Here is a 208,486-nt window from a genome sequence, read left to right as displayed (position 1 = left end):
AAGGCTGGAGTGACACGTGACAAACAGAAATCTGGGAATGGACTACGAGTACTGTTAGCTGTGGTGACAAAAATTAATTGTACTAATATTCTGTATAGTGTATATATTGTATAGAAGTATTATGTATATTAAATTTGTGGTTCACATGACATGACAGGATATGAGCAGAGATGTATTACAGTAAGTATTTCAGGAGACTAATTCACAGATAATTCAAATAATAAGTATCATCTTTCTATATCAAAAACTGTTTTATTCTAATGTGGAAGGTTAAACCAACCAACCAACAAACAAAACACATTATGAAAGTGAAAATATAAGAGCAGCTTAAACTAAAAAGCAAAAAGGATATCAAATATCTGTAGTCAAAACCAACAAAAGGAATAAAAACACAAAACACACACATCAGATTACACCATTTGCCCACACACTACTTAAGTCAATGTTACTTTATATTCCTTTCAATTTCTTCCTGAGAAAATGTCCTCCTAATATTACTCATAAAATGTAGTTTACAATCCTAATGACTTTTTTAAAAAAGATATCAATATGTGCATTTTTCTTTTCTGTGAATAATGTACTTTGTCTCAGATTAGTTGATACTATAAAAAACATGTATGGCTGTGGCTGTGCAGATTAAAGATGTGTTAATAAGTAGGGTACATAAGTGTAAAGTTTTTTTGGTGCAGGCAGAGCATAGCGGCATTCATACAGATGACTGTGTACATATGGATTATATATTCTGCATGTTTGTGGGGCATCTAATAGTCTGAGGCACTCCAGTTGTCTGTAGTTACGCTTTAACTGGAACCATGTGTCTCTTCATGCCCCCTGAACCCTCCTCAGTCATGCTGTCTTACACCAATTTCTCACTTTTTCTTATTTTCACAGTTATTTAAGCCAAGCTGCCTCCATGTGTCTTATTCTGTCACTGGCCTCCTCCCTCCTTTCATCCCTCTGTCTTTCCTTACCCACCTCTTAAAACCAAGCAGATGCTCCCAAGGAGGGGGTGTAGACCCTCAAATCCTCCCCCTTCCCCCTTGTTTTTCCCTTTACCCCTCTGCAGTGTTTGTCCTGCCCTCTCCCCTTTTTGAAATGTTCTGCTACCTCCCCTTCTTTTGTCTTCACATTTACCTTATGTTTTCTGTTCTCTCTACATCTCCATTTTTCATTTCTCTTTCACCCCCTCTCCTATTATTCGACACTTTGTCCCTTGTCTCACTCCTGTTCACTTCACTGGGCACCAAGACAGCCATCATCTTCTCCTGCACTGCCATCTAGTGTTCACTGAGAATCATGACAGATATTTAACTTATTGCTTCTGAGACCTCATTGCTGTGAGATGAAAAACACTGCAGATACTTCTCATGCATTACACTTTAGACTTGCCTTGAAAAAGGCTGTGACATCTAGACAGATTTTTGCCCATTTGTATGTATGAATATAGAGGTGTGTATGGTGATTATCCAGCTGCCTAATGCTGCTTTATGAGTGTAGAATAAGGGAGGAGGAAGGGCGGAGGATTTGCTAAATAAAGCCTAATGCCCTATAAGCTCTGTTTTGGAGCTGCAGGAGTGAAGTAGCCAGAATTAAATCACACACTTGTGTCATTTACTATGGAGTTGAAGAGGCAATCACATCTACCATCTATGCAACTGTCTATCATTTTCAGTTCAACATACAAAATACAGGTGTAATTTCATTATTGATGAGCAGTTTTGCCTATTGGAACCTGGAGGAATGATACGGCATGGTCCAGGTAAGAAACCATTACATTTTGAAGCTGATCCACATCTATCTTGTTTGACAAAATTGCCCAAGGCAGAGTTTTTTTATAGGATTTGGTTTGATAGGAGTTTTTGTTTTAAGTCAAATCAAGGTGTGGCAGAACCATGTATGTTTGACTCCATAAGTTTTTATCTTTTCATTAACATTATAAATATAACATACGTATATATATAATTATAATAAGTAAAACATCCACAGAAAATGCACAACCATTAGGTGAATGTAAGAATTTTTTTGGAATATTTCCACTGACAGTGCCTATGATATTGTCTGCTTTAGGCAATACTGACTTCTAGGTCAGTTGGATATTAGCGTCATTGGTTTTAGCACATTCTATGGTGATAGGTATCAGCAATCAACTGGTTCAATTCAGTATGAAAAATTAAAGTTAAATGTGTCCCACTATATTCCTGTAATTTTAAGATATTAATTCAACTTGCATTAAAACACTGCAGTCGCAGCTAAAACTCATTAATGTCTATTCCTATGCACTTTAACATGTCATGTGACAGACACGTCATGTGGCACTTGACACAAAAATTTAACAACTAATAAATATGTTTCTATCATCTGAGAGACATGGAGACAAACTAAAACTGATTGGACAGGAGAGGCAATCAAGAGAGGGTAGACACGGTGTGCTACTTTCCTGAAGTGAATGATGAGCATGAGAATGACATGGAAATAAATCCATCTTCTCATTTTATTTTTAGCTTTCTAACTTGTTTCTCTTCTTTGACCACCTCTGTCTGTCCACAGTGTTTCTGGATGTGGCTTCTGAGAAGACACACTGACTGCACGGTGAAGATATGCAGGCATGTATATACATAAAAATGTACATACTGTAAGCACGTAAACCTCCATATCCTCATGTTATGACAACAACATTCAAGTAAGGTCAAAAGGAAAAGGCTGAATGGCTGCACACAGCCTCAAGCACATATTCTTACTCTACAGTTAAACTTCATACACACACACACACACACACGAGACACACAAACCATTTCATCAGAGATCCGATAATCTAAAATATCCTCAGGAAATAAACAAAAACGTAGAGAGAAAGTGAAAAATGACCTATATTCCCTCTTTTGAGACATGTTGACCCTCCAAATCTCACTGCTGACAAGGTGATATACTGATTTAAAGGAAAGGTGTTTTACCTACTGTACCTGCAATGATGCGAAACCAGCCGGTGCACAGTTCCTCAGCCATTTACAGCTGTCTCCATGGACCCCCCCGCTCTCTCCGCGGCCAGACCGAAAAGGAGAAAAGCAAATGGATGACAAAGACGGTCTGCTGGAAAAGAGAAGAAGGAGATGAGGATGAGTTGTTGTAACCAAGGATGCTGCCTGGCCGACAGAGCTGAGCTGCTCAGAGGACATGCACGTACACTGATGCAGACACTGGCGCATAAATTAACAACTGCAAGTGCACAGGGAAATGCAGACACACAACTTCTGGAGAATAGTAATGGGGCACAGTGAGACATGTCGGGCAGTGAAGGTCAACATGTCCTTTTTATAGTTCGGACAGACACACACTTAAGCACATTGCACTGTTTTTTTTACATGATCATGTAAAAAATACTGCAGTAGTGACAGAAGACAGATATCCAAGACTGCACATCCACTTATTGGTGGTGGTCAACAATCTCAAAGTTTTGCATAGTCTAAAAATCCTCACAAATTCAGTTCCTGCCATTTTTGGAGGCTGATGAAAAACAAAATAGTTTTGAACTGTTAGTCTGTATTTATGCACGTTTGCAAAATAAATCTAAGGACTCACACAAATGATAATAACACAGAAAAGAGATAGCCATAAATTATATTTGGACAAATATGTATTACTTGCATACTTCCCAACAAAAACCCCAAGGTAACACATGCTGTTGGTGCCACCTGCTGTTCACTTAGACACACTGCGTTTCCTGCCACACACTGGGCCTCACCGACTCCGACATCTCTGATCTACTTCCACAGCTGCTCTAAATTGGCTCTTTTGAGAATAATAGTACACAGACATGAAAATATAGATAGCATCTCAAGAACATATATTACACACAGTGAAAAAAAAATCCAGGTTTATTTTCAAGCATCTAGAATGCACATCAAATTCAGACTACCGGTAGTTTACATCAATACCAATACCAGTGTTAGCTATGGTGGTGCATGTTGAGTGAAATAATTCAGCGTTAAACTATGAACTTGATACCTGCAGCAATAATGACATTTCAATTTCACATTCAGGCAGTGCTACATGTTCCCCGGTCCCCAGAGAAGAGAGGTCTCCTTGGTACTTAGACAGACAGTATTAACTATTCAGAAATAGAATATGGGCTTGGGCTATGATGCTCTGTTTTCTGGCACATGTTAAATTCCCAGATGGGAGAAATGTGTGTTAGGTTAACCTGTTTATTTCAAAGGCGAAGGATTAAAAAAAAAAAGAGCAACTCTCTCTCTATCCTCCCCACATATTCCTCCCTTTTTCCCTCTCTACCACTCGCTACCTTGCTTGCATCCGTCTCTATTCACCCTCCACCTGTACAACCACCCACATGCACCCTGCACCCCCCACCCCCCACCCCAACCACCACCTTCCTCTCTCTGACCTACTTACTCTCCACCTTTGTTCATGCCTCTCGCCTGGTGGGTGCAGTATAGCTCTAATCTGGCTCTTTTTTTCAGTGACAATTTTTCTACATCTGTTCCAAAACTGCTTTCACATGCCAGAGACAGAACAAACCAAAAAGAACAAAATCAAATGAACTCTACAGTATTAGTGTATGAATACAATTAGAAGTTGCAGATGGTGACGGATATTATGATCAGGTGCAGAACTGCTGGGAGATAGGGATGAAGTATGGTGACATCACTACAAGTCCCTGAGTTGCAGATCATTTATCCAAGGTGCTCTAGATCCATCCAGAATTTCCCAGTAAAACAAAAATAGCAGCATTGCGCAAATCAGGCTCTTCCCTTTGGACCAGCAGCTGTTAGTGCTGACAATGAAAAAATAAATCTGTAGCCATTGTGATAGGCTACCTGATCACTTCAAGTGAGAATACCAAACCAATCCTGGGTAGAAATGTCTCCTGTCATGATAATCATTGACCTTATGACTTTGGGACAGAATGAACAATCTAACGGTTCAAGCTGGCTTCCAGGAACCCAGGATGGGCGTTTGTATTTACTGACAGCTTCAAGACTGAAAAATCTATCATCAGAATAATTCAAAGATTAGTCATTTTACCCTTGTGTGGGTCATCAGCTAATGGCTCATGAGGAAGACGGCCTGGCTGCAGGCCTCAACAGGACAGGTTAAACAACAGAGCAAGTGATACCCTAGAGTACGTCTGGATGTGAAGCTCAGTGAGTCAGACTTTTAACTTCAAAAACCACCGAAATTTGTATACAGCGGGGAAAATAAGTATTGAACACGTCACCACTTTTCTCAGAAAACATATTTCTAATAGAGCTATTGACATGAAATTTTCACCAGAAGTCGGCATCAACCCAAGTAATGCACATATACAAAGAAATCCGAACATTAATGTCCATAAATTAAGTTATTTGTAATAAAGTGAAATGACACAGGGAATAAGTATTGAACACATGAAGAAAAGGAGGGGCAAAAAGGTATGGAAAGCCAAGAAAGCAGCTGGAGTTTGTCAGTATTTAGAATGTAATCCTGTCTCCTATCAGTGCAAAGTAATATCTGCTGGTTTAGTCCTGATTGATGCCTTTTAAAAAGGTTTCTCACCACCAAGGTGTCAGACAATAAGTATTGCATGGTGGGCAATGGCAAAGAGCTGTCTAAGAGCTGTCTAAAGACCTACGCAACCAAAGATTTCAGACAGAAGAGTCAAAACAATAATCAGAAGGGTTCCCTAACAGTCCAGGACACTGGTGGAGAGCTTCAGACAGACCTGGAATCAGCAGGTACAGTTGTTTCATAGAAAACAATAAGTAATGCACTCAACCGCCATGGCCTCCATGCACACACACCATGCAAGACATGGAGGCCATGGCAGTTGAGTGCATTACTTATTGTTTTCTATGAAACAACTGTACCTGCTGATTCCAGGTATGTCTGAAGCTCTCCACCAGTGTCCTGGACTGTTAGGGAACCCTTCTGATTATTGTTTTGACTCCTGTTTTGCAATAGTAAGGTTGTGTAGGTCTTTAGACAGCTCTTAGACAGCTCTTTGCCATTGCCCACCATGCAATTCTTATTGTCTGACACCTTGGTGGTGAGAAACCTTTTTAAAAGGCATCAATCAGGACTAAACCAGCAGATATTACTTTGCACTGATAGGAGACATGATTACATTCTAAATACTGACAAACTCCAGCTGCTTTCTTGGCTTTCCATACCTTTTTGCCCCTCCTTCTCTTCATGTGTTCAATACTTCTTCCCTGTGTCATTTCACTTTATTACACATAACTTAATTTATGGACATTAATGTTCGGATTTCTTTGTATGTGTGCATTACTTGGGTTGATGCCGACATCTGGTGAAAATTTCATGTCAATAGCTCTATTAGAAATATATTTTCTGAGAAAAATGTTGACGTGTTCAATACTTATTTTCCCCGCTGTATATAAAAAAAAAAAAAACCTGAAGCCAATCCAAAAAGATCCTATCTCTTCCCACATGTAATGAGGCGGGCAGGACGATGATCCTAATTCAGTGCTACAGGAGCCAGGCACTGTGGCGCAGGGAAAGTCCAGTGGCAGATTACCGAGAAGAAAGCATGAAGGCCGACTTCTCCTCTATCAAATCATCAGATTCATCAACAACTAGCCAACGCTGACGTACTGTCTAACACGAAATATGTATTCATCTGAGCTCTTTTTTATGTTTTTCCCCCTTTCTCTTTACATGATACAGTCTCACAGTTGAAACAACTACTTTAGTTGATTAATCGATTTTGATTATGTCAACAGTTTTATTGTTTCATTGATTTTAGTTTCTTCTCGTCTTTTTAACATTCAAACCAAATAACTAGAAAACAATCATCAGACTCATTTCATAATGAACATCATGGGCAAAATATATTTTTAGATTACGGAAAGAGATACTGAATGTTGGTTTTGATTCATTTTTGATTTACTTCTGTCTGCCCAACCCCCCTATGAAACACTAGAGAGAGATGTTAAGAACTTCATGCAGTTATAATCTTTACTGAAAGATGACAACTCCCTATGCAATATGACACAGGTCAAGTAGGTAGAGGATGTCCCCACAGCTGTGATTTTAACTACACTCACCTGCCTTCAGGAGGTTGTATGTTCGTTTGTATGCTACTTCCTTTGCGTGTTTTGAAAGAATGTGCATTGATGTTGTGCCAATCAGAAATTCACAAATCAACTAAAAATAATGTTAGACAAGATGTAACTGTTCATATGATTATGAAAGAAGTGTTTGTTTACCTCCATAGACAGAGGCAGTTACACTGGCACCCGTGTAACCTTTTACCTACCTGGAGTACATTTCATACATAGAGATGGACTTGAACAGATATGATGCCTCTAAGTGAACGTCATACTTATACTGGGACTTCCCTCATGTTGCAACTGTCACGTCTCATGTCCCAAGGCCTTGGACCATTTCCTGCATGCTGCTGAATCAACATCCCCGCAAACCTCCACCTCCACTTCATCTATCCCCACCCCCAAAGTGCCCTGATGAGGGACGATGATTAGGCAGCCGTCATTAAATGAGCGCAGACAAACACCCACCCACCGATTAGGCTGCAGTGAGTGCAGTCAAACCAAAACAACATTCCTCTCAGCGGCCGGGGAAGGCATGCAGGGCGATAAGGCGGGGCAATGGCAGGTTGCCATGTCAAGTGCCTACGTGCCATCCAGCCAGTCATGATGCTCTCTCTGACAGTACTGCCAGGTGGACACACAGTGCTCGGCCATTACCCCACTCGCTGTCCTGCCCAGGAGGCCACACACACACACACACAGAAACACATACACAATAAATAAAGCAGCCATGTTTTCCGTGTAATTAGCACTCACTTCCTAAACACTTGATGATGCTGAGGAGGCCGACTGCCAGTTCATAGGTGGATTTGGTTTGTTTAGTCTGATGTCACTGGCATATTTTTTGATTTCCGCTTTGAGTATGTCCTGATAGCGAGAGATGGGAGTTAGCCTGCCCTGGAATGAACTGTTGTCTGTGTCTTGTGGAGATCATCAATCAGTGAGTTTTTAGTTTTATAAGTTCTGCAGGTGTTACTGTCTCTCCATTTGGAAGATAATGAGTCTAAATTGTACTAAAGGCCCAGTTATAAGTGGCCAGTTAAGCACAAAATGAATTTCAAATCGATTTATCGAGATTTGAAAATTCAAATTACAATCTGGTTTGACTTCATTTCCCACTGCCTCACTGTCATGGAGTAAATGTATTCACAAAAACTGTCAGCCTGATAAATTGTGTCTATTCTCTTGACTGCTCTCAGTTCAGATTCAGCCCCCCGTTACTAGCCCCCCTCTGAAACCCCAGTCCTCCACGTCCAGCCTCAAAACAGTGGGTGGAAAAAATGAGCTCATCTCTCTGATACTGTGCTGGTCTGGTTTGTGGTCTCCCTAATGGTCTCAGGATGTCAACACCAGTCCAATATGTCCTTCTTACTCACACCAATTACCATTTCCACACGGGGTCCAAGTCTAAATAAACAGAGCCCAAACTTGCTATACAATCAGCTTATATCTATAAACAGTGGAGCAGTTTAAATTAGGCCACTCCCAAGAGCACCGGTCTTTGCTCGGACAGCCAGGCTGAGATGACAGAATGGAGCCAGATGAACTCACTGCGGGGAGTTTCAAAGGAGTATTTTAAAGACAACAGGAATAGCACAGCCGCATAATGCCTATGCATAATTCAGCCAGAAAATTGTTTAACTATATTTCTATGTTTATATTAATATGGTATGGGGCAATTTGGAACTGTTAAAGTGTAAAGAAGAGGACATTCACAAATAATGACTCCTCTTGTGAAAGTTAAGGGTCAGAACAGGAAATCACAAAAAGTTGTGTAGGCAACTCACGCAGGAAAAACCCCAAAGCCCACTGCTGAGTTAGAAGCGAAAGAAGAAAGAACTTGCCTACGCGTCCGCACTGGCTCACTCTAGTTTGGCTGGACACCCACAAGATGATTGCTAATATGGGTTGTGTGTACGTGTGTGTGTGTGTTGTGACGTGCTGGTAGGAGCCTGGATAGGACTTGTAATGACGCATTTAATACTGGGCCGACGATTACTAGGGCATCTTAAAATAGGAGTGCAGATTTTCAAGATTCGGTATCTGACAGATCTTCAGAGTAGCAAGAACAATGAACCAGCTTCTCAAGAAAACTATAATAGGTCATGCGGCAGACTCATGATGTGTGAACTATAAGGCTCAGTATCACTCATGATCATGATGGTACTGCTGTTCTCACACTATTTGCAGGTGTCTTAACCCACTGTGGGCCATGAACCCGAGTAGGACTAAGCACAACCCACAGCTTCACCACACTTGTTGAGTCAGAGGGGGGTGAGGAGAGAGGCTCACTAATACATTGTCTATCTACCTATTAGCCTTCGTTGTTTGTGTGGTTTTGAGTCAATTATTTTAGCTTCAGTGGTACTGTAATTTCATTAGATGGGTAAGACTGGATGGACTGGCTGAGTGAAACCAAAGCTGAGTTCAATTCGTCACTGCTGGTTTTGAAAAGGCATGGCCCTGTAACAATTGATACCTGTACTGTAGATTACTGCCATTCAGAGTTACTCCAATGATGAATTTACTGTTTGTTTTCCCTATTAAATTGCTTATTTTTGCTTTTTTTATTGACTTTATTGACCACACACACGCACATGCATGTGCAAGTACATCAAAGGCCACCATGCTGGGGTTGACTCCTCTTTGCCAGAATGCAGCAGATACTATTCACATCAAAACACTCACACTCCGGGGCGGTGCGTGGCGCAGTGGTTAAAGCAGCCGCCCCATGTAGAGGCTACAGTCCTCAACGCAGGCAATCCCGGTTCGAGTCCCGCGTCGGGCAGACCTTTCCTGCATGTCATTCCCCCTCTCTCTGCCTCCCCCTTTCCTGTCTATCTATACTGTGCTATCAAATAAAAGGCGAAAAAGCCCCAAAAAAAAAAAAAAAAAAAAACACACACACTCCTCTAACACACAGCTACATAAATATAAAAACAAACACAGAAGGCACAGCATGCCTTGGTCTTTCTTTATTACTCATCGCTGACTTGTACCACACCGACTCCTGAGTGTCAAATAATAAAGCATATGTCGTCCTCTTTTCCTTACAGAAAAGCCTCTGCTCACCCACACACACGCAGCTCACAAATCCCTCACTCACACACACACACACACAGGCACACAGGCACTGCACGCTTCCGGTGAACTCTGTGCCTTAAAATGGGCAGCCCCCATGATGCTCACAGACGCACAACTGAACTGCACAACCCCTGATGCAACATTTTGATCTGGAAAAGAAAAAAGGCATTCTTCAGCGATGTCAGCTGATCAAGGAATTTGTATCCTCATGTTCTACCTCCGTCTTTCGGGGTTTTGTTGCCAGTTTACCTTTTCATAGGACACAATCCACAATCTGCTAGACAATTTTTTTTTTTTCAAACAATCAGACCAAATAGCTAAATGACTATAACTGATCAATGTAAGAAATAGACAGAAGAGCTCTGACATAACTGGTGGGTTGGTTGGTGATATGCTCGGTGTTTTCCCAGCACGCACGTCGGTTTGAATGACTGATACTGAGGAAATACTTTGCTCCTCCGCACTTGTACATACGGCTTCCCCCATGAACAATCTATGGCAAACACAGCATTAATGACTCACTGCTTCTCCAACAGCAACAACAACACTTTCTGTATTTATTATTAGTCTGGTTAAGGATACATCCTCACTTCTATATTTAGCTCTGTTTGGTCAGATATGCAAAGGAGATCCAGGCCATGTGGAGATGGATAAAAATGTATCACGTCTCTCTGCAATTCACAGTCAGTTAGTTGGCATGAGTGTTGGTAATTTATCATCACACATCTCACTTTGGTAAGAAGTTTACTAATTCAACCCATTTTTTTTAACCATTTCAGTAGGTCTTCGCTGGCTACATGTCTCTAACACTTGAATATGCTAATATACTAAAAAGTTAAATGCAGAATATAGCCTACTAGAATTACTTGCATTAAACATTTTCTTGGCACCTGAGGGTTTTTTAGTTTATTAGAGACTATTTTCTAACACTTTCCTGCTGCAGTGGGATATAGGTACACAGTACTGTCTCCATGTGCCGAGTCCAGAATCAGATTCCTGATAATGCTGCATTTGTGGGTTTTCACAGCTCAACACAGGGAACAAAGATCAGAAATTTTCCCAGGCTGAATTCCCAGGCAAAGTCCAACCAAAACTGAAACCCATTTTCTCACTCACCACCCTCAAGCTCGGCAATCCCTTCTCTCCCCCACAGCTTTTCCCACATGGAACTAACCCACACTTGAACTCGCTTGACTTCAACTCTCACACTTGCAGTAGGCCACTGGGACTTTATAGCTGTCCCAACATAATACACCCAAGCCCAGAGGTGCATCTAATATCTGTACTCTGTAGTATTTGTTTAAAGGCATCTGGTTCATTTCTATCAAGTGTTGATTTTCTAATGACACTTTCAATAAATATAAAGTATCATCAAATCTTTCACAAGAGGATTTTACTTAATCAACACATGTTTTTAAGCAAGCTAAAAAGTGTTGTCAAAGAGTGAACACGTCTTGTGAAAATGACTCAGACTGCAGCTGGATGCAGGTGCTGGAACGGGAGCCAGACTCAGACCTCAGGTGTAGCGCCATGTGAAGTATCACATGCCACAAAACCTGCCCAATTAAACAAACAAAATCAAAGACTACACACCAAAATATTCTGCACGTTCATTGGACACAAATATCATCACATGCTGGGTAGTCTAGCCTCTGGTATTTTGATTCGACCTTCCCTAAACATCAATGCCGCAGCTCTTAGGAAATACAATCAGCGTTAAGTAATCAGACAGAACATTAATTTCCCAAACAAACTGCAAATTTATGTTTTGTTTGTGCCGCGCCTCAGCGATGGAAGTCAGCTAAGCTAATCGATCTGAATGGATCGACTGGAGTACGCTCACATGAAACATAATTACTCAGCCATTTCAGATGACAAAAACAAATCACTTGTGTCCTGTCCTCCACTCACTACTCATCAGCCAAGCACTTGCTGTCACATGCTGGATTATGACAACTATCTGCTAGATTGTCTCTATTGTGTTTGTGTTTTATAATTATTTCAAATGCCCCAGGTGACTACGTCAGGGCCTGACTGAGTTCAAGACCACAGTAACTTGTATCTCTAAAAAGGAACTTCCTTAGCGTTCACAAAAACTCTGCAGACTGACCGGAAACTAGTGTTGAAACTCATGGTTTGAGATTAATAAATGATGACCAATGACCAAATGTGTCCCATCAGCAGGTGTCATAATCTCATACAGACGTCGGTGACATATGAAGACTTTGCAAATTTCTAATCTTCCTGTTTCGATAAACAATGTGATTTAATTTCCTGAGCAGCACTACCACCTAGCATGCACAAAATCCCCAAGAGACAAACTATGAATAACTGTTTTCAACTACAGGAATAATGTGTCAAAAACTGTTGTGGGATAACAGTGTTTCAACATTTAACATTTCCACAACTCTCACAGGACACTCTCTTGGCAAGAAATTATGGGAAACTACAACAAGCGCCTGCATTAAAGCTCATATGGCATCTGTGTCAGCTCTTACTCATGACTTCAGACAGAGTGGGAACAGCCGTGCATCATGTAGCACAGTTTTCAGAGTTTGCCACCTTTTTCAGCCCCATTAGTCAGACAAGCATGATGCAACATGATTCCCCAATCCCCTTACATGAAAAATACCAGTTTCCTGTTTCAGTTCTGTGATGTAAGCTGTACAGGGGTCTTATAGTTATAGGCCAGCTGTGCAGGAAGTTGAAGAGTACAACATACTGTGGATACATTTCCAGTAAATGCCATTATTTACTATCATATCCCACAAAGTTTCACTTTCAATGCACACTCATTCATTATGATAATAATAGAGTTAAAGCAAATTCTACTACAACAACAAATCAACTCTGATTCACATAAAGTTTTATACAGTATTGGGGGGGGGGGGGCTTTATGTGAAAAGCATGGATGAATCCACCACTTAGGTCAAATGTTTCCCGACAAACAATTTAGCTTCTTTCAACCTTCAAATGTTACAACAGTGGATAGCTGGCGAGCTTTTACATAAAAATAGCTATCTTACTGTACACCTGCCAGTTATCCGAGCCAGTAAAAAAGTATTTCCTTCATTTGTTCGGGCTCAGGGTGTCTGCAATTAGCTAACGCTAATAGTTAGCCTAGTTAGCCTAGCTTAAGTTTGCATTGATGTTAATTTCAGTTAGAGCGGTTTAGCCCAAGTCGACTGTTTTTTCTCACTTACCACCAGATTTTATCGACTCTTGTGTATCTTTCTGTGTGCTGTTATGGCGAATCCAAAACTCCTCTGTCTGCTGGAAAATTAGAAGAAATGTAATTTGCTTTCCAAACTTCTTCTTGTTTTCCTACGTCAATCAAAAATGGGGGCCGGAAGTGACATAGGCTACCTTAGTATCTTTGCCTAAACGAATCGAGAGGGAAAATTGTTTTACTATATTTGTATCAATATTAATCAACTTTTTTTTTTAATCGTACGTAATATTTTTTTAATTAATTATGTCTACCGCGGTTTGACAAAATGAGCAAACAAAATGTCACTTCCGGCTTCTGTCAACTGTCGAAAATGTTCATGACGTCAGACTACCTGTTAAACACGACATCATAGACACGACATGGCTTGAACGGTAACAAACAAACAAATCACAAAGCCAGCGAGATCTAATCAGCTCCTAAGGAGTTACATAACTACTTTTTGCAGGTGATTAATTAGATTATTCATTTATTCACACCCACGGTGAAGCAGAGCAGTGAATTGGGATTCAAAATAACACGTGTAGGTAAATGTCTGTAGGTCGGTTCTCTGTGATTGGGCTGATTCATTCATACACCTGACTCTGACTGTCTGCGCAGCCCAGTCCTCCGCTCACCCAACGTCTTGGTTAATAATTCAACAAAACCCGTCCGGGGAAGTCATTTCCTCCGGCAAAAAGCACAATATGTTGACGACGTGCAGTCCAGCCCTGTTGCGCAACGTGGACGCCTCAGCCTCTCCCTGGTTCACCCGCATTTGATTTTTCTCCCCACCCCAAAATGTTTGTCAAAGCATGTGACATCAAAGTTAGTTCGAGAGCATGCACACTGTACCTGTATTGATCCTCTTCTTTTCTCTTCAGAATGTGGAGAAGTTATTTTGTTAGAGATAGAGCATATAAGCTGCACTGTAGCCTTTTTTTTTATTTTATTTTTATGAATGGTGCATGTGTGTCTGAATGAAGGCTTCTGTCATGGTAGGCAGGCACGCATGGCATGCACGTTGGACTACGCCTAGAGGGTGTTTGTGTATAAGCACAGGTAGGGGGGCCTGCTGGGACCATCTGCCTCTGCGCCTCTAGAAATGTTACAAGATCAAGAAAAATATACATTCAGATTTTACTCATTAGAAGTACACTCAGATGTTTGTTTGTTTTTATTATTATTATTTGGGAGGATGTTGTCTATTTTATGTTACCCCATAATACAGAACACTTTGTTATTTAGCACAAAAAATCTACAAGTTATATATATTTTTATATATGTTCCACAAAATGTCAGAAATAGGGTATGCCATCACAATTTTATAACCTGGTAAGACTTACTTGATGTGTCAAACCAACTGTCCCAAAGGCTACTGAAAGATATACAACTTAGCTATATATTATATCTGTAATCTATCTCATATCAGTTTAATCATTGCTTTCGAAGCTTGAAGTTAAGTGAAGTTATGGCTGATTTCTTTAATATTTCAACTTTAAATTGATTTTGCAATAGTGTTATAATAATGCATTCAATTTTTATCATATCATCAGGGCCACTGCTAGACAAACTGGGCTCCTCAACTGTTAGGCCTAGTCCATATAGGTAATGTCAGATCCCTGGCATTTTCACTGGCTCTGGCTATAACCTGGTGCAAGATTAAGTGTACTTCTACATAAGCAGCATGTGTGTGGAGTTTGTCTGTGTTGTGTACCTGCTGTATGAGACATTGCCCGCATGTGACTGTGGAGATGTTATCCCACATAGTGTCTAGAGAACGTGTCTCAGTATTCATCTCTTGCACAGTTGCCATGGCAACCCGATCGACAAAAAGAACCTGGTCGTCCCTGTGATACGATGAGGGAGGGGAAAAAAGAAAGGAGGAGAAAAAAAGGCCCCTGTCAAAATCCCAGTTCACTGCATCTCCTGTCTGACTGGTTGTCGTTCTCTCTCTCTCTCTCCCTCTGTTGTAGTCTCTCTCTCTGCACGTGTACTCATTCACTTACACACACTTGGCCACACACATGAACACGGCCAAATCAACGTGTTGAAGGAACACTGCCTATCTACCAGGGCACCTTAACTGCACAAAGGTAGTTTGACCTAAATACTTTTTTTTATCTTTATAATGAGGAATAAATCTACTATGCTATCCTTTTTTTTTTCAATGTAGGACCTCTGCCAAGGAGGTCAAGTTGTCATCCTTCTCTATTTGTTGGTTGGTTTGTTCTTTAGGCAGGATTATGTTGCACTAAATTCAGTTAGGGCATCGCAGTGAACAACCTATAAGATTAAAAAAAAAAATGCTATCTCAGGAAATAATGTAAGCTACACATTTATGATGTTGAGATGTAAGACTTTAGTGCATGTAGGATTATTTGGCCTTGGCAGAGATATATCTGCTGGGTGCAATTTTCTTTCTTTATTTTTTATTTTTTGCTCTACAGTATTTCTATTTTGATAATAACAGAAGTTTTATTGGCCTGCATCTGCTGCTGTAGACTTAGCAGTCAAACAGTACCACCCTTCTCTTTTCTTTGCTTTTACAGGACTGTTGCTGGATAAAGCCAATGAAACCCATCGCCTCCTGTTCACCAGAGGTCCTCTCCTGTTAGGACTGACCCACATGTTCAAAATGGAGTCTTCAACCACAACTTTTACAAGGTTTGTGGAAAACATTAGCTTTTTCTCTCTTCTCCCACTGTAAGCACGCAGTATTTCCCCTATGGAGATTTCATAGTGGTGCAAAATGCCACTAGTTTATTGTTGCATAATGTAATTCAGTGTCTCTACTTTTTCATGCACCCTTTGCACTCTATGACATCCATCACATGTTTTTCTGTTATGAAAGAAGGAACACTCCCGATGTTTTTCCTAAGTTTAGGGTGATGTTGTTGCGGTATAGATCGTAAAGTCCTTTGGGCCAAATTTATGGGTCATAAAAATACATTTGACCTGACAGGAGCGACCCTCCAGGGGAATGCTGTAGTAGCCAACTCCAGACTTTTTTTTTTTTTTTTATAAAAATGTGATTAATATCTTTGATACCCATAAAATATATCATTTGTGATGTCCGGGTTGCCTAGTGGTCAGAGAATGAGTTCTTAAACAACATGACCCTGGTTCAAGTCCTGTAGCTAATCCGTGTGTGCCTGCCATTAACTATAAATGCTCTGAAGTACAGAAGATTACTGGAAGGAATGGCATTACGGGAGAACAATGAGCGAAAGACAGGCACACACACACACACACACACACACACACACAAACGCGTGTCATCACAGAAGTTCTCACGCAAGCCAAAGAATTGTTCCCATGTGCTGCAGACCTCTATGATTTGGGAAGGGTGCGTGAGAGCAACGAATGATTTATAAAGTTTAGAGTAATATAACCAAAGGGCTCGGTGACACAGCTGTGGAAGAACCAGAGAGAAGGGAAACAGAAACGACTGTGAAATTGGTCACGCTATGGAACAACACACAGTCCTCATTCTAGCTCTCAGCGAGAGTTTGTATTTGTTTTTCTCTCCTAATTTTTCTATGGAGTTAACAATTGAGGTGATTACTCACTTTTTTCAGCAGACTGATGCGGGGCAGGCAGGTCACACCTCAGCCCTTCACTTCTCCAGGTGACTGAGTTGAAGTCAGTCTGCATCTACTGTATGTCTTTGATCAGACGAAGTAGTTTGTACCTGCGACTGACTGCACAATCTCAACAAAAGTTGACATTAATCTATGTTTTGGAGGCAGTTAAAACCTGACACAAGGGTATCAGCTCAGGTTCAGTTTTCTGAACCATCGTCTTTGTCTGAGCAGGAAAATATATTTCTAATTATAGCTGCTGCGCAGCGATGGGTCGGGTCCGGGCTACTTTTGGGCAAATTTAGGCAATTCTGAGCAACAAACAGGAGAATATGAAGACAAGACAGTTGTCCTTATAATGTCCAATTGGGACCAGTTGAGGATTGAACCCACAACCTCGGGAACCAAAGACCATTGTCTATCGCACTGAGCTAATTGACAAGTGGCAGTGCAACAGTGGCTTCACAAATTGAGTAAGCCATTCACTGTCGTGTAGGCAGATTTGAAACCACAGTAAAAAGAAAAATCAGTTTTTGAGGTAATGATATGTATTTGTCAAACATCTACTGTGACTCTAAGATGTTAGGAGCCTTCGCACATGGTCCAGTCCAAGCTATTTGGATTTTTAAATTTAGAGGCTTGCTGTGATGCCACCATTAGGACAATTGTCTTGTGTTTCGTGTTGAGGACAACTGACATTTTGATCTGTCATCATCATCATCATCACCCTTGCTGGGACTCGAACCCACAACCTCTGACACCAAGAACCAGCTCCTAACTCGCTGAGCTAATTGGCTGGTAGTGAGACCTGCTGTGTAGCTTCATTTATCCACTCAGGGAGTCAGTGCCCGGGCAGCTGTTGTGATGAAATGGTCAAAATTTCAGAAATTCAGTCATCTGAACAAAAATCTGATAATACATAAATTGCATCTTGACAGCATGGAAATGTTGGTGATTTGTTTTTAATGATAAGTGATTTGCTTCATATGAGAAAATATGATGTTTATAAATTCCACACTCGCATTGACTGCAGTTGTTCCCATGAGAGCAGAATTCAAAATGTTCTCAAAAATTCAGTTTTTGAGATAAAATTCTGATATTTGCTAAACTTCATCAACCATGACTCCAGAATATTGTCATTTTTTTTCAGGAAGATTGAAAATGTATTTATCAAGAATTTGATGGTATATGTTTACAGTAGTGTTTACAGTCAAACGTTTTCATGCACTGTAGGCTCAATTTTTGCTTAATCAAAAATCCGAGAAACAAGTTTTGTGGAGGACGGTCTGGAGATGCTCTGTAGCAAGTTTGGTGTCAATTGAGCAAAAATTGTGGGAGGAGATACATTTTAAAAGTTTTACAGTTATTGAAAAAAACAGAGTGATGGACTTCATAATTTGTAATAAGTTTAAGTGGACAAAAGTTTCAGCAGTATTGAGGCTACATTGTGGTGAAGTTTCAACACTGTAGCATCTACCGTTGGTATGGTAGGAATTTTTAAAGTTTTTAAATTTAAACGCTTATTGTGCCCCCCCTAGGAGGGGGGGGCACATGTCCTTGGAGTTGAGTGAATCTGGCATGGGGTTGGATGTTTCTGTGAAGTTTGGTGAGTTTTCGCCCATGGGAAGTATGACTTCCTTGGAAGAAGAAGAAAGAAAGAAAGAAGAAGAAGAAGAAGAAGAATTCCTAGGAATACAATAGTGTCCCGGCAGCTTAGCTGCCCGGACCCTAATAAAGACCTACATGATACTTAAAACTATAAAATCTTATGCTGCAGTAAACCTAAGATGACCACCCTACCATGCTGTTGTGTGCAAACTGTACCTGCACCCGATAATAATAGTAATAAAGGTGACCACCAACACCTTATCAGCCAACTTCATATAAAAAGCAGTTTTCAAGAAGAGAGCATGTCTCTCTCGGGAACCAGGTGTGGAGCTCTGAGCTTCAACCTCCATCACCCAGCTGCTCTTCCTATAAGCTGCTCCTCATGTTGTCACCTCATTCTAACCAGTGCCATCTTGGATGTTAGACTCTCTACATATATACATAGTATATCCCGCCCAAATGCTGCCAGCCACGTCCACCTGTTCTCTCATCACTTCAGCGAGCACAATGAGGACTCAGTGAGGTCCTCTAAAGAGGCTGTCTGTGGTGTTTCTCTGCACCCTCAGCCACTTCATCATCTCTCCTCTAATTGGCCCAGGGGATAGCCACATGTATCCATCGTGAGGCTGATACTTGCTTCACTTACAAGGTTAATGCAGCCTCGGGGGACCCGAGAGGGGCATCGTGTTGCCTTTTTTTCCTGGACGCTACATATCAACAACTGCTGAGTTTATGTCTTGTCGTTTCTGTTTTCACAACTCGGTTATGGGAACTGGCTAAGTGACACAACCATGAGACAAACTTTCTGGGAATAATATCAATTAGAAATGTTCCCCTTTCTTTCCCCTATTCTCCAATATCTTTCTCTTGTATTTCATTTAAATCAGTGTAATTAAAGAAAAGAAAAATATTTTCTTCTTAACCAAATGAACTCCATGAGATAAAAATTAAAATCAGTTGCCAGGCTTGTCACTTCTAACAGTGTATTCCTCTTAGCAGCAGTAGCAGTATTTGACCCAGCTGGCCTTACAGTCGGCTATAAAACCACAATGACGCAAAAGCAGGGGCCACATAATTTGCATTAAAAGAGAAGATAGTTAACCCTACATGGTCACAATAAGTGAGGGCTGTTACATTACAACACCCAGTAGACACCATGTGATATCTCAACTCAAGTTCACATAGTTTTCCCTCAATTTAGCTTCTCTGTGCCAAGTTATAGACGTGAATTCCTGACAATTAACAGTCCCAGACAGCAGGAAGCTGTCCTTGTCTTAGCTGGTCACTAACCCTGATAAACATGCACTTCTGCTCCACATCCTTATGATTTCACAAAAAAAAAGACTTTATTTTTCAACTGGGCTGCTACTTAACTCTATTGTTGCCCCACACTCATAGATACACTGTACTTACAAGTGCAGTGGCTTCAGAAAGTATTGTTTCTCATGCATTATGCACACTTTACTGCATTGAAGATTAAATCATCAATGGATAAATCTCAATATAAATCTACCTATAATGGAAAAGTGAAAATATGTGTTATACCATTTTTGCAAATGTATTAAATATAAGAAAAAACTTTGATCTTTCAAGTTGCATTAATCAGACCTTTAATTCTGTACTTGGTAGAAACTCATTTTGGCAGCAGTTGCAGCTTCCAGTCATCTTGGCTTTGTGTGTACAAGCTTTGCACATCTGGATTGAGGCAGGTTATCCTATTCTTCCTGGCAGATTCTCTCAAACTTCATCAGATCGGACGGGAAATGTCTTTGAACTCCCATCCTCAGGTCTCTCCACAGATGTTCTGTGAGGTCTAAGTCTGGTTTTTGACTGGGCCGCTCCAGGACGGCCAGAATGAGTCACTCCAGTGTTGTCTTGACTGTATGTTTCAGATCATTGTGATGCTGACAGGTGAACCCTAGTCTGGCCTAGTCTCGGGCCATGTGTCACCATTAAGGATGGTATTATCAAGGTGATGAACAGCACCTGGAGTTCACCAGACATGGTGGTTGGAGTTTTGCCGAAAGAGTTCAGTTTTCATCTGTCAGGCCAGAAAATCTTTTTTTCTCAGGCTCTTCAGAGATCTTTAAAGCGGGCCGTCATACGTCTTATATTCAAAGTGGTTTCTGTCTTTCCACTCTTCCATAAAGACCTGATTGAGGGAGTGCTGCTCGGATGGTTGCCCTTCTGGCAGGTTCCTCCGGTCTCTGCAGAGGATCATCTGAAACTTTGTTAAAGTGACTGCTGGGTTCTTGGTCACTTCCCTGATCAAAGTCCTTCCTGCCTGGCTAGACAGCCACCTTTTTACAATTTCTCCTATTTCACAAGTATTAGGGCCACTGTGGCCCTGGGAACTTATTTTTATATTTTATCACTTTACCTCTTTGCCACATTGCTGTCTGCAAACCATAAACACTGCACAGTTCGTGTCAATTTATTTTGAAAGAGCAAAGGCTAATGGCTTAACCTTCTCAGTCATGTGATGTGGCCTTGGGCAGACCAGTGGTGGAGCTACGTATGATCACTCAGCTCTCTCAGTCAGTCACAGACATTCATGATAAAGGGGCCATCTCCCTGTTAATGTGGCCCAATTAGTGATTGTAAGTGTGTTACTAAGTGTGGACTGATGGGCAAAAAAATTGCATTCTTAGACATTTAAAATAAAAAGTACAACACAATGAAGTGTGCAAAAAAAACAAAACAGATCTGAATCTGAATACCTTAATAAACGGGTGCCCATAAAGTTGGAATGATTCTGTTTTCAGACACATTCCTCTTTTTATTCCTATAATAACCATATAAAGGTTAACTGTGGTTCAATTTTCACAGTTACATGTTTGGAAGAGATTGATCATAAAGTTTTGAGAAGATACACTTTATCTATCAGGAATAAATCATATTGTCACAATTATTTTCTGACTTTATGGGCAACCGTGTGCATGCTGTGTTTACTGCCAGGCCTTTGTACTGTATCATGATGAGCTGTGCCTCTGCAGACAGCTGCAGCTACAAAAGGCTAGAAAATCAACATCTGGGAAAAATTAAGCCTTGTTCAAGTGACGCACATACTCTTATGTAATGACGCTTATGTTGACACCCAAGTTTGCATCTTATTTTAGGGGCTGGCTTGAAGCTTTTAAGTACCAGAAACAGTTTGACATTCAAAATAACTGTCTTTGTCTTGAGATAATGGAGAGTTTCACTTTTGTTCAAGCAACGACTGTGAAAGTCCCACCACAGTTCCACATAGATTTACGGAAGAGAGAGACTGTAAGAAATCCACATTTGTCACTGCACTATTGTGAAATAACAATGCGGGGGCTTGGGAACCTTAAATTTAATTACCCGACATCTCATTGAGGCCTTCGTCTATTCAGCTTATAGTTACATCAGCTGCTCTCTTTCTCTCCATCTCCTGTGTGAGTGTGTGCACCTTTGCCCTCTTATGAAACTCATCCAAACAAGTTTTTTTTTTTTTCACTTGAGCAGCATACAGTATGAGAACAAGTTTCTTTTTTTTAAAGAGATTTTTCAAGTGGAGCCCAGTTTATCTAATTTCTGAAATTTAGAAGAAATTATGTTAAACTATAGAAAAACAAAGGTTTGTCTTGGAGGTCAAATATCCTCTCTGCACTTCATTGACAGAATTTGTGGCTCATCTTTAAATGAGAGGTCTTAGTCACTGGTTAAGATGAGATTTTTTCAAGTGCGCACACCTACGCTCTCCTTGTCCTTCTCTCTCTTTTGTGCCTCATTCATTCACATGCAGAAGACACAATAGGGGATTCTAAAGCCTGTAGCAAATTCCCTATTATCTCCCAATCTAACCATTTCCTTTTCTGGCCTGAAAATATCCCTCATCTTTTTTTCCCCTTTTGCCACACAGGGGAGCAGTTAAGTGGTGTCATTTACGTAGACTGGTGGGAAATGGTTTGCTCTGTTTTTAGCATTATTAGATAAGTTGGGACATCCACGTGGTTGCTCGGTGCCTTTGAAGACGAGTGACAGGGGAGGTCTCCTGTCCCATATATTCCAGTCAGTCTTTTCTTTCGTCACATGTACGCAAGTAGTTTCATCAACTCAAATCTCTGGCTTCTACTGGGTTATGTCACAGACGAGTTGTGGGGGAGATTTCAACAGTGGGAGAGAGAGGTGGCACAGCGAGAGAGAGAGAGGTGGAAGAAATCAGAGGAGATTGGAATATGTTCAAGGAGAGGAGGGACATATGAGAACATTCAATGATAAGAGGCAAAAAATGAAAAGAGCAAATGAGAGAAGCACACAGACCCTGGTGATATAATTCACTCATGATTGTCTTTGAAAGTAAGGTTGGAGTGGATACAAGGGCACACAGCCTCAGAGCTCTTATCGTGGATCACTATGAGATTGGATATGGAGGGGTCATGCGTAGAAATTACACAAGCCTCTTACTCTTGTCGTGAATTTTTTTTTTTTTTTTTTAGGTTTGAACGATTCCTCACCAGTCTGTGGTCCAAAAATAGCCAGTAATGATTTTTTGAGAGGGGACCAAGCAAAACTGATCAGTGCCCAGATTGTTGTGAGAGTTTTGTCTCCTGTTTTGGACATGGTAGATATAGAAAGACCATGTTTAGAATATTTTCATTTTCTTTCACTTTTGCTTAGCCCTTAAAGCAGAAGTGAGTGATATATTTGTGTTAATATAAGTCTTAAATAGTTATATCTTCCGACAGCAATCACTTACATAGAGTGTTTGGACTGAAACACGGGTCTCTCAGTCCCTCTGCTCTGCTCTGAGCCGAAGAGAAAACATTTATCGTATCCTACAGTTTTTATCCAATGAGGAGAGAGAACGGCATGCAGGGCTGTGTGTGCAGCCAAGGAACGCCGTGAATGTGGTGACGTAGGGACGAGGACTGTTATGGTGCGTTCAAGGAAACTCGTATTTTTCCGACCGTGAAGTCGTACAGTTCGATCTGGTACGAGTTCACCGGTCGGAAGTTACGAGTGGCCGTTATAGTGACTTTCACCGGTAAAACAGGTCGGAAAAACACGAGTGGGTTGCCTGAAACGCTACAAAGTCGTAAGTTGTGACTTGAAGCTGTAATTTACGATTTCAAAAGCCTGCCTGGAACGCAGCATTAGCGAAAACGACCGGACCACTCACTTCTGCTTTAAGCCTCAGGAGATGCACTGATGTAAGATGGTCATACCTTTGATCGAGACTGGCCTTGTTATGTTCTGAAAGACACAAACTATTGCAGCAAATACTGTAAATTGACTGCTTGCACAATGTTGCTTTCCATGGGGTGTTCCTGAAAGTGTATTAGTCCATAGACCCTCCAGTCTAACTAGTCATTTGTGGAAAATTAGTCACAAACAGAACATTCCTGGAAACATTGCTTCATCAAACATTTAAAACTTATTCTCACCCTGCCTGTTTATAAGAGCCCACATATTAAATAAAACAGCTTAACAACTCAACATCCACAACATCCTTCAGTGGGCCGTCACCGCAGAAGGCACAGAGAAAACCATGATGTTCAGAGTAGAAATGTCCAATGAGGATGCAGGATCCCACAAAGGTTTTCTTTTTTATTTAAAATGTTTCAAAACTTCTTGTTTGGTCTTGGATCATCAGCATCAGAGTACAAAATATGGCAGAATGGATTTTTGAATGTCTAAATCCCCTACAGAAAGCAGAGCTACTTGTATTAAAGCAGAAGTAAGCGATCCGGTCGTTTTGGCTAATGCTGCGTTCCAGGCAGGCTTTTGAAACCGTAAATTACAGCTTCAAGTCACAACTTACGACTTTGTAGCGTTTCAGGCAACCCACTTGTGTTTCTCCGACCTGTTTTACCTGTGAAAGTCACTATAACGGCCACTCGTAACTTCCGACCCGTGAACTCGTACCAGATCGAACTGGTACGACTTCACAGGTCGGAAAAACACAAGTTACGGGCTGCCTTGAACGCACCATAACAGTCCTCGTCCCTACGTCACCACATTCACGGCGTCCCTTGGCTGCACACACAGCCCTGCATGCCGTTCTCTCTCCTCATTGGATAAAAACTGTAGGATACGATAAATGTTTTCTCCTCGGCTCAGAGCAGAGCAGAGTGACTGACAGACCCGTGTTTCGGTCCAAACACTCTATGTAAGTGATTGCTGTCGGAAGATATAACTATTTAAGACTTATATTAACACAAATATATCACTTACTTCTGCTTTAAATCAATTTGTGTAAAAAGTGACAGTTTACTGTATGAGACAGAAAATGGCAGGGGATAGGATATATTGTATCTTAAAGCAAGAAAAGGGAGTAAGGAGCTGAAAATGTGAAGAGCCTTGTGAATGACTGCACCACAATCAAAACTCTTCCTCCTTGGCTTGTGTTCAAAGTTCTAACCGAATTTTGCCAAAATTGGACATAGATTTTGAGTTACTGCGCTAATTAACAACCAAAAATAGCAGACAGAAAGCACTCTGCGCTACGCTCAGCTCAGGTAATAACTGTTTGTGTCCTCTGTGGGGAAAACACGCTGTATAAAAACAAAAGACATCTCCGTCATGAAGGGAGACGGTCTCCTGCAGTTAGCTCACAGCCGTACAGCAAAATGGTCCAATTTTTGTTGGATGACGTTTGTACCATGACTGATGTCGTCTGCAGTATGTGTTGGGAGGAAGGTGTCTGTGTGCGTACATCTCAACACATGCAAATGATAACTGCTTGTGTTTGTGTTTACATACAATGTGTGTGTGTGTGTGTGTGTGTGTGTGTGTGTTAGTCCAGAGGGTGTGTGTGTGTGTGTGTGTGTTAGGGCCTTATGTCACATCAGGACAGGCCTGTCAGACTGCGTGTGTGGGGACCATAGTAATATAGTGCTGACTGCATGTCACACAGTGTTCCCGTCTCCGCACATTAGAGCCAGACGTCTGTGATGATGATGCAGCAAACACGGTGACATCAAAGAGAATGAAGAGTAACATAGTACAGATGTATAAACACACAACTAAAGTATCACCTCAATTATATTTCACTCTATACAACCGCTGTCCTCGGGTCTGAGGTTGATGCTGGTTTTTCACCGAGTCGACCTTTAGTGGCTTTATGATCATTTTTTAAATTTAGATTGAGGTTGAGTGACTGTGGGAACTTAAAGACAGGACCACACTGTCAGACCATCGTTTAGTATTCCTCTATTTGTCGAAGGGCAAAGTCAGATATCAATCTAAGAGAGCACAAGCTTGCCCATTAGGAAGGTGAAGAAACGCTACTGTGATGAAACAATCAATCAATTGACAATTGTGGATTGACAGAAAATTGACATGTTCCTATATTGTTATATGCTCTATTTCATATTATCTATAGCTCAACTTTTTTTAAATTATTATTTCTAAAGCATTTTGAGCTGAATTTCTTGCTTTTCTATCATCCTGGTAAGAACTTCAGAGTCAGACTAAACAAGTAATGACATAAAATACAGATTAATTGAAAATGAATAACGATCTGCAGTTGTCAGCCTAAATATGCACGTTTGTATGTTAGATTGATCTGATTTAAAATGTTGTTTTGCAGTGTATTATCATCTCCAGATGTGATATTTGCATGTTTTGGGGGGTGGCAGTCTTCTTTGGACTGTAAATTGGTTCACAGCTCTGTGGACTGTTTGGGTGACAGGAGCTGCCCAGGCCTCTCTGTGTTGAAACTGTTTTACATACTAGAGGCTGTTTTGTTTTTTTCAGTCCAGGACCCAGGTGCTCAGTTTTGTATCGGTACACAGCCTAATGAAACATGACAAACATGTGGGAACCCACCAGAAGCGTGACTGTGACCTAATTTGTCGTTCACACCCATAGTAAAAGAAAACTGGGCTATGAGGAGGAAAAAAACGTCAGAAACAGATAACGTATATTCATGCTTTGCTTTTAATCACTTCATAGAAAAAGTATTTCAGATTTATTTTTGAACACAATATACAATATAATACCATACATTGTGTGAAACATTTAATAACCCACCTGCAATAACTGGCGGACTTGAACATATTGACAATTAGAAAAACCCATCTCTCATGCAGATAGTGCTAAGTCTGGCTAACCATTTGGACACAACTAGGACCAAAAAAAGCTTGAACATAGATAAACAATGTTAATACTGACAAATTTGAATTTCAAAACTGCTAACAAGTTTGGTCAGAAAGAGTTCACACATTAGCACAACCAGTTACATAAGATCATATTTTGTTGTTAATTCAGTACGATTCACGTCAGTGCCGGGCGTATTGTAGCATGCTACCAATACCGTCCCCGTCTTATCTACTTTTACATGAAGTGCGTTAAGTGTAAAAGGAGACAATCGCGTTGTGTTTGTCAGTCGAACCTGTATCTGGCCTCATATATCAGCAATCTGCATTCAAATGCTGGATGGAGAAGCTTCGGTTGTGACAAGCCGCTGAGAGAAAATAAGCTGTTTGTATACGTTGATACCAAGCAATGACTACGCTTCAGTGTTCCTTAGCTAGCTCGTATGTATCCTATATCCAAGCCTATGCAGTTTAACATGTCCTCTATGTCACCTCTGGGTTACCAAATCACTGCTGTCAGATGAAAACCATGTAGCTTCAAAAACTCAATTGGTCCAAAATAGTTTTCCATCCGAAACTATAAGCTTAAATTTAACCAAATAACAAAATATGAAAGAATATAATATAGACTCAATTTCAAAATGATGCCAAAGTGAGAACATTTTTGGTTTTAATATTCATGCATAATGTAAAATGGTAAATTTTCTCGTCTGTGACATCACATTAAAGACGATTTGAAATTTAATGTAAAAATAAAAAGGGCTTTCTAAGTTACAAGGTTCTCATCTGACGACAACAATATGTCTCTTTAGCTGCTGCTCTGCTGGGCACTCAAAACATTGTGCGAATATATACTTAGATATATTTATATATATATATATGTATATATATATATAAAAACAATATATAATACATATATAAAAAGACTCTAGTCCAGAGTCTTCTACACATTAGACACCACCACTTCCAGGTAATGCAAGTGCATATAAATTAAAATAGATTTTACACTGAACCAGTATTTCTTATTTACAAGCTTAAAGTATAGAATAAATACACACTGTTATAAACAGCAAAAAGGACCAACTTGAGCTCCTAGCGACAAACAGTAGCGACAAAGGTGTGGAGTGATAGGGGGTAAGGCCTGATGACAAAGTCAGCACATTCAGACACACACATACAGAAAAACACACACGCATACAAAACCTTCCGTACATACAAACGGCACACAAACGATTGCCACTTAAGCATGCTGGAGTGAAAACAGATGAAGTACCTTTTGAGTATAACAGTAAACCAATATGAAACTGGAGAGACGTGACTATGGATGTAACTAGGACATCCTGAAGAGTCAGTCCTGGAAGCCACAGGAGTAGAAATGTGAGGTCTGCAAACCATTTTCAACCCATCTTCCCCAGTGCATCAGTGGAGAAACAAAAAGAGACGTATTTTGGTTTGTTTTTTAAAACTAGAACACCTAATTATTCCTCTTTTTTTCCAAAGGGGACAGCCTGCCATGCTGATTCCAGCAATTCCATCTGTGCCAAATTCTAATAACCCGACCGTCCTGGAAACCTGATACAGTGGAAGGGGGGGGAGGGGAAAAATTCAATTGACGTCAATGAGCAGAAGCAGCACTTGAGGGATTTTTATCACAAGGAAGAAATAGCCGGCCTGATTGTTTTGGGGTCGTGTCCGTGGAGCCCAGAGGGGTTTGTAAACCATGTGAATAGTGGCGTTGATGAGGGTCTGAGAGCGCCTTTCAGACAGGCAGCTGTAAGAGCACCTTTAATCATCTGGTCTGGGCCTGATTGCAGAGGGGCAGGGGGGCGTTACATCAGACGGGTCCGGGGTCAGGCCCCGTTCCAACTAACAGGATTATTAAGACTGCAGCATACCTGTGGGCTGAAAATAGACTCATTGCTGTTGTGCATTTTGTCCTTGGCGGACTTCATTTGTGATCTAAGGAGCTTGTTGTTTGTTCTTAGTCCTGTTTATGTTTCTGCTCACTTCATCTGGTGATAGATTTGAACTGGGCTAACCTCAATGTCACACCAATACCACAACAACTGCAATTATGAAAAGACGGTCGTCAGTAATTTTACAGTGACATTTTTTTTAGCAGGAATGCCTGATTACGTAGTTGCTATGGAAGGATTTTATATCCTCACTGAGTATTTCTTGCCTTTAAAAGCTTAGAAGTCAAGTTTTGGTGTGAAAAGGTTGGAAGCCCCCAATGGTCTGCAGACTGGCATATGAAGAAGATGTAGCATGAAAATAGATGTGATATTTCACTGTGACATTCATTGACTGACATCCAATATAGTAACAACAAACTAATTGTTAACATGAACCATGAGTGAACAAATAAATGTTGTGCTCAGATTGAAAAACGAATGTGATAATACAAATGTGCGCAGAATGTGTGTGTTCAATGTTCATGTTTCCCTATTTTGATGAGTTTGTCCAAAAAGTTGTTTGTCGACATTTGTTTGTATTTCTCTATTGCCCAATACATGGAAGACTGTTCTCTTTTAACATACAAAAAAGATTTTGCTCTTTCAGATAAGAAAAAAAGACATTTCACAGACATACTAGAGTGTTCAATAAATAAAAAACTATTATAAAGACAATAGTAAAAAAGGCACACAAAAGTCCTTTGACAAATGGTACAGGAAAAAAGTAAACACTTTCTCTTGCTATACAAATGTGTCTCCATCAGTAGATCTTACTCTATGCTACTTCTAGATCATATCATATCTGTAAAAAAGTCTTAAGGTACAAAACTTCTCTCAGTAGTGTCAGTGTCCATTTAATGCCAGTCCAGAAAAGAAAAGTAACCGTTTCCCAAACTGGCCGAAATCCTTCAAGTTCCACCCTCAGTCTCGTCTGTCCACCAAGACTAAAATGTTCGCAGTAATTATTTCCTGAGAACTCTGAAGCCGCTTCAACTGAAACTGTCCGTCCGTGTCTGGCTTCAAACACCCAAGTGCAAGACGCCCCTGTGCAGGCCAAAACTAAGCCTTTGCTTCTGTGGGCTTATTAAAAAGCACAGCTGCAAGAGGATTTCCCCTCTTTTTTTCCAAAAACTTTCAAATCACCATGTGAGCCTGATGATGTCAGCCCTATGTATCTGTGGGCGACGCCTCGTGTGTCACGATCTCTATCGACGACGTGGGCTCCACCATGCTGCCCTCCTCGTTCTCCGGACCGTCCAAATAGGCCAGGGGAGGAGATCGAGAATCTCCTAGACTGTCCTCTTCCTCCTCCTCCTCCTCCTCCTCTTCTTCCAATTCTTCTTCTTCCTCCTCCTCCTCCTCCTCCTCCCCTTCGCCATCTTTCTCTATTCCATCTAAGTCCTCCTCCTCCAAGGTCAGCTCAAACTGAAACTTCTCCCCGCCTCCCTGCCCTCCAGTGCCGCCGCCGTGTCCGTGCGGGCCCTGGTCGTAGAACGGAGGGGAGGGGCTCTGGGGGATCATGCTCTGGTACCAGTTCCTGTTGTCCTCCAGCGTGTCCAGGATGTCCTGAGCGTCCGGGTGCACCAGATCGGCCCAAGTCTCCCAAAGAGGGTGCACGATGTAGTCGATGAAACCCACCTGAAGGAGACAAACCAGAGTTATGACCGAGTCTCTTTTAAGGCTTTGATGCACCTCCTGTTATATGAGTAACACATGCTTTATTGCTTACCTGGCTCTTTTCCACTGAGGCTGTATGTTTATCACACATGGGGCTGATCTCCATCCCCCTCTCCCTCTCTCTGTCTCCCTGGTGGAAGAACTCCTCCATTATCCGATCGGTCCACTGACGATACAGCTCCAAGGACTTTGTGGGGTTGCTCAGGTCAGCACAGTGCACCATGTTACGCAGCACCTATGAAAAATACAGAATATCAATTTAGTTAAAAAAAAAAAAAAATCCACATTCTGCATGGTTGTACAACCCCCGCTCTCAAAAATTTGCTGGATTACTACATTAGATTCCTGCAGAAAAGACATTAAAAGCAAATTATCTAATGACTTTTGTTATAAAAGGAGGTCCGTCGACACAACAGTCTAATAGAGGAAACTGTAGGACCATCACAGCGAAGGTGTAAAGGGAGCACTTAAAGGCAGAAAGAAGATGGATGGACTGAGGAACGGAGTGACAGTGGGAGCAGAGGTCAGTTATGTAGGAGGCCGGCTAATGATCATTGGCTGAGTAACCTCTTCCAACGCTGGCTATCGATTAGAGCTATTAAAAGCAGGTAAAAGAGAAGTGCAGGGGCTTCCAGTATGTTGAGTCACACATACACCGTCCACATGATGAGCACTTACATAATAAGAAAACTGTTTCACAAGAACAAGCGGCTACCTGTATTCTGTCGGTGTAATTGTCCAGCAGCAGCACCCCTGAGCTCGTCACCTTCTTCGTCTCCACCATCGTCTTCAGGTCGGCCAGCAGGCTCATGTGTTTGGACATGTCAGTGGCCAAAACCTGGATAAAGCAGAAAGAAAAAAAAATCTGTCAGCATCAGGATTTCAGACAGATTGTGATTTGAAATCAAGGATGGCAGAAGAGAATATGAATCATGATGCATTACCATGTCGATGACCATCTTGCGTAGGGACTGTCTCTGCTTCTTAGTGAGGTTCTGGAAGATATCACAGTTGTCTTCCTGTAGCAGCTTGAATCCCACAGCCAAGTGATGGTTCTCCAGCACAGACTCATCGTTGTACATCAACGCCAGCTCAGAGTCTGGACAGAGGTTAAAGCAGGATTTTAATTATTTTAGTCTTCGTCACGACTACTGATATTTGGCTACTCAAAGCATCTATTTATATGCTTTTAAAGAGAGAGGGATATTTTCACTTACTGGTGTTGATTAGGAATTGGTTCGATACTCCAGGATGATCAACATCATGGATAGCTGCAGCAAAGATGGCTGCTAGGATCTCAAGGTCTGTGAAGACGGCCTGGGAGGAGGAGAAAGGATGTTTAATTGAATTATTCATGGAGGTTAAAAAAAATAGCAGCACAAAAACAGAGCAGTTAATCTGTGCCTCACAAACTATTGATTCACAGATGATTGTGTAAGGGAGAGACAACAGACGAAGGGTCATACTGTACATGAAAACCTTAAAGTTCAAATATCAGGTTTTCAACCTTAATTTGATTGGAAATGCAAAAGTTTCTGTCATGTTCCGCCTTGAAGGAAAACAGCAGAGGGAGAAATGTTCCTCAACTAAACCCAACCCAACGTATCAACGAGTGCCGAAGTAAAGAGGGGGAATTTCTCTTAGTTAACTGGAGGGGAAAAGATGATTCAATGGAACGATGCTGAGCTCTTCAAAGCGAGTGTGGCACTCCAGGAAAGTGGCATGTTAAGTTACGTAAGAGCTCACTCCTCTTTTAGTTTTTCCCCTTCTTTTCAGTGGATGTGCTCTGCTCAGAGCAAAGGGAGGGGGAGGGGAGGGGAGGGGAGGGGGGCTTTTCAACCTCCGGGGTTGAATGATGGATGAGGATGAGATAATGTAAGAAGATCCGGACGTGAGGCATGAGAATATGACACAATCTATTATAACTTACATCCAGGGCCGGAGTTGAGAGGAGGATGTGTGTGGACTGGGCTACGTCAGCAGCATGCAGGCTGTTATGGTAGGCCACATCTGAATGGTAGTGGTCTTCCAACGTCATCATGTAAGCCACGAACGTATCCATGGGGATCTTAAATGTCTTTAGCAGATCTCGCTCCTGAAAGAACATGCAAAATACAATCAGAACTGAAGCATCGATCATTTTAACGCTGCATAATTGAAAAAAAAAGAAAAGAAAGAATTTTCTGACACTGACTGATTCTGGTCCGTACCTGGAAGATGGCGTACATGATGCAGGTAAGAGGTCGGTTGTGGGAGTACTCTGAAACGGTGAAGATGTTCAGGCCCCACTTGTTCAGATCCTCAAGCTCCTTGGACAGCAGCTCCTCCTTGTCGGTCTTGACGCCGAAGCGAGAGATGCTGCTGCCGGAGAGCGAGGGCCCGTGGGAGACCTTCTTGACGCCGCTGATCTGTGTCATCAGCTGCTGCTTCTGCTGCTTCTTCTTCTCTCGCGTCTTGGACGTCGGCGACGGGATCTCCACCTCATTCTGTTTGTCTGCAGGGGGGGAAATAGACCATTTCCGTTTTTAGAAAAGCACGGACATTGTTCCTTTCAACCTTGTGCAGCATGAGTCTGTGTAATGTGGCTCTGAATCACGGCCTCGAGGACCCAGGTGTACTATAACAACACCTGCAGCAGTTTAGTTCCTGAGGGATTTATGGACTCATTCATTCATTCATCATCATCTGTCCTTCCATTCATTTGTTCATTCATGCTCCCTTCCCCGCCACCTGCAGTCTCGGTCTGAACTCCCGCTGCTCATCTGTCTCCCTCCCTCCCCCTCCCCCGCTCTCAGCAGGTGGCTAACGTCTCATCTTCTGTTCTTTTCACTCTCATAGGTCAGACCATCGACAGACTGAGAGCCGCGGCGTCTACACGGTTAACGCGCTCCCATAAAGTCAAGTCATTCAATAAGATGCCACATCTTTCACAGCGTTATCAAATCACCGAGTACAGAGTGAGATTTTTTATGCTTGGTTCATTTCATTTGTGAGTCTGAGTCTGTTCATCTCTATCTGGTGTGGCCGCAAATCAAGTGAACAACAAGTCCACCCCTTAAAAAAAATAAAATATTCAATAAAATAATCACAAATAAAAGACATTATCCAGAAAACCCTGTTTGGTGCAACAACAGGAAAGCCTGCAGAGATCGGCTATTGGCATGTGTGTGAGCTGCGCACTCATCTATCAAGCCTGGTCTCATCGCTGGCCTATCAGGCTTCCTCTGTGGAGGGTTATTCAATTACCAGCTGTAATTCAAATAATCACTTTCACTCTCATGCTCTCCCTCTATCTCTCTCCCTCCCTCTCTCTCTCTCTCTCTCTCTCACTGTTCCCTCTGCCTGTCTCCGTCTCTCTCTCTCTCTCCAGTGGTAATTGAGAATGGGCAATTAAGCGCTCTCAGACATGTGCTGCGTGGGAAACAAGGGGAAGAGCAATATATTGCCCTCTAGTTTATTACAAGCCATCATTATCACCACCGCCGCCGTCGTGTGGTATTTTGTGTGTGTGGCCCGTCTGTGTGCGGGAGAATGGACTGGGAGACAGGTTCACAGTCTTCATTCTTATCATCCATTTCTACATAAGTAAGTGCCCCGTGTACAGTGAAGGCTGTGCACTCTGTTGACTTGATGAAACTGATAAACTGCTGCTCTGGAGGTTTGTAGCTCAGTTATCAGGATCCTGGTTTCTGTAATCTGTCAGATTAAGACTATGTTGCAGTCTGGCTTCCAGTATTTTCTCCCATGGCTCTCTCTGTTTCTCCCTCTGTTTGTTCTCTCAAGCAAAAAAAACAAAATAAAGCAGATGAAGTGAATATCTGCTTTATGCTCTGTTCTGCCTCTCCTATTCTTGCTTCCCTCCGTCACCTCCCACGTTTATTTCGATTTCATCCAAGTCCTTTTCATCCTCCTCCATATGCTCTGTAACTGTGAGCGACGCAGATGCGGTACAACGGGTGGGGAGGGTTATTTTATTTTTTTATTTTTTAACGGGGGAATTTTCCCCTCCCCGGTATATTCCCTAAGCTAGGTGTGTTCTGCTGTTGTTGATCAAAGGGAATTATGCTGCGAGAACAGCTGTGGCGGGGGAAAGGCACACACACGTGACTGGCCGGCGTGCTGTCGGCCAACAATCCATAATGGAAAGCCCAAAATCCTGGTTTGAAATTGCCCTAGATGAGAAACCCGGGGATCTTTATTTATCTGGGGAATTATCCAGGTTCCATGAGCGCTGTTTTACCAGTCAACAATCTGCCTCAGCATCAGCTAGGGATTTGTGGTGAATCGAAGAACGCCCTCTACAGAACCAGACATATGGCAGGGAAATGTCATTTCTATCGTTCCTGAATGGATGCTGCTTTTATAGAAAATAATATAGAAATAAAGTGCATTACTGATGCGATGCTAATCTTTATGGATGAAGGGATTAAACGGTCCTGCTGGTCAGATGAGGCCAAACCAGGCCAACTGTGCAGCTTCAGCCATTTTTTTTTTTTCACTCCTCATTAATGTTAACCTGCTCTTTCTTTCTTTCTCTCTCCTCCTCCTCCAGCAGCAGCAGCAGCAGCAGCAGGGTAATCCTGATTTCTTTATCAAAGTGATAGTCATCTCTGTCTGGTTTCTCAGGGGCAGTGGGAGAGGGAGGGAGGGAGGGAGGGAAGAGAGGTGGAGGTACAACAAGGTGTCCCTGCTGACAAAGATGCATTAAGACAGGAATGAGTCACCCAATCTGCCGAGCTCATCTCCCTGCCAGCAAAGGGGGTTCCTCTGAACCTCTATATTCTCCCTCACTGCAGTCAGCCCCCTCCTTTCCCAGTTTGCTTCCTCTCTGTCTCTCTCCTCACCCGTCCTCTCCCTCTGTAGGATCCGGAGGTGGGGGATCTGCCAACAACACTACACCGGATCAACCCTAACCCTGACGCCAATCGAACGGAAGCACGGTGTCTATAAATATTATATATCCCTGGTTATTCTGACGACCCAGCATGTTTTCTAAATGGCGTCATATTTATTCTCTCATCTATATTACCTCAAAGTCCTCTCATTTGTCTGTTCCATTGATCCTGTAGCAACTCTCACACTAATGTGGAAACCTCACATTTATCAAAAAGCCAACTTTTACATTTAAAAAAAAAATCTGGAAAATCGATTTTCTCATGAGTGCTACTTACACAGTTTTTTTTCCACCAGTGACTTAACAGCGTAGTTTGGTCCAAGAATCATAAAACATTTTCAACATAACAGCCAGAAACAACGACTCTATATACATAGGTACACATTTAGCGATCTACTTTCAGATCTCAAACCTGCAACCCACCCTGACAGCATCCAGTTCAAATCCACTTATTCAGTTTCTGCCTAACAAACTCACATGTCAATCAAATGCCACTTTTTTTTTTTTTTTTTTTTTTTTTACAGTAGCCAGCCACATTTCTACCTTTTTTCATCTCTGTAAATACTTTTGAGAAATATATCTGTGTCTATATATTTTTTAAACTTGAGCTTTAATGGCCATTTTGAGCCCAATGCCATAAACATCTAGACAAAGCTTAATGGCGCAGTGTTTTATGGTACGCCCCCACAGAAAAGCCTTCCAGAGCAACTTGCACGGCTTAACATCATACGAAAGACTGAACCTGCAGAAAAACATTGCGGCAAAGCAGAAGTGGATATTTGTGCGAGCCACTGTGAATGTTTGTGTTTTTCTACACATTGTGAATGTACAGGCCGTGATTATTGTAGAGACTGAGGGTTGATTATGGAGTTCAGAATCGGTGAAATTTGTCAGTGTGATTTTTCAGTGTGTGTACACAAGGTCTTCATTTACCTAGGAAGGTGTTGGAGATGAATTCGGACACCTGGTTCCCAGACCGACTCATCTCAGATAGGTGCGTCAACTCCCGATTCAACATTCTCTTGAACTGCGAGAGAGAAGGAGAAAAAGGGGGGAGAGGAGGTGGGAGAGAGAGGGGGAGAGAGAGAAAAAAATGTCGTCAGTTTCCACTGAGGGAAAACCTGAGATAAAGTATGGTATAGGATACCATGGAGGGCCCCGTTTTCCTCCACCAGCTCGAGGATATTATTTTATTACAGCGTACAATCAGTGGGGGGGGACACATCTTATTTTCCCCTCCATTTTCCCTTAAATTAATTAGAGCACAAATCATTATGTATGTTACCAGTGGAGAGGCCATTACCTTTTAATACCCCTCAATTCACCCCCTGCAACCAATTTACAGTTTTATTACACTGAATCACATTTTTAGGGTTCTGTTGAGCTGTTTTACTTGCGTCAGTGTGCAAGAATCTCAATGATGTCAAGAGGAAAATCTGCACACTGCTCCCTACATTCCTCCCCGTTCCAACATTTTGGTCTTTTTTTTTTTTTTGTAGGGTTCAGGGTTGACAGTATTAGCAAAATAAGGGGATGCATGCATTTGACAGAACACAGAGATCCAGGCACTGCAGTAGCAGCTGTTTATGACAGACTGATGCATGCGCGTGCACGCACACACACATTAATACACACAAACACCAGACACACAGCTCTGCAGAGGGCTCAAGATGGAGCCTGAGCCACTGAACACCATTCTGTCAGACTCCCCTGATGGAAATATCTACTGGTGCAATTAGGTAAAGTCTTCTGAAAAGCTCCACAATAAATGCTGATATTATAAAAACACTACATTTCTTTTTGAAATACATCTCTAATACAACAGCAACACAGCTCTAGACAGGTACAATAAAATGAGTGCGGTATCCCAACCAGCTACGTAGATAAGCGCCACACACCTTAATGTAACCCCAAGACACCGACAGCAAGTAATTGGCTTCAGGCATTTTGGACCCCGTTTTCTCGTTCCTACACAAAGCCAGAACTGTAATCCAATGGAAAAAAATAGAGGCAGATGAACAGGACTCTTTCCACGCCAAAAAAAAGAAGACAACCCAGAAAAAAAGAATCCCCTCTTCTCTCCTTCTAGTGTTTCTTCTCAACAGCTAAGAGAGCAGCTTGATGATGGCTCACTCTCTCTCTCAGCAGCAGCAAAGGGCCAGCTCCGACTCTCCATGTCCAGGGATGGAGGGAAAGATAGATATAGGGGGCGAGAGTGCGGGCGATGTAGCCAGGCTCGGCGAGGAGGAGATCCAGCGGGCTCGGCGGATTGGCTGGAGCAGCAGCAGCTGGAGCCGTGAGCAGGGGACTCTCAGCGCAATGATGAATAATGGACAAGAAGCAAGGAAGGGAGGAGGGGAAAAAAACAGCAATGGAGACGGGAGGAGGAGGAGAAGGAGGAGGAGGGAGTGAGCAGCGATGTTCATCTGACTGGAGGGGGGGTTCCTCCACTGGATTTGTCTTGCTTCACTGCTCTCACTGCTGTAACACTCGCTCCCCCCTCCTACCCTGCTTCTCTCTCTCCCCATGTTCCTCCCTTTTTTACTCCCTCCCTCTTCTCCTCTTTTTTTTCTCCCCCTGCTGTAGTCTGCCAGCCCCAGCAACACTATTCAGAACACATGATTTGACAGAAAGTGGGGAGAAGGGGGGAGCCCTAATTACAGCTTGGCATTGGTGTATATATGAACTTCTAAGAGGGGAGGGGGGGTGTTTGAGTGATTGATGTTTAATATCCAGACATGGATTCCAGATGTAACTTTTCCTCTTTTTGCTTCTCTTTTTTTCCCCTCCAGCTGTACGCTGCAGATAAATCCCATCATCTTCAATTTCCAGCCCCTGTAATTCCCTCTTAGAGCTTTTTATTTTTTTTATTTTTTATGAAGTCAGCCATTGTGAAGGAATGTCATTGAGCCGTACAGCGATTCCTCCCCTCCTCGGTGAAACAATAAGGGGCTGGGGAAGGGGACGGAGCACGTTCTGAGGAATGTGAATGCACAGTGACAGTATTTTTATCGCCATTATCTCTATTATCATCCGGCTCCTCTCCCCTCTCCCTTTTTTTTTTTTTAGGCTTCTGTTGTTTCCTGACATCCCCCGAGCACGGCGGCCATTGTGGAGAACTCATAAGCCTGTTCATTATCTGCATCCCATAATAATATTAGATGCTGTCAGGGGTGTCTGTGGAGGGCTATTTTTAACAGCCAAGAGACAACCAGAGAGAGGGGAAGAAAGAAAGAAGGAGGGGGGGGGGGGGCGGGAAGATAATTGCATCCTTCACCAATTTAGGTGACATCAGCCCACGGTTTCTCTTGCTGCCTGTGAGTAAATGTGTGTGCACGCCAATTACCAGAACACCCCAACGCCATGGCAACAGCATCAGTCGGCCGGTGTGCGGGCTGTTTTGAGAGCATGAGGAGAGGAGAGAGAGAGAGAGGGAGGAGGAGGAGGAGGAGGAGGAGAGACGAGAGGTTTCCCCTGTTCCTTCCCAGGCAGACATGTGATGTAGCTGCTGAGCTGTCACAAGGACACACCACACACTTCGCTTTCACTCGCATCCACCAATGTGCAGACTGGAAGTCGCTCCCCCTCCTCCTCCTCCTCCTCCTCCTCCTCCTCCTCCCCCCACCCCGCTCTCTCCATCCCTCCCTCTCCTCCATCTCTCCCTCACTCTCCACCACTTACATGTCAATTTCTCTCCGGGCTGCCACTTGCCAACACAGTCATCAATCTCTCTGTCTCTCTGTCTGTCTGCCTGGCTGGCAGAATCAATGGGCTGTCCTTGGAGCAGGTGTTGATGCTGCCGCAGTGTACAAGGCTATAGGGCCACCTGACTGAAACCAGTAGTACCACCGCTGGCCAATTTCAAGGCGAGGTTGCGCGGTTTGGTCAGTTTTTTTGTCACGACCCTTGGAGGTGAAGCTGCGATGCTTCACCGATCAGAAAACATCCATATACAGTCGCTGTTGTTGTTTTTTTACTTCAGAGCCATGAAGCCAATCCATGGGAAAGTGTAAACAGCAGCTCCCAGAGAACCTTTCAGACCAATATTTGTGTGTTTTGTGTGTGTACGAGTTGGGGAAGATGTGTGTGTGCGGGGGGGGGGTGGGAGATCAAAGCTTCCCCGAGAGGATTCCGGATTATCCTCCCACCGAGGGAAAGAACCAGAAGGAGGGAGGCAGGACGCAAGAAAAGAGAGAAGAAAAAAAAAAAAAAGAGAAAGCGCAAGAGGAGGCAGCTCTTTATATAATAGCTAACTGCATAATATATAAAGAAACCAGAAATAACAGCGGGGGATGTCTCTCTGCAATGTGTTGAAGAGCTATGCTTCCCCAGAGGCTGAAAGAAATGCCTCAATGCGCACAAACGCAGCAGCAGCAGCCCATAAACGCTATAATCTGCAGTTTAAGTGCAGTGGATGGTGACATGCCACATGCATTTTTTCACATACACATGCACACACATGTCCATATGTTTCTGTGCAGCTCTTGGCAGTGTGTGCTTTGCCATATTTTTTTATTGTTAAAGAAGGGAAGCCTCTTTGCCTCCTACTGACATCATGACACTGGAGGAAGATTAACGTGTTAAAGCTCTGTGGGTATCTTTCCTTCACATATACCCACACTATATTTTCATTCTATTATTTTACCCATTCACAAGCTCAGCCGTCGTTCCTATTCTCCTGTCTGTCACTTGCTGGTTCTACCCCCCTCCTTTTTTTCGACCCTCTATATTTTCTCTCTCTCATTCTCTTTCTCCATTTTCATTCACTCATGCTGCTGTTGTCTCATTCTCTCTCCGTTAGCTCCCTCTCTGAACCATTTTCTCTCACATTCACATTCCCCCATTCCTCTGTCTTCCTCTCCGTGCTCGCGGGGGGTCGGGTTGATTCAGCTGAGAGCTGCTGTGACAGAGGCAGAGAAGGTGAATGGAGCCTGTGGCATTTCATTGTGAGAGCGGAGCAGAGGGCGGAAAAGGAAAAAAAAAAAAAACATAACTCTCTGAGCCTCCTCCATTCAGACGTGATCCCATCAGACAGCTCACTGTGGAGGGCAGTGAGGCGGACAGGTAGGCAAGAAGGCAGACACAGAGTCCTCCTCCGACACGAGACTCTGATCTTATGCCCTCACAGCAACGTGCCTCCATTATCTGACCAGGCAGCGCCACACATCAGACTGAACTCGGTCTCTTTTTTCTGCACAGATGATTGTAAACATGATAACAACTAGTACATTTTCTAACAAAATGACACAACTTTAACGTCAATCTTTCAATGTTTTATTCAATGTTTTTTCTCAAATTCAAATAGCCTAAAATGTCATGCTGCTGTGTTCACCTGGGGTGAAGGTTGAAGTTGTGCCTCTGGGCCACTAGTGGGCACACTATGCTCAGTGTGCTGTGGCGCAGCCTGCTCTGCGTTCAGAGCACTGACTCCGTAACTCTGCAGTGCAACAACTCACACCTTGGTCAGGAGTTTGACCCTTATAAACCCTCTTTGTGTGCCAAACATGCAAACAAATAAGATCAGTACATCTTTTTATCTCATTTAAACTGAGGGTGAGGTTGGGGTGTTAAATGATGAAATGTCTGGATTTCAATTTGTCGTACATCAAAACGATCTCATCATCCCTTCAGCTGTAAATCTGTAGCAGTTGTGGTTTATCTCACAGCTCTCTTTAAAAGGATGCTTTGTTGACGTGGGGTTGTGTGAGGTAGTTAGTGTGTCCCTTGGTACCACATATGCACAGGTGCACCTCCATCACTATTACACCGCAGCCAGAGGTCAGCTGGGTGAACTGCTTTTGTTTGGCACCTTTTAAATGTGCTGCTGCTGCTCCCTGCTGCCTCTTGTAACAGCGCGCCGATCCGGATATATTCCGCAGGTAACACACTGACTAAGAATGGTTACCTCACATAACCCCATGTCAAATAACCCCAACTCTCCCTTTAAGTAACAAATGACGCAGTGTGGTAACATCGTTATGGCAAAGTCTCGCAGTGACATAACTCTGTAAAGATCAGTGAACCTACCTACGTATGAACACAAATGCACAAACAACTCTGAGCTACGTCCTGACTACCTCTCACTTCCTCTGACTCATACGCGTCTGCACGAGAAAGCGTGTATTCCTGTATATGCGCCATGGAACTAATATGTATTCAAAAACACCAGTCGGCTGTATGAACAGGACGCAAAAACCGAAGATAAAAGTGAGAAATTTCTCAGCCGAGTGAATCATTCCCATCACTCCCGGCTGTTCGGGGCCTCGGCAGAGTCAGATGTGGTCTGCAGCACCATTTTTGGCTGGAGGAGAGCAGCTAACAGGCTGCACCGCCACGCTCGCCCAGGCTCTCTGGTTACTTCGAAAGCAGAAAGCATCCCAAAGTAAAATACCACACAGGCAGTATTACACCAAGACATTTCTTTGAAAGCCCAAGACACGGACCGAGAATTCTTGAATTACAGAAAGTGCGTCTAGAAAATACAACTCTTAAATGCACGCTCAAATCAGACGGACAGCACAGCAGTGTTTGTACCATATCATTTTAACAGGCGTAAAGGCATGTGTCTTCGCTCTCTCCATCCCCAGTTTGAACAAACAGGCCATTGAGCAGCACCTAAACACATTACCACTACGTCCCGCTTTCACCTCAGATGACCTGAGTCTAGTTCGTCTCTCAGCATTGATACAGTACAAGGCTCACAAACACCACTTATCACCTGGCTGTTCTTCCACTGACTTAAATCCAGTGTTTTTGCAAATTAACTCACCCTCATCCAGATGTTTCAACATGACCAGACTACTTCTACAGACTTTGCCACTTTGCAGTTACTCTAAGTACTGGTTTGTGTTAGGGAACGCTTTGATGGGGAGAATAAAACAGCATGTGTAAAGTAATGGTCTCAAGAATGCCTATTACTCTTTACTCACAGAGTGAAGAGTCTAATAACAAGATATATCTGCTTATGCTGTAAAGGCAACATAAAAACCCAGAGACAGATCTTCCAGCTGTGATCAGCGAGTGTAACTTATATGTTTTTAGCTTCAACGCAACTAAACTCAGCGTTACATGAAAGGATGCACACGCAGAATGCAGAAACAGAACTGTCTTCTCCTGCATGAGAAGTAAAATAATGTAGAAAATGATCATTAAAGTGCACATTTTGATTATATTCAGCTAGAGGAACTAAACATTACATGCTGTGAAAAGGCTGGAAACTCCAAAGGCGCACATTCAGCATCCGCTTCAGTGAAATGTGCTTAAAGTCCTTAAACAACACCGAAGGCTCAAAGAGCAAAAAGCATAAACTGAAAATTTGTTTTAAAAGGCTGTTTCGTTACTAAAGCATGTATATTCACAATACAAACAACAGATGATCATACAGTCCAATTAATATAACAAAAAAAGTAAAACACTTTATAAAATCCATGTATTTCATATGAAAAATGACAGGAAAACTCACCTTTCTCCAACCATTTAGCTTCCCTAATTTCCTCTCTTTCTTGTCAAAGCAGCAAGCTCCCATGTTTCTGTGTGTAGAGTGCAGAGCAGAGTGGGACTGCTGTCCGTTAAAGTGTCTGTCTTAGTCTGTCTCAGTCTGACTACTGCATGAGTAAAAGGACCAAAGCCTCGGCTCTCTGACGCTGGGAAACGCCACAGCTCTAGTGACTCACTTTGGGCTGCGAGGTCTGACTAGGCTTTACCTCACACCCTGTGTATGTGGAGCAATAGCTGAGTGTGTGTGTGTGTGTGTTTGCGTGCGTGTGCGCCAGAGAGAGACCTCTGCTTCATACACACTCCCTCATGGGGGTAGTCCCGCCTCTCGTCTCTTGCTCTTCTTACTCCTGCAGCTGGCAGTCACAGCTCTGTGGTTTACACTGTCAATATCACACTGATCGTTCTGATGACTACAGCGCTTCCTGTTTTAATGAGTGGATTTCCTTGAACGTTAGTTACACAGATTCTTGGTAGATAAAAGAGATTCAGGTTAAAATGCAATGGCAAGAAGAGGAGGAGTTTGAGTTTGTAGTTCTGTGGTATTATTGAAATAAAATCACTAGGCTGCTTCTGCACAGTTGTGTTGTGAATTGTGCAGAAGCAGCCTAGTGATTGTATTTGCAAATTGAGCTTCAATTAACATCTCTTTTCATTATTGATGAATCAACTGATTATTTTCATGATTGGCTGCGTTAATGCCTTGGATATAAAATGTCAGCAAAAGTGGAAAACACTGTCCCACACTCTCAGGGAATGTCTTCAAATGTCTTGAGAGCTAATCAATGAAAACATTATGAATCTTTGATAACTTATTCATTGTTGAGGTGATTTTTAGGCTTTATTATGAGATTTTGCCACTTTTTTTTTTACTTGCATTCAGGTAGTTTCACCTGTGTTTTACACCTCTCCCTTATGGCATCAGATATAGACAGATAACTTTAAAAAATGGTTTTATTCCACCTGCCATAAATGCTCTGAACGACTTGAGTGTTGCGTCAGGGTGTGTTTTTTCTGTGTTGTATGTTTACTGTACATGTGTGTTGAATGATTACCTTTTGAATGTAATAAGGGCTGTGAAAACAAATTTCCCCCAGGGGATAATAAAGAATTAATCTGAATCTGAAACTGAACCTAGTTTCCTTTGACTGTGAAGGGGACTATTTGTGATGGAAAATCTTTCTGTTTTATAGATTTATATAAACCCAAAGCAAAACATTCTCAAAAAATGGGAGCTGATCACCACATTAAAAAAATTTGAAAATAAATATACTGATTGTTCTCCAGTTTCCTAGGTCCTGGATGATGTTTTCAGATTGATAGCTCTGTCTACTGAACAGCCCTAAAAAGATCTACAGTCTTAAAACAGGAGAATATTTCAACTCATAATGGGCCTTGACCCATCGACGTCAGCTCTACATAACAGAGAGGACAGTCACGTAGTGTCTGAGTCCTCGGCAGCGACAGCCCCCAGCACTTCACCTTGGGAGGTGCGGCGGCAGCTTCTCGCATTTCGCCTCCCTCACGCTCATGTTTCATACTCTGACACAGCTTGAATAACAGTTTTTCCATCCTAAATAACAACAGGTAGTCAGCAGCAGGTCTTATCAGCTGATTGGCTGGTTCTTGTTCTGTAAAAACCAGGTCGAAGGTAACGGCTCGCACGACAAAGGCAGTTGTGTAATAATGATTTGGTTTACGGTGAAAACAACGCAGCGTGTAAAACAGATCAGACAGCAGCGGGATTAGCCCACTGTCAATACGGACACACGGCCACATAAACACACTGACTGCAGAGACAGAAGGCAGACAGTGTTTGATGGGGGATTCCTTATCAGTCTCTGATGGCTACGTGCCAGGACACACTCCTGACACACCTGTCTAAGTCACATCAATGACAGAGGGTCAGGAGACACAGTAAACACACTGTGCCACCTGATATGCTACAGTGTAGGTCAGTCATATCCGACCAAGGCTGAAAATGTGAATCCCCCAGTAATAATGCATCACAGAGGAACTTAACATTAAAGTAATCAGTAAGAGATACAGTACAAGAGAATCAGAATTGATTTATACCTTATTATGTAACTGTTTGTATCTGCTGAAGTGAAACTACTGCCCGGTGTTTTTTCCTCTGCAGGTGAAATGTTTCAGTCTGACATAGTATTTTGTGGAAAAAGGGCAAAATGAAACTGTCTTTTAATTATTCCAAAGTTGGGATATTTGGGAGTTTCTCAAAGCCGGAGGCTCCTGAAATCAATCACCACCTGTGGACAACTTTTGGCTCAATCCTGACAGTTTTTTTCTGTGATTGTGAAAGTGCTGAAATTACTCAGTCTCGCTCCGGTACGATAGGAGTAATTCATCCAGTGGGCCGACAGCTGAGGGTGGATACAGACCAGCAGCTCAGAAAGTGTTGTGACATTTTATACTTTTAGGGAAAATGCTAGCCTCATCCTGCTGTAATGAACACATCGATATAGTAAATTGCGTCTTCTATTTTCTCTCTGTCTCTTCTGTGTCGTGTCTGTTGTCCTGAAAGCCTTCTGTCCATGTCTAAGTGGCTGTTTGTTTAAATGGTTGGCGGTATTTACTCTGTGATTCACTCATCCTCATATGTCTTTACTGAAGCCGGTCCAGCTGACTGTCAGTGTTGGATCTGTACCCACATGACGACAGCAAAGGGATAAATAAACACGACCATTAACCATCCAAACGGGTATGATGGGATGTCTATTGTCGTCTGGAGAGAGAGCAGGGGATCAGGAAGGAGACAGGAAGAGAGAGTCACTCTGCCCAGGGGTCTGCGTAGATCTCACACACACATGGACACACACACACACAAAAAAAAAATGTTCTCTCTCTTCCTCTCTAGTTTATTGTGTTTGACCCACTGCAGGATCCCTCGCATCCTGTTGTCCAGTTTTATGAGAAATAACAAGCTTTTCCCCTCTGCTCACTTGACAAACTGTTTTCAGGCTCTCTTACACACAGCTGCCGCTCTGCCCATACAGAAGCAGCGTTATGGATTTTCACCCCCACAAGAAAAGCTCTCCAAAAACTTTACTACAGAGTCAAGAGAAATAAGTGAAGTCCGTAACTTCCTCTATATCAGAGGACAGATTTTACTAAGGTTAAATCTACAACAAAATAGCCTGGCGTCCAGTGTATAGATTAAAACGGCTCCTCACCTAAAACACTACTTAGCCTTGCTGCCTATTTCTCCCTGTGGTCACTTATGTAATTGCAACATTGCTGCTTCAAAAAGTTTGGCATAGAGACTGCCATTGTGAATTAGTTTAATTTTCTCGATGCCAAGACAAATTAGTTTAAATCTATAGGTGAGGAAGTGGCAATTTGAGCCAAAACAAATGTTTTTTTTTTTTAATACGTTTGCCCCAGTGGCCAAAAAGTGATGCTACTGGAACAAATATCCCCTGCAGCCTGAAAAGTATTTCACCACTGTAGAAGCAGGAAACACTGCGTTGATGCACATGATATCATAGCAATGGTTTACTGGCTGAGAGAGGAGACAAGCCGTTGGCCAATTATGACGCAATATGCTGCTCATGTGCAGTGTGAACCAAGTGGACCAAAACAAATCAAGCACTGGATGAGCTACTGTACTTCGACTGGAATCAGGGGACGCTACCACTTTTAATATAATAAGACACCTATGCTTAGGGGTGCTCACCCTGTAGAGTGTAAACCATGTAGGCTTAGTCCCAACCACAGCAGCCCAGGTTCGAGTCCTACCCTTTGCTGCATGACAGCCCCCCTCCCTCCCCTGATTTCCTGTTTCTATATTAAAGGAGACATATTATGCCAAATTACAATAGTTCCCAGGTGTCTTAAAAACATGTCTGTGACATGCTTTGGTCAAAATACCCCAAGGATCAAACATCACAGCTCTTTTCATCCTCTCAAAACAGTAGGATGGCTGGTTTCAGTGCCTGACCCTTTAAATGCAAATGAGCCACTGCTTGCCCCGCCCCTTCTACTGGTCCCAGGTAGGGGTGGTATTATGCAAATTCGAATCCTAGTTACACGCTGGAAGACAACTGAGGGAACAGCTCGTAAAACTACATGGATTTCAACCTAGGGAGCCTGCACATTACAGATGTTTTTGTCACATTTTGGGGGCGGGAAGGCAAGACAAACACCTAAATATATGTTAAAGAGCCTTCAAAAAGTGATATTTCCATAATATGTCCCCTTTAATAAAGCCATGAAACACTACAAAGAAGTCTTAAAAAAAGAAAGATACGTGTGATCTAACCACACTGCGAGCACAGCGTTAACACACAGTTCCAACAAATCTTAGATACATGAACAGAAAAGTTGCAGGACAAAGAAGTAATCAATTAAACAAAGACAAAGTTAAATAATCCTCAGTGCTCTGCTCCGTCAGTAAGTTTACACAGGTACAGTAAGAGTTGATTTAGTTAGATTTAGTTATCACTTTTACTGGTGGTGTTTGGAGAACCGGGAACCTCTGTGCACACATGGCTCACACTGGATGACGCAGTGGAAGGAGAACAAGCAGTGGACAGTGAAAGGCTGTTTGACAGGAGGGATGAGACAAGGACCACAGAGGGCCGAGAGACAAAAACACTCCACGCTTCCTTTTGTCGGAGCGACTTTGCACAAAGAGAGAAGACAAACACAGAAGCAGAGGAGCTTCGTGTTGGTTCAGGCACAAATCAGCTGGTGAGTAACACCCACTCATAACCATCATACACATGTACCGGCAGCCTCTATAAGCAGTGAGCGCTCATGCACACACTGCTGACGGCTGGCGGCTCCAAAACCACTCTGCCATCCCAGACTCCTCCTCCCTACTGTACATGTTGGGACCTATCAGACTGTTGACTCTGCTTGGGTCATGCCAAGTTCATCTGAAGTATCTCTGGATTCTCTATACTGGCATTAGTGTGTTTATTATGCTGGGGGATTAGTTCTCCAAGCAGCTGCTCAGACTCTTTGACAGCTCCCTCAGAGCACATCCTTTTCTGTATCAACACATACAGGGGGGAAAAAAACAAGAGGCCAATTTCTTGACCAAAGTTTCTCAGAAGTGAAATAAAGGCATCATCATCATCAGGCGTTGCGCTCGTTCATTTTTTCCACACAGAGACGCAGCCTGTCCTACCTTGTTGGAGGCCATGTCGCTGACAGAGCGGTAGGTCTGGATGGTCTCCAGCTGGTCCAGACACCAGTCCAACTCCTCCATCGTCTCCATGGCCAGCTTCTGGTACGCCTCATCTGTCAACAAGCAGCCGGCACACAGAGACACACAGTCAGAACAGACGGCGCACATGGAGCCCGAACGCTGCTGCTGCTCAGCCACTCCCAGGCCACATCCACCCACGGGTCCCACTCGGGGCGCCTGCTGCTGCTGCTGCTGAGGAGGAGGAGGAGGAGGAGGAGGAGGAGGAGGAGGAGGAGGGGGGGAGGAGGGGGGGTGGCTTGAGGTGGCACCCAGCTGCAGCGCTCCTTCATCATTAGGAGACGTATCTGTGGCGAGCTGATGAGACTCGCAGCTGTCAGCGGAGAGGGGAGGAAAGCTGGGACCTGAGCTCACTCACTCTGTCACACACTCAACTTTCCTCTCCGTGCATAATGCATATGCATGTGTGTGTGTGTTTGTGTGTGTGTGTGTGTGTGTGTGTGTGCCCCCCCTACACTCCACCCAATCTGAGGCCCTCAGCTGATTTACATTAAATCTAACCCCTAGAGCAGGAAACCAGACCCCCTCCCCCCCACCACCACCCACACAGACAAATTTTACCCCACTTCACAGGAAGCAAACACACACTTGCGTAAACACATACATCAAATCAAACATTTGAGGCCAACACACCTGAATATTCTGGTTTCACTGACGCACATACACACACACACACACACACACACACACACACACATGCATATACACATAGACAAATCACACTGATTGGGTAACAGTATTTAATCAGTGTAATCTCAACCTTTTCTTGGCTAAAGATAAAAGCACTCAACAAGTAGTGACACTGTTTGTTTAAAGGCCGGGACGCTGACTTGGTGATGGGCCCGTCTGTCTCCAGCGCCCTCACACAGACACACAGGATGCTTTTACGAGTCTGTTTGTGGTGGTTGTTTCTCAGCTCAGTGTTGTCTATAATAGTCTAAGGGACTAACCACAGTCAGCGCACACACAATTACAGGAACTGGTTTAGATATTAATTTTACGAGAACCTCACGATGTTCAGTCGGAGTGACGATCTGGTTTTATGACCATCGTCTGAGTGGCTCTTTGTTGGATTGGCTCATGAGTGGAGTGATAATGTGTTTTTTCAGTGTGTAATCGCACACCCATGAGCTCTAACATATTAGAAACTCCAATAACTGTTATTACAACTGCTATGAATTTCATTATCACTTAAACTGATGATTATTTTTTTTAAATAAAATGTTAGAAAATAGTGAAAATTTCCTGAAATCTTATTTCATTCAGAATCCAAAAACACAAAACAAGCAAAAATCAAATCAAATCTCAACTTATTTGGCAAATGTTTTCATTTCAATACATAAAAGAATTGATTTGTTTCAGATATTTAAACTATTAAATATTAATTGGTTCCTTATTATGTTGCACCTTTCACTCAAGAAGATGCAGCATACAGTGTTTGTGGAGCACCAAAGGAAACGTGGTATTGTTGGATGAAATCAAGTGTGTGTGCAGCTCTGTTGTACCTTGTGCTAAACAAAGAGCACATTTACACTAAGGTTTAACATATTCAAGTCAGCAGTTAGAAAGTAAATAAAGGCCGACCGGAGTAAACAAACATCAACAAAGCGTCTTAATATCTGTGAGGAACAAGATCCACTATTTTATTTTCCACCGGTCTGAACCTCCTCTGTTGAGACGAGCCCGATTATCAATTTTGGTGTGGAGGGACTTTTCCCTTTAAATTTAAATAATTGTTTACACTGCAGAGCGCCGATGACCCGATACGAAGAAAAACAAGAGCGGGAGTGTGTTTTCTAACCACTACTGAAATATTCTTGCATGAACTCAGAGCCAGTATTCCAACCAACCCTGTTCCTGTGGTTTGACTCTGTTTTTCAGACAACTACAACCGTACGTCAAGGTTGGAGTGACTCTACGTGTTGGAAAGTGGAGGGGAGGGGGGGGTGTGGATTCAAACACACACAGACACACACTCACTCACATGCATACACGCGCACGTCTGCTACCCCTGCATTGTGTATACCCTGGGTCTCCTAGCTGCAGAGCACAACATGGCAGCAGGGTGTGCACTGCGGCGACCTTAGCGTGGCCACGTAGAATGTGTCCCCGGCTCTGATCTCCTCGCCATCAAAGACACGAGCCTGTTTGCTCTCCCAAACACGAGAGGCACCTGGCGCTCTGCCCACTGCCTGCCCTCACTCTGAGGGGACGGAGTGTCTGATGTTGAAACGCCTTGCACTTATTTGAGATTTTTCTTTCCAGTATTCCCAACACTTTTGAGGTGGTTTGCATTTTTGAGGAGCATAGAAACATCCTTGTCCCTGTGACAGTTTTCTTCTCATTTGAACTTTTAAACTTTTAAACTCTGCTGTGTATCAAGCTTTACTTTGTTGACTATGGCAATTTTGTCTTTCTCTGCAAAAACAGACTAATATAACTCATTTTTGGTCCGTGCCATAATTGTAAAAAAGTAACTATAGCAGCACTTTTAATGGTGTGTAACTTCTGGATGAGTGGATGGTGAGGTTATTGTGACACACATAATATAAAGTTTTTTGTAGAAAGTTCAGCAGTTCAATAAGTGGTAGAACATAAGAGCAATTTTATATATAAAAAAAGGAATTTTGGACAAAAGGGAAGAATATATGACCCTGTAAATAGAAAAATAAGAAAGCATTTCAGTAAGAAACAAAGCTAAAATTCAGCACTGCTTACAGCGAGCGGAAGCTGAAGATTAAGCTTTGTAAAAGCCGGATAAGTTTGAATTAGTTTGTGTTTAGACTCCTGAGCAAAGTTAGATAAGTTCAGCAGCGGCGGCACAGTGATGTCGCATTTGCTCTTTGCAACAGTTGAAGGTGCTCGACTGTGGAGGGTTTGACCTCCAGTGGTGTCGTAGGGGAGTTTTTGGATGAGTGGGTCTTTGTTTCGTTTCTCTCATGCAGTGCGCACATGCAAACAGAATATGTGATAATGCATGTTTCACATTATCCCACTGATTCTCAAGTGTTTGTTTGTTATGGACTGAGAAATGCAGCAATGCACCAATAAAGGCAAATAAATAAAAATACAACTGCAAACCAACATGTAGGATTTGGAAGAAAAAGCTCCAAATTGCCATAGTAACAGTCACAACCTGCGATGGGTACTGTAGTATTTAGACAAAAGTCAAAATGAGCTGTAACACATGTGTGTGTGTGTGTGTTTGTGTGTGTGGTAAAGAAGCTGTATCAGGGGAAAACTGAATTGCTAGATTGATGGTTTGAGCCCTCAACCACTTTCATGACTTTGATTTCCAAACACACAGAAATGGGCACAAAACTTTAAAATCTGGTTTAGTGAGTCAGGACCCAAAACTGGTCACGAGGCCAACTTCTTGTGGGTTCCCCACATACTAAATCCAATCTCTAGCTAAGGTGCCAGAGCCACTTAACTATAACGCTTGTATAACAGTTTTACTCTGATCCCTGCCCTGCTGGCGAGCAGAACCAGTACCACCAGTGTTTACTCCAGATCTGGACCCAGTTTACCAGCAGTCAAATAAAAAACAAAGAATTAAGCGGTTAAGCATTGAAGTATTGCATACCGACTCAGTATATTACAATAGTTGCAGCCATTACAGTATCAAAGCCAGTGTTTTGAATACACTTCAGGAAAAAAAGGAATGTAAATGAGCATAAAGTAAACACACAGATAAAAGACAAAGCAGTCAACCAGAATCAATGCGACATGAGCTGTTCCTGAGTTAAACTTAATTCAATCAGGGCGCAGCAGTCACATGACATGTCATGTCATGGCCTCTTAAGTCATGACATGACAAAAAGAGGATAAAACATTTATAGACGCATAGAACAGGTGACAACAGTAGATTTATTCATGAAAAGGAGGCAAAAGATCAGTTCAGGGGGCTGAAGAGAAAAACTAACCCGCATCAATAAAGTTGTTCTTTTTATTAAAACAAGAAAAAAAAAGCCTGCACAGACTGAGTCTCTGAATGTTGTGGTTGTGAGCATTTTTAGCTTTGTTTGTTTGGTTTTGAGTTACTCTTTCCCCCCACAAAAACACAGAATGACTTCATTTCATTTTTCATGTTTAAAAAATTGATATTTTCATATTCCAGAGGCTTTTGAAGTTTTTGTGCATTTTCTCCTTATTAATGACATAAATGATGATGCTGAACCTAAAAAATACACACTCTTACTGTATATTCTCATTTGTTAAAAGAGAAGAAGCATGGACATTTGTTGCAAACCACCACTTACTATGCCAATTACTGTAACTACAGCAGCTTGTACTGTGTACTGTCATGACCTCATATGGACCACAGGAAACTGCATTCAAAGCCAAACATCTACTAACACACACACACACACACACACACACACACACACACACACACACACACACACACACACACACACACACACACACACACACACACAGTTCACTAACATCACGATGTAAGAGGGGATTTCCACCGCCTCCACCCCGACACAAGGACCTTTCTGATCAGCGCTCGAGCTGACCCACAGAAACACATGTACAACACACAGACATACACACACAAACACACAAAACCTAAATGTACATATGCATCGATTGTAATTTATCATTACTGTGCTTACGCACAAACACACAAACAAAGTACTTTCCAGCCGAGTGAGGGAGAGCCAACAGGCTGCAGAGGCAGGGAGGACTAGGAGGGATATGAGGTCAGCTCCCTCTGTTTCTCTTTCAGTTCAATATTCAGCTCAGTTCAGTTCAGTTCAGCTTCACAAAGATACAGTGTTTCCTGCACTGACAAAGTTAGCGCTTCCACCATTCACAGCCAAACATAAAGCACACCAAACACAAACACACTGAGAACACGACAGGCAAACCAGCTGCATAAAAAACATTCAGTTATATTAATGAATGAAATGTGTCGACTCGACTGTCAGCAAATTAAATGTAGAGTAATAACAGAAGCTAAGCTAAATATGTACTGTAGGTGGTGAAATGAAGAACACTATAACAATGAGCCGTATGAGCAGTGTTCCTCTTATTGAGGCCATGAACCATTCAGCAGGAGGGTGATATTCACAATTTAACATCTCCATACAGTCCACTTAAAATATTATGACATATGATGATATCATGTTTATTTTTTTGTCTCTCAGGCTTATATATGTGTAATAACAATTTTTTGTGGAATTACACAGAATGGAATTCATGTCTATAGCTCATAACATCTTTGAGTTATTCACATTTCCAGTGGTTTACAATGGCATACATGGAGTTTCTGTTAAAAGGAGAAATAATCTCTTTTAAAGTAAACAAACTGTTTTAGTTTTATGTCTTCATTTTTTTTGTATATAGAGATGGCGAAACTATTTTTTTGTAACATTTGAAGTGATTGTAACTTGAGTTTTTAAACATTTACATGTGTTTTTGTCTATTATAGGTTCCTGGAGTGCTCATGTTTGTTAAATTGAAAATAATACAAAAAAAAGATGAATCAAACTTTTACTGAGTTTGTGCTGGAATAAAAGAAATATATATTCACTTTCTTTTCCTCTAAAAAAAAAGTAGATTTTTTGACACAGGATTTTATAGGAGATGACGACTTCTTTTTAGCAGGTGCACACACACCCACAGCCTTATATTGTACATATGGAGCACAACTGCACAGCAACTGGTGCTGACAGGTTGTTTAAGGAGAATTGAGCTCACAGGACATCAGAGCAGAAGAGCTGACGATGTGTGTGTTTGACCGTGAGTGCGTGTGTGTGTCTGTGTGTGCACATCAGCTGCATCTGTCATCCTCTCATGGGGATAGAGTCAGTTTCCTGTGATGTGATGGTAGATACAACACAGCGGCGGGGTGAAGGGGGGTAGGGAGGGGGGGGGGGGGGTAGCATGTTGTCAGCAGCCCAAATCTATATGACAATCCTGCAGGTAGTGACACACACAGACACACACACACTCACTCAAGGATGAGAGGTCAACAGCGGGCAATCTCTTTTTTTTTTCCTATTTCTGCTTCCTATTTAATAATGAGAAGTGTTCGTCATTCAAACATCTAGGTAATGAGGGATGACGTGCCACATTTCCATTTAACCAACGTAATAAAAACACACACAAATACAGAAAGAGAAACCAAACTTTAAAAGGGTCCGACTGGAAGCAGCGCTAGGTTTCCCGAATGAACGAGAGAAGGAGGAGGGCTTGTTCTCTCGTGGCATCTCCTGCTTTACAAGAAACAGAGATGAGTTGATCAGAAACCCTCTGTGCGGTTACACAACACTTCCTAACAAAGACCAGAGATGGTATGGTGAGGCGGTGGGCTGCTGCGGCAATGCACTTCTTCTTCTTCTTCTTCACAAGCTGAATTATGACTTCACATGCAAAATATTGCAAAATCTATCAACTGGTAGTGATTATGAAAAGAGGGAAGAAGGGTGGTGGTGGAGTTCGTGGTTTTTACGAGCGTGTTATGTGGTGCTTCAGAGTTTTGTTGATTGAAACGTTCCCGCGCGCCAAGTTCTGAGAAGCGACAGGATGATGTCATGAGTCTGTGTTTTGTTAAGAGGTCATTAATCTGATTTACACGGAAGCAGAATACAACTAACATCTCAATAGATGGTTATCAGGGCTTTGTGTTAGCCCGTGGTTGTGAATTATAAACAGAAGGGAACGACAAAAATGAATGGAAGTTCAGCTGCAGTGGATGGTTTACACTTCAAACGTGACTTTATCACTCTGAGAACCAGTATCTGTAAAATATACTGCTGCTTTTTTCATGTGGCGAGTGGTGGTGACCCCTCCAGCAGCAGCAGCAGCAGCAGCAGCATCACTGTGAAACCCTGCAAGCTCACTGGTGTCCTGTTGTTGTGTTGTAATGTGGCAATTAGACTAAAGCAGAACTGCTCAGAGTACACAACTTCTCACACTTGATCGTGTTGTGTCAGATCTAGAAGTTTACACATTTGCCACCCGTCCCTGTTGCATGAACACACTTGAAACAGTTCAGTTAAACTTAAATCAAGGAAGCTGTAGTCTAAAATTAGGATACTAACTGGAAACTGTGAATTTGTCACATTCTCATACAGTCGAGCAGTTAAAATATGGGATGGCACACTGGGAGAGGTGACCAACCAATTACGACTTAAAACACACAAGGTTCGGATTAATAAATGTCAAGTAAAATCAGAAAATATGTTATGTAATCATCAAGTTAATTAAGTTCACTCATTCACTTGATTTTTCCATCTTGGTCTGGTCTCCCTTTGCAGAGGAAGAAGTCGTCTCCAGATGTATCGGGTTAGAGGAGTATTTAAAAGGAATCCCTTTGGGAAATTTGCATTCTTGCCAAGAGTTAGTTGGGAATATCAATACCATTCCTGTGGCGCAAGAGCCAGGATGTGATTAGTTTAGCCAACGCTCACGCATTAACATGTTACATCGAAGCTGTTTCAGGTTGAGGGTTGAGAGGAGCACGAGAGGAATATCATTCTTTAACAAGCAAGCAAATAAACAAACTTCCCAAAACATGAAGTTAAAATAACTCTTTAGAGACTTAAGAGGAAATTAATTAAAATTATAATGGCAAAATGTGTGTTTTTATTTGCACCTCGAGGGGAAATGTTTGTTTTGCACTTTACAGGTGAGCATATGGTCTTAATGTTGTTAAACTTGATACTCAGTGTGTAGTAACAACAGGAGGGTGTGTGACTGTAGCACACTGCATTATAGCTAACTAGAATAACATGTAGATTCATGCTAGTCTGACTTCTTTTCTCTCCTGCTTGTATCTACATGTATACTGAAATAAAATCCTGACTGCAAAAAACACTGTGGAAAAATGCTTTGAATGGGTCATATGTAACCACCATGCATGTGTGTGTGTGCGCGTGCATGCGTGTGTGTTTGCGTGTGTTGGACCCCCTATGAGCCTTGCTTACTCTTTCTCCTTGGACACAGTGTTCCCTGTCCTCCCCATGACACACACATGAACACATTCCTGTCTGATTTACTATAGAACGCAGTGGGAAAGCTACAGGGAGAGCTATAAATCCGAGCAGCGCACAAAGACTCCCAAAGGTCGCACAGCGATACCAGTGCCCCCTTACAGCATCGTAGGAATAATGGCAGAAAAAAACAAACAAGCTTTGCTCAAACTGTGCTTAAAATCCAGGTGAAAGGAGACAATAGAGAGGTTTTAAGGCTAATAATGTAAACCCACATCATTTTGGATGCAAGTCATAAGCCCCATTTTTTCCTCCCGTAGTTTTAAATTCTGCTCCAAATACCTACTGTATTTTGGCACTCTTGCCGGTCCTGCATTAATCCCATTAACACAGAAGCTTTATGTTTTCTGTTTTTTGTATTTTCTTAATCAAGTGATTTTCCGTTTGGTCAGAAAATAATTAAATGTGTCACCATGTCCCATAGTCCAACAGTCCAAAAACTATTCAGTGACAATGGTAGGAAACACAGACTGAAAAGTTAGAACCAAACAAATAATCCACCATCAAAACAGGTTTCTAAATTTGATTAAATTAAAAATTGTGTCCGTAAAAAGTGGTCCGGTCGTTTTCGCTAATGCTGCGTTCCAGGCAGGCTTTTGAAATCGTAAATTACAGCTTCAAGTCACAACTTACGACTTTGTAGCGTTCCAAGCAACCCACTCGTGTTTTTCCGACCTGTTTTACCGGTGAAAGTCACTATAACGGCCACTCGTAACTTCCGACCGGTGAACTCGTACCAGATCGAACTAGTACGACTTCACGGTCGGAAAAATAGCGTTTCCTTGAACGCACCATAACAGTCCTCGTCCCTACGTCGCCACATTCACGGCGTTCCTTGGCTGCACACACAGCCCTGCATGCCGTTCTCTCTCCTCATTGGATAAAAACTGTAGGATACGATAAATGTTTTCTCCTCGGCTCAGAGCAGAGCAGAGTGACTGACAGACCCGTGATTCAGACCAAACACTCTATGTAAGTGATTGCTGTCGTAGGATATAACTATTTAAGACTTATATTAACACAAATATATCACTTACTTCTGCTTTAAGTTAATAAAAATGTGATAACATTTTTCTTGGAAAACCATGTGATCCTGTAAATTTTCAGCTTTGTGTAACTTACTGTAGCAACAACTGCAACACAATATCATTCATGATGATGTGTTTATTTATGGAACTTCTTCCAACTGACACAAACCATGATGTACGTATTTGAAGTTGCTTAACTGCTCTGTGGATGCTTCTTTCACACCAACACAAATGATTCACACACATGCAGGTGCACACACACACACACACACACACACACACAGGAAGATACAGAGTGATTTACGCATGTGGGAGGCGACTGTGAGGAGTGAACCGAGCTCTGAGATGCTCTGACATCACGCGGCTCACCGAGACCTGAGGAGTCTCACATCGTGTATCTGACGGCCTGTGATGTTTTGGTGTAAAAACCCTGGCATGTTTTGTTTCTGCATCTCTCTCTCTCACTCTGATAAACCTCTCAGACGTCAGTGAGGCTGATTGTCGGCCCTACAGTATCAGCGACTCTGCTCAGAGGAGCTGCTCCCGTCCTTGAGCTGCTCTCTCTCTCCATCTGTTTTAGCTCCTTCTATATCTCGCAACTCTCACATATTCTTTTCCTCCGTTTCACTAACTCTCGCTCACTTCTCTCAGCTTCTATACACTCAAACCTGTACACACACACACACAAACATGTAACACACAACCACACAGCAAACAGACCGGGCTTTGTCTGTGTTACCTGAGGTGAACTCCCACTTCGGGAGCACCAGTCTTGACTGGACTGAAAAGACCTTGTTGTCACGCTGACTGGCATTTGGCCCCTCTGGTTGATTAGCATGGATCAGAGGAGCCATGGACCCCGGTTCGCCAAACTTCTGTCGTTGCTGATGCAGCCATTTCTTTAGCTTTCAAAGCAAAGTCTAGAGTTTCAATTACAGAGGTTTTCTGTCAGTGCAGGGGCAGATCTGATGTCAGGCATGATGAGAGATTTCTACAGGAAAAACGTCTGCATGATCACAACGAGCCAGTTGTGCAGCTGCTGCTGGATCCAGCTCAGCCTCTCTATGAAGTCAGAGGGAAGAAGTGATTTGTCCGACTTTGATTTCTTGTCTTGACCTTCCCGGCATATACATTTTAAGGCATTTAGCCCCATGCGCTGCTTCTTCCATGGTGACCTTAATGGTAGGTTAAGCCAAATGATCTCAAACCACTCCAATGCCATGCAAACAGATTTAAATGTGAATTTGTTTGGAGTGGTCACAACATCAGTGACTGTTCACTAAAGGAATGGGCTTTTCAAAAACCTCAAAGTGAAGTCTAGGATTATCTCCAGTAAAAAATTGAATGTTACTATTGACTTACTTCACTTAAAGTTTTAAATGTGTTGAGCCCAAGAAGCAGAGTATACCACTGACCTTCGTCATAATGAAGAGCTGGAACAGACCCTTTAAATGAACAGTACTGTACATTAATAGAAATGTTTGTTTTAGTTCCAAGTTAAGACAAGAGATCAAAAACTCTCTCATATTTGTTCAATATTATAATTCTAACTTTTTATACATCACATTTTAACAAAATTACAAAGCACTTCACATAAAAATAGAACTAGATAAAGCTACAAAACTACAATAGAAAAGTTTCTGGAGCCAGGGAGAACGAGGGACATGAAAAAAAAGAGTTGCCGTGTATATCAGTGAACCTCAGAGGTACTGATGGGTGGATTTTGTTCCCTTTGGACAGAGCCAGGCTAGCTGTTTCCCCTCGTTTCCAGTCTTTATGCTAAGCTAAGCTAACTAGCTGTTAGCTTCACAATTAGGAGTGAATTTCCAAGAATGGCTAACTATTCCTTTTAAATAGCAACACCTACAGGCAAATAAATGGAAAATGGGAAGTGATTCTGTTATTAAATGATGACTTAAGAAACATTTGAAGATTAGGAGAGTTGGGAGTAATGAGTCAGTGCAGTACAGTGTTGAAGGAGCTTTTAATGTTTTGTACAAGGAGGGACTTTTTATGATCAAACCAGGCCCCGTGTGGATACAGACATCTGTCATCCTATGTAGTAATACTATTACATTTTCTGTTAATTTGAAAGAAATTTGAGGAAATTGCACAGGGTCCTGGCGGTGTTGTTACAAGTGAAACAAATCCACTTTAAGGCTGTTAAGTGCGGTTCTACTTCAGTTATTTTACACCCAAAAAATATGGAAGGTGTGGCAGCTCCCATGAGTCCTCTAAAACCAGGGTCCACATCACTTTTGCAGGTTTTTATTTCAAATAATGAGGAAGTAAACAACCTCAGTGGGCTGATGTGTAACTAGACAAGACGGGCCCAGTTCACGTGTCGTGCCTTTTCTGTTTTTTTGGCTTTGATGTTCGATAATAACATTACATCCACGCCAAGCAAGAAATCATTTTTGGTCCCGATGCTTTTCCAGCTGTTGTTGAACTGTTGTCAAGAAAAACATGACTGTCTTATTAACATTATCTTGACCATATTTAGCGTGCAGGCCTTGAAACGGGGCCAAGCCCGACGAGTCCAGGTTGGGACGGAGCAGACTTGATGAGCGGGGAGGGGGGTGGAGGGAGGGGGGGGTGGAGGAAAGACACCAGAGGGGTTCAATGATGAAGGGGTTTGCGTGCAACGACGGATCAGTGTCTCTCCAGTAACATATGAGGACCAGCTGAGACAAACCTCAAATGACCTCAAACGGCATGCCTCCTTACGCCGGGTGAGCATGGTGTGTGTGCGTGGCTGTGTGTGTGTGTGTGTGTGTGTGCGTGTGTGTCAGTCCAAGTCAGAGTGACTGCATGCATGAGCGTGTGTTTATGTGTGCAGCCCAGACCACATACAAAAATCAAATTGAGCCAATAAAGACTATTGGCACTGGCGAGAATGCAGAACAAGATTGATTGTGTTTGTCCATATTGGCTAAATGAAACTTCCTGATTGAATCAAGATTAAATACAAGCCCCCCACCACCACCCCTCTGCCCCCCAGCCCCCCTCCCAGTAACAACTAAATAGGCATGTGGCATTCATGGCTTTAATGCAGTTTCAGAAAAAAACAAACATACAAAACAAAGATATCTAGATCCTAACTGTGCCAAACAATCAGCCCCGTTACCACAGCGTAATGATAACCAAACCATGATCTGGCTGTTTTGTTTCCTTGGTGATAATAAACAGGGGGGGTTTTAATTGAAGTGGGCTATTTTATCGTTGATGAAAAAGCTGCTTTCTCTCCTGCTCCACAAAGAGGGCACGGTAGTGCGGTGGTGGTGTTTTTTGGCGGGGGGAGTCTAAATGCTTCCCAAATACCCAAACAAAAGGGCCTGTCTGTGAGGCAGAGAGCGTTTGAATCCATCTGCGCTGAGCTGAACAGGCCTTCTGGCAAGGGAATACTTCAGGGGAAGGGCAGCAGTCTACTTTATGACTGTGCTGACGTCAATGGCATAATTCAAATACTTGCAGAGTGCATGCTTCCAGCTTTCTGAACCTGCTCTCTCTCTCTGTGGCAGGCTGCAGCTAAAACGCGGCACGGAGCCGGACTCCATGAAGACAAAGTGGCAAAACAACAACTGGAGTGGAGTGGTGTCAGGCCGAAAAAGTACAAAACCACATGTTATTTATTCGATCGCTCCTTCAATTGAGACAAAGCCGAGTGACAGGATGACACATCTCTGGAAATTCTCTGTGTGTTTACTTAAAGGGAGTGAAATATTACTTTGGTGCAGACCTCTGTAACTTTGACTGGTCTGAGGGACAAAAAGTCTCTTTACCAAGAAGTGTAAACGTGTTTATACTTTTTATACGTGAAAGGGGAAGTAGGAAACCAAAGTGAAATCAGGTAAACCCTTTTCTATGAAGAGCCATTCTCTTTTACTGAAACAGGGAAGTGACACTGAATTTGCGTAAAGTGGGTTGTGTTTTTGTTGCATTTAAGTAGGAATGCATTTCATACAGTAGTTATTGAAATGTCGGCTGATGAATCAATAACACAATCAAAAGGGACATTGATGGGCAAATTATATTGATAACTGAATGACCTGAATGATGAATTTCCAAGCAAAAAACGTGAATGTGAAACAAAGAGAAAGACATGATCATTTAAAGAAATAGCCTTGTTATTGAGCCTTGGTTGAACAAAACAAGAGATTTCTGAGCTTTTGGAAATCAATCATTTTTCTCATTTTTGAGACAAAAACGATTAATTCAGAAAATGATTGGTAGTTTAATTGATCGGGAAAAAAATCTCTTCTGTTGGGTTGTCAATTTTAGGCATAATCTCTGCTCTGTGAAGCGGGTAGAGACTCAGACCGTTTGCTCTCGCCACCAGATGTGAATGGATTGTTTTCCAGAGTTTAAATGACATCATGACTTACATTATGGTACAAGTGAGGATGACATAATTGGCCGGAGCTGTGGATGACCACAGACAGAATGACAAACTGGCCAAATCTTGGTTTGCTTTCACAAGGGTGAGAGAAATTGAACTGAACTGGAAAACATACTGTATAACTGTGACAAGAGTGTTTTTTTTTTTTCTTTTTTGCAAAACAGCTAACAAATCAATCACAATCAAGCATTTGCAGCAGCCTCACGATGACTCCTCAGTTGTAACAGTGTAAAGGGAAGATTTCAACTCAAGTGCAGTCTCTGTTTAACATGTAGCTTATTTCACTGGCTTGTGGTGCAGGCACAAACTGAGGCAGGAAGTTGGGCCTAATCACCAGCTGTTCTGAGATCTGGTTTGTATAAAAGTCCCGACCTGCACTGACATTTGTGGTCTTTCTGTTTCTCGTTGGCCTTGAGCTTAGTCCAACCAGCCTCACTCTGAGGAGGCAGAGATACTTTAGGGTTTGTTTGCAGGCCGGAAAACACTGCAGACCTGCTGTCTCAGGGCCAAGGCCATGTTGGAAAAAGGTTTGAAACACGTTTTCTCATTTCAAATAAGCTTTATCATCCTCCTCATACCAGCAAATTAATATTTATGCTTCACTCACGGTTTTGAGCCTCCAGCTGTACTATCATCATCTGAGTAAGTAGTAGTAGAACTGATACGGAACTGATGAGCAGAGTCACATTTACTGCAAAATATCTGATATCATATCATATAAAGACTAAACCAACTCTTTCACCAGGCACTTTACACACACATAGACAGACACCGACACAGACTCAAACAAGTGGGTCTTTTCCCAAAACTTAGCTTTGGATCTCCCTTGGCTGGGAGCTGCAGAGTCTGTGCCAGCGGGTATAGAGAGCTTTGAGTAGGGTAAATACTTGGCACTGCAGCTTGTTTATGACACTGGACACTTGTAAGGCCCGGGCCATGTCTGTCGGTTCTGGCCACAATTCAACTCTGGGATTTCTTTCTATTAAAGCATGAACTCGTCACCACCACAATACAAGCTTGTGTAGGGACTTCGTGGGGGAAAATCTTTTCCAACGGAGAGATACAAACTTCCAATTTTTGGAAGTAAATCCTTTCTTTTTCAAACAACATATAGATCAGACAGCTGTGCAACTTATTCTGAGTTGTCAGTTACTCTGAGTGGAAACCTCAAACCCTGTTTTACCCTCATAGGACACCTGACTGACACTCAAGAGTGGAGGAGGGCAGGGCTATGGAGAAATATGACCTAATAGTGGCAATCATCTGGCACGCTCCTATACATAATCTGAGTGGACACAACTGTTGACACACACAAATACAATCCTGTTTGTAGCAACATGCAACACACATTTAGATACTGTATATAATGTGTGTTTTAAAGGAAAGCTTCAGTTCATGACATGTTGTTGTTGTTTCTATTTTACAAAGTTTGACTAACTTTGTGCTCCAGTTAGAATTTTAAAACTGACTGAAATAATGACCAGAACTATAGAAGCTGAAACACAGGCTGTTATCCTTTAATCCTTTAATATGTCACTAGATACTGTATGTTGTGGTGGTTGTAGTGGTACAGTAGCACCAAGGCACCGCACACTTACTGTCAAACTAAAGTGAAAGATGTAACATGGAATATGGAATATGGTCGATACATCTAGACTGACCTACAATAAACCTGCATACATACTGTACAAATCCTTATGTCAATAATAAAAAAACAACTCTGTCTTGTAACGTTCTGTTATCATCTCATAACGTGGTGAATGTGCAGGTCACAACTTGTCACCGAGAACGTTTTGGAGTTGTTGGATTGTGTATTTGATGAGTTTGATGAGGGAAACCAAGAAATCCCATTAGCCTCCGTAGCGTAGCTCTGAGCAGCTCGCGGCTCTGCTCCGCCGTTCTAAGAATAGCTTGCATCAACAATTAAAGGTAACAAACCTACTCCTAAGACTATAGGTATTATGGCAATGGGCCAATTTGCCAAAATGTTGAACTATCCCTTTAAGAACAGATTACAGTTTACTCTCAAAAACTTTTTCAAAAGACTCATTGCTCAGTTTCATGTAGCATTCAGGTCTTTAAACTGTTTTTAAGTTATGTCATAGCTCGTGATGCTACATAACTTCCTGTTTAAACTGCTCGATCCTGATTTGCTCGTGCCAAGGATGTTTCTTAGCGACCAAATTACACATTAGCCCCGGGCCTAGACATTTCTTAACTTTGACCAGCGTGAACTGCTTTGGTAAATCACTAGAGGGAATCTACGTGGTCATATGAGGAAGGACTTTAAACACACTGGTGCAAGTGCATCCAGCCGTCAAGCTTATGTAACATCAGGCTAATGTCATACAGTCGAACATCAGAAGATTTCACACAGTTAAAAACCTTGGTCACACGTTTAGTTCGATCAGCTTGTTGGCATCAAAACTAAAACTAATAAGAGCAACGGTGATGTTCAAACTAAGGATAAAGGGAGTATAGCGAGGACATTGACATATACGTGTGTTTCCATCACCATGTGGTAATGAGCTAAGCTCTTATGCAACACATTTCCAGTGTACAAATAGGCATACACATCCCTCCCTACCTTTCTTTCCCTCCCTCACCCCATCTCTCCCTCTCTCTCTCTCTCTCTCTCTCTCTCTTTCTTTCTCTGAGGGTCTGAGCAGCAGCCAACTCATCAATCACCAGCTACACAGAAAAGACAAAGAGCCACATTCCTGGAAAAAGGAGCAAAGGGCAGAGGAGAGCATCGTTTTTAAGACACTTGAGTAACCCTTTCAGGTGAATATCAGGGCTAGGAAGTCACAGTGGAGGAACAGCGTGAATATAAATGAACGTCTGGAATTAATAAACAATCAGGGAAGTTATACACATCATGTATCTGTATATGCTTTAACCCAGATGCATTAACCTGAAATGGCAAAAAATAGAAATTATCGTTTTTGTTGTTGTATCTAGGTGCAGCTGCTGTTTCTGTTTTGGATGGAGACCATTTCTCTGTGTTTTGCCGTTCACCAAACAGATGAAGCTGCTGGTCTCCATCACCTCTGGATGGGTCTCCCTCTTTCTTTCTGCCTCCAGCACTGATATTCTAATCAACATTGTACACATTGAAACAGAAACTTCAATCAGCAACTAGGCTGATTATTACTGATATGTCTTTGTTGTTGTCTCACTTTACAAACTCTAATCACAGCTGCATTCATGTGAACTGTTAACTGTTCATTTAAATCCCGTCCAGAGCAGTATCCTTGCCAGCTCTTGTGTTTTTTGCCACTTTTCCAATTTTTAAAAAAAATATCTTTGTGCCAAATTCTACTTGTGTGAAAATGATCTATGATTTAAGCAGCAACATTTTGGAGAATCACAACAGCCTGGTTTGAACACACAGGCCCCCCCCCCCGATTCTCATTCATCAATAAAAAGCATAAAAAAATATATATATATCTTTAAAAAAAAAAAAAAAATCGGGAAAATTAAAACTCAGTAAAAGTTCATCTGTTATAATATCAGCTGCAGGTTTGTGCTTGTATAGTGTTTTGGCCAGACCTGCAGATTGTCTATTTCTATTACACACCACATCCTGTAGAGTCCTGACGGTTAAAACACCATCTGGAACAACAAGTTAAGTTACTGAGGAACACAATGAATAATTTATTCCTCACTTCCCCGGTAATTTTAATCCCATCTGTATGGAGTTTTAGACAGCTGTAGAGTTTTAGCCCAGTCTCTATCACTGTACTAAACATGCATACGTTTATATGTTCTATTGTAATTAATTAAACAATTACTCAAAAATTAATGATAAAAAATGAATATTTGTTGGTACACTGTCTGTGTTTATAGCACAGAGAAGACTACAACTGGATTTTTTTTTTATTGAATACTGAGAATTAAGCTTTACACTGAAACTGCTTCTGTTGTTTCCAGCAACTGGAGAGATTTCTCAGAGTTTTTTTTTTCTATTCACCTTTCCCTCTGCCGAAATAAAAAGTTTGGAAAATATTTTTTTATGCTTTTACTTGCACAGCTCGGGAAAGTATGGGAGACAATCAAGTTAGAGACAGTTGAATATGATGAAAAACAAATGGGAATGCGTCAAACTGACGTACGATCGAGCCGTGACCACAACCTCACCAGAACCACTTGATCTTAGTTTTTAAAAGACACCTACACTTTTTTTTACTCCGGTCCCGTCTCCACAACAAATTAAAAACAAGTTTTTTCAAATCTTTACTGACAGACTGGTGATATGTCAGAAAGTCGTGAGTAACGGCACAGATATTGCGGTGACCTTACACTGTTACGCATTCGCGGACCAATGCTTACTGTGGCTCCGTATGATACAGAAGCTGCGGTAGAAAATATTATTGATGACGTCACCTTGTCTCCAAGAGTCGGATTATATAAACAACGGTTAGATCTGAGATGAGCGGGACAGCAGGCGGTTTAGAGGAGGGCCGTGATATTCCTCACCTCCTCTCCGAGACCAAACATACAGCTACCCACATCTGTCACAAAGTGCACACACACACACACACACAAACACACACAGACAGATGGCAGGTCTCACTTACATACAGCACACACACACACAGGTAGACTACACCTGATGATGCAAGGTGCTGTTTAGGGAGAAATGAAGTCGGCAAATAAACACACACTTGTGGACGTGAACACACAGTGGGACGTGCATTTGTCAAAAGCAGCCAGGGTCGTATATACACACACACACATACACACACATTTCCAAATAGCGAATCAGTGTTACTGGCAGGGAAGAGTCAACACTGAGAGAAAGAGAACGAGAGGGGGCCGGCTGACGAGTGCTGCGGTTATTTCCTGGGCCCTGGTTCCCGCTCTTCCTCTGAACTGTGGTTATGTTTCCTAGGTTCCCCTCTGTGTGACACATAGTGGAGATGATGATGATGATGATAATAATGATTGGAGATGATGATAATAATGTTTGGACATGGTGCGCGGCAGGTGGGCCCCCCCGGGAAGGATTTACGATCAACGGAGATAAAGCGGAAGCTGCCAACTCTCTCGTCATCTCTTGGTTTTTTTTATCAGGTGTGTGCCACAGTCCGCTGCAAATGTATTTTATCAGTGAAGTCATAGTTGAAAAGAGAGAAAAAAAAAAAGACGACGTCCTCCAAACTAAATGACAAAACAGGTGATTGTTATTTCCTTTCAGTGCAGTGATCGTGTTGCGCATCAGCAGGACGTCATTGATCGTCACTACATTCCAAAACACTTACAAATGAGGGGAAATGATTCATATAAATGTTTGTTTGTTTGCTTGGTCAGCCATAGCAATAGCTAAGGTTGTTAGATAAAGAGTAATTGGGAAAAATGAGGAAAACATGATTTTGGTTATGAGTTAACGTCAATTAAGGTTAAAAAGTGTTGTTTTTCAGAGCATCCCCCTCCATACATAATAAGAAAACATGTTTATATCGTCATTGACACTGTTGTTGTGTTATCTGCGTATCATTTACTGTCAGTTTAGTTCCTGGCAAACAACTTGACAAACTGTAAATGATCATTGTGAAGGTAAAAATGAAACCAATATAGATGACTGGCAGGAAACAGTGCGCCAGCAGTGGTCTACCAAGTCAAAGTCACAAATGTGGTTGACCCAAATTTCAACATTATCTACCTCTCTTTTTTAGCTATATGCCTCAAATGTCACAAGTTGACCTCTCTTCTTTCCTGGGAAAACGAAAATCGAAAAAAGAAGAAGAAGAAGAAGAAGAAGAAAACAACTGTATAATCATAACACTATCAATTTATGACTTTTGTAGCTGTGCTTTATCCAGATTTCACACATGAACAATAAATCAAGACCTGCCACTGCTGCAGCTCCGGCCAAACTGGAGACATTATCTAACAAAAATAAGCTGCTGTCACAGACATTAAGCCCCGCTCTGTTGCAGGCTGAGCATTTTCCTGGATTATTCAAAAAAAGATTAATGTAAGATTCCACAATCTAATCAATATTAATTACAGTTTACTGTAATTGAAACCTTGAGATATTGGGGGGAAAAAATACACCTTACACAGTTTGGGAATTTACCACATTCCAGTTTGGCATGACAGCTTCCTGCTTTTATCTGAAGGTCAACTGGTGGAAGCCTGTGGCAGACGGATAACGTGTTCTTCAAGACCAAAACACAAAATGAGTCTCAGTTTTACTAGACAACAGAGTTTAAAAGAAGCAGCACTTCACTTTTCCAGTACAGTGCAGAGTACAACAAAATCTGTAACCAGGATTTATTGAACCCGTGTCCTCTCTTTTTTTTCTTTTTAAGTATTTTCTTTTGGGCTTTTATGCCTTTAATGGACAGGACAGTTGGAGAGAGACAGGAAATGGAGGGGGATTGACATGCAGCAAAGGGCCCCCGGGTGGAATCAAACCGAGGCCGCTGCAGTGAGCTATATGACGCCCCTACCAATGTCCTCTTATGAAAAAATCTAGGTACTGTAGTATCAGACCCAAATAATCATCTATAGTGATCTATAATAATGGTGAATTATAAATGGAGAGAGGAGTTTATTCTTCATTGGAGATGTTTCATCTTTTTTTGGCAACAGAGCAAATTTTGTGATTTCTTCAGGAATAAAATAAGCAGCAGCATCTTGGCTCAGTTCAAACATGGATGATGTGAGACTTGGATGATATGACTTGTCTGGATTTCCTGAGATTGTTGACTGTTCTGCAGTCTGCGGGGATAATGTGCAGAAAAGACTGTGAGCCTGCATCAGATCCTTTTGGAGCAAAGAGCAATCCATTATTCAGCTATAAAAAAAAAACTGTATCTTGGCAAGGTCCAAAGATGGACTGTTACATGGTGACGCTCACCGCTCTCACACAGTGCAGCTTCAATTTGCTGCAGTCCAATTAGTCCTGCTCTTTGCAGCACAGTGCCACAGCACACAGTCATCTGAGGATACGGCGATGAGTGGATCATTGTCCTGAATCGACCCTGTAATCTATGGGCAGACACATAAAGCACAAAGTGTCCATTTTGAATATAAACGCACATTATAGCAAGGGTGTGAGAAAGAGAGAAGAGCATTCAATAGAGAGCAGGAGAGGATAATACATGACCCCAGGTCAAGAACCTCAGAAACAACCACCGTCCTCATAATGAGCTCGACATTGTGCCTATCCTGAAAGAGAGGCAACGTTCGCCATAGAGAAGCTGGCAAAACAGACACCTACTTCTTAATTAAATGATAACAAGCCGCGCGCAAACTGTCTGGGGAGGGGAACAAAGAAAAGGACAAAAAAAAGCACTTTTTCCACTTTACTCTGACAACATGTGGCCATTCACGTAGTTTTGGTTAAGTTAGCTCAGATTTTTTTTATATGTGTGATCAAAATTGCGAGAATTTAAGGAGAATCATTTCAGGAGTTTCCCTTTTCTTTGGTAGTAAGAAGTTCCACAAACAGTTTAACTAGAAAAAATGTCATTATTCCACCAAAGACATGCAGCGATTGGCAAATCAATCACCACCACAATCACCACAAGGTCTGTTCTGCCGTTTTGTAGCTTTTGATCGCATTCCTCTGCAGCCATCCATCCATTTCTAACTTTTTTTTTCCTGCTGCTGTTGTTGAATATTATTTAATCAATCCCAGAAGGCAGAATTCTTAGACATGAATCTCAATATCTGAACAAATAAAAAACACTACCTGAATCTTTAGACAGCACTGGAAGTGAATGTCTATTATGACCTGGTTCCTAAGGAGCCTTTGGCTTTACCATGATTGCTGCACAAACACACAAATAATAAATAATAACCTTGTGCATTGTTATTGAACAGAGTCAGAGCCACTCAAACTGCTTGGACTGATTGACTTGACTGGGTAAAACCACCTTTAGTGACAACAACCTCCAATAGCTGATCTTAACAATGTTCCTTTCTCCTACAGAAGTGCTTCAGCTCAGTGATATTCTCAAGGTGTCTGGTGTGAACAGCTCTCTTCAGCTCACTCAGTTCAGTTCAGTTCAGTTCAGTTTTATTAATATCCCGAGGGAAATTGGATTTGCGGCAGGCATTACAGACACAAGACAAAAAACAGCATCCAAGACATCAACACGTCAGTAATACATTAAAAAACAGCACGAGTAATAGAAACATACTACTAATAAATTACTGTTGATAATATAATAGTAATAATAGCATACATAATACATAATGCATAATGCTCTGCGCAAGTAAGAATGCAAACAGTCTATACAGTGCATCAAAGTGCATAGTGCTGCAAGAATTGGAAATAAAAATAAAAATAAAATAAGATAAACAACATTTAATACCCAAGTGCATTTAAGTGCAGAGGCCTGAGAGAATAACCAAGCCTAGCCCAAGAGATTAAGCCTGTCTATAGCAGCAGGAATAAAGGAGACCCTGGCACGCCGCGTTCTGGTCCTGGGCATCCTAAAACGGCGTCCAGATGGAAGGAGGTCAAACTCCTTATAAAGCGGGTGAACAGGACAGTCAATAATAAGTTTAGCTTTGGTCCATATTCGCTTGAGATAGATGTCCTGAAGCTGGGCTTGCTGCACCCCGATCACCTTGCTTGCCACTTTGGTAAGCCTTGCTAGCCTGTTTTTGTTGGACAGGGTGAGGAATCCAAACCAGGCTACACAGCAATAAGTAAGAACAGACTCGATAAAACATTGATAGAATAAGGTCATTAAGATATTGCAGACTTTGAATGAATTCAATTTTCTTAAAAAGAACAGGCGCTGCTGAACCTTTTTACATACTACATCTGTATTTGCTTCAAAACTCAGCTTATTGTCGATGAGAGTCCCTAAATATTTATATTCTGATACAATCTCAACCTCCTTGTCCTGAATGACTGTCCGAGGAGTGATAGGTTGGGATTTTCGGAAATCAATAAGCATGTCTTTTGTTTTTAGCACATTGATTGACAAGAAGAAATCATTGCACCATGTTATAAAATCATCTACCACAGTACCATGCTCAGTTTCACTGTCCTTTAAAAGACTTATTATGACAGAGTCATCAGCGAACTTCAGGATATGCCTGTTCTCATATGTACTCCTACAGGAGTTTGTGTACAGAATAAAAAGCAGTGAGGACAGGACACAGCCCTGTGGGGAACCCGTTGAAGACAATAACTTAGATGATAACACACTATTGACTCTCACACATTGTGATCGATCTAACAAAAAGTCCAGTAACCAGCCAACAAGATTTGGGTTCAGATTAAAATGCAAAGTAAGTTTCTCTGCAAGAAGATAGGGCTGGATGGTATTGAATGCCGACGAAAAGTCGACAAACAAAAGCCTTGCATGTGTCTTAGGGGCCTCCAGATGTTTAACTAAGACATTTATTAAAAACAGAGTTGCATCTTCCACACCCCTACCTGCCTGGTAGGCAAACTGCAGAGGATCTAGGAGGCCATTGACCTGCTTCAGTACTTCCTTCTTAACTAGCTTTTCAAAGACCTTCATCACCAAAGAGGTGAGGGCTATTGGTCGGAAGTCATTTAAGACTTTGGGGCTTTTTATTTTAGCCACGGGGACAATAGTTGCATGTTTCCACACCTTAGGAACGGTCTGCAGCTGGAGAGACTGAGTGAAGATGACTTTTAAAATTCCACTAAGTTGCGAGGCACAGGACTTGAGCACTCTGCCACTAATATTGTCTGGCCCCGGGCTCTTATTTACTTTAGTTTGTTTAAGAAGGTTGGTGACATAGGACAGGTCAATGTCAGGGGCAGAAGTGTCTCTGACAAGCTCTCTCATGTTACTTATCTTATCATTAAAAACATCTACATTAAATCTCAAATAAAATTTATTTAGCTCGTCTGCAAGCTGCATGTTGGAAGTAAAGCCATTCAAAGAGACAGAATTATTATTACATTTCTGTAGGCCTGTCATCAATTTCATGCCATTCCACACAGACTTGAGATCAGAATCATACAGTTTGGATTCAATTTTTTCTTTATAGGCACTTTTCGCCTTTATGATCTCGGCTCTAACAACTTTTCTAATTTGTGCATATGCGGCCTTGTCACCACTCTTGAAGACAGTCTTTTTTTCTCTAAGTAGGCTTTTTAGTTCCTTCGTTATCCATGGTTTGCTGTTCGGATAGGAAAAAACCTTTTTATGTGGGATCACGCTGTCAGTGCAAAAGGATATGTAGCTGCACACTACATCTGCCAGTTCATCAATGCTGTTGGATGATTCCTCAAACACAGACCAAGTGGTGCAGTCAAAACACCCCTGTAGTGCCAAAGTGCTCTCCTCATTCCACACCTGTACATCATGTGTCTGCACACTCAGCAGCATCTCTGCTCCGGTTCAAGTCTGGTTGCACAGCTTCAAACGGCAGGTTCGCCTCTTGACACACATATCAGAGTGCACACTGTAGAAAATGCATTATTGTGCCGGTTCTCAACTTAAAGTTAACAAACACAAAGTGTTGTTTGAACAGGCTGATGGCCTCATTATGCCATTATATCACCCTTTACACACACATAAATGCACACACAAACTAACTATAAACAGAACCGAGACAAAAGCAAACAGCTTTGTGGGGATATGTCTGTAGAGAGGAGCATTAGAGTGTCACTGATGAGCATCTAGACACACAGGCAGACATTAGGAACTGGTTCATGGGAACAATATACACATTCCAGTGTCGAGCAAACACTGGAGGTCTATCTTTTTCTCAGAGAGAGAGACTGAGGGTAAACAGTCTTATCTGCGATCGCCAAGAACAGACTCTTCTCTCTACACTGATTTCTCAGTCGATACACTGTACAAAAAGCAGTTTCTACAGTATGTGACCTGCAGAGCACCTTGCACAACCTGACACAAGATACAACAGCAAGTGCTTCAGCTGTTTAAACTGTGGCGCTCAAGTGTTTACATAGCGATGAAAAAGTCACTGTTACTGTGTGCTAGGTCAACACACAATGAACATTTTGTACTGTACTCTATGTGCCGATTTGTACAATGGTTTTGACTGACAATGAATCATAAGAAAGAAACGTGACAGGTATTTACACTACTTTCCATCTTTCCTCGATACATGTAATTACACTGCTGATGTATCATCTAAATATTTATCATCCCGTCCGTCAGATACGGTAGATTGCTCTCTAAATATTGGATATTTGAAAGACACTCAAAGCACCGGGATGTTATCGTCCACACCTTATGAATGGTTTGACAGATGTTTAAAGTAAACCTGAAACTGGGTCATGGGGTGTGTCAAGAAAAAGAATGGAAACTTCAATTAACACCAAAAAAAGATGCATCAGAATTGGTGGTTTCACTACCCTGATGAAACCCTGTATGATGTTTTCATTGAAAAAAGGAAGTAAAACCTAAATACTCGCAGATTTAGCGGTTTTCCCCCGATAATGAGAGTGAACCTTAACAATCTAGGAATTGATTTTAGGCTAGAATTTTTTTTTCTTTGTCTGTGCAACATTATCTTCATTGAAATCTTTCATGAATAAGAAAAAGATTCCACATCGATGTTAGCAGCTCTGTTATGCTGTTTCTCTGAGCATTTGGCTCAGGCACAGTCAAGCTTACTGACACATTTCACCATAACATTGCCTATAAGATGAGCTGATGTCCATGTTGAGTGATCTTGAACAGAGAGAGAGACGCAACTGATGTGTGAAACTGGACGGCAAAGTCATGGATGAGTTGTGAATGGACTAATGACGGTGTTTTAATGCTGAGGTTTGTGACGCAGGTCAGGCCCTGTCTGCTCTTTGTCCCCCTGTCACGTCAAAGGAACTTATTTGTCCTATGGAGAAAGATGGATGAGCTGTTGTAGAAACAAGCCGGTGGGGGGTGGGGAAGGGTGGGGGGGTCTAAACACCTGTGCTAGAGAGTGTTTTTACTGTGTCAGTGTGTGAGAGGAAGTCGCTGTCGTCCCACTGGCCTGTTTCCTCATTAGTGTCATAATCCTGCCCAGCGTGCACTTCCTTCCCCGGACAGAAAGGTGTCTGGGACAAACACACACACACAGTCACTTGATCCATACATATTCACATAATGCTCAACACACATGCATTCACGGGGTTCTGTTATGTCATCTGTTCACATCTGCACACATGCATACACAATGCACCTGCCAACTTTTGAACAAATCTGCCTCTGGTAGAAGTCCCCCATCCTGCCTCTCATTCAAAACAGGGGCATCCTGGGATGTCAGCACGTATACAAACAAAGGCCTTCAGGGGGTTTTTGGTGAAGTGCATCTCATTATAAGCCTGACACCTTCCTGTTTTACTCTTGTAAATCACAGTCGTCAGTCTGGTGAAGGCTTTAACCTGTGCTCTCCCTTTTGATCATGTGGCACTTGTGCACTGTAACATTCTTCTTTGAGGGATATATAAAGAAACTTCATGCACTGGAAAAAAACCTAAAGTATCACTTTGTCTTTTCAATATGATTAAAGGGACTACGAGGAGTTTCTGAAAGCAAAGTGTTTTCACACGACATTTCCCATGAGCCTCCGCGTGCACGGTGAAATTCTTGGACCGGCGCAAGACGGACGAAAGCGAAAACATTTGCCAAGAATGTTTTCATTAATCAAAAATGAAAGTCAGAGGTTCGAAGACGATCAGATACTGTCGTAGTTCCGACCATAAATGATGCCAACTAGCGATCGGGCGGCGTTATTCCCATGACCCGCCCGCCGGGCAGCATCCGGGAAACCGAAAGTAGGAAATGCTGGGCGAGTCGACCACTAAAAATAATATCAAAATAACCATAAAGACAAAACGATATTTATCGAAAATGAACCCATTAACAAGAGTGGGTAACGTAGATTCATCCACATTAATATGAAACTCTTTTATAACCAAAAGCAAACTCCTCGGGGTCTCTTTAAGTATGGGAACTAATGGGGCATGAGGGCTCAAATAAGAAGAAGAGGGGAGGAAGAAGAGTATTATTATTTTTCTTTTGGCTCATGGGAGGGTATGCTGGCTAGTTGGCGAGAGCAGGATGTGACTTTAGTTTTTTTTATTTATCTATTTAATTCCTTTTATCTTCTGACACTGTAAAGCCCTTGGCCTGTAATCACATAATTGACTGTATTTGAGAAGTAGATAAGATTAATGAATGACTTCTGCTGCTGAACTCACAGCATTTCTTTTTGACTGTAAAGTTAACAGCTGTCAATGCGGATGTAATACTTACAAATAGCTCCTTTAAATCAGGCATAAATCATACACACAAGATCGAATTGGATCAGTCGGAGCAATAATACAGAGCGTACCCAAAATAATTTGATTCCAGTCGCTGTGTGAAATAATTGAAAAAGGATGCCCTATCATTAGTGAATTGATAACACTGACTGTAAACTGAATATGACCCTTGTTTTACATAAGCAGGCCGGAGCTTCACAGGCTGTTGCCATCCTCCAATCTGCTATTGTCAGTGAGCTGGTGCTAACCTGCAGCTGCTGGAGATGTGCCACCACTGCCAGGAACATCTATCAAACCTGCCAATGTCCAGTCATCTTTAGTTTCCAATAAACAAATGTACCTGCCTACTATGGAGGACAGCTTACAAGACCTTGTCAAACTCCCCACATGTAATTACACAATCAGTTGTCAGATGTCTGGTTATTATTATAGGAGATATTTGTCCTCATAACTCCCTCAAGCACTGAACAAATAAAAACCCACTGACTGGCACATGTACCCTCACCTGCGCTCTGTGTATTTACCCAGAAAGAGTAGCTGCTGTAAATAAGAAGGGGAAATTATTCTCCAGATATCTTTCCAGTAAGGTGTCATAACAGTTCCCGCCAGAGAAAACAAAAACCCTCTCACCATCACTGAAGGTTTCACTTACTGGTAACTGCACAACCTCTGCCTGGATACTAGAAGCAGCCTGAGTGGTCTTGAGAAATGTTGGGGAGAAAAAAACCCACTTCCATTGAATTTAGTCTTCATTTAGTGGAATTTAATACAATTATGTCCTAATGATTTTGGCTTCAATGATCTGGCCTCAGATCCTTCATGCATGACGCAGGATGAGGCCGTGATGTTTGCGTATAACGTAATATTTTTGGGGTCTGCACAGGAGCCAGAATGTTTTGCCTGTATACTGAGAGCCCCTCAGAGGCCGTTAAAGCAGCCAGGAGCGGGAAGTAGTAAAAAGGGCAGGTAACACAAGACACCCAGGGACAGAAATACTCAGACCTATTAGCTGCCAACATACAGGGAGAGAGTATGGTGGCCCTAAGAGCTCAAACACATGCAAATAACCAAACATGCTGTTAATTCAGTCCTGCAACACGACAGCGTTTCTAATGGACACAACGGTGGATGGGGATGGGCCGGGGGTGTCCCATGTGGCCTTTTGCAGCATATCATCCTCTCTCCTGTTGACTTTCTTTTCTTTCTCTCTCACTATGGGAATTAAGGCAAAAAAGACACTTGTTATTCAACCTTAAAAGTCGAACAACAAGTCCCATCGAGGCTAATCACTGTTTAAAGGGATAGTTCACCCAAAATTCAAATTTCACTCATTATCTACTCACCCTCAAGTCAACTAAGAGCTGTGAGAATTTTCAGAGTCCTCTGTGCCTTCTCTGAGTTACGGGGGGGGTCCGCGCAGCAGTATTTGTCCATATAATGGTTGTGAATGGATGCCACTTTTCTTCGTCCAAAAAGACACACCAAAAAACATCCAAATACCTCCATAGTGCTCGTCTGTAATGTCCCTCTTGTATTGAAGCCCCGACATGAGAAATTGTTCCGAAAAAAATTAAATAAATATATATTTTAAGCTTGTTTGTAGCTGAAGCTCCCAGTGTCTCCGTTAACTGCTCTTCCTGTGTCAGTGCAAAAAACTGAAAATTCTCCCAGCTCTTAGTCGACATGAGGGTGAGTAGATAATGAGTGAAATTTGAATTTTGGGTGAACTATCCCTTTAATGTCATCTGGAAACAATTGTATTGTGTACAGTATGTGTTCTAAAATTGATGAAAATCTTTTCTAAATTTGAAGTGAATTGTATTTGCTTGTATTTTGTCCTACGTTGCAGCGTATTGGCCTCTGTGGGCCACCGTAACAGGAGCCCAGGATTATTTGTTTCTCTAAAAAAATTATGGACACCTGAGAAAAGAGGAGAAGAAAGAAAGAGAAAGGGAGAAGGAGATGGAGGGGAGGTGGGGGCTCTGACCAGAATAGAGCGAGGGATAGAGGACAGGGAGGGAGCTGCTGCTGCCATGGCAACTGCTCCTGTTGGCATTTTGGAGACGTGCACAGCCGAGTGTGAGGTGAGAGACAGAGTGATAGTTTGGCAGATACTGTATCTATGACATTTAGACATTGCTAGCCCTGCCCCAGTATCCCTTATTGAACTGATGCCACATCGAGACCACGAGGCTGGCGCCGGTCCAGCATTACCTCACCAGCCAAAGATGGTGCGTAGCCACGGAGGGAGGGTCTACAGCATGATGCTGCCTCTGATATAAAAATAAATAAATAAAAAAACAAGTCCAAAAGAGAGCGATAGTAAATTCCTATGAATCCTATCCAAGAAAATCGATTTATTTAGCTTCCAGATGGCAGGTCCACAGTGTCCAACGTTTGCTTCATTTCCACAGCAACTTCTCTCATCTAAGTGTTTTAGTTTTGACTGATGCTATTAAGTAGTCCTAGCCAATGTGTGCGCCATATTTATAAACAACATATAGTTACACCTCTCCTGTAAGTATTTATAGGACACGCAAGACAGGCTCCAACCAACATGCATCTTGATCATCAATCAATCAGATCTCAAGTAGTCTTGGAAATAATCGTTAATCCAATAAATAAACTCATCACCCCAAATCCTAACAAGGTGGTGTCACCTTTCACCTCACTGTGCATGCAGACACATGCACAGTGTGGCAGATATCCATCTCTCTATTTGGAGTCGGGGGCTGCGTCAGTGAGAAGCCCCAGACAGGTGCACTGCTGTGGAGGAGTTACTGCTACTGGAGCCGCTGGATTTAGTCGAGGGTGTCCCATGACAACCTATTATGAGATTGGTGGTGGTGGTGGTGGTGGTGGGGTGGGGGCTGCATACATACTGTATTGGTTCTGTGTGTTTATGTGTGTATGTGTGTATTTTGGTGACAAATTTCACACTATGGACCGGTTGATTGGAGACAGTTCATCCCACAGGACAAAAGCCGTGTCCCCAAGAGGAAAAACTAAAAAAAGGTTTTTGATTATGATGATTTTAGGCGTCTGTGTGTCTTTGTAAAATTGCTCTGTAACAAGCAGCCGTGGGTTCTTTTAAAAGTAAAACCACCACTATGTACCTACCTCTGCATTCACACTTGCCAACTCCCAACAAAACTGTTGTTCATAAGTTAAAGGGACAACGAGGAGTTTTGGAAAAGCGAAGCGTTTTCACACTACATTTATGAGCCTCCGCGCGCACCGTACATTTCTTTGACCCGGCGCAAGACAGACTCATGTTTTCATTCATCAAAAATTAAAGTCAGAGGTTCAAAGAGGTTCACATACCATCGTAGTTCCGACCATAAACGGCGATTCTGCGGCGTTATTCTCATAACTCGCCATGAAGGAAACACTGGTCGGCTCGACCAGCATTTCCGCCACCACTAATAATAACAAAATAACGATAGAGACAGATCGATATATTTAGCGAAAATGGAGCCATTAACAAGTGTGAGTAGCGGAGATTCATCCACATTAACGTGAGACTTTTTTATAACCGTATAGAAACTCCTCGTTGTCCCTTTAACACACCAAACAATTTTCACTGTGTGGACTGTTCAGGACAAAGCCTCTTTTATTCAGTTTCCAAAAGCCACTGCACCAAAGTCTGTTCAGAAATATTCCAGTTTAAGTCTGAATCGCTCCTAGCCACAAAGGAAAATAAAACATTAGAAAACCAAACAGTTGTTGTTATTCAGAAAATGCACTTTTTAAAAATAGAAAAAGCTTTCCCACCCTGATCGGTGGCTGTCTCCTCCAGTGGGGACACTACACACTGGACATTGTGACGAGGACACACAGAGCCAGTTTATGGCTACAGTAAATGTAGTTTCACAGGCAGACTCTTTGTTTTAGCTTTTTCACTGTTTTGGTCGCTTTTCTTTCTCTATGGAGCTCCCCCTACAGTTTCAGAGTGCATGTTTTCACTGTTGAGGCGCTGATCTTGCAAGGTTGGTGACAGAGAGCCTCCATTCTCCCCGTAGCAAGTCATTCAACCATTACTCCAAAGCTGTTTAATCAAGGTCAAAATCTTGCATAGTTCCTCTTTAATGTGTTGTTTTATTTAGTAAATATGATTCACGTAGGTGAAAGCTAGGTGAATCGATAAACTGAACACTAAAAGTTTTAAATATCAATTAACTTGTCTGTTTTCTCCCTTCCTTTTCCTGTTTGGCCTGTATCGTATCTCCTCTGATGCTTATTCTCCGTCCCTTCCACAAGCAACGTTTATCTCTCCTGCCCTCTCACTTCATCGCTTCTCATCTCCTCCCTTTCATCCCTCCTCTCTTGTCCTCCGCTCTGTGACCTCCTCAGTACATTCCTGCACGCACTGGGCCACTGTTTGGAGGGGGAGTGCAGGGTCGTCTGAGGCTTTTATTAAATAACGTCCATGCAGAGATTGACGAGCAGCTCTTCATTGGTTGCCCTTTGCTCTGATCTCCGAGTCCCTGCTGACACAGAGACCAGCTGGGATGAAAAGACATCTTATATACATGTTGCCGTGACTTGATGAAATTATGGAGTATCGGTTTTCCGGCTCTGCAAGAAACTGCAATCCAGACCAATGAGCAGAAATTACTTTTTTTTTCAAAGTTGGTGTTATGCAACAGAGAATGGGCAACAGAGGCACATGACAGAGTCTTATACCTTCAAAGGTTGAGGCCAACAGTTGGATCAATGCACTTACAGTAAAAAGGCAAGACTCAAAACACTGGGTTTGCATGTCATGAGAAGTTAAACCACTTGTGTTTTCATTTAAGAGCTGGTTCTTTACAGATCAAAACAGATCCTACAGGATTACTTGAGGATCCACTTGGGTAAATGATGAAGAATCTTGTTGAGGTCGTGAACTTTGGGGTCATGAGATGAGATCGGGACAGATTTCACCTCCAAATGTATCGAAAGTGACACAGTAAAGTCTTTAAATATGATACGAATCATAATTTGATTAAATTAAAACAACGATTTTCAGCAGTAAAGTAAAACTCCTGTGTACGCTTTCAAAGATTTCATTACCAAATATGAGAGCGGCACTATCTTCATCCACGAATCTGTTGATACAACAGAGCTTTTACAGTACCTAAGACCGAGTTAACTCTGTGTGACTTTCCTGCTCAGGCTAAGACAAACAGAGGGAAGATGGAAAGACTGTACTGTCAAGCAGATTAAACTTTGTGCCAACGTGTGCACCAGACCATATTCAGCAAATGTAAGTGCAGTGTTGTTTTACCCTATTGCATAACAGCTCCCCATCATCCAGACACCTTTCACCTATACAGTTTAACACACACTTATTGTTTAGTGTTGACCAAACACCAGCTCCCAGCTTTGAAATAACATGTACTGTAGGACTTCATGTTGGGAAAATGTCATGGGGGGCCTGCTTGCCTCATACAAAAACACCTACACAATGGAAAGGCACAATGGGATTTAGAAAGCCAACTCGTTGACACCTTTCCACACAACCGCGGGAGCCTGACGATGTACGCAAGTGCACGCAGTGTGTATGTGGAGAGGGTCGGGACAGTTCGAGAGCCCTTTGCCTCATATATATCCTGTATGACAGCATTTCATCACAGAGGTCGACTCCACCAGGAAGCGGGGTCATACCTTTTGTGGGGTTCTCACAGTCGAATGCCGCAGAGATGGGGGCAGAATATTTCCTGGCTGCCGTTATGACACCGCAACACAAAACAGCTGCTTCGGTTCAGTGGCTCTTCATGATGTTTGTGGAAATGTTTCGACACATGTGCGAGCGGACCTCACTAACCTGTTTGTGACGATGAAAACAATGAGGCCCCTTTATTAGTTTTCATTATTACGTTTAATATCTGCAGTGGTGAAAGACGACAAAATCTGACGACCACATGGTAATAATAAAGCCTGAACGACGTGCACGGCGCTGCCGCTGTCTGTGTGGTTTTCTTACAGGATACTCTGATATATTTTCAACTGATCTATAGCTTTATCTGATCGAGATCATCTCCGCCATCTCCAACTTTATCTCGCGTAGCAACAAAACAACAAAGTGTCAAACAGTAGTTTTCCTACCCAGCATGCCAGAGGGCTTCTGTACACTGTGGCACCGGACACAACAAGTGGAGCATGATGCCAACACTTAAGAATGAGGACAAACCCGAGACAACATGACAGTGTGTCCTCTGTGACAGTGAAACATAAGAGCATGAGGTGCTGGCAGACGTATAATTAAGAGCATGCACAGCTCTGTGGATATTTCCAGTCACCGCTGAATAGATAAAGCTAATGGGCGGGACCTAGCACACTGATAGAATTGATACAGGTTACATAACATACCTCAATGCACACAGGCATGCACAGACGCACGCACACTTTCTCACACACATACACACAATATGCTGAGTTAGTGGCCTTTGGAAGTTTTGCTGCAATTTCCCAGCACATTTTCCCTTTTTTTATTTTAGATTTTACTGTAATACAACACAACACAAAACAACAAAACACAACAGTTTGCAAGAACGACATGCAACATACACTAGCCGAACAAAGTGGTGCACTCCTTAAAAGGGCACATCGTTAACACTCTTCTCTGTCAGTGAAAATTAACTTTTATGCCTTTTCCCATTATCAACCATGCGTGCATTCTCAAATTCAAACTTCTCACTCAAATTCAAACACAACACTCGTCTCCCAGACGTTTGTCATTATAAATCCCCATCTAAGCCTTTTTCATGTTCCAGTTATTTGGGGGGAATCTGGTGTTGCTAAACCCCAATGTTACAAAAAGCCTGTTTGTAATTTCTCTTCTCATGCGATACAGTACATACTTTTCCTATTTGAATTCTGGATTAAATTTGATTTTGCTATCAAAAAGTGACAAGTTCTTCCTCTGCCAAACCAATCATTCAGCTTCAAATGATCTCTTGATTTGTTCCCTTGGGGCAATAGGTTGCATGGTAGTGAAACACGAGATAACATCTCAAAATACCTTAATGCATCGTGGAAACACAGAACAGAAAAAAAAACTGAGTTCACAAATGTATACAATTTTAAATAGGTTGAATCATATACATGTGTATGTATTCATGCTACCGAGTTACTGTAAGTTAATAAATGTCAAAGTAGACGTTCATGTGCTGGTATGATACAATGGAACAAACCTATAACCACCAACTTGGTGCATAAAAAAACACCTTCTGATTGGCAGCTCCTGTGTGACACTTCTTGCTACATTTTTACAGTCACACTATCATGTGTAACATACAACTCTCTAATTACTGCCAACATTTGTACATATATAAAAAACATTAATGTGATTATCATCTTCCGTATAAAATCTAAAGAAATAAAAAACAACAACAATTACATTCAATTTTATTAATAGACCAATTTTCTATTTACTGTGACATATTACAAGGAAACGCATCATAAACCGCAAATTTTAGAAACAGAAACCAGTGAGTAGTTTTCGTTTGAAATATGACACATGTTTGTTTGATTGTATTATTATCAAAATGACTGCAGACTAATTGACTGTAGATCACCCGATTGATTAAATATTTATTTGCTGCAACTTTTACTGAGTGACTGATGCACTGCAAAGGCATTTAAAAATGTAAGAAGCAGCTACAGTAGGTAGGCATGTACATTAATCAATCTATATTACATGCAATATAAATCTAACATCTTATATGTGTCATAATATGATCCAAACTTGTAAAATGGTGCCAGACAACTGACAGAGTGTGTTGTGCCTTCGTGCACATTTGCACAGAGGACGTGCACCTGTCTTTGACATTACATCCATTTGATTTATTGCATGAATGTCATTTACAGCATGAAAGATATGCAGCCTTGGATTTACATCATCTATCTGTCTGTCTGTGCAAAGAATAAGCAGAATTAATAAGTGAACCCTGAGAGGAGGGTGAAACAGGTTCACCTGTGTGTAACGCAGAGTGATTGTTCAGTGCTGTAGGTATTTACGTATTATATCATTGTGTCAGCATGTGCATGTTTGTGCAGTGAGTGGGCACAGACAATAGGCCTTTGTCTCTCTGCATCCTATTTTTCTCTTGTGGGCTGACACAGACATTCATACACACCGACACACACACACACACTCATGCACACACACACACACCTCATCTACACACACAGTTCCTCCTGGCTTCCGTCAAGTTACAACAGTTTAGAGACAGCAAAACAGGAACAATCTGATCTTCTCTTCCTGCCTCACACTTCCTGCCCTCCCCCTCTGCTGCTTTGATAGAGTGACAGAGACAGAAAGAGAGAGAGACAGATGAATTAAAGGGGGGAAAAAAGTCTTTGGATGGATGAAACGAAAACTACGCAGAGGCTGACATGAGAATACGAGGGTGGGGGTGGCAGAGGCAGATGTGGATTGTACAGTAAGCATGTGCATGTGTGTGTGTGTGTGTGTGTGTGTGTGTGTGTAGTGAGGGTCGTGCAATGAGGATGTGGCCTGAGATCATGGGAAACAGTGGAGATCTGAGCTGAGAGGTGCAGCGGGCAGGTGTCAACAAGTGAAATCTTTTGTAGTTACACTTGTGAGCAAGTTTGCAACAAGACATCCTGCATTGTTATAAAAAGTTTATTGTGTCCGTTACTTCTTTCATGAGAACCTTTGTATTGAAATTTGTTAATTTATTATATTATTAATTAGCGTTGACCGATGAAAAACATTATTATTAAGGCACTTTAAAAAATTCACAATATAACTTCATTATCATAATAATCAAGAAAACCTAGAGAGACCAAAGTCAGTAACATCCTATAATAATATATAATAATAATCATCCTTCTATTTGCTTTGCTATGCTATAATAAATCAAATGTTGCACAAAAATATCATGTGCATATATACATGTGGAATATGTTTATGCTGTAAATTAACACATTATACATTATAAAAAGGTTTAAATTGGAGTTGAATCTGCTGTTTGTTTAACTGATGAATAACTGCTTGTTTTGTCAGAACACAGCAAAAACTAATCAAATTATTTATCCAACCTGAACCAATAATCCAAAACACAAATATGTTCCATTTAAATTCATGTAATACGAATCCAAAAACAGTCCGGTTTTTACATGTGTTTTGAAAAGTAATGTGGCTATGAAACACAGTTCTCTTGAAGAGGATAAAGTTTTTGTCATCTGTTTTTTTTTCCAAGAATTTATTGATAATAACAAAAGATAAAATGATAATCTTCTCCTTTAAGAAGCATGTAAACCTCAAACACACTAAACTCATGCCAATCCTTTAACAAGTTTCTGCCTTGCAGTGATTAAAAACATGATCAGTGCAGGTTCGATGTGCACATGAGGAGAAATGTTTGCATGTCAATGCACAGCGGTCTGCAGAATCTCTGGGCTCAATATTAACTTAAACTCGCTATCAAAATTAGAGCTGATGGGAACATGTAATTTAGTGACGACCTCAGTTGCACTTATACTGAAAGGTCACGTTGCACGTTATGAGGCTGGTTTACGAGATACACACACACACTTATTCTCCCAAAGTCTTTAACACACACACACACACACACACACACACACACACACAAACACACAAACTCGGAGCACCTGATGTGCTGCGGTTGAGAAGAAGGAAGTGAAAACTCAGTCCATCTGCTCTGACAGGAAGTCAACAGAAGCCACATACAGGCATGCTGACGTCAATCAGAGCCACAGGAACACCTCCCCGCAGCACACACTCACACACACACACACACACACTCATACACACACTTAAATTACTCATACTGATGCATATACGCCATGATAAACACTCACTCTAACCAGACACCTTCTATCCGCTATTGCAAAACTGCACAAAGCAGATTAAAAACACATGACACACTGAGAGGTTTGACACATTATTGTGTTTACTAATGTTTATACAAACTCATACGTGCATGAGCGTGCATGTACACACACACACACACGCATACAGTATAAAGCCAGAATATCACAGAAGTAATGTGATCCAAAGGAGTTTCTATATGATACCTGTGATAAGTGAAGCTTGTGTGAGACACATAACCAAGTAATAAAATTACTCCATGTGCTTCTGAGAGAAAAACATACAACAGTTTTTTTCTTTTTTTTAACAGAAACGAGAACAGTACTGAACTGACTGAGCATCATTTTCACTTGTTCTTTGATGTCATATCTTGATATGTAATTGACTTCATGTTGGTTAGTGGATGGTTAACTACGCTCTCTGTTCTCAGTTTCACTGCTGCTCGTCTTTTTCTTCTCTTTACACAACAACACATGCCTAGAGAGTGTGGGAACATCTACCCACAGATGTGAAGTTAAAGCTCTGACAAAACACCTAAAATAATATTTTTTTCCTTTCTTTTACTTTTGGATCTGCTTGTTTGATTTGTTCCATAATATGTTTTTCTTTTCTTTCTTTTTTTTTAGTGGTCACACATTTAACATTGTGCTCAAAAATATAGGAAAATGTGGGGTTAGCTTTTGATTTTTATTCTCATCTTATTCTTAACTTAAGGATAATTTTACAGTGAAACACGCACACAATTCTGTTCTGTTCAGCTTGTTTCTTGTTGTAAGACATTGTACTAGACTTTTTGTCTTTTTTTTTTTTTTTTTTTTTTACTTTTTTGCACCGTGAGAAGTTGGTACCATCAGATTACAGTAACTAGCAGTGGCTGATATAATTCAAGGTGACCAAGGACAGAATTATTAACATACATGAGCTGCACATCAGCACTAGAATAAAATAAATAGCTTAATGCAATACATTAACAAAAGTATTAAGTAATATAAGTATAAAGGATAAACTGTTGTGCAAGTGTCACCACAGTTTTGTTGTGGCTTTATTCTCTCTAACTCTAGTTGAGTTGATGTTGCATTAGTACCTCACAACAAACACATATCCACACATATTAATGTTGTGCATAAATGCACATATTGTCTTGGCTTGGACACACTCAAATCCCCTGTAAAGTAATAATACAGTTTAATCTATGGTTGCACACACATACGCACATGCGGTTTCGAACTGGTCGAATGTGTAAATGTACACACACATACACACACTGCTGCAGGGAGGTTTGAGTGTGAGTGAGTCTGCATGTGCCTGAGTGCTTGTCTGAACTACCACTTTGATTGTGTTTGACCAAGGTTAATGAGCTTGATGACAAAATAGTCTGGACTACAATATTAGAGCTGGAGACAGATGGCGTAAAACAGTGAAAGTCGTCACGTAGGCCAGTTCATGAGCAAAGGACGAGACGGTGCAGAGAGGCAGGGAGGAGAGAATAATGAGAGCAAGGGAAAACTGGAAGAATGTTTCAGCCAGATATAAACCAGATAGGTGGAAAAAAAAAACAAGATGTGTTCTTCACGCAGTTTTACAAAAGTCAGACACGTAGCAGAACATTCCTGTAAGCCTCTTACCTGGGAGACAAACTCTGGTGATTGGAGGCTGAGTTGCTGCAGGAGACCTTCTGCAAGAAGGAAGGAAAGAAAGACAGAGAAAAAAAGGACAAATGTTACTCATTTGTGTATAGTTGATGCAAATTACAAAAACATTTTTCACTTGCTGACTCCTGACTGAGCTAATTGCTTAAAGGCCATGTGAATAGTTTAACATTCAGGGAAATATACAGATGTGCTCTCTAACAGAGGAGTAAAGATGAAGACAATGATACCACTCTGACTTCTGTCCATAAATCAAGAAGCTACAGGCAGCAACAGATCGACTCCTCTCACCCTCTGCAGAGGAGTTAATAAGTGGATTTCCCAAAAAAAGACAAAAATAGAGGATTCTCTAAAATGGATCATGAGCGGCATCTTTTAACTCACGTTCAGAGTATTTCTACAGACGATATCGTACAGTTGATGCAGCGATATAGTGCTATAGTGCTATTTGGCCTTTCCTAGCTGCACTGTTACATACTGTATACCTTTCCATATTACACTAAGCATACTACATATACTACAACGTAGATCTGCATCCTCGCTGCTTTCCATCCAACTCCTCAGCTTTCTATTTGAATTTGCATTTAATTGTATATGACTGTTTTCTTTACATATTAGGTCTTGATGTTTGTGTATCTGCAGCTCTGATCAGTCTGCGTGAAGATGGGGCCCAGAGCACCACATGAGCCGAGCTGATTTAACTAAAATGTGTGTCAAAGTTGTGATAAATTATTAAAAACTTCAACGTCTGCGCCTTCTTGACTGAAATAAATTGCTGTCACTTGCGCAGTGCCTGTAAACAACCCCTCCTCTTAGCATCTTTGGAATCTGACGCACTCACACATACACACACATAGAGCCTTCACTGTGAATAACAGGGGGAAAGGTGACCTGAATACGAATTGCCGGCAAATCTGCACCTGTAGTGTCTAACTTCCACTGGGTGGTACAATCTTGAAGGTGACAGCTGCAGCAGTGGCCAGTATTTATTTTCTGTAGAACTATAAACCACACTGAGGTAAAAAAAAGAAAAAAAAAAAAAGAGCTCTACTCTGGAAGTGCCTTTACTATGAAAACCACTGATACACACAAACATACATGCACTGACGCATGGAGAAGGCAAAAAAGTAGCAAGTATACCAACGATACTGTGTGCATTTTGTGTGTGTGTGTGTGTGTGTGTGTGTGTGTGTGTGTGTGTGTGTGTGTGTGTGTGTGTGTGTGTGTGTGTGTGTGTGTGTGTGTGTGTGTGTCAACGTGCATCTGCACAAGGCATCTGGAGGCATCTGCTGTGTTGGTGGTTTGTTTGCTGGACGACTTCAGCCACTCATCATCAGTGTGTGTGTGGTGGAAAACAGCAGTGGTTTCAGTCTGTTTAAAGCTCAATACCTCCACCTTGTGGCGAAACGATGCAACAAAACCTGACCTGACCAGAGATCACTCAGCCACTACCATTGACTTTTTGGTTTATTTTTTAAAAGCCACGTAAAGCAGACTATCAAGCTGAGGAGTTTTCTCCCCTTCCCCTCCCATTACAACATCATATCATCTGTTGTTTTGCGCTCTGCCTCAAAGGAATCACAATATATTAATCATTATCCTAGTGTCTTAAGTGTTCTCCAACTTGACTTGGCTTGTGATCAAATATAAAACTCATAATTAATTATCAACTGGCTCATCTGAATCTGCCTGAAGGCATTTCCTAATGAGTCTGTAAACTTGCCAATGGCATCCAAACTCAAAGTAGATCACTGACTGTTTAAGGAAATAAAGCCCCATCAAAAAGATTTGTTTGCTGGTCTCGACTCAGTGGCACTTACTTGCTGGAGGCACACTGGACATTGGTCAGCACAGTGAAGTTATTCCTTACACTTCGAAGGCTTGCCAGAACCTAGAAAGGCAGGGAAACAGATCATCAGGATCCTTTTTAACCACATTTCTTTGTCATTTCTCTTAAAAATGTAATTTGAATGCATTTTGCTTGGTTGTAGCACTGTTATCATACATGAAACATATATCAAAATAGTGGTTATATCAGACTAATTTGGGATTACAGACATAAAGATTATTACCTGAGCGAAAGGCGTTACGATCAGGTCATCACCATGTCTGAAAACACACAAGAAGGGGACAAATATCATGTTGTGCTGCTGCATGAATCTTAAATGCTGAGTGCTTTTTGCCAGGATGGTAAACAGGAAAAATGTTAGGTAACAACAATAAGCAAAGAGGGCTTTGACCTGGCCGCTCTCATTACTATAATTAACTGAGGGAGAGGAGTATGGGAGGATGGTCTTAGGTCAAAAACAGGAGTCTCCTGTTCCAGTGGGATGTAACCTTATAAGGCACTTAGCTCCAAGGGTAAACCTATTTTTGGAAACTGTGACAGGACAAAATGCTAAATTGCTCTGCTGTGGGTTTCAAATCATTATTATGTTAGGCAAGATCTGGAGTCTTAGTCTTATGGTCACAGAGGGACTCCTTTTAGCCAACCCCCAATATAGAGCGGTTACCACCGGTTGCCACTAGGGGGCAGAACAGTAATGCAGGAACAGAGCCTCTATGGCAGATTGCTGTACATCGTGTGATGCACTTTGATGGTAAATAAAACCGTTACAAGTCTTTGCAAACAGCCACCAATAAGAGTAAGAAGCTAGTATGCTGATGGAGGTATTACTTTGAATTATAGCTTTCTTCAACTTGAACTTTAATTTAATTTAAATTATAGCAGTGTCTAGTTCATTGTACCTGTTCGCATCTTTTTCATTTCACACTTCTTTATTTATTACACATTAATGTAGTAATCGTACCTGAGGGAAAAGTGATATCATACCATTGAAATACACTCATGCATTTCTTTAAACTCCCAAGAAAACTACAAATAAACGTCCTATCAGAGTGCATGGAGACTGGATGAGGAGGTGCACCAAAAGTGCACAGCAAAACACATTAGGGTTTTAGGAAAGGTGGTGTTCTCTGAAAAAAGAGGAGCGACGCCTCAAACTCGTTCCAACACGAAGAGAGCGGCCTGGACTCAGATTGGCCTGGATGCAGGGAAAGCAATGCCAGCCGACATTCATTTGAGGAACACAGTGGTCAAGAAGAAGCATGAAGCTGGAGAGTCATTCGATGGGTGCAGACTCGGGCTAATGTATATGTATAATTGACATTCCCACTCCCAACATACTGTACTGCAGCAATAACCAGGAGAAGGAGGCATCTTAACCTACTGTGAGCAGAATATCTTTCTGTTTAGATATAACTCCTATTACTCTCTCTCTGGTATTAGGGTAGGTGGGCCAAATGTGCAGCGGGCGAATAAGAAACTACTTGTAGGTGAGTTGACAACATGTAAATGTACATTTACATGCATGAAGACAGGAATTTGCATTAAAAATGTGGTAAAAGATAATAGATAATAATTGGCCTCCTGCCAGGGCATGTGCAGTCATTCTGTACCCGTCAACCGCTGCATGTACATACTTGTGATCAAAGTGTGCTTGCTGCGCTGATTTTCATGTCTCTACTTACAGTTCAGAGGCGATGGAGGAGTTTCGTGACATGGACTTGGGTGACAGGTCATAGTCACTGTCGGAGCGGTAGAGGAAGGACTCTCTGCGCTGGTTATGACCGGGAAAGTTAGTGTGGAGGACCAGACCAGAGCCTGGGGAGGCCTGAGGGTCCAGAGGGCTGCAGCTGGCGGATGGGCCATTCTCCACATCAAAACTGAAAAACACAAAAACATATGTTGTCTTAAGATTTCTGTCACTGCGGCTTCGTTACAGAAACATTGAGAAACAGACCAGAGAGGAAAGAAAGACAGTGGACGGCAAACAACTGCAGGTTTTCTGCCTTGCAGATGAATCTCCATTACTACTTTTATCTTTCCCGTAATTTCAGCAGGAATTTTTGCCAGTAAACTCCCCGCCTCTGATCTTTAAAAAATATATAAACAAAATGATATTTGACTCATTATTGTGACAACATTTTTGGGAAATGTTGTCAATGTTGTGTCAGTATCAAAATCCCCTTCAGAGATAAGCAGCAGCCACATGTAGCTGCACCTAATTATGGCATGACTATGTACAGCTCATTTACGTACAGTAATACCAGTTTTAAAAAATACACAAAATAAAAAGGGTAAAACGAACAAACTAGAGACAAAACGTGATCCTAATAAGACAAGGTCTTGAGGTATGGCTCAAAGTTAATCAGCAATATACGAGTCCTAGACCTTCCAGCATTCTGCTCTTATTTTGGGCAACATACAGTAGCGACTAAAGGAAGTTTAACTGTGTTTATTTTTAACTTTGGAAACAGCTGACGATCCAAAACCAGCCAACCCGATACTGGTTCTCTATTATACTGGTACCATACAGGTATTTTGGACTCTGTGTTCTGTGCAATGATTTACAGACCAGTCGTACTGTATGTAGGCAGTGGTAAATATTCACAGTAGCTTCACGCACACACACTCTCCCCCGCAAACATACAGGAATTGAGTTGACATGACCCGGCATGAAAGGACAGAGTGACATGGTAAAGTGTACAGTCTATAATCAGTCTGGAGATCAGTGAGACAGAGGGAGGATCTCATTAAATCATCATAAAGGAGGAGAATGGAGGAGGGAGATCATCGTGACGATGGTTTCCATTTTTCTGGTCCTGGTGAATCATCCCAGATGCCAATTTCTGAACAAGCGGGGTGTGTGTGTGTATGTGTGTGTGTGTGACTTTTATTTATTTTTTGTCCATTTTCCACTGAAGTTTGGTTTCTTTCATCGCTTTGTTCCGCCATCATTCAGCTGAACTGTATAGTAAACACACACCAGCAGACGGAGCGCTGGTTACACTACAAACTTCAGCAAGAAACAAACACATAATATTAACTGAAAAACTCCAAAAGCTGCACAATCAGCTATTAATATCTCGTGTCACTGTTCCCTCTTCCGTTTATCGAAATGAAACCTAAAATGGAAAAAACGCATCAGTTCATCTACACAATAGGAAGTACAGACCCACAATGTGGACAAGTTCTCTTGAACTGGCTGCAGCTGCAAAACTATTCTCACATTATGACCATGATGATGAATTAGGTTTTTACTTTGATTAAGAATTCAAGTCGATTTATGTTCATACATTTCACTGCATTAAAAGTCCACATCTGCACATTAATTATAGTGACTCAACGATTTGTGACATTGATGACTGAATTGGGACTTAATTTGCATGATTTTTTCCTTTTATGGCAAGTGAAATGGGAATCTAAATTATTTTTTATAATAGATATAGATATAAACATCTTTACAGAAGGTAAACTAAATAGCCTCAAAAGTGGACAAACCACAGTAATGAAATACAAAGGAAACATGTAAACAGTACAACAGTTTTAAGAGGATTTTTAACTATTGCTCTGAATCTCAAAAACTCTGGCCAGAGGACAGAGAGCAAAACGACCAAGACATACCGTCTATGTCTAAAGTTAAACTTTTATCAGTTAGTTCTGGAGAGAGGCTAAAATCGATGATGTTTGGTCCGAGTCTTGAGTCTGTTAAAGTCTATCTGCAGAGTCCTGGACCAGTGAAGACTGGGAAGCTGTAAAATGACATTCCAGCTAAGACACGACTTAAATTCAAACCTACTTGTTTATTTAAGTATCTCCACTGAAAGCCAACCTTGTCTGAGACCTTTATTTGGTGTGACACATTGAAATAAGCCATGATTATGCTCAACTACGATGTGGAATCTATGGAAAACAGTGTAAAAGGGGGGTGGAGTGGGGAGGGGAAGGCTGAATAAATGGGTCAATACAATACACAGCAAAAAAAGAGAGAAAATTTAATACACCAATTTGAGCACATATACCTACTCAGTGAGATGACAGAAATGACAAGGATCTGTAGCTGCTTTTGCTGCCTGATGAAGAAGAACCAGACAGATTCTTTTGAGAATTATGACGTGGCACTAAAATTCACTTTAAACATCTTCTCTGCTTAATTTCCTCTCCATGTGTTCCATTTCTAAACATGCCACAGAGACACACGGAAGTAATAATTAATAAATAAATAAAAGGAAAGACAGTGTGTGTACACTTCATATACAGTATACAGTACATGCACATGCATGCCTGCACTATGCACCATGCATTAAATGCTTGAGTACTTCTGCCCTCAGGTCGATCTAGTGCTTTGTGTGTTCTGATCACGTGTAGGAGCGACTAATTCTGGAGCCAGTGCAGGCGAGTCGAGTCAACCACAACGCACAACTGTCTCACAACTGTCAGCTCGTCCTCTTAAATGACGTTCGTAGAAAATAGCTGACATTTTCACAGGGTCAGAGAAAGAAGCATCTATCCAATAAACACAACAATGACCCAGTCAGTCTGTGTTTATTGCCATGGCTGCCAAAAAACAAACAAAAAAAAACAATCAGATGCAGTGGGAATAGACCCGTAAGATGGAGGAGAGAAATTGTGTAATATCATACTGTGTTTACAAGTGAGGTTCAAACTCACAGTCATACGCACATGGTGTGATTTTAGCTACATTGCTGATCCGTCATGTGCTCAACTGCTGCTAAATCAACGCCTCAGCTCCTCCCTGACCATGAGCTGAGTCACATCCTCAGGAGAGCGTCTTCACAGTCATGCGAGTCACGTAAGAAGGTAACAGCTGTGGTTCAGGTGTTATGATGACGCAGCTTGGTGCCGTTACCAGAAGCTGAGCGGGAGAGGAGGAAAAAACAGCTACGTCACAGCCCTCCACCCTCAGCACAGAGGGTTAGGGGTTGACGGCTAATGTGTTACGCAAGATCTGCACACACGTTAATGTTGAAGCTGAGAAACCAGACTACATATTATCTTCACACATGCACAATGACAGCATTTTTGAGTTTGAATTATATTTGTGATCAGTTACTTTAGCTAATTTTATTTCAATGAAGTGATACAGTAACTAAAGATGCATGTATACAGTAGGTGTATTCTTTCACATACAGTACAAACAGACCTGCACGGCTATAGATTCACAGATACAAGGGCTTAGACCACTGATCATAATGACAATTGATAAATCTGTTGATTTTTTTTTTCAAACTGGTTAAATGTTAAAAAATAAATAAGTTTTAAAGGGATAGTTCAACATTTTGGCAAATTGGCCCATTGCCATAATCCCTTTAGTCATAGCAGTAGGTACGTTACCTTTAATTGTCGGTGCAAGCTATTTTTAGAATGGTGGAGCAGAGCCGTGAGCTGCTCAGAGCTACGCTACGGAGGCTGGGATTTCTTGGTTTCCCTCATCAAAACTCATCAAATACACAATCCAACAACTCCAAAACGCTTTCGTGGACAAGTTGTGACCTGCACATTCACCACGCTATGAGATTATAACAGAACGTTACGAGACAGAGTTGTTTTAGAGGCAAATGCAGAGACTGCTTGCTGAAAAACTGCCCCCAACGGGCACGCACATCACCGGTTTTGCATGAATTAACCTCTAAAACAACTCCGTCTCATAACGTTCCGTTGTTTTTTCATAGCGTGGTGAATGTGCAGGTCACAACTTGTCCACAAGAGCGTTTTGGAGTTGTTGGATTGTGTATTTGAGCCTCCGTAGCGTAGCTCTGAGCAGCTCGCGGCTCTGCTCCGCCGTTCTAAAAATAGCTTGCACCGACAATTAAAGGTAACGAACCTACTGCTAAAACTATAGGGATTATGGCAATGGGCCAATTTGCCAAAAATGTTGAACTATCCCTTTAAGATGCCTTAAGGTAACCACCTTTAAATAACTAAAATAAGTTTAGGTTACTGTATATGATGCAGAATTAAAAAGGAAAGCAAAAGCTGGTTCAGGCTAAAGATTGGAAAGCATGCCGCTTATGATAAATGATTCTACCAGTTAATAAAACAGAAACTGATGGATAAACCAGAAACAGCAAGAAGTTTACTATGGAAGTGGTTTCCAAAGTGTGTGCCCTCAACTACGGGCCAGAGGCACCACAAGAGTGATTTCCCTTATTTTTTCGTCATAAGCAACGTCTCATCAAAGAAGTTGCACTGACAACAAAAGTGGAGCATAAACATCAAAACTCTGCAGAGCGCAGTTAAATAAATATGTCTACGCTCCAGTGAATGCAGAGAAGCCATGGGAAAAAACGGTTTGAAAACACTTAAACAGTACAAGGATATTCTTCTCACAAATGATTCCTCATGCAAAAAAACAAAGTCGGCATGTGATCCAAATTGTTATAACACTCTAAGAGCAAGCAAGAGCTCCACTGACTGATCCATCAGTAAATCCTGACAGGAAAGTCTCTAAACTCAAGCAACAACATGTAAAGATCTTACCAAAGAAATAAGGTTTGAACAGAGAACAGCCCGAAGGCTCTTTTGTGACTGTCTGGGGGATCGATGGATGCCAACGTTTAGTCCCCGGATAGTCTGAAATAACTGTGTAACCACGTCTAACTACTTGACCTTAGCAGTTAATTCTCAACCTTTAAGAGAAACGTACTGTGTGTAACAGAATAATCTCAGCTCCAGAGTCCAAGTACTGACTTGGTTACACTGTCAAATGCGTCTCTCGCTCTCTCTACAGCTCCACTGGCTGAATGAACACTTGTGAGCTGTGGTTGTAAGTTGTGAAAACACTCAGAGCTTCATTCATCATTTTGCTATAATGTGTTCAACTTTGGACAAAAAAACACACACACACACACACACACAAAACAGGCTTATCTAACTGCTTTGTAATTGTTTTCTCCTGTAATTACTGAAAGGCAAGAAAAAAAACAAGCACATCTATTTTACGGCTGTGTTTTGACACTGGTCTGCTTAACAGGACAAAGAAGGGATATCCAAGAATTTACCCTTCAAATAACAACACAGAGACAGACCTTGGGAACAAAGACCCCCCCAGTATGAAACGGGGTGTCCTGGTGGTTTAGTGGATTAGTGCCTTTGTCTGGGAAACCATTCTCACTCATGTCATTTTCTCATGCTTTCTCTTTGCTCCGGCATCCCTCTCTCTTTCTCTACACATTAACACATACAGATGTAAAAAAAAAAAAAAAAAAAAAAGAATGCAAACCTCCAATTCCTTTTTATGTAAAGCAGACACAGAGCTTTGTCCTCAGAGGCAGGATGAGACTCTGTGTCTATAAACTACTGAGGGATCAAAACAAACATGGGCCAAAAACTGTATTGCAATCATGAGCCTCCGTGGTAGAGGGGGAATAATCAGTCAAACTAGTTTGACTTGAGGGAATCTGACAAAGTGTAAATGAGGGTTGAAAAGGATCAAAGCGTCACCAGGTTGTATGACGCACATTTGTATCTATCATTTGTTACGTCATGGCAGTAAGTCATCTTTGAAACCCGAGGGGACACCGATTCCTTAGAAATTGGCAACGGCCAAGTTAGCCCAGCCAACTGCGATCATAATTACGCAGCCACGTTCGTTAGTGTTATGTTTCGCTACACAGCAATCAGGAAGTGCACGCTCTGACCTCAGAATCATCGCCAGGGTGACACGACATTCCTTTCCCATGATCCAGCTGCGACTGTCTGGCTGATGAGCAGACCGGCTGATTGATGGATACGCAGGAAGGACGACGAACTGACTGACAGAGTGAAGAGCAGCCCTCTCCCTCTTTACGTGGTTATTGTATTGGTGTCTGCATGGTTGCTACAGCGGTGGCTTAATAAATGACAGCGATGCAACAAAGTCTGTTAGTGTTGGGTTTTTTATTGTGATTTTGTTATTTGTTTAACTGATTATCATATATTATTGTTACAGTAAATGTCAGAACGACAGAGAAAGAAAACACAAAGTAGGCTAACCATTGTAACCACCGGTATTGATAAATCATTTTTACTAATGACCCTCAGCATCAGTCATGAACTGTTGATGAGAACAGTGAATAATTGTCTCATTTAATGAGAACAACCGGCTGTGAAAATGAAAAACAGCGTCTGCTGCCATCTTTTCTCAGTTTTTTTGTAATCATAACAACGTTTGTTATCTAACATTACATCAGACTGGAGGGGCCGATCTTATCACAGCCTTTTAAATCATCTATAAAGCATTAGCAAATAACTTGATGGTAATAATTTGGTGTTAACTGGTACACACAGAGAAACTAATCCTGGGCGTGAGAAAACAGAGACGTTCTCAGTTTATGTTTTTTAGGACAGGAATATCAAGAAAAGCTCCCCCTTCCTGATCATACTCTAGATAGAGATAGAAAAATACTACTACCGTACTAACTACTACTACTATACTAAATATAACTGATTATTTGAGAGGTCTGATTTGTCTGTAGTGAATGATGAGGTCAGGTTTGAAGATTATAAATACCTAATGTTGCAGTTTTCAAGTTGCTAAAAAGTTAAAGAAATTGGTTTAAAAAAAAAAAGTGTGCTACCTACTGTGGAGTTTAATAAGTGATATTTTAGGTGTTATCAGATGTAATGCAGGGCAGTAATGTATGTGATTTGTATATCATTGCTGGATGATGTTGAGCCAAATACTGACTATCAGGGACATAAACTGCACTTTAGATTTGTAGTTATGTCTAAACCGAAAGTAGGCTACTATGCATGCAGCTAAATTCTGTGTAAATGGGGAGTCTTCAATAGAAATTCAGTGGAAACCAGGCACAGACGACGTGTTAAAACAGTCAAGAATAACAAAAACAGTAGACAACGCCATAAATGAAGATGGTGAAGACGGATGGAAAACGGTACGACAAATGTTTAATGCCTTTTTCCTCGGAAATGACTCCACTTCCCAGCTCTGAGACAATGGTGTTGTTGACAGACACCACTTGCCTACTCATTTACCGGTACAGTGGCACAAGTGCGGGACAGTATCCTGTCAGATGATTTGAGCGTACAGGGAGAAGACGCTCAGACACAATGAGGGAAGGGACTGGTGCATAAGTCCCATTTTAAGCCTCAATTGAGAGTCAGGTCCTTGAGGGTGAGTCCAGGTCAGGTCATCACAAGTTAACTGTTTTTCCTCTCTGTCAATTGCTGTGAAAAGCTTTAATATTGTTTTTACACACCCGAGACCAAGCATCTGCAAAGCATATCCCTACTATAAGCTAAGAAAAACATGAGACTTGATTTTCAAGTCTTTATGAACTTGTAAGTTTTGCTATTGCTGCGTATAGCCAATGTTGGCTCTAACAGCTGCTCACTTACTGTACCAGTCTTAACATGAGCTTCAGAAATGGTTGCATGTACAAGACCAGATATCATATTATAATACCACACCTGAGTGTGCTACTTCTTTAGGGAAGACTGGAAGACTGGACACCACAGTGACTTGGTATCGGAAAGTGATGAAAACGGGCTGGACACAGAAGAAGGTGATACAGAAGCTGGTTGCTTGTTTTCCACCACTGGCGGCAGCTCTTGACAAGTGGTGGAATAAAGTCTGATGCTGAACTCGCATTGTTTGCCCAAGACTGGCAAGTCAGAAACTGCTCATGGTTAACATTAGCTGTGTAGCAAAAGCAAAACTAACAAAGATCTCCTTTAAAGGAAGAAAAGTGAGGAATGTCAAAAGAGTGTATTTACATGGAAAAAGCATCATACAATTAGTGTGGGTGTATTTTGATCAACCAAATCGGTTCATTCATCATCCATCCATTCATTCATGCTTACTGGAATTTCTTCCTCTTACTATCACTGCTAAATCATCCTACTGTACACTTTAAATGCCGGTTACCTGGCTCCGTACAAAGCTGGAACACAAATAGGTCTGTTAAGAAGAAACAGACGCTTGTGCTTTCTGAATGAGAGAGCGGCCGAGTGTCGCAGACAGGGGAGAGAAAGCATTCTTATACTTTGAATTAATCTCTTCCTTCCTGTGTGTTATGGTGAGGCGGAATCCGGTGACCATTTGTCTGTCAGCTTGTGCAAACAGAGGTGCCATGGTAACACCTCCTGTTTGTCCTAGTGTTCGCCAAGGTTTTTAAACATTATATCTTTGACGCACACTTGGATTGGATTTTGTCCCTTTACTAAATGCACAACTCTACTAATGTTCACAATATTGTTGCATGAACAATGATAAATAAAGAACATCTGTTCCACAGTTTTGTGAGTGTACTGTTCTTGTTTAAAATGTATTACACACAACATGTTGCTGTCCAACAATCCTTACAAATGTCTGAAGACGAAACCACAGATGCCTTGGCCAGACAGTGGATCTTAAAAAGAAGCCTCTGTCAAAACCATCCAGCTCGGTGAGATGTGCCAGAGCTCTGAAATGCCCCACAAGGACTGATGAACTGATTGTGCGATCCCATCAGACTGGACATAAATAGAAGTCGATTTGATTTTCCAAAGATTGCAATAAGAAAAAAATCCCTACATGAATCTGCAGCTGAAACGTCTTAAAATAGTTTTGATTACCCAGCTAACGTAAACACACACATTCTGAAGTTTACATGTAGATATTCGAACTTGTAAAAACGGGAGATCGAAAAATTCTGAAAGTCAATCATGTCATCGTCGTAAACTGGTCTCGTCTGCAGCACATCTGTTTGTCTTTGTGACTAACTTGTTTAAAAAGGTGCACAACTCCTGCTTTAGGCTACTTCAGATGAAGCGTGCAATGATGTCAACAGTAAAACTCAAGTTGCCACACCATCCAAATACATCACTCTGGAAACGGACTGCGTCAGTATGAAATTACCAACGCCAGAAATTCGCTTTCATTTATTTATTTGTTCACCAAAGCAACCATTTGCTACCCTCAGCGATCAGCTACAGTACAGCGCAGCTTTTGATCAATAGCCTCAGCGTTGGATTTCACTCATTGATAGCAACACTAGACAGACATGCTGCATCACACACGATCAGATATTGTTTTGCTCTAATCGCTATAGATCATCAGTTACTGGGTTTTACATGCACTTCATTCACATGGTGGTGGAGTATAAGTTACATCCACGTTACTACTGCATTTACTTTGATCCATTCACTCAGAGGGGGAGGATTTGCAGTGAATGTCACTTGAACTGACAAAACTAGAGATGGCTGGGTCTTTCTTCAACATATCGTTGTCTTTTAAGGTCAACAATCTCTACCGGCATCAGAGAAAACACAGGAAGCGCGAGCCGACCACAGCTGATCACAGGTCTTGCTGTTCCCATGTGGTATTTCTGCAGCCCTGATGTGTGCTTACAGCTTTAAGATGGAAGCTGTGCCCCAAAGCTACACCATGACTCCTCTAGGATCACCGCCAAATATATATTAAATTATTCTGCTTGTTATAATAACTACGATAACCGACAAGACAGTTCAATTATGCAGTTAAAACTTCCTAAAACAGCATCAACCTCAGTTTAAAATCCAGAACGTGTGCAGATAGTGTGTATGAATGTAAGACTGATTACTGAACTGAAACTGAAAAGTCAGTTCCCAGTGTATGTGCATCACAGTTCCAAGTTATATAGAGGAGGAAACACTAACTCATACTCTTAGTTAAACAGAAACAGTGTAACACTGTCTAATGTTAAACCCTGCACATGCACAAGTGAAGCTCAAACGTCCAAGTGAATCAGTAACAAGCAAAACACATTTTAAAGTGGAACGCTCGAGTACATACAAGTTGAAAAATGAAAATGACGCTTGAAATACTCCAAAATTAATATATTTATTGTTACAATCATTGTATCCATAAGCCACTGTTCATCAAAAACAGTTCACTTATAGACAAGTGTTATAATAAGACAAAAACATCCTGAGAATAAAATACGTACGTCCTGTGACCCTATGCATGTTTCCAAAATTAAAAGAAATCTCCCACTGGATGTAGCACATATTAATAGTAATTAGGCCACTAACACAATCAGGTCTTGTGCCAAGTCATTATGCATGCACATTTAGAGACAAAGTCATCTAACAGATGCTCTCATTGCCATGTACAGTCTAAATACACAGCCCTCACATGTCACATGAGGAAACACAAAGCAGAACTGGCCAAAGGTGTGATGACAATGGTTATTATTAAGGAACAGGAGCTATGGGCTATGGGTGTGTGTGTGTGTGTGTGGGTGAAGAGAGAGGTTGCATAGAGCCGAGGCCGACAAAATGATGGGCACTTGTTAGAGCTAAAACACAGGAACTGATAATGACTTTTAACTCGGAGGAGAACGGAGAAGAAACATGAAAAAGACGGAGAAACTTAACAAGACATTGCTTTTAAAATAATTCCTGGGCTTGTAAATTGCCGTGTAGCATCTGTTTTCCATTACAGTCCCTGCTCTGTACAGTCTGGCTACTCGCAGTCACAGTCTGTGGTTTCTCCATATTGAACTGTGTGTGCAGGGACTACAACTCTATCATACAGTACACACAGCCCTCTATTCAGCAGAGAAAGTTATGAATGAATGTAGTGCATATATGTCAGACACAGGAGCATTTTTTAGATTGAGAAATTAAATGCTGCTTTTAATATTTTAGATACACTTTGCTGCTGCTGCCTCTGTACTTTTACTTGAATGCAGGATACTTCCTTTGATATTTTGTTAAAAATCCTGTATAAAGGGTTTGAGCATCTCTTCCAACACTGCAGATTCATTTTTTCTTTCATGCTTGGCACTATCATCTTAAACCATAGTATCATTGCCATAATCTTCTGTACCCACCAGTATCCTTGTTATAACCTTAACTGAGATAATCACCATTATCATCGTAAAACACTCTTCCAAGCAGCGGCGGCGGTTAATTTCGACATTGCTGAGTCATCCACAAATCAAAGGCCCAAACCACACAGCCATGACTGGCAGACTGACGGATCCTCACCACATTTTTGTGTATATCCATCTCCATAACAACATACTACACTGTACATAAAGAGCGCTGCAAATAAAATACTACAGAACCGCAGACTCTACAACGCGGCGCAGAGCCCCTCCCATGGGCGAGAACGCGGTTATTCTAGGTCCTGGAAATGGGTCACCGAAGTGAAATAAAACCTGGTGTCAAACCCTGACAGCTATTTAACATGAAGCAACATATAAAGTGAAGCCTCGGAGTCTGTTTTCCTCAGTTAAATTTTACATAGTGTCGGATTACAAAGGGTTGCAGCCTCAAACAAACATGGAGGACACTCTGAGGCAAGTTATTTAGGGTCATTTTGCCAACAGTGACGACTGAAAATCTCTATTTACGTCACATTGTTTTTGGTCTAGTGACCAATTACAATCATGTTACAAGCATCACTGCTCTTCTCTCTGAAAATCCCCCTGAAATGTTCTATTATGCTCTATATAATTCATGGTATGTGAATATAGTCAAGATTTGTTGCAAATGCTGTTTGGCTGATGTAGAAAATGAGTTTAATTTTGTTTTCCACTCACCTTTTTAAGTGGAACTGCACAGGGTTTTGTCAAAGTCATATAAAAGTAGATATTGATTTATTACATATGGATGGTACGCAAAGAGTACTTTGGCTATTTACATATAAAAAAGACAAGATTATTACCTGGAGAACATACAATCAATTTGACATATCTTTTCTTTTATTATCTTCTTATAGGAATAATGCATAATTTGTAGCTTAATCCATATACTTTTGTATCAAAACTATAATAATGTATGTAATGTATGTATACACATTTACATACATTATATACATGTATACACTCAGATACATGCACATATATGGAAACAACAAAAAGGATCAAGCGGGCAGGACAAGATAAAAAAGATGCTGTGATCTTTGTTATTGTGCCATAGGAATCCGGGTCACTGTCCAAATATTTGGATAAGCCCATCTCTCCGGGAGATTATCTGTTCTAGCAGGACATGTGAGAAACAATCCCTGCATGGGACACACGCCTACAGTACAGTATATGGGCTAATTCATGCACACCAACATACCATAACTGGCACAAGGCAGCTGCTCGTGTGTAATTATGTTGTTGGCTATGTACAAACAAAAGCAAAAAATAAATAAATAAATAAAATCGTATTCACATGCCAGTGTGAGGAAGAGGTCAGGAAGTAATTATCCGCCGGTGCTCACGTGGCTCCTGTCTACCTGTCTAATGGCACAAACATGCAGCTCAGCACAGTGTGCCATCTGTGTACTTCTCCTTTCTTCGGTATAGTCGTGTACTTTCCACAGGAAACCCTCAGTCTCAGAGGTGGAGCCCACCCAACCAGAGGTGGATTGCCTGACGACGTCTCCACAACTCAACATCCTTAAACTTCCATGACTTCAAACTGGATCGTGGTGGCATTTTTCTTATGAAGGATAAAAAGAAGTGGACATGACGACGAGAAAACTAGCAGTAGTGACACCACATTTCTCAGTTAACCATGGCATGCTGGACTTTGTTGTATGCATTAGAAATGAGGTCTGCATCTCAAACGTGCAGCAGTCCAAGGTAACAATCTGGTGTCTCTCAAGCTGAGCCAGAATACCCACAATCCTCCTGGGGTGGGGATGTCGCCATGTAGGTTTTCACACTGGTCTATTTCTTCGCTGATTCAAACACTCAAGAAAAAAAAAAAGACTGATATCAACATCAGCATCAAGGCAAGCTTATTTGTACAGCCCATTTTTACAAACAGTTTGTCTCAAAGGGCTTTATACAGCATCATAACAACATCCTTTGCTCTTAGACCCTCATAACAACTGAGGAAAACAACCTCCTAAGAAAACACGGGAGAAACCGCAGGGTGAGCGACAGAGGAGGGATCCCTCACCCAGGACGGACAGACGTACAATCGATGTTGTGTACAGACAAGAAAACAGTTCACAACAATAGAGTAACATCAGTGTTAGTCATTTCATATTTATCTGCTGCTAATTCTCACTCTGCACCAAGGACACACAAGGTGTTGAGCAAACAAATTCTCACCTCGGTGCAGACACTTCACAGGTGTAGACAGCCGTCAATAGAGCCACTGCACCCTGCACTGCAATCTACATCAGCAGCGATAAGGGATGGCTGTGTGTCGTAATGCTTATACTGTCCTGTGTAGCTACTGTATGTCTTATCACAACCGGTCAAATAGGAAAATAAACTGTCGGCGTGATAAGACACATTATACTGTACTGCCTCAGAACTCGTTTCTTACCTCAGGCATTAAACAAATAGCTAGAGGTTGAGTTTGGTTTTCATGTGTAAACATCGCTCTGGAGGAGTTAGTTTCCCATTAATGGCTCAAATCATTGCACAAAATCATGAATTAAGTGTAATTAAGGTGAGAAAACGTTGTTAATTTGTAGAAAACATCCATACTTTCTCAGTACTAAAGTTAACTCCTATAGTTTCTGTCTTTGCCGATGTGGATGTTTGTTGTTTCTCCTGCTTCTCTTGCTCTTTTTAGGTAAATAAACTCAGTGTCAACAGGGTATAGGTCCTGTTGGCTCTTAAATAAAGCAACTACGTGGAAGCCTGGATTTTTCTTAAATGGCTCGAGTCCAGATGAGAAATTCTTTTTATCATCTGTTCTGCATCTCTGGTCCCATCCAGTCGACTCAAACTCTCGCTCTTTTCCCACCTCAGTCAGCCGCTCTTTTGATGTCAGGCCTCCAGTGATGAGTTGTACAGTACGCTGCTTTAAAGATGATAACAGGAAAACTATTTTTCTTAAAGGAAAACAGCAACTGAGTAGCATTTTTGAAGTGTTGGGTTGACCGAAATTAGAGGGGAAAAAACACGCAGTTTTGATTTGGTCTGGAAATGTTTCAACGCTTCGGGTGGAGGCGGGAAATTGTATTGTCTTGTTTTGTTGTTTTTTGGAGGGGTTGGTTTAAAAGGGCACTACAAAACATTTCACTCACAGCTTTCTTTTTAACCTTTTTGGCTTTTGCCTCCTTAAATTAAACCATTCCCACTGAAGACCCCTCATCACACACTCCACATTGTATGTGTGAAGGGCGAAGCTCCTTTCTCAGACTTTTTCAGTTTAATAGATTTTACAGTCTCCAGTACTTAACAAGAAAAAAAGGCAAAGATTAATAAAAAAAAAATGCTGTCTTTTTACTTTCCTAGCTTATTCATTATTTTGCATCTCTTCTGCCTTTTTGATTGGTTTTAGGTAAACATGTTGTCCTCTGTGAGCCATTCCCTTTCAAGTTTATAAAAAGGAATTACTGGAGGTTCAGAGGCACAACTAATATGGTCAAGGATAAGAAATCCTGCTCGGCAACAGGGTCAGATTTATCATAGGGAGTTGCTAAAGGCTAAGACACTTGCAGACCAATGTCATGGTGATTTTTTTTTTTTTTTGACATATCCCAGAGCGGTTCTGACATATCCTTCGGGTTGTCTGCTTGTCACTGTCTCGACTAAATGCACGCTATGATCAAAATAAGTCCCGATATACAAATTCAGACTATTACTTTCTGTCTGCTTTGCATGGCAAACAACTGACCTCTCTCACGCAACGTATTCAGAATGTTTCTCTGTAAAAACACTTACACACACCCCAAAACCTTTTAATTAACAGAAGTTAGGATATTTTCACCCAGACATGTGATAGTGCACGTAACCACATTCCAGCCAGGGATTAGTATAATGATGGGAAACACATGAGAAGATTGCTTAATGTATGGGAAATAGGAAGTAAGAATACACATAAAACCAGACTCGTATGCGGCACAGGGAGGAGTTTAGAGATTCTGAGAAAAACTACAAGGCTAGTGAGGACTGAGTTGAAGTAAGTCAAGTTGAAATAGAAGAAAGCTACTTGCTATTCATTTTTGTCATTAGTCCTTTTTGTCAGGGATTACTTTTCTCATCTTTTGTAAAAAACATGGAAACATAATTGTCGACTGTTAATTTCTCTGCTATGTGATCAGTTTCCCAATAAACATATTTGAAACAACGAAATAGAAGAAAGCTGTTAAATAACAACATGAAACCAGCTAAAACTAAAAAAAAAGTAGAAGGAATCTATTTGTGTTAAAGTGTGAAACAGAGTGACAGCTTGACATGTGTGTGTTTGTGTGTGTGTGGCTGCGTGTGTGTCCTAACCTGTGAGTGTGGCCATGGTTGGCGGCGTGGAGTTTCCTGATGACTTCCTCACTGAAGTCAAAGTGAACCCTTCCTCTGGCACAAGGTGAACGCCGGTACATGGCCCCGCGACGCACGCATGCACTCATGCACACACTACCCAGCAGCACATAACCATCACACACGCATCGCCACAAACGCACGCATCCACTGGAACACACCCATGGTAGTGTCACTGTCAAAAAGTGTAGTATTTCACACGCAAAACACACAGACCGAACACATTAACACCCTGCACGTCGGCAGCATGAGTGACAGCTGCACTGTAGCATGCAACTCACACACTATGTCACACAGACTAGCACCTTGAAACGAGAGCCGACAAATGTGTGTTACAAGTCCTACAAAACAAGCTCCACGACACACACACACACTCACTCGGCAAACATAAACAGCGATGCATCACTCATTCACAGTCTTCACAGTCACACATTGACCTGACTCAAACCTCTCGTCAGGTAAAAGTTACTGGGCAGGTTATCCATCAGACATCCATCCCCTCCTCGGCACAAGTGAAAGCAGCAAAAAAAACAGGTATCCAAACACCTTGATCTACACACAAACACAAACACACAACTCTCACATCACACGCAACAACAACACAAGCAGCGCTCCATACGTCACATCGAGGAACTCGTCAAACCCCTGTTCACACTCTGACTCTCCGCACGCTCAACTCTCCCTCCCTCTCTCTCTCTCTCGTCCGCTCTCTGATCGCTTTGCGGACTCTTCTCTTCGTCACAGGCTTTACTTCCTCCCACCGTGGTGGGTGGGTGGGTGTGTGCATTTGTGTGTGTGTGTGTGTATGTATTACTATGTGTGTGTTTGGAGCTCTGTTCCTCTCAGCCAGCCCGGCAGAGTAAAGAGGAGCATCCAAAGTTGTGGAGTGGAGTTGCTGGAGTGGAGTCGTAACTTATACATTCTTTACAGCCGGGTTAGCTTCATAAATCTGTCTTTCTATGGGAAATACACTGAGGCATGGGAGCTACACACACTGTTGCTGTAAAGATAAACTGACCATATGAGGAAGCAACTGCACAAATGTTATTTTTCCATAAAATCACTCAATGAAAATTTTAATGATTGTTTAATTGCTTTTCGGCATCTTTAACGTTTATACAGTGTCTTAATGGCCTGGAGAATATTGGTGACTAACTGACTGATTAACTACAGTGCACTGCAATGAGACTTTGTTGTTGACTTGTACCAATTTATAATTGTAATACAGGCTGCGCTGCGCGGTTGTTTGCATGAAAACAATCATTTCACTGAAAAACAGTACATGAACATTCACTTAATTGTTAATAACAACACATTATAATGTAAAAAAAAAAAATCTTTATGGGAGTGGTTATGATGTCTGAAAAAACTGTATATAATAAACCTATTCATAATAAATCTATTAAACATAGGTGTACTGCTCATAAATGATCAAAATCAAAGCCTTCATAAAACAAAGAACAAAACAAAACAATATATTAAACAACATATTCAATCTGGATTTGCGGTTATTCTGGCAACCTGGTCTACCTTAACTGTTTGTGTGTGTCTGTGTGAGAAAGAGGTGCCATCTGGCTCCACCACAGGGGCCAACAAAGCCTCATGACACGGTACAGTACAGATACCCAGCCCTCATATCACAATAACTGTGATGGCAGCTTTGTAATAAATGGCAGCAGAAATGGCAGCAGAAACAATAAGTGAAGCTAAGTGAACTAATAAACTGGTAAATGAGTGTATATGAGATGGACAAAATGGTTGGGTCAATAAAATGCATTGATATTTAGTGAAAACAAAAAACTACTGGCAATAGGTGACAAATAATCTTGTTTGTTGCTGATGGATATTGAACTTACAACATCTACAATAAAATTAGTCATTAGTCATTATGTGAAAATGCCCAGGAGACACTTCATCAGCATTAAGACATGATAAATTAAACCAGTAGAAAAATATAGAACATAAAGAAAGACCATTATTTTATTCAGCTCCATTTTTGAAGCAGATTGTGTCAATATTTTGTTTAGCATTAATAATAATAATAATAATAATAATCTTTTTTTCTCCTATATATCCCTCTTATTTCTCTCTATTACGTTTTACATTACACTTACAGTAACAGTGAGCACACCTTTGATTCATCTTTGATTGCAGAAAATAGATCATTTTACACCATTCAGGCTGTTTTCCGGTTGTTTTCTGGAAATGAACAATATTTCCTTTGATCTCTTGAACTGAACTGAGTGAGTAAACATTGGACGTAAATATGAACCTGATCGGAAGAAAAGGTGACACCGGCTCTGTGAGTAACTACGTCCTGTTTGTTCATGACTTCCTTCAGTAGTCATCGTGAAACGTGAAAAGGGAAAAACTTCCTTGAAAGACAAAGGGAGGAGTTTCTTCCGACTCCTGTCGAGACAGGTCAAGTGAGGTTCCTTGTCATTTATTTGGAACCGATACAGAAAGATGACACATGACTCAAACACTTAAAAACAAACCGGGGGAGGAGCACGATGACGGAAAGGGAAAAAAAGGTGAACCACTACTACGTTCCCACACTATAGCTCGTCACACCGCTTCACAACACACACAAAAAGAAGAGAAACAGGAGAAGTGGACGATGCGGTAGCCACAGGGCTGTGTGTGTCCCGCGCAACAACGGCCATGGCTTTCTTCCTTAATGACCTCCTGAGGGTCGACCATAGAAGAGGGGATATAGAAACAGCCTCTGCTTGCACTACAGTGATATTCATGTATGGTCCATTGCTGCAGATCCTGGAAACTGACTTTGAATTAACCGTTGTTGTAAATGTGTGTGTTTCAGGAGATAAATATAGTTAGAATATTTACATATGTACAGTATGTATGAAATGTAAAGGAGAACTTTCCTTTTTTTTTTTTTTTGAAAAAAAAGGTAAAATTGCCTCTTGTTATTTAAACTACTGTAATTGTCTTGTTACAAATTGTCTTTTGTAGTCATTTTAAGTTGACTGTCCAATTCTGCCTAAAAATTAAAACCCTCTCTATTTAATCTAATTCTGTGGTCTTACATAATTTAGTGGCATCATGCAGTCAAATCCCTCTACACCTTTCAGCTCATGACTCATGAATTTGTAAAACTCAACACAAATAATCGTCTTTACAATAAGCCCTACAATTATTAACACAATCAAGTGCTCATTTATAGTTAAAGTCCTCAGTTACATGTAAACGGTGCTGATGGTGTAGGATTTGGCAGGACGAACCGGTGGAGTCTCAGTGGAGACTAAACAGCTGAATAAACAGTGAACGTCACTGTACACAGGCGAAGAAGACTGACTGTGTTTATAAGATCCGGTCCTGCAGGGTTTCATTGGCCATGCCTTAAAATGAACCAGATGTAAAAACAAACATCATGCCAAGACGTATACTGGCATTGAATAAACAAAACCTTGACGACACAACAAATACTGATAGTCTACGTAAATATAGCAGCAGTTATGATTATCTATTATAGTGTGTTGAGAGGAATGCATTGCTGTAAAACCTGTTGATCAAACCACAACCACCCAGTGAAACTACAGTATTCCTTGAGAGCAACCTCTTACAACTCTCACGTTACATTAAAAGATGATTCTGTGTTAGGACATACTGGTTCTATTCGCCCCCCAAAAGATAATACAGCTAATCTCAGATTTGATGTTTAAATAGGAACTATGCAATGTTTCCGCTGTTTTGCTAACCCTCCTCCCAACCATGTGCATTTGTTTACAACAAAGCTGGCCAGAAATCAATCAATAGAGCGGTGCATAATGTCATATATCATATACGATGTTACGACTTGTATGTTTTTGTAGTTTAAACAAGAGATTATGGATTACAGGGCTTGTTTGTGTCGCAGTGCCCAGACACGAGAGCTGGGACACCAGGGCGCTGGCCCCGATCTTGCAAGGTTGGTTTTCAGCAAAGACACACTAAGTGACACGAACATAGAAGGCAGAGAGCCTTCATTCTCCCTGTAACAAGTTAAGCCATTTATTAAACCATCACAATTACTCCAAAGCTATTTACTGTAATTAAGGTAAAAATGTAGCATAGTTAAGATACAAATCCTGCATAGTTTAAACCAGTCTGAAAGCATGAAACATGCAGACCTGCTCTATGAACACCAGAGGGCACTATTTCATTACATAGAAAAACATAAAACTAGTCTCTCAGGCTCACATCCACAAGATGGCAGTGTGTACATGTGTAATTCACCAGCTGCACTCAGAGCAGCAGAGGAACTCACACCGACAGGATGCAGTGTGTGAGACGTGGCACCAGAGCAGCAATGCCCAATGGGAAACACCTTTAGCTGGCATCACACAGGACGTGAACATTGTTCTTGTCAATGTAATTACATGTTGGATAACAGAGCCACGATGGCTCTGTGACAGAGTGATGTAGGACGGCTCTGATTCGAATATCAAGATAAGAGGATGCTGGGAAAGTCAATAGATCTGTGCAAACTCTTAATTACACGACAGCGACCTCCTCTATGCTGAAATCTTGGGCGGGGCATTTGAACTCGCCTGTGTGGATGGAGGCTGATAAAATTTGCCGCAGCTCCATGCAGTGATCATTTAAGCTCATCGTTGAACATTGTTTTGGAGGAACAATGCATGGTTGTAATTTTAGGGCATGAAATTAAAGCACTTATCACTTAACATTTTTTGATGTGTAGCTTCATCAGGGTTTCACACAGAGGCAGAGAACCATAATTAAACATCGATCAGACATCCAAGTTGACGGCTTGAGAGCAGCTTGTCAAATTGTCGCTGGCAGACCGCTCCTCTGTCTCTGTCCTCGTGATTTGAATCAATATCACGCTGCAGATAAGGGAAACCGGGAAAAAAAAAGAAAAAGAAAAAAAAGGGCCTGGATGTGCTGAAAACAAAAGATTGCGAAAGAATCTCAGATGCATTTGACAGAGGCTGACAGGCACAACATCACCTCTCACATGAAATCTGTCTCCCTTACACCAACACACACTATCACGTTAAATCAGGATCAAACAACAGGCCCTTAAGAGCTATTTTGAATATAAACCCCAAAAAGAGAGAAAGAGGGGGCGAAAGTTCAGAGGAGCAGGTGGATGGAAAGAAATGTATCAAAAATAGTCACAGACAAAAGGAAGGGAAGATATGAACGACAGGAGCAGGGGGATAAAAAATAGATCTTTATGAAAAATCGAGATCATCGTCCTCCGAGGGTCTGTGTTGACACAAATTCCACCAATCTACATATGATCCCCTCATTAAAACTGTTGTGTGTGCACTAAAATGGAAAATACAAGACGGCGCTGCAGATGCACGGTGGAGTCAAGTGTAAAGCCAAAGAAGATGAAAAGGAAGGAGGACAGAAAGATTAATTCAACCAGTCTGATGATCAGTGCGAGTCTGTTTCCTCTCATCCCAACGATACGTCCTCTGAACCTCGGCGAAGGTGCTGAACGACCCATGGACACCGACGCCCGGGGCTCTCATCAGTCTGCGCGGTCTTGGGTGAGTGGCAAAATGGCTTTCAGAGCAAAAACAGCAACACCAGTGTCTAATGCATTTATACTGTTCTTAAAAAACGGCCTGGGGCGGGGGGGGGGGGGGGGGGGGGGGGGGGGTGACAAACAGACGCTGTCGGGGAATGTTTTGGACTGAATTTCAGTCGAACCGCTTCACCTTCAAGTACTGAATGTGGACTCCCTGAACTCCCCGGCACTTAATGTGCTTTGAAGCTGACAGGCAATGCTCTGCTATCCCCGAACACAGACAAGCTCCATTGTTGTACTTTCTTCAAACATTCTTCTCCTTTAGGGCCGAGAACATTTTTGCTGTATTTTCCTCATACTCTCCTTTCATTCAGTTTAGTTTAAAGCCTTTATTGGGCACACGTTTAAAGTACTTGGAAATTCAAAATCTCAATCCTGGACCGCTACTTTTTTTTTTTTTTTCCTGCAAATCAAGGTCAGTGAAGTTACCATATATCTTCACCCTTCAAAAGGTAATAACTTTTCCAAAGATACATATTTAAAAACACAGATAAAGTTAAAGGGCCAAGGATATACAAAAATACTTCTAATCTAAACTTAACCTTACCCTAAACTTAAATAACTTATTTTATTTGTCACAAATAAGTTACTGAATGTGGTTACTTGCCCAATAAAGGGTTGAACAAAACGACTACATTTACAGTAGGCCTGTGAAATAACCACAGAGGAATAATATCACTTATCATTTAAGGGCTAAAAACATATGTTGCAGTGACAGTCGTTTTCTTTTACAGGGTTACCACTCAAAAACGCTGAGAGCCATTAGCACAACCGTGGAAACAGCAATTGACACAACGGATTATCGAATAAAGTCCATCATTTGTGAGCCGTGCATGGTGATCGTTGCTTCCCCACAGTTTGAGCATATATTTATAAGACCCTTCCGCTTAGTAAGGAGTGTCCTCCAAAGACGCGAGTGTGACTTCATGTGGAGTGACACTCAGTCAGTAGTGTAGTGGCACTGAGGACTGGACGACCCTGCTCAGGAGAACTCCCCCTGCCTCCGCTCCTTGTGACTTCCACAGGGACGTTAGCACAGTGCTGAAATGACTGCGGGGATATTCTTCACTCAAAGCCTTACATTACCCTACACAGTTTGACTTAGTCCATGTCAGTAATGTAGTGTTTTAACCAACAAGATGTTTCCTGAACTGGGAAGAAGAAGGAGAGAGAAAGAAAGGTGCCAAGTATGAAAAGTAAGGCATAAACAACAAGCCTGTATCTGAAAGCTGCTACTTTGTATTTTCAGATAAAGCGGGAATTTTAAGATCAACTGGTGTGTGTGAGAGTGTGAGAGTGGCAACACAACTTAGCTTTCTCCATCTCTTTCTCACTCCCTCTGTGTAAATCTAATTCCCCTCGCTGAAAAACAGGGCACTGCAGTCAGTCCCCCCCCCCCCCTGTGATTAACCTAATCCCCTAGTCGCAGAGTAGCTCTCTTTTCAGTGCCAACATCATGCCGTATTTGACGTCAGCACAGCAGCGCTCACGCCGTGATAACCGGGGGCAATGCACTGAATATATGTGTGAATTTTAAGCAGCGAGGAATGTTACTCCGATACCAAACACGTTCCACAAACAGCACAACCCAAAGAGCTGGAAAAAGAGCTGCGGTACAACAGCTTGACTATAGAAAAACACTGACACTTATGGAGTTATTACAGCACAACTATTAATACTATCATCCAGTTGAAATATTGTGGCTGATGAGTGGATGCGAGTACATGGAATTTAAAAAGCAGCATCCCTAAACTGGACTGGGCAGAGCATGAAACTAATAATTTTTGCTTTTGAACAGCGTAATCACTTTAAACAATGATGAAGTAATGAATAATGAGTAACTGCTGATGGCATCGCTTTGTCATCTGGCTATGAAAATGTTTTGACTTTGTTTATGTGTCACGCGTTCTCTCGATTTGATGATCTACTGCCTGCGCTGATGATGTCAGTACATGTAACAGCTGGTCCTGCTCTGTCAAAATAAAAGCACCAGCCACTCACACAAAGCAGTTTGCTTCACGTACTCAACGGTCAACCTGAATTATTTAAAGCTGCTACGTAAACGCTGCAAAGAAAACCCAGAGCACGCGTCACCGTCGCATTTCAATGCCACATTATGTTATGGTCTATCGTTTGTGAGTGTCAATGCCTGTTGACTGACATAAGGTCAATGGTGACTTGTGTCTCTGTGTGTCATGGCGAGCACATTCAAGGTTCAGAACATGCCAGATGACTCGTGTTTAGGGTTAGAGGGCTTGATCCTGACATCAGAACAGGGAATCAGGTAACAAAGCTTACAAAGTTTTCTCTCTCTCGCCGGCTCTTTCCTTTCTTCTTGTTAAACGTAGCACCTTTTTTTTTTATCTCGTCCATCTCCACCTGTCAGGCTACAGGATCTGTAGGAGTGTAATCCGCAAAGTGGTTCAAAACAATGATTCACTTCGGGGTTCGCAGATCAAGGAGAGTGAACGAGGGAATGTTCACCAAATTATACTAAACCACCCGCCGTGAGCGCACTTAATTTGTTCCCAACACCTATAACAGCTTCTTTTTTGAGTCACAACATAAACTAAGCGCGGTGCTAATGTAGATTTATGAACTAAAGTACATTTTAGTGACTTGCTGCTATAATACTCCTAATCCTGCTTTAGGTTAATTAACAAAATCATGTTAATTCTGTATGATGAGCCTTTAGAAAATTAGACAAAATTAGATTGGGGTGTCGCTGAAATCCCCTCAGAGGAAAACGTTTCTCTTCTCTTCGATGAAACCCTATAATATCACATTTCACTTTGACAACATGAGAGGAGCAGGAACCCACTTACTGCAGGGGTTAGACGAGCTCACAGTATATCCAGACTAGCAGAGCACTCTTTAAAGAGGTGTACTGTATGTATATATCCCCATTAAACACTGTATAAACAAGTATGGGGAGAAAAGGATGTGTTTAAGTACAGATGTGCACAGACACTGGTAAAAAGGTGTCGCTGATGAGAAGAAGGAGAAAGGAGACAGAGGGAAATAAACAGGGCGATCTCTGCGTCGTACACCGTGGCTCTCCTCCTATTCACTGAGGTGTTTTTTTTTCTTGCAGCTCAAAGTGTTATCAGCAATTTCCAGCAGTGATCTACACAGAGAACAACACCGAGCTACCACTACAAAGGACTGAGTTTAATGAGAATAACACAGCGTCTCCTCACAGCAATTATATTCATATGCAAAAGTGCACAAACAAACACACACACACACACACATCGGCATAGACTGAATAGACTACAGCAACAACCCTTTGTCCTTCAAATTACATTTACATACAACAAAATTTCAACTCTGTTTACACTGAATTCTGCTCTGATTATATTTTTTTAATTATTATCATCACTACAGGTAATTAGGAAATGTTGTTAACATTATTGCACAGATGGGTAACAAATCTAAAATAAATAAATAAATAGGCTAATAATAATACAAATTCCAATGTGTTGGCTCACCATGTGTTGCCAGAACAGCTCCAATACTCCTTGACATTGATTTTTATAAATCTCTGAAGTCTACTGGAGGGATAAGGATCTGTTGTTGTCTGATGTTTTGATCTTGGCGGGCAGCAGTGCCAAACACATCAGCCTGAAATCTCCCACGGGCATTCAACTGGATTGAGATTTGGAAGGTCATAGCATAAGATTTGCATCATTTTCAAGTAATTAAATCACTCAGTGACCCCTCGTGCCATGTGTTGCTAGACCTTTTCATGGTTATGTTCAGAGACTCACAGCTCTTTGGCCAAGATCACTGTCTGGTTTGAGAGAAATAAATCCACAGCTTTGAGACAAAGTGTTTGTTTGACTATATTTTTCCTACTAATTACGTTTGTCACCACAATAGAAACGAGAAAATAGTGATATATAGATGTAATTTCAAAGACCCAGGGTTGAAACTTTTCCTTTTTTCTTCACATACCAAACCCAGGAGTGACGACGATAGCAGAAAGGGCTGCCGGGAACTTCCAGCCTGGATGACATCGCTGTCATCGTCTTGATTACTATTTGTTTCTTGTTTTTACTTATTGTTCTCTAAAAGTCTCAACTCAATAACTTACTTGATTTGATTCATCGATGGTGAAAAGTGTAAAACTGGAACTAGCAAACCAATCTTCTTAAGAAACAGACAAAACACTGACGTAGCATCCTGGAATTCCACTGTGGACCGCCACGGGACCGGTTTCAGAAATTAGTCGGGATAATCTCAGCATCTGTCAGTTTCAGTGAAGCAGCAGGTGGTTTCGAGCTCGGACTGGCAACATGAAAATCACCCTGCCACGTCTTTTCCAATCAGTACGTCAGCAGTTTACAGCAGATGAGATGAGAGAGAAAGTGGGTTTAAGCCAATTTAAAACCAAATCCTCATTTTGTCGTTCATGAAACGGCTGAATATTTGTCTTTCCAAGTCCTTGCAATTAGAGGCTAAAACCAAGACCAGACAAAATACGGCAATCAGCCAAAACTGATAATAAATAAAAAATATGTTCCCCCGTCGGAAAACGGTCATAATCCTCCAACACAGAGTCGATCACGGCGTCCCCGTTCCAGTTTTCCTTTCCAGAGCCATATTTCACGTCTCTGTCGGCCCCTGTTCCACTGAAAATTGACGCTGTTCCTCTCATCTGGTCTCTGCCTCAGTTCAGGTCTACTGGGCCACGTACAGGTCACATTTCATGAACGATCTTGGATCCCCCAGCCCCAAGTAACCAAGGTATATATTTGCATGGGCAACCATAACAACTGCTAAACAACCCTGCCTTCTTGGCAACAAGGACGTCCTTTCATTTACCAGATTTCTCCATCTGAAGATTTTTTGATTGAGTTATAAAAATTTGATTTTTAAATTAAGCTAACAGTCGCAAACACTGTGTCTGCAAAACCTCAGCCAGTGAATACGAACGGGCTGTTATTTACCCATCTTTCTTATTTTCTCCACTCAAACTACAAGTAAGTCTGAGGTAAACAACACTTTTAATCTAACACACACACACAGACACATGAGATGGTTCAGTTGATTACAGCATAGTCAAGCGTCAGTGTTGTGACATGCTGCTGTTCTAAGACATTTCTTATCCGTTTTTATGAAAGAGCAAGAATACGTCATCAATTTTTAAGAGGCTGCAACTACGTGGGCCTTTTAACTACAGCAGCTATCACACCTTAGCCTCCTGTAAAATGAACCGACCATCAGCAGCCACACAGCAGTTTAAAATGCTTACAGCATCAGTTGTGGTCTTTCTATTCAAATAAAAGCTCAACAATGAAGTAATCGGCTCCTTTGGGAGCAACATGTAAAAGGAATCACATTCTTATTGGTTTCACTTCTCGTATTACCCGACCACTTCCTTCGCTGCACTGTATGTGTGTCACGTCTGTCTCACTGTACGTGCTGATTGTACCTACATGGGCTCAAATTACGCAGGGCAGCGGCGCACGGTACGAAGCGATAAGCTCTACAGCAACAACTCCGGCCCGCATGGAGACACACAATCCTCGCTCCTGAAAGCAGCACACACATCTGAGAAGTGCGTGTTTGAAAAAAGCCGGCACCACTCACTGATGTGCGGCTTGACATTTGAGACTGCGTGTATCAAATAGCATTCAGCATCAGCAAACAACTGTAGCTGAATACAAAATCTGTTTTTTTGTGTGTGTGTGTGTGCTGGTGCCCACTTTGCTTCCCCATTCAAAGTGCCTCCATTAAACTGCCTAGCAACAAGTGGGTTCGAAAGCACTTGACTCGTGGCTCTGTGTGGTCGGCCATTGTTTGCTTTGAAACGCGCTACTTTTTCACAGCGTTCAGCGTGTGGTGGGCTCAGGAAATAATTCTGTACAGAATTGGAAAAGCTTTTTTGTTAGATGAACCGCCAAGATGGTTTGAGATCGTTTGTCTCATAAATCTTCCAGTCATCAGTTATTTATTAATCTAATGTCAGTCAAGAGTGTGTGGACTTGTTTTCAGAGTAAGCAGTGTTGCGTCACTTTAACGTCCTGAATTTGAATAAATTAGCAAGGGGATTGACTTCATTAATTGGCATTAATCGCACACTGAGAGAAATGTGAAATGTTTTATTATACAATGTGGACAAATACTTTACATCCTCACAGGGTTGTTTTAAATCTGCGAAACAAATTGTGTTTATTTAAAGTAAGCATGGAGTATTTAATATTGTGGAATTGGTCAAATCTGATAAACAGGACGTGTCTTCCTAATTAAATGCCCACCAAACAACACATTTGATATTAACATTGGCTCCTCACTACTCTTGCAAATCCCACTGAGATTCCCACTTTATTCCCATTACTTGGATGCAACCACAGACTGTGCGGTTCTGTCTTACAGTGTGCACCTACCTGAAAATTAAACTTCATCCCGCTGTTTCACTGACAAACTGTGACCATGCACTGGCATGCTCAGCAAATAGCAAGAGAAAGCTGAAGTAAACAAGTGGCTGATGAAGTAATTTGAAATTCTACCATCGTCAGACCCAGATATCTTTCCCAGCAGTAATTGGAGACTAAACCAAAGCCCAAAACAAGCCCGTGTAACTAAGAGAACAAGTTAGACTGTGGACGCAAAGCTGTAGACTAGATTAAACTGAGCTGTGGTGCATTTTATTGGCTATGAATTACACTTCATTTGTAAGAGTAATGATGTGCTACTTCTGCCTTAAACTCACATTTAGTCTGCCTTTAAAACGTGTAATGTGTAGACTTGATCAGGTGGCAAAAAAACACTTAAGTGAAATGATAATGTTGTGCTATATCTGCAGGATGCATGAGTATTAAGCAATTGCTTTGTAACACTGAAGCTATATACGAATATATCAGGGCTGTGTTATTTGAATTTGTTTCAGAGACTTCTTTAATCCAACAAATTGCATTACATGTGAATCTCCTGAGTCCCATTCAAATGATCATTTCCATTAGCCAGACTTTGAGTGACAGCATGATTGCCGAGCACCTGTTTTATAAGATATTTTGGTTTAAACTCCGACCCAGTAACCGGTTAACATTTGATTTTTACTTCAGAGGTTTGAGGTTTCGTATTAAATTTCAAACTGACATGAAAACAGCCACCAGACCACCGAAATTATAAACCAAATGCTTTATTTCTTCACCCCTCCTTGTGGCTTTGAGCTGAACCTCCTGCTTAGTAGCGAGGAAAACAAAAAACCTCACAGATGGAGTGTGATTCAAAGTTCAGCTAACTCATATGCACACATGTAGTCACAGAGAAACACACACACACACACACACTCTCTCTCTTAGAGCCAGGCGACAACTCATCTTGAAACGAAGACAGGCAATGATGGAATATATTACTCAGCCAGAATGAACAGTACACACCCAAAAACACACACACACACACACACAGGTTGACTTTAAAAACAGCCGTCAGCTGGGAAATTCTTCTGACACACCGACATGACAGAGGGAGAGGGTGGTGTGGGGTTGGAGGGGTTGGGGGGGGTGGCAAAAAAAAATGAAGACAAAAGCACTGAGGTGAGACGTTTCTATGGTGACCGCATTCGTAAGCCCCGACATCACCAATGAGCTGTGACCTTATAGTAAGCCCGAGGATTCATAATAAACCTGAGGCAATGACTTGACAGCATGTAACCTGCATGATTTGCTTTGAGGGTAATGCAGCTTTAAACTAATAGTTTTCTTGACAACACTTGTCTGAGCCAACACGACAGTATGAGCACAAATAATACATCTGATGGTGTATTTGTATTTATAAAAAAAGAAAGAAAATGACTTCACTAATGATAAAATGGAATAAATACAATCGCTTGAACACACCCATTCTGCCTCAGGCACAAAATTCAGCCTCCTCCACTATGGCTTACTGTAAGAAAACTAGGGTGGATATAGTATATCAAATGCACTGTATGACCCATTACAATTCATGCAGAACAATGTAGGAACGGCTGAAGTCAATGATCCACGGTGAATTAAGGTGGTTTAGGGACACACAAAGCAGCTGGAGTACTTGACTTAAATGAAGCCATATTTTTGGGAGTGTGTGTTGGCCAGCCATGAGAAAGGCAAAGTGGAGAGGATTTAGTCTGGTAGAAGACAAATCCAGACAGCGTGTTGTGATGAGGGATTAGATGGTAGAGAGCTGTGGATGGAAATGATGATTGGCGTGAATGACTAATTGGCTGCAGGGTGAACAAAGCAGACGAGAACAGAAAAACAATAACAGGGTAAAAAATCGGTTCAGTAGGATGACCGCCATTTGTCTGCTTTTGTTATGTTAGGGCTGGCTCCGTCCACCCTGACGTGACTCCCACAAAATTTGTTTTTTCCATGACTGGTATTACAGATATGATTATAGTTTTTATTTTTAATCTATCCTCTATTACATAAGACCGATGAAATAGACATTCCTAGTCTTTAATGCATTTCGTATACGGTAATGCTTTGTTTAATATGATCCATATAATACCCTATGTTCCTCAGGATTTCAAAAAAAAGGAGCTTTCCCTTGTAAATAAGCACCAAAATACATGGTACTGTGCCTGTGTTCAACCCTGTTTTCAGACTATTTAAGGATTTCAAAGAGATTAGAGGAATCTCTATGAACCAGCACATAATAATGGAAGCGGGTCATGATCAGATGGCACTGGCAGTATTTATTAAATGAGCATTTTTGGTTCAAAACAAAAAGAAAATCTCATGTGAGATCTTTAATGCACAATTTAGGCCAGATATGGTTTACAGTTTTATTTCTATCCTTATAAATATTTTATTAAGCTTCAGTGGCCACTAAAAACTTATGCACACCTACAAAGGCAGACAGGTGCGTAGGAGAAGACCAGCGCAGTCAAACAATAAGATCAAAGGAGGCTCCTGCACACTCTCTTAACCTGCATTGCCGTTTTAATGAAAGCACAATGTTTCGGTCCCTTGGACCTTCGTCGGGTTATGCTCTGATGAACCTGACGAATTAAGCTTCAGTGGGAAATGTAAGGGTGGTCATTCTTTGAATATCCGTGCAAACAGCAAAGTGAATCAAATGAGTGCATTTAAAAAACTGTTTTGCTACATATTAATGTGGATATTAGCTGCTTTCCCAGTTAAGGTATTATTTATGATATGAGCGCCCCTTCATATTACTGCTGTCAGATCAAATAGTGAAAGGAAAAAGGAAAAGGGGGAAAAAAAGAAAGAGAAAGAGATGCTGCTCAGCTTGCTGCCGCCACCGCTGCTGTGGCTGCCAATGCATGTCACGGCTCACCACCACCCCAGCATCGACCTGTGGGCTCTGTTTCTTCATGGTTCCCAACAGGGGGGCTGCATTGATCTCACTCCACTCTCACTTTCGCAGGCTTTAAATTATGCTTGGCAGAGAGCGACACGAAACCTTTAGCCTCAACACCAAACAAAAATCCATACTCTCACTCCTTCCAAATTAAAACACTCGTAGTCGATATATAAAACGCTCAAGTGAATGTGAAAGATATTAAGTAAACATATGGGCATAAAGGAGTGTCTGTCTCATATTGGCTTTTCGTGTTTTTCCCTTTTGAAGAAAATGCAGAAAGAGAAAGCGTGTAGTTAGAGATGGATTTAGCTTTAGATCAATATCAGGAATATGTCTAATTATTAGTATAGACATAAAATATCATAAATTGTCAGAGACATGGTCGGCTCCTCCTATTACAATGAAGCCTTGAGGCGTTCTGCCCCTTACTTACAGAACAAACCAGACATAAAGTGCACACTCATGCACAACACAACTGCCACAAAGGTCTCCACTGTTATCCCCACAACTCACATAACAATGTACGATGTAATTATCATTGTCTGCGGCCCCGTATGGGTCAATGCTCGTCTCACCTAACATATACTATCTCTGCAAATATGTGTGTGTGTGTGTGTGTGTGTGTGCAGGTCTTTACACATGTTAGATACCAAGTGTGTGCATTTGTGCGTCTGTCCATCTGTGCCGATGTGGGTCCGTGGACACTCAGACGTGTGCGCATGTATCAGTGTGTGGCAGCGTGACGCACATAGTTACCAGCAAACATTACCGCCCGGTTGCCATGGCCGACGGGTTCCAACAAAGCAAAGCTTCAAATAGCTTCCTGTATCTCCTTCCCATCTCTGTTTCCCCCCCTTTTCTTCTTAAAGTCATTATTTTTTTTCATCACCCCCTTTTTTCTCCTCTGTTATTGCTTTCCCTCTTTTTTTCTTTTCTTTTTTTTTGCTGTGAAATAGAGACGAGTCCTTTCATTTTTATTGGTCTGAACTCTACCCTTCCTCTCTTCTGTTTTCCATTTGCCTTTCATTTGTCAGCCTTCCATTTTTGCCCTCGTGTAAAATCTTGTTTATCCCCAGTTTTCCTGCTGTTTTGAAACCCTCCATTTTTCACAGGTTATCATGCCATGCCTATTATTTCATTTCCCTATCATTATCTCTACGACTAGTATTAGTTTAAGCATTGTGTGCACCTCCGCTATCTTTGTCTCTGAAATGAACACTGTATGATGTGATGGCTTCCAACCAGGGCTCCTCACCTATTTTTGTCTCGTCTGAGTTTGTATCCCATAAATAAACAACTAAATGGGCCACATGGGATTTTGCTTCTTCTTCCTCCTGCCTTCTTTCTTTGAGATGTTGTTTGTTCTGTCTGAGGTGAGGAGAGAAAGATAACCTAGTATCTCTCTTTTTCTCTCTCCATAAATATATATACTTTAAATCACAAAATTGACCATTTCACATATCAGGACTTTCCTGTCTTGTTTTAATTGCTCTCTTTCATTTATGCCTCTCTATCCACATCCATCCATCCATCCATCCATCCATTCATCCATCCATCCATCCATCCATCGTGTGCAAAGTTTTCAGGGAGGCTGGAGTCAATCCCAGCATGTCGTTTTACCGGGCTAACACACAAACAACACATTCACACTCTCGTTCACATCAGCAGGCAATCTAGAGGTTTGACAGCCAGCTGGAGTCTCCACTCCAGCACCCTGCTTTAGGCTTTCCCATGGAGACTGAGCAGTGTGATACCCTGATAATTGGAACACACCTTCCAATCCTCTTTTCAAAATCGGGAACCACTGGGATAGTAAATCCACCTCCTCCCTCGTGTCACCTTTTCAGTGCGGCACAAGAAAGAAAACCACCTATCACAAAAGCAAAAGAAAGTCTGCTATCACTTACTTTGCACAAAACCTTTCACCCTTTTCAGGACTCTGTATTTATATAATCAGCATCTCTGAGCTCTTATCAACCTTGTTGCTGAGCTTTTGGACTACTTCAGAGACTTCCATTACAGAAATGGGCAGGTCTCACCTGAGACTGCGTCCTCTCAGAGGAGTGAGTCTATAACAGTCAGATTCAGGCATTCCTCCTAAAGTGCTGCTTGACTGACTCTATTCAAGGTCGACAGTATCTGCTGACAGCAGCCGCAAAGCTGCAGCACTGTCCTCCTGAAATCTGTCTTCTGATGCAGACGAGGTCCCCTGAGCTCCTTCAACTTGACATCTGCTTTCTTGAGTTCTCAAGTTGCCACCACAACGGGAACCAATTATCTCCTAGCCACAACTCCCAACAGCAACATCCTCAACAGGGGCTTTGAACATGGCCTACACAGGTTCAACATCCCAAACCAAAAAAAAAAAAAAAAACCCTCCTCCTGAACTGGGATTTGAAGATCTTACCTTTTCATTATATTATCATTTAATTTATTGAGTTGGGACAATGCACATTCATCAACATTGATGCGTTAAGCATCAGTGTAAATGCGCCAGACTTAGCATAACTGCTAAATTTCAGCCGTATAGTCCCAAGGCAGGTTCCTATAGACAACATAGACACAGAAGACTTTAAAGCAGAAGTAAGCGATCCGGTTGTTTTGGCTATCTTCTTGTCAGCCGATGGAGTTAGCAGCCCCCGCCCTCGTCATGGATCTATTGGTCCTCGTCCCTATGTCACCACATTCACGCGCATCCCTTGGCTGCACACACAGCCCTTCATGCTGTTCTCTCTCCTCATTGGATAAAGGTTGTAGGATACAAGGAAGTATACAATTAATTTTTCTCCACGGCTTACAGCAGAGCAGAGTGACTGACAGACCCGTGTTTCGGACCAAACACTCTATGTAAGTGACTGCCGTCGGAAGATATAACTATTTAAGACTTACGTATATTAACACAAATATTCCGCTTACTTCTGCTTTAAAACCTCACGACGACAAATCGTCACAGACAGACAAAATAAAAACAGACAATTTTAACCCACAGTTACAAAACAATATACCAAAAGTATTTAAGCTATACATGTCTGATTTGTTTTTAACCAATGTTTGAGTTTTTTTTTTTTTTTAAGTGAGTAGTTGTTGTCGCAGTTTCTTATGTGTGATGGTAACTTGTTCCAGGACTGTGTTCCTCTTACAGAAACGACCATTTGACAAAATTTTGGTCTACGCCTCGGTACATGTACCTGTTCTCTCCGAGATAATTGTCCCAGTTCGACTTCACAGCAGGTTGGATTTTAGTCTTTCTCTCAAAGATCTCTCTGATCTACATCACCATGATACAGTAAGTCTAGGTTTTCTGATATGAAGTCCACAACCTAAACTATCTACTGTTTCAACGGAGGCCATGATGTGAAGTCAGAGTAGGAGGAAATATCACTCTGGTTCACACAACTGCAGTTTGGCACATGGGCATAAACAATGCAGCTAAGGGTCAGATTAAAGAAACACAAAGTTACTATTTAGCTCAGCTACAGTCAACACATTACCAAACAGGTTTGCACAATGCTGATTAAGCTCCGGCAGCAGGCAAATCTCTCAGCTCTAAATCTGTTATACTCAAAGCTTGTGGTTTGCGTCGTTACTCCAACTGCCAAAAGGGGGAGTAACATGAAGTTTCACGCTGCAGGTGCAACCACGATATGGAGCTGTGGGCTACAGTATACTGTATGGCCTGGCTCCAACTCAGGCTCCCCTGGAGGTGCCAGGTTATCCTGTGTCACGGGCCGGTGACATCACTGCTGACACCAATGTAAAAGGACCTGTGTGTGTTTGTGAGTATACTTCCTGTGTGACGGAGGTGGTGGTGGTGGTGGGGGGGGGGGCTCCTCTTTCGACATGAGCCATTGTGTAGATTGGTCCCGCAGAGCCTTAAGGGTATGAAGGGAGACTCACTTCACCCCATGTATGTACACACACACACACACTGTAATGTCTGCAACCTGAGTCTAGGAATCAGATTTCCAACCTCTCTCCTACACACACACTCAATGTACCTAGGCACTCTATCACACACACACACAAACCCACAACACTCACAGGGGCCTCGGCTTCACAATGGGCCTGAGAAGCACTGACAGAGAGCCATATAATTCATATGACACCAGCACCACATGGGAGCAGATTTGAAGGAAACCTACGTCATCGTGGTTTACAAATGACAAAGAACAGCCAGTCTTTTAGCAGCATCAGCAGACTGGAGAACAGACCTCTTTTCTCTTCTCTTGCCCCCCCAATCCCCCCCCCACCTCACCACCTCACCACCTCCTCCTCCTCTGCTCCACTCATCCTCCACCTCTCCATTTCTCATACTCATCCTGCACTCTCATCCGTTCTTCTCCTGGCTTCTTCTCATTCATCTGCTCTGTCCGCTCTCGCCTTACCCTACAGGATTTCTCCTGCTGGATTATTTAATAGGGGAGAGTGCTTTGTGCAACTTTTCAATGACTGTGCATTACAGTTGGACAGAGCACGACGTGTGCCACTCACGGCCCAAACGTTGGCGGCGGCTACAGATGCTGTGGTGAACTCTCACCACGCAGTGCTGGCGGAGAAGCCTTGATCAAGCGATGCACTTCACCACGGTTGGCTCGCACACTAAGACTCGCATCACCCAACCATATGGCAATTCAGCATTCACATTCACACCTAGGCATCTTGCAGACATGAAGGTAGAAGAACTCCATGTAGGCGGAAGAGGATTGTTTCAATCCCTTGCTGCTGCTTGTAAATCTGTACACTTTGCACCGGCATCCATACAGCTCTCTGACAAAACACAGCTTGCATCAAAGTCTTAAGCCCGATGTGGCGAGGCATCTGTAGCCTGATGGGATGAGGGCAAAGAGAAAGGATGGAGAAAGAAGAACGGGAGGGATATACTGTAGAGAGAAATGGAAAGATGTGAAAGGTGAGACAAAGGGAGGATGAACACAGGGAGATGAAATGAGATAGTAAGAAGGAGAAAAAAAAGAGAGACAAGCAGAGAGAGTGAAAGGATTCAGAATAAACTAAAAGGCATGTGGCAGATCAAAAAGAGGTGGAGAGGGGGGGAAAAAAACAGGAATGCTCTTTGCCGTCTTCCTTAAGCCGGTCCAGCTGAGTCACTCACTGCAGAGCGACCGCAGAGCTGAACCACCTCTGGTCTGCCCTGCCTTCATTTCACAGCACAGGCCCTGATAAATTATCAACAAGCACAGTCACAGTCACTACGGCAGCTGTGAGACTGGCACTGACACCACCTAACAAGCCAAAATTGATACAGTTGCAGGCGCATGCAAATGCAAATGCAAATTGCGACGTATGTACTGCATCAGCATGTCGCAGAGCTGACTGCTGCAGATTTCCAGGCTCCGTCCTTAAGGCTGTACAGTATACAAACTTTGAGGGGTTTTATTTTTGGTTTTAATCCTTTTGGAGGTATCAGTTTGAAAAACTCCAACAGTGAGCATCTCGCTTCCTGTGAGAAAGCAACATGTAAAAGCTGTCAGGGGCCGACAAGCTGCATATTTCGCCTGGTGCTTTTTGTTTTGATCCATACTGAAATAGTTTTTCAAACGCTGGCTCTTTGTGTGTGATGAGTCCGAAGCCGTTTTCAAAGCAGATGGACTGTAGTAGAAGATTAAAAGATCCCTATCACTCATAATCTACTTATACCACACTATGTCCACATGCTAATAGACACACAGCTTTGAGGCATGACAGACACAAATTATTTGCGACCGTCTCTCTCCATTTGATGATGCCATGGGCTCTGATGAGTTATCCGATACACAACCACGCTCGGTGACTGTACGCAACCCAGGGCAGCACTTAGCAGAGCGTAAAAAAACGGCTGCATAACAAGGTGAAAGGTGCCACTTGTCCCCTAAAATACTTGGAGCAGAGCAAAGGGGTAGACAGGGCAGGTCTCAGGGAGAACCCATCAAACGAAAAGCAATTTAAATGGCAGTGACAGGGAGCCTCTGTAGCCTCTGAGCTGGAATGAGCCACATAGATAAAGTAGATCTAGATTAACAACCCAAACTGCTGAACTCCTGCCATGAGGATCGTGGTGTGTAAAGACATTCAATGCTGCTCATTAATAACCACATGACTCCAGTGGCACTATACCTTCTAGGCCACAACACTACAAATCTTCTCGTCTGGTTTGCTCCACTTAAAGGGATAGTTCAAAATTTTGGCAAATTGGCTCATTGCTATAATCCCTATAGTTTTAGGAGTACGTTCGTTACCTTTATTTGTCGGTGCAAGCTGTTTTTAGAACGGCGGAGCAGAGCCGCGAGCTGCTCAGAGCTACGCTACGGAGGCTAATGGGATTTCTTGGTTTCCCTCATCAAACTCATCAAATACACAATCCAACAACTCCAAAACGCTCTTGTGGACAAGTTGTGACCTGCACATTCACCACGCTATGAAATAATAACGGGTTACGGCAGGTCACAACTTGTCCACGAGAGCGTTTTGGAGTAGTTGGATTGTGTATTTGATGAGGGAAACCAAGAAATACCATTAGCCTCCGTAACGTAGATCTGAGCAGCTCGCGGCTCTGCTCCGCCGTTCTAAAAATAGCTTGCACCAACAAATAAAGGTAACGAACCTACTGCTATGACTATAGGGATTATGGCAATGGGCTAATTTGCCAAAATGTCCCTTTAAGAGGAGGAAGAAAGTGCAGCCACAGAATAAAATGACACCTGTGCAGATCAACAAAGACCAAGAACATGTTTCATATCTCTTAAAAAAATCTTTATAAGTGCTAAAATTTCTACCAGGTTTGGCTGAGATGACTTTTGTACCAAGTTTGTAAAGATAATTTATCCAAGTGGCAGACGCAGTCCTTCACTCCCTCTCTGCATCACCGGCGTCATCTGTCCATGACATCAGGGGGTAAATAGAAAAATGACCAGCGGTTGAAAAAGGCCTCATTGCTTCATTTGCTACGGGGGTGTTGGAATTAATCATCTGAATGTGGACCTGTGAGAGGCTGCTTTTTTACAAGGCCCTGCAGCAGCAACACATGTAATAACAGACATAACATTAGGCTGCGGCTGTCTTGATGGACAAGAGCTGGAGTAAATCAATGATTCAGTGACTGTGCAGACACGGAATACTTTTGTTTTTACAACTTTGGTCTTATTTTAATAGCTTTTATCATAATTCATCTGCCCAAATATGCCAATTTATTGTGCTAAAGTGCTACCACAAAATGATCCTCTTGTTCTCAATGAAACTGAAACAACCCTTCTTCTTTACACGTATTACAGAGTAAGGGTCAGGTTATGCTTGAAAAGAAGGAGGCTACTTTTATGTTGTCTGACAATGTGAGAAATTACATCTTACAAAAGCCCAGAGGTAAAAAGATGTCTGTCACAGAGAGGGAAGAAACATGGTCATCGAAAATGTGAAAATAGAGAAGTTCAAAACTGGCTCATTTTCTCATCATTTCGTGACCAAATGTGAAAATGAGTTGTATTAAGCTAGAATTATGCATTAGTGCGTAAATGTGTGCAAAATTAGAAGTGTTAAACCATGTTGAAGCCACGTTGGACCTTGTGAGATGAATATCAAGACATTCAAAAGCAGCATAGATTCAATTAGAACGTATTTATAGGCAGCATATCGTGCCTTCGTATGACATGTCTGTCATATCAAGAATACATTGCGTGAGTCATTGCTACTGCAGGTGATTGGCAGGCGTCATGGCGCCCATGTAAATCAGATGAGACAGAAACTTGGTCGTGAGATGCCTCATGCTGGCAGTGGAGCATAAGGAACATGAGCACCAGCACAGACGGTCTTTACTGTCTGCCGTCTTCTCTGCTCACTGTAGATCCTGTTATATATTTGTCATTTTCTTTTATAAAAGCAGAAATTTCTCCGCATCAACATGGACTCAAAGACATGAGCCAGAGGCGAGTGGATATCGTAGCGTCTGCTGCTCCACCGAAAGCAGCGCACCACGGCGCCCGCCTGAGTGGTTTGTGATGACAGATGAAGTCAGAGAGAGAGAGACACTGGTGAGAGGCAGATAACCCCTCTGGGACATATTTAGGTGATAAAAATGACAACAGTAAACAACTAAGTAATTAAAAGCTCGTCTCTTTTTGTCTCCCCGGTGGCAGGAAGTGGATTGTTTTCTCCACAAGTCAGGATGATTTAACCCCGAAGAGCTTCAGAGCCACTAACCTTTCCAGCTCCTCATGGCTGATGAGAGGAAGTCTTTGTTTGTTATTACATCAGCCAATATACTAATAATTTCTGTGCTGCACATTCAGATCGATATCTGATAAGTTTTTGTCGTCTTTTAACATCATGTGATTAGTTTGACCTCAGAGAGAGAGAGAGAGGGAATTTGAAATGAAGCCTTTTTTTTTTTGCTGTGGCTAAATGACAACATGACTAATCTAATTGCTCGTCATCATCCTCACTATTATGACCATCTTCAGTGACCTCAAATAATCACTGTCATTGTCATTATTAACCATCATTAGTCCATCATGGCTGTTCAGAGTCACTGGCATTTATCATCATCAGTCTCCTCTCCGGTTCCATCACCCCAGCAGTCGCTGCATGTTGATGAGCAAGACGTGTGACGAGAGTCAGTGAGATGAACATGTTCGTGGGAACCAGCACGTCCATGTGTGTGAGACTATGTTCCAAAGGGGTCTGTTGTTTTTTTTGTGTTTTTTTTTGCTCGACAGCCTCCGCCTGGACTCCTCACAAGGAGGGCTGCAAGGACGTTGGCAGATGGCGAGTTCTGGCAGGGGCTCGGGCCCCCGGTGCCGTACACCAGCTGCCAGCAGGCAGAGCAGCACTGAGCCACAGGGCGGCTTTTTAGGCCACACACACTTGACATAAGGTCCTGGCAGACAGGTCAGCCTTCGACACACTGCAGAGGCACTTACAAACGCACGCAGAAACACACCGATTAGTGCACACGTAGCCATTGGCAGGCCAGATTGTGAGGGGGGCCAAGACTTGCAGTGTTATAATTCATTTTGGGTCTGGTGACTTTTCTAGGCCAGGAGTTGTGGAGTCTCGGATTCCTCAGGGCTGAATGAAGGGAGAAACTAAGGCGCTCCAACAAAAACGAGGAATTCTCCAGTTACTTTGGGTTAATTAATCAGAAATAATCCCAAGTTAAGACAAAACTGTAAGTGTATGGTGGAATCTTTCCCCACCAGTAACTCACAAGCCCAAAACAAATCCCTGCTTGAGGGTCAAAAATGTGAACATGACATCCTGTCCTGATTGTTTAGAGTTCCTCAAAATTATGTTTGTTCATGATTCAAGTGGAACAGAATGGGAATATAAACAACTGATATCTTGGGAAATATCCCCGGCGATCCATGAGTAATTAGTGTATTTTCCAGGGGCTGAAAAAGGGACTAATGCTACGCCCAAAGGTTTTCATTTTAAAATGCATCTATTTTGCTACATTTTCACAAATCACCAAAAACAGACTTTTGAAAACGCTGCCGGCCCGGTTTAAAAACGTTTGAAGACAACAGGATTGTGTTGAAACGGGATAAAACAGAAACTTTTGTAATTGGTGACATAGGCACCCACAGTCAGTCCCTGATTGGTTCCCATCTTAACCTAATTTACACAGGGAAGTTTTCACAAGTTATCAGTATAATGTGTTTCAGTGTCAAAAAAGTGCTCACTATGCTGAATGACATTATAATCGTGATTTTAATCAGTATTAATTGTGTACCTTGAGCTATAATGTTGTATCTGTATTGTATCAGACAATCTGTTTTGTGTCATCAATAATCGTTTGCAGACTAATTAGTGACTATAGCTGAGTAAGAAGAACAGTATTTTCCCTTGGACACGTACAAAGGGCTTAAATATAATGACCTTCCATCCAGGCAAAACTTCAATCGCAACTAATCATAATTTATTGAGGCGAATCACAATTTATCCAGATGTGCAAAATTATACACAATTCCCTGTAGATTTAACTTAAGAACACCCGATTGTGACGTGCAGTCAATCACTGTGTTGCTTTGGAAACAGTAACCAGGGCCCTTTTGTTTGGACGCGAGAAACAAGGGCCAAACAACCAAGAGCCAATTCAATTTCCTCTGATGATCTAAGAGTCAGAGGATTGCTATAGAGGGGAGGCAGGAAATTACGCTCGTGTGTGTGTGTGTGCTTGTGCGTGTGTGACCATGTGGCTTTGTCAAGAAAATTAATAACTTTGCAGGCAGACACGGGTCTGTGTTTGGATTACGTCCAATTAATTTTCAATTAGCCGCCTGGATTTGTATCAGCAAGTTTGTAAATACATTTTCCTCTTGATTGACAGTGTGGCTGACCACCGTGTTTGTTGTTAAATCATGCTGCTAATGCTTATTCACTTTTCCTGAAGTGACATCATACTTCCACACACAAACGAGTGAACTTAAAGGAAATAAAATATAAAGTCAATAAAACGAAGACCTGTTTTTAACTGAGTAGTTTCCTACGGTGTGATACACAAAGCACTGACAAAGGAAACTGAGAGAAATGATTCGGATGATTGATTGGTCGTAGCCTGAGAGAAAATACTGTACAGCAGCTGAGTGTTTATTGTACAAACCGAGGTTCAACGCTGCACTTTGGAGACTTGTTGGGAGTTAGGTTGAAATCTGTTGGATTTGTTGTTCAAACTCTGAAGCATCTTCACTTCAACTTTAATCGATTCGGAGAGGAGCCACAGGCAAGAGAGGAGCCTATGGCAGCTGTACCTGGAGACCAAGTGATGAATTCTCAGAAAGATTAACTTTGATCTTCAGGGGTGACTTTATGGATTAACATAATGAAAACAAATTAAGTTACATAATCATCATTAAGTAAAATTATGAGCCTAGTTGTTTTTAATGATATCATTGATATGGAAGAATGGACCTCAGTGAACCTTACTGACTGTAACAACGCAGGCTTGGTCAGATTGATGTCATTTGAGGGATGTAACCTACGACGTCACATTTTGCTTTTCCATGATGCATACCAGAGTTGTCATTAAACAAGTTATATGAAAATGTTGCTTTTGCTACATAGACAACATTAGCATTTACTCAGTATCGGAAAATGTGGCTAGCTTAATATGCTAACTTCAGTAGGGGAAAATAAGATTAAATGGAGGAAAATCGATAGATAATATAATAGAATACAGTATAATGTAATGTAATGTAATATAGTATAATATAATATGTACACAGCATGACCTGGAAACTGGGAGACGATACACCTGACCACCTGTTATCATGACACTTCGGCTGCTAACCCCCATCCGTTCCAACCCCATCACCCCACATACACAGACACTAAAACCCACGGTTCCTGCTCTCTCTTCGTTACCATGGAGACTGAGCAGTAGCCGTAGCCGTCTCCGTGGACAGAATTTGAAAAAAGACAGTCCCACCCTTGGCATTGCACCATCACACACACACACACACACAGATAACACAAACACAGTTATATCAGATGTCTGGACAAACACGAAACCACTCCCTCGCCCCTCACATGCACATGCACACACACATGGACGCTGTTCTGTGATTAATCCCTGAGGGGCTAAAAGGTCACAAGGATGGCAGTGAACAGAGCTGAAACTATCAGTCCCATCACCTTCACCCTCGTTATGCCCCGCCCCAATCCCCCCGGGCAACACGCGGTGACAGAGTGTTTAGTGTTTGAACAGTCCACAGGCCTTGTGTGTTGCAGCCAAGCCACCATACATGACCACTCAGCACCAGCCATGTCTGATTTCACACCTCATTACCCCTTCACTCACTCATACACACTGTACACAATACTATATTATGTTCAAATATACCGGCGACTGAATACAGATGGAGGGAAACACAGTCCAGACATTATGCATTACACATGCATCAATTCTCAAAGTGAAGATGTTCTATCACTACTGTCGCTTTTAGGGGTAATGCAATTTTGAGAAAATTTATTAAATGATATTTCTATTTCATAGTGTAGTGAGATGGTTTAATCATTGTAATCACATCACAGCAAACATGTAACTGACAATTTAGTGAAGTAATTTGATCCATTAAATGAATAATTGTTGTAAGATGTATGAAAATTTAACAATTCAGCTGATAATTAGTAACATCAACACTACCGTGTTCCACCAGTATATATTTCATAGGACTGAACTCTTTATGAACATAAAACAAAAAGTCAGTCAATAATTATTTGTTTTGTTTGTTACAACTCTCTCCTAATCAATAATATGGAAAACAGAAATTAGCATAAATAGATGAAAAAATATAAAAAGAAAAGGTCATACTGCGGAAAAATTGATCATAGAGCTACAGTCAGTGTAAATGACAACAAAACCCTCCAATAAGATCAATAATGAAGCAGCTAAAGACCCAGTGGATCAACTGAATAAGGAGGAAATATGTAAACATACAGGCAGGCATATTTGCTATTAGTATATTTTTTGTATAGTGTGTAATAGAGCATTATTAATCCATGTGTGAAATGAAGTATAATCCTTGTTATTTATGTTTATGTTAATGTAACCATTTAAATTGTGCATCATTTTGGAAACCAGACAGTCTGAAACATATCGCCCTACGATGTGAGGGGAATGGCAAATCAGAAGGCTGAGTTGTCAGTCACTCACTCTCTCACACACACACACACACACACACACACACACACACACACACACACACACACACACACACACACACACACACACACACACACACACCTGAATGTAATATACACACAGTGACACAAGTAATTACAGGAAATATGGAAATGCACAAGCGTCTTGTCACAAACACAGACAAACAAATAATCCTATTAAACTAAACGTGTGCACGTGAGGGTGTGAAGCAGCACAAACACACACACACACACACCTCTCCTGCTGGTAATAATAACGCCCCACCCCACGACGACTTTACATCAACCAAATCCCAGTGACTTCCTGCGTCACTGCTGACAAAAGATGCAAATTCACTTGACGTGATGCAAAAAGACATGCAGAGAGAGGGAGAGAGACAAGAGAGACAGACTGGGAGTGTCCTGGTGGACTTATCTCCACAGTATATTTGAAACTCCCCCATAACAACCCCAAAAAGAACTGGGCCAGACAGACAAGAGAGGAGGAGGTGGGGGAGCTTAGTTGTCAGAGATGAATAGCCGGACTTGAAATGTGTGCGTCCGTGCCACTGTGAATTAAACGCAGATTTATGCAGTGAATACGATAATAGCAGGCAACTGTCACATAACACACCCGTCTAATCTGCACTGCAACCATAGTGTTTCTGTAGTAAAACATTGAACTGTATGATTTCCATTCATTATGTAAACAGGACACTGACCTTTTAGCAGCAGGCAGATGTGCTCTCTGCATACATTAAGCTTATACAATCACGCACACTTGTCATTTGTTTAGAAAAAAGCTGCACCCACTTCATCTAAATAAACATCAATATTTTGAGATACGAGTTTAAAGACAGCAAATCTCAATGAATTTGAAATCCATTCATTTATGATTAGATCTTTAACAGTAATTTACAATTGATAGAAATTGTGAATGACTGGGAATGTTGCTGTTAGACATAGAGGTTAATGTAATTTTTCCTGTTCTGAGCTAGACTTCTGATCTTGCCCTAAAATAAAATAAAAAATAAAACGAGAAAAAAATAATCTCATTTGCAAATTCAAAGTACATATTTTTAGAAACTGTGCAGTGAGTTCAAATGTTTTTTAAAGGCGCCTGCTGTCTTGCTGCCAACAAAGTGGGTGGTGTAAACTCTTAATTTAAGCAGCACATTAAATGCACAACCAAAACAGAAAGATGCAACTGCATGTTTGAGAGGTAAGAGCTGCATAATTAGGAGAAACATATTGAGACTCCAGAATCGTGTAATTACTGATGGACTCAAGGTCGGATGTTTGATTTTGAAGGGAAATCTCTAACTGCACTGAGAGCTTCTTCTACCTTTAATCTGTTAGATCTGCATTACACAGGGCTGAGACCGCTGGTTGAAGTTTTCCTGAGGCCATCACAGTTTATTAAATGCTTTTTAAATTTGCATCTCTGTTTCTAAGTCCGTGTCGATAATGCAAGGAAGAGAAATCCCATCATCATCACCGTCATTATTACCTACCAGGAAGGGATTATACACTTCATTTCACACATGTCAATTGGGTTCCTTCCTGTAATGATCCAGATTAATAAGACTCTACTACACACACATACAATACACTTTACGATTTGAGTGCTGCGGCTCTGCAGAGGGTCTGGAACTGGAACAAGGTGTTTTTTTTTTTTAATTCAGTGCTGGCTTGCTTTGCCGGTCCTCTTATCGTCTCTCTGCTTGCCTTCCAGATGCTTCCAGCTTTCTGCCAGGGCACCGCCATCCTGCACAATCATTAACACCTCCTATAGAGCAGCGGGCACTCGATGACTCTGCAGTGTCCTACACACAACCTTCACACGTCCTCTCTGTTTAACTTGCAGGTTTGTCTCCACAAGGAAGGTTTTCATTTGTTTGACGTCATTCTGCTTCAGTAAATCTTCCACAAGCTGACCCTATTTACAAACTAGGCTGTTGACATTTCAGTTTAGCTTGAATTGACTGAAGAGACATAAAGGATTTTTTTCTTTTTTTAAATCATTCAATATCCCCCCAGAATTAGAACAACAACCTTTGTTATATGTCATCATCCTTCCTGTCTGTCTCTAATGTCAACTACAAAATTCAGACTAAAGCAAGTAACAAGCACAAAGGAGCTTTAAGCGAGGTAGAATTTTTTGGATTAGCATTACAATTATTGGTGTTTTTTCCAAGATGGATTTATCTTCGGGGCATATCACTCACTGGGAGATAGGCGAGCACGAAGGAAACAGCGAAGCAGCAGGAAATACAGAAGCCGCCGCCGTTGCTGCCACCACCCAGTCCCTCCTGGCCATGGTCAATTCTATATCCCTCCATTGATTTCAATTAAGATAACGGTTATTAGGCAGCATGCACGACATGAAGTCGATGAACAGTTCGAGCAGATGTAGTGCACTGATGGATCGGAGTGAAAAGCAGTGGAGTGAAGGGAGCGGCCCATTGTGGCTGAGAGGGCTGGAGGTGGAAATGGAAGGAAACAGAGTGAGAAAGAGGGAGATTACAGGAAATATCCTCTTAGCTCCACTGCAAAGTAGCAGCAGGTAATATGTTTGAGAGTGGCAATCAGTTTCAGAAACTCTCCAGCAGTCTGAGTGAAGTCTTGGAGCCAAGTGGAGAACGAGACAAGAGTTTTACCCATAAATCCCCTCACTTAGTCACTCTATAGTCTCTTGTTCAAGGACATTAAGAGGATGTATGTTATTTGTGCGTGCAATTTTGTTTATTTTGCATAACCCTAAAACTAATTTCAGGTGAAACTTAAAGCAGATATCAGCTTCACGGCCGTTTCGGCTAATGCTGCGTTCAAGGCAGGCTTTTGAAACCGTAAGTTATAGCTTCAAGTCACAACTACGACTTGGTAGTGTTCCAGGTAACCCGTAGCTCGTGTTTTTACCATCCTGTTGTCTGTGAAAGTTCCCTATAACGGCCACTCGTAACTTCCGACCCGTGAACTCGTACCAGATCGAACTGGTATGACTTCACAGGAAGGAAAAACACAAAGTACGAGTTTCTTTGAACGCACCATGAGTTAGCAGCCCCCGCCCTTGTCAGGCATCAATTGGTCCTCGTGCTACGTCACCACATTCACGCGCATCCCTTGGCTGCACACACAGCCCTTCATGCCGTTCTCTCTCCTCATTGGATAACACTTGTATCCCACAAGGAAAATTTTCTCCTCGGGTTACAGCAGAGCAGAGTGACGGAGAGACTCGTGTTTAGGCTGAAATACTTCATGTAAGTGATTGCTGACGGAAAATAGGACTATTTAGGACTTATATTAACAAAAACATTCCACTGATATCTGCTTTAAAACGAAAATGTTGGTTAGATGAGAAAGTCCTGGAAACTTTATAGCTATGGGCATTTATTCGCTTATAAACTTTAAAATACACAATTTAAAGGGGAACTATGCAAGTTAGTCACTTTTTAGCTCCCCCCTACAGTTGTAAAAATTCACAGTTAACCCTCCTTCCTCCCCATGTGCATTTGTTTTCAACAAAGCCGGCGAAAAGGCAACCTGCAAAGCGATGTCAAGGCGTGTTTGTGTCATAGTGTCATAAAGCGGTCAATGTTTCTCGCGAGACGAGATCTGGGACACCGCGTCGCAGCCGCTGATCTTGCAAGGTTGGTTTTCGGCCAAGAGACCCTATGGAAGGCTGAGAGCCTCCATTTTCCCTGTAATAAGTTATTTAACCATCACAGTTACTGAAAAGCTGTTTAATTGAGATAAAAAATCTTGCATAGTTCCTCTTTAAGTCTTTACATTTGGATGTTTCTTCCTGTTCATCGTGTGTTTGTGCTGGCAATTAGAGATATCTTTGTGATGGTGTGTGAATAATGGATGCATCATGCATTAGGGGGAGAGGAGGGGCATGTTTCTTTTGAATTAGTCATGACTACAATGCAGACTGCACTCTGCTGCCACTGACACATGAACAGCAGAGGAATAAGAAGGGAGTCGACCGCAAGAAAGCACGGGGGTGAGAAGGAAAACGGAGTAACGAGCATAATGTGGACAGACAGAAGCGGAGGAGGAGTGTCATGAGGAGTGAGCAGAAAGCAGAGGAGAAGGAGACTGAAAGGATTTAATTACCCCAATCAGTCGTGGCAGAGTAAACACACACAGGGCGCGGGCCAAACAGGTCTGGATCAACGATACTTAACAAGTGACAGATTAATAGCAGTTGATAAATATCTACAGTAAGTGTTAAAAAAAATCCAACAATCACCATCATTGCCAATATAATAAAAGAATACAAGACAGGGTTCACAAAACGGGAGGAAAAGTTGTTGTGACATTTGGGAAATCTGCTTTTAGGGATAGTTGAACATTTTGGCAAATTGCCCCATTGCCATAATCGCTATAGTCATCATAGCAGTAGGTTTGTTACCTTTAATTGTCAGTGCAAGCTATTTTTAGATCGGTGGAGCAGAGCCGCGAGCTGCTCAGAGCTACGCTACGGAAGCTAATGGGATTTCTTGGTCTCCCTCATCAAACTCATCAAATACACAATCCAACAACTCCAAAACGCTCTCGTGGACAAGTTGTGACCTGCACATTCACCACGCTATGAGATAAACAGAACGTTAGTTAATTGTTTTCGAGGCAAATGCAGAGACTGCTTGCCAAAAAACTGCCCCAGACAGGAACGCACATCAGTGGTTTTGCATGAATTTACCTCAAAAACAACTCCGCTTGCACCGACAATTAAAGGTAACGGACCTACTCCTAGGACTATTGGGATTATGGCAATGGGCCAATTTTCCAAAATGTTGAACTATCCCTTTAACTTGTGTTTCTTGTCTTTTTTGTAAGAGAAAAAACTGTGATTTTTTAATGCAACAATATAAAGATATAGAGGGAAGAAGAGGAGGGATGTGTGAAGTCACAGGAACGCTGACCTTTGGCATGCCAGCGTTCAAGTTCATGTGATATGTTACATCAACTCTTTTCAATACATGATGAATAATACAGATAAAGGTTTGATGCAGCTGTTAGACTGTACACTTGGTATTAGGCGGTATTTCTCTATCGCTGATCACACTGAGGCTGTAAATGATCATAGTATGACAAATCTTTTCATTAACTTGCTAGTCACGAGGCATGAAAGACTGAATACAAATTTGTCTTTCAGTGTCTGAGGCTGAAGATAATTAGACTACCCAAAAGGAGTTTTAAAACAGGACTTAACAACGTGGAGAGGAAACTTTCTCTGCTCTCCGTTGTTTTCATGTTAACGAGTGTCCTGGGTGTACACGACAGTGTTTGCATTCATTTCTATTGTCCACTGCTTTGTCGTCCGATCGGTGGTTCACAGCTCTGCACAGCTGACCTTCAAATGCCAGGCTCATTGGCTCAAAGCTCAGTGCCTCCTGGAATAATCTGAAAGGTTACATATGAGAGTGGAAACAAAGACTGGGAGGACTCCTGGAAGATGTGCAGTCAATAAGCTAATGGGGACACTAACAAGGAAAGAAGACTGAGATAAAAAACAAAACACATAAAGAGTTGCACAAAGAAAAGTTTAAAGGGCCCTAACAAGATCAAAAAAAGCATATTACTTTAACCCATAATTCGATTTATGTAAAAGGTAGGATTAAAATAGCTAGTGTTTATTATGCAAGAGCATCTTCTGACAACAGGCCTATGATAATATAGCTTTTACGGTTGATTCCCAATGGGCATTTAGAAACAATGGTGTACTGCAGCTTTAGCATGATCAGGTTCTCATGCATCCTGCTTAGATGGTACAACTCACATAACTGCTGGGGAAGAGTCATTGGCTGAAGAAGCTAGACATGAGCCTCTCTCCAAAGACTGAGCTCACACAGGCGTGGCCTCTGAGGGCTCCATCCCATATGAGACCAGCTGAGGCCAAAACTAATGCTATAGGTATACTGTATTTGGGCAGCCTTAAAACAGCCAACTACTTTGGTAGTATCAGCGTATCAGCAATCACTCAATGTGAACAGTTGAGTAAGTGGAACATTTACATTTTAAACAATATATGTTTTTATTTTCATGTTTCCCATTTTCAAAATGACAGAAAAGGAAAAGGGCCAGCAGCAAAGGTTTGGGCCCCCTGCATAGTTAGTACCTAGTAGCCCCCCCTTTGAGAGCTCAAGTCTCCTGGGTTTCCCATTCTTTTGCAGGCTGCTGCAAAAATACTGAACTGATTAAACTTGCTTAAAATATTACAAAAGAGTGTTTCATGTTTAACTGTATGCCTTTTGGAGATCATTTAATCTTCCACTTGCTTAACTGTTCACATTAACAGACATTTTGACCAGGGGTGTCCAAACCTTCACATGCCACTGTATGTGAAATGTGTATGCGGATATAGATACATCAAGTTATGTCCACTAATTGAGACCCAAAAAAAAAGCATTATTTTTCAAATGAATTTGAAGGAGTGGTTGTACTGGGACAGATCTGTCAGCCTGCAATGTAATGTGCAGCCTCACTGTGACTGTGGTGGGTCAGACAGAGAGGGGAGAGAGAGGAAAAGTAAGAGATTAATTAGAGAGAGAAAGATATAGACAGGACAAAAGAAAACTTGTTGGATTTTCTAGGCCACATACTCTGATATATTATTCCAGCCAGCCATTTGTCATGCCAATTAAAACTAAAGTGTGTATGTGTCTGTGCATGTGCATGTGTGTGTGTAACTCAGTTCTCCACTGGAATGTGTTCCTCATTAACTTCTCTGTGAAGCTCTAAATATACTTTCCTAATCTATATATTTTCCTCCCTACCATCAATCTGAATACACTTTTGGTGTTTTTGTGCGTATTTGTCTCTGTGTATGGTCGGTGTACCTCTATAAGAGTGTGTTTATGTGCATGTATGACCTGTATTTATGAGTGTGTGTGTGTGTTTCCACTGTGCCCCCTGGAATGTTTTCCTATATGGACTCTCTCCCACACGCCACTGAGTTATGATGTTTCCATCAAGGACTACAGTCGACAGAAAGAACCCTTCCTGGCTGCACTGCGTTGGTCTCAGCACGTCCACATGTCCACAGATCCAGAGATATGTGGCCAGTGGGTCAATGGTTCATTATAGTTTTGTGTTATGTGGCTTGATCAACACAGCCAATTTGGCAACATGTCTTAAACTTGAGGTTCCTACATTTATAAACAGCATGAAACATCCGATACGCTGCTAGACATTCGATTTGTCTTCCGTTGGTTCAGACCAGACGGGGTGGCCCTTGTGGCTCTTGCACATCGATGACGACCACTGATGTTGACCATGAGCGCCGTCTGCTCATTTGGTGGGTCATTTACTTGTGCCATTCACAAAATAATCAACATTACTCACTGCACCTGTGGGTGGTTACAATATTATGGGTCATCATCAATGCCTTACTAGGTTTTAATGGCTAATAAGCAGCAAACAGCTGCCATCAAACACCTCAAGCCAACATGATGAGATGACATAGGGGAGTTATCATTGATAACTCCCCTATGTCATCAGTCCAGTATTCAGTCTCTTTTGATCTCTATGAATTTGATTTTGGTGATTTAAGACATGATCACAAATGTCTATTGAATAAAGTTTAGAGCCATATTGTATTAAGTGTGATATAAAGTATGAAATTTCACTGGATTAATGAAAAATCAGGGGATCCTCAAAGTGGCCACCTTTCATCCTGAGGGGAACATGATATCTATAATCATGGCAGTGCCAGAGAAAAGGTTATGGCAACTCCAAAGTAACTATGACTCATCTTATGAATGTCTGTATTGAATTTCAACACATTTGAGTGAGTAGAGCTAATTCAGCCTGGACCTCAGTGGAGGTCCAATCTCTAGAGCCATGCTGCCAAAAACATTTTTAGCTTTTAAGAATTAATAGAATAAAAAAAAAAGGTTTTCATCTTTTCCTACCACATTCAATTCACTCTAAAAGTGGTGAATAAAAAAAGGCACAGAGAAAACTGTATCTTTGTGTCTCCCCTGGTTGTAGTTATATGAACCAGATCTGTGAATGTGTGATTTACTGCTGTTATTATTAGTAACTCAAATATTATCCATGAAGCATGCCAGATTTCTTTTTGTAGCCTTGGAAAGAAATGGCTGTAAGATAAATTCAACTGCAATGCATCAGAAAAATGAGAGAAAAAAATCAACGTGTAAAAAAGAAAAAATAATAATCTTGCAGCACATTGCAGCTATTATTGTGATTAGGAAAACCCTCGGAGAGAAACGTCTCAGAAAAGGGTGGAGAAATGTTTGTGCATTGTGAAATGACTGAGATAACCTAAATCAACTTGTCTATGAAATAGTGCTTTTGTCACTAAAACCCATGATAACAGTGCTTTGGGGAATACAAAGGCCATTTTCATCAGACTTTTTGCCATTACCTGATCAGGGGAGATAAAGCCACAATGATCCTGTTTATGTCTGTTTATCGTTTGGCTCAGCTACAGTGCATTAGACTAAATGACAACAGACAATTAGAAAAGGGATCTTAAAGGGACAAAGAAAAACAAAACAATTCAAAAATAATCTGTATGAGTCAGTAACGTCCATCTAAAGAGGTGCCGGCGACACTGGTTAGAAAACAAACACCCATTTTTCGCCACTCATGTTCCGAGGGCGCCAGGGTCATTAAAGGAGTCGGACCAGTATATGAAAAGGCCTTTCACAGTTTGCATGTGTATAAATCAATGTGACACTAACTAAACAAGCGCTGCTGGAGAGCCAGGATAATGAACAGAGATAGACTGGAGGCAAACCGAGTCTTAATCATGGGATAGACATGACGGAGAGAGGGCAGCTGGAAAACGACATGAAAGGCAGACAGAAAATAGGGAGTTAAGAAGGTTAGACGGAGCCGACCTGCGGCAAATGATGCTTGTTAACACTCAGTTCAACCTTTTTTTAGGGTCCGGGGAGCTTTAAACAACGTTAAGCATTCGACTAACATTATGTCATCTGCTCCTCATGAGGTACAGCTGCGTACTCGTTCTCAGCAACAGACTGTTCACATGTGAGAAGTCTTCGGCCTCTGGAGGCTGTGAAAAACATGCAAGGCTAGACAGACAATCCAGAGTCGGTAGAGTTTCCCATGCCTTTATCCCCGACTGAAACATGAATATCAGCACAAACAAGCGGCGGCTCCCTGTAGGGATCCAGAGCTCAGGATCGGTCAATGAGAAATGGGACACTTGCAAATTTGAGACTAGCCCTTGGGTGATCTGATAAAATTAACACACCGATGGGTACTCAGTCACCGGGTGCACGCTGTCTACACATTGAGACAGGAAGGAGACAGAGAGAGAGCGAATGAGAGAGAGAGCGAAAGAGAAAGAGAGAGAATATAAACATGCTGCCAATATCTCACTGCCAACATCCCAGCGTGGATAAACAGTGGCCACATGCGACTCTCTGACCCTCAGGTCTTCATTATTTAACACACACACAGTAAAAGAGCAATCAGAAGAAAACGTATTGCTCATAAACACATTAGTGGAAGCATTATTTACTATACATGAATGATGGAGAGTGAACAAACACACCAGACCTGTGCAGATGGGACAGAGATGGGAACACTGATCCTTTGAATAACATTTGGTCTAAAGATATATCCCGAAATGAAAAGTGTAGCTAAAACTGTTGCTGTTCCTGGAGTTTGATGGCAAAACATTTCAAGGATCAAAAACAGAAAAGGACTCGCAACACTGTATAAGCTCCCCAAAGTACAAAAATTTATTAGATTAATAAATTTTTGTACTTTGGGGAGCTTATACAGTGTTGCGAGTCCTTTTCTGTTTTTGATTATCGTTTCCTTGGACTCAGCACCTGGCTGCATTTCTGGATGTGCGCGAGCCCTTTTTTTGTTCAAAACATTTCAAGGAGAAACTTCCTCTGGCAGGAAGCTCGGGGACATTATAACTGACTATGGCTAAATCTGACAATCTCACCATTTCAAAAAGAGCAAAATAATAACATATAAACTCCAGTACATCCATTATTTTCTCTATTTTTCCCTCCATATAATCTCCTTGCATCTCTGTGTCCCTCTCATACACACTTGAACACACAAACAGTGCTCCCAAATCCTTTTATCCCCGAGCACAAACTAATACTAAACCATTCAGCATCTCTACGAGTCCAATTTTATTCACATCAGTGTGCATGCACGCACACGCATACACACACACACACACAGGCTGCATCTAACGCTACATATCACAGAGTGTGTGGGTGGTGGTTTCCCCATAGGCCTGTGGTGACAATGAGTCAAGGAGACAGGGGAACGTGCACATACATAGAAATCACAGGCACAGATGGACGTACTGCTCATGCACCGAGTCACACACATTCCTACACTCGTCTTCAGAAAAACAAGAAAACAAACCGATGTGCAGGAATGAGCGCTGACGAATATGACAAACGTTAAAAACAAGGAGTCAGAAGAGGTGGACAAAGATGATGATGATAAAAATGTGTGAATGCGTTGCAGCACAGAGAATCTTATTGTACCAGAAGACGGTGATTCAGACTGGGTGCCATGGAGCCAGACAGTCAACAGACACCATTTCCCTGTCGAGCTGATGAACTCTGCACAGACACTCAAACGATTAATCTCCCGTCCAAATCGCATTGTGAACACAATTATGAGTAATCTAATAAGTTGTCATCTTTTTTTCCCCCAAATCAAATGATTGCACTCATGATTATAGTGTGATTTGCAGTTTAAGACACTGTACTGTATTTTAAATTACTGGAAAAGCAAGTTGAATTGGTGTTTTTAAGAGGATTTCTTTTGTTTTGTTTTTACAAAAACACAGCCTGGACTCAAACTTGGTGCTTTGAAATCGCAAGTAATGATTCCTTTTCATGCAGCTGAAACTTTGATGCTTCATTTCAACACATTGCTCAGATGACGTCCAAACCAAAAACCGGTGAAAACTGATCTGCACTGTATGTGAGGAAAAACCTGATTTAAATGATTGTCAAACTGCCAAATGATACTTGGATTTTAAAAAAAAAATAAAAAAAATCAGGGATCAATCACTTCAAAGCGAAGACTTCTGTCTCAAGTAGACAGATACTCAATAGAGTGAGCACATCCACCAAGGCCAAACAGTCCTACATGTCTGTCTAGCTCTAATAAGAGAAGAATAGACGGGAAAAAGGAAGTCTGATAATAAAGTCATAGATCTCAACTAAGCCTTGTTTCTTACAACAGGATCCATTATTTCCTGAGTACCGTAGTTGATAAAAAGTGTCATAATGTTCACAAAATAGTCACAGATCCTCACAATTTTAAGGAAAAGTGATTAAAAAATGTCTGAATCTGCAGCTTGAACCAGATCCAGACCAAAATTCAAAGGGGCACGACACATCCTCCATCCCTCCTCCAAGTTAGGTGCAATTCAGTCAAACACAACAGAGAAAGGAGAAAATGTCTTAGCTTACGTACAATGCAAAACAGCATCACAACCTGGAAGCTACAATAAATTAGCACTTGCCATAACTATTTAAGCTGCACTGATCACTTTTCACTTCTTGTGTACAGTACTGTATGCGTTCCTCAACCCAGCCAGGATCTTCACTTTACCTGTTTTAAAGCTTTAAAAAGGCCATAACACCTGGAAAAACTGTTTTAAATATGACATTTCCATTTGGATTGGGCCTTGGTGACAGGTCTACTGTGTCAGGATGAAAACAAGATTGAAACACTGAATCTGAGGAGCTATCTAAATGAAGTTTTGCTCAATTTTACTAACACAGAATCATTTGGCTTTGAGTTGATAAGAATCTCGTACCTGTTTTGTTGACAAAATGAGCAATTCAATGGGTCAACAGACACAAGTAACCTAACCCTAACCCTTTTTTCACAAACATTTCAGAAATGTTTTCTTTCTTAAATTTGTGCTCAACTGAAACAACTTCTGAATAACTTCACTTTGGCCACGATAACTTCAGCTCCCTGATGCAGCTACGGTCTGCGTTCATTCGATAAGATAAAGCACAATGCAGCTCTGCCTCGCTTCTGCATCGCTGCACATTGTTGCCAGCTGAAAAAAAAAAAAGATGCTGCCACAATTCCTTTCAGTCAGTGTGACAGACGGCAATCAAGTGGAGAATAATCGCTACTTCTTTCTCCACGCAGACAGGGGGGGGAAAAGGCAGAGAGGAAATGTACTGTTGCTTTCTGCTTGATTCGGCTCATACAAATGCTGCTTTGGAGCTCTTGTTATTAACGAATGCTTGTGCTCTTCTGAATGGGCCGAAAGGAAATATACAGCTGGTACTTCTCACACTTACAGCCACGGACACACACACCATCATTCTCCGAGTAAGACATTGTGACACAGCTGTATTTTCTCTTAAGGAAGGATGGAGGTATTAATGACAAAATTCACAGCTGTAACTGCCCTAAAAGAACAGATGCACGGCCCCTCCGCACATCAGATAACCCTTCTAAATTTCAGTGCATGTCACATTATCATCAGGGGCAGGAGATGACAAGATAGATGGGGGATGGGGTTGTAGAAAGATAAGCATTAGGAGGAGGAGGAGGAGGAGGAGGAGGCGGATAGAGGAGGAGGAAAAGGGACAAGCATTGAATATAATGAAGACAAATAGGTTTTCTGATGTTTCCTGAACACTAGTGCTAAAGGCCACATGTTTTCCACAGACCCCAGGACAAATGTCTGCAGGTCTAATGGTTACAAATGTTGATTCATGGGGGTGAGTAATTCAGATCTATGTGCACTAATCATCACTGTGTATCGTCTTCTATTGAAAAGCTGAAATTGCTCTTAATAAACCCGACACTTTGTTTAAATTTGCATGTATAAAGAACTAACATTAATCATGTGTCTTGTAGACATTTTAAAGCCAACATGATATCCTACATTATGATTAATTAAATGACTTCCCTGTAATGTGAGGAGGCTGTGTCAGTAATGCTGGTCTCACTGAAGACCAACACCAAACTCTGCAGCACAACATGTGTTCTCATTAGCTTTAAATACACTCTTACACTGTTAATATTGTAATATCTGGGCGTGGCCCAATAGTGATACATCCCCATAAGTGCTACTATAACTACAAAACTAATTTTTCTTTTATGCACTGTTCACTATAATCATGTTCCTGTTAAAAATAAAGATAAATATGTTTTTTTCAATTCTTTACGTCATTTTAAATGAAGGAAAAGACAAACCTTATGTTCATTTGCAAATTGCCGTAGCATTATTACCACATTTTAAGTAACCTTTTCAGAGAACAGGAGCCGTTAGCTGACTTGATAATCGTGCAGTGCAATTACTATCTTAGTATTCATTTTTCTGTTTATTGCCATTTTTCTGTTTCGCACTCTACCATCATTTTCATGTGCAGTGATGTGAACTCAGATGTGTGTTTGCATCACAGCAGGTCCAATCTGTAATGAATATGGGAGGGAAAAAAAGTGAATCACACACACATTCATTATAAGCATTAATATAAAAACAGCAGGGGATATCAATTTGGACTTTCTCTTGTGTTTCTTTCATAACACACTGACAATGTGACTTTCATCCAGAGGCTGACAAACCATTTACTCTTTATGCATCACCAGAGGACCAAAGGAGAAATACAGTGTGCCACATTTCCATCATAACCAGTATACACAAGGGGGGCGGGGGGGAGACGCATTTAAAAGGCGCTGCTGCCATGGTGGACCATATACGAGGGAGTACAAAAGGGGCAATGGGGGGATGACAAGCAATACACCTCATCAGACAAATTCAAAGTGACAGCAGTGTAAGTACATGGTACAGTATGTTCTTTACAGTAGCTTAAAGCAACCACCAGGACATCCCAGGGGAACAAGAGCTACTTTCCCATCAGCCCTTCACCACTGCGTGCATGCAAACCTAAACACTACTTCAGCTAATTAAGCATTCCAGTGGCTAATGCATGTGTGTGTGTGTCAACATCAGGGATTTGTTTCTCTTTATAAACATCTCACTGGACCTTAATGTGGATATTTTTTTGACTCCCTTATGTTGCTTTAATAAGGATGTAAGAATATGCAAACCTGCAGCCAGGACACGTCATGTAATTATGCAGCAGTTATGAAATTAACATGAAGCAACCTGAGAAATTAATAAGCCGAGTGTGTTCTGTGTCCTCGACATGTAAAAGAGTGTGAAACATGTCACCCATAGCTTGTCGCAAGATTTCATCCCTTTAAACCCAAATCCCGGCCGAGATAACGACGTACAGGCATGTTAACATGCACACACACACACACACACACAGCCCTGAACACTCGCACTCCTTCACCCATCCGTAATAGTTAACTTTCTGCTCGGCTGCTTCAGTACAGGGAGACAGGAGGCAGAGATGGAGGCTGCTGAACCAAGGCATGCAGTATGAGAGAAAGAAGAGGAGAAGGAGGAGAAGGAGGAGGAGGAGAGGGAGGAGGAGATGGAGTCTGGTTCCAGACCTCTGAATCATCGCCCACATCCACAACTTTATCAGTGACTCAAAAAGGACTGATGCTGCTTTTTGCGAATGGCTGTTGAACGGTTGAAGAAACAACTGAGCCAATCAGAGCCGTTGTGGGCGGGACAAACGCAATGACGTTAGAAGGATGTGGTAGGTTCAGACACACTGGGAACTATGATGCCTTCATTCTTCACCAAATGTTTCAATGATCCGATTTTTACCTGCTGTGGGAAACACTGCTTTGATGTTTGACGTTTCTTGAATTCTGCATCTTCTGCACCTATACAGGTTGTACCAATCTCAGTGTATGGACGCAGGTGGGGGTGGGGGAGTGTTATGAAAAACTAAAAGGATGCATTGATGCCAAAGTGCACACCTGCCAAATGTCAAACGATGTGTTGTATGGACCTGCATGTCAAGCAAGATGATTGGGCGGTGATTCAAGTCTTGTCAGAGACTGAAATGAAAGCGCTGCACACAAGGTTTAGACGAAAAACAAGCTTAAGTCACACAAACATAGCTACAAGTCCAGTTAAAATTACTACATCATCAACTATGTCAACACAGCTTCAAAAATTGGTCACGACTTTGTGTTCAGAACAAGACCAGGCTATACTTGGTTAAAAAAATTACTTTAATATGTTTTTATTTTGTTTGTGCCAGTAAGAAGGTAATTGGAAATGTTTGAGAGCTACATGCAACATGTGGCCTTCAGGACACTGAGGGAGCCCCATCTCATTTATTTTTTATTTTTTACATTACCTCAATTGCCCACAAACAAAAGAAGTCTAATAAAACACAGAATAATGGTCATGGGAATCTGAAACCCTCCTGTTGGACATGGCAGATGTAACGCTGTTGGTTTCCTGTAGGTATTAAAGTGATGTTTTTTCTCTGATCGTTCAGATGTAGAGGTCTTTCTGTTGAGCTCTATTCTGACGTGAGGATATTTACAGAGCGAGCCACAATGCCTGAGCTGCATTGTGAGATATGCCATGTTGAAAGAGACGGGGAAATGTTACCAGGTTTAGCACAGCAAAGATCGCAGTCATGACTTTTATGTGAATGTGACTCAGTGCTTATTCAGATACTCAGACATGAGACCAACGTGTTAAATCAGATCAACGTAGCAAGGTTGCACGTCTGAACAGAGCCTCTGACGTTACCTTGTCATTTCTTTGTAGAGAGCCATGTCCTCTCAAATGTTAAGGTTACTGTAGGTTTTCTTTTTTTCTTTTTTTTAAACATTTATATATACAGTAGATACTACTCCACTTAAAATCTGTCCATGGGGCAGAAAGTGACCCAGTGCCCAAGTTTCTCACACAGTTTCAGGGCATTACGTAATTTGCTACACACACACACACACAAACACAAGCATACAAAGGGAACGGGCTGTGGAAAACTGAAGTAAATCTTCACACAAAATGAGATGGAAATGCAGTTCACAGCAGAGACGGGGCCACATCTTTGATGAAATATCATACATACATTTTATGATGGATGTGTGATCCATTTGCTGTGTAATGAAATGAGCTTCTGTGTCTCCGTTTGTCTCCCCCCCCCTCCGTCTCTTATTCAAGCGAGCAGTTGGCGTAAACACACCGGCTGCGACAGTGACAATTATCGTGTCAAGCCTTCCCTGACGTTCATAGAAAGATGATTTTGGGTGAGTCATGGACGTGAGTAGAGAAAGAAACAAATCAATAGCAGAGAGAGAGAGCGCTGGATACACTAGTGTAGAAGGATGGATATTTACGTTGACATTTAAGCTAAGGTAAATAACTCTCTGTGTACAGCGACCTCTATTTGTTTTTTGCCAAAGCTGACTCCGCTGTGGTAAATGAGGTCTGCTTTTCTGTTTATCCATCTCCCTCTTTCTATATACACACACCGTGTGCATTTCCTTCCTTCCACCTATTTATCTGTCCCTCCAGTCTTCTTCAGTGTCTCTTCGCCCCCCTGAAAGCATCTGATGGACGTCAGCACACAAGAAGAGGCCAAGTTCAGCACAGCCCTGTTTGCAGCTGCTGATGAAAACAAAAAAACAGCCTCAAGTGTTTACATTTCACAGATACTGTATGTAGGTGTGATAGTCTTTAGTGTGTTAGGTAATGTTCATCAGTTACACAGAGTGCATTTACATGTATTCAATGTCATTCTTTTCCCTTTTGTCTTTGCTATTTTTCCACTCCTCAACCTTCTTCCCGTTCCCATGGCAGTTACTTTCTACTTCCGTCCCATCTCTTCCCCTTAATGTTTTTTTTTTGTGTGAGTGGGAAACAGAGCGGTCATACGCCTCAGCCGGCCATCAAACATTTACATCATGTGCTGCTGTGGAGTGAAAAAGAAAAACAGTGGAGAGAGACACAGAAAGGAAAAGGCACAGACAAAAAAAAAAAAAAAAAAAAGAAGAGACAGACCAGCAGTCATACAAAAGAATGAAGCAGACAGAAAGAGGAGAAGTTCGGGGAAAGACTCACACAGACAGACAAAGAGTGTAAAAGACAGAGACAGACAGAGAACGAGACAGGAGGACAGCTGAGCAGCTCAGACAGAAGAATCATTGTCTCAGTGCCAGTAGGTCAAGAGTTCACCAGCAACTGGTCCACAACCGGGCCAAGTAATGCCACTATGAGTAAAAGCAAGAGAGAGATTCATAATGGGTTACACAGGAGTTTGGAAAACTTGCTTCATGTTCTGGATTCGGGGATTGGCAACAGATTTTCATTTAAAACTTCCAGAAGGTGAAAATGTCCAGGCACGGGAACAGATCGAAAGAAGAGACAGAGACGGAGGAGAGAGCGTATGAACCTGTCGGGCTCGATCGTCTTTATAATATTGATTTGGACTGAATGACACAGCAGCCTTTTCTTCTCACGAGGGGAAAATGTTCGGGGTTGGTGAGCAGACAATGAATTAGAAAAAAAATCACAGACTGAAAATACATGTTTTTGAGAATATGAGGATGAAAAATAACCCCCCCCCCCTCGGAGCCACTTGTTCCCACCCATGATGCTTTAACTGCTGCTTTTTCATAACTCTACAGGGATCTAAAAGTTCCTTCACAAATTACTGGTAGTAATATTTCAACTTGTCCTCCAAATTAAACAATAAAGGTCGTTAGCTTGTGCCCTTTAAAACAATACAGTATCCTCCTTTTCAAAAGAAACCACAAAAACAAATGTTTCTTCATATTGTTGAAGTGTGGTTACGTTTAATGAAAGGATTGTGGTTAGGGTAAAAACAAATACTTCAACAAATCTGAATCAACAGATGTTATTTAACCAGAGAGAGCAGTGGACACAAAACACACAACTGACATAAACGTTCTTTATAGTATTTACACAAGTCACAGAGCAGCTATTCATTTAGAGTCATGCATCATTTGAACGTCCAATACGCACTCTTTTATTACACCAGCTCTTCTGCTGCTAAATCCTCCACTGCGCTCACCAACTAACTGTTGTCTGCTATTTGGTGTTGAGCAAGCGGTATAGCTGTGGATGTTTATAGCTTCTTTTTTTCTGTAAACTTCTGCTTGCAGCCAGAAATGAGTGAACCAAAACCAAAACAGCTACAGAACAGACCAGTAAAAAAAAAAAAGAGCTGACACATACAATAAAGCTGTGTAAAACCGATGGGAGCTGCAGATTCAAGTGGTAATTCTCAGTGGATTCATCTCACTGACTGACCCCTTTCACACCACACTGACATTTGAAATACTGCCGTTATATAAATATCAATAAAAAAAACAACAATGCTCCGCTGACCAATATCAAAAATCACATCAGACTGTTTCTGGCAAGTTGACAAAATGTCATTATGGTTCACAGTGAATAAGAACAACTCATATAGATACAGAGAGAAAAATATGTTAAGAGAAGCATCTGCCATCTGGTTTTGTAACTGATTATTCATTTTATCATGTACTTACAGTAAGTTGTGCAAGAAATTGTAAAGATAATCAGTGTTAGTGATAAATTCTGTTATCCAACAGTAAAAGCGCCTGACGTGTAGGTCAGGCCTTTTTACTGTAATAGTAGTTCATAATCCTTTCCCCAAAGTCTAGCACAGGTGGGAACACAATTAGGCCAGGAAAAGTCTGTGGCCAGTAATACCCTGAAGGATTTCCCAGGAAAGGTGCCTCATTTTTTTTTTAAAGGGCAAAAAAAGGGGGGGATAATGACATTTTGGGCCACTTCGGTGTATTAAATGAGATGGGATAAAGCAAAAAAAAAAAAGTGCAGCGATTAATCTTGTAATCCTCTCTGATTGCTCGTCTATATTTTTAAGTGTGCACTAATATGTGTCGTCTGCCTGATTAAAAAAACATTAAACACCTGGTGCTTGTTGGCAGGTATCGTTATCTCCTCCATTTTCATGCCGGCCCCGACGCCATGCCTATACCCCTCTCCCTGGAGATGACTGTGGATTTTTTCCCTTTGGGCTCCTTCTGGCTCCGTCTACACCCCGCCTCCCCACCAATTTCCATTTTTAGCTTCTTACCTGTCACTCTCGGAGCATTACAGTGACTGAGCAGCTATACACCTCGGTGTCTCGCTCAAGGGCACTTTATCATGAACATGGCTGTTAATGGGCTGGACCGGCGGTTAATGGCTGTAATGGGTGTCGTCATGTCCCCGGATCGAGCCCGTATTCTGCGAGAATGCGCAAGCAAACAAGGGGAGAGAGGACTCCGCTGACATCTTTAATGATATCTAAATGAAGCAATTTTCCTTGTTTTTCTTCTCGCATTTTCCCCCTCTGTGCCCACCCAACCCCCACAAATCCCTCTCTTTGTACAGAAATAGGCTGTACAATAAGGGAGAGAGGAGATAAACAGACCTGCATGGGCTCCCATGTCTAAGGAGGTAGAGGGAGAAAAGAATGAATTCAATATGTGCATCTGAAAACACCCATATGTACATACATTGGGATTCTACATACATATTCTCACATAGGCACAGTTTCGTATAAAAAAAACACACAGGCACAAAATTATCTCTTTGCCCATCACAAAAACAGCACAGTGTTTAGACACAGCAAACAGGAGCAGATTCATATCTGAACTCATTTCCTTTTCTTCCTGTCCCACAACAGAGACTTTTTTTTTTGTTGTGGTGACCCGCCCCATGCAAGCAGTGACAAGGCTGTTTTATCATGTTGCCGCAAAATTTGAATACATGTAAACCCATCAGATATGTACTAATGAGCAAATGCTAATTCCTCCTTTCGCAGATGATGGCTTTCACCTTCACAAGCCTCACAACATTTAGAAAACCGAAAAAAAAAAACCCCACCTCCACTGCCTAATGTGAACAAATTTAACTGCTGTTTTCATGAAGGACAAAAGTCACCTTGAAGCTTTTTTTCTAATCAAATCTCACAGCAGCTCTTTTTTTCCCCCCTCGCCTCTAATCCATACATTGCATAACATAGCAAGCCCTCCCTTCACATCTAGTATAGTGCCTAAATGCTGCAAAAACTCAGGCCGTGGGTGGGGGATGGGGCATAAAAGAATGCAAAGTAGCTGAGGAAACATTATCAACAGTATGGAAATATGGGGTTCATGAGAAGCAAAACATGGATATATCCGCCTTTGACATTATGATCTGGTGTAATTGAGAAAATCAGACTTGCAGCTTCTTCTAGGGAATGTGCCAAGAGGAATAACATCAACGTGGATGTCACAACAACAACAAAAATCACAGTATGTCATTGTATGATGTTGTGTAATATATTTGTCTTCCTGTGGAGGAGCTTGTCTTGTGTTATGAAGACATCCATTTGTTCATTGGGGTTGTGAACCAAAAAGGTTAAGAACCACCGGGTTACATAATGCGCCTAACACTCCCTCCACATCACTGCAGCCATCCAAAACAAGGACTGATCCGCACACACACACACACAAACAAACACAAACACACACACGTACGCATACATACACACAAATTTCAGCCAGGTACAGGGCAGAGATACACTACATCAAAATGGTGGACAGGGGAGTCTGCTGAATATGATTTTATTCTATTATGTAATCATCTAACCCGGTCACAAATCACCAGACAGCACGTATCACTAACCTATCACACATTTTGACCCCACTCATCATGAGAAAACTCACACTGCCTATGAAATTGTTTTACTTTTGAGGGATCAATCCTCCCCTCATCCTTTTCTCACCTTCTGTTGAGTTTTTTTTTTCTTCCCCATCTCCTCCTTCCCCCCTCATTGACTGTCTGTTTAACCCTCTCATACGTGACTCTTCCCTATTCCCAGATCTCACCCTTTTTCCTTCTTTTTTTGTCTCTAACCATCCACTTCTCCTTGCTGTCACTCTTAATATCCCCCTGTTCCCATTCTCCATCAGTTTAACCCCATTATGTCTCTTTTGTTTCTTCTTTCCATCTTCATCCGTACACTCCCCCACCTAATCCTACTCCACTTTCTCCCTGTACAGTACATGCACATTCCCCTCTATTCCCTTCTCTGTTTGTCTCAGCCCGACTCCCATTACTTTTTTTTCCTTAATGACCACCCCCTGCCCCACCCAGGGCCTTACCAGGTATGAGCCACGGTAAAGCGTCGCCTCTGTCGGATGCTCTTGTTGACCATGAGCTTGCGAAAGAGCCGCGGGGAGCTCCTGGGGGACAGTTTCGGGGACGTGGCGCCCCTCTTCCCGCCGACACCTGGCATCTTCGGAGGCTCCAGCTCCAGGTGCATGTGCTCCTTGAACGTCCGAATGCAAGAGTCCATCTCGACGCTCAGCTCGTTGGATGACATCCCTGCAGGCTGGGTTCAGCTCTCTCTGTGTGGCCCCCCGACTTTTTATTCCTCTGCCACCACTCTCTGTCCAAAGTCAGTCCCACCGGCCGCGGCCAGTCATATACCGCAGATTATTTGCCTGATCCACACACAGAGAAGTTTAAACTGGGCTAAAAACTGAATCTACCTCACTCACACACAATCATTCATACAGAAAAGGGTCAGATCACACATTTGTTGTTCGCCTTTGTGCTTTTCTGTCATTCCCCCCTTTTCTCCCCCGTTCTTCAGGGTTTTAGGGATTAGCCAGTCAGCAGTCGTGCCCTCTCCTTCTTTCTCGCTCTCCCTCGCTCCTTTTGGCTCACACGCCGTGCTTTCCTGCTGGTCCTCTGTTCATCAGAGGTTCTTAGAGGAGCTTTACCCACGGCAGGGTCACATACAGCTCCTTCCAGGACAGAAGAATCCCTCTTGTCACCACAGCTCCTCTCCCATCTCTCTCTCCTGGTTCTCGCTGTCAGTAAAGTGCACAACCCCGGTGCTCTATCCCTCTCCCTCCTTGTCCCTGTCTGTGTCCCTCTCTGTCTCTCTGGCACAGTTGGTGCCTGCTAAATGCACACCTCAGTACCAGCTCTTTCTCTCAGTCCATCAAGGCAGCTTGATGCTGGAGGATCTCCTTTATGAAAGATTCAGAGGGGTTGAAAACTGCTCTCTGCCTCCTCCTGTTTTGCTCTCCTTCCATCCATCACTGCATGACTGACCTCCTGTCTCTGCAAACAACCCCCACCTCTTCCAAAGGCACTCCTGGTGTGGCACAGAGTGACTCCCCACTACGCCGAGCCTCTAGTCAGATTTCCCTTCACCTCACGCAGTCAGAGGAGCGAGCAGAGCACAGCACAGCACAGCACAGCATGCAGGCAAATGCTTCACTTGCTGTTTCATTCAGAATATACACAAGGAGCTGAGAGCAGGCACGCAGCGAGCAGAGGCCACGCCCCTCCGGTTAAGGATTGGCTGGTGGCCGTCGTGACGACAGGCAGGCAGGCACAGTAACAGGTTGTCAGTTTTATTATTTATTTTCTGTTTAGCAGGGATTTGTGGTAATGTTGCTGATGATGTTGTGACCTTTAGTGGGCCAGGCAACCGGTGAGAGCAGACCAAGAAAAAAAAAAAAAAAAAAAGGCAATTTGGAAAGGAGATAAAGGCAAACAGCTTAATGGGCATTAGTGAGCAAAAACATACACACCGCTCAAAGGTCAACTGATTCAAATAAACAGACTAAGGCATGCAGTGCACTAAACTGTTGTTGCAATGAACTATGGTCAGAAAGAAAGAAAGAAAGAAAGAAAGAAAGAAAGAAAGAAAGAAAGAAAGAAAGAAAGACATTCCTGATACATATCCACACATACAAAGGGCTACACCAAGTGATGAAAAGAAGACAGAGAAAAAAAACGGGGGCAATGCCCTGAAGGTTGAGAGACTGAGAAGAAAAATCCAAAAGGAACATCAGAGGAGGCAGAAAGGCGGCGTGACGAGTATTAGAAATGTGAGCCTTTGCTCGTCTGCTCGGCGGACTGATTTGTTTAGGTTGTGAGTCATTGTGAGCCACAGAAGCATGAAAATAGTCTCTCCAAGCTCGTATGTAAAAGAGAAAAACACTTGTAGTAATATGAGAAAGCATCATACTGTATGTAGGAGCACAGACTGGTGTGTGTGTGTGTGTGTGGTGTTGTTAGAGGTTTAACAATCAGCCAATGATGCATAGCATTCCCTGGCTCCTCTCCCTCGGCCCGTCCACCCTTCGTCACTACGAATAATTAAAAGTTTCACTGTCACACAGGCCAAACTAACACAGCAAACACACACAGTTAAAAATAACTGACCTGTATGCTGCTTGCTTACTGAATAATGGATCCCAGTAGCATTCAATAGGTGAACTAGTTGTGAAATCATATACTAGATGTGCAGGAGTGCTGTTCTCTAAATCCTCCACAGCAGTGCTACTGTATGAGTTAAATGTTAATAAGCTCACCATTACAGTGCTAACGTGCAAAGTTAAAGCAAGGTGTAACATTTATCATGTTCACCACCTTTTCTTAACACGTACAGTAAGCATGCTTTCATTATCAGTAAATGCACAGCACAGCTGAGGCTGCTGCGATTGTCATTGTTTTGCACTTAGTGAGAAATCTACAGTTTTGCCCTGATGTTGGTGCTATCTATGTAGATGAAATGGTAGAAGTAACCAAAGCTTTACTGTGGAAGACTGTGCTAAATCCTATTTTATAGACCTTTTACTCAGCATAACAGAATCCATCTATCTGAACTGTGCCACCACACCAGTATGCCATTTTTTCACTAATCATGAGAATCACTGATGAAATGGTGATCTATACAAAATGGGTGGATCAACTGATTGACAGATATCAGATATCCGTAAAAGCATGACATCAGCATGAATGATCAAGAAGCACCTCATCAAATTGAACGACTGAATTATCAATTTTTTCACCTGCCTGCCATTTCTTTGTGAACCCAATGCTAGTGAATACTTAATTGAATATATAAAGAATGGCCCCAAAACACCTCCAAGCTAAATATTGAAATATATTTGTTGACTCTTGCATATCAGAGAGGTTTCATCTCTGAAAATGGGATGACAAAGATGAATGACAAAGCAGAAATGCAACAGACAAAACAGACAGACAGAAAACCAATGCTTGTGTGAGTCATTTTAGAAGATTACAGATTGGAAAAGATTGAATTGGAATTGGAGAGTGACTGGGCCAATTCATTCGACATTAAACTCTGAGTTTTTACATCCTTGCGGGCTTGAGTGAGAGCTCACAATGCACGGTCACAGAACAGATAGAGCTGAGATGTCCCTGCAGCCAACCATAAAGGACTCGGAGCTCTGGCAGCTCCTCACTGCTATGTTGTTTCCTTGATCGAGCAGACCTCGATACTGACATCAGTGGGGGTGGAAACTGAGGAAAACACTGCACTCTTTTTTTAGATATCTGGACCGATAAAGGTCTTAAGTCCTGAAAACAATCTGAATTACTGATTCACTGTTTATAGTAGTTACCATAAACAAGATTAAGATTCCACAGCCATGCTTAAGGCTTTGTGAGGCACTCCTTTGCTTTGAGGTAAATACTACAGCGAGGATGCTAACATGCTTCTGATGACAATGCTAACATATTAGCCATGTTTATTTTAGTCGACAAGACGTCTTGAAGCGGCTCTCAGAGTGCTATGCAGTTCCGCATGATTGTGTGTTTCATGTAAATACAGTTAGCACAAGCTCATGCACAGTGTCAGCAGAACTCGCTCGTTACAGCTCGGAGGTTGTGACGCTGATCGGCAGGATTATATTTCAGTGGAGGGACGTAAAAATTAAAAAAGAATAAAATAAAATTTAATTGAAGACAATTATAGGAACGCCCTCTAGTGCAGGATGAGTCATCAAATGTCTGAAATCGTTTTGCAGGAAGAGAAAAATACATCAATTTTGATACCCGGATAATAACAATTAAGACGTGGCTACATACAGGATTAAAGCTGAGAAAAGACACTTTTCATTTCAAGTTACCACGCAAACATTTGCTAATTAGCAATAAAATAGAGAATAGAATAGAATAGAATAGAGTTAGGGTAAATTAAATCCAATTCCCTAAATTTTTTCCCCTCATGCCTCAACCTTTCTGGTTGAGCACAGGGTTAAAAATTTTATAAGTATCCTTGCCCGCCCCACAGGCCCACCTGTCACTTTCTATAATTTCACGACATGCAAGAGAGGCGCTTCAGTCTGCCCCATTTTCCCTCAGTCTCTGGCCTCCCACAGTGAAACCCTGAGCAGGGTGACCAGTGTGTGTGTGTGTGTGTGTGTGTGTGTGTGTGTGTGTGTGTGTGTGTGTGTGTGTGTGTGTGTGTGTGTGTGTGTGTGTGACGGAGGTGATGGGGCATGCGTGTGATGAGTTCAGGTCTTGAGATGAGAGCCCTCACTGTAGCATCTCTGGTTACATAAAACCCTCTCTTCCTTATTCCCCCTTTCACACACCGTCTCTCAAAGATAAATGAAAAACAATCCTGCATTGTGGCCCAGATTAACAGACCTGTATTCATTCCCTGTACAGTTCACAGGGGAAAAAAACCTGAGAAAGACAAGACATGGCCACAAAGAAAAGGGAGATTATACACACTGAAGTGTCAAGGACAAGTTGTGAATTGTTTATTCATATATTAGATTCCCGTGATCAATTCAAATAAAGGATAAAAGCTTTTAGAAAAAGGAAAACAAGCTGAAAACAACAGCGAGTAAGGTAGAGAGGTGACCTTCATAATATTTTTTCTGTGCACAACACAGTGATCTCTGCAACAAATGTCTCTGTGGGACATTTGAATATCATGAATAGCATGAAGACAATAATCCCATTAAATTACATCCGTCTCAACTCCCAGCCTTACAAACTAAACCCCTCTGAGCATCAGGTTTAACTCCCATGCAATACAAACTAACATCCATGAGAGGGTAAGATAAATATGACAGATTATTTTATTTACTTGTTTTATTTGTATTTTTTTTTACCTCTGACACTGAACCAAAACTCTCCCAAAGCTGATGAAACTGTGGGGAACATGACGGTTCATTTGGAGGATTTAGCATAAAGCTGGGTTTTATTTGGCCATCCTTGTTCCACTGGCTGATCTGTATAATCATGCAAAATGATGTTCAGATATGAGATGCGTGTTGACTATTGGCGTTTAGTTGAAGTTGAGGGGCGCAGCATTTCCCACTGGTGTCGCAAAAAAGACAAAATGCACCTTGCAATGTCACTAAACAGCTCCACACAAGAGCATAAACAAGTCACACCTCCACTATTATCCCTTGTTTACTTCCACATATTTACTGACATAATCACTTGTTGTGAAATTACACAATTTTCCTGTTGACGTGAATCTACAACATAACGTACTTAATCTGCTGATATTCAGAGTGTTACAGCAATTAAGAAAGAAGGTTGATTACTTTTAATATGCAGCGTATGGCTGAAAGCCAAATAGCTGGAACTACACATGAACACAAACGTAATCTTGACGCACGATTCGTCTCCTTTAGTCTCCGTGCGTGCTAAAATGAAAAATGCTTGATCCAATTTCTGCTCACTGGCTCTGTGGATTACTCACACCCACACGAAAGCCGTCTGGAACACCAGCAGAGAGGGCAGCGCTCGACAACACGCCGCACAAAGAAAGTACACAGAGTGCAGACAAGCCATAATCTGACCAGTGTCGTCCTGACTCATGGGTGAAAAACACATCCAGATATGGTTTCAAATCACTTTTGGAGAGGCAGCCAAAATGGCAAATTTCATTCATAGTGGGGAAATTATATTATTATACATCACTGAGACTTCAAATGGATAAGTCTTCAATACGAGGACTCTGCAGAGACCTGTGCACATCCGTAGTGTTCTGCCAAGCAACTCTGAAATATCATGCAACAGTGACAATATTTTGCAAAGCAGCAGTTTCATAGGATTTAATTTCAAGACCTGCAAAGACATCATTTAGCTAATGTGTAGTCCCCTCGCTCCTCAATTATTACACCGGCTCTGGGTACGTTGGTTCGTTTGGGACAACTAGCAAATAAAAATAAATGAAGTGAGGCAAAAACGGTGGTTGGACTAAATTCAACCTAATGAGGTTTACTCTGATGTTGTGGCCAAACAGATGGGCTGCAGGAAATAGTATTGAAAAGTAAAGCTGATGCAATTAATGGATTTAATTGAATAGTCAACCATCACAAGATTAATCAAGCAACAATTATGACAACTGATCAATCATTTCAGTCTTCTAGTTTGATATCATTGTGAACTGAATATATGCAATTGATTCTTTTATCAAAATGTATTTAAATCAAGACAGCAATAGGGTTTTGCAGCCACAGGAAATAAAGTTGTATACAAAGACTGCTGGAGCATTGTTGTATTTCGAATAATGCACAAATCAAATTTGATCTCCAAGAGAGAACGATCACTTTATGACCAGAAGCATATACCCGTCCCATAAAGAAATAGAAACGGCGACATGATGCTTTCACTGGCACTCAGGAATCCAGAGGCCATCAGCCACCGTCGAGCTGCTGTGAAGTGTCGTAGCTTTGGCTGAGGGCGTCCTTATCTGCTGCCATTCAGCCACTAAAACACAATGGAAACTCCACAATCAAGAGCCATTGTAAGTTGCAACATTTCATCAAACGTATAAATGGATATTTCAACCATATACAGTCATTGTGAAAGTTTAAAGAGATTGGCAATGTGATGAAAATAGCAGGGTAGTGTGTTCAATTTAAATCTATCAAAAATCCGAATAAGCGATGTGATAAAGCACAAAGCATTTAACGACGTCTTCTAAGCTCCGCGAGTGTGTCACCTCCCTCATGTGTACGAACCATCTTTGTATTGATTGTGATGACCTCTCCTCACCTAATTACAACAGTCTGGATGAGGTGAACCTGAGATTCATCAGGTTGAAGTCTGATTGCTAGTGTCCTTGTACTCATCCACTGGCTTTCATGTTGCACGCACACACACACACACACGTACAGCACTTCCACTAGGTGCTGACTTTCGATCATTAACACTTTAAGAGTTTCCGTCTGCACAGGCTTTCCCTCGAGCTGCGACACAAGCGCGCCCACACGCAGATGCACGATTTTAACAATCAATCTGTGAGCGATTCTCAGCTCTGAAGCAATTGTGTACATCAGCAGGAAAAATAATTGAATCCCAAAATAACTTCTCGCTCCTTCCAACCATCAGTGGCAGAACTTAAATAAGTACAAGCAGAAAGACGGAGGGGTGGGGGGATCGGGAGGAGAGGTGGTGCTGATGACTTGTACTTAAACTGTTTCACGGACAAAAAACACAGCACATAAATACACAAGCACAGACACACACACACACACACACACAACTACCGACTTGAGGTTTCACCGGGGAAGAGAGTAATCAGACTGGAGGACCTTCAGGAAGGTTCTGCTGACCCCGATGTTCAGCAGCAGTGATGCCTGAAGGGGACATAACAGTCGTGTGATGGCTTTTAAAAGAGAGGAGAGGAGGGTAAGGGGGGGTTTGGGGCGGGGGGGCACGTGTCTGCCTCTAGCACCAGGATGACTGACGACTGACACACACCTCACCTGCTATAAAGTCTGCGGCTGCCTGAGGGACCTCTACGGCCACCAATAAACTCACTGTTAACAGAAAGAAATGGAAGTCATCATAAGATCGTATGAAGGAAAAAATGAAAGTGTAACATATGTGTTCATGTGGGGAAACACACGTCTTATTAAGGTCTTGAACCATCTGAAGACACCGGGACAGCATCTCTGCTCCTCGGCATAGACACCCCCCACCCCCCACCCCAAGTGTCTGCATCCCTCTGGAGAGATTTCTCTAAACACATATTCCCTCATTTGGTGTTTTGATGATGATGATGGTGAAGAGAGATGTCGAACACATCGGACACCGATTTTAAACTGAGCTGAGATCAGGTGAACACAAAGAGCCTCAGCTTATGATTGACATTGTTTTCTCCCTGTGTGAAAGCATCTGCATTAATGTTTCTCCACTTATCTATTCAGCCTTTCCCTTTGATCTGTCACCAGTCTGGGCTGTGAAAACGTGCAAAGTCCATCCAGTCATCCATTAACACACTGCCCTCTCCTGGTAGACAGAGAAGTTGCAATCTTCAAACTCTTCAATGTAAAATTCATTTTCTTTTGTTTTCTTTTTTTCAGTGTGCCAACTTATATAACTTTAATATTTCCGTAATTAAGTTCTTGAACTCAGCAATATTGACTAGAACTCCAGTAATTAATCAGCTTTTTAATCAGCGAGGATACTGGGCGACTAATTGCATTATAGTTGTTTTTCAAGCAACAATACCAAATGCTCTCTGGCTGCAGCTTCTCGAATGACGTCTGAAGTGAATTTTTACATATTGAAAGCTGAATCTTTTGGTTGCTAAATCAATGCATCACTTAGAGCAATGGAAAATTATAACATACTTTTTCTATTTTTCTGAACGTTATAGAGAGGATTTTAATTTTCTAACAAAAAAGGAAAAAATAACTATTTGTTCTCTTCATATTCAAGAGTTTTCAACATCTGTTATTTAAATAATCTAAGAAAGGAACAGATGTGGTTTCTTACTGAAGGTCACAACTAGAAACTACTGGAAACAGGCCAAGATCTGGTGAGCTCGAGCAAATCTGTCATACACCGTCTGTCAGACATATTGAAAATGTTAAATGCTCTCTGACATCCAGCAACACATTGGCCTACATCACCTACAATAATACCAGCAGTTACACAGGAAACAGACACACACATAAAATACATTAAGACACACATACACTAATGTGCAGCGCCAATCAGGGATGATTAGCCCCAGCAGTCTTTATCCATCTAACTGAAAGGAATGAAACACTTGGCAACTCCTATTAAAGTGTTCCTCAAAACACACACACACACACACACACACACACACACACACACACACACACACACACACACACACACACACACACACACTGCAGAAGAGGGCCAATCAGGACTGATTAGTGAGTGAAGTAAAAGCATATCTGAATTTGACACGACTGGCCAACTGGCTGCCCGCCAACAACTAGCCACTTGCTGTCTGTGTTTGTGTATGTGTTATCTGAAACTGCACATTGTACCTGTTGCTGTGTGTGTGTGCGTGTGTGTGTGAACATGTGCCCAGTGTATGTGTGAACGCACAACTGTGACTGGAGGCATGGTGCATAAATAATGAAACAAGGCAGTGTCATCCCCAAAAGGCTGAATGCAACACGACAGACCGGTCACTGATGCAGGGAGGTTTTCTAACCAGATCTCTCAGTGCTCAGTGTGACTGGAGAAACCCACGGCTGGCTTTTAACATCGCTGTGTCTCTAGTGATTAGCTGCACTTATAATGTACCTTTGAGTGCCCCAGGACTCATTTCAAAAGGTATGAAAATAAACAACATTATACACATTCTTCTGCATTTCACCTTGGCAAAAAAAAACATGTGTTTATATACAGACAGGAAATGCCAGAGGTCAAGATTGGGAAAAATAGAACAGATCTGTGATTTGCAAAAAGCAGATATCGCATCCTTGGATCGCCAATCATAGAGCCGGTGGCAATGCAAAACCTTGGCTTTGAACAATGTCAAGTCCAAGAAAATATACTATCCAAGCACAGCACCCTCGCACACTGTGCAATACAAGAACACACCCCACACTGAGCCCCATAACACCGAGAGACAGTTATGAGCAGAGGTGCACAAGTGTGTATATGTAGGCATATGACACATTCACTGGGCAGGGGGATTCACTGTACACCCACCACTAGGGATGGGCACTGAATCGGTACTTTTATTGCTACCGACTGAATTCCCACTGAAGTACCGAGTATTGATTCACGTTAAAGCAGAAGTAAGCGATCCGGTCGTTTTGGCTAACTTCTTGTCAGCCGATGGAGTTAGCAGTCCCCGCCCTCGTCCCTACGTCACCACATTCACGCGCGGCGCATCCCTTGGCTGCACACACAGAGAGGACCGCCCCTTTATGCCGTTCTCTCTCCTCATTGGATAAAGGTTGTAGGATACAAGGAAAGTTTTCACCTCGGCTTACAGCAGAGCAGAGTGACTGACAGACCCGTGTTTCAGACCAAACACTCTATAAAAGTGATTGCTGTCGGAAGATATAACTATTTAAGACTTATATTAACACAAACATTCCACTTTAAGTCAAAAAGTACCCTTTTTTCGGTACCAGAACACACCTTTGCGTCACGTGCGTCAGCGAGAGTGGAGAAGTGCCTGCTTAGTGCTGAAGCCTCACTATACGTGATGACTAGTGTTGGGCGATTTTGACATTCTCAGATCGTCCCAATCGCCCTCCCTGGAGATCGCCGATAGACCTATCTATCGCCGGGGTCCGGGGGGGGGGGGGGGGGGGGGGCGGCCGTTCCGTACGTGTTCGTTCGTTCGTTCGTTCGTTCGTTCGACGGGGGGGGGGGGCGAGCAGGCGGCGTATGAGTTTTGCTGTCATGCATGCTGTCATGCATGCGCGCTTCTCTCTCTCTCTCTCTCTCTCTCTCTCTCTCTCTCTCTCTCTCTCTCTCTCTCTCTCTCTCTCTCTCTCTCTCTCTCTCTCTCTCTCTCTCTCTCTCTCTCTCTCTCTCTCGCTAATAATGGAGAAAGAGCACTATGATCAATAAACGCAACGCTGCCGAAACCCGAAAAATCTATTCATGGCGGACGTAATTTATTTGTGGCATGTCAGTGAACACCTCGTCGGGCTGTGACATAAAGTAACAGGGCTGGCGTCGGCAGCGTCACAGCCACAACACCAGCTAAACGTGTTTCCTCAAATTTGAGGCGGAGTGGCCATCCTGTTTACCGCAGAGATTTTGTGTGCGGTCATATGACTACCTGGCTCCGTCTGATTGGACGTCGCCAGTGGCTGCATTTGATTGGTGAAACACTGTCATATGACAGAGTATCTGTTGGAAGCAGCGAGAGGAGCGGCTTCATTAAAACAAAACAAACAGATTGCGCATTGGATCAATAAAAAAAAGTAGCGAGTATGTGAGTGTGTAAAATCGTCAAGAAAACAAAACATCGCCGATCGTCCTTGCAATCGCCGATAGACGATTGGATCGCCAATCGGCACAACCCTAGTGATGACATCACTGAATGCCGCACTGCTCACATCGGGAGATACCTACTTTAATGTGCTCAAACCTGAGGAAAAAACTATTAACTCTTTCGCGACCACACTAATTCCTCAGCACATCCACTCAGGACCACATGTTTTTGGCTATTTGTTTACCTTTTATCTCACGTCGAACCGAACTCTGTACATCACCTAGAAACAAACGGTCTTCACTCGGTTGAAGAGTGACTTTACAACGTGCTCCACGAAAAAACGGCGAGTTTTTCCGCCGTTTTGTTCGTGAGTAAGAAGTAGAAGAAGAGAGCTGGGTTTCTCCTAAAACGGAGCTCCCGCTCTAGTTTCAGAGAAAAACGCACTTTTGTGTCAAGTGGCAATCTGCTCATTTTACCGCTACTCTGCAGTGTGGCATGTCTCCCAAATCATTTCTACGGCTAAATAAATATATTTGTAGGCATATCTAGGGGGTGTGGCAGCCTGGAGAGCAGCGGTGCAGCGGTGCGGGTCTCTGGCCGCAGCGCAGCAGCTCCGGGACACTGCTGTGTGACTGGCCGGCGATGAGTGCTCTGGGGCGGGGGCGGCCGGTCACAGCCCCCGCTGCAGAGCGCCCGCTCTGCTGCACAGCGCCGTGAAAACAGCCGTGATAACGGGCTTTCAGATCCGAGTCTCCAAACCAGAAACGTTTGTAACAGCACCGGTAAAAGTCGCCACATTTGTCGTCGGTCGCTTTTGTCAAAAGAGGGTTTGGAAAGTCGCCAGATTCAGCGAGAAAGTTGCAACACTGTAGCCGACAGCCGCACAGCGCTGCACGCTGTCCCCACAGCAGCATTCAAGGACAACGATTACTCAAATAAAACCAAGATCACACAATTTATAAAAAACATTATGTTTTGATTTTAGTTTAAAACAGTTTTACATATCAGAGGACTACCATATTCACACACAGGGTACTGTACCTCAGAGTGTCTATTATCGTAATCTGTAAAAAAACGGTTTTGACGAGTTTACTCGTCAATGGTCGTGAACGTTCGGCAGGCTGTGACGAGTTTACTCGTCAATGGTCGCAAAAGAGTTAAAGGCTGAGGAGTTGTGATGTTGTTGAGGAAAAAATAGGGGTGGGCGATACGGCGAGATTAGATCGTGAAGGATTAGAGCGTGTAGACGATCTGCCAAAGTGCAGAGATCGTAGGATCGTCTGGGGCTCATTCTATAAACTGCAGTTCTATGCTGCAAAGCGCAAACAAAGGACATTTGCAAAGTTTGCTAAAAGAGATAACAACAGTTACTTTAGTTTGTATCTTTATTTGACCCTTTTCAATCAGCTATTTAGTGTTTTGATACACTTAAAATCCTGTTAAAATGACTGTGTTGAATAAAACAAACAGTAATATCTTCATTGATATTACTTTCATGTTTATTGAAAGCTACCTTTTCTGTTGCAAGAGTCCACTTTATCAGAGTGTTGTTGTTTACCTTTTACTATGTTTACGTTGTTTGCACATGTTGGCAAAACTGCAACTATTTAGATTAAAATCTGTTCAGAAAGGTTCTTTGGCCTAAATTGTCTGTTTTTCTTTTTTTCGATTTAAGATCGTGATCAAATCGAAATGGTGACTTCATTTTTTAAAAATCGTGATATGATATTTTTGCCATATCGCCCACCCCTAGGAAAAAATATTCAAAATTCAAAAGTTTTGACTATTTTTTATAGACAAAATAACTTTAACTACCACACATACACAAAGAAAGTACAGAAAACAGGTACCGATGTATACCGGTACTGGCTCCCAGGAACCGAGTATCGGTACCGTATCGGTTCAAAGGTACCATCCCTACACACCACTACAGATCTACAGATACACATCATGTTACAGTCCTTTATGTAACATGATAAAGGACTGTGGCCATTTCTGTGAATGGGAAACTTTTGTTCCCTGACTCTAGTCTTGAGGGCAGTGCCTCTCCACGGGCAACAAACACGTAAGTACCCTGTTAAATCTGCAGGTGCTGCCTGAAGGACAAACAGATGACTGATTGCTCCACAGCAGTGAGCTGGAGCCCCCCAGTTTATAATCAGTTCCTGACCTCTCTGCAATGACAAAGAAATCATCATTCAACTCTAGCCTCATGCTTTACCTCTATGGAGCTTTCACATCTTTTGCAACTTCTAATACAAAGTCTTCAGACTTCGCCCTCTCCTTAAAGTCTCCCTCACCACCTGACTACATCCTCAGTCAAAGCCAGCAGTTCTCCGCCTCCCTGCTGAGAACAGCCTGGTCACGTCCTGCCATCTTTTTCCGAGATGTACAACTACGTGGTGCGTTTCCTCTCTGACTTCCTGACACAGACTCCTGATTCAAGGTGCCAGCGAAGTCTCTCAGACCTCCTTCCTGAGCCGTGTCTGCTTTAAGATTTTCAAACACTGTACATAAACAGTTTGTTCTCTTCCAACTTCTTTACAGTCTCTACTCACCAATCGGGTTCAACCGGTGTGATGTCTATCCTGGGAGGGGCTCCGAACGGCAGAGATGTTGGTCGGGCCATGATCTCCTCGTCCGGCGTCCGCGACCGTTCTCCCTGACGCCATGACAACGGGGGGAGCTGCAGGTTGCCCGAGAAACGGCGACGGCCCCGGCGCAGGTCGACCCCCAGTGTGCAGGACGGAGAAGTGAAAGACTCGCTGAGGCAGCAATCTGGAGGCTCTTTGCTGTCCTGAGAAAAGAAAGTGAGGGATAAATAAGTGCATGAGCTGAAATCATGAAGTTCAAATAGAGGAACAGTAAAACACAACGGGATAAAACTCAGTTCAACTTCATCAAACACTGTTTCCCTTCATTTCAAAATAAAAGCTTGTTGAATTAAAAGAGCCACAACCCCACTCCTTGTTCAGCTGTTTGCCCACTAGGGGGCGCCACAAGCTCGTTCCTGGATAAAACTGTTGTCAGATACTGTCGACCACAAACCCCTCCTTTTCCACTACATATCAGTATTCAAACTGTTCATTCACATTCATACAACATTCATACAGCGCTTCCTTTCCCCATCCTTAGCCTTTTACCTCCGTGAACTCACACTGGGGTTTGAAAAAATACCACAAAGTGGAATTAGTTAAGACAATGTTCAGAAAATGACCAGAAACCATCCATTAAGGTAAAAAAAAATGTTTTAACATTATCATGATTTCAATAAAATGAGTTGTTTATGGTATAACAACATGAATCCTACATCATTCAAAGACTTTTCATTTTTCATCAAGTCACCCCCTCCTGTGATGCCTCCACTCTTTCCTTCAGCTTCATTTACCGGCTTGATTTGTCTGAATACGAGTTAACATGTGCCGTCTATAGCGAGCTGATTGCTTGGTATAAACACCCATGTTTACACCTCAGCTGCAGTCCAATTTATATGCAAGACTGAAGAGCATGATAGACCTTGACAAGTGCAAATAAGCAAGACACACAGCGAGAAAGGGAACATGTGTTTGCATGTGGACATGAACATAAAAACAAGGCACGTCTGCATTAAAAGACAAGACACAGCACTGATGGTGTACTGTCACTGTGTGACCTTCTGTACATCTCTGTCAGTCTCTCTGGCTCTGATGTCCTCATCACTTTGTGTTTACAGTTCTACCTCCTTTACTCACTTGAAGGAGTCAGTCCATCAAGGCAATTTCCCTTTTTGGGTGAACCTCATCTTGCTCATATCCTTCCCATCAAACACAATATTGGTTTATAATTTATTTCAGGATGTTTAAAATAGACACATGTTAATGTGTTATTCATAAAAACACATGGCAGTACCTCATCGTGTGCTCAGCAACAGAGACATGCAGGGAATTAACATGCTGAATGTAAATGTAGAAGATTTCAAACTATTGTCATGGAAACACCCAATTTTTCCACACCATGGATATAAGATGAAACATCGTTGGGAATCATGATCAAGTCAACTTGACAAGTGTGGGAACTCCCAGGTCAGCTCAGCTGTAGGGCAACTATACGAGTACTGAACTACAATCACTCACTCAGTCATTTAGACATTGGTGACCTTACGGTTTGTCCTGCTGTTTGCCATCCAGATGAAAACTGATGAGCATAATTGCTGATTTAATCTCTATGGTTGTAGAAAAGCGTAGAGTAGTAGTAGTAGAGCGTATGAAGAGTTAAAATGCTAACTTAATCAATTGATCGGCCATCCATCCATCCATTCATCCATCTCCCACTTAACCGAGGTGATGTTGGCAGCAGCTTAAGCAGGAAGTTCCAGACGTCTCCCTGGCAACACTTCCCAGCTCCTCCAGGCCATAAGAGCTATATAATCCCTCCTGGGTCTGGGTCTGGACCCAAAGGCAGATGCCCAGGAGGGATCCTTATCAGAAGTCCAAAACCACCTCAGCTGGCTCCGTTCGACATGAAGGAGCAGCGGCTCGACTCCAAGCTCCTTTCCAGACGTCTGAGTCAGTTCCCATTTTGCAGTGATTGTTGTTCCAAAGGAGGAAACGCTTCACCTTGCTGATGCTACGTGCAGAAAGCACTGCATACTAAAAAACTAGCATGTCTCTTGCAGAGAGAATAGTTGTTTTTACTTCTAGTCCTGTGCTGTTATTTTAAAAGTCTGGTTAGAGTCAGCAGTAGTGCCACGTAAATGAGCGATCAAATTGTTTGTATTGAATCTTTTTTTGGGTTCGATACCTACTGGGTCTCCTGTAGTAAGCAGTCCTTCCACTAAATATAGCCTCCCACTGAGTCCCACAGCTCCTCTTGGCTTGTTGCCTTTACCCACCCACTTGAAGCTTCTGTGCGACTACACACTGCCAGTGATCGTGATGGAAGCATTACAACCTCATTTCATTGTAACTTTATACACGATGAGTTATTGTGACAGAGAAGACGCTTAGATTAAGTTGTGTGGTTGGAGACTTGTTTCTCCATCGGGGCTTCCTGGGGCCCAACAAATTCAGACTGTTCTATCAGCTCTAATGGTTAATACATATGCTGATGGACTGGACTCTACTTGGACACTGAAAACACCAGATAGCAGACTCAAGGTCACCACACTTAATGGTCCCCTCCAGCCATACTCATTGTAGCTTACAATTTAGACTTGCAGATTTTTTTTCCACTGCATTTAATAAATGTAGAAATGAAATGACTGTTATTTACAGTCATTTGCTTTGGCTTACTTTTTGGTTATTACTCCTCACACAGAAAACTGGAGCTTCGTTCACTGTGGCGGTGCTTAATACTAGAGAGAGCACCACAATCCAGCGTTTCAGTCAGGAACCATTACACTGACAGGCTTATTATTGCAGAAAGCCAATTTTTGTACTTGTGTAAGAACGGTACATTCGTGTTTTGTAAGCCTGTGTACTGGACTGTTTTTCTTTTGCCTTTGTGGTGCAGACAATGATATTTGGTGTCTGCCATATGCTGACTATTGCGAATGACGTTGTTCCAAATGTTTTAGTCTGTGTCCAAGAGCTGTGCCGACACTGAAAATGGATTTTCCACTGGGATAATAGAGTTAATCAATCTGTCACTGTAGCCTGCAGGTACTGCAGCTTTTTGTGTCTTGGCTGTACAGTACATTAGGTTGCTTCATGCTTGTTGTCTTTACTGATGTAAATAATCCTGAAAAGGTTTAAATTGTGTTTTCCTTTTGCGCAACTTCACATTCTAATAAGTTTAGCAAGTATGCATATGGGCAAAAACTTAAAACTAAGGGACAATTGTGTTGTATGCATTCACCGACATTAATAACTTTATCAACTATTACCGTGTGCTGCCCTCTAGTGATCATAACTTGCAAAGCAATTAGTGACAAGACAAAAAAACCTCACACAATGACTTGATGCACACTGCATGCAGATTAGCATTGATTTTAATTTCCCCAGCACCAGCTGGCAGTTAAACTTTTACTTTTATTTTCTAGTCAAACTTTAAGTGTAATTTCTAGGGAATGATTCCAACAGGCTTGATGAATAATAGCACTATGAATTCAGTGTCAGTAATAGATCAAATAATTCATTACTCTGACTTATTTCTTGTCTTGGAAGTGAGAAGGACCGTATTCTGAGGAAAACAGCTGAGCGACGAATCAGCTTAGCAACTGCTGTTTAGAAATAAGCACATGGCAACAATCAAAACACAGAAGCATTATGTAATGAAAGACAACGCAGTAAATTGCAATAGTGGATTGAAAAAAAAAACATCAAGTAAAGTATTGCTCTCCAATGGTGTTCAGAGATATTTGCCTTGAGAGCTGGAGAGTCATGAGTGAGAAGGAAGAGACAACAATACTTTTTCTATGACAGCTCAGAGGGGAGATGGTGTGGTGGAGAGGCAAGGACAAAGTGAGGTATGAGAGTGATAAGAACTGCACTGCAGAGAAGAGGATAAAGAATGGAGGGAAGGAGGCTGGTGATATTAGATAAGAGGAGGCTAACAGAGAGAGAAAGATCACATAAAACACAGAAGAAATAGTGTGAAGGATGCATGATGTATAAAACACATGCAGAGCACAACACCAAGGTGATCATATCACATCAGATCAGACGATGCTCTCAACAGTGACACCAAACAGAAAAAACACCGACTGCACCTGGCAGCCTGTCAATGGACGAGCGCCTGCAACTCTTACAATGACCCTGATATGACAGCAGCTTCCATATGTTCAAGGATAGTGTCATGGATTCATTTGAATCTTAATCAACTGCATGATACCAAAGCATATTTAACTGCCCTTAAAAGAGACCACACTTCACACAGCTCCAGAAAACATGATTTATAGTCTGTTACAGGAAGGTAATTTTCCTCTCAAGGACACCATGTTGCAACAGGAAAGTTAAACAAGTGCAACCTTTTATGTGAATGTCAGTCACTTTTATTTTCCTTTAAATAAAACAGTTATTTTTCTTCAATTTCTTTCATAAAAACATTAGGTGGCATAACATTTCATCGACCAGTAGGGGAGGAAAAAAAGAGACATAGCTGTGATTCAATAGAAACTTCTAAACAATTGAACTGGTCTGAGTCAGACACAAAGCCATGACTAGGTTTTTAACCACCTTCTATTTTCACAGACAGGAAAGGTCCAGAAAGTCATGGATACAGTTAGTGAATGAAGAAGAGTGATTGCAATTTAATCCTTTTGCATATTTAACTACTTATTTATTCAAGTAATTATATAAGATAGTTTTAAACTGGTGTCGTGACTGTGGACATGAAGCCGCAGTCTCTGGTGTAACAGTCTTGTTATTTTGTACGGCTGCCATTTACCCCCCAGTGAGGTTGTTGCCATTAATAAAATGTTGCACTTGCACTGCTCATTCATTAAAATTCTGCAGAAATCAAGCCAGCGATTATGCTGCCACCATAACTGAGGAAATGGTTCAGAAGTGTAATTTCTAAGAGACGGGGTGCGTGCGTGTGTGTGTGTGTGTGTGTGTGCGTGTGTGCGTGCGTGTGCATGTGTGAGTGGCAGCTTCTGACTGAACTCAGAGCTTAGTTGTAATATTTTCCATCCACAAGCAGCCATCTCCACATCAACTCCAGCCACAGAACTGCATCCAATTGCATGTTTGACTTTGTATGAAAATCCATCACATTTAAAATTTGCCTTACACTATGTCTGAACATAAGCTTTAGTAAAAGTACTAAACCAGAATTTTATCCAAGAATTTGTAGTCTTCATGCAACTTCGGGGCAGAAGGAAATATAAATTATGCAACTTTCTGTCTTCCTGTATCTCCACTGGTATGACATATTGTAACGCTGTGTTATATTTTTGTGAATGTACTGTAATTTCAAATCTTTCCACTTTTCATCATTATAAAACCAGATTTCTACTGTAGCAGGGTTAGCTGTGGTCACTTTCAAAGCTCAGCTCTGTGATAGTTTGTAATCATCAAACTGGAAGGTGTTTCTAATATTTTGTTCAACAGCAGGTGAAAACTTCAGGCTAGTCTTCTACCCACTCTTCCTTAAATGACACACGGGTGAGAGAGGAACCTAAAATCAATTTCCACAGTAAAATATGGAATAATACTAAGTCTTCTCAGTCATCCCACATATACTCTACCTGCTATCCTTACATGACCTTCAATGTGTGTTTGTGTGTATGTGGGGTGTGTATCTGTGGGGCAGGAGTCAGGTGCAGAAGTCCATTAGCCCATTTGCAGCACTATCACATGCCCTCTCTGTCTTCCTGGGACTGCTAAGTAGTGATATTGTGGCATACTCATTAGTCTCAAACACACACGCACATACTGTACACATCATACAAATGAGAGCAATGCCTGTTCATCTGTTTATGCACTTTATTCACACACACACACACACACACCAAAACACACAGTCCCAGTAGCCAGGTCACAGGGCCCAGGCTGCTGGATGAGATTAATAGAGGGATGATAATGTACCTGTGCTGCTGTGTCAAATCTAAATTTATACCAGATCATACTGCACACATCAGTCACAGCCTTTTGAGACCGTCCTCGGCAGAGAAAAGTCAACACTGGTCATTTGTTCAAACGGTAACCTTCAGCAACCTTTTGCCATTGTGTGATTTATGACTGTGCAGTATGGAAAAGCAAACAATACAGGTTAATATCTGTGTTAACAAGAATAAACAAAGCAAGAAGGAGCCTTTATATCCACGTTCAGTCAAGGGGCATTGAGTTGCCCTTTGAGTCTTTTGTTTACGGCGAGCTTACAACAAAGACTCTCAAGGAGAAGTGGTGAAAAGTGCAGCCAATTGAAAAAATATGTGGTCTGCAACTTTAAAACACACAGTTTATATACATTTTCTAAAACCAGATACCTTCCACCTGACAAGCGCAGCCACAGCAGAGCCATCAGCCGGCTTGATTCCAGTTTACACCACTGAAACTTTTCTCTTGTTAGTGTCCAATGTCATTCAAAAGATCTGCTAAAAAAGTTAAATGTTGCATAACATGAGGCACAGACAAGTGTGTGCATGTATTGCACTATGCATTACAAATAGTGTAGGTGTTATGTGGCTCTTTCCTGTAAGCACCTCCGGATTTACATCAACTCCCTAAGGATGGATAAGAAGCAAATCCAGATCCACTTCAGGGACCTCCTGGGCCTCAATGTCCCCTCCAGCCCCTTCTTGATGAAATCCATCCCAGCAACAACAAACCCCATGCAGGCCACTTTCCTCACCTCCGGCTGGAACAGCATGTGGTTCACATTTGGACCAGCCAGGGAGAAGACCAGGCTTACTGCTGCTGCTGCCTTTTTCCAATAACATGGCTTACAAGGGATTGAGCCAGGTCCTCCACATGCAGTCCAATCACTTAGACTTGATGACCGCAGGTGCACTACGGCTGAAACAAACCCCTCTGAGCACAGGGCTCACATTTTAAGTTAATTTCACTTATTTCCTTTGAAAGTTAAGATCAACTTTTTGTTTCTTTTTACGCAGTAGCATCAGAATTTTTGAATGCTTCCTGATTAGCTGTTTGTGTCTAATAATGACACAAGTTTGAATTTCTAATTCCTAGCCATCTGTTTAACAGTGACACATCACTTTTACTTTTCAACTAATGAAATACTGCCCACTTAAATCAAATCTGTTTTTTTTGGCATTTAATTACTTGATGAGAATAATAATCATACCAGGAAGAACGTCATAGAAATAACATAATCATAAGCAAATACATCATCTGCTTATATATTATACACATGTATCAGAGACCTATCAACACACTCTTGACAGGCATCTCACCCATTTCTCACCCGCCCCCACCAACTGCACTCTCACCATTTTGACACCGAGGCAACAAAACAACGGGGAGGAAATGAAGAGATGAGTTGAGAAAACAACACCTGCTTCCCATCAGTTACAGAGAGGGGGGTAATGGAGAGCAGGAGAGGGAATACAGAGAGGGATGGTGGTAAGGAACAGGGAGAGAGGGAAGGTCTGAAAGTAAGCGAGAGGACGACAGCAGGAGAGAAGAGAACAGCTGGTCCAAGGTATGAGAGGGAGGACTTGAAGAGAAGGGTGTATAAAGCAGAGAGAGAGAGTGAGAGGAGGCGGGATAGCTGGAGAGAATGAAAGTAAGATGAGTGAGAGCCGGAGAACCAGCGAAGGAGGGGAGCTACTGAAAGAGACTGATTAGTATTGTATGAAATAGGACATATTCATCTACAGCAGAGCAGAGCTTCCAGCAATATGCACATACGCCCTATACTGTCTGTACATACTGAACAGTTTCTACACATGAGTAAAAAAAAAAAGAAGAGAAAACTACAATGGTAGATGTATAAATGACCATGCTTTCAAATACATTCACGGCTTGCAGATTAAAGGTTTCAACATGTGAACAAAAATAATTTAGTCGTTGTTTCACAGATGTCTTTGTTCTCAGTGTTAGTGTGTTACATATGGTGGCTCCAGAAAGTGTAATAGCATAAAAATAAAAGCGCCAGAAACATGTTTTCACTTTGTTGTCATGGGTTGAGTATAGATTGAAGAGTGAATATGGTTCTCCGTTTGAAATTAAACCTTCAATACAATAAGCTGTGGGAAAAGTGAAGAGGTCTCAGGGAGCCACTGTGCCGCTGCACTGGAAATGTCTTCTTCAGCCTGGAAATCTTATATTTTTGCAATTATGTTAATGGCTTCAAGTGAGTCAGAGTTTTCTTTTTTCTTTTTTAATGAATAAACACTTTAAGGCTTTACATTGTTTTCAAGCAATAACAGAACAAGTGTTGTCGTCTTCGTATAAAGGCCATTTCAGGACTAATACTTCATTCTGTTCAATTTATAGGCTGGTAAAAGGAATGAAATATTCCCCTGAGGTTGATAGAAGAACAGGATATTAATAAAAACTGTTTGGTGAATTATTATCGCTCCTTTCTTTCTTTTTTATCATCATCTCTTCTTTATCGCTGTGAAATAGCCTGATCCCTGTGTCTCAGATGAGATAAAATAAATTGCCTACTTTCTCCCTCTCTTCTATAGCAAAATGCGTGTGACGTGTGATAAATTTAGTTTGTCGGGGCGGGCTGAGCACAAAAAACACGTTTGGTGTAATATGCTGAGGGCCATATTCAAGAAATTTCGGCTTCATTTATTTAGTGTGCATGCACAGAGAGGTTATTGGAGAGGCAGGAGAGACCGGGGAGACGTAACAAAGGAACAGATTGAGATCCAGACTGAATCCATGCTGTTCTGCTGTTCATGGTTTTTTCATCTCTAAGAGTCATTTCCTACCCTCCGCAGAGGATGATTTATCCTTTTTTATCACTCCATGGTAAACATGTTCTGAATTTAACACATGAATAAATCTTCAGCCTAATTGAAACATTCATTAATCAGCCATTCTGCCAACAGTTTCTGCTTTTCTACCTCTTGCATATCTTTTATATGCATCTTTAAACCACTAAAATCCAATTACACAAATAAAATAGTGTAGAACTCAAACAATCAGTCCATTAATTGGTTTCTAATTGAATAGAATGTTAGGGAGTTACGACTTCGCTAATTTAGTATTTGTTGAATATGTCAAATTTCCAATGAAGCCATAATGCACTGGGTATTAAAATGTGAATATTCATATTGTCTTCTATGCTAACACAGAATATCTACAGATATTGCAGAAAGGGTTGGACAAAACAAGCATTATAAATGGTTGCATATTTTTATTTAGCTTTAGGAACATTTTTGACTAATTTCCTGCATCAAATTCACGAGTAATGTACGCATAATTACTATATATAATAAGTATTCATGCTGTTGCAGCCAATGTCCATTAAAACATGACACTGGCTGTGGGTTAAAAGACAGTTCATTACCAAAACATGTATTTCTCCAAGATTAGTCAGAGCAAGGGAGAAGAGTAGATGAAACGGCTGTGTATCACAAACAGACTGGTTCGAGTTAAGATTTCAAAAATAACCTGTAACAAATTATAATTTTGGCATTTTCTTAAGCAAATATGCCAATCTGTTTCGGATTGTAAAACGTGAGGATTTTGCAGCTTTTCTTTCTCATATTTAATGTGAAACTAAATATCTTAAGAATTTAGACACTTGATGCCACAGTTTAAGACATTTTTAGTTTAACACACACATCCTCAGGATATCTGACTGATTTAGATGCGACATGCAGGAGATTTCATAAACCAAACAAAATACAATGTCCTGTTTTTTTGAATGCACCACACTGGCTTTACAAAAAGAGGACATTCAGTACAAGTATGACAAAGCATGACTGACAGAGGAAGTACCAGAGGTCAGAGTTCATATAATCCTGAGGTGCATGGGAGAGAGGAGCCGCTGTTACTGTGGTAACCAGCATCACTCGTCCTGACCAGACACAATAGAGAAACATGGAGAGGGTGGAGGAAGATTATAGTGTTTGTTATGACCAATATAGAAACAGTGGAGGGAAGTGAGGTGGACGTCATTAAAGAGGGAGTGAGCGGATGAAAGAGGGCAGTGAGGACGAGACGAAAGGGGAGAGAGAAAAAGAGAAAGAGAGGGAGAAAACTGTTGAATTGTTGCTTTAGCTGGCAGAGATTCAACCATCAGCTTCCAAGCTCTCTAATTGAAGAATGAACAGCTGTTCAGTTTGACCCGTGCTCCCGGTAAATACAAACTCAACTGCCACAGTGATGGAGAGACGGAGAGAGAGCTATAGACATGGGAAGCTAAAAGAAGTGAGAGAATCTGCAAGAGAGATTAAGAGTCAGAGAGGAGGGGGGTGGAAATACTAAAAGAACGAAGGGGAGGACTGACAACAAGTCCTAAAAACAAACAACATCAGCCATGCCGTTTGTTATTGCCTTTCGAAATGAGCACAACCCTGTGACAGGGACAACGCTGCTCGCCAGTGCCTCCCAGAACTGGATGTCGTCATTACAAACATGATTCATTCACGTTTTCTCATCTGCATTTCGTCTGTGGTTTGGTTTTGGTCTAGGCACAGGCACATACTGTAGGGCACAAGGAAAAACCGGTTGGTCAAACAATAGTGTTAGATTTATCACACCTGCACATAGAAATATTTTTTTTACATTTTCTATTGATACTGTGTTATTCTGTATTGTACTGTATGCACTCAAATGAAAAGTACTTGTATTATTGTCTACACCTGTGGTTCACTACGCCTGATTGGATCAGGTGACCCTAGGGAGGAGGTGCGCCTTCACTTTCTCTTTTCATGTCTGACGAAGGGCAGGTGCCCGAAACATTACACTTAATAAAACTTGCAGGAGCTACTTCTGGTGTGTGGACTTCCTCTCTCATCTCAAAAAATAGTCACAGCAAAGATGTGCTAATTAGTGAGCTTAGTTAGCTTTGACCTCAGCCAGGTTAAGAGCTACCCCCACAGCCTGTCTTTATGCTAAATTAAGGTTATGACCACACAGTATTGATACGACTGTGGTAGTGGTCTTTTACGGCAGAGATTTTTTTGTTGTTGTTAAAAGGGTAAGTCTGGTCGCTTTTTTGCTGTTTTCGCTAACACTGCTTTTGCAAGGTTGTTTTTCAGCTAAGAGACACTAGGTGGAAGGCAAAGAGTCTCCATCCTCATTTAACCATCACAATTACTCTGAAGCTGTTTAATCAAGGTAAAAAAAAAAAAAGTTTGCATAGTTCCTCTTTAAGGAACACAAGCTAGCTACCTGATCACCCATTCCAGCCTTCTCCAATGGAGGTTTTGTGAACGTACTGTATAACACCACAACTTCTCTTGTCAGGTAAATGTAAACATAGATAATTACTGGCATTTGAACAAAATTGCACGTGTCTTTCTTCATGAACAGAACAGAGCAGAAAGTGATAGTGAGATATAAACCCTAGAAAAACCTACAATGAACATAATGAAGGATATTTTGGATAAAAGAACAAAAAACAACAAAGCTTAAGTGATACGCGTTGGCTACAAGCGGACCTACTGCACACCAGGGTGCAGAGCAACTGGAGAAGTGATGAAAGGACACAAACCACCAGACAGTTCAGTGAATACCAGAGCAGCGAGAGAGGAGGATTTGTTTGTGTGTGCGTGTGTGTGTATGTGCAGGCTTTTCTAAGTGGGTAGCGAGACTTTTTCATTTCATTCAGTCTCACAAAATGTTGCTCTAAAATTGCATGTTGCCTGTTTTATTTCTCAGAAAGTGCTTGGACTGGAGTTGGACTGAAATTGCAGGTCAGTGAACTGGCTGCTGATGTTTTGCTCATTGACATGTGAGGTAAGTAGCAGTAACTCACCAAATCACAACATTGTTTTCATGAATGATGCACTGGAAAAGGGTTAATTGATCTAGATCAGTTCCTCTGACAATGCCTGCTTTGTGTTCTTAATGTTTATGTTAAATGCATGTACCACAGTGTCACAATTTATAATGTCAAGTGAGTATTTCCATATTTATCTATCTAATGAAATCTATTTTGATCAAAATACAACATTATCACATTTCAAAAAGGTTTATTCAGTCTTATACTTGTATACTTGTACAAGGAATATCTGTAAGTTTTCTCAGCTGTCAAACGTGGTTTCTTCTCTAATACTAGTAATTAAAAATGACCATGCTTTTGAAAGGTCAATACCTTAAGATAAAATTGGACTTTGGATAAATTGCTAATTTACACACCATGTTTGAACATAATTTGTATTCAATAATGGAAAGACAATGAGGCTTGAAGGGTGAAGTAAAGCTACAACCTCAGATGAATATTTTACATGGCATTAGTGGACTTGATATGTGCAAAGACACACTTCCTCTGAAAGAGATTTTAATTTGATAAGCGAAACGTTGGCGAAAGGTTGCCTGCAGCACCTGACACTGTGTATGCGATTATGGAGATGCAGTCTGAAAGTACACTTGCATAAAAATGCAAAGTCACACACAAACGGTGGTGTGCATTCAAGCTCACTCACAGACGGACGCTGGAATAGATCCACACCCCGTCAGACAGGGACGGAGAGTTGGAGCTGATCAGATCAGAGGTGGTTAGCTGTGATCTGCATGGGAATAAGGTCATTAGGTCGGTAGGGCGCAGAGACATTATTTAATCTATCCACCCTTCAGCACGCCACAGTTCGATAAAAAACACAAACCACAGGACAGACAGGAGTTGGTCCCGCTCAAATGAGTGTATAACGGTCCAGTCAGTGTGCGTACAGCACGCTAATCATCACCAGCACGCACCGTCCATCCATACGCAAATACGACACAGCAAACTAATCCAATCCGAACGTCAGCTTCATGATGGGCCAAATCATTAACACAAACACGCACTGGCTCATCTGCACACGCTTACACCACTCAAATCTAATCCCTGCTAAGCATCGCCAGCTAAACCAAATCCCTTCTGTTAGAGCTGAAATCCAATAACAATGTCCTACCTCAGCACACTTAACCTCATTGATTCAGAAAACACTTAACACTTTCACTGAAACATATACTGTAAATACACAAGGCCGTCCTGTCCTGCAGCATATGGTTAAATGCATACACACGGCCCCATCATCACAAGTCTTAGTTCTCTCATTTTATTAATCAGCCATTCAGACTAAGACCGAGGGGCTTTACTCACGATTCATCCAGGCGTCAAATATACTTGTTTATCCTTGAGAAGGGCACAGAGAGGCGGGGTGCAACCTGCTCAGGTCATCAGTCAATCACCAGGCTGACATACAGAGACAGACAACAGGCCATAGACCTAACCTGCATGTCTTAACGGTGTACAGGTTTCCCAGCTCTGCAGGTTCGAAACTTCACTGAAAAAGATTCTGACTTCTTGACCCACAGCTACCACATTTACCCATCTGCCTTATACTTCCACTCTATGTCGGTGACCTGAACAGTTCAACAACTACAATTTTTCCTTTTCTGCCTCTGCACTTTATGTTTGAAACAATTATGTGTTCATCAGTCATCTTTAGAGGTGTGAGGGTAGACAGTCCAGCTTCCAGTCTCTAATGCTACCAGCAACACATCAAACACAAAAGAGAGGTAATCAATCTTCTAACTCTCAGGGATATTTATCTAGATGCTGAACTTTTACACATGAGCACAGGAATAATCTATTTGTAAAGACACATTATATTTCTCTTAAAGGAAAAATGCACATAATGGTGTTGATATGTAGCAATGGACAGTCAAACTGAACAACTTCAAACTCTATTTTTAGAAAAGTAGAAATTCCCGTCTCTTGATGTTAAGTGCACCAGAGACAGTCCCGATTCCAATGTCAAAGCTTTTTCTGTAAAGGTCTGTCTTGTGATAAAAGAAACCCAACACAACTGTGAAATTATGTTTTGAGGCTCTACAGGAGATATCTAGTCAAGTGTGCCATAATAAATCTACTGAACCGCCGTAAAATGTGACACCATGCTCCACCCAGGCCCGACACTACATTTGATCTCTGAAGTATGCATCAGAGCAGAGAGTCAACTAATTCATTTGATCTTTTATCTATCTCACATTAATCATCTACAATTACCATCATTATGATGTATAGTCAAGTTGATTATTATTGCAGTATACCTACACACACACACAAGCTCTTGCATGCATATAAATCACCACTCTCCAAAACTCTTCTCCATGTGGTGTTGCTGACAATGACATTGATGGGGTCGGCTGGCTCAGGTGCGGTCGGCACCTCACACACCAAAACTGTGGGACGTGTCGATTCGAGGGATGTAGTTCACGGTGATCACAGCTGGGACAGACCCTTTGCTAGACAGACTCCCTCCCCGGGGGCAAAGGAGCCATTCTGGGAACAGCTTGGCCTTAATTTTGTTGTTTCTGATCCAGTGGTTGAAAAACACACTGGTGAATCACTGGACTGGACATATGTGTGTTTCTTTTTTGGCAAAATGCTGAAAACTTAACAGGAGCACATCCTTAAGAAAAAAAGATAACAGGAGTGTGAAACAGTCCTGGAGTAGAGAGACAGGTGAGGTAATTAAATGAGAGAAAGAACTTATTCAAATGAAGGGAGTACAATGTGTTCAGACTGACAGAGAGAGACAAAAAGAGCCAGAGAAGGACTGAGTAATGCACATGCACGCCCACACTTTTGCTGCCCTCACCCACAGCAATTGTGAGGGGCATCTGCATGTTTCTGTCCATGCAGTATGTGTGTAGACAATGTATGTAAGTGTGAGTGTTGCAGACATTATGGGCCCCTACACCTGTCTACGACAAATTAATGTGACTGACTTTGCAATCGGTTCTATTTTGCTTTGGATCAATTGGTGTGAACATTTGCCTACATTTTTGTTTAGTTTAATTTAACCTTTATGTGATGAAAAAAATACAAAAATATCAATTATAGCAAGAGAAGATCAAGACATCGGTGCAGGATATGCTGTGCTGAATGCACATAGTGCTCCACACAACGTCGGCAAACAATATTACGAGTCGAGTCACATCACTTCATTTATGTATAAGACTTGTGAGCCAAAGTGGAGAGAAAGATCAGAAACAGAAACAAGAGGAGAGGAGAGCACACAATGGAAGCTAAAAAGCCAACAAAAGAGAGAAACTTTGTGCCAGAGATGCACAATGGAGGAGGAGAGAAAGAGAGAGAGACAGGCAAAGCACAGACAAGAGCTGTCAAAACACTGTGACTGACAAAGAGAGGAAGGGCTGGGTGCACTGTGAAGACAGTTCACCCTTCTGCATCTCCTGCGTACACTTTCTTTTGTCCTGCTGCACAGTTACAGCGAACACCGGAAACTACATGAAGCACGAGCTGATTCTGTCCCTCGAATGCCTCATAAATGTCAGCGATCCACACACTGTGCCAAAGAATATATCTTTCAGTCAGGGAGTTTCTGTGTGCGAGCTCCTCAGTGTTTACATCTCCCTCTCATTATCTGTGACTGTGATACTACCACTATAATTAATGAATAACTTAGCACAATGAAACCCTGATTACATGTGCCGTCAAAAGCTGTTTGATAGATGTCTGGTATATGCACCCTGTTATTTCATTGGAGACATAATAACTTACATTGTTGGGAGACACCGTGAGAACACTCCTGCTCTTCCTCATCTTTCCCCAGAGTATCTCCCTCGCTGCCCAATCAGAACAGCTTCACATGCACACCTGCAAAACACAAACATAAGAAAAGGGATATGTTAGATATACTGTAAGTCATCCTTTGCAATGAAACAACAATCCTGTTGAGTTTTCCTGGATATTCCCCCCACCCACCCGTTACTTCCTTGGAGTATTTCTGCAATATTTCTTTATGTAAAACGTACATGACGTTCCCTAGTACACACTAATGCTTTCTGGCTTGTGTTTCTATGAGAAAGACTGGAGTAAAGCAGTCAAAACAAAAACAGCCATGTCTTCGATATTGCTCCGCGGGGGGACATTCAGTAAGCGGTACATCAACATGATAACACGGCTGTTATGCGCAGTCAAATCCCACATGATGTACTGTACCGCTATGTGATAATGTGGAGGATCCTTAAAGGGCCCATAAAAGTAACAGACTGGGAGAGAGGCTGGCGAGCTAACCCGGTAACATGATGGCTCCCATATGGAGCACATTCTTGTTTTATGTCCCTTTCCTATCACTCCCCAGAGCCAATGAAAATACATGACAGTTATCAGAGTTTGATTGGTGCTGTTGCTTTGAGCAATTAGATTTGCACTAACTATATAAAAATATGGGTAAGCAAGCAGAGAAATCAAATGTATCACAACAATAAACCTTATTTACGTTGCTTCACACATGGCAAACAATAAGTAAATTCAAAAGAAAAATATGTTTTGCAAGATGTTAAGTAAGATGGACCACAATAAAAATTGGACAAAAGAAAACCAACAGAAAATTCAGGTAAAACAGCACAGTACAGATTTAAAATTTGATGCGGACGCAGCTGGTCTTATTTCTGCAGGCAGATTGTTGTCTCCTTGAGTTTTAAGGCAGCTTTCTGCAGCAGCCTGAAGGTCTTTGAGCCCACATCTTAAGCTACTTACAGGACTCGTGTAGGTCTGTAGTATCAGAAAATGAAACAGCAGTGGCAGGAGATCAATATCAAGACGGGAATGACCAATGCATATGAATGAGTACGATTTGGCCACACTAATCTGTTAATTTGAGGTTCATTATGATCTCACCAACACACTTGCACAGTTTTGTGACACAGTTTTGACCACAGGTGTAATGTGGATGAGAATATAAGCAAAAATATTAAAGAGAACATGCAAAAGTCACTACAATGAGTTGTATCTTTGTAATGAAATGAAATGGGGAGTGTAACATTAGGATGTTAAAAAAAATGATCAACAGCTGGATGGCCCGGCTGCTGGCTGGCTGGCTGGCTGGCAGGATGGATGGGTGCCCAAATTACACTGACAAATGGATGCTAAGTGATGCCGACAACAGGACGTGCTGTACCATCCTCTTGGTATAATAAAACAAAGATTAACTCTGATGTGGCATATTCAAAATAACTTAAAACAAACTCTGACTAAGAGATACAGCACTGAAAAGATCAGAACGGAGGGAATGGACAGGGAAGAAAATAAGAAAAGCAAGAAGGAAACCTTGAATTACACCTGTCTTATCTCCTTTGACATGTCTTCCAACAGCTGCTCATGCTAACATTCACACCTAATGACAAAGCTCAGTCACTAATTACCCTAACAGCCTTTGGTATATGGACTGTGGGAGGAAACCATATGCAGGCACAAGCTGAACATGCAAACAGGCACAATATTAAACAGGTTGGAACCAAAATCTTTGCTGTGAAGTGACAATGCAAACCACTGCAGGATATGACATCACAAATTAACAGTGCTGCCATCCATTATTATTTTCTTGATAATAGCTCAAAATGACACTGTCTGCTTTTAACACACAGTTATGTAATAAGATTACACAACCTGATTTGAAAAACAGTGCAAATGTCTGTCTGACTATTTTATGGTTCTAAAAAAACACATTGGGTGCAAAAAACATGTACTGCCAACTGGTATAGAAAAAAAACATGAACATATGGATAAGACCAAGGAATAATAAGCATTAATTCCAAACTGTAAATGATCATGTATGCATTTACGTTAGTGTGTATGTGTGTGTATGCAAGTTTATATGTGAATGAACACAAGTCAAACATGTGTGTTACACCATCTCCCTGACAGCACATCACATGGTCCTCCGCTCTTCATCTGATGTTTTCAAATAACATTTCCAATCTCGCTAATCTTTATGAGTCATCTCTCCTGCCTTGGCAAATTATACTTTTTCTTAGTGTAATCTTTTCTTCTCAATAACACGTCTTATTGAAACAGCGAGCTAATGAGACCTGAAGCAGCCTTAATGGTTCAGCACACTTTAATTCCCCCCATGCTAATCATTCAAAAGTAGCAGACAAGATTGACTCTGCAGCCGTTGAGCCTCTTTCTAATGAATCAATTCAGTCAGTTGTTAAAAGGCCCAAAGAACTTGTATGTTACTCCTGTGACCCAGGACAGTCTGTTTTTTATTTCCCAATGTATAGAAAGAGAAGGGGGTGGCAGAGGAGGAAGAGCCAGGCAGGAAAAGAAGATGGATAGTGACTGGAGACTGTTTTGGGAAGGATAGCAAAATTAGATGAGAGCAGGGTTTGGAGAATGAGATGGAGAAAGAGAAACAGGAACAGAGCTACAAGTAAACAGGATTTAATGAAATAAAGAGAGAAAGCTGAAGGTTAAAGAAAGACAGACAGTGAAATTTGGAAGCCAGGCAAGGAGGAGAAAGAGTCAGCTAAGGGTATTACGGGGGAGCTAAGGGGAACCGAGCTCCGCTGAAAAGGACACGAGCTTCCCTGAAAGCTGACTTTGAGACATTTAGGGGGAGCTCTGAAATATTGGTGATTGTATGCAAGGACAGTAAAGACATGTGTCCTTGGTTGTAGGAGAGAATGACAGATGTCAATCATCAGGTTACGCAATGACGCAACCAGTGAGACTTTGGCGCAAATAAGGAGGAAAGCAGGAAAAAAGTAAACAAAAAGATACAACTATAGGACATACAGTAGAAACGGAGTAAAGTAATAATTGCCTATAAGGAGGCCGAGGGTTGTATGGACGGTTTGTGGGCGGTTTACAAAGGTAAACACACGTTTGTTATATTTTCTGTTGCGAAGCGTTATTGGTTAGGCACTATGATGCGGTACCTATGCTCATCAGTGGTTGTAGAGCCGGTTCAGGGGACTGTCACCTCACCGCAGCCACACCCCTCCACCCCCACCCCCGCCAATAGAATAGGGCCCCCCTCCCGAAAGTCACTGTGTAATTTAAACACTTGCGCGCACAACATTTATTTTTTACCCATTCCAGACAGGGTAAGGTAACCATTTGGAGATGACTTATGTACCATGTTACATGATAAGAAATCAAGTGGTTAAGGACAGTTCATGCCCTTGAAGCAGATGGACATCTTTCAGCTTGAAGAGGCAGGACAACATAGAAGCCCAGAGGAGGCAGTGCTATTACATAAAAACACCTCCATCACTCCACTGTAATGCAGAGAAGAGCAAATAATACAGCATTCCTCCTAAAGCATGGCCAGAACTGGCCCATTACAAGAGCCCAATACTATCTCAGTCAGCACCTTCAACAGTGTGTCTTTATGTCAGAAGTAGACGGGCCACATTAACATTCACATTGTTGGCTGCAATTAGAAATATTTTACACAAGATAAGTGCCAGGATAACTTAAGGGAAAAGCGTACAAACTGTTTGTATTCATAGCAAAGTTGCTGAAAACAAATAATCACTGCTCCAAAAGAGGCCGAGGCTTCAATTGTCGTTTAAACCTCACTTTCCTCTGAGCCAAGGTTATGTACAATGGCAGTGTTTTTCCAAAACAGGAAAATGAGAGTTGTTCAAATAGATGCATCTTCAGGGGTTCCTTTGCTCCAGGGTCTTGAATCATGATGCTCAAATACTAAACTTTCCATTTCAACAAATACATGCATTTCCCTTAATATAATTTTGTTGGACAATCATTAATCTAATTCAGCAGAGCATTCGACTGACTGACATAAACTACATAATTTATTAAAAAATGTCTTCAACATATACTTCCTAGAGGAAATCATCAGCGTTAAGGCTTCTCCGTAGGGAAAGCAATCAGTTCCAGTTATCAACATTAGTAGATAATTAGTGGGTACAGAGGAAATTTGTGTTTCAGAGCAGATCTGAAAATTGTGCTCAGCAGCACAAATGTAGAAAGCAGTTTATGAACACAGATTAGCGCTGTAACCTCAGGGGATGAACACAATGGTACTAACAAGGAACATGGCGTGTGTGCTTGACTGCATGTATGAGTGTGTGCGTGTATGTGTTTTGGGGCATCCTAATTAGCATTACTTTTGCCTAATTAACAATATTAGAACAGACAGGTGTGAAGAAAGAAGACAAGCACACACACAGTCATTACAAAAGACGTTAAGCTTCAACAAAACACGCAAACACATGCTCTCTGCAGAAATCCATTCAAAAACCCCATCACCCTGCACAACAGTTGTATGTGGGTATAATAGCCCTGTGCTTTCTCTTTGGTTTACTGTCAAACTGAGAATGTGGCAGAGGTGGCAACACCGAGCGCAACACACTGCAAACATTTCAAAGCAACTTTCGTCAACAAGAACCTGTTGTGAACTCCATAGTTTTTTATATTTTAGTATTTTTTGACTTGAAAGAGCTGCTGAGCAAGTGAGGCTTTCTGAACACATACTTACCCATATACTCAGTAGTACAGTAGACGGTATTACCATCATCCCTACAGGTACTAATGTGCATTAGCAAATATGTTTCATGCCTCCTGGGTTATGTTTACTTCAAATGAACATGATATGAGCTGTACAACATAAAATGTTCATACTGATGTATCTGTAAAACGTACGGTTGGTACATTTCCTTCGTTTTGAAATCCAGTAAATGTTTCATGGTAATGCTAAGATAAGTTATTTACTGTACTGTAAGCTCGTCACGTAGGCTACATCACACTTCCTGAACTAGGAAAAAACAATTGTTGGTGAACGTAATCCAGGCAGATATTATATTTCCCCGGAAATATACTGGCAAAGCAGATTAGTAATATTTAAACGCATTATGTAGGATACATGGGTGGGGGCAGGGATCTAACTGTGTGCTGAAATGATCCATAGATATTCTGGTTGATACTGTAGCATCAAACAGTTTCGGTGTATTTTCTGGCCATGTGGAGGCCACTGGGATAACGTAGGTCCATACAGGGATCTGGTTAGCACGATTGTAGCGTTAGAAGTCAATTAGTATTTCATGGCCTAAAGTCCTTCAAGAAAACACTCCATATGCTGTTACACACAGTGGGGACTGGTCACGAGAGGAAAAAAGTGCAAACACATTATGTTATTACTAATCTTCAATGGTTATTATCTTCTATAACGAACGAATATAGCATTTTTCTCATTTGTCTTACGATTTTTAGTTGATATTTGACCACAGTTCTCCTGATTCGCGTCTGCGGTAGTCATGGTTGCGAAGGTGCGTCGGTGGGGCAGAGTTGAAGTTGTCCCCCTCTCTCTCTCAATGCTGTGTACTGTGTACACGAGAAAACACGACTGATCACATGCTCAGAGCGATTGTCTTGACAGTCGGCAAGAAGCGGTAAAAACAAAACTTTCTCAGAGCAGAGGAAACTTTCTGAGCTAACCCTGTTCTGATTGACTTGAATGGGAGTGAATTGCTCCGGCGGTCCAGGTCCGGTTCAACAGGTCCAGCGGTCCAGTATTGGTGAGTGACAGCATATTCATTATCATGCTGCCTTTGTGGCGCTGGTCTGTGCATTTAACTACCGGTTTATTTATTTTATTCAAACGGAACAATATTGTTATACTGTAGCTTTAAAGCAGCTGGATAATTTACGTTTGTAATTAATTGTAATTGCAATCCGCTATTGTTGTGCTGGATCTCTATAGATGGTGAAGAGTCGTAAGGTTGTTGTTGTTGTCATGAGGTTGTTGTTACTGCTGTCATAGAATGGATCTGTTTCCATAACAGTCGTGTGAGTGCTCCTTCAGTATTGTCAGCTGATGACCTGGAATATTGCATTGTTCATTTAAGTTTGTGTGATTGCATTGCAACAATGCATGGATTCCTTACGAACACATCAGTAACAATCAGAAAGCACTGTAGTTTTTCTGGTGTGCAGCCTTTCTATTAAGTAGTGGTGCCCCACCATTTTTTTTACATGTAAAAAACGCTACTGCTGCCACAACAGTACACAATAGTTGTGCCTGGAGAAATATTTCCATTAAAAAAAGCTCTCATGGCACAGACGTCTTTCGTGTGATGAATTTTCTTTTCAAACAGGACAGTGCATTGAAATAGTGCAAACCTATTATTTTTTGTTCAGGAGATTCTAAAGGAAACATTACGATGCATGTAATGCATGCACGAAGATGGTGCGACCTGTGAGGCTACTAATGGTTCAGCAATTAGCCTACAAATGACAGTGTTGTTTTATGAGCTTTTATTTTAAGAAATAGTTTGCATTGATTCCATTCAAATCACCGTGATATGGTGGTGAATAGAGGTGAAAAGACTAAATCGCAGCAGGATGATTATTAACCTTTTAATACCAGTTTTTCCGAGGCCAGACTTATAGCAGTGCCTTGTGACTCTCCTGTTCTTGCCTACAGAGCTGTCACTTTCTATGTTTCTCTGTTTATTGTACAACCTGAGAAGTGACTGAACCCTTTGACCCTGTTATCATCTCCGTATATGATTTGCAACCTCACCAGCTTGAAAGAGCAGATGCGTGAGCAGGTGCGTGTACCATAATATATCAGCTTCTGGTGCAAACTGGAGGATTTGCCTTATTCATTCCTACCTAAGTGGAGCTTGACTGCACTGTAAATATCTCCTCTATAGATATTAGACAGTCAATGGATCAGATGCAGTAATACCCAAGAGGTTCACCCTATTCTCAAGACAGCAGTTCACAGGTATTTAATTTCAAATGTCACAGAGGGAGACAATTTAGTAGTACCACTGGTGGGTGGCTTCAGCGGAGCATGTTATGTATCAGCCTAATAAAGCAGAGATAACAAGCTCTCTGTCGGTCCTGTCCCGTCAGCTCACTGGCTCAGAGAGACTCCTGACAGAAGAGCAGGAAGAGGCTGTCTACTTCTCAGTCTACACATCTTCTGGGCCCACACTTCTATAATCTGATTTTATGTTGTAGCCTCAAACTGTCTGCTTGGGTCTGTTTAACTTTCAGTTCCTGTTGAATTAATCTGAAGGGTGAAAAGCCTGAGTACAGGTTTGTATGGCCTAATGCGGCAGGGGACAGTGGCACCGTGACAGTGACAGTCAGTGTTAACGGTTGATAAAGAATGTGATGTTTTTGAGAGAGAGGTTTAATTCGTCTGAAAAAAATTCAGGGTAAAAAATGACAAATGCAAAAGGCAATCTAATGCTACAGGAGTACACCGTGCATCCAGCCTGTCTGCATTAGTTCATGAATTCACTGTGATCTGTCATGCTCTTGCATCACGCCAGCAGACAGAGGGGATGCAAGAGAAGAAAGATGAAATGTAGGAAACAAATCCAACTGTAATAAAATAAAATAAAAATGTATCCATCTCAATTGGAGTCCTTTAAGATTTGGTATTTGCCATGACTAAGCCTAATTCATCTATTGCATTTTCGCTACTACAGTACAGCTGCACAGAGGCTTTCTCCAATAATAAAAAAGGACATGACTGATTCTGGAGTTTCTGATAATGGCTGAAAATAACCAGAGTGCTCCACTGCCCCTTTTGATATTTTTTCCTTCATCGTGTTTTTGATTATCATACTGTATGTCTTTGTGTGTATCTGTGTGTGTGTGTGTAAAATTGAGAAAATGACGAATCGAAAGTGTGCACACAATCTAAATCATCTCAACCAAATACCAAGAATTGTTGCGTTTTCTGTATGATTGGTCTCTTAGATTAATGAATACTTGGATATTAAAATTCTTGGAACACCCTTAATACACTATTTAATCCTTGACAGATTCTGAACCTCGTCAAATCCTGTGAAAACATTCAACTGTAAAAAAAAAAAAAAAAAAGAAAAAGAAAAGAAAAAAAGAAAACTCACCCTTTACATCCAAGCTTATATAGGATTTGTGGAAGCCGAGCCTTAATACGAATACAAAGTCAAGGGGTTCATCTTCACTGTACTGTATTTACATTACAAGCCAATACATTATTTTTATTATCAGGTTGTACTGTTAAGAAGCCTCACAAAATATTTGGTGTTGCTTCACCTACCGAGTGTATTTCAACAGTAAAACACCACTGGTAACTCAATATGAAGCTGACACAGAGCAGCTTGGCAGCAGTTCAGCACCTGAGGGGATAAATAAAATAAAATAAAAGATGCATGCTGTTGTTATCCTGTGGTCACAGACAGATATCTAATAGCTTGTCAGATAGAAATTAACCAGTTTAAAATGCAACAATGCCCCTGACTGCCTGCATATGAAATCAATTCAATTCAATAGTTTTTCTTCCCATACATCTGTATCAAAGAACTGCTTTATATGCTGTATATTCAGCTGTGAACTGTCAGTGCAAGATGCTGTAACTAGCATGTGTCCAGTTCAGTGCAGCTCACACAGAGAACTATCATCTATATTTCATTTTGACTGCAGACATTGCTTTTGTGCACAATGTAATATCCCACTTTCACAGAAATCTATGCTAAAATTCTAATAATTAAGCTAACTATGATTAAAAGTAACCACGACTGTTTTTCAGGTGAGCAAAAGAAAATAAATGATGTTATTAACTGGAGTTGTAAATGTGACACCCTCAGACATCACCATTTCAGAAAGATCCATTTACAAAAAGCTGTTACCCACCCACCTACTGAAATAGTCAAATAGTTGGGAGTCCCTACAGGAGATTGTACCGAGTAATCATGGTCCAGCTGTATAATTTCCTGCCTTCAGCCTTCAGCTTGTTTTCCTGACTGCAGACAAACAACATGAAATTGGCTGCAATCATAGGGATTAAATTGGCATAAAATCCACTGAGTGACTATAATTAACCAAATATCACAGCCTTCTCAACTATAGCCCACATCATATTACAATACAACCACAGGTGTGCAATTAACATATCAGGGTGACTTTGGCCATTCACTTGTTCTTCCTCCATGGACACATTATGGCATATCTGAGTTGGTGAGTCAGTCGTTCACAAGCTGTTGCTGATCCTGTCCCTTGAGGCTGAGATAACAGTCACACAAAAGTGAAGTTATCAATATTCAACATCCACCACTTTTCACTTGTATCTCATTGGCAAAATTAGGGAAGTTCACATTGTTTACAATATGGGGATTTTGGATTTGATCATAAACAAAAGTGGTGGAAAACAAGTCAAAAAAACGGAACAGATGATGAAAAGATGAAAAGTCAGACTATCACCAAAGTTTTTACAACTGATTCATTTACATCTGTGCCAAAGTTCAAGGCGACCGATCCAAAAATTGCTGAGATATTTCAGTCCTAAACAAATGGGGTGGAATTACCATTATTTCCATCCCTATAGAAACCACTCAGTCAGTTATAGCTAAAAACACAAAAGGGCAGGTTTGATTGAAGCAGATTGTTTCAGGTGTAGTCATGATAAAATACCATTCAGGGAACCAGGACTGGCTAACCTATGCAGGAGTTTGAAGAAGAGGCCAAAACAGAGCAATTATATTATCACGGTTCATCCCTCCACCACAACAGTCCTGTGGTCAGCAGCACAAGAACAGTGTTTGTGTTAAATCAACCAGGAGTGTGTGGTATTGACCACTGCACACTGAGAGGACTTCACTATGAGTGAACAACGCGTTTCACCTGCAGCTTACTCAGGCTTGCTCAGCAGAATCACAAAAGCATTCACAGGTAGGTAGGATAAATACATGGGTCACATGACCACCACCAGTAGTATTTTAAAGGGACAGTATGTGAGATTTACCCCCATCTAGCGGTGCGGTTGCATGTCGGCACGTATTCTTGCTGTTGCGTTTACGTAAACTCGATGTATCAGGATAAACAAGCCTCTATGTAAACAAACGGTCCGCCAGCACGAGGCAAAACAATACAGGCGTGACAATATGTTGTCATGGTGATGTCGTATTGTTTACCTGACCCACGTTTTACCGGCTTTCTCTCGTCGAGTAAAATAACATCCAGTTGGTTTGCCGACGGCGTCACTCACGGCGTCATTCAGGTGTCTGACTGCACCTGAAGGCAACACCAGTGCCTCCGTCCTTCCTCACACTAGCTACACGGTGGTGACAGTTTTAACAGGCGCTGTCTGGAAAACTTTCTCCCCGAGCCGAGAAGCTCCGGCGGCCCGAGTTTGAGGTTACTTACAGCCACGGTGACACTGAACGTAAAACAATGGCGATTCAACATGGCAGAGAAGGTTCGGTGAACCCCCCCCTGTATGTTTGTAACGACTTGTAACATCTCATTCTAAGGTACGAGAAAGCGCTCTTTTGTATGCGGGCGCGATTCCACTTCAGTGAAATACGTATTTATGAAAGCGATATTTGATTTTTGTCAATAAAAAGCCAATAAAGTCCCATACTGTCCCTTTAAGTTAACCTAAATAGCATCGCCTTTAGCCACACACACACACAGCCAGCAGGTAAAGAACATCACAACCTGAGCATTAGACTTTTTAATCCCAAATTTTGGCCGTCTCCAGAGAATTCATGACACACTCAAAATGCTTTACAGCGGACGGATATATGAGAAACTATGTTATCACATCATTCTGCAGCCTACAGCCTCTGAAAGCCTCCCACGTGAGAATAGTGTAGAGGAGAAAAATCACAGAGTGAGAGGTCAAAGCCGTGGAAATAGATTCATTGCTCCTACGTTTTCTACATCAGTAGTTTTTCCACCTTGTTTTTGTTCCCATTACCTGCCTGGTTTCAACATATCACAGGACTAATCTTGATAAAACAGACTACTGATCATTAATCTATTTCTGCCTCCTTCGCAATGCTTAGCAGAAATGTGTGAGTGCTATAGATAAAATAAATAAATAAATAATGTAGTACGATAACACTCCAAATTCCAGGACCTAAACCAGCTTCGCATCTACACTAACAATCAACAGTATACATGCCGACACTAAATACCAGTCCACATCTTCCTCACAGAGATGATCAGTGCAGGGCCTGAAATTCATTTTCCAAAAGCAGGGGGAATGCCCCCCCTAAGGGCTTCAGATGGGGGGGATGTGACACTGCACAGCCATACCAGCGTGTGTGTTTTATAATATCGTCAAGAAAAAAAAACTTTTTTTTTAAATTCAGTATAGGTAAATTACTATTAATTTATTACAACTACTAACCATTTAAATCAGATGGTCTGACGCAGCGCTCCTGTAGTGTGTACTAACGTTGGCTCGTTTGAAATGTGTGCGGGAATTTCCCGCATTATGTTAGATTTGTGGGAATCGGTTAAATTATGCGCGATACCCGCAATCCTGCAGCGAATTTCAGGCCCTGCAGTGTGAGACAGAGAATCCCTTTTCTCCATATTTCCCTTGGTCACTCTCTTCTCTGTCGTGAATGTTGTCATTGCACACAGTGTAGTGTCTAAGTGCTTTCTTTTTGTTGAAACAATTAAAAAACTTGATTAGCCCAGCATCCCTTATTTTTTCACTCCCTCAAGCAGTGTGTTTCTAATGAAGGGGGAGCAGTCAGAGAGAGGTTGCACTCATGTTGAGTATCTGCTGGAGAGTGTGAACACTTTGAGCTGGGACTTCATACCAACTGTGTTACAAAAAAAACACACAGACAAAATAAACTGGAGACAGTGGGAGAGGCAAATCACATAAACAGTCATGTTGAGGATTTGGGTGAAATGACTGTATGATTTTGTTATTAACTCATTGAGTGCCAGCCCTTTTATAAAATGGTCAGTGCCATGTGCCAGCGTTTCGGGCATTTTGAGTAGTATTTCAAGACCCACAGAATATTTTATACAATGACTCTGAAAACACAAAATAGCTCAAAGGAAAGAGGAGACTCTCTATCTAACTAGGGAGAAAACAATTTGTTCGTACCTTGTTCCATTCTTGGTTTATCTTAAGTTGAATAGAGCCTGGTTGCATCAAAAGGACCACTTTCTTTCTGGAAAGCTGAGAAAAATGCATGGAGTGTCTCCCAAGAAAAACAGTGATTTATCCGTTTTAATTTTGGCTTCAATTGGCTTTTAATTTTGGCTAATTTTGGCTTCAAAAACATGTAAGACATCTGAAAATTTCATTTCACATGTTTTTTCCATTGTACAAAAAAAAAAATCCAACTAAAACAAGTAGGGGTCCTACTCTGCAGAGTGATACGTCAATGGCACTCAATGAGTTAAAGTCTGGAGCTGACATGGTATGTTTAGTTAAAGCAGAAGTAAGCAATCTGGTCGTTTTGGCTAACTTCTTGTCAGCCGATGGAGTAAGCAGTCCCCGCCCTCGTCATGGATCTATTGGTCCTCGTCCCTACGTCACCACATTCACACGCATCCCTTGGCTGCACACACAGCCCTTCATGCCGTTCTCTCTCCTCATTGGATAAAGGTTGTAGGATACAAGGAAGTATACAAGAAGTTTTCTCCTCGGCTTACAGCAGAGCAGAGTGACTGACAGACCCGTGTTTCGGACCAAACACTCTATGTAAGTGATTGCTGTCGGAAGATATAACTATTTAAGACTTATATTAACTCATTGAGTGCCGCGCTCCTTTCCAAAGTTTTAGTCAAGTGTACCGGCAATTTAGACCATTTTTGACTTTTTATGTAGAGCCATAGTGTATTCTATATTATTGCCACCAACACATACTGTAGCTCAATTGAAAGGTTTAACTTTATGCTTCAAATGACCACAAACCGTTTGTTTCTACGTGCCTCCGTTCCTGAGAAAAGTCAAGCTAAACATGGCTGGGTTTCACCAAAATCCCTCCTTTTTTTCTAGAAAAGGAGATAGAGCGTCTTTTATGAAAGGTGCGCTGTTTGTGCCTGTCGCTCTTCTCACACTCGCATTTCTGGATCAAAGGGCTCGTATAAGATAAATATACACAACAATTGTTGTTCTATTCACAAAACCACCATCGGGGGCGGGGGGGGCGCCACTAAACAACAATAACACAGACGCACCGCGCCGTGTCACAGCCTCTAGCCGCGGAACGTGAGGGTCAGTCGGCCACCGCGGCTCGGGAAGACCGGTCCCGCCGGTGGTCGCGGTCCTTCTGTGGTACGGGTCGGTGGTACCGGTCTGCTTTGGCCCAGAGACCATCAGATTTTACCGCGGGGGGACTTTGGGGAGGACACGGTGTTGCTCGAGGTGAAGACCGGGCGGACTGTCGGCTGAGAGCTTCCTGTTTCTGCTCCGAGCAGCTCGAGCAGCTGGAGCAGCAGCGCGGGTGAGAGCGGAGCAGCTGCGCTGCATCTGCATGCAGAACTCCGTTTGCAGAAGCCGAGTTATGATAAAAACTTCCACATCATGAGCTGTCATGTGACTTTGATCGTCATCTATTTCAGTTCTCCTCGTCGTAGAGTCCCCAAATTTACATATAATGTGTATTAAAGTGTCTATTTTCATAATATAAAAAAAAGCAAAAAACGAAAAATCTCGTTTTTGGCACTCAACGCATGGGAACGAAAAACGAGAAATTACGTGGTTGGCACTCAATGAGTTAACACAAACATTCCACTTACTTCTGCTTTAAATTTGAAAGACAAAGACTCAGCTGTTTACTTCACTCAGAGGGGCAGGTTAGGATAAACAGACTATTTTTCCTTTTTGTTTGCAAGTTTGTGAGTTACATTTTCAGTCTGAAGGCTTTACAGTATTTCAGCCATAGTGTGAAGAGACAGGCAAATTGTAGAGAGTGAGATAAAGAGGTCAACACGCAGCAAAGGAGCCTGGGGCCAGGCTCAAACCTGGGGCCACTGGGGCAAAGACTGAGCCCCAAGAACGCCTTCTACCCGTTGAAAAACAGTCTCCCTCAAGTTCGACTATATATCTTATTTTTTCCATCACACAGAGCACAGTCTCTGTCTGAGATCCACAATTGTTTTGCCGTTCAACTCCAGAACATAACAGAATTTTATTAGAGACACGACTTCAAGGCAAATTCATGTATTTGATGTGTAAAATTGTTCCTGGTAACAAGCACAAAGCCGTGTTACTGATAACTGCCTGATTTAGTTATTCCTCTACAGTGTTTTTATTTCAACTGCCCCATTTATGTAGTATGTCTCTCTCCATACATGTGGTACATTGGTAGGCACTACATATACCATTTTCACACACAATCACTGTGGCTGACATGGGATTATGTTGATGGAAGCAACCCGCATTTGACCCACCCATACCAGACTGATGTCACGGGTTAATCCCTTCCTTGTCACTATTCACAGAAGTCCACAGCCTGTAAATCCATACATTATATCACTGCTCAAACACAGAATTACAAATTTTCAAATCTAAAGATGCATACAGGTTGTTGAGCGGGCATACGAAGCATGCAGCATGAAGAGGGCTCGCGTGAGCTCATCAAGATCAAATGAATGAGATTAACAGTGAAGTGAGGAAGTGTCACGTTATGTATTGTCCACCTCAAGAAATATGAATGAGCCAGTCATCAGCCAATAAAAGCACCACATCCGTGCAGTGCCTGAGCTCAACGCTGCTCTTCATTTCTCCCACATCACTGTCAGTCTGACAGGGTTATCAACTGTAGACTTTGAGGTTGTCAATATGTGTTGCAATTCACCAGTGTATTGATTGCCGAGGTATTACATCAAGTACTAGGAGCATATTGATTGGCTGCCAGGTCAATTAGACTCCTCCTGCCTTGATGCACTGACGACCTTCTTGACACAAACATACAAGACTGTCTTTTCACAGCAATAAAGCCAATAACACTAAAGGAGGTTCTGTTATGTTCAGGCATACAAAGCCATGCCACTGGGTCAGTGCACGCAATGTTATGGCCTTGGCAGTACCACACCTGAATGGATATACAGCCATTAATAATTTGTATAGTGACACAGCTTCATGGCTTGAAATAGCAAAGTTGGTTTGCTGGTCAATCGGTTGGTTTTCTTCCACTTAAGTCAACGCAAATATCTGACTAACTACTGTATGTATGGACATTTGTGATCCCCAGAGGACAAAGGTCCACTGGCCTTTCATCTGGTGCCATTAACAGGTTGAAATCTCAATTAGTTTTGATTTACGACTGAATGCCTTCAGACCAAATGAGCTCTCGCAAATTAGCATGGATTAAAATGATAAATATTGCCATGTTGACGTTTTCAATATAAGCAGGCTAGCGTTAGTATTTAGCTCAAAGCACCACTGTGCCTCAGCAACAGCCTCGAAGAGCTACAGTGTCTGCAGATTTCTTATTAATTACGCCTGTGCTGAGAGAGAGCTCCATCAGCAATCATCCACAGCAGCACGTACTTATAAAACTAAAAATATAGCAAATACAGACCACAGGTGAGACCAGCACACAAAGAAAATGTAACAACCCAAAGCTCCAGCAGAGATGATAGAAAGAAAATGCAGGTCATACTGAGAATGAAATTGAAATAACACTTCAGAAAATATATGTATGGGCCTTATTTGAAAAACAATCTGTTTGTCGCTGAAGTGCTTTTTCTAAAAAGGCAGCTCTTTATATCTGACTTGTGTGAAGACATAGGTGCACACTTTTTCACCCAAATCAGATACGTCACTCCGCAGTGTGTTCTACAGAGAAAATCAATCCCAATCCTAATCAAACTATCTACTCCTGCTCCTGCTTCTATTGAACATGAGTAACATGAGCTTACTACGTGTTAATTACTCTCAATTATCAAGCTCATCTCTAATTCTCTAATCATCTATGTCTGCACAGGCTTTGTGAGAGCAATGCTCTTTCAGAGGAGGGAGAGGGCTTCCCTTTGTGTTTTCATTGATTAAATTAAACAGAAAGATGAATGCTGCTGGTTGAGGATGTTCATTAGAGTGTCAAAGAGAGTCAGTGAAAGTAAGTGAGACTGAAAACTTAGTAAAGATTGTGAAGAATTCAGTTAACACAACACTAAATAAATCTATTTTGGATGGACAACCTATAGTTTGTGAAATACAACAAAACAGTACGAAGAATTTAAACAGTACAATGAAGCACAAGCATCAAACAGCTGCAGCCTTTTGACTGAGTCGAAGTAGGACACACTTCTCTGAACATTTATAACTGTCTTTTCTCCACTTTTTGGTGAATGTATGGAGCGGTGGCTGGTGGAGTTTAAGAGTGACCTGCTCTGAGCAGACAAACCAACATGGCACTGTAACACTGTTTCGTCGACTACCGTTTTCAGGTTTTCAGCCAACATTGACAGAAAATCAGAAAAAACGTTTCTTTTATTTGAGCAAATCTACAATGACATTATAACAGTATAACATGCAGACTGCATCTGCTGATAAGGATTATGTGACACACTTAAAAGCTGAAAAACAGTGACTGGACTTTAAGACTTGTACAGTCTGTTGTTGAGGAAAGATTAGGGCGATTTCATTCTGTATGTGGCCACTCATTTCTTTTCACATTATTCAAGCCTTTGAAACTGTTAAAGATTTTCTTTTTATCTTATCTCAATTGTATCTGTGCATGATAAATAACATCCGACATTTGTCTCTCCTGCAATTACTCCCCTATGTTCTTATATTAAAATACTCCTATGTCTTAAAGTGTATTGATATGACTCAACAGCAGAATGCAATCTCAGCTACATCACACAGAGTGAAATTGAGCAAAGGTGTTGACAAGGTAATGATAAATGGGAATACTTTGGTCCAGTCTGTATTTGAAAGAGAAAACCCAATTATCATGAAATGTGCTCTGACTGTCACTGCTGCAATTACACTTATACCCGTCAACCTCTTACTCCACCCCCCCCCCCCCCCCCCCCCTTTTTTTTTTTTTGCTCCAATCTTGACTCAAACTAATGCATGTGCACGCACGACTGTTGTTGCATATCCACCATTAAATATCAATTCCATTTAGCTTATAGAGCCGTGGGCTTTATCCTGTCATGTCTCTATCGACCAGACAAGTGAAAGCCCACTTTAAAGCTGCCAACTGAAGATGAGAAGATGATGCAATGGCTGCTGGATGGGTGTGGAGATTTATAAATGGTTGCCACAAGAAGAGAAGAACAGAGGTCTGCTGTTAAACTAAGATAATAGCCACAAAAACACTGGAATGACAGGGATGACATCCATCTCCTGAGTGGGAAAGTGGATTGCCATTTTCAATTGCTTTAAGAAAACTATTATTCACGACAAGCAGAGAAAAAGTTTGGCCACTATTACTCGCCTGCTACTGGTGAACCAATGGTTTACCAGCTAAAGTGACATGATTTCTAAGCTGTCTATTGGCTGTATTTTTTTCCCTGTGCCTTACTATTCAACACCACTATTACAGAATCTTAATATATATGACCTAGTTGTTTTTGGCTGTGGTTCCTCTGGTTCATTGTTGCTGTGTCATGTTCCTTCCAGCACCTTTGTACCTGGCGCAGTTCCTCCTGCTGTGGCCACCCATAGTGAAGCAGCCCTGGTTATTCCTGGCTGTCTAACCCCTGATCCCGCTGCGCTCCCCTCGACATCTCCTGGCCCTGCTGATTCTGCAGCCACTGTCCCTAAGGCTACCGCTTACGCCACCTCTATTCTCAGCCCCACTATTACTCTGTAAACGCCAGTGCCCAGCCTTTTGCCTGGCACTGTCAGATAGACTTCCTTTGTTCATGGCTCTGTTGGGTTCACACACACAAATATGGTAAATGTGCAGAATAGAAGATGTAGTTGAAACCCCGGGAATCACTGTTTACGACTACTCTTAATAGAAATGAAATGTCACTAAATGAGGTAATAGGCTATTCAGCAGTTTTATGACGCCATTGTATCGTATATCCATTCTGTCTAGTGCCAGTTGGATTTAACCCTTCATCTGTTTGCTTCTCTCTGTGCTCACAGATACAATATCTAATATTGTATATATATTTTTTCATCGTCAAAGAAACTACACGTTAACCAGCAGTCATTTCAAAGTCAGTCAACTGAATGAAGACCAATTAATCATAGTAATCCAATGTGAATGTTCACTATGGCCCAAACAAGACTTTAGTTTTGGGGCCAAAAGAAAAATTGTAATCAAAGTTTGTTTTGTTTTTTTCCATGAATATTAAAGCAGAAGTAAGCGGAATGTTTGTGTTAATATAAGTCTTAAGTAAGGGATAATGTATAGTTCGGAGGTTGTTATGGAGAAATAAACCCCGACAGGTTGTATGGAATGGTTTCATTCAACATGAAGGGGTTTATTTCTCCATAACAACCGACCAACTATACATTATCCCGCTTATTACACGGCTTACGAGTGACATAATTAATTTGAAACATAATGTTGATCAAAATACGACTTTCATCGATTTAAAATTGCATTTAGCGAATCTGCAAGACCGGTCACTTCCGCTGTTTTGCCGAGCCTCCTCCCGTTCGTGCATTTGAAGCCTTTGATAATCAATCAGTGGATCGATGGATTACCATACACGTGTTAAGATGTGTGTATTGTGTGTAGTCGTATCTGTCATAAACAAGAGATTAACTTTACTGTTTACGGGGTGCGTTTGTGTCGCGGAGCCGCGGTGCCAGCTGCACCGAGACAAGAGGAGAGCTGACACCGGGTCAGAGGCTCTGATCAGCAGGTTTGGTTTCCAGCCACGATGTGAAGGAGCCTCCACTCTCCTTGTAACAAGTTACAAATCATTTATCGAACATCACTATTAGTCCGACGCTGTTTAATGACGGTAAAAATGAAACACAAGGTAAATATCCTGCATAGTTTCTCTTTTCTGTACTGCGCTGATCAGAGCGGCGTCCCTAGCAACGGTCTGTTATACATGACGACGGTCCGTTATACAGAAATAACAGACCGCAGAACGCAGCGCTGGACCAATCAGAGAGCAGCATTCAATAGAGCCGTGTAATAAATAGTTATATCTTCCGACAGCAATCACTTACATAAGAGTGTTTGGTCCGAAACACGAGTCTGTCAGTCACTCTGCTCTGCTGTAAGCCGAGGAGAAAACTTCTTGTTTACTTCCTTGTATCCTACAAGTTTTATCCAATGAGGAGAGAGAACGGCATGAAGGGCTGTGTGTGCAGCCAAGGGATGCGCGTGAATGTGGTGACGTATGGACAAGGACCAATAGATCCATGACGAGGGCGGGGGCTGCTAACTCCATCGGCTGACAAGAAGTTAGCCAAAACGACCGGATCACTTACTTTTGCTTTAACAAACAATATAATTAAACAATAAGGAATTGTTTACTTTATTTGCTGACAAGAAGGATATTTTACATTTGACAACATCTAGACTGGTTTCACTGGGCCTGTACCACAATTTGCTGTTGCTTATCAGCTGATACACATTAATTATTGATGATTTAATCATCACAATGTTAATAAAATAATACATATATTTTACCTTGTTTGAATGAAGGATACTTGCTGTTTATGGGGGATTAAAGGGCGCTGGCAGCACCATGAAACATGTTTAACTTTATTGCCTGGATGCAAAAAGCACGACAAAAACAGCACAGACTGGTAAGTCTTTTTGAAGTCTAGACTTAATAATCTAGAGAGCTGGTTTTTATCTCACGACATGCACTGTGACCCTGCCAGGTGATGAAAGATTGTAAAATGATAATGAGACATTTCTCTCGTCTACTTGGTTAGCGCTTGATGTAAGTAGTTAATTTACCCACAGATGTATTATTGTGTTATTTCATTTCGATAGAGCAGGAATCCTCTGAGATTGATGATGGTAGCCTGTCTCACATAAATAATCAGCACACACACACACACACACACACACAAACAGAGACACACTGCTTCTAAAGTGTAACAGTACCTCGAGGCAGAGGAGTCCATACAACAACAGGACGCATCAAGAGCTCACACATTAGGCACAACGTATGCATAAAGAGAGGATATTAACATCATGCAGAACACACACAAACACGTAGTCCCTTCAGGGGCTTTGAGTAACTTTGCACAGCGTTGACATTACACATGCAGAAGAAACAACACAGACGAACACCAGCAGGCAGCAGCACACACATTATGGTTACAAAACACGAGCCAGTGCAGATATGTGTACATGTAAACAAGTCTAACATCACCTGGTAAACTCCCAAAAAGAAGGGTAATTGGCTGTTGTCATGCTTCAAATTCGCCTGTTTGTATCTCACTTCCAGCAGCCCATGAGAGATATTAAGCAAATACGGCTTCGGCTTCTGTCTGTGTCTGCCAAGAATATTTAACCAGCTTACAGAAAAAGCGACAAATACACGATGGTTACAATCAGGAAAACACCAGGGGATTGAGAACCACATAAATTGGCTTTAATTGCTCAGTATTTACTTGTAAAAAAACATATGGAGAACAAGTAGCACACACCGTCGTCGTCGTCTTCGTCATCATCATCATCAAGAGCCTGAGAAACTGACCCATCACCTGACCTTTAATTACATCCCAGAACCGAGCTCTGCCATTGTGTTGCAAATTCAAAAAAATCCATATCGCAATTAAAAGGAGGATGGTGGGATTGGCTGAGTGACAGGGGGCGGGTGCTGCACAGAAAGGGAAAATACGGTCTTATAGAACATGTTATTGAATTGAGTACAGACCTAAATATCACATGAAAGGGGTGGTGGCAGCCTGCTGGGCAATAAAGATGCACTGACAAAGATGTGAGAAAGACGCATTCTTCCTCTACCTCAACAACCACCATCAACAAGGCGCAGTGACTAAAGCTTCTCTATGCCCAACAGCTTTTAAAGTCCACATCGAGGGTGTGAAAATATACAGCCAGGCAAGACGTACTCAGCAAATCTACATTGGGTACAACATCACAATACAGTGCAGAGTTTCAGTGTGCAGATTAACATAGCGAAACACAGTATCTAGCAATTCTTCCCTTTGGGCCACTGTGAAAACTCTATTATCACTACCATCTATAACCTCACAATGCCAATGTACAATTTCACTTTTTTATTAAAATGTGACAAGGTTCAGTGAGCATTCAGTCATTTTACGCATTCTTCACATCATTTCCAAGATGTGTGATGAATGATTGACAATCCGGTCCTTCACTCCTGACGTCAACTCAAACCATTTCTACACATTCCCACTCACTGAGCCGTCAATGGTGCCTGAATAAGGTTTTCAACCTTCAAGTACAGAGGGTGTTCAGGGACATCAGAAAACATAATTCTGAGTTTTATTGATGAATATACTGGCAACTATATGGGCCATGGCAGGTGCTGACCTTGAGGTTAGGGCATCGAGCACGAGGCATGTTAGATGTCATTCCCCTTCTGTCTTTTGTCAGCTAACCGATGAAAGAATAAACAGCACCAAACAGAAAGAGACAGGCCATACAGTTACAGAAACAACACCAACAGCAGATGAAATATGAGTTCACAAGGTTTGAGCATTTTGAGATTCCTTCGGTCATATAAGCACTCAACGATCCTTCTGATAAGTATTGGTGGGACCAGAGCAGACTTCCTGCAAATCTCACAACAACAAGGGAGCACAAGAGGTGTAGTCTCTTACCAAGGCTATTTACCAGCTACTGTATCAAAGCTGATTCATGACCTTGGGAATAGGTCGGCTCGGCCTGGTTGGAAATGGATTGCAGAGCCAGGGACTTAATCAAAAGGTACTATACTGGAGTGTGTGTACTGACTCACCATGGGTGGAAACCTGCTAAGGCTGTTTCCTCTGTGCTGCCACCCTACGCTGCATGTATCTCTCTCACCAACTCTCTACCAGTGGCGGCTGCTGGTCTTTCAAAGAGGGGAAGCTCATTACATCATAAAAATGTGTCCATTTATTTATTGGGAGGGACAAAATCGCAGCATTTATCCAATGACCATCTAGTTTGGCTGCAGTGAAAAAAATGCTTCTATGCTGCCCCATTGAAGCCCATGGACGCTGAGCTTCAACAGGTTTAATGCACTGAGACGTTACGGGAATGAGAAGACAATCACATGAGTCAACCTGCGATAAGCTGATCCCGAACATGTTGTTACGCATTTAATTGAAATGTAAACACAACAGTTCATGTTTGACCACTTATTTTTGACATTGTAGAGGAAGCAGAGTGTCCCTTGCAGTCTCAGAGCAAACAATGAAAACACAAAAAAGGTGAGTGGCCAAGCCCACTCTCTTTAAAATAATCAATAGGGCTACATAAATAAAACATCTCCGGATGGCAGCTGAAAAGAGGAACCCCTGGGTTTTCATCTGGGTCTGAAAGGCTGTTTCTTTCTACAAGATAGCAATTCGGTATGTAGAAGAGTAATTCATGATTATAAGCAGGCTAACTGAGAAATTACTGAATGTACAATTCCCTTCATGAATAACCAAAAGGTTTAATGTTTATGTATAGCCCACAGGGTAACCACATATCCACACCACACACACTTTTAATGCATTCAAAGTGGCCACATCATAGAGTGTTCAATTACAATCTCCACAGGGGTCAAACTAACCAATTTCAGCCCCATAATGATACCAATTAAACATTTGTAAATAGCACAAGTCACTCTTGACAGTCAGTTAGACAATATTGCTCACATGCAGCAGGACTGAATGTGCTGGTGCCTCTCCACTAAGAGCTCTGCTCACGGATCAATGGGTTTCCACATTTATACACAGAGTGTAAGCCAACAGATCAATAGACTGAGTTTTGGATGGGAAGAGTCAGTGGTATGGATGGAGGAACAATGCCACACAGTTCTAACCTCCAGAGACGGCATGACAGCAACACAAAGACAAGACGTGGAACAAAGGTGAGCAGAGGAATGGAGGAATAATAAAATGCAGGGGAGTCAAAGGCATGGAGGAAGGCAGGGGAAGTATGGAGAGAGTACCGAGGTTATCCATAGGGTGACAAATGAGAGAGAGAGATATGGGAGAGAGATAAAGAGTGTCTTGAGAGAGAGGGACAGAAATGAGGGAAGCCAAGGAAGCCATTGGATAAAGGAAACATGCCTGCCAGCCAACCCATCGGAGGATTGATTTGTGTTTGTTCACAGTTACGATCACAGAGCAGGATACCCCGCTGGTTTGGATCAGTCACTACTGGGAGTCCCCGCACTGCTTTTCCAATCTGCAAGCAAGTCCCATTATACCAAGTCTCCAGTTCACGATCTGACTAGCCAACTTTTACTCGCAGATTTAGAAGGAGAAAAAAAAAGGCAAATAAAATGCAGCACAGCCTCTTGGCATGCTAAGTCTGTTTCTTATTGAATGATCTGAAATATCACGGTTCATTTAGCTCCTGTCAGTCCACATGAAAAACAGCGCGACAAGAAAGCTGCTGTTCTCTGCAAAACTAGAATTGAAGTTGTCAAGCTCAGTGACAGACACACATTGGACACCAATTGGTAAAAAGAAAAATGAATGATACAGCTGAATAATCACTATGTTCAATGGTAAAATAAAACAGCTAGAAACTGAAGCCAGGTTTCTGACTGCTGCACCTGTTTAAGGTAAAAAGATAAATAATGGACTTGTTTAAAAGCAAGTCAGGTCAACACTGTTTGACTATCAGGCAGCATCCACATGGCTGCTGCTGCATCTCCTCCAGGGGCTAATAAGCACTTTCCTGCAAGGCATTACTGAGGCAGCTGTGGATGACATTTATAACAATACTGCTGATGGAAATATGACCTCAACGTGTTTAATGTAAATCAGTGGCAGTTAAGCTAATGGGCAGGTGCACGGTTACCCTTTAGAGCCCTATAGAGTCCATATACCACAGTCCACATAAAAAATAGAAGTATGCAAGCATGATATTAAAATTGGGAGAGAGAAAAAATATGCACACCCCAAATTCAATTTGTTAGAGTTACGGAAAAATATATTAAATCCAAGACAAGGATTTCCCAGAGGATGATGCTCCCTGCCAATGTTAATAACAGAGAGGGGGAAACACCTGAGGTTAGGCTTAACTTGCCTGTGAATTTTAGGCTGACAGGGTCAAAACAAAGCCAAGCAGTGCGTATCTCCCCCCAAAAAACACATTTCCATTCACTCCTCTGTTTTTTTTTTCAAGTTTAAAGCAAAACCCGAGTTTTAACCAGCAAACATTATAAAAAAAAAAAAAAAAGAAGAAGGGGGGGGGGGGGGGGGGAGTAGATCTAATTCGACAGTGTTAACACAAGAGCGTCCGGATTACCTTGTGTCTTCTCCACAGCTCATCCACCACCACACGTGGGGACAAAGGGAATCCCGACGTCTTTGGCTCGTTATTTTCTGTCTGTGAAGACGCGCTGTCACTGCCACATCAAAAAGAAAAGAAAATGTCTTTTATTCCGTAACAGCGCGCATGTTCTCCATCCTCTGCCGGGATATGTTCACTCCTCAGCTCGGTCGGTCTCCCCCAACGAGCAGGTCAGTCCGCGCTCGTCCGTCAGGGTCTTTTTTCTTTCTTTTTTTCTCGTATTCACATGATCTGAGGTTTTTTTTTTGTTTCTGCACTTTTTTTCCGCCGAGGTTGAAACAAAATCTGAGACAAAACTGTCGCGTTATCCAAAGTGGTTCTTGTTAGTCCCACTTGCATGCCGTTGAACCGTGCACATGCTCCCTCTCTCAGACCGAGGTCCTTTATGTTTGGGCTGGCTGAAGGCGTGCGCATATCAAATGCATCTCAAAACTCGGTGTTCCCCTCCGTCCATCCCTCCCTCCCTCTCCCTCTCTCTCTCTCTCTCTCAGCAGGCGAGCGGCGTGGACCAATTGGGAGGCAGAGAAAAGAGAGAGACGATCAGAGCATCTTAGTCTGGTGTGGGACCAGAGAGCTGTCAATTACAGAATGAACAGCTATCAGCGACAGCGGATAAAAGACCCTTTGAAATCACCAAAAACCATTCAATGTTTTATTTCATTTAGCTTTAAAAACACAGACTCACTGTGAACTGTAGCTAGCTACTGGGTTTTGAATAACCTTAGGCTATTTGCTGTGGTGAATATTAAATTATTGAATAATGTTTACAATATGTATATAATTATTTCATTTAGGCTGTACAAACATAAATGCCACAGAACAAAAATGTCAAAGGAATTTGTTGAGCAATTTGTTTTTAAATTTCAAGTTATTGTCTGTTATTGTCTATTGTCAAAACATTTAAACTATGCATGCATGAATACTTTGCTATAACTGACATTGTTTAACACGGTTCTCACATAAAAAAGTCTAATTTTATGAAATCATGTTTTATCTAAAATCCTGAATCTGCAATACACAAAAGCTACAAGACTTCCCTTTGTAGGCAGTGGAGAGCACAAAGAAAGCTGCAGAAAATTAAAATACTAATGTAAAGACTAAGTACCTGAATTTTGTACCAACGAAGAGCTGTACTTGTTTTCCACCATTGCATTGGTTTTACTTTACATTTGCTGGCCGACACTTTCTCCGAGAGCGACTCTTTACAGCAATTATGAGTACAATTTATGACTTTTGCACCTTCTAGTGGAAAAATAAAAAAACGACAGCAAAACAGCCCTGCAACCCCATTCCCAATATTCAAGCCCAGAGGCAGTTATAGTGTTCACATCAGATGTTGCTTATTCCTTACAGCTAGAGAAAGTCAACACTACTGACTATTGTAAGCAAAACCCAGCTGGCTCTTAATTTACACCTCAGATGGATCAGCTGTTGTTCCCTGGTTTCATCCATTGGGCCAAGCAAAAGATTAACACATCCACCTCCCGTACAAAAATAGAAGAAACTGAAAGATTTTTTTTTTTTATC

General features: G+C 41.7%; 1 protein-coding gene across 3 annotated transcripts; it reads right to left on the bottom strand.

Moving 5' to 3' along the window:
- Window positions 1–27,028: 27,028 nt before the first annotated feature.
- On the bottom strand, window positions 27,029–182,618 carry pde4ba (phosphodiesterase 4B, cAMP-specific a; the record flags this gene model as incomplete). 3 transcript variants are annotated; one of them, XM_083969605.1, is made up of 15 exons in its annotated part: window positions 27,029–30,207; window positions 30,299–30,481; window positions 30,962–31,084; window positions 31,191–31,345; window positions 31,464–31,563; window positions 32,177–32,341; window positions 32,457–32,740; window positions 36,074–36,167; window positions 47,787–47,899; window positions 85,995–86,044; window positions 87,839–87,909; window positions 88,091–88,127; window positions 89,550–89,744; window positions 167,048–167,286; window positions 182,577–182,618. In XM_083969605.1, the coding sequence occupies 15 exons, from the start codon at window positions 182,616–182,618 to the stop codon at window positions 29,737–29,739; spliced, it is 2,322 nt and encodes a 773-aa protein (XP_083825731.1). In that variant the 3' UTR covers window positions 27,029–29,736. The 3 variants fall into 3 exon arrangements, with proteins under 3 accessions (XP_083825731.1, XP_083825732.1, XP_083825733.1); XM_083969606.1 differs by lacking the exons at window positions 167,048–167,286; window positions 182,577–182,618 and adding an exon at window positions 153,625–153,845; XM_083969607.1 differs by lacking the exons at window positions 47,787–47,899; window positions 85,995–86,044; window positions 87,839–87,909; ... (2 more) ...; window positions 167,048–167,286; window positions 182,577–182,618 and adding an exon at window positions 42,603–42,874.
- Between the last annotated feature and the right edge of the window lie 25,868 nt (window positions 182,619–208,486).

This window comes from Trachurus trachurus (genome assembly GCF_905171665.1).
Source record: "Trachurus trachurus genome assembly, chromosome: 4".
NCBI classification, from domain to species: domain Eukaryota; kingdom Metazoa; phylum Chordata; class Actinopteri; order Carangiformes; family Carangidae; genus Trachurus; species Trachurus trachurus.
The sequence above is the reverse complement of the archived record's forward strand: the minus strand, read 5'-3'. Positions and strand labels throughout refer to the sequence as shown.